Source organism: Rhineura floridana, chromosome 18 (genome assembly GCF_030035675.1).
Source record: "Rhineura floridana isolate rRhiFlo1 chromosome 18, rRhiFlo1.hap2, whole genome shotgun sequence".
NCBI classification, from domain to species: Eukaryota; Metazoa; Chordata; class Lepidosauria; order Squamata; family Rhineuridae; genus Rhineura; species Rhineura floridana.
The window spans coordinates 21,394,301-21,622,000 of NC_084497.1; the positions used below are offsets into that span (position 1 = coordinate 21,394,301).

The window sequence follows — 227,700 nt, forward strand, 5'->3', positions numbered from 1 at the left end:
AGCGCACTGGCAGGAGCGCCAGATTGGCTCCCAAGGTTGAGGAGGCGCCGGGCCACATGCCTTGTGGCGAGAGCCCTCCTCTTCCGGTGTGTCCCGATGGGCTTATATGGAGCCCAGCAGCAGTGCCATCATTACCAAGATGTATTTTCCCCGCCCCTTTAATCCAGATCCGTACAGTAGTGTACTGGCAAATGCAGAAGTGCAGGGTCCCTTCATGATAGTCATGCCACGCCCCCTCACAGCCACGCCCCCAGGATTCACCGTCTCTTCTGCAATTACAGAATTGTAGAACCAGAATGAAACTGCCATGTGCGTAGGCTTCCCCCTGCTCAGTCTCTCTCTATAAGGTGTGGGGAGGGTAAACACTGCCAAAAGCGTTTTGATTTTAAGAATTCTGAAATGAAAGCAAGCGTGGGACTAGGATTGGGGAGATCAAGGTACTTTGCCATGATGCTGTCTTTCCTGAGGAGCCCGCCAGCGTAAAAGGGGAGGTGTGTGTGTTTAGCTACTGAGAAGAGACTTCTCAGTGGCTGACTCACCTCCTTTCACTCTGGTTGGCTCCAATCAGCTTGAAAGGACAAGGAAACATGCTAGCCAAGTGAGAAGACTCTTCTCAGTGGCTAACATGCTCCCCTTTCATGCTGATTGGCTCGTACATTGGAACCCTGCTCCTAAAAAAGTAAGGGGTCTATGACCCCTCCCCACAACCCCAGACAACTACACTCCTGATCAAGATTTACCCTTCGGAGGAAAAATCCATTAAGTTGGGGGGTAATCCTGTTGCTGGTTTGACAGCATTAAGCCCTCCCCATCTGGAAGCAGACCTGGTTTGAGCTATCCATCCTTTAATTACTTCCAGGCTACACTCTCTGCGTGGGGTTGCTGCCGCCTTTAGAAACAGCTTGGAAGAAACATCAGTGGATTCCAAATCAGGCAGCCAGACTTTATATCAGGTGCCAAAGAAGCTGAGCATATAATCACTCTGGTCTTGTTCCAGCTGCTCTGGTTCCCCTTTTGCTTCCTGAGCTCTGTTTAAAGTGCTGGACTTGCTCTTTAAAACACCTGAACCAGGAGTGGGAATCTCAGGGCCAGGAGGGAGGCAAATGTGGCCCTCTGGACCTCTCTGTCCAGCCCCCGGGACTTGCCCTAGGCCACACCCCCTTTGCCCAGGACACCCCTCAACCTCCTCAAGTGTTTTTGCTAGGCTGAAATGTGTCGTTGAACTGCAAATGAGAACTATATGGACTCGGATCTTAGTTTTCTTCCAGTGAACATTATTATTAAGTTGCATCCAACTAAGAGTAGACACGTTGGCTTGAATCACATATAGCACGAAGTAACTTGCTCCGTTAGCACAAGGATTTGCACAACGGACCTGCCCCCTCCTCCTCCCCTGTGCCCTCCTAACTATGTTCTGAGCTTTCCCCTTACCCCCCCCCCGGAGCAGATTTAGGGAGGACGCAGAGTGCACATGGGGGGGGAGGAGAGGGGCAGAGATCCATTGTGGGTCTATCCAACCGGAGCGAGGGCGTTGTATGCTGCCCATTGACATTAATGGCTACCAGTTAGTCACGGCCGTTACATACGTACATAAGAAGAGCCGGTGGCCCATCTAGGCCAACATTCTGCTAGATGTCTCTTCTGGAAAGCCTTCAAAGAGAACCTGAGCAATAAGGGCTCTCTCTTCCCTCCTGCAGTTCCCAGCAACTGGCATTCAGAAGCATCCTGCCTCTGACAGTGAAGGTAGAATGTAGTCATCAGGGTTAGTAGCCATTGATAGCCTTACCCTCCGTGAATTTGTCTGACCCTCTTTTGAAGCCATCCAAGTTGGCGGCCTCCTGGGGGAGCAAAATTCCATCCTTGAACTCTGCGCCGTGGGAAGGAAGACTTACTTTCCTTGGTTTGCCCTGAATCTCCCGCCATTCAGCTTTGCTGGAGGTTAACTTAATTAGTGGGTTTACTTGGAGCAAGGACCAGTGCTGGATGCAACCCAGGGCATCGTGACCATCATCAGGTCCGCCCAGAGAAAACGTACATCTGAGTTTTTCTGTTGCTCTGGTTTGCAAGGGGGTGAGGGTGGGGGGCTTTGCAGCAGAATGAAAAACAAGGTTAAGTCATGGACAGCTCATCGCATCGTGGCTTCCCTTCCCTAACCACAACCACCCTCCTTCCTCGCTCTGCCGTGGCCTGAATAACCTCGGAGTGAATAACCGGTGAGCGTGCACTCTTGGATGCTGATGAAGGCTGAAGGGTTCCGGTGACTAACAGACGGTGGGGAAGAATGTTTTAAAAGTCTTTTGTTACACAGACCTCTCACAGAACCCTAGAACAGTCGAGTCGGAAGGGACCCATGAGGCCATCAAGACCACCACCCTGCTCGATGCAGGAATCCAAATTAAAACACACAATGGGTAGCTGCCTCTTGAATGCCAACGAAGTGACGCCGCCGTAAACTCAGCATCCCTCGGCAGATGGCAAATTCCACAACTGTCTCTTTCCGCCTGCCACTGTCAACGTTGCCGCAGCAGCGCGCAAAGGGGCAGCGTTTCAAAGTGCTCCTGATGACTTGATGAAAAGGTGCCTTCTCCCTGCAATGAATGGGAAAGGGCCTTGTTGTGTCTCTCCCACTCACCCCATCTCCTTTGGAGGCCGAAAGTCTCAGGTTCAGTCTCCAGGTAGGCTCGGGGAGATCCCTGCCTGAAATCCTGGACAGCCGCTGCCAATCACTGTAGCTAGATGGACTGGTGGGCTAACTCATAGGTTCGTAGTCTGGGGGTGCTCCTGGATCCATCTTTGTCACTAGAGGCCCAAGGTGACCTCAGTGGCTGGGAGTCCCTTTTACCAGCTTTGGGTGGTAAGACAGCTGCGGCTGTTTCTGGACCGGGATAGCCTGACCACTGTTGTCCACACACTGGTAACCTCCAGGCTGGATTCCTGTAATGTGCTCTATGTGGGGCTACCCTTGAGGTTGGTCTGGAAGCTGCAGCTGGTGCAAAATGCGGTGGTGAGACTGCTCACTGGAACAGGGTATCGCCAACATGTCACTCCGCTGCTGAAAGAATTGCACTGGCTGCCTATTAGCTACCAGGCTACGTTCAAGGTTCTAGTTTTGGTGTACAACGCCCTATACAGCTTGGGACCAGGATACCTGAAAGACCGTGTTACCCCTTATATACCCAGTCGATCACTGCGCTCTGCAGGTGAGGGCCTCCTGCAGATACCATCTTATCAGGAGGTTCGTTCTGCACAATATAGGAAATGGACCTTTAGTGTGGCGGCACCTACCCTGTGGAGTTCCCTCCCCTTGAATATTAGTCAGGTGCCATCTCTCTTATCTTTTTGGCGCCTATTTGGCGACTTTCCTCTTTCAGTGAGCCTTTTAGGTTGAGACCTATCCTGGTCTGCGTCTGTGTTGGAATTGCTTTTTAATATGTCCTTAAACCATCTTTTAAAAATGTTTTTAACCTTAGATTTTTTGAAAGTTTTAAGTAACGTTTTTGAAGATGTTTTGTTTTAATGTGTTTTAAAGTTTGTTTTTATGATGTTTTAAAGTTTTTGGTGCTTTTGTTTGTTTGTCTTAAATGCCCTCCGTGCTGCCACAAGCAAGCATTTGATAGCCAACAATACCTGTTTAGGAGAAGGGCTGTAGCTCAGTGGTAGAGCGCCCCACGTTCAATCTCCAGGTAGGACTGGCAGTGTCTGAAACCTTGGAGAGCTGCTGCCAGTCAGTGTGTGCGATATGCAGCTAGGTAGACCAATGGTTTGATTCAGTATAAGGCCGCATACTATGTTCCTATGCGCCTAACGCAGCCAGGATGTTGTCTGCAGAAACCGCCCGTGATCTTTTCCTTGGCCTGCAGGACTCTGTCGACTAATTGCTTAGATAAATGCCATTTTAAAACATTTGAATTGATGAAAAAGGTTTGATTTTGATTGAGCGCTTTAACAAAAGAAATATTAATAGAGATCCTTACAAAAGAAAAGCAAGAGTCTGAAACTTTCTTGGGAGAGGTATCCCCTGCCTTTCTGCACCCTTTCTGAAACGATCCCTGCCATGTGACAGGCATACGCCTCTGATAAAATAAGGGCCCTGATCCAACTAAAATTAGTCATCACCCAGCCCCATTGAAACAATAAGTAATTCAAGTTGCCTGAGTAGGGCCACCTATTATGAGCTAGATTGGAGCCTTAAAATACAAAGTTCAGAATTGAGGTTTTGATTCATACAGGGTGGTATTCAACACGGCTCCTACTCAGAGTAGACCCAGTGAAGTGAATAAACATGAGTAACTTAGGTTTATTAATTAAAATGGATCAACTCTGAGTAGGACTTAGCTGAATACCACCCGCAGAGTTTTATGCAGTTTACTCAATTTACAGAGCAGATATATGCATGCATCTACTGATGAGTTCAATAGAACGTACTCCCAAGTGGTTCGGGGGGGGGAGGAGGGTTAAATTCAGTTTGTGTTGAAAGGCAAATCTACCTAATTCACCCTTTCCAAACTGAAACTGAGCCATCCTTCGAAAGGCTCACTTCACTGAATTTTGCAAATGCAGTTCTCCAACCAATTAATGTGCACAATACAGAAACACACACACACACACACACATACACACACGGGTAAAGTGTGCATAATAATACATAAGTTAGTAAAAATAGCATACAGAAATGCATTATCAGGACATTAGGAAAAACGTCCTAACTGTTAGAGCCATACGACAATGGAACCAATTACCTAGAGAGGTGGTGGGCTCTCCAACACTGGAGGCCTTCAAGAGGCAGCTGGACAGCCATCTGTGGAGAATGCTTTGATTTGGATTCCTGCATTGAGCAGGGGGTTGGACTTGATGGCCTTACAGGCCCCTTCCAACTCTATTCTATGATTCTAAGGGAAATTGCTTTACAAAAATGAGAGGCAAAAATTGCATACAGAATATGCATACTAGGAGAAATCCACACCAGCTTTCACACCGTTTTCATGAGAACTTTAAAAATGGCCAGCTGATGAGAAATGTGAAGAACTGAACCTGAGAGTAACCAAAATTGGCAGATTTGTCCCTCCCTACACCCAAATAAGTGTGTATAGGACAGCAGCTGCAGTTAACCAATTAAAACACATACGATGAATCAACTACTGCTTGTTTAGTGGGGTGCCAGGTCTTGTGTCGTTCCCCCCAACTGCAATTTAACATTTTCCCCAAGGAATCTACAGTCAGGAAGCCTTTTTTCAGCACTTGTGTGTGGATGTGAATTCTTGTTACTGCAAAAGATATCCTGTTGAACCCCTTTCCTTAACATCTAGCCTAACCTCTTTGGTTAGCTTCTGGGCCTCTCACTGTTGACCATGCCCTCTTCAGGGACTCCGGATAAATCCCCTCTTTTAATTTCACCTCTTTATCTCTGTGTTATTTATAGATTCTCTGATAATCTCTGTTTCTCTCTCCCATAGTCTTTTGCATTGCCAGAACGTAGCTCCAGGTCTCTGGCTACGTTTCCCAGGTCTTATGACTGCAGTTACCTGGACAGTGTGTGTGTTTTTTAAAAAAATCTGTTTAGCTTGTTCTTTTGCTCATTTTGCAGTTGATTTATGTAGGCCATGTGTAGAAGCTCAGGCCCGTGGGCTGAATGTGGCCCTCCAGCCCTCCCCATATGGCCCTTTGACCTCTCACCAGCCCACATCCCTTACCAGCTGTGCTTTGCACGTTGTTTGAAAGTTTTTGCCTGGGTGGAATGTGTCCCTTGAAGTCTGATCATGCCTCTCACTCGTGAACATGTGTAAAAACTTGCCTACTGTACAAAGGTAAGATTCCCATTACTTGCTCTGCCCACTTTTTCCTCTCTGGCCGCACCGACTGCTGGTCTGTAGCCCTTGGGATGTTGTCCGGAAGGGAAAGAAGCAGCCCTCAATCTGAAAAAGGTTCCCTGCCTGTAAGGATGGAAAGATCTGGATTCCTGCATTGAGCAGGGGGTTGGACTTGATGGCCTTATAGGCCCCTTGCAACTCTACTATTCTATGATTCTAAGATTCTAATCTTAAATTCAGTTCTCCACATTTTGCAATTTTGCAATTATAAAAATCCTTAGGAAAATTCTCCAATGTTTTAGTGTGAAGTTCTCCTAAGAAACACATTTTTGTAGGGAGATTTATTTATTTATTATTTGATTTATATCCTGCCCTTCCTCCCAGTAGGAGCCCAGGGCAGCAAACAAAAGCACTAAAAACACTTTAAAACATCATAAAAAGAGACTTTAAAATACATTAAAATATAACATATTTAAAAACATTTTTAAAAGCTTTAAAAACATATTAAAACATAAAACAAAAACATATTAAAAAGCAGTTCCAACACAGACGCAGACTGGGATAAGGTCTCTACTTAAAAGGCTTGTTGAAAGAGGAAGGTCTTCAGTAGGCGCCGAAAAGATAACAGAGATGGTGCTTATCTAGTATTTAAGGGTAGGGAGTTCCACAGGGTAGGTGCCGCCACACTAAAGGTCCGTTTCCTATGTTGTGCGGAAAGGACCTCCCAATAAGATGGTATCTGCAGGAGGCCCTCACCTGCAGAGCGCAGGGATCGACTGGGTATATAAGGGGTAATTTCAGGTATCCTGGTCCCAAACTGTATAGGGCTTTGTACACCAAAACTAGAATCTTGAACTTAGCCCGGTAAGTTAGTTTTGACTGATGTACACATTTTTGCAAGCCATTTCTTATTATAGAAGGCATTTTTGCATGTTATTGTCATTCATATATTTATTTTTATGCACACTTTCCCCTACCTTATGCATTTTTGTAAACATTGATTGGCAAACCGCACTGCAAAATTCGAATGAGTACAAATTTTGAAGAATGGCTGTCTTTTGGTTTTCATATTCTTTCAGAAAGTGAGTGCAGGTTTAATAGATTTGGCTTGAAATGCGAACTGAATCAAAATTCTCGCTCATTATTATTATTACTATTATTATTATTATTATTATCTTTATTTATACCCCGCCATTTTTCCAAAACTGGAACTCATGGTGGCTTCCAGATAAAAAACACATATAATTAAAAACATACAAAGTCTACATTAAAATAAGATTAAACCATTTCCAATATTAAAACCATACACACATACAGCTAAAAGAATTCAGACTAGTTTAAAAATGATATAATAGACATTAGCAATGCAGCACCCTTCACGCCCTATCCTTAGCCTTCAATTCCAAAGGCTTGTTGGAATAGGAAGGTCTTTGCTTGTCGGCGGAAGGACTGCAAGGAGGGGGGTCATTCTTACCTCCCTAGGAAGGGAATTCCAAAGCCTCCCGTCCCACCTGTGATGTAGTCATGTAGAGTGCAATCCTTAGCAAGCCTATTCAGAAGTAAGCCCTGTTGACCTCAGTGGTATTTACTCCCCATTAACTGCATATAGGATCACGCCCTTGATTACATATTTCACGAGGATTCCTGGACCACCCCTATCATTGGGCAGAATGAGACAACTGCCTCAAATGGCAGTTGCTGGCTAGCAGCAGTGACAGCCTCTCTGGGCCGTTGCTCCTAAGCCCTCTGGCTGTACCCTTCTGTTGGAGATAGGGATGGAAGGATCTGTCGGTTTTGGTTCCTTCAGTTTCTCATTTTTCCAATATTAAATTTGGTTCACCCCATCTCTGCAGCAATTTGTAATTTTCTTTAAAAAAAACTATGAAAATTCTTCAGCATCTTATAGAATCATAGAATAGTAGAGTTGGAAGGGGCCTATAAGGCCATCAAGTCCAACCCCCTGCCCAATGAGTGAGACCACTCCTGAAAAAACCTTCCTTGGACCCAGAGGATTTCAGCAGCTACAGACCAGTAGCCAATGTTCTGTTCCTGGGCAAGATCCTGGAACGTGTGGTTGCTGACCAGCTCCAGGCGCTATTGGATGAAACCGATTATCTAGATCCATTTCAATCGGGGTTCAGGCCTGGTTTTGGCACTGAGACTGCCTTGGTCGCCCTGTTTGATGACCTATGTCGGGAGAGAGACAGAGGGAGTGTAACTCTGTTGATTCTTCTTGACCTCTCAGCGGCTTTTGATACCATCGACTATGGTATCCTTCTGGAGAGGCTTGCGGAGTTGGGAGTTGGAGGCACTGCTTGGCAGTGGTTCCGCTCCTACTTAGCGGGTCATCTCCAGAAGATAGTGCTTGGGGAACATTGCTCGACACCGTGGGTTCTCCAATGTGGGGTCCCGCAGGGTTCGGTTCTGTCTCCCATGCTTTTTAACATTTATATGAAGCCGCTGGGGGCGGTCATCAGGAGTTTTGGAGTGCGTTGTCATCAGTATGCTGATGACACGCAGCTCTACTTCTCCTTTACATCTTCTTCAGGTGAGGCAGTCGACGTGCTGAACCGTTGCCTGGCTGCGACAATGGACTGGATGAGAACTAACAAACTGAGACTCAATCCTGACAAGACTGAGATGCTGTTGGTGGATGCTTTCTCTGATCGGATGGTGGATATATACCCTGTCCTGGATGGGGTTACACTCCCCCTAAAGGAACAGGTGCGTAGTCTGGGAGTCATCTTAGACTCTTCCCTCACACTTGAGGCTCATGTAGCCTCGGTGGCCCGGAATGCGTTCTACCAACTTCGGTTGGTAGCCCAGCTACGTCCCTATCTGAGTAAGGAGGACCTCACATCAGTGGTACATGTTATGGTAACCTCGCGTCTGGACTACTGCAATGCGCTTTACGTAGGGCTACCTTTGAAGACGATTCGGAAGCTACAGCTAGTGCAAAATGCGGCGGCCAGACTGCTAACAAGAACTAAGCAGTCTGAGCATATAACACCTGTGCTAGCCCGTTTGCACTGGCTTCCAATATGCTTCCGGGCCAGATTCAAAGTGTTGGTACTTACCTATAAAGCCTTATATGGCACGGGACCACGATATCTGTCGGAACGCCTCTCCCGATATGAACCGGCCCGTACACTACGGTCTACTACGAAGGCCCTCCTCCGGGTTCCGACTCATAGGGAAGCCCGGAGAGTGGTGACAAGATCTAGGGCCTTCTCAGTGGTGGCCCCGAACTATGGAATGGTCTCCCCGAGGAGGTGCGCCTGGCGCCGACACTATCATCTTTTTGGCGCCAGGTTAAAACCTTTCTCTTCTCTGAGGCATTTTAATTCCTGTTAATTCTAAATTATTATATTTTGATTTTAGACTGTAGTTTTTTGTACAGTTTTGTATTGTGATATACTGTATTGTGTTATTTTTATTGTATTTTTAATGTTCACCGCCCAGAGAGCTGTTGCTAGTCGGGCGGTATATAAGCTTAATAAAATAAAATAAAATAAATAAATAAATAAATGCAGGAATCCAAATCAAAGCATTCCCAACAGATGGCTGTCCAGCTGCCTCTTGAATGCCTCCAGTGTTGGAGAGCCCACTACCTTGCTAGGTAATTGGTCCCATTGTCGTGTGGCTCTAACAGTTAGACAGTTTTTCCTGATGTCCAGTCAAAATCTGGCTTCCTGCAACTTGAGCCCATTATTCCGTGTCCTGCACTCTTGGTGGGAATTTCTCCTAATATGCACATTTTTATATATAGTTTTGAGAGCCAGTGTGGCGTAGTGGTTAGTGTGTTGGACTATGACCTGGGAGACCAGGGTTTGAATCCCCACATAGCCATGAAGCTCCTTGGGTGACCTTGGGCCAGTCACTGCCTCTGATCTTCAGAGGAAGGCAATGGTAAACCACCTCTGAACGCCACTTACCATGAAAACCCTGTTCATAGGGTCGCCATAAGTCGGAATTGACTTGAAGGCAGTCCATTTCCATTTTCCATATATATTGTTTTGACTAATGTACAAATTTTGGAAGCAACATCTCCTAATGCATTTTTGCGAGCTATTTTCACTAATGTACTCATTTTTTATGCACACTTTTCCCTTAATATATGCATTTTTGTAAACATTGCTGGGCTGGAGAGCCGCATTGCAAAATGTGGATAAGTGCACATTTTAAAGGATACATGTGTTTTGGTTCTCATATTGTTTTGGAAAGTGCAAATATGATAAATTTGGCTTTAAATGTGACCTGAATTGAATTTCTCCCCCATCCCTAGTTAGAGGGCAGAGTCCCGTGTGCTATGGGGCCTATCCTGCACCCAAATAACTAGCCCAAATGCTGGGCTGATTTTGTCTTTAAGTCATTAGCCTTTTCCCAACAGTTTGCAAAAGAAAATCGGTTGCCAAGGTAAAATATTAGTATTGGTATTAGTTTAATTTAGTTTAATTCCCATGAAGCATCTTCAAGCAATATCACAGTGCAATAAAGAAATATATAAAACTACTGCATATATAAAAACAGTGAAAACAATTGCACATATAAAAGAGTTAAAACAATTACCTGTATAAAACCAGTTTCACATCCAAGACACATACCCTGGGATAAAAAAATCTCCGCTTAGAAGACTTGCTGAAAGAAGCAAGGGGGATATCTATCTCCATGGAAAGTTATGCATACGTAGATCTACTGTTGACATTTTTGTTCAGCTAGCAGTAGGTATGGGGGTCAGGAAATAAATTTGATTCACTTTTCATTTAAACACAGCCATCCTTTGAAATGTGCACTTATCAAATTTTGCGATGCACTTCTCCAAGTGAAGACTCTTTACAAAATGCATCTGTTAGGGGGAAGTGTACATAAAAATGAATATATTAGTGAAAATAACATGCAAAGTTGGGGGAAATTGCAAACAAAAATGTGTACATATAGTCAAGTCTCTCTCTCACACACACAAACACAAACACACAAATGCCTCTTTTAGCACCTTAGAAGAGCCATTCACCCTGCTGTCTCTTAGATACAGTCAGGTATGCCTCTTTGAAGCTTATGCCTGTTGTGAGGTGGGCACCCACTTGGAAACAAATAAATAATGCTTATGCACTCTTCAGAATTTCTTTCATTCATCTGCTGAGATATGTAGATGTATTCAGTTATTTACCCGAATTAAAACCCATTCCATTCATCCACAGAGACTTATTTAATTGCCCTTGTTCTAACATTGCATTGGTTTGGGGAGCACCATGTTTGAATAAATTTAAAATGCAATTGTTACATGTAAATCATGATCTGTGTCTTTGGCATGCAGATCACATAAATGTTGATTTAAATGCTTCAATGTGGTTTTGTTTTTGTTTTTTAAAAAACACACTCATCTTGTGTGAGTGTAGACAGACTTTGGTTCTGGCGGAAGCTTTATACCTGGCTTGCTTTTACTTCAAGCCTCTTAGTGTTTATTCAGAGCTCTTTCCTTCTCCACCCTTAATTCTGCCCATGTCCTCTTTCTGAAGATCTACCACTCCAGGAGTAATAGTCCTGTGTGGTTCTGTACCCAGTTTGACTGGTTCCAGAGACATTGGGCCAGGCCCCATAGCTGTTTCTTTAACTCATGCTTTTCCTTACCTAATGCAGCTCAACTAATATTACTATACTGGGAATAAAAGACATCTTTCTATTTTTGCAATGTCGTTCGGAGACAGACCAGACTTTCAAACCAGACTGGCATATCACTACTCCCCATTGTCTGTCTTGAACCAATTCACCCGTGTCTCCTGTTATAAAAAGAAATATTTGAATTGCCCAGACTCAAACAATCCGTTTGCAACATTCATAGACTACAAACTGTGCTCAACCTGAAGGTTGTTTTTAACGCTGATAAGTTTACTATGCTCAGATGTGAATTATAATAGAATTCGGGTTATGATAATAAAATAGCAATTGTTTTTATTTGATGCAGTTCTATTAGATGCAGCTGAAATTATTTCACTTTGATGATAGTAGACTATGTTTAATCAAAATTATTGCAGAAGTTGCAATGTATCTTACCTTGGCACATGAGTTAGCGAAGTCTTTCATGCAGCTGGATATTTTATGGAATGTAGTTTTGTTTTTCTTTGATAATGGAGAAAGTTAGCAACTAAGTTTAGGGATGCATCATAAACTTATCTTCTTCAAAGGAAAACACTTAATATAAACATCCTTTTCCGTGAGCGTTTGGGGCTCTTCTTTCTGAGAGGCCTTCATCACCTTTGCTTGCGTCCTAGATAGCCTTGCTGATTCAGGTAATTATGATTTAATCGGGTTTCTCAGCTCTGCATCAATATTTTAGAATTATAATAACAGCAATTGTGTTTTATAATGTTTCTTTGTTATGGATTAATTTTATTCATTTTCTCTTCTGTAATGTTTAATTAAGCTCTGTTAAGTAAAGGAAATATATTTACTAAACTTGTATGCCGAAGACTCATCCCCAAATCCGAAATTTTCTGTGTGCTAAAATGGAGGGGGGTTTAGAGGGAGCTAAGGCAGTGGAGGCTGGCCCATCAGGGCATGTGGGGGCACTGCCCTGCCAACCTCAGTCTGCTCTCACCAAGCCCCCACTGGTCTGTCTTCTTTCTTACAACCAGTGCAGGGGCAGGGTGACCCTGGCTATCAGCTTCCTCCTCTTTAATCTAAGCCCTTGTAGAACTCAGCAGGGAGGAGGACGAGCAGGCTTGGCCAATCACTGGCTCTGGCTCAGCCAATCACTGGCTCTGTTTCCACCTACTGTTTGGGCTGCCTCCATTCCGCCCTACCAGTCTTGAAAGGCACCAGCCACCGCTACCTTAACTGCCAGACCTAGCGTCTGCTCTATAGAAACCAGACATAGAGTTTCACTCTGAATTAGGGAAGGGATCTTTTGGCTGGCCCCGGTTCGAAAGCATTCTGTTGATAAATGCATTATTTCCAACAGACTGGTATGTATTTACACACAGTTAAAGCATGCAACTTTGCACCTCCGACTGTTTCAAAAGGAATTCGTTAGATACATTCAAATGCGTGTGTGTTACTAAATATCCCCAATACCCATAACGTTGCTGTCCTGTCTGTTCCCTCCTCACAACAACCCTCGGAGTTGGACCATGTTGCAAGAGAGCAACTGGCCCAAGGTCACCGACTGCACTTCATGGCCCAGTGAGGATTTGAACCTGGGTCTCCCCCATCCTAGTCTGACACTCTAACCACTACACCACACTGGCTTTCATTCAGGCTGCCTTTTTTGTATTTATGAATGCCCTAGGAGCTTTCGAGGCATGAAGTATCAAAATTGTTGTTGTTGTTGTTGTTAATGTGCTAGGATAAGGCACAAATAGAATCAGTATTGTTGGCCAGTCTTTTTTTTAATGATCATTCTACAAAACCCATGAGAGCCAGTGTGGTGTAGTGGTTAGAGTGTTGGACTATGACCTGGGAGACCAGGGTTCGAATCCCCACACAGCCATGAAGCTCACTGGGCGACGTTGGGCCAGTCACTGCCTCTCAGCCTCAGAGGAAGGCAATGGTAAACCCCCTCTGAATACCACTTACCATGAAAACCCTATTCATTTTTACAAAACTCATGGCCTTATGGGTGCCATTTTTCCCTGGTGGTCGCTCTCTTCAGATGGAAGCTCTTTAAAAATCCCCAGGAAGCAACATCACTAGCAAGGCCAGTCTGCAGGTAAGGTAACCAGGTATTCTGGGTTTGGCTTGGGGCTCCAATCCCACCTCTGAAAGGGACTCCATTGTGGCAAGTTTTTTTTAAAACTGTGGTGAGGTTTCTCATTCTCTGAAGGGAAAAGAAATCTGTAAAAATGGGGCTAACACTGGCCTACTTTGCAGGGCCATTGTGCAGACAAATGGGACTGGGGAAAAATCTCCCTGAAGCCACTGGAGGAGTGTTTTTTGATGATGACAAAGTTGCATGTAGTGGTTTTAAAGTGTTCAGTGGCTTGATAATACTAAAAGGTGTGCGGTCAGCCGGGAATGTTTCCTGCACATGGGCCTCATCGGACCAGGGGATTGCTCAGGAGCACTGCAGTACTGTCACCTATGCACGGCCTCCTATGTTCCAACAAGGCCATGCGCAGGTGAAGCGCATACATTGAGCTCGCTATTCAAACCGTGGTCCCAGTGAGCATCTCCAACACACACACGCACACAAACACCAAAATATCTCTCCATCAGTAGGACAAGAGACAGACAGTGCGAGATGAAGGGGAAAGGGTCCAGATGACCTTGCCGATGCTCTCATGCGCCCTTGAGTCTGCGACCGCCAATAGCGCTCCTTTTAATTAATTAATTTCTTTCTCTCTCCCCCCCTCTCCTCCCCTTGCCTCCTTCTCCCGTGTTTGCCTTTAGGGCTTCTCTGAGAGGGTTGCATTCCCCTTTAAGAGTCCCCTAGCACATGCTAATATGCAGAACTCCTGCAGCTCTGTGTTGCGGCACTGTGGGGGAAGTCTGCTGAGCTGAGCAGTTTGCTCTGCCAGAGATCCTGAACAATGTCATTGTGTGGAGACTGAGAAGAAGAAGACACTGCAGTCAACTTTCAAGCAAGCCAGCCGGCTGGCTTCCTCCATCCAGGGCTCTCCTTTGAACCCTGACAGCAGGTAAGTAATCTCTCTCTCTCTTTTTCTTTTTATTCCACCGTTTGCCAGGTGTAAAAAAAAATGGGCAAAGGTTATCCACCTCCATTTCCCTCTCTTTCTCTCCAAAAAAAGGAAAGACATCTCCTTGCCACGGCTTTAATGTGGCTTTTGTGGACTCTCCAACAGCTGGACATCCCCCCATCTCTGCCTCTGCACAGGGCTCTTTTGGACCCCACTGAAAACTGAAATCCTTTGGGATTCTAAAGCCGATTCGTGCGACTCAGCGCCTGGATTTCAGTGAGTGCAATGACTTAACTGGCTTGTAGATGGAACTAATTTTATTTCATATTTATTTTCCTGCACCCCATTACTGTTCTGAAATTAAATCTTCATCACACACAGAGACCAATGAATATATATTGACAGATTCAGAATGTGTGTGTAAATATGTGTGTGTGTATACACCACACACACACACACATATATATATTTCTAGAGTGTGACTATTTCTAGAGTCAAAATAATTCTATCCTAGGGATGAATGGGGATCATCTGAAGGCTGTGAAACCCTGTTACTCCGAGGTGTTATTACCTGGGAGTAAGTTGCCTCAAACTAAGTGGGTAGTAAAATTCACTGTCAAAAAGAGAGCTGATAGTTGCTATCACCTCTGCTGCCGGAAAGCTGAAACCGATTGCTGTGTATATAAATAGAATTTCCATTTTCTGAATGATTTGAGTTATGGTTCGGAAGGGGATTTTATATTGCTTCAGTGTTTATTGCTACCTGCATTCTGCATTTAAATGTCGAGGATTTCACTCTGTCCTTTGGAAAGTGATGGCTCGTCTTGTGAGTTCCCTGGTCCAGGCTCAGGAGAGTGGAGTTTGATTACTGCAGGAAAAAATTAGTGTCAGGATAAGTTACAATGACACTCAGGACTCCATTAGCGTTTAAAATTTATGGCTTACCAAAAGCTCAACTGGGTGAGACTGCTTTTTGTTTTGTTTTCAAGACTTCCAGGAAAAAAATGTTCCAGTCGTCTCTACAGAGCCAGATGGTAGGCTCATTCATTTGTACATGTCTCCGAATCTCTCGAGTGGGACCACTCATTTTTGCACACACACACACGCATTTTGGACTCAAACTCTCAGTCCCCACTCACAGCCAAGAGGGCAACAGTGTATTTGTGTGTGTGTGTGTGCAGGCCTTTGCCTGCAATGGAGATCTTTTTAGGACACATTCCACTGCTGCTTTACTGACGAGGTTCCTTCATCCAAGTGGTCTAGGAGCTTGAATAGACTTTCATTTAAAAAAAAGAAAGAAAGGAAGCCTTGTGGGGTTTCAGAGACTGCTGGAAAAATCACAAGAGCAGGCACTCAGATTATGAGAATTGGCGAGGACTCAAATCATGAGAGTTCGGACCATGATCAGAGTCAGTCTGCTTCCGTCTACCAGTTGCTGGAAAATGCAGGAGGGGAGAGTGCTCTTGCGCTCAGGACCTGTTAGTGCATCTGCTCGGCCACTGTGAGAACAGGCTATTGGACTAGATGGGCTACTGGTTCTTCTTGGAAAAGAGCCATAGTTCAGTAGTAGAGTTAATGGCTTGCAGGCAGAAGGTCCCAGGTTTGGTCCTCAGCACTACCAGGTAGCGCCAGAAGAGAACCCTTCCTGAAATCCTGGAGAGCCACTGCCAGTCAGTGTAGACAGTACTGAGCTAGATGGAGCAATGGCCTGATTCAGTATTCGGCAGTTTTCGATGTTCTTATGCTCGTGGCCACCAGAGAGGTCTGCTCAAGGCTGCTCTTTGAAGCACCGCTGCAAGGACGTCGGACCCATCAAACTCAATGGCCCTTTATTCTGGGTAAAGAAGCCCACGCTTCCATGTGGAATGCCCATCTTGTTGATTTCCATGGGATCTTCGGCCCGTTTACCTGCATGTTAAATGGCCCTTTTGCTTGCAGTTCTTAAAAGTATTAACATGAGCAGTGGGGGATCCCAATGACTTTAGCAGATCATGGCCAGTGCCTTTAAAAAACAAAACAAAACTGGAACGATGGGCTTTTTATTAACAATATTTTTGAATCCAAACATCACTAGAGACTGAAACTGGAGAGAGGAGCCAGACAGGCATATCTTGAATCTTTTATTCATGTGCATTGCAGTGATCTCTCTCTTCCCCCTCCCTTTTTGGTCGAGTAAGAGCAAGGGGCACGTGCCGGATAGCATCGTTTTTGTCTTTCCAGTTGGAGCAAGATTTAGGAGAAGCAGGAACTGGGAGGAAGGTTGGGTCAGGGAGATAATATGTGTGTGTGTGTGTGTGTGTGTGTGTGTGTCAGAAAGGCAACAGTTATGGATGCAGATGAACGAAACAGCTTGTGTGGGGTTGAATGTGGTCGTCTGGGCTTGTGGTTTGTGATGTCATCGCTGCAGCATGCCCATCTTGCTTGTCACTTGGGTTTTTCCCAATTACTTGAGTCTCTACCACGAAGGACTGCTGAAAATGGCAGCTTGCATTTTGTTCCTGCGAGGTAAGCCGCCCCTCTCACCCAAATTATCTTTAAGCCGTGCATAGCGTGTAAACAGGATATACGACAAGGCTGGCTGGATCAGGCCAAGGTTTTTGTTGACACCCTCATCCTCTTTCCGGTGCCTCTGAGAAACAGGCCACGAAGATGATGGCTGCTTATCACTAGTGTTTGTTCTTTAGGGGTATACTGCTGTTGAACATGGAGGTTTCATCTAGCAATTGTGGAGCAATTCTCTACAAATGTGCCCAGCTCTTTTTCTGAAGTCATTTAAGCTAGCAACTTTCAGTGTACCTTGCAGCAGAGCATTCCGCCCATTGGTTACGCATCGCCTGAACAGGGGAGAAATTCAATTCCGTTTGCATTTAAAGCCGAATCGATCAAATTTGCACTTTCCCAAACAATATGAGAACTGAGATGCAGCCATCCTTCAATAGTTGCATTTATCCGAATTTTGCAATGTAGTTCTCCAGTCAAGCAGTGCTTACAAAAATATATTAGGGGAAAGTGTGCCTACAAAAGAATATATTCACGGCAATAACATACAAACACGCGTTCTGTCAAGAGAAAACTGCTTGCAAACAAGTGTACATTAGGCAAAACTGCCTACAAAAATGTGTTTAAGAGGAGAAATATGCACTAAAATGCTGAAGAATTTTCATGGGGATTTTTTTTAAAAATTGCAAATTGGTGCAGAAATGAGGAGAACTGAATTTAAGATTGGAAAAATTAGAAGCTGAGACAACCAAAACTGATTGATGCTTCCCACCCTAGAACAGAGTTTTTCATGTGCGCTGAACCTACTGCCAGTCAGCTGAATTGGAATGAAACATTTCTGTCTACACATAGTCTCCTCTCCTCCTTTTGGCACAGTCTCAGTGCCCTTCTCTACTATGTGCTTCAGCCACAGTCTGGAATGCCCAAGAGAAATTTAGATACCCCATTGCCTGTGGCCTTGCACCTTTATGCTTGCAGGAACCCACAGATGAGCATAGCATTACTCAAGGGCCTGTGTAACTCTAAAGCTTGCACATTTAGGGGCCCCTACAGACTAGTCTTTAATTGCAGGTGTATTCTGCAACATGTTCTTCATACAATAATAGCACATTAGTGGTGAATTTATTCTGCTTTAGTTTGTTTTGTGATGCTGGTAATAATAATAATAATAATAACAACAGCAACAACTAGAACAACAACAATAATAAACACATGCCACTTTATAGTTCAAGAAATCTCAAAGAATTTACAGTAAAATTTGATATGCATTTTATAAAAATACAAATTCCACATTCAATACATTTTATAATAATAATACACATTTTAAGTAACATGATTAAGCAATAAATCTCTGAACCATGTACATAAGTAAAATGAAAAGCAAAGCAAATCATTACAGAACAAAAGTACAGCAATAGAATATCGAATGATTCCAATATATATTTAAACATACATATGAATATTACACAAAAGCAGTCTCTATTTTTGCTCTGCTGGATAATGCATTATTGCTGTCCGGAGGAGCTATAGCGTAACAAAAGTGGGACAAAAGTATAAACCAAAACATTTGTGGTATAAAAAGTTATAGCATTTCAGCAGGAAGTTACTGGATATGGACCAACTGGAAATGAAGCAGTGGTACCGACTCCAAACGTTTGCAGGTGTAAGCAGTATTGAAAACAGGGTCATTTGTGAAACCACTCCAACAGCATCGTGGATTTGGCTCAATGAATATTCATCCTCTGGAAGCCGCACAGCATGAAAATATTTTTAGTAGCTCCAGACAGGGCTGTTTCAAGGATGATCAATTTCTTCTAATGAAAGTGCTTCTGCTTTGGGAATTGATCATGCTTGGAACATACACCCTATTGGAAGTTGTCGATATTAGCTTGTGTTAGGATTTCTATGTACTACAACTCTTACTACAACTCATTATCATTATTATTATTTATGGCAGGCATGGGGAACCTTTGGCCCTTCCAGTGCTGCTGAACTGCAACTCCCATCAACCCCCAGCATGCATAGCCAATGGCCAGGAAAATGGGAGCTGTACTTTAGCAACATCTCAAGGCCCAAAGGTTGTATCCAATTAAGTACTACTCAGAGGAAACCCACTGAAATGAATGAACCAAGATTAGTCATATGCATTAACTTCAGTGGGTCTATTCTGAGTAGGGCTAGCATGGGATACAGCCAATGATGACGACAGAGGCAATCTTCCATGCATGTAGCCAATACAGACATTGATGCACATCACAGTATTCAGCTGGGCCTTCTTTAACTGGCTGAAGAGTTTTCTGATGTGCATGGTGCATCCTCCACCCAAAGGCACCAGTAGTCATGCATTACTAATTTGCCCAGGACTAGATCCGCATCAGGCTGTTGTTTCAGCAATTCTTATAACGACTAGGGATGGGTGAGAATTTCAATTCAGCTATTATTTCAAGCAGAATGTGTCAAATTCGCACTTTCCGAAACAGCATGAGAAGCGAAACATAGCCATCCTTCGAAATTTGCATTTATTAGAATTTTGGGATGCAGTTTGCCAACTCAACAATATTTACAAAAATGCATATATTAGGGGAAAGTGTGCATAAAAATGAATACATGAGTGAAAATAACATGCAGAAAGGCATGATATGATGAGAAATGGCTTGCAAAAATGTGTATCTTTGTCAAAACTGCCTACGAAAATGTGCTTATTTGGAGAAATTTGCACTAAAATGGTGGAGAATTTTCATGATGATTTTTTTTTTAATCGCAGATTGCTGCAGGAATGTAGAGGACTGAATTGAACATTAGAAAATCGAGAAACGGAGAGAACCGAAATTGATAGATCTTTCCATCCCTAATAACAACACTGCAAGTTAGAACAGTATGATTATTTTCCCCAATTGTCAATTTGTGTGTGTGTGGTATTTTTTTTAAGAGAATAAGAGTGGGTCACTCTCATAAAGCCGCTATGTGAGTTTATGAGCACGGTGGGATTTGAGTTGTTCTCTCGAATTAAAATGATACAAAGTTGAAGCATCCGCGTTCCTTTCCTCCTGATGAAGAATGCTGTGCAGACAGAAAACTTGCGTGCTCCTGCACCAGTAGAAAGATCAGCTTGGAGAATGATAGGCTGCTTGTGATCCTTTCAGACAGCTTTCTCAGTCAGACTGCTGAATGCTGGCAGGAGGGAAGCCTCAGAAAATGATTTTGTCTGGGCTTGCCCAGACTTGTTCGTTTGACACACTTCAAGAGATGGGGGAAGACCAAGGCCGTTTTGGATCGCAGCTTCACAAGCCCCATTCTGGTGCACCAAGATTTTGAAGAGGAATCTCAGTGTTTTCCTTTCACTTCAGGTACACACACTTCATATGTATGTGTGGAGGTAGAATGTATATATTCTTCAAAATTATTAATCTGCAATGCACAGGGTGTGTGTGTGTGTGAATTTAGTTCATGAATACCATGGAATAAGTACAATACATTCACCAATTATTGTTTGTTATGTACCATGTTCTGGGGGGTGGTGGAGGGGGGTCAGAGAGAAGGTTTGTAAACTCTCTGCAACCTATTATAAATTATCTTGGGCTGCATAGCTGGTGCTAGGGCCGGCCAGGCTGGGCAAATGTCAGGGACCAGAGGCCCCTAAGAGGCCCACCAAACTAACTACCCGGCCATTTTAACTTTTTGATGGGTCTCCCCAAAAGATCAAAACAGCGAACTGGTCAGGTGTATATGTGAGGGTCTTTCATAGCACTGGAGGCACATACACACCATCCATTTAAAACGCATGGCTTCCCCCAAAGAATCCTGTGAACTGGAGTTTACCCTTCACCAAACTAAAATTCCCTGCACCCATAATTCTTGTGGGGATGCCATATGCTTTGCATGTAGGATGTGTGCTAGGGATGCAAGGATCTGTCAATTTAGATTCTCTGGGTTTCTCATTTTTTCCAATCTTAAATTCAGTTCTCCATAGCATTTCTGCACCAATCTGCAATTTTTTAAAAAATCCTTGTGGAAATTCTTCAGCATTTTTGTGGCAATTTCTCCTGATGAAGACATTTTGGTCTGCAGTTTTGACTAACATGGACATTTTTGCAAGCAGTCTCTCCCAATATAATGCATTTCTGTACGTTAGTTTCACTAATATATTCATATCTATGCAGTTCCCCTAACAGATGCGTTTTTGTAAACACTGGGTGGTTGGAGGACTGCATTGCAAAATTCAGATAAGTGCACATTTCAAAGGATGGCTGTGTTTTGGAAAGTGCGAATTTGATAGATTCAGCTTTAAATGCAAAATGAATCAAATTTCTCCTCCATGCCTGTGAGCAAGTGGTTCTGGAACTGAGTGAATGGGAGCAAAAGGGGAAGGATGGTTGAACTAAAGTGTGGGGTTGGGGTTGCGGGATTTGTTAGACCACCCTTCCAGCACCACTTAAAGGAGTTTCCTACAAATTTTCCCTAAGGGCATCCAAAATCTTGAAATGGGCCCAGTAGGTGGGTAGGACTTGTCCCTATGAATAGGTTATTGGATGAGCAGGTTTTTGTATTGTTCATGGTTTAATTTTTTTTTCCTGGTTGCAGATTGCTTGTATTCATTACATTTTATCTTGCTAAGTCGCTTTGAGACTTTTTCTTCTGTAGAAAGCAACTGACAAATGTGATAGAATACTACTACTAAGAATGATGGGGGTGCAGTCAGTGCTAGTTTACTCAGAGTAGACCCATCGAAGTTAATGTGCGGGACTAACTTGGGTCCATTAATTGCAACGTGTCTTCTCTGAGCAGGATTTGGTTTGATACAACCTAATAATCATCGTTTGGGCTAAATTTCCAGTGTGATTCTTGCTGCTGAATGAATATATAGCCCCCTAGGCTGGTTTGCAGGCAGCCTTCAGCTTTGAACTGTGGACCAAAATCTAGACAGAGTATTCATGTGTGTTTGAACCTCAGTTAGAAAGATGTGGGTGGGAGCTCTCAGATTTTAACAGCGGAGAGCAAGGGGGGGGAGGAGGAGGAACTCAGGACCTTCCTGTCGGCTGCAGTTTACGTACTGAGCAACTCCTCACCTAACGTGCCTTTTCCCCAGATGAGCTCATTTCCTGTTTTTAGGAGGAAAGCGTCTCAGGGGAGGGACCGGTTGCAGCAGGAGAGGGTTATGCAGTCCTCTCCACGTGCGACACTTGCAGCTAGAATAGGACCCTCAGTCTCTTTCTTTCTTAGTGATTACAGAAGATCTGGGCTGGAACATCTGGATCTGCCACCATGGCATCTAGGAATGTAGGAAGTTGCCTTATACAGAGCTAGACTATTTGTTCATTTAGTCCAGTACTGTCAACTCTAGGCTAGCAGTGGTTTTCCAGAGTTCAAGCAGAGTGAGGCCTTTCCCATCATCTACCGCTTGAGATCTTTTTAACTGGAGATGTCAGGGGTTGAACCTGGGGCTTGCGCACAGATGGTATGTGCTCTGCCACTGAGCTATGACCCTTCCCAACTTACCTCGGTCCTGAGCATTCTGTGAAATGCATTATTTAAAAAAAAATAGAATTAGCCAAAGTTATGGTTTTCACACAGTGTCTTTAAAGGGAAAAACCCTTTGCTAGTGTATCGTTTTATAGCAATGGTTGGAATAAGTTTTTGAAATAATATTTGGCGAATAGGTAATTATGTGTCATTTATGGATGGATTTTGTACAAATAGGGATGGACAGAACTGTCAGTTTCACTTTCTCTTTTTTCCAAATTTCAGTTCAGTTCACAGCATTTCTGATTGGTTTTTTTTAAATCTGTGTTGTTTTTTTAAAAGTCCTCACAAAAATTTGTCAGCATTTTAATTTTTCCTAAGTGCAATCTTACCTAATAAATACATTTCCCCCAGTTTTCCATAATATAATGAATTTTTGTATGTTATTTTGCTAATATATTCATTTTTATACACACTTTCCCGTAACAGACACATTTTGGGGTCAGAGAAGTGCATTGCAAAATTCGGAGACATGCGAATTCTAAAGGACAGCCGCATTTTGATTCACATGTTGTTTTGGGAAGTCCAAATTAGGAAGGTTTGCATTAAAATGCAATCTGAACTAAATTTCTCCAATATCCCTAATATATAGCTGGGAGATAAATAAAACCTGATTGTTTTTGTTATTTTTAAAGCCACAGTAAAAAGAGATCAATATTTATCCTGAATTCAAAGGAAGTAAATACATTAATGCAACATCTCACAAAACCACCCCCTAGGGCTGCAATGTTGACTGAAAACGTTTTGATTGCCTCAAAAAGGGGGCCCTGATTAATTGGGCAGCAGATTTTTAAAAAAATTTTTTTAATACAAGTACTTACAGAAACTGCTGATGACAAGCTTTGTTTCTGAAGACGCATTCCCTCCTGCAGAGTAGAGAATGGGCAGGGATGAGAATGCTTCTTCTAATGCAATACTTGCTGTGACACATCACTGCATCATAACCTTGAGAGTGATCTGAGTATGCCTTATAGAGAGAGACAACAAAATGAACTGCACCCTGGGGCACTGGAAGCAGACCCAGGACAGTAAATCAGGCAGGGATGCAACAGGGAGCCTCTTTTGGTAGGCAGGCATTTTGGCCTCATGCAGAAGCCTCAAACAACAACAACAATAATATCACCTTCTGCATATATGCCTCAAGGCGTACACAATTAAATAAAAACAGATTAAAAACAGTTAAAAACAGCACAGAAAATGACAGTGAAAAAATGACTTGAAAAAATGATAAAAGGAGACTCCCATGACAGAGACCCATTCATCCAGCTGGGAAAGCCTGCTGGACCAAAAATGCCTTCAATTTTTTCTGGGAAGTGCGCATAGCAGGCCCTGTCATAGCTCAACACAGATGCTCTTACACAGACCGGGGGTAGCTCTGCTCTGAGTTGCTGATATTTTGGGGATTTCACTCTCCTTCAGACTGCAGTGACCTACTGGGTAAATCAAGGGTCAAGCAACCTCTCAAGTAACCTGGTCCTGAGCTGTTACAGGGCCCTATAGGTTAGTACCATCACTATGAACTTGGCCTAATAGCCGTTTGGGAGCCAGTGTCAATTCTGCAAGGAACATGTTCTATGCTGGCAGTAGTTTGCTTTCCACAAGCAACTCAGCTGCCACATTCTGCAGCAGCTGCAGCCTCCAGACCCACCTTAAGGGTAGCCCCCGCAGAGAGCTCATTGCAGTAATCCAGCCTTGAGGTTACCAATGCATGGACAACTGTCAGTGAGTCCATTCTCATGGGACATTTCTCGTGCTAACCTGCCTCAGCAAAGGGTTTGAGAATGCCTAAGCTGGTCAGTGGCTTTTAGGAAAGTTGCATAACTCTTGTGGCGCTTTTGGAGGTCACTGTCAACCTGGGTTGTTCAATCTGCTGTGTCTCAGGCCTGAAGCTGTGTGTGTTTTCAGGGCGTGTGAGTTGCCCTTTGCGCAGTCCCATCTCTTAGCATCCGTTTCCCATCCACCCCACCCACCTGCGCTGGAGAAGCAACTCCTCTGAAAATTGACACCTCTGCGAGCCGGCCCACCTGGTTGAGCCGGTGCAGGGATTAAACCTCCTCCTCGAAAAGTCGGGCAAGCTCTGAGTGATGGATGGGTGAGTATTATAGCCAACCTGCCCTCCTTCTCTTTTCATAAGGGGCATGGATTTGCCCACTGGCTTACCCTAGTTATTTTTAAATCCCCGCCTTGTTTGAACAAAAGGTTCACAAGGCGATTTACAAGATAAATCTAAACGCACACTCACACTGAGTAAAAATAATCTTAAAACCAGTAACTAAATGACATAAAAACAGCACTGGGGAGAGAGCCATAGGGACTAGCACCTTGTTTGTTTAAATGAGATTTTTCAGGGAGTGGAGTTTGGCCTGTGTGAGCGCAGAATAGCCAGGTTTGAGAAAGAGAGGGAGGGAAATTTTAAGAATGGGGTAGAAGGGCGTGCATGGAGGGCAAAGGGTGTGTGTGTGAAGTGTCCACATTCCATTTTGCTTCGAAACTTTCTCTGTCCGTTTTTATGGGCCGAGATGACTCATTCTAATCTCCCCCCCCCCTCTTTCTCTCCCCTTTCTCTTCCTTCCTGTTTTCACGTTTTAGAAAGGCAAAGGAATGCTTTCACAGCCGAGACTTCTCCCCACCCACCCTCCCTTCCCTCATGCAGAGGCGTCCATCCAGGTGTGGCCGGCGCTGCGTGGAATCTCCTGAATTCCCTCTGCTCAGGCGGGCCAGCCTGCCTTTTGGGCACAAGGGGTGTGTGAGTTGCGTGTGTCAACACTGGGTTAAAGTGCTAACTGTGGGGGCTCCACCCAGATGGAGGAGGAGAGAATGCCTCCTGCTCTAGGCGGGTTGAGAGCCTAGGCAGCTTTGTCCTGCTGACTGCCAAAGAGGAAGGAAGGTGCTAGTCCTGCAGAGGTTTACGGAACGGGTAAATAGACTGCTTTTCCTTCTCTGTTTCTTTCCATTTTGCAAGCTCGTACGGGTTGTGTGTATTCAGTCCTAATCCAACCCAGAGTAAACGACCTCTGGATGTGACTAACTTAGGTTCATTACTTTTGGTGGGTCTACTCTGAGTAGAACTTCATTTGAGTCAACCTTATGCCTCCTAAAGGCACATTTGGGTAGCTTTCAGCCAGTGTGGTGTAGTGGTTAAGGTGCTGGACTACGACCTGGAAGATTAGGGTTCAAATCCCCACACAGCCACGAAACTCACTGGGTGACCTTGGGCCAGTCACTGCCTCTCAGCTTCAGAGGGAGGCAATGGTGAACCCCCTCTGAATAACACTTACCATGAAAACCCTCTTTGTAGGGTCGCCATAAGTCGAGATCGACTTAAAGGCAGTCCATCATCATCAATCATAGGACGGGACATAGAAAAAGACTGTTTCCCCCCCAGTCTATTCCAACATGTTTGGGTTTGGAGAACTGCCTCCTAGTTCAATATTACTTACACTGACTGGCAGGGGTTCTCCAGAGTTTCAGGCAGGGAGTTTTTCCAAGTCCTGTTTGGAGATGCCGGGAGTTGAACGTGGGACCTTCCGCACGCCAAACAGATGCTCCACCAGTGAGCTACGGCCCTTCCCCATGATGGGGCTGGGTTTTGGGTGCCTTGGGATGGGAGGACGGCACAGTGGCTTTCTTCCGCTCTCGTGCCAAAGACGCCTTGCTCAGCAGCCCGCCCCGAAATCTCCTGCTGCCTCGTACATGCTGTCTGTGCCTTTTTTCTTCTTGAAGCCCTGAAGTGGCATTATCCTTTCACGTGTAGGGAGGCGTCTTATACCGAGCCAGACGACTGGTCCATCTAGCTCAGTGTCACCTGCACTGACTGGCAGAACCTCTCCAAGATTTTCAGACATTCCCAGCCCCTCCCTGGAGATGCCATTGGGTCCTTCTGCAGGCCAAGCAGGTGCTCTGCCCCTGAGTTGTGGCCCTTTCCTAAGACACAAGAATATAGAAGGCTGACTTGTACGGAGTCTAGGGATGGGTGAGAATTTCGGTTCAGTTCGCATTTCAAGCAGAATGTATCAAATTCGCACTTTCTGAAGCAATATGAGAACCAAAACACAGCCATCCTTCGAAATGCGCATTGATTAGGATTTGGGGATGCAGTTCGCCAACTACACAATGTCAAAGATGCACACAATATTTACAAAAACTGCATGTATTAGGGGAAAGTGTGCATAAAAATGAATATATGAGTGAAAATAACATGCAAAAAGGCACGATATGATGAGATATTGCTTGCGAAAATGTGTATCTTTATCAAAACTGCCTACAAAAATGTGTTTATTTGGAGAAATTTGCACTAAAATGGTGGAGAATTTTCATGAGGGTTTTTAAAAAAAATTGCAGATTGCCGCAGAAATGTAGAGGACTGAATTTAACATGAGAAAAATGAGAAACTGAGAGAACCGAAATTGAGAGATCTTCCCATCCCCAATGGAGTCAGACCATTGGTCCATCTAGCTCAGTATTGTCGACACTGACCAGCAGCAACTTTTCAGAGTTCTTTCCTAGTCCTACCTGAAGACGCCAGGGATTGAACCTGGGACCTTCTAGAGGCCAAACAGGTGCTCTGCCACTGAGTTAAGGATGCTGTTAATGAACCCCGGGACCTGCCTTATGCCCAGTCAGCTCACTGGTCCATCTAGCTCAGTTTTGTCTACGCTGACTGGCAGTGGCTTTCCAGACTTTCAGCCAGGGACATTTCCAGCCCTACTTGGTGACAGAGGGGATTGAACCCGTGGCTTTCTGCATGCCAAGCAGGTGCTCTGCCACTGCACCACGGCCCTTCGATGCCTGTGGAGTTCCCCTTTTTCCTGCCAGCGCAGCTGCGTGCCTGAACCAAGGCGAATTCTGTGAGTCTCGAATGAATCACTGGGCACCCTTGTCCCACCTCCTGTCATCCCACGGTGCAGCCTGTTTGGGGAGAAAAAAGGGTGGAGCTGGAAAATATCGCCCCATCGCCGTGCAATGATTGATGCCAGGAAGATGAATACGGCTGGTGGAGTGGGGGGAGTGTCAACCGATCATACTTTCTCCACCAACCCCAGTCTTCCCTCAGACAGCCCCCACCTGCTCCAGGTCCTTCGATCTGGCCTTTGGAGGCCACACCCCTCACTGGCCCTTGCTTCGTACCCTGAGTGGTTTTTGCCTGGCTAGGACACATCTTCGAATTCTGATCCAGCCCCTTGCAATTTGGATGGAGAAGGGTGTGCGAGTGTGTGCAGAATCCACCCCTACTGCGCCAAGGTAAAACTTGTTTGTTGCTCCGCCTACATTTGCCTCTGGCCCTGCCCACTGCTGCCATGTGGCCCTCAGGAGGTTGCCCAGAAGGGAACACGGCCCTTGCGCTGGAAAGCTTTCCCCACTCTTGACCCCCAGCATCCAGAATGTGACAAGAGTGACAGTTGGCATTGTTTGGGGATAGGACAGAGCCCTCCACCGTGCCTGATGGCAGTGGGCTAGCTTTGGCCATGCCAGGCAGATGGCACACACACAGGTCCTTCCTCCGTCACCTCACTGCAGCTCCCCAGCCCCTGCTGCTTCTCTCTGCCAAATGCAAGGCAGGGGAAGCTGTGGCCTTCCAGATGTTGCTGGACTCCAGCCTCCATTGTCCCTCGCAAAAGGGCCATGTTGGCTGCGGAGGTTGATGGGCGTTGGAGTCCAACAATGTCTGAAGGGCCACAGCTTCCCCACCCTTTATTAATTAATTAATTAATTGATTGCATTTATATACCACCCCATAGCCGAAGCTCTCTGGGTGGTTTACAACAATTAAGAGCATTAAAAACAAATATACAAATTTAAACCATACCAAATTAAAACCCATAAAAACCAATAGGCAAATTAAAAAACACATGGTATTCAAATGCTGTTAAAATGCCTGGGAGAAGAGGAAAGTCCTGGTGCTGAAAAGATAACAGAGTTGGGCGCCAGGTGTACCTCGTCAGAAAGATCATTCCATAATTTGGGAGCCACCACTGAGAAGGCTCTCTCCCTTGTTGCTATCCTCCGAGCTTCCCTCGGAGTAGGCACCTGGAGGAGGGCCTTGGATGTTGAGCATAGCGTACGGGTGGGTTTGTGTCGGTAGAGCTGGCCCTGCTGAAGAGAGAGGGAGGATAGTAAGAACCTAAAAAACACCTGCCCATCTACTCCAGTGTCCTGTTTTCACAGCAGATGCCCCACATGGGAAGCCCACCTGAGCGCAACACCTCCTCTTACCATTTGCGATTCCAAGTTACTGGCATGAGAACTACCCGCCTCTGGCTAAAACCACATTATCGTTATTCTGTCAAGCCATATTCAATCTGCAATGCAGATGCATCCCAAGGGTGCCCTGGGCCAAGGCCCTGCAAAACAAAACAAAACCAACCACAACCCCCCTGCCTCGGGTGTCGATTCTTGCCGTGGAATCAACCTTCTAGTCCTCTTTGAGCAAAACTTCTCATACTGTGCCTGCCTGTATTTTCTTATTGTTCCCAGGGCTTTTATCATCAAGAAAGGAGGGCGCGACGGACAGAGCAAGGTTCTCTCCTCTAGCCCAGCGCCGCCGAGCCGTTTTCTGTGAGTGTTTCTCTGGCAGTGTCTTAGCTGGTTGTTGTGCGGCGCAATCGAGGAAGCAATCAGCGAGAATACTGCTGCAGAAATGCTGCATGCTGAGCATCGCCTTCTCCGGAGCCAAAGCAAAAGGAATCCGGCTCTTCCCGGGAATGAGATGGGCCTCTGCTATCGTCCTGCACTGGTTCTGGACACTTCTAGGAAACCAGGAGGACTTTGCAAGCTGCTGAAAGCCCCTGACTTCAAGGAGAGGAGGGTGATGTTGAGACTGCTTGCTTGCTTTTGTGCGGTTCCCCTTTGTTTCCACGCCAGGAAAAGCTTCGGCGGCAAAATCTCTGCAGATTAGGCAGCAACAGCAGAGGAGTGTCCACAGGGCGTAACAACAGGAGGGATGGTGAGTTGTGGACAGGTAGGTAGGGTTAGCATAGTGCATGGGGAGCTCTCTTATGCTGAGTCAGACCGTTGGTCCACCCAGCTCAGTATTGTCAACACTGACTGGCAGCAAGTCTTCCAGCCCTACTTGCAGATACCATTAGGTAGATGCTCTACCAATGAGCCGGGGCCCTTTGCTTAAGACATAGGAACATAGAAAGCTGCTTTGTACTGAGACAGGCCCTTGATCCAACTAGCTCATTATTCTTTACCGTCAGCCTTGTTGGAGGGGAGAGACTTGCGCATTCTTTATTCCCAACGCATCTGCCCATGTCAGTCGGGTGAGGCTGAATCAATCACTCATGGCCTGTTACACTGTACATATTATGAGGACATTCGTTCCTTTTATATTGCTCCAGTTTTAAAACATTTGTCAGGTAGATCTTACACATTTTAGACCTCCTTCTCTCAGATTTGAGAAATGAAATAATGTTTCAAGGGGCAAAATTTTGTGTCTTAGCATGTACCGTAAGGAAACAGATGGTTAATGCATCTTAACTTTAGTATACTAGATTTTATTTTATTGAAGTTTGTTTATATACAAGCTGTATAATTCACTCTATTTGTTCATATGCAATTCTTCTACCTTTCTGCATTTAAATACTTGTATTTGTATGGCTGGTCATTGACCAGGAGTTTTTCCTGGCCTACCTAGAGATGTCAGGGATTGAACTAGAGACCTTCTGCATCCAAAACTGACGCTCTATCGTTGAGTGATGGCCCCTCTCCAATTGGATCGCCACCTTTTTTTTTTGTCCCAGCTCCTGTGCGTTGTAACAGGAGCCTGAACCAAAGGCACTGAGCTGGAGGAAGCTTTACCGCTCCCTTGTCTGTCTGCCAGTAGAAAAAAAAGCTTCTGCAGGTCAGATTTGACACTAAAGGCATAGGAGCAAGGCCAAGGGAGGAAAGTTGGCAACCTTAGCCCTGCTTCTAGGTGAGAGGGAACAGCCCCAGAATCTATGTTTATGACAGACTCACCACTTGCAGTGTTGGGGTGTGCATGCTATATATTTACACTTTGGGCTGTAACGTGATAGAAAGTTCCAACAGCCACTTAAGTGATTGACTTAATGAACTAATTAAAAGCCTCATAGTTACAGTAGGTCAATACCAGTGATACCTTGAGCATATTTAATGAAGATAAGAGGGAGCCTCTCTCAACCAAACCACACAAACGAGCCAAAACAACTTTGCAGTGGTGTTCCCAGAGTTACAAGGTGGGCACTCAAAATGGGCATATCCAAGTTCAACTCAGTTCCACAAAGACCCAGATTTCAATTTCTGAAACAAAAGGCGGCTGGGAAAAAGCCTGCCCAGAGGTTATTCTGTAGCCCCTTTTCTAGTTCCCATTTGTGATGACCCAGTGATATATATATATAAAACTTTTCATATGCTCAGGGGTGCTGGGAATTGTAGGTCTGTGAGGGGTAAACTATAGTTCTTAGAATTCGTGGGGGGGGAGGATGTGCTTTTAATGGGCTTTAAACGACTGGTGAGTATGTAGCCCCAAAACCTTCAATAATAAGCTGAGTCTGGGCACTAAAAGCTCTCTCTAGAACCAACTCCTGTGAAATATGGTGCAGCTTGACGCCCTGCAACGGGCAGCTCTGGTGAGTACTTAACCGGGGGCCAGTTTTCCAGGCTGCCTCGGGTATCTGCATGAATTTGTAATGTGTGGATGCAAGAAAACGTGTGTCTTGTCCAAGAATGTTTTCAGGAAGTGAAGGATTGGGTGTGTCTAATGGGCGAGGAGACATAACAAAATCCCTGAGAGTTCAGCAGCCACAGATTCTCAACAAGTGTATCTTGCCAATCATAAGGTCTAGAAACTTGTTTTTGTTTCTGACTGGCCACACCCACCACTAGCACGTGGGCCCTGGAACGTGGCATTACAAGGGAATGTGGCCCTCTGACAGAAAAGCAGGCCCGGCACTAGTGGGCAGCCAAGTTGGGCACTGGCTGGGGGCCCCTGTGGTTAGCTCCTGCTCTGCGATCCACGCTAGTGTCAGGTTACAGAGCATGTGTCCCACTCCTAATGCTGGTGTGGACTGCAGAGTGAGAGCCACTCTCCCAGGCAACACCCCCACTCACACCGCCAGCTAGCCGCACCACTTCCTGCGTCACCACATCATTGCGCTGCATGCACATACTTGCCATCACCCAAGATGGCAGCAGGGGCATCAATACACTCCCACTGCCTTCTTGGGTGATGGCAGGGGTGTGTGCATAGCATGCTACTTCACTGACGTGGCCGCGCCTATCTAAGCCTTGCCCCAGTGGCGTCGGCAGTGCTGCGGCGTTGCCACCGCCTTCAAGGGCCCACTGCAGTCTGGTGCCAGCCCTGCTGAAAAGGATTTCCCACCTCTGAGCTAAAGGTTGGGCGTTACTTTAGACATTCATATTTTTAATCTAGGACAAATGAATGAATGATCTGAGTTCTACATTCTTATTTTTTTTGTCGTCTTTCCAAAGTGAAGTCCGCTCTGTGTTTAATAAAAATTAATTTTTAAAAAAATTATAGACTCTGTTCTTGATGTCGCCACCTTGGGTGCTCAAGTTGAAAGACAGGGGAGGAATGGGGGAGAAATCCGATTTGCTTCACATTTCAAGGCAATCTGACCTCATTTGCACTTTCCAACACAAACCGTGGGCCGAACGCAGCCACCCTTTGAAACTGGCAGTTCTCCAGCCAAGTCATGCATACAAAAATGCATGCACTGGCATAAAGCGTGCATGTAAATGCACATATTGGTGAAAATAACAAACAAAAATGTGCCATGTTAGGCTTTGCAAAGGTGTGTATTAGGAAAAATCCACATTAAAATGCTGACGAATTTTCATAAGGACTTGCAAAAAATCACAGTGATGTGGGAATGTGGAGAATTGAACTTAAGACTGGAAGAATGAGAAGGTGAAAGAGGCAGATTCTTCCATTCCTAGACACAAGTGACTCTCATATTTTGCCATTGTGCATGTGTTCTCTCCAATCTGCATCCTTTCATGCCTGCCTCTCCCAACACTTCAGCTGTAAGCCTGAGACACCTTGACTAGCCAAGGTTAAAGCAAGAATATTTCACATATCTCCTTGACAAGAGGTGCCCGTCCACATTCCACTGAAAGCAAATCCATTACACTGAAAGAAACACTGGTGTTGGGCTACAAAGGACAACTCTCTGGTTTATTTTCTATTTTTTTTAAGGCCGTGGTCTAAGGGTATAAAACCATCCCCACCCTACAGTCTCAGTATTGTGTTTCTAACAGAGGACAATCGGGTGCTTATGTGGAATTTGTCATGAGTTAAGTGCATGAAGAAGGTGCTAGCTTTCACCTGCTGCTTTTTTGTCCCCAGCATCTGGTTTTCAGTGTATACTGCCTATGCCTAAGGAAGTTCATTTTTTATTTAGTTTATTTAGAGTACTTCTATTCCACTAGATCACCCTGAGAGCTTCCCAAAGTGGCTTACCCAAAGATGCACTCACAATAAAAATCACAAACAAATCTTCACACTAGGGATAGCATTATGATGATGATGAGTAGTAGGAGTAGGAATAGCACATTAATAATAATAATAATTTATACCTTGCTTTTCACCACATCTGGGTCTCAAAATGGCTTACAAAAATGAAAACATACAACATGCAAAATTTTAAACATAAAACATTGAACGATAAAGCATTAGAACAACATTTATGGTGCACAGGACTCCTGGCATAAAACTGTTTTAACCTGATGTCTGAAATTTAGCAGGGATGCTGCCTATCTGACTTCTTGTAGGAGGGAGTTCCACAGAGTTGGGCCCACTACGCTGAAGGCATGACTTTTCATTTACATGAGTCTTGCCTCTGGTCTATGGGGGAACACTAAAAGTGCTCCCCCAGAGGCTCTTAAGTGATCAAACCCTCACCTGCCCTGCCTACAACCAGTCTATTAAATATTCATACTGATATTTAATTATATGTTATTGCTTCTTTTATTTAGTGTATCGCAATTTGTATTTAGTGTTTAGTGTATCACAGTTTGAATTCTATGGAATGCAAGTTGTAATAGGATAAAATACAGCATTAGAAATACAGGCAGCAAGAGAAACACAATTAAAAAATCGGACAGCATCTAGCACAGCACATTACAATGGCTGCAACAGGAAGAGAAATCATGAACTGGGCCACTGAGGCAGCCAGCAGTTTTCAAGTGATCCGTGGGAAAATAAGTTGGGGAACCACTATGTTAAATGACCTCTTTCAATCTTAACTGTGGCTTGAAGGCTACAATTTGGGGGGGGAGGGGGACGCAGCTGGGGAAGGAAGGGTTAACCCTCCCTCCTGCAATCTCGAGAAATACTATTAGAACTGTGCTGCAAGTAATTCTTCTGGTTTGGATTTCAGATCTGCCAGGAGCTCACTAATCGGCCTTAAACAAACCACATTCTCTGCCCGCCCGCCCGCGTGCACCTGCAATAAGGAGAGCAGTAATACTGGCCTACCTTACAAGTTTGTGGTAAGGATCAGCATAATAATTGCTATAGGTATGTGTTTCAGTCCTTCATGCTTGATCTGGAACAATGCTGACATCTAGAGGCCAGAAAGGAGATTGTATGCTCTAAAATGTACTCTGATACAAAGTAAGCCTTCAGAAGCTGGACATTGAACGCATTTGTTGTCGTTTGCTCTTTTTGAAAAGCAATAAACACTTCTATCTCTTTTTTACAAAAAATGTAGTCTGACAGTGCAATGCTCAGAAGTAAGTCCCATTGATGTTCAGCGAGGCTAACTCCTTGGTAGGTTGGTATAGGATTGCAGCCTAAATCCCTTTTTTCCAGTTCTAGTCTAAGAACAGATTAGAGCCTCTCTTTTTCTGAAATAAGACTGGTGGTACACTTTTTCACCCGAACATGATTTATATTTATATGTAAAGTGCTTAGAAGTAAAAATTTCTCACTTTCAGAGGACTCTGCTTCATTTATTTATTATTTATTTATTAAATTTATATACCGCCCGACTAGCAATAGCTCTCTGGGCGGTGAACATAAAACAGCATAAAAATACAATAAATAACAAAACAATACTAAAATACAAGCAACAATCCAACACAATAAACATTTTTAAAATTAAATCAGTGTAACTTAAAATGCTTCAGAGAATAGGAAGGTTTTGACCTGGCGCCGGAAGGAGAGCAGAGTCGGCGCCAGGCGTACTTCCTCAGGGAGACTGTTCCATAGTTCGGGGGCCACCACTGAGAAGGCCCTAGATCTTGTCATCACCCTCCGGGCCTCCCTGTGAGCTGGAACCCGGAGGAGGGCCTTCGTAGCAGAACGTAGTGCACGGGCCGGTTCATATCGGAAGAGGCGTTCCGCAAGGTATCGTGGTCCCGCACCGTATAAGGCTTTATAGGTTAATACCAACACTTTGAATCTAGCCCGGAAACATATTGGCAACCAGTGCAAGCTGGCCAGAACAGGTGTTATATGCTCGGACCGCTTGGTCCTTGTCAGCAATCTGGCCGCCGCATTTTGCACTAGTTGTAGCTTCCGAACTGTCTTCAAAGGTAGCCCTACGTAAAGCGCATTACAGTAATCCAAACGTGAGGTTACCAGAGCATGTACCACTGATGTAAGGTCCTCTTTACTCTTTACTTTTATTTGTGCCTGTGTCAGACGTATCTCCTGTATGGAATGAGGCCAGCTCAGAACAAATGACTCGTGCAGAGACACAGTGGACAACCTCCTCTGAGGAGGTAAGTAATAATTTTGCTGTCTGCTATTATAATTTTTTATTCTGATGTGTGTATATATTATCTGTGCTGCAGTTTTTTTATTTTGCTTCTATCTGTAAACCACATTTCTGATGTTTTTATATAATATTTGCTGGTCTTGAACCAAAATAAAAATTGCTACTCCTATGGGCACCTTCAACCAACTGACCACAATTCCAAAGGGAATAATAATAATAATAATAATAATAATAATAATAATAATAATAATAATAATAATCCACCCTTCTTCACAAAGGACCCCTGGGCAGCAAGCACATCAACAAAACCATTTAACAATAACAACAACAGCAGCAGCATTCTAAAAATGATTAAAACATTCTAAAAACAGTTACAGTTAAAACATTCTAAAAAGCAGTTGCAGATAAAAACATTATCTCATCCAGTGATCTCCGGGCTGCCAGGAACAGTCCCCTTCAGCCATCTAATGCCTGGGCAAACAGGAATGTTTTCAAATTCCTCCTGAAAGTCAATAGTGAATGGAGGCAGGCACCACCACACTAGGGATGGAGTTCCACAAATGGGAAGCCACCACTGAAAAGGCCCTGCCATGGGTCACTGCCAGCCAGGCGTCGCTGCCACCAAAGCCTTACTATGTAGCTTAACAGTCACACTCAAAGGACCTTCTAAACTACCTTCCGCATGGACCCGAGGGGAGTGCCTGTATGCTCTCCCCCTTCCTCCCATGCAAATTTTGCCCCAGACATTTTGCTGCTAAGTAGCCATGATGGCCTTGCACAGAGGATCTGACTGAGCTCTGCTGGATTGGGCCAGTGCCTCATCTAACCCAGCTTCTTGTTTTCACAGAGGCCAGCCGGATGCCTCTGGGGAGCCCACAAAGTAGGACCTGAATGCAAGAGCAACTCTTCCCCCACTTGTGACTCCGGTGGTGGAGGCAGTACATAGCTAGTAGCCAACAACAGCCTTACTGGCCTGTACTGTGCACACTTACTCAAGAGGAAGCTGCGACAAGCTCAGTGTGGTGTAGTGGTTAGTGTGTCGGACTGGGACCTGGGAGACCAGGGTTCAAATCCCACTCAGACATGAAGTGCACTGAATGACGATGGGCCAGTTGGCCTAACCTACCTCACAGGGTTGTTTGTGAGGCTAAAATGGAAAGGAAGGAGGAAAGAGCATGTATGCCACCTTGCACTCTTGGGAGGAAAGGTGAGACGGGCTTGCTGCTTAGAGGAGACACATATGACACCCATACCATATAGTTAAAGCACATTGAAAGCACATTGCTTCCTCCAAACTCCTGGGAACTGTAGTTTACCCACAATTCATTGAAAGTACGTGGCTTCCCCCCAAAGACTTCCGGGAACTGTAGTTTCACACACACACATTGAAAACCCATGGCTCCCCCAAAGACTTCCAGGAGCTGTCGTTTCCCCACCACACACTGAGAGCACATTCCCCACCTCAAAAGAATCCTGGGAGCTGTAGTTCACCCCTCACAGAGCTACAGTTCCCAGCACCCTTAACAGTTCCCGGGATTATTTGGGGGAGGAAGCCATGCGCTTGGGATGTATGGAGCGGCTGAGACCTAAGAGTATGGAGAGAGAAGGGCGCTCTGTGCATGCTCAGAAACCAAAACAGCGCGTACTTAGCCCGCGGAGGAGGAGGAGAGGAGGAGGGCGGCGCCAGGAGAGCCCCCTGGACCCAGCCCCAGGGCAAGGCAGGCAGGGAGGAGCCGGAGCCGGCCCCGGGGAGGGCGTGCCCGAGCTGGGACTCCTCGCCTCTGCCATGCCGGGTCGGGGCCGACAGCAGGCGCCCTCCACCGCCGGCTCTTCTGGTTCGCCCGCTGCGGAAGCCCCAGCCGGCGTCCCCGCCGCCTCGCTTGGTTTCCCTTCCGTCGAGCCCGGATTTGCGTCTTGCGTGCCTCCTCTCGCTTGCCGAGCGCTTGCCCGGCCCCGCGGGACTGCCGTCTTCCCGGCGCTTTCCCCCGCGCTGTCGCTCTCTGCTCCCTCCCAGGACACCCCTCCCTTCTCCCTCTCCCCCTCCAACTTTCTCTTAAAATCCTACCCTTCATTCCACCTCCTTGTTCTCCCCTTCCCAGCCCACCCTTCCCGGCTCTTCCCCGACCCTCGTTTCTCTTGCCGCTCACCCTAACCTTACCTTCATTCCCCCGTCCTTCCTTTCCCCCTCTTCCCTTTCCTCCCTAAAGTTCACTTCAATCCTTCCCTTCATTCCTCGCATCACCCCGTCTTTCATCTCTGCCTCTTGCCTTCATTTCTCTTTCCACTCTCCCTAACTTTCCTTAACACCCTTCCCCTTCTCCCTTTCCACTCTTCCTAACGTTCTCTTCATTCCTTGCACCCCCAGCCTTCCTTTTCCTCGCTTCCCCAGCCCATCCTTCCCCCCTCTCTTCCCCTTTCCGCTCATCCTCTCTCCCCTGAATTGTTCTGCTCAGATTTGCCCCCCAACCCCACCCTTGCCTTGGATTCCTCTTTGTGCCCCCCCAACATCAAGCCATCCCTTCCGCCATGCTTCTGAGCACTGCTCCCCAGACGGAGGTATACCCCTTTGAGCGGGTCGTTGTCTTGGTCTCCTGCGCTCTCTCCTTTGTGGGGTCTAGCCTCTTGGTGGGTACCCACGCCCTCTGGCCGGAGTTGCGGACCCGACCCCGCCAGCTCCTGCTCTACCTCTCCTTGGCTGATCTCCTCTCAGCTGCCTCTTACTTCTACGGGGCGCTGAAGGACTTTGGGTCATCCTCGTGGGACTGTGTGGCTCAGGGAGCCGTGTCCACCTTCTCCAACACCAGCTCCTTCTTCTGGACGATGGCCATCGCGCTCTACCTCTATAGCAGCATTGTCCAAGGTTCGCCATCGAGTGCTCGGGTCCTCTGCTTCTTCCACGTGGTGAGGTTCGTGGTGTGTCCCCCCTCCTTCTGTCCACACTCCCCTTAGAGACCCCCAGGGCCTCAACAGCGAATGCTCATAAAAGGGCAACCCTCCTTGTCCGGACTTTTCTGGGAAATTTTGAAATGGAAAAATTGAGATTATTTTTTTTTTGTCTGGAACGTTACGACGCACATTAATGGGGAAATGCATCAAGTGTTCTAGAGCAGGGAAAGGGAACCACTGGCCCTGAGGGAGGGGGCAAATGACTTCAGCACATGCTCTAGTTTGGAATCTTTATTTTCCTTTCCTTTGGTAAAGAAAGTTTTATATGTATATATATGGAAATGGCCTGGGGAGACTATTAATTGTATTTGCAACTGGCATCCATTCATTGATACCAACAAACCTTAGGACACTTTCATGGTAAAATAAAGCACAGGGGAAAATCCCACCCCACATCACAGGCCACTCCTGCTGTCAAAAATCTAGATACAGTATGTATGCTCTAGACAGCGGAGGCTGGCCCAATAGGGCGTATGTGATGCCGCCCCACCAGCCTCACTCCGCCCTCAGCCAGCTTCCAGCTCCCTACCTTCTTTCTTACAACCAGTGCAGGGGCTGGTGGCATGGCCTATTTTCTTCCTCCTGCTGAGTCTCAGCGTTGCCCGTTGTCGAACTCCACAGGGAGGTGGAGGATGGGGGCAAAGCTGGAATGAGTAGGCTCTGCCTATCATTTGGCTCATGGCTCCACCTACTGTTTGGGCTGCCTGCATTCCGCCCCACCGGATGGCAACAGCCGCCACTGCCTCCGGGCCGAGACCCGTCTCCTTCTGTAGATCAGGGGATGCCCCTCCACAACTCCCTTCCGTGGCTCCCCATTCCGTTGTCGAGCTTCTCCGAATTTTGCAGCAGAGTTCTCCAGCTGAGTAATAATGTGTGCAAAAATGCACAGGCTAGGGGGAAGTGTGCATATATGTGCATAACATTAGTTAAAATAACATACGAAAAGGCTTTGTGTTAGGGAACATTGGTTTGCAAAAATGTGCGTGTTAGGCAAAGGTGCATATACATAAGAACATAGGAAGAGCGTACTGGATCAGACCAGTGGCCCATCTAGTCCAGCGTCCTGTTTTCTTAGTAGCCAACAATTTAAGCCCAGAAACAGGACCTGAGCGCAAGAGTACTCTCCCCTCTTGAGAGGGGGGATGGTTTTCAGAAGCATGCTGCCTCTGAGCATAGCCATTATGGCTAGTAGCCGCTGATAGCCTTCTCCCCCATGAATTTATCTCATCCTCTTCGAAAGCCATCCAAGCTGATGGCCATCACTGCCTCTTGTGGGAGCGAATTCCGGAATTTAAGTACGCGCTGTGTGAAGAAGGAACTTTCTTTTGTCGGTCCTGAGGATAGTAGGAGAGGTTTGCACACAAACGTGGACAAATTTTCACGAGGACTTTTTCTTTTAAAAAGTTGCAAACAGATGCAGAAATAGGGAGACCTGAGGTTAAGACTGGGAAAATGGAAAGCTGAAATTGACGGGTTCGCCCACCTGTATTTGCAGTCAATCCCAGAGGGGTTCTGGCTCCCAAATGTTATTTATTTATTTAATTATTCAATTTATATCCTGCCCTTCCAGCAGGAGCCCAGGGCTGCAAACAAAAGCACTAAGGACACTTTAAACCATCATAAAAACAGACTTTCAAATATATTAAAACAAAAACATCCTTAAAAACATGTTTTTAAACTTTTTTTAAAGACATTTTTAAAGCTTTTTAAAAATATTTTTAAAGCTGTTTTGTTTTAATATATTAAAAAGCAATTTTCACAATAACAATAGCAGCAATAACAGCAACAAAAGTTTTCCCCTTCCCAACTTCTAAATCAGGCTTCTGAGATGAAGGATGTTTGAAGGGGCAGGAAATCAGGCGTGGATTTTTTGTGTGTGATAGGACTGTGAGCTCACTTCTGGTCCTGAAAACAAATTATAGGGCTGCGTCACAGTTTTGTGCCTGCCTCCAACTGGTGCACCTCAAGGTTCTTAAAGTAATTTTAAAAATCAGTCCCCACAGCCCTGCAGTCTGCTTCCTCTCTGCTGTCCTTGCCGCCTTCTCTCTCCAATCATATACCGAGCTAGACCAATGGTCCACTCAGCTCAGTATTGTCTACACAGACTGGCAGCAGCTATCTGCAGTTTCAAACAGAGAATCTCTCCCAGGCCCGCCTGGAGATGCCATTGGGGATTGAATCTGGGACCTTCTGCATGCAAGGCAGAAGCTCAGCCATGGCACTCAGCTACAGCCCTTTCCCAGAGGCATAAGAACAGCAGGGAATTGCTTTATCCACATTCAGGTCACAGATATAGATCAGTGCATTTAGTGTCTACACTGACTGGCAGCTGCTCTCCAGAGTTTCAGGCCAGGATTCACTGGAGATGCAAGACGGACGCTCTACCTCTGAGCCATGGCCATTCACTGAGACATAGTAACACAGAAAAGTGGCTTAAAACCAAATCAGGCCACAGGCCCATCCAGCTCAGTATTGTTGTCAGTGACTGGCAGCGATTCGCCAGGGCTTCAGAGACAAGAGCCTTTCCCATCTGCACCTGGACACCGGTGATTGAACCTAGGACTCTCTACCTGCAAGGCAAATGCTCTACTGCTGCACTACGGCCCTTCCTCTGTTTGCTTTCAGCATTCCTCCCATCCTTTCCCCTTGCTCCATTATCTTGCCTGCTGATGAACTTTAGACCTGTGCGTTCCTTGGAACAGGGTGGGACGGATGCGATTCATAGGTCACCTAATGAGAATGCTTGGGAAACATCAGCAAAGGAAAAGCAGTTTTAACCCACTTGCTGGGTTTTCTTCCTTTTTTTTTTTTTTTGGTCCCAGTATTTTAGAAGACTGGCTTTAAACAGCTGCCTGGTCGCCACAGGCGACAAGGAATTCCATGAAGGTGAGCAAGCAGGCTGCCAGAAGAAGAACCCAGCATAGAACATCAGCAAAAGTTTAAAGCCATTTGCTGGGTTTTCTTCCTTTTTCTCTCTCTCCATGAGCCAATTTGCCAGCTCAAGTTGAAGAAAAGCCTTTATTTATGCTGCACCAGATGGTTCGTGTCACATGCCAGTCTCCAAGCTGAGGGTAGCTCACCAGAGTGATCCTTTGGCACTCTGGCCTTCCAGCTTTTCAGCATGAATTACGTAGGAAACTGTCTAGTTCATTCTTTGAAGGTAAGGTGGATCAGATTCGCTCCACCTTAGACTCTATCAAAATAGTAGAATATAATGATACTCCATCAGACATAGTTATAGTCAAATTGGCAGAATTTAATGACACTCCAACAGAGACTGCCCCTTCATCTCAACTTGCGAACTTTCAACCCATCCAACCAGCTGACGTCCTCCAACTCCTCACTAGTATGAGACCGACGAATTGTCCATTAGATCCATGCCCTTCATGGCTTATAAAAACATCACAAGCTGAACTTGCGAATTGGCTCAGTGTGATAATCAATGCCTCACTCCAACAAGGCCATGTTCCTGAAACTTTGAAAGAAGCAATTGTAATTCCTCTATTGAAGAAGCCCTCTCTTGATCCTACACTTCTTAGTAACTTTCGTCCAGTATCCAATTTATCCTTTATCAGTAAAGTCATTGAACGAGCTGTAGCCGTACAACTTCAAACATTTATGGATTCAAATGACTGTTATGATTCTTTCCAATCAGGTTTTAGACCAAAACACGGGACTGAAACAGTGCTAACAGCACTGGGGGATGATCTGCGACTTGAATTAGATAGAGGAAATCTAACCTATTTAGTTCTGCTAGACCTTTCAGCCGCATTTGACACCATCGATCATGCTATTCTTCTGGACCGCCTTTCTAGTATGGGATTCCGAGGCATGGTACTACAATGGCTCCGCTCCTTTTTGGAGGGCAGACTCCAAAGAGTTGTCCTTGAGAACTTTTCATCTAAGGTTTGGCCATTACAATACGGTGTCCCCGAAGGCTCCATATTATCGCCAATGTTATTTAATATTTATATGGAGCCCTTAGGAAGGATCATCCGTGATTTCGGAATACATTACCATCAATATGCAGATGATACCCAACTTTACTATTCTTTTCCTCCAGACGCCTTGGAGGCGGTTCATCCCTTAAACCAATGCCTGGTTGCTATTCAAAACTGGACCAACAGGAACAAATTAAAACTCAACCCAGAAAAGACGGAGGTTCTACTAATTGGACAGAAACCTTCTCATGAAGTTAAAAACCTACTTACCTTAGATGGGGTTCCACTCCTTCTGAAATCCCAAGTTCGGAGTTTAGGCATTCTTCTTGATTCTGCTCTGACTCTTGAACCCCATATTACAACAGTATCCAGAAGTGCTTTCACTCAATTAAAACTAGTCCGCCAACTCCGTCCGTTTCTAGGATTGTCGGACTTGAGGCAAGTGACACAGGCCCTTGTGACCTCTAGATTGGATTATTGTAATTCCCTTTATATTGGACTATCTGTAAGATCACTCCGTCCGCTTAAGCTGGTACAGAGAGCGGCAGCCAGAATGCTGACTGGAGCTGGCCCACAAATGCATACCACACCTCTTCTTTACCAACTTCATTGGCTACCAATTTCATTTCGTCACCAGTTTAAAATCTTGGTATTAACTTTCAAGGCCCTACATGGATTAGCTCCAACATATCTATCAAACCGTATTCTGGAGTATAAATCTCAGCGACCGACAAGAGTATGCTTCGAACACTCTCTTATTATTCCTTCTACCTTTTTAATTCGCCGTTCAAATACGAGGAACAAAGCCTTCTCAACCATAGCTCCCATCTTATGGAATAACCTGCCACCAGAGATCCGACGTTCCCCCTCACTCACGGATTTTCGTCGTCTGTTAAAAACATTTTTGTTTCGTCAAGCTTTTAAAGTTAGTATTTGAATTGTTTTATTTTTATTAATTTTATATTGGATTGTATTGGACTTGTCTTATTTGTTCGCCGCCCTGAATTCTATGAACTAGGGCGGGGTATAAATTACTTAAATAAATAAATAAATAAAGGCCACTGTGGAGATTTTCTGTCTCTGATTTCTTTCTATCTTCAGGGGGGAAAAGAACAAAAGCCTTTATGTCTTAACTTCCTGAGTAGACTTTGGAATGTTATATCTTGTTTAGACGACAGCTCTTCCCCTTTTTCGACTGAGGAACTGAGGCTGCCCCCAGCGGACAGTCTTGGTATTTTGAAAGTTCCCAGATCCATTGAAGGAAATACGCATGACTAACTTAGGGCCACCAATTTCAGTGGGTCTGCCTCTGCTCTGAGTGAAACTTAGGCTGCAATCCAATACATATCTACTCAGATGTAAGCTCCATTGGGCTCAATGGGACTTACTCCCAGGTAAAGTTGGACAGTGAAAAAAGCGGGTCAGAGAAAAATCAGCTCATTTGAAATGTGGTGTTGGAGGAGAGCTTTGTGCATACCATGGACCGTGAAAAAGACAGATAATTGGGTGTTAGAACCAATTAAACCAGAACTATCAATAGAAGCTAAAACGATGAAACTGAGGTTATCATACTTTGGACACACAATGAGAAGACATGATTCACTAGAAAAGACAATAATGCTGGGAAAAACAGAAGGGAGTAGAAAAAGAGGAAGGCCAAACAAGAGATGGATCGACTCCGTAAAGGAAGCCACAGACCTGAACTTACAAGATCTGAACAGGGTGGCTCATGACAGATGCTCTTGGAGGTCACTGATTCATAGGGTCACCATAAATCGTAATCAACTTGAAGGCACATAACAACAAGAGGTATGTATTAGATTGCAGCCTGAGTTGTGCAACCCACAAGGACCTAAGGATGGGGAAAGCTGTAAGGTTATAAAAAGCCAATTGCCTGAATACCTCTTGCTGTTTATTCATTTACTTGGCTATTTATTTATTTACTTTTTACCCTTGCGCCTTTTCAGTATATTTAGGTCAGCGTTTGCCAACCAGGTGCCCTCCAGATGTTTCAGACTATGATGGCCGTGCTGGCTGGAGCTGTTGGAAGTTGTAATGAAAACCATCTGGAGGGCAGCAGGTTGGCAAAGCTGGTTGCAGTACTTTACAAAGCTGGCTTTAAACTGCTGCCTGGTCACCATAGACAACAAGGAATTCCATGAAGGCGAGGGAGCAGGCTGCCAGAAGACAAAAGCCCCTTCTTCTCCACCCAGCATAGAAATACAGCAGAGCACTACTGGTATAGCACAGTGGGGAGGAGAGCCTGGCTGGGAGTCCAGAGTCTGTGAGTTCAAATCCCCACTCCTGTCTCCTGGGTGTCACAGGCCAGCTAAAGATCACCCCACAGCGAGTGGCTCAGGGGTTACATGCCCTGCCACCTGTGCAGCTGTGGGCAAGCTGCACAGTCCCAAGGAGCCCAGTTGCCCCCCAGCTGGCAGCTGCGGACAAGGAAGGGGCTGGCTTGTGCGGCTGTGGCAAGCTGAGCAGGCCCTCGCCAGCTGGGGAGGGCTACGTGCCCTGCCACCGGTGCAGCCGTGGGCAAGCTGCAGAGTCCCAAGGAGCCCAGTTGCCCCCCAGCTGGCAGTTGTGGACAAGGAAGGGGCTGGCTTGTGCAGCTGTGGCAAGCTGAGCAGGCCCAAGCCAGCTGGGGAGGACTAGCCTTAGAGGGAGACAATGGGAAACCCCCTCTGAATACCGCTTCCCATGAAATCCCTATTCGTAGGGTAGCCATAAGTCAGTTTCGACTTGAAGGCAGTCCATTTTCATTTCACTACTGCGGAAATGATGGAACTCTCCATCCCCCTTTCCCAGCCCCGGTATGCTACCAAAACATTTTTGCCGGCTGGTAATTTTTGTGGGCTTATTTACCAGACCGTCCTGTATGCCTCCACCTTCTCGTTTATTTAGAAAACAAAATCCTCAGGGTAACTTACCATGCAAAATCTCAGAATGAAACAATAAAAGCATCCTAAACAATGAACAGTTAATGAAATAAATGGTGCCATGCTAAAAAATGAAGGTACCGCTGCAGCAGAGGGTAGTCTTGTAGGAGAGACAAACCAGTGTTGCCCATTAGAATCATAGAATAGCAGAGTTGGAAGGGGCCTATAAGGCCATCAAGTCCAACCCCCTGCGCAATGCAGGATTGAAAAAGAAAACACTTGTGGAAACAGGGTGGCCTTAGTCTAGTGCTGAGGGATGCTGTCCTCCGCCTGTTGACCTGGGGAGGGGCTGTAGCACAGGGGTAGAACCTCTGATTTCAGCCCCTGACATTTCCAGAATATCCTCTCTCTGAAACCTCGGAGAGCCGCTGCCAGTCAGTGAAGACAGTACTGAGCTAGATAGGTCAATGGTCTGACTTGGTGTAGTTTCCTCTGTTTTAAAGGTAAGGCTGTAGCTCCGCGGTAGAGCGTCTGTATTGCATGCATACAGCCCCAGATGCTGCAACCTTTCCTCGTAGGCTCCCGGACCTCAAGAGGAAAACCTGTTCTCTGCGCTTGTCCTGACAAGGATTTGATCTTTGCCCGTCCTTGCACTGACATGTCCTTCCCATTTTTGCCCCCTTGGCTCTCTCTGCCTTCCTCTCTCAGTTGCCTTAAGAACTTGTCTGTCTTGAGAACCAAGCCTGGGAGTGGCATGAGGTTAGGGAACTTGACTAATGTCTGTTTCCCAGGTTGGTTTCTGTTCTGCTAGGTAGGCGAGGCCCCAATGGTGGCTGGTGCCTATTGAAACCGGTGGGGCGGATTATAGGCAGCCCGATCAGTAGGTGGAGTCAGAGGCAATGATTGGCTGAGTTGGAGCCAATAACAGGCCGAGCCAACTCATTCTAGTTTTGTCCTCACCCTCCTCCTGGCTGAGTACTTACTACAAGGGTCAAATGGAGACTAAGAAGGAGAAAACTGATAGCCAGGACCGCCACCCCCTCCCTGCAGTGGTTGTCAGAAAGAAGGCAGGCAGGTGGAGGCAAGGTGAGGGCAGATTGAAGTTGGTGGGGCAGCGCCTGACTTGTCCTAATGGGCCAGCCTCCTCCGCAAGGCCCATCGTTTGGAGTAGAGAAATGTCTCTTTTTTCACCCAGGCTTGTGCATTCACATTGTTGCCCTGTCCTGCTCAAATTACACATTTTCACCTTCTAAATGTCCAGAGGTGTTGTATTGCCTCTCAACAGTGGGGGTAGAACATAGCCGTCGTGGCTAGTAGCCATTGATAGCCTTTTCCGCAAGGAAAAATGAAGCTGTAGGTTTGCAAAAGGAGAAAGATTTGATGGCATCCTGGGCCGTTCAGATTTTGTCTTGGCAACTGCAGGGTACACAAAGGCAAGCTGCATCCTAAATGTTGCCTTTTGAATGTGCATTTGCACCAAATGTGCTTTAAATGTATGGTGCGTATGCCGTCATAGTCTGCCTGGCACAAAGGGAGTGTAACAGTATGTTAGCTTTTCATACATTCCTGTGGATGCATCTCAACTATACGGCAAATGCACAGGCAAAAGGCACCATATTTATCACATGACTCCACCCCGAAGAATCCTGGGAACTGTAGTTTACCCATCACCGTGCTACAATTCCCAGCACCCTTAACCAACGAATGTTCCCAGGATTCTTGGGGTGAAGTCATGTGCTTTAAATGTACAGTGTGTACTCAGCTTGTTTGCCTATCTGGTTCCTGATTGTCTGCTCTGACTGGCAGTGGCAGTCCAGGGTCTCGCACGACTACCTGATCCTTTTTTTATTTTTTACTGGAGGTGTCAGAGATTCAGACCTGGGATCTTCCTCATGCAAGGCCCCCCTCCCTTTCAGTACAAAGTGCAGTTGTATCATTATGATTGGATGCTCTGGCTTTGCTGGGTCTTGTTTTGCTTGCTCTTCTGTGATCTGGGAGAACTAACAATCTGAGCAGGCGGCGCTATGTTGCAAACGGCACTTTTGGAACTGCGCCTCTTGTCCTAGAAGTGTTGGGAGTCATGCTGAGTGGCTGTTTAAACATCGAGGCGTTTGTACTTGGGTGCTGATGGTGTGTCTAGTCAGACGCATCGCTCCTGTTGTGCCCACTGCGTGTTTGGCCCTAGAACAGGGATGGAGAATCTCAGGCCTGGGGGCCAACAGCAGCCCTCCTACCCGTAGTGCGGTAACAAATTCAGAAGGGCAGGGTCCCTTAATGTTAGTCGCAGCCATGCCACAGCAGTTTTTTGGCCGTTGGGTTGAGAATGAGATCCTTGTTAATACCTTCTCCCACGACAACAGACGTCCCTAGGAGCCGATCAGCGTGAAAGGGGAGGGTGTTGGCCACTGAGAAGAGTCTTCTCAGTGGCTGACCGGCTTTCTTTCACTCTGATTGGCTCCAATCAGCAGGGAAGGGCAAGGAACCATGTTAGAAGACTTGTCTCAGGGGCTAACTGCTTGCATTCCATAGAATTCAAACTGATACAGTAAAATCAATATTTTGGATTATGGGGAAGGGCGGGATATAAATCTAATAAAACAAACAAACCAATAAATAAATATGAATAGTTAATGCAGACATGCCACAGACCACCTGAATGAAGCTTGCGGATCACTAGTGGTCCACAGCCACACTTTGGGAACCCCTTGTCTACACTGGCTGGCAGCAGCTCTCCAAGGTTTCAGGCCATGAAGTCTTTCCCAGCCCTACCTGGAGATGCCATTGGGGATTGAGCCTGGGACCCTCTGCATGCAATGCAGACGCTCTACCACTGAGCTACGGCCTTTCCCTATCAGCTGTGAACTCCTGAAACCTGTTGACCATCGTGGATTTTGCACAATACCAGGCAGTAGGAATTCCATGGCCCAACGGAGAGTCAGATCAGAGACAACTGCACTGGTCCTTACGAAATACCAAATCCATTAATCTTGAAAGCAGTATATTCTTGCCTCTGTCTCCTTGATGCCTTTCCTGGCTGCAGCTATTGGGGATCAGCAGCTGCAAAGTGGGACTGGCATGGGGGCAAGCAACTGATGAAAGAAAACAAATGTTCTCTTTTCTCTCCCCCCGCCCCCCCGCAAATAGTGATTGACACCAGCTCCGTTTGATGCTTTGACCTGTGCTACGACAGTGTTTGCCGATGTGGGCCGTGTGCAAGAGGCAACGGCAGACTGAGAAAATTGGTGTCTGTCCTTATTGCTGCTCTCTAATTGACAAAATGATGTGCTGGGGGTGGCTGCTGCGTCTCTGCATGATTTCCTGAGCTGCCCTTGCCTCCTTCAAATTGGCCTCTGCTGGCAGGTGATGTCTGCCATTTTTCTTGCGTTGGGCATGGCTGAGTGACCCAGTCACTCCTGACCGAGCAGAACCAGCTTCCTTCAGAGCAAGCATGGCCAGAACAGTGACTTGTGCATAAATGCAACAGCTGGACTCCTTGGAGATGAGCTTTTTTCTTTTCTTAATATGCTCTCAAAAGGAAAATTTGGGGAGGTGCATATGGGTGAAGATGGGGCTCTCAGTGTGAAGTACTTGAGGGTCCTTGATGACCTATTAGAGGGCCACACTTATGGTAGAGTGGCTGCCAGTCACACTGTTGACACAGCCTCTTCTCATTTGTGCTCTCCTGAGATCAGGGCCACCTCAGCATTCCCACATTCGTAGCTCAGTGGTCTGCTTTGCCTGCGGAAGATGCTAGCTGCAGTCCCCAGCCCCTCTGGGTAGGGCAAGGGTGTCCTGTGCCTGAAACCCTGCAGAGCCACTGCCAATCAGAGTAAACAGTACTCAGCTCAATGGACCAGTGGCCTGACTCAGGATAAGGCAGCTTCCTACTTTCCTAAAAAGAGCACAGCTTTGTTGGGGGCAACCCGAGATGTTTCTGCCGCTCCAGGCGCCTGCACCATCCTGTATTTTCATTGGAAGTTGTAATTGCTGTTTTTTAAAATAGTGTTATTTGTTGTTTAATTTTTGTAAATTGTACTGTTTTACTGATGTATTTTTATATTTCTGTTTTTCTTGTAAGCTGCCTTGAGGGCCTTTTGGCCATAAGGCGGGGTATAAATAAACTATAATAATAATAATAATAATAAAAGAGGCCAAAGGATCATCTAATCTAGTCCACCATTCTATTCTAACAAAGGCCAGTGTGATGTCTATGGGAAACCCACAAGCAGCACCTGGATGCAACGGGGCTCTCTCCTTTTGCAGTTCTCAACAACTGATATTCAGAGGCATATTGTCTCTGAATATAGCCCTCGTGGCTAGTAGTTGATAGCCTTATCTCCCCTGAGCTGATGCCAGTCAGAGTAGACAATACCAAGCTAGTCCGACAAATGGTCTGATCCGGTGTGTCAGCTGTCTTCCACTAACCCTCACCTTTTTCTGGGGAATGTGGTAGGAAACAGAATGGGCTTTAATTTAATTAATTTATTTATTCTTTGATTTATATCCCGGTCTTCCTCCCAACAGGAGCCTAGGGCGGCAAACAAAAGCGCTAAAAACACTTTAAAACATCATAAAAACAGACCTTAAAATACATGAAAACAAAACAACGTTAAAAACATTTTTTAAAAAACAAATCTTTAAAGACATCTTTAAAAAAGGGTTAAAACATATATAAATGGGATTGCTGCTGCCTTGCTGTTGTGTTGGGGGGGTCGCTTTTGTCAAACCCTCAAAGCGCTTGAGCACTGGTGTGCAGGGAGATCTGTGCGTTGATGGCATTTCTCAGGAGCGCAGAGACATTTAGTGCAGGAACACTTTGGGGCTGGCAGTGAGACTGGGCACGAAAGACTATACGGGCTGGTCCCCTGCGAAGCGGCATTAGCAATCGGTCAGCCTCTGCTTGTGACCAAGGCATATTTATAGCTCAGTGGGGGTGCATTTCACAAAGCCAGCTGATTATAGGCAGCCGAGCACTACATATAAGGAGGAGCATTTGAAAAGGTCCTCAAATGCAAAGATGCATCACTGAACACTAAAGTCAGGATCATTCAGACCATAGTATTCCCGATCTCTATGTATGGATGTGAGAGTTGGACAGTGCAAAAAGCGGATATGAGAAAAATAAACTCATTTGAAAGGTGGTGTTGGAGGAGAGCTTTGCAGATACCATGGACTGCAAAAAGGTTAGAACAAATTAAGGCAGAACTCTCACTAGAAGCTAAAATGATGAAACTGAGGTTATCATACTTTGGACACATAATGAGAAGCCATGATTCACTAGAAAAGACAATAATGCTGGGAAAAACAGAAAGGAGTAGAAAAAGAGGAAGGCCAAACAAGAGATGAATTGATTCCATAAAGGAAGCCACAGACCTGAATTTATAAGATCTGAACAGGGTGGTTTACAACAGATGCTGTTGGTGGTCGCTGATTCATAGGGTGCCATAAGTTGAAATCTGTTTGAAGGTATATAACAACAACAAGGGATGCAAAGATCAATCCATTACGGTTCTTAAATTCAGTTCTTCACATTTCTGCAGCGGTTTGCGTGTTTGTTTTTTGAATCCTCATGAAAATTCTCCGGCATTTTAGCACAAATTTCTCCTTATAAATACATTTGTTTATGCAAGTTTTTGTCCACTCTTTTATGCAAGATATTGTTTTTGTAAGCAATCTCTCCTAACATAATGCATTTTTGTATGTTGTTTTCACAAATATATTCACTTTTATGCATGCTTTCCCCTAATATATGCATGTTTGTAAACACTGGCTGGTTGGAGAACTGCATTGCAGAATTTGGATAAGCAAGCATATTAAAGGGTGGCTGTGTTTCAGTTCGCATATTGTTTCAGAATGTATGAATTTGATAGATTTGGCTTTAGATTTGAACTGAATCAAATTCTCCCCAGTCCTTACCCAGAAGGCCGAGTGCTAAACGGTAGTTTTGCCACCTGGTCTCAGAGTTTGGGAGTTGGCTACCATGCCGTTCTGCAATCTGTTTACCTGTTTTGGCTCCAGACCCAGGGCGTGGGGGGAATTGCCGCTTAATGAGAAGCGAGGAACATAGGAATCCACCTTGTGCTGAGTCAGGCTACTGGTCCAACTAGCCCAGCTGGGCTACACTGATCAAAGCAAATGCATTTGCTTTTGTCTTATAAACAGCCTCATCTTCCATTAATTTGTCTAATCCTTCCCTCCCCCACCCCACCCCTCACCAACTCTCCTCTTTTCAGTTTAATTATCTTAAACCACTGGCTATTACCATATGTTGTAGCTAAGCAATCCACATTTTCAACACCCATCACAATTTACCTTCTTCAGCAACTTAGAAAGCTGCCTTATGCCAGATCAAATCACTGGTCCATCTAGCTCAGTGTTGTTTTCACTGATTGGCAGCAGCTCTCCAGGGTTTCAGGCAGGCCGTGCCTTGAGCTGCTGCCAGTCAGGGTACACAGTGCTGAGCTAGATAGATCGGCGGTCTGACTTATTATAAGGCAGATTCATGTGCTCTGATGTGTTGCATAAAGCCAGCCGATTTGGAGTAGACACACACACATGCTTCTTTTCTAGCATTTGGGATCAAATAGCTTCCTGTCAAAAGGGGAGGTCAAATCTCTGGCCAACTGGCTGATGTCCAACTTAGTGAAATCACTGTTTGTGTCTCGCTGGGGTTGTGGCAATACTCTTTTTTTGCGCAACTGTGCAAACATCCTTGCCGTCTCCTAAACTCTGGCCTAGTTCTGGGCATGGGGGAGCGAAATATTGGGATGAGAAGGAAACAGGAAAGAGGAGGCAGGAAATTAGGGATGGTGTCCTCAACCCTTTAGGGTGATTTCTTGAGTTGCAGAAGCCGTTCATTGAGACAGCATGTTTGTGTATGTGTTTATTCATTTAACAAAATGCATATGCTGTTTGATTTTTAAAAAAACCCTTTAAGAGGTTTTGCAAAAGACATTAAAATTATCCTTAAAACAGTTAAAAATGAGTAATTAAAGACAATGAAAAGGCAGAAAACCAAAAAAGATTAAAACGCATCAACATCTATGTGTCTGGGTAGGCTTGCTTAGACAGAAATAGTTGAAGCAGGCGCTGAACAAAATACAGCGAAGGTAACAGTCTTATGTCTCCATCTGTAATGAATATCTCCAACCCACAAACTGGCTCCTTTTTATCTTCTACAGGCAACTCAAATTGTAGCTTGTCCTCTAAAGGATGAAGGCCATGGTGGCTGGCGCCCCTTGGAACTAGTAGAGTGGAAGACAGGGAGCCCGGAGAGTAGGTGGAGCCGGAGCCACGGGCAGGCGAGGCAGGGCCAATGAATTTTAGATAAGACTCCCTGCCTGAAACCCTGCCACTGCCAGTCAGTGCAGACAATACTAAGCTAGACAGATCAGTGTTCTGACTTGATATAAGGCAGCTTCCTATGTCTTAAGGGAAAGTCTGTAGCTCAGGGGTTGGACACCTGCATTGCATGCAGAAGGGCCCAAGTTAGGGCTGGGAGTCTGAAATCTTGGCGAGCTGTTGCCAGTCCGTGTAGACGATACTGGGCTAGACAGACCAACGGTCTGGCTCAGGATAAGGCAGCTTCCTTTGTTCCTGTGTCTCGTGCTGGGTACAGGGTTGAAAGGGTGAGCCAGATGCTTCTGGGTAGTTTCAGTCTCTGTGAGAGCCCATTTGCCCCGTCTAACTCTTCCCCCACTCTGTCTGCAGCTGGGGGGTACCACTTGGTATCACGGTGGCAGCCGTTATGCTGAATAAGATTGGGTACGATGCCTCTGACGTCTCTGTTGGCTGGTGCTGGATCAACATCGACGCAGAGGATCGGGTCCTGTGGATGCTCCTTGCGGGGAAGATTTGGGAAATCTTGGCCTATGTGACTCTGCCCGTCTTCTATATCCTCATAAAGAAGCACATCAACCGAGCGGTTGGTATTCTCCTTATCCTTATCCATTATTGTTGTTGTTGTTGCTGCTGCTGCTGTTATATAATAATAATAACAATAACAATAATAATAGTAACAATAATATAATTTTTCTATCCCACCCTTCTTCCTGAAGGAGCCCAGGGCAGCAAACATATAAAGAAAACAGTTTAACAACAAAAACTGCCGGAGATGTCTGGCTATAAATGAGGTGTGACTTGTGTGTGAGAACAGGTGTTGGCATGACCAGCCAGTAACCGGATCCACCTCAGCTTGCCGCGTCCCATGCTGGATGTTCCAAGCGGCGTCTTTCCTTTTGCTTTTTTGTATTTGGAGAGGAATGATTCCCCTGTCGATGTCTCTCTGAGCTGGCTTCCAAACTCTTGTTCAAATTCAGTTTGAGAAACTGGGTTGTCTCTAGCGCAGGCCTATTCAGAGTAGACCCATTGATGTGAATGAACCTCCATTCCCTTGGTTTAGAGCCCACTTTGTCAGCTTGACAGGAATGGACCTAAGCCTATTCATTTCGATGGCCTAGGCCTTCTCTGGAGACAATCCACTGAGCCCAAAATGTAACGGAGTCTCTAGCAGGACTTCTGTGTGAAGGGCATCCCTGGTTCAAATGTTTACATCTACCACAAACTAAGTCAACAGTCATTAAGCAGCAGACCACACTCTGTCAGCCATACCCACAGTGCCCCTCTGCAATGGGGCCATAATGATGCAGACCTACCTCACATGGCTGTTGTAACGATTAGTGAGATAATGGTCAAAGCAATTCACATATGTCAGAAGTGGGGGACTTTTTTCAGTCTGAGGGCCGCATTGCCTTGGGGGCAGCCTTCTGAGGGCTGTGTGCAGGTGTGTAGTCGTCCAGGGTCTTGGGGAGTTGTAGACCCATTACTTTTTTGGGAGCAGGGTTGCAGCCAGGTCCCTATGTATGAGCCAATCAGTATGATAAGGGAGCATATTAGCCACTGAGAAGAGTCCTTAACCTTTCTTGCTGATTGGAGCCAATCAGATTGAAAGGAGGTGAGTCTCACTGAGAAGACTCTTCTCAGTAGCTAACACACAGCCTCCCTTTCCATGCTGATTGGCTCCTATGGGCATCTGTTGTGGTGGTGTGTGGACTCCTAAGATGACTGAGAGAGCAAAGGAGACGAAGGAAAGTGGCAAAAGGGGCATGGCTGTGAGGGGGTGTGGCGTGACTGTCACGAAGGGAACCTGCACTTCTGAATTTGCCAGTACACCAGTGGCCATGTGCCATGAGTGACTGTGGCCAGAGGCCAAAAGTGGGAGGAGCAACGAACGTAAATTTTACTTCCGTACAGCAGGCGAGTTTGTTATACACACTCACACACCCCTCTCTGTGCTCCATTCAGACAAACAAGAGGCATGATGAGAGTTCAAGGACATATTTCCAGCCAGGGAGAAAAAAACAGAGGAGGGTGTGAATTGGGACTGATGAGGTGTGCGACTTGGCAGGGTGTGTGGCCTGGGGACAGTCCCGAGGGCCAGGGGAGAGGCTTGGAGGGCTGCATTCATTCCCCAGCCTTGATACGGATGCTAAATGAATCCTGCACCACTGCCACTTTCCCATAGCTTCTCGCCATCTTCTCTCCTGTTCCAAAGCATGCCGCGCTGTCAGAGTACCGGCCTATCCTGTCGAGGACCCCGGCTTTCCAACCGAGGACTTCCATAGCAGATAAGAAGCTGATCCTGATCCCGGTTATATTTATCTTCCTCCGAATCTGGAGCACCGTCCGGTTCGTGCTGACACTCTGCAGTTCCCTTGCGGTCCAAAACCCGATGCTGGTGGTCCTTCATGTGAGTGCCCTAGTCAAAAGGCAACAGAAAGGTCCTGAAATGTCGTCGCTTCATCCAAGAGGCCTTCCCAAGGTCTCTGATTGGATGGCAGAAGTTTTATTTCGTTTACTGGTTTATTATTAGAAGAAGGGGTAGAAGGGCAGGATAGAAATATTTTAAATAAATAAATAATTACATTAATATCGTGCCTTTCCTCCAAGGAAATCAGAGTGGTGTACATGCTTCTTCTCCCCCCCTCCTCCTCATTTTATCCTCACAACAACCCTGTGAGGTAGGTCAGGCTGATTGTGAGTGGCCCAAGGTCAGCCACTGAGCTTCACAGCTGAGTGAGGATTTGAACTCTGGTCTCTCATAGTTCATGATTCTGAAAAAACACTGAATACAGAGCCAGCATAGTGTAGTAGTCAGAGTGTTGGGAGACCAGGGTTCAAATCCCCACTTAGCCATGAAGCTCGGTGGCTGACCTTGGGCCGGTGACTGTCTCTCAGTCCTAACCTACCTCACAGGATTGTTGTGGGGATTAAATGGAGAGGGGAAGAACCATGTATGCCACCTTGGGGTCCTTGGAGAACAGGTGAGATATAAATGCAATTAATAAAATAGATGAATAAACTAAATTGATAAATAAGTTGGCTGTTATTTATCCCAGTCTGTGTCCATATTGGATTTGAGAGTGTTTTTAAATATAAAATGGTTTTAGTTGCTTTTTATCTATGTTAATCATTTTACATATGGAATTTCTGTGATTGTCTTGATTGTTGAATTGCTTCAAGATCTTATATGGGAAGTGATCCTTAAATGGAAGTAAGTAAGGAAATAAATTTACATACTGCTTCATGCCAAAATAGGCTTCTAATTTTACAAGTACAAAAACTGCTTACACAAACATTCAAATGTAAGCATCCATAATTAAAACACAACAAAATTTGTTATTGATTGAAATATTGATAGACCACACTTTCGTAAATATACAGCAAGGTGGTACGCAGATCACACCATTATAATAACGTAAGTAAAAACATCAGTAAAAACATCAATAAATATGGGCGGGTAAAAAGATATTTACATGGCACAGTCCTGTCTGCATGACATTGTTTTCATCAGGTGTCTGAAAGCAGGCGGGGATGATTCCTGCTGGTCCTCTATTGGCAAGGTGTTCCACAGGCCAGTGCCTGCCACACTAAAGGCTCAGCCCCTAGTAAAGGCCGAGCAAATCTCAGGGGTGCGGGGAAGTGCCCCATTGGAGGAACTCAGTGATGGAGCCAGAACATAAGGAATCAGGTGGTCCCTAAGTTACTTTAGGCCCAAGTTCTTTAGGGCTTTATGAATTACACAAGAACGTTGGACCTGGCCTGGTAGCCAATTGGCAACCAGTGCAGGTTATGCTCTCAGCAGAGGAGTAATGTGTTGGCAGTAGCCTGAGAGCAGTCTGGCCTTGGAATTCTGCATTTAGGTGCAGCTTCCAGACCAAAACTATCCCATAAAAGCATGAAAATGTAAATATCCATCAGTAACAATTTAAAGCGCAAAGACAAATAAATGGCAAGAGGCCTGGAAGCCTTTGTCTTCCTCTCCCAAATTGTCCTGCTCCAGGCTGCAGCTTGTGCGATGGCAAAGATGAGCTTTTCCGGGAACTGTCTGACTCTTTTTCTCTCCCTTCCTCACCTCCAGGGCATCGGCAACACGTTCCAAGGCGGAGCCAACTGCATCATGTTTGTCCTTTGTACACGGGTCGTCCGGAACAAGCTGTTTTCCTCCCTGTGCTGCTGGTGCTATGACAGCCTGGATCATTCTCTGCCGAGTCCGGAGAGCTGCTCCCAGGGCCAGGATTCGGCCAGCAAGGACTGGGGGGAAGTGCATGAGAGTGACCGAGTGAGAGTGGAATTTTCAAGCACCTGAGCATTGGAGCATCCAAGCTTTAACCAGAGGTGTGGCCTTCCCTGGTCAGGGTTTTTTCTGTGAGTGTTTTCAGATTGAAAATCTAGATGGCTTCAGGCAGAGATTCGGCCAGGTATTTCACAGCCGATTTGGGAAATCGAGACTGCTTCCGCACTGGAAATTTACTGTGGACTAGCCACGTGTTGTGCACTGCCTTTTTATGGGGTATTTGCATAAAATTCACCATAGCGAACAAAACATGTCCCGTTTTCCTTGTTCAGCTTCCTTCTGCCCCTGCCCCTGACAGATCTCAGAAAATCTGACCTTTTAAAACTCAATGGAATACTTACGGAGTTTCCCCTGGTGTCAGACTGATTGCACTGCTATTCTGGCCGATTAGATTGCTCTAGACGTTTTCTAGATGGTGCTGTAGCCATTTCATAGAATCATAGAATAGTTGTAGAGTTGGAAGGGGCCTATAAGGCCATCGAGTCCAACCCTCTGCTCGATGCAGGAATCCAAATTAAAGCATCCCCAACAGGTGGCTGTCCAGCTGCATCTTGAAGGCCTCCAGTGTTGGAAAGCCCACCGCTCTCCCTAGGTCATTGGTTCCATTGTCATACCACTATACTAACAGTTAGGAAGCTTTTCCTGATGTTCAGTTGAAATCTGACTTCCTGCAACTTGAGTCCATTGCTCTGTGTCTTGCACTCTGGGATGATTGAGAAGAGATCCTGACCCTCCTCTGTGTGCCAACCTTCCAAGTACTTGAAGAGTGCTTGATTTCCTCCTCTTTGGTCTGCCACTCCTCTCTAGGAATCAAATCCTCGAATCTCCACCTTCTCTGAACTCCTGGAGAGCTGCTGCCAGTGAATGTAGACTATACTAAACTTGATGGACTAGTCCGTAACTCCTGTGTTCTGAAGGAAAGATGGAAATGAAAGTTCAGTTCTTTGCAGCTTAGCCAAAGAAGCAGAAATAGTGTCCTGCCGATTGCAAAGCTGTTCCCCCTCCCCCCCCCCGGCTTTAGTTCCTTTTTCTTTGAAGCTCTAAACCTCTTGAGCAGGGGAAAGGATTTGCTTCCTGTTGTTTCCAAAAGTGATGGAGCTTTGCAAAACGCTCATCAATGGCTGCTCACCTCTTGTTGGATAAGATTTGTGGTGAGTCGACCAGACATTTCCCCCCCCCTCTCTCACACACACACAAATCAGAGCTCTGACCGCCTGTGTGGAGCAGCAAAGAGCAGTGCAGGCTGGTCCATTAGAGTGAATGGGGCATTGTCCCACCAACCTCACTCTGCCATTGGCCAGAAACCCCACCCATCTGCCTGCCTTCTTATTTACAATCAGCCCAGCGGACTGGCGCCACTGATGGTCAGCTTGCTCCTCCTTTTTAATCTTTTTGTTCCTTTGTGGAACTCAGCAGGGAGGAGGATGGGGACAAAACTAGAAATTAGTTGGCTGGTTGTTTCTGTGAACTGCTTAGAGGTTTCCTGCAATCAAGCGGCAAATAAATAAAGATGTGCCCAAAGAATAGTGTTGTGCAGCCTGAAAGCTTGCGCTTGCCATGTTTTGAGCTTGAAAAACTATCGTCGTACTGACTCTTTTTTCTTTTCTTTTGCCTTCTGCAGGTAACAGAAATGCTACAAGCTGCTTGCCATGGGGGAAAAAAAAGCAGCAAAAGTTTCGGAACGGACCCTCCATGCGGTAACAGGGGCCTTGTGACGGACATGAGCTTGTCTGGAAATCCAGTTTTGCAGTTGGCTTTTCACTGTGTGTCTTTTGTGGGGGGTTTTTGGAGGGGTGTTACGAGGGTACTTTCCAGTTTCCATTTTTAATTATTCCCTTCTAAGGTGTTTTTTTTAAGAGTCTTGGGGGATTCTTAAATCTTTAGGAAGGGCAGGGGCTGCTAGGAGTTGTAGTCCAAAACATCTGGAGAATGCCACATTGGTGTCAGCTGATTTAGAGCAATGTTCTTCCACAGATGTTACTGGATCACAACTCCCATCATTCCTGACCGTTGGCTTAAGCTAGCTGGGGATGATGGGAGTTATAGCCCAATGCCGTCGGACGACCCAAGTTTAAAGGATGCCGATTTGGAGGATCCTGCATTGAAACTATCCTGTGTACTTTAACAAAATAGTGAGTGAACAGGTGACCAAGGTCTGACTGATCTTAGAGATGGGTAATTGACGCAGTGTAGCCTCTGCCTAGCAATTGCTCCAGGTCAGGTCTTCAGCACGGGGTGGTGGCCTTTAGATTCAAAGTGCACTCAAATCAAGCAATTTATTGGAGTGCAAGGGAGTGGCCCACTGGTTCGCTCCTGAGGTTTCCTGTATACATAAATATAATATACCAAACCTCCTGGATGCTGGAATCAACTTTTTTTTAAAATCATGTTTCCATTTTGATTTATCATATTGTGCGCTGGAGTTTCCACAGCATTGTGGAATGAACTTTGTTAAAATACCATGTTTCCAGCTTGATTTTTCATGTTATGCACTGGAGTTTTACGTGTGTGGTTTTCAAAATTTTGATCTGTGAAATGAGTAGACAAAGGCTGACTTTGAGCTACCATCTTAAGGTCTCCTGTTGTTGCTTTTTAAAAAAAGGAATAATTAAAAAGCTACTTGTTTTGGTGAGCAAACTTCACAAAGTGTGTGTCCTTTTATTTCTGTTTTCCATCCTTTTATAAACAAAGGGATTTGACAAATGAGATGAGCCAACAGCCTATGGAGGAAGGAATGGATTCTAGAGAAACACAAAGGTCACATCTGCAGTGTACATTTAAAGCATATTTAGAACACACGGCTTCCCCCATGGAATCTTGGCAACTGTAGTTCACCCCTCACAGAGCTATAATTCTCAGCACCCTTAACAAATGACAGTTCACAGGATTCTTGGAGGAAATCCATGTGCTTTAAATATATGGAGTGGATGTGACCAAAGGGTTGTATCCAACTGTACTATTCATTTAAAACACTCTTAAACTACTTCAAAGTCATTGCTTTCCCCCAAGGAACTCTGGGAACTGTAATTCGTTAAGGGTGATGAGAGTTGTTAGGAGACCTATTCCCTTCACTGAGGTACAATTCCCAGCGTGGTTTAACAATCAGTCCATCTTCTTAGGCAGCTCTGAGTCATATTCCATGTAAGTAAGTTTGATGTTGCAACCACAGGTCATAACACAACAAATCAAAACATAACACAAGAACATTAATGCATCATACTTCCAGTGGAATGTAAAAGCATTAAAACATCATACATCCAAAAATTAATAAAAAAAATAAAACTGAGTTCAAAATGTCCAATAGTAATTACAAAACTAATCATCTAGTAGGATTTGCAAATGCAGATCTCTTTCTGATTTTAAAAGATAAAAGAGTAAAAATGGCCCCCTGGACAGCTAACATAAGGAAAGGCATTCACCAGCAAGTAGGTGATGAATTCCACTTCTGAGCCGGAAAAGTTGGCAATAAGCTGGCTCATTGTCCTGCTTCTTAATTGCATCATAAAAAGGGTGGTGTAGGATATAATATTTAATGTTAGCATAGACCCATTGAAATTGATGGACTGAATTCCAATACTAAATCCAACGTGCCTGCTCTGAGTAGGACTAACATTCGATATAATTGATTGAAGGAAGCCAGCCATTTTTACTTGCTTGTATCTACGGCTATATTTAATTTGTTTTGGTTTCAGCCTCTGGGGGCACAAGGTTGGGGAAGACTAATTTAGTTGAATAAGCTTGGCTGTTTTCAGTAAGGGTGTGGTGGTGGTTATCCTGATCCTGTATCTTAGGGAGAAGGCATCTGTGACCCTCCTGATGATGTTGGACCTCAGCTCCCACCACTGGTCATGCTGGCTGGGGCTGAAAGAAGTTGCATTCCAACGACAACCTATGTGCCCACTCATCTGCTTAAATCTGCAGAACTGGCTCCTTCACATCATGTTCATTCCGCACTTGCAAGAAATCCTACGCATGTGGCAGCACCTACACTTTGGAACTCCCTGCCTGTTGATATTAGACAGACGCCTTCACTGCATTGTTTTCGGTGCCTTCTAAAAAACTTTGTTGTTGTTCCAGCAAGGCTCCCCAGGTGTCTAATTTTAGCATGTAATTTTGTCACAGGATTTTAGCAAGTGTTTTAAAATGATCAATTTTAGTTTTTGTGTGTGCGTTTAAATTATGTAGCTTGTTTTTCACGTTGATATTTTTAACAACTATTTTAGACTATTGTACACTGCTGAGAGAGTTTAAGAACATAAGAAGAGCCTGGCTGCTGGATCAGGCCAATGGCTAGTCTAGTCCACCCCTCCATCAGATGCCTAGTTCGAGGAAGAGGATGTGTAGACAGCTACTAGAGGACCACTGACGTGCGAGGCTCCTCACACTGCTCAGGGTTAGGCTGAACTGACCCATACTTGGGTCCACCTGTTGTTGTTGTTGTTATGTGCCTTCAAGTCGATTACGACTTATGGCGACCCTATGAATCAGTGACCTCCAAGAGCATCTGTCATGAACCTCCCTGCTCAGATCTTGTAAGTTCAGCTTACCAATCCATCTCTTGTTTGGCCTTCTTCTTGTTCTACTGTTTTCCCCAGCATTATTGTCTTTTCTAGTGAATCAGGTCTTCACATGATGTGTCCAAAGTATGATAACCTCAGTTTCATCATTTTAGCTTCTATTGATAGTTCCGGTTTAATTTGTTCTAACACCCAATTATTTGTCTTTTTTGCAGTCCATGGTATGCGCAAAGCTCTCCTCCAACACCACATTTCAAATGAGTTGATTTTTCTCTTATCCACTTTTTTCACTGTCCAATGTTCACATCCATACATAGAGATCAGGAATACCATGGTCTGAACGATCCTGACTTTGGTGTTCAGTGATACTTCTTTGCATTTGAGGACATTTTCTAGTTCTCTCATAGCTGCCCTCCCCAGTCCTAGCCACCTTCTGATTCCTTGACTATTGTCTCCATTTTGGTTAATGACTGTGCCGAGGTCCACCTAGCGGCCATATATGTAAAAAACTGCAAGCTGGAGCCACCTTCAGGCTTTCTTAATTAGTAGTTTTCAGCCTGTACATGCCTTGAGTGGGATCCTGCTTGGGAGTAGCGTATTCACACTTGGAAATTAAGACACGAGACACAACATTACCATTTTAGTCCTCTGTATTACATTACTGTACACTTCAAGCCAGGCAGGTGAATGTATGAAACCGATCAAAACGAAGCCCTGTGACTGACATTATAAAATATGAACTCTGGTGTTTATATCTGTGATGGGTCTGTTCCCATGCACAAGTCATTGCTTGACTTTACTGTCATCTATTACCAAACAGACCTGGGCAGACCAGCCTCTAGATCCCCAGATACGAAAGTGTGAGCTGTGATTGCTCAGTGACGAGGGAAACATACCCTTTGTATGCTCAGACTCGGGCGCTCTTGTTTTAGTATTGCATTGTGTAATTTATATTATTGTTATTTGTTCGTTTTCTTACTGGTCCTTTACCATAAGGCCCCAGCGGGGCATATAGCAATTAAAAAATATAGTATTAAAAACAGTTTAAAACACAATGTGCCACTTTTGCGATAGATATTTACAGGGTCACTTAGGTCGAATACAAATATTGTTAAATTTAGGTGTTTTTCTGTGTCAATTTATATTGACATGTAACTCAGGCACAGATTTTTTTAACGATATTGTTTATGTAACCAAATATGTTGTTTACAATGTAGTATTCAGTAAAAGGTTAAATTTTAAAAAATGTTCATCCATAATGCAAAACAGAAAGAAATACAAACACTGTATAATTGTGGAGCATCTCTTTGTGACATTTCGTATTCGAAGTCCAAATTAAAATCTGGATTGCCCTCTTTTCACTACCAAGGGTTCCTCCAGATGCCTTGTTTATTGACCATTCGTCCTGATTTGCTTGCAGAAAACATATGGATATGGAGAGGTTAGCTGTATATGGTCTTTACCGAGCATTCATTCTGATTTGTTTGCAGGTGGTTGTATGACCATGAGCATTCATCCTCATTTGCTTGCTTGGTGTTTAAAAATATCCCCCATTAATCATTCTTTGGTCCCACACTTTTCAGTGCATTTTCGTTTTTTAAAAAGTGGATTTCTTTTAAGTAGAGACCTTATCCCAGTCTGCATCTATTCTGGAATTGCTTTTTAAGATGTTTTTAAAGATTTGTTTTAATATGTTTTAAAGTCTTTTGTTTTTAAGATGTTTTAAGATGCTTTTAGTGTCTTTGCTTGCCACCCTGGGCTCCTTCTGGGAGGAAGGGCGGGATATACATTTAATAAATAAATAAATCAGGGCATCAGAGTGCTTTAACCCACTTTAAAACCTAAATTTCTGGGAAGTACTTGAATCCCACCTGCAAAATACTAACACTCTGGAGGCGTGTTAGCTCTAATAGGATGGTAAAGCACATGGCTTACTCCAAAGAATCCTGGGAACTGTAGTTTGTTACGGGTGCTGGGAGCTGTAGCTCTGCAAGGGGTAAACTACAGTTGCCAGGATTCCTTGGGGGTGGGAGGCGGGAATGTGCTTTAAGTGTGATTTTAATGTATGGTGTGCATGCAGCCATATTGAATAGTTCTGATAGGCTCCTATGCCAGCCTCCTTTATTGGACCTTCCAACTGTCAACAGCTTGTCCTGGAATCTTCAATCTTTCATCCTCTGATTGGCTCCTGCAATACTGTTGGCCTTCTGACATGTTATTTCAAGAAAAAATAGGGCTTGCTTGAGTTCCTGTCCCCTTCCTTGCCTGAAACTGACAGTAAGAGGGTGTGCCTTATGCCTTTTCATTCCCAAACATTGATTCCAAGTATTGCTGCGATCATCTCTGGGTAAGATTAGGGCAGACTCCCTGTCTTAAACTCTGGAGACCTGCTGCCAATCAGTGTAGGTAATACTGAGCCAGTTGGACCAATGGCCTAACTTGGTATATAAGGCAGCTTCCGGTGTATGCTGCACAGGAATGGGACAGCTGGTTGCAGACTGCTGTTCATTTCTAGGGAGGTTGATACAATCAGTTATCCTGGGGCAGAGAACTGACGGTCCTCCTGAGGTTGGACGCAAACTCCCATCATAATCTGTGACCTTCGGCCACATTCAGAGGGTCACAGATGTCCCCCCTCCATCCTGCCCTGGGGATGATAGCTCCTGTACCCCCCTCCAGCTTCAGATTTTGGCCTAAACCTTATCCCAGTCTGCATCTGTGGCTGGAAATGTTTTTAAGATGTTTTAAAATAATTTTAAAGATTTTTTTGTTTTTGAGATATTTTGTTTTTCAGATTCCCCCCCCCAGTTTTCTTTTTAATACATTTTATATATGTTTTTAGTGTTTTGTCATTTCTTTGCCACCCTGGGCTCTTTCTGGGAGGAAGGGCAGGATATAGGTTTAATAAATGAATAAATAAAGCCTTTGTTGACATCTTCATGGGATAAATATTCAAGATTTAAAGCAGTGGTTCCCAATCCCCCCCCCTCCGACTACTTGAAAATTGCCGAGGGCCTTGGCGGACCACATAATTTATTTATTTATTGCCTGTTGTAGCAATTGTAATGTATAGTTAGATGCTGTGTGATTTCTAATTCTACTTGTATTGCTTCTTTTATTTCGTGCTTTCCATAGACTTCAAATTGTCATCCAATAAAATACAAAGGGGGGGGGAACCAGCCATAAACATACAATTACAAATCAAGATGAATCTTTCACATGGACATGCCATGGACCCGCCTGTATGAAGCTCATGGACCACTGATGGTATACAGACCACAGTTTGGGACCCCTGGTTTAAAGTGATTCTCTCCCATGAATATTCAGTACCGCACAATGAGACCTCTGTGTTCAGAGGTTGTCTGTGTCCAAAAGGTAGGTACTGATGGGGGAGAAACAAATCACCACCTTCGTGCCCTCCAAGTGGGATGTTGGACTGAATCAGCGATGGGGAATATGTGGCCTTCCAGATGTTGTTGGACTCCTAACTCCCATCAGCGGCAGCCAGGATAGCCAGCAGCCAGGATAGCCAACAGCCAGGGATTATGGGAGGTGGAGACCATCTACACCTAAAGGCCTACAGGTTCCCCATCTTTGGACTGGATCAGGCGTGGCAAATCTTTAGCTCTCCAGATGTTGCTGAATGGCAACTCCCATCGACCCCAGCAAGTATGGCCAATGGCCAGGGACGGTTCCTCACACCTGGACTAGATGGACCTTTGATCTGATCTTATAAGGCTATTCTTAGCTTTTGAAGAAAGTCTCTTTTTTCCCCCCACAGCTGAGCCTGAGTTTTTACTCTTACCTGAGGAATGATGGACATGAAACAGACAGAAAATCCCACGCCCAAGAAAAAGGTGAGTTTAGAGCAGGTGTGGGGAACCTTTGGCCGCCCTTCAGATGTTGCTGAACTGTAATTGCCATCCTCCTTGGCCATTAGCTTTGCTAGGGTTGATGGTAGTCATAGTACAGCAACATTTGGAGGACCAAGGGTTCCCCCCTTCTGATTTAGAGGGTCATCCTACTGGGCTCGCTGATTCATAGGGTAGCCGTAAGTCATAATTGACTTGAAGGCACATAACAACATTCTACTGGGCATCTAAAGAGCTCACAATCTCATAAAACTTGATCTGTGATTATGAGTATCCACTGGAATGTTTTCCAGAGGTGGGCAAAGAATTACACTGGCTGTCCATTAACTACTGGGCCAAGTTCTAAGTTCTGGTTTTGGTGTACAAAGACCTACGCAGTGGGACCAGGATACCTAAAAGATTGTCTTACCCCTTCTATACCCAGTCGACCACTGTGCTCTGCAGGTGAGAGCCTCCTACAGGCACCATCTTTACCAGGTCCATCCTGCACAACATAGGAAGTGGACCTTTAGTGTTGCAGCACCTCCCTTTTGGAATTACCTCCCCTTATATATTAGACAGGCACCACCTCTGTTATCTTTTCGGCGCCTACTGAAGACCTTCCTCTTTCAACAAGCCTTTTAAGTAGAGACCTTATCCCAGTCTGCATCTGTGCTGAAGTTGCTTTGTAAGATATTTTAAAGCTTTTTTAAAAAGATGTTTTTAAAGATGTTTTGTTTTAATATGTTTTAAAGTCTTTTGTTTTTAAGAAGTTTTAAAATGTTTTTATTGTTTTTGATTTCAACCTTGGGCTCCTTCTGGGAGGAAGGGCGGGATATAAATTTAATAAAATAAATAAATAATAAATAAATGCTCCATATAAGTCAGGGATGGGGAACATTTGGTGCTTTAGATGTTGTTGAACCCCAAGTCTCATCATGCCTAGCACCATGGTCAATGGCCAGAGAGGATGGCAGCTGCAGTCCATGAACATCTGGAGGACCAAAGGTTCCCCATCCTTGGTCATATTAGAACTGCTTTTCCTAAATGTCAGTAATTGCTGAGACCTCATCCATTGGCTAAATATGCTCAGGAGTGTAGTGGCAAATTCAGAAGTGCAGGGTCTCTTCATGATAGGGACAACCGCACACCTCTGTTTTTGCTCCTGGGTTGAGAACGAGATCCTTGTTCATGCCTTCTCCCACAACCACAGACATCCCTAGGAGCCAATAAGCATGAAAGGAGGGAGCATTAGCTAATTAAAAGAGTCTTCTCAGTGCCTGACTCACCTTCTTTCACTCTGACTGGCTCCAATCAGCAGGAAAAAACAATGAAGCATGTTAGAAGATTCTTCTCAGTGGCTAACACACTCCCCTTTCATGCTGATAGGCTTGCAGGATGCTGGAGATGTAGGGATTCTGCAAGGAGCCTGCTCCCATAAAAGTAAGGGGTCTACAATCCCCCTGAAATCCAGGACAACTACTCCCCTGAATACCCTGAAAGGTGGAAGCAGGCCAGTTTCTCCCTAAAAACATAAAAAGAGCCCAGCTACTGGCTCAGGCCAGTGGCCCATCTAGTCCAGCATCCTGTTCTCATAGTGGCCAACCAGATGCCCCAATAGGAAGCCTGCAAACAGGACCTGAGTGCAACAGTGCTCTCTGCTCCTGTGCCTTCCAGCAACTGGTATTCAGAAGCAGGCTGCCCCGGACAGTAGAGGCAGAACACAGCCATCAGGGTTAGTAGCCGTTGAACGAATGAGGAGGATAGCACTTTCAAGATTTGCTTGGTACGGAGTGGGTGTGGCCTGGAGAGAGAGCTGAGGGCTGGGAAGAGAGGCCTGGAGGGCTGTGTTCGGCTCCTGGGCCTGAAGTTCTCCACCCCAATGAAGTAACAAGTGAGTGCCTGACCTCTATTTTATGTGTTAGGGCAGTTTCCCACTTTAATAACGAGAGAGAGACTGTACACACTGCCAACCCACTCTGTTTGCTGCACTTTCCCATAGAAATTGACAAAGATGCTGGCTCTGGCCACGGTGATTTCCTGCACTGGATCTTTGCAGCTGGGATATATGCACTGGACAGTCCTCAACCCAGATTTGGTAAGCTGGCCCTGTCGTATGGGTGACTACTTAGAGCAGCGTAGTGCATAAGCTTTGAATGGCCATAGTCCAGTGGCAGAACATCCTCAAGTAGAGCTGGGAGATAGCCCTATTTGAAACCCAGGAAAACTGCTGCCTGTGAGTGTAGACAATACTGAGCTAGATGGACCAATGGTCTGACTCGGGATAAAGCTGCTTCCTATATTCCTACATCTTCAGGGAAGGGCCGGAGTTCAGAGATAGAGCATCTATGCGCTTTGCTCCTACATCATCCCGCTCTCCTAGATCCTATCTGCTTCTCTCCTAGCTCTATCTAGCATTTTCCAACATAACACATGAAAGAATTGACATCAAGAGTGAAGAGTCTCTGAAGCTCCTGTTGACCTTCAGCATTATGATCTACCCAGCAGGAGGCCTCATTGGATCGCTGCTGCTTGGCCCCATGGTGGATAACTGTGGCAGGTATAGTGATAATAGGGTGATGGGCCTAAATAGGCACAACAAGAGATGGCATGGGCAAGTAAGGGGTTCTAGATCTTGGGAGCAGCCACCAAGACGTTCCCGTCTCAAGTTCCTGCCAAGCGCAGTTCAGATCTTGGCCGGACAGAAAGAAGACCCTCTCCCAAAGGTCTTAAAACCCAGGCTCATACGATCAGGACCTTGTTGCAACTCCACAACTCGCTGCACTCTTAAGCTTTGGCGGGGTGGAAGGTTGGAGTGATAGTACCTCGCTGCATAAATTGCTTGCCCCATAACTAGCAAAACCAGGGCAAACTATCCATTCGAAAGGTCAGGGCCCCACTGCAACTCCACGGCTCCTCAGCCTCCCATGCTCCTTTGCTGTTAACTGTACTCTCACACGTGTCCTCTTGCACCTTTTCGCTGTCTTTTCAGGAAAGGCACCTTGCTCCTAAACAATGGTTTGGCTGTAGTCGCTGCTGGACTTCTTAGCTTGTCCAACATAGCAGATCTCCATGACTTTAGCGTTTTTGTTCGTTTCATTGTTGGAATATGCTCAGGTGAAAAAAAAAGCATATTGAGTTTAATATTTTAATTTCTTTTTTAAAACATGCACGCAGAGTGTTCTGCCTTAAATTCATGCCCTTAGAATGGGAGTTTTGCCTCATAATTCCAGATTCCTGGGGCTGCTCAGCAGTAAAGGGTTAGGGAGTTGTATCCAATGCTAGTCCAACTCAGAGGAGACCCACTAAAATTAAAAGACATGGCTAGTGTAGGCCCATCAACATTATGCTTTGAAGATCTCCAATACAGGCTCTGGACATTGACCAACTAATTACATCAGTACAAAGATTTTCACTTGTGCAATGAAACTCCCTCCCCCCATCTGTTCTGAAGGGAGAAATTGGTTTTTGTTGGCGTTTTAATGCAAACCTATGTAATTCACATTTCCTGAACCTCTATGTGAACAGAACTGCAACCATCCTTAGAAATTCGCACTTCTCTGAAATTTGCGATGCAATTCTCCAACCAACCAATGTGTGCAAAAATGCATGGATTTAGGTAAAAGTGGTCATAACAATGCTTATATTAGGGGAAATGTGCCTGTTCCTCAGAACTGCACACAAAAATATGTTTATTAGGAGAAATTTTCACTCCAATGCTGACAAACTTTCACAAGGACTTTAAAAACAAACATAACTACAAATTGCTACAGCAATGTGGGGAGCTGAATTTAAGACCGGGAAGATGAGAAACCAAAATGGACAGATTCGTCTATCCCTCGCTCTGGGATGGGGAACCTGTGGCTCTGTGGATGCTGCTGGGTTCCAGGTCTCGCAGCCTTTCTTGTTTACTTTAAGTGAGAGAGAGGAAACAGAATGGTACTCTGTGGGCTCATCTACATGGGAGCATTGCTTCATAGGAAATACACTGCATTTACCTTTGTAATAGATTTGCACTGTTTGCACTTCCTGCTCAAAGGTAGCTGCCAATCGTTTTTCCCCATTCACACAAGTAGGCATTCCTCTGGGGAGGATTAGTCCTGCTGTTTTCTTGTGGCTCTGCCCTCTAATTATACACTCCCTCTGGTTGCTAAGGTGAAGGAGCATGCTCAGTCTCTTCTGCCAGCTGAAGTAGGTTCCTTTGAAAAAAAACCCAGAAGTGCAAATATTTGTGTATTTTCCGTGCCTATGGTTGGTAGGATACAGCTGAAATACAAATATGTTTGAGCAGTGTTATGCTTTTGCACACAAGTTAGGGGAAAAAGAAAATAAAGGCACTGTTTGCAGCAACATTAAAAAGGTCAACAGAACAGAGGAGAGCAGCCAGAAGTTGCTTGTCAGTCCACAGGAAACGAAATGAAAGAAGGGAGGAGGAGGGAGGAGGTGTGGAGAGGGCAATGATTAACACACACTCCTAAAAGCATTGGAGCAAAGTGTCTGTAAGCACTAGAGAAATGGGGTGAAGACTTTTTTTCTTTCATTTTTGTATTATCAGTGGATTGGGTTAGTACAGATTTACAGGGGGGAAACTGTGTGATAGCTTCTGTTTGCCAGTAAAATCATGTGAATCATGTGAATTTAAAGGAGACAGCACCAAACACACAGTAAACCTCAGTGTAGACAAGCCCCTAGTCCCTTACGATATTGATGAAGCAGTTCCCCCTGCACTCTGCAAGATGCCCTTACATTCCTGCCCATGCATTGCGCTGCTATAAATGTAACCCTTGGGTTATCATTTAACTAGGTATGTTTTCCTTGATGGTCCCATTGTACGTCGTAGAGATCGCCCCAGCCAACCTGAGGGGAGGCCTCACAACAACATCCATTCTGTTTCTCCTCTTTGGAGTCATTATAGCTCAGGTCTTTAGTGGCCGCAACATCTTCGGAACAAAAGAACGTATGTTGGAGAAGGAGGTTGAGTGTGGGGGTGGGGGGAGAGATCCTTTGGCATGTAACTAGCATGTCTTTTCCCCTGTAGGACTGCCGTTAATGACGGGCTTCACTGGAATCATTGCATTGTTGACCATCCCCTTCCTGATTTTCTCTCCCGAAAGTCCGAGATTTCTGCTCATTCAGAAGAGTAATGAAGAAAAAGCAAGGCGAGGTATGGTGACCTCAGTCTTTCCAGTAACCTCCAGGCAATGACTGCTGGTGGCCATTGGGACTGGTGGGGCGGAAGGCAGGGAGCCTTAACAGTAGGTAGAGCCAGAGCCAATGACAGGCGGAGCCAGCTATTTCTACCTTTGACCCCATCCTCCTCCCTGCTGAGTTCTACAAGATCAACACTGAGAGTAAGGAGGAGGAAGGTGACAGGCAGGGCCACCACCCACTGTGCCGGTTGCAAGAAAGAAGGCCAAAAGGTGGGGGCTGGGTAATGGCAGAGGGAGGTTGGTGGGGCAGTGCCCCACGTGCCCTAATGGAACAACCTCTGCTGGGAACTGGCCCTCTGGGCCAAAACATTTCCCCAGAATGGAGGCCTTCAAGAGGATGCTTTAAGTTGGATTCCTGCACTGAGCAGGGGGTTGGACTCGATGGCCCTTCCAACTGTACTGTTCTATGGTTCTATGATGCCTGTTATGGTGCGTCTGATCTTTATGGTCTGTCGACCAAATAAATGAAACTGGACTGGACTGTGTGTGGTGCCTGAAAGTTCTTGAAACCTGCTCTCTGTCTCTGTGTCTCTGTCTGTCGCTCTCGTGCTCTGTCTCTGTCGCTCTCTCTTTCTGCCCCTTCCTCTCTCTCCATCCAGTCTTGAAGAAGCTGAGGGGGCAGGACAATGTGGAGGATGAGATTGAAGAGCTCCGTCAAGAAAACCACTTGGAGATGGCAGAAAAGGAAATGACTGTGTTTTCGCTTCTGAGTTCCCGCAATCTCCGGTGGCACCTCATCTCCGTCATAGTCTTGATGGGGGGACACCAATTTTCTGGTGTAAGCGGGGTAAGGAAGACTACGCCCCACGTGGTTAGGAGAATCAGGCCAGGGACACTGTGGACTCTGGAGCTTGTTTTATGCTGTTTCCAGCCCAAGGGCCACATTCCCTTCTGGCCAGCCTTCTGAGGGCCACAGGCCAGGGGTGGGTGGAGCCAGATGCAAAAATGGGTGCGCAATTAATTTTACTTTTATTTTATTTTTGCTTTATTTTACTTTTGTACAGTAAGATATTCTCTACACGCACGCACACCTCTCTGTGTTTCATCTGTTGGGTTCTCCAATGGTTGGTAGACCAATTAGCGATTAGAGAGTTTAGCCTAGCTCAGCGCTCTGTGCTGCGTGGGGTGTGATTTTACCTGAGAGAAAGCAAACTCGTACCTTGCTTTGAATCACTCAGACATAGACTTGGTTTCAGAATAAGAAAAGACTAAATAGAAATACGTCCTGGATAGGAAAAGTGCGACTTCCCTCTAGCTAAGTTGGAGACTGCAATGACCATGCCTGGACGTTGCCACTCATGCTAGAGGAGAGGAAAGAAAGAGAGCATGACTCCTCCTTCTCTGGTGGTCTGCAGAGAAGAGAGAAACAGGAAGGTGAGTCAGAGGTGTGAATAGCTCCCTGTGGCATATCAGTTTACGTGGAAGGAAGACAGACAGAAAAGATGAGCGCAGGTCAGTGGCAGCCTAGCCAGCTATGAGGACTATCTCTCTTTCTCTCTCGACCCCCCCCCCCCATGCAAAGAGGACCAAATGGGAGTTGCTGTTGTTGCACTTCTAACACCATCCACTGAAGCAAGTGGCGTGATTGGAGTTGAAGGACACATTTCCAGCCAAGCTGAAACACTCAGAGCCAGTGAAAAGGTGGGGTGAGGGGGCGTGGCCTGGAGAGAGCTCTAAGGGCCGGATATAAAGGCCTGGAGGACCATGTTTGTGTCTCAGCCCTGAGGTTCGCCAGCCCTGTATTACACATGTATCCTCCCCAAATCTCTGGCAAGGTTTGCCTGCCTTTGTGCAGAATAAAACTCTCTTTCTGTAAGCTTATGACTTCCTTCTGTTTGCCGTGATCGGATTTCAGGCATACTTTTACTCCGAAAAAATCTACAGGTCCATATTGACGAAAGCAAGCAATATACGGTATATGAATCTTGGTGTGACGTGTACCCTCATTGTGGTGACTGTCATAACGGTAAGCCTCTCTTCTTCCTCCCTCCCTCCCTCCAAGTCTCCAAGCTCAGTCCAAGAGAGGTTCAGAAGGCTGAAATTTGGCCTGAGGTTTCCTCACCTGAGCCAGTGATGCAGATGTGGGGAACCTTTGGTCCTTCAGATGTTTCTGACCTGCAGCTCCCATCACCCCTGGCCATTGGCTACGCATGCAGGGGGTTGATGGGAGTTGTAGTTCAGCAGGAGGAACTGGAAGGCTAAAGGTTCCCCATGCCTGTCATAAATAATAATAATGATAATGGGTTGTAGAAATAGTTGTACTTTATAAAAATCCTAGCCCATGCTAATATAATATTAACAATTTTATCTTCCAATAGGGTGTACGTTTCAAGCATGATCAATTCCCAGAGCAGAAGCACTTTCCTTGGAAGGAATTGTTCATCCTTGAAACAGCCCTGTCTGAAGCTACTAAAATATTTTCATGCTGTGCAGCTTCTAGAGAATGAATATGCATTAAGCCAAATACTTTTTATTGCATATTTGTGGTGATTTGTGCTCATGATGCTATTTTGGGGTGGTCTCACACAGGACCCCGCAAACCTGCAATCATGAGAAGAGGCAGGGTCCTGGCAACCACAGTTTTAACTTGGCTGCCAAAATCAGCCCAGAACTGTGGATAGCCCCAGGGTTAACCAAGGAGATTTCTGGCCGAGTAGGGATTTGAGTCCAGGTCTGACACATTCTCTCCTCAACACTGTGCTGGCTTGCGATGACCTCGCACAAGAAGTAGTGATAGCCACCAACCTGGATGGCTTTAAAAAGAGGATTGGATACATTCATGGGGGAGAAGGCTACTAGCCATGAGGGCTATGTTCTCCCTCCAATGTCAGAGGTAATCTGCCTTTGAATGCCAGTTGCTGGGAATCACAAGTGGGAAGAGCGGCTCTTGCACCTAGGCCCTGCTTGTGGGCTTCCCATTGGGGCATCTAGTTGGCCACTGAGAACAAGATGCTGGACTAGATTGTCCTGATCCAGCAGCCAGTCTGTTCTTAAGTTCTTACCTATCTCTCTCTACGAGCGCTTCCAGATGACCTGCTTATTGAGGTTTCATCCTGATTTGTTTGCAAGGAGATTAAGGACTCATGTACATGGGAGCATTTCTTTGTAGGAAATACACTTTTGTTACCTTCACTTTTCTATTGCATTGTCCGCAATTCCTGCTCAAAAGTTAGCTGCCAATTGTTTTTTTCCCATTCACACAAGCAGGCATTCCTCTGGGGAGGATTAGTCTTGCTTTTTCCTTGTGGCCCCTCCCTCTAATTATACATTGCCACTCCCTCTGGTTGCTAAGGCGACTGAGCATGCTCAGTCTATTCTACAGTTGCAGTAGGTTCCTTTTTAAAAAAAGCAGAAGTGCAAGTATCTGTTTTTCCTGGTACAATACAGCTGAAATACAAATGTGTTTGAGCAGTGTTATGCTTTTGCACACAAGTTAGGGGAAAAAGAAAATAAAGGCACTATTTGCAGCAACATTAAAAAGGTCACCAGAACAGAGGACAGCAGCTGGAAGTTGTCAGCCCACAGGAAACGAAATGAAAGAAGGGAGGAGGAGGGAGGAGGTACACCTACCTAAAAGCATTGGAGCAAAATGTTTGCAAGCACTAGAGAAACAGGGTGAAGTGGATTGGGTTAGTACGGATTTACAGGGAGAAAACTGTGTGATAGCTTCTGTTTGCCGGTAACATCATGTGAACCATGCAAATTAAAAGGAGATGTGAGTAGCACCAAAAACATTGTAAACCACCGTGTAGATGAGCCCTAGATGATGATGGCTATTTAACAAGCATTCATTCTCATTTGTTATCTCCACGCTTTTCAGTGCATTTCCACATCACTTTCCTGTCCACAGGAAATCTGATCTTTTGGGAAAGTGGTTTGATGTGCAACACCTCCCCATTGACTATAATTGCATCACCTGAATTTGCCAGTATATGATTGAATCCTACCCCAAATCCTAGCAATACAGTAGTTTGGAAGGGCCCTAAGTCTCTCTCTCTCTCTCTCTCTGTCTGCATTTCCCTGCATTTATATTCTCTAGATATCTGCCGTTGATTCTGTAGGGCGGCGGTTTCTACTTCTTCTCGGCTTCATGATTTGCAGCATTTGCTGCATTCTGTTAACTTTGATCCTCGAGCTTCAGGTTTGTAATGCAAAACTTCAAGCATGGGTGCAATTAGAGATGGGAAGAGCTGGAAAACAACCTGGAAAATTTTGGGGGGGGGACCCACATTTTTGTTTTGCTTTGTTTTTTCAATGGGGGGGGAACAGGGAGGGAAATGTGTTTTTTCTTTCTTTTTTTTCCTCCCAAGCTTTCACATCTCCAGGTGCAATTTAGATCGGAACATCGCTCATTAGGCTGTCTCCTGCTGTGTAATAAAGAGAAATTTGCACTAAAATGCTGGTGAATTTTCACGAGGACTTGTGTGGGTTTTTTTTTTAAATGCAAACTGATGTGGAAATGTGGAGCAGCTGCTTTGCATGCAGAAGGTCCCAGGTTCAACTCCCCGCGTCTCCAAGTAGGGCTGGGAATGTCCCCATTCTGAAATCCTGGAGAGTCACTGCTGGTCAGTGTGGACATTACTGAGTTAGATGGACCACAAGTGCCTGACTCAACATCAGGCAGCTTCCTATGTTCCTTATGTCTTTCAGGGTTTTTTTGAACAACATTTCTTATTCTTTTTGCGCCCTGGGCAGCTCCAGCCAGCCCACTCTCTCCTTTTCCTTTCCCCAGAATGCTTCTGGGCCACTCTGCCTTGTACTTGGTTTTTTTTTAGCAAGTTACTTGTCCTTTTTTTGTGGTGGGGCCCATCGTAGTTTCTCCAATTTCCATATGTGCCCACAGGTCTAAAAAGGTTGAGGGACCCCTGCTTTAAAGGCAGGCCCGGAGGTACAACACACTGCAGTGATCCAATTGGCTGGTGGTGGTTGGTGGGGCGGAAGGCAGGGTGCTCAACAGCAGTTGGAGCCAGAGCCAATGACAGGCAGCGCTAACTAACTCTAGTTTTGCCTCCATCCTCCTGCTTCCTGCTGAGTTGTACAAGGGGCACCCGTGAGACTGAAGAGGAGGGTGCTGGCAGCCAATGCCACCCCCTGGATTGGTTGTAAGGAGGAAGGAAGGCTGGTGGGGACTGGCTACAGGCGGATTGAAGTTAGTGGGGCAGTGCTCCATGTGCCCGAATGGACCGGCCTTCACTGCAAACAGGTGGTCACCAGAGCAGTGTCTAAGAAGGCCTGCAGCTGGTGCACTAGCCTCGGTGGATGAAAAGTGGTCTGTGCCACCACAGCCACTGGGGGCTTCTTTTGCCAATAAGGATGGGTCTACCAGTGCCCCCACCCCACCCCGATTGCAAACTTGTTGCTTAGGTGGTCTGCAGCCTGTCTTGTTCTGCCAGGGCTTGCTACTTGCAGGGGAAGTGGTAGCAATTTACAGAACATCCTCCATCCAGGTTAGGTCAAATCCCATCTAATTAGGTCAAGTCAGGGCTGAGGAACCTTTGCCCCCCCCCCAGTTGTTGCTTGACTACAGACCCCATCAGCCCCAGGCCAATGGTCAGGGATGGTTGAAGTTGTAGATGAACAATGTCTGGAGGGCCCACAGGTTCTCTCCTCCCTGGGCTAAAGGCTCCTGGGAGCCCCATCCCAAAAGGAGGCTCCCCGCTGTGTCTCTGCATGAGTGGCTGCTCTGGCTTTTATTAAGACTGAATAAAATGGGGAATGGGGAAACTGTGTCCCTCTGAGTGTTGCTGGACTCCATCTCCCAGCGGCCAGCATGGCCAATGGGCACAGCTGATGGGCACTGGAGTCCAGTGACATCTGGAAGGCCTGAGGTATTCCCCGACCCCTTTCTTTAAAACAAGAGGCACTTTGCAACCTCATTTGTGGATGACTGCCTTTCTCCAACAGGGAAACAACCCTTGGTTGGGTTACTTCAGCACATTTTTTGCCATCACATTCTTCATTGGACACATGATCGGCCCAGGTAAGTGCTCAGGTGACGTACAGTCCTTTGGTTTCGTTTTGTTTTGCCGGGAGCACAAGATACTCGGGGCATAGATCAGCCTGGGGCTGATGGGAGCTGCAGTCCAAGGCATCTGGAGGGCACCAGGTTCAGGAAGGCTGGCACAAATGAGCTGTCCCGCTGTAGATGACCTCCAGTGTCTGATCCTTTGTCTCCCCAACAGCTCCAATAACCTACCTGGTCACTTTAGAACTGTTCCTCCAGTCTTCTCGGGCCTCAGCCTTTGTCGTTGGAGGATTTGTGAACTGGTTAACCAGGTTTCTTTCACTGGTGATATTCCTTCTGCTAGAGGTGAGTGATTTTGCAGATCGGTTTGGTGGGGAACAGAATGTGCAAACCTAACCTACCCTCATCCCAACCTAGAGGGGTTGTGAAGGCCCGGGAAAGAGAAAAAAATGACAAATTTCAGGAGCAAAGGGGGCGATGGCCCTGAATTTTTCTGGGATTTTTTCCCAGACATTCACATCTCTAGCCCAGCCACCACCACCACCTCAAAAAAAGATATATGAAGCCATTATCTACAGGATGATCCATTTATCAAATGTAGAGAGTGGTGAACATTTGGTCCTCCAGATGTTGCCAAACAACTCCCATCATCCCTGGCCATTGGCCAGGCTTGCTGGACCTGAGGGAAGCTATAGTTCAGCCACGTTCAGATCCCACCCTTCTCCCTGCTGACTTCTACAAGGGAAACGCTGAGGACAGGGACACATCATGGGCTTAAAACACAGCCAAGCTGGTTTCTCTCAATTCAATCTGATTTGGCAAATCCGGGTGCCTGGCTGGTCTGTACCTGGTTTCCCCACACCTCCGCCTCTACTTAAGGCTTGCCTCTTTTTGCTCCTCCCCTCCTTCCCCCCCCCCATCTGCAGCCGTTCACCGGCCCTTACAGCCTCCTCATCTTCTGGTTTCTCTGCACTACCACCTTTATTTGCATTTTCATGATGATCCCAGAAACCAGAGACAAGACCTTTCTGGAAACCCACCAGTTCATATTACTCAAGGCCGCCAAGAAGAAGGAGAAAAAAGAGGACCAGGAAGCCGTGTAAAAAACTCAGGAGGTGTCTACGCAGCGCTTTAGGATTACTAGTTTAAAAGATACGGTGGCCCGAATTGAACCGTTCCTGTTGCTCGTCGGCAATCTTGGCTCTCTTGACGCATTGTCAATGGTGGTTTCCCTTCTGGCCCGGAGGAAGAGCCTGGCTGGCTTCCCCCCGCCCAGCATTCCCATGCAGACTTTTCTATTGTTCCACCCCGAATGCTGTTTCTTTATTAAATTATGAAGGACAGAGGTCATCATCCAGAGTTCAATGTGTGAAATTACTCCCTAGCCCAGGAGTGGTGGGGGGGGGGAGAGGACCTTTGGCCCTCCGGATGTTGCCAAATGACAACTCCCGTCAGCCCCAGCAAGCCTGGCCAAGGGCCAGGGATGGTGGGAGTCCTAGTTCAATGACATCCGGAGGGCCAAAGGTTCCCCATAGCTGCTATAGCTCGCAGCTTCTACTACCAGCAGTGGTCTGTGTGTTTGGGGTGGAGTCACCCTCCCACCCGCAGTGTTGTGGCAGCTTACCAAGGGGCTTGCGGGGTGCCAGGGTGAGGCAGCAGGAAGGGTGGGGCTGTGCAGGTACAGCAATGCAAGCACTGGATTGGTTCCCCAGTGGACCTGCGCAGGCCCAGCCTCGCCAATGGCTCGCCTCTTCCTGGCCAGCTCCATGGTTTGCCACAGCCTCCGGCCTCCCTTGCTGCATGCCTCTCTGTGCACTCTCGGGGGCTGTCTGGAAGGTTAGGAACATAGGACGCTGCCTTTCTACGGAGTTGGACCTTTGCTTTGCTTTGGATTTCTGCACTGAGCAGGGGGTTGGACTTGATGGCCTTATAGGCCCCTTCCAACTCTACTATTCTGTGATTCTATGATCTATGATTCTATGCTCTGTCTAGCTCAATGTTGTCTACACTGGCTGGCAGCAGCTCTCCAGGGATTCTCTGCCCTACCCGGAGATGCCGAGGACTGAACCTGTGCCTTCCTGCAGGCCAGGGGAATGCTCCACCGCTGAGCACGGCCCTTCCACGGTCGGCTTTTAGCATTCCTCCCAGCCCTCTGGGGTTTCAGTCAGCTAGTGAATAGCTATGACGGACTTTGTCGTTGTATGCCTTCAAGTCGATCCCAACTCATGGCTACCCTATGAATAGGGATTTCATGGTAAGTGGTATTCAGAGGGGGTTTCCCATTGCCTCCCTCTGAGGTTAGTTCTCCCCAGCTGGCTTGGGCCTGCTCAGCTTACCACCGCTGCACAAGCCAGCCCCTTCCTTGTCCGCAACTGCCAGCTGGGGGGCAACTGGGCTCCTTGGGACTCTGCAGCTTGCCCACGGCTGCACAGGTAGCAGGGCACATAACCCAGCTTCATTCATTTCCGTGGATCTGCTCTTAGTAGGCACTTAGTTGAATAAAACCCACTGAGTCGGATGCATGGTCCATCTAGCTCAGTATTGTCTACACTGACTGGCAGCAGCTCTCCAGGTTTTCAGATGGGGAGTCTCTCCTACCCCAACCTGGTGATGCCAGAGACTGAAGGTGGGACCTTCTGCACGCAAAGTAGATGCTCTGGCACTGAGCTATGGCCCCTTCCCTTAAGACATAGGAAGCTGCCTCATACATTAAGTCAGGCCATTGGTGTGTCTATAACTTAATATTCTCTACATGGATTGGCAGCAGCTCTCCAGGGTTTTATACAGGGGACAATTCCCAGCCCCACCTGGAGACCTGGGACCTTCTGCACGCAGGGCAGGTGCACCATCGTTGACCTACAACTCTCTTTCCTCCTCCTGTTCTCAAAGTGGTATGGGATGCCACCCCACTGGTTTTCAGCAGACCAGAAAGTGTTTCTTTTCAACAGATGTCAGATCAAATGCAAAACGAAGCCAACCAACAACTTCCTTTTTTTCCTCCCGCATTGAGCATTGGCCTCCCACTCCCAGCTAGAGATGGAGAAGAAAGCTGGTGATTTAAAGGTGAACCTACCTAAGCTGCGTTTTCTGAAACACTATGTGAACCGAAATACTACCATCCTTTGGAGATTCTGCTTCTCTAAATTTTGCAGTGCTATTCTCCAACCAAACGTGGTTTACAAAAATGCACATATTCAGGTAAACTGTGCATAATAATTAGTGAAAACATCAGAGAATAATGCATTTGGTTAGGGAACATTGGTCTGCAAAATGTGTATATTAGGAGAAATTCGCACTAAAATACTGATGAATTTTCATAAGGATTTTTTTTTTAAATTGCAAACTGGAGTGGCAATGTGGAATATTATAATTCTGGAAAAATAATTCTTTTCCAGATTGGAAAAACTAAAAGAACCACAGATCTGGCCATCCCTATCTCCAACCAAGCTGACCGTCCCAGTTCCCATTACAGGCAGCTGCCTTTGGCTTTTCAGCAATCCATAATCGATCCTTTCCCTCTGCATGCCAGTTAGAATGTCTGTAGACATTCCATTGCTTCCCAGCAGCTTGGAAACAGAAGAGTCTCCATTTTGACTTCTTCCTTTTGGAGAAAACGGGGATTCTGACAGTAGCGAGAAATTGGAATTGGTGGTAATAACTGCAAGTTTGCCAAAGAAACAGAAATGGCTGTACAATCCACAGGAAGCTATTTATCACCACATCCACCCCATACTTTTAAAGCACTCTTCTACCACTTTAACAGTTGTGGAGAATCCTGGGAACTTTAGATTGTTCAAGGTGCTGCAAATTGTAGCACAGTGAGGTCAGCACCCTGAACAAACTACAGTTTCAGGATTGTTTAAGGGAAGCCGTCACTGTTAAAATGGTATAAAAGTCCTTTTACACATGTGGTGTGGATGTGACTTCTCTTGCATTTGCATATAAAACAAGGAACAGGAAGCAATTATGTAGAAGTGAAAGAGACAAAACGTACAAAGAAGAATGTTGAAGTTCTAAGCCCCTTGTGCAGAAGAGACTGGATTGTATTCAGTGTTAGTCCAACTCAGAGTAGACCCATTGAAGTTAACAAATGACTCACTTAGGTCTATTTATATCATTGGGGTCTACTCTGACTCATCTCTGATAATTAAGGTTCAAATCCAGACTACTAGACCTGATCCAAACTAGATAGGAATCTCTCTCTCTCTCTCTCTCTCTCTCTCTCTCACTCACTCACTCACTCACTCACACACACACACACAATTTTAAATTAGCCTTTCTGGGCAGGTGGCTAGTGAAAAGGTTTGTGGACAACCTTCACCTTTCAGTCAACTGATTTGCAAGGCCAATATTGCACCATGGGGGGCAAGCATCACTGAAATCTGGTCTGTAAGAGATCTGGGTTTGAATCTAGGGCTCCGAAAGCCTGGATAGTACAGGAAAACAAAGAGGCGTGCTTGAAGCTGGGTTCAAATCCCAGTTGAAGTTCTAGACTTGCTGAGCGTAGCCACGAGCTCTTCAGCCTGCGCTTCAGATGTCTGAGAGGGATTCAAATCCTTTGACCACTAGCAAGGGCTGGAATTGATTCTGCACAGAGCTGTCCAGGGTGCTACTGAAGCCTCATTTGGCCTTTGTGCCACTGAGGCTGTTGCTCAAAACAGCACAGTTCTAGACCCGCCCCCTTTCCCCCCGATTGGTTCTTGCCTCACCTCCCAACAGTCAACAGCTTCCTCCTGATTGGCTCTTGTGATACTGTTAGATTTCTCGTGCCCATTGCCAAGAGGAAATTGGGCCTGGCTGACATCACCCCATCTCACCTGTACAGAAAAGCTGGGGTCAGTTTGCATTCTCTTCACCTCTTTATCCCTGCCTGTCTGGGTGAGATGATTCTGCATGAGCCACACAGGAGCATAGAAAGCTGCCTTGTGCTGAGTCAGACCAATGGTCCATCTAGCCTAGTATTGTCAACACTGACCGACATCAGCTCTCCAGGGTTTCAGGCATGGGGACATTCCCAACTCTACCTGGAGATGCTGGGGATTAAATCTGGGACCTTCTGCCTGCAAAGTAGTTGCTCTGCCACTGAGCTACGGCCCTTCCCCTTTACAGACATAGGACCAATGGTCCATCTAGCTCAGTACTGTCAACACTGACTGGCAGCAGATTCTCAGGGTTTCAGGCAGGGGTCTCTCCCAGCCCTACTTGGAGATGCTGGGGACTCCAGCACTGAGTTGATGGTCCATGGGGGACGGTCTGGCTACCTGTAGACAGTTTCTGGAGCTTCCTGTGCAGTCAATTATCCCGGGGTTCGCAACGTCTGTTTTCTCCCCAGCTTCTGTGTTTGCTTAAATATTCTAAGTGTACATTTGAGGTTTATCCCAAGATATGGGCGATGGCCTGCTGGCCTCTGAGATGTTTTTGGACAAAGGAGAGGTTCTGTTGGTCATCTTCATGCCTTCCTTCTAAGGTTCCTGGAGTAATCCGACCACTGGACTAGAAAGGCCTTTGTTCTCCCTCCTCCAGCAGGACTGTCCTGACGTCAACAGCCTCCCAATGAGATCCCTTTCCTTCCTCCACAGGCCGAGCCCTGCTTTGTGATCCCTAACTGAATGAGGATGGAACCGGACGAAGGGACAGAGCCACCCAGTGAAGGGGTGAGTCTGGAGGGTCCTCCATCCTGCTGGGTTTAGAAATCATTGACTATCTAAAACAGGGGCAGTGAACATCTGCAGCCCTCCAGGTGTTGTGGGACTACACCTCCCATCAGCCCCAGCCGGCGTGGCCAGTGGTCAGAGATGATGGGAGTTGGAGTCCAGCAATATCTGGAAGGCCTCATGTGACCCATCCCAGATCTAAGCTGGTGTGTAACTGTCTTTCCAGGATGAGGATATGTATGTCCCCAGTAATATATGTCAGCTATGGAAAACCTCAGGCCCTGGGCTCAAATGTGGCCCTCTAGGCATCTGGCCCTTAGGTTTCTCCCCAGCCCACTCCCCACCCTCCAAGCCTCACCGGCCCTAATTCACATATTCCTTGTGTTTTTGCTTGGCTGGGAACTTGAATCATTTATTTAGTTATTGGATATATGTATAGGATTTCTTCCCTGCCCTGTACTGTAAGGGTCTCAGGTCAGGTTACACCAAAACAATTTTATATATATAATATATATATAATGTTAATTTAATAAAATTTAGTCATTCCCATAGTTTTCTTGCAAGATCTGGTTTTAATTTTCATTGTAATCAGCCCAGCTTATTTTCCAAGTAAACATGTTGATTGTCAGAATCTAATAAATATTTCGGTTAATCTCGGCAGTTGATCCAATAAAACAGGGATCAGAGCCTGAAAATACAAATAAACAAAACAGGAAACAATCCAGTTAATTTAAAAGCTCCCCTTAACATTTGGCTCTAGTATGATTTAAAAAGGGCATGCTTATCGTTATTGCAACTAAACCGAGGAAAGCTAACCTGTAACTGTTGGGTTTATCTACATCAGCCAGCAACATCAAATCTTAAACTCATCTGATTTACCTTCTGGGAGAAGAAACCTAGCCCTTGGTGAATTTTATAAAGGGCAATGTAAAATATACTGCACCACATCTTCAATTTGGCCTAATCCACAGTGCAGACACAAAAGTATTTATGAACCTTGGACCTTGTACACTCAAATGTTAGTGTCTACTGATCCTTTCCACAGAAGCTGACAAGGCCACTTGTGCTGGTTGCCCTGACTGCTGGCTTTGGGTCATCTTTCCAATATGGTTACCACCTCTTTGTGATCAACTACCCAGCTGAGGTACGATAGTCCTGCAGTGCAGGCAACTCCCAAAAATCAAGGCAGGAATTCTAACTGTCCCTATATAGCATGGACAGCCTTGGTTGTACCCAGTCCACTGAAATTAATGGACTTAAATTAGTAATGTTCGTTAACTTCAGTGGGTCTGCTCTGCGTAGGATTAGCGCTGGATACAACCCTCTGGGCTGTGGGTATTTTGTCCCTTATGCTGCCTTTGTGGGAAATGGTGGGGATCCCTTTTTGAAAACATTGTTAGTACTCCACGCATGGGTCTATCGGGGCATTTCAGGTTTCTAGTCCTACTTTCCCCTAGTTTCTAGAAGTTCCATAGGAAAATAGGAAGTTGCCTTATACTGAGTCAGACCAGTGGTCCGTCTGGCTCAGTATTGTCTACACTGACTGGCAGGGCCTCTCCGGGGTTTCAAGGCAAGGTTCTCTCCCAGCCATACCTGAGGATGCTGGGATTGGACTTGGGATGCGATACCACTGAGCTATGGCCCTTGATCTCTTGACCTGCAGGGTGGTGGCTGAGAGGATGTACACATTGACTCTAGTGCAGAGATGGGAGACTGCAGGACAAATGTGGCCCTCCAGGCCTCTCTGTCTGGACCCAAGGACTCTCCCCAAGCCCTATCCTCTCTCCCAAGACCAAAACCCTCCCTAGCCCTGCTTTGCACCCCCCTTCAGTGTTTTTCCATGGCTGTGCACTTGACTTCTGATAATGTCTCTTGCTTGCCTAGACGGAGAGGGGTGTGTTCAAATTGATATTCATTGCTCCTCCCACTTTTGCCTCTGGCCCTGCCCATTCCTGACATGTGGCCCCCAGAAGATTGCCCAGAAGGGAATGTGGCCCTCGGGCTGATCCAGCAGGGCTCCTCTTATATTCTTATGTCAGTTGGGGCAACGAAATCTGATGCTGAGCTATAGGAAGGGGGAGGAACTAGGACCTTATCCCACCCTCCATACACCCCTTTTCCCAACTGGTTAATAAAAAGCAAAGACACAGAGAGCTGAGATGAATGATGCTGTCCACCAACAGGCTAATGCACACCCTAAGGTTTCCGCCCCATGTCTGCACCCTTTAAAAATGGGTTGTGTAGATAAGACAAGTGTGTCTTTGCAAGCAAGAATATCAAATGCGAATCATACACTGCCTTGCAGCTCCTTGTCAAATCTTCACTAAGCCTGGAGTAAGGGCCGAGTCAGTTCGCATTTGAAGCCGACTCTGTCAAATTTGCACATCCCAAAACAATGTGAGAACAAAGACACAGCCGTCCTTCCAAATTTTGCGCTTATCCCAGTGTCGTTGTGACGCAGCTCTCCAACCAAAGAATGTTTACAACAATGCATTATATTAGGAGAAATTGCTTGCAAAAATATTTATATCAGTCAAATTTGGACCTGGGCTTAAACATACTGAATGCATCGGGCAAGATATTTCACCTCTACATTTGTGAACGTTCAATTCTTTCTCCACTATTTTGTTGGTTTATTGTTTATGTATTTTGGGGGAAACTTTAATTAATAAATATATTACCAAGGGGGAAAAAAACTGCGTACAAAAACGTGTTGGAGAAATTTGCACAAAAATGCTGAACAATTTCCTGCAAATAGCTGCAGAAAAGTGAAGAACTGAATTTAAGATTGGAACAATGAGGAACAGAGAACTGAAAGGGATAAATCCTTGCATCCCTAAAAGCATACAAACATAATGTTCTTCCTTCCATCCCCAGTCTGGAGCCCAGGTTTGTTGTTGCATAATGTACAGAAAGGCCTTAACACTGATCATTATGCGCTCCTCTCTCCTAGTTCATGAAAAACTTTTACAACGAGACCTATCGATGGAGGAACACAATCAGCATAGACCATAGCTTGCTCATGTTCCTGTGGGGCCTCACGGTTTCATTCTTCCCGCTTGGAGGCATATTTGGGTCTCTCCTGGTCGGCCCGCTGGCGGATAGTTGCGGCAGGTACAGAGATCAATATTCTGATGGGTGGGGAACCTCCTTATCCCAGGGCCTATGGGGAGAGGGTGGGAGGGGAAGGAATGTGCATTTTCTCCTTATCTGAATCTCCCTTATAATATTTATTAAATTTATTAGTCGCCCATCTGGCTGGTTATCCAGCCACTCTGGGCGACGTACAAAATAAAACGTACAAATACATTAAACATTAAAAATTTAACAAAAGAATCTTACATCAGAACATAGGATGCTCCTTAGGCTAAATCAGGTCATTGGTCCAGCTAGCTGACCAGCAGAGGTTCTCTAGGGTTTCAGACAGGGGGCATTCCCAGCCCTACCTAGAGATTCCTGGGACTAAACCTGGAACATTCTGCATGCCAACCAGATGCTTTACCACTAGGGAGGGGTGAGAAATTAGAGTCAGTTTGCATTTCAAGCCACATCTGTCAAATCTGCACTTCCCTAAACAATACAAGAACCGAAATGTAGCCGTCCTTCGAAACTCGCACATGTCCGAATTTTGCAATGCAGTTCTCCAACCAAACCATGCTTACAAAAAGGCACCTGTTCGGGGAAAGGGTGCATAGACATGCATATATTGGTGAAAATGACATCCAAAAATGCATTACATTCCGAGAAATTGCTTGCGGAAATGTGTACATGAGTCAAAACTGCATAAACGTATGCATTGAGTAGGAGAAATTCGCACTGAAATGCTGAAGAATTTTTAATGAGGATTTTTTTAAAAAAATTGCACATGGCTGTAGGAATGGGGAGAATTGAACTTAAGAGTGGGAAAATGAGAATCAGAGAGAGCGAAAATGGGCAGACCTATCTGCTATTGAGTTAAGGTCCGTCCCTTAACAGGAACGCAGGAAGCTGCCTTATACTGAGTCAGACCATTGGCACATCTAGCTTAGGACTGTCCACACAGACTGGCAGCAGCTCTCCAGGATCTCAGACAGAGGTCTTTTCCATCCCTACCTGGAGAAGCCAAGAAATGAACTGGGGACTTTCTGCATGCAAAGCAGGTGCTCACCACTAAGCTAAGACCTCTCCCTTAAGACAAAGGAACGCAGGAAGGCGCTGTATCAAACCATTGGTCCACCTAGCTCTCTACGGCCTACAGCAGCGTTCTTCAACCTTCGCTCCCCAGATGTTGTTGGACCACAACTCTCATCATCCCAAGACAGATGAGCCAACGGTCAGGGATGACGGGAGTTGTAGTCCAGCAACATCCCAAGGCTGAAAAACGTCAGTCTGCACTGACAGATATCAGCTCAGCAGGGGATTTAGATAGGAGCCATTCCCAATCCCATCTGGAGATGCTGGGGATTGAACTTCCTTGGAGCTTCCTTGGTCTTTACCTTCCTGTCCTCGATGTCTTTCCAGGAAAGGTACTTTGCTGATAAATAACATTTTGGCCATCGTCTCTGCGATCCTTGTGAGCTGTTCCAAAGCAGTCCGTACCTACGAATTCATCATCTTTTCACGTTTGATCATTGGTGTGTGTGCAGGTGAGTCACGGACTGGGCTGGTTGTTTAAATGTGCCGGGGATGCATGCCTTTTTAGCTGAGAGCTTTGCCTCCTAGAGCTCCTCCCAATGTCCCTTTTATGGTACATTCGTGATGATTTGTGCTCATGATGATATCAAGGCAGTTCTGCGCAAATCCCCACTTTCAACACTGGTTTGTTAATGCAAAAGTTTCAGGACGGGCACACTGCTTCATTTCCAACTGGTGTATATATATAGCTCAAGGATGCCCTTCCAGATGGCAATAATGCAATAACATTGTGGAAGTATCGTAAAGGAGCCAATAAATTGGAATGATGTGTGGACGGCCTAGTAGAAATCCACTGCTAATTATTGCTTCAATGACGTGTTGCATAATACACTTGAGGGGAAAAATCAGTCTGGAGGGGACCCTAATCAGAGATGCCTTGGGGCTATTATAAAAAAAAAGGCAGAAACCCTTTGCACATACTCAGAGGCCCTCTCTCCTTGCTCACGTTAAATGTGAATTGAATTTCTGTTCCATCCTTACCACAAATATGTCACATATCTGTGCAATTTCACCTAGCAGCATCTTATGCACACTGATTTATGTGAAGTGTTAGCCTGACTCCTCTCTAAACATGTGTTTCACATTCTAAGGGTCTTGTGAATTAGGATCTTTAAACATTGGTATTAGTGCGCCTTGGCAGAGTTACCCAGTAACTTACACTCACACAGGTCTTAAACATGGGGATGTTTATTGAGCATAGACACACACAATCATAATATACACATTTAACACTTCAATAGGTAACAGTACATATCTATTGACATCAATGGGGATAGCTCAGTAAAAATATGCATGAGGGAATCAGCTAAGTAAACCTAATCATAACCAAATTCACACTCACACACACACACATGAAGGAGCAAGAAGGCATAAGAGGAGATTTTGGGGGGATTGAGTTCAGCACAACTGAGGAAGGCACGCTAGCCTGCCCTTTCTCTCTCTCTCTGGGCTCACTTTGCAGACTAGGCCTCAGTCATGCGCAGCTGGGCAGGGAGGATCAGAATATGGCTTCTGAAACACAGTCACACGCACACACAGTCAACGACAGGCAGAAGGAGCAGATGTGGAGGCTACAGTTCATAGGGAAAGGACCCCAGAAGACAGGATATAGAGCGAGATAGGCCTTTCCCAGCCCTGATGGGCCATCTGGAAATAGAACTGGAGCGCGTTGAGAGTCCTGGATCACGCAGGAAAACAGGAAATGAAGCAGGCCGGCCGGCCCCGAAATGGCTTCTTGGATCTCTGCTTTGCAAAGGTCCAGAGCAAAGGAGGAAAAGTAGTGGAGCCCTGAAAAGAGCTTTTGAAGCAGCTTCAGCAAGCAGGGATCTCTATTTCAGCAGGCAGGCGTCCAAAAGTAGTGAAAGAAACGCAGGGGAGAGTCAGACCCCTGGGTTCTGGCTGGCTTAGTGATTCAGGAGGCAATTTCAGGTAGAGTGATAGTCAGCAGAGTGGGTGACCAAGACTCAGAACAGCGATTCAGCAAGTGATTTCATAGTGGAACTGGGCAACCAGAACCCAGAACCATGGCTCTAGGAGTCTGGTTTTTACACCTTTCTGGACAAAAGCCTCAAAGGAGAAAGCAGAATTGATTGGATCAGGCAGGTATCCTTCCTTAATTTCCATACCTATTATGAGTCATATGGTCAGGGTAATGGGCTTTTCTTTTATGAAGACAGGTGGTGGCATTCACCTTTTAGCTAGCTTGATAAGATTTGAACAATGGGCTCCTCTCCTGAGGAAGAGAAAAGAAAGGCGAAAACCCCAAGATGCTAGACAAAAATATATTTAATTTTTAACAAAAGCCCAATGCATTTTGGCTGGTATATGTTTAGGCCTTCATCAGGGGTGTAAATGAAATAGGAAGGACACAGCAGCATTAAAAGGCATTGGCATGTTATATGTCATATTCCTGGATGTCATGAACAACCTATGATTTTCTTTAAGGGGGATATTTTGATTAGAAGTGAATTTAGGTGTTACACTCAATTTCGAGGTTCGTACCGCTGGATGAGATCCCAATACTCAAACAACGTGAGACTCAAGGTTCCAAACCAAAGTTTTATTACGTTTGCAAACGGAGACCCACGGGCAGCTCTTGCCAGTCCAGTGAGGTCTGAAGTTACAGTTCTCACAAGCATAGATATATTCTTCTATCACTAGGCAGATTGCACAAAGCACGCAGGTGGGAGTCTTGGGAATCTTGGGAGTCTTAGCCTGGCATAGTTACGCACAGCACACAAGATGATACAGTTGTATGTGAATCTCACTTGTTGTTCCAGTGTCGACCTTCATCCCTTAACCCTTGCATGTCAGACAACTTAACATTGGCTTTTACTAAAGATCTATTTCACATGGAACAAATTAATTCAAAATTTCCCATTCTAACATAGGGACAACACTCATCCCATTCCAAACACCGTACGAGACACAAATACACCTATGGGTCATCATCGCTGTGGACATTGTGCCTATTGTAGATTCGCGTTCAAGATAACAGAGTTTGTTAATCTCATCAATCATAAAAAATATACTCTGAATCATTTTTCCACATGTAACACTGCCAATGTCGTTTATGCAATTCAGTGCAGTTGTAAGTAATTTTACACAGGTCAAACATCCAGGATTGTCAAAAGACGTATAGGGGACCACCTCAGCAACTTCAAAAATAAGAGATCTGGGGGCCCCTTAGTGGAGCGTTTTAGTAGATGTCATCACTCTGTTGCCGACTTTAAATTTTGGGTTCTAGAAAAAGTAAGTGGGAAGAGAAGTCATGTTCTATTAAGGAGAGAAATAGCTTGGATTCTGGATCTAAAAACTCTGACCCCTGGTGGACTCAATGAGGATTTAGAATTTCTTCCTCATTTGTGAATTTTAAAAAATATCCAGGATCCCTTCCACATTCTTTTTCCTCAGTTGTTTGTAATCATCCAAACTTCTAGTAAGTACTGTAAGTACACTGGTATCATGACCCCTGGGAAGATATATATGAGCACACCTAGTGAATTCTTCTTTGTAGTGGTTGTACTAATGCAAGCAAGTCTGCTCACAGAAGGATATTTCACACCAGCTGTGTAAGTGAAAAGATTTTTTAAATACAAATTTATTATGTTACGTATGATTTTATTTTGTATACATACTAATGTAGTGTGTCCTTGCTATTTCTTTTACAGCCTCTGATGAAGGCCTAAATACCGGCTGAAACGCGTTGGGCTTTTGCTAAAAATTAAATATATTTTTTCTAGCATCTTGGGGGTTCCCCCTTTCTTTTCTGTTTCTTGGTTTTTGGATGCTAGCCACCTTTTGCTGTTGCTCCTCTCCTGAGGGCCAAACGTTTACAATTACCTGTGGCATTGCATTGATTGGATTGCTAAAGGCCGTGTCCTGTGCATATGACTGGGGACAGACTTAACTCTTTCAGCTACTTTTTTCCATTGGGTCTCAAACAGTCTCTTAGCAAAATGAACCAGACTGAGGCCATTTTAAAAATCATATAGGCCATATTGGGGTGGAGTGTCTCTCAGGTTTATAGGCTCGTAGCCAGCCTGCCAACAGAAGGAAGATGGGGAGAATGTCTCCCTGCAGAACTTCATAGGGAACCTCTTAAGGTGAAGAGTTCATCTTCACCCGCTGAGACATCTATATATTCCATTTATGGACTGATTTTTGGTTCAGTTATGAATTCCTATGAAGCATCCTGAAGCGATTTTGCAGTGCTGTCAAAACCTACTGTATATAAAATAATTGCGTATATAAAAACAGTTGAAACCACTGCATATGTAAAAAAAAATTACATTTAAATAATTGCATGTGTTATTGCACCATGCTCTCTGTGGGGCTGCCCTTAGGCAGCGGTGGTTGGCACTCCCTGGGACTGGCAGGGCGGAAGTCAGGGAGCCCAACAGTAGGTGGCGCCAGAGCCAATGACAGGCGGAGCCAACTCACTCTGGTTTTCTCCCTGTCCTCCTCTCTGCAGGGGCAACACTGAGACTGAGGAGGAGGGCATATTAAAATCTGATACAGATGCCAACTGGGATTTTTTTAAAAAACAAAACCCTCCACTTTTGCTGAAAGAGGAACTTCTTTAACAGGAGCTGAAAAGACAACCACAGGAGGGAAAAGCTCTCTTGCGCTCAGGTCCTGCTTCCAGGCTCCCTGGCGGCATCTGGTCGGGCGCTATGAGAACAGGATGCTGGCCTAGATGGGCCTTTTGGCCCGATCCAGCAGCCAGGCTCTTCATCTTATGTTCTTAAGCCCAATTCTGACATTCTGTGGAATGGACCCTCAAAATACAACCTTTGAAATGAACGAACCAATGTTCGTCATGTCTATTAACTTCAGTGGGACTACTCCGAGCAGGAACAGCATTGCATGCAGCCCGCTGAGAAGAACCATCCTCAGTTAGTCATGTCTGCGTACGTCAGTGGGCATGCTCTGAGTAGGGTGCAACCCCAGGAAGATGTCCGTAGGCTTCTGCCCATGGCGCATGCATAGTATGAATGGTCATTTCATTTCACTTCACCCCAGGGATCTCCTTTAGCGTTGTCCCCATGTACCTCACAGAGATAGCCCCCGACAACCTGCGAGGAGCCATCGGCATGATGGGCCATCTCTTCATCACCTTCGGCAGCCTGGTGGCTCGCATATGTGGCCTTCGTGAAGTCCTAGGGACCCAAGACGGTAAATCTGAGCAGTGCCTTTTTTGGCCTCTAACGCAGGGGTGGCTAATGTTTTTTGAAACAATGGCTGCTTTGACCCATGGTCAACCCTCTGGCCATGCCCACTTCTGCACTTTGGCCATAGAGTGGTTTCGGCCAGATAGGTGACTCAAAAATTAAATTTATTATTATTATTATTATTATTATTATTATTATTATTATTATTATTATGCCCACTTTCTTTTACACCTCAGTCCACAAAGTAAAAAAATTAGCTAGCGTGGTGTAGTGGTTAGAGTGTTGGACTATGACCTGAGGCACCAGGGTTCAAATCCCTCTTCAGCCATGAATCTCACTGGGTGACCTTTGGCCAGTCAGCGCCTCTCAGCCTAGCCTACCTCACAGGGTTGTTGTGAGGATAAAATCAGGAGGGGAAGAACCGTGTTTGTGTGCCACCTTGAGGTCCTTGGAGGGAAGGCAGGATATCAAAGTAAGAAATAAATGAATGATTTGTTTTAAAGGGGAAGGGTCTTTGGAGGGTTATGAAAAACAATTATGAAATTGGAAGGGGGATACAAAAATCTTTTGGCATCCCAGTATCACAGTGTACGTATGGGAACAGTGATATTTTTTAAAAAAATTAGAAAATATTATTTTTTAAAAAATAATTTAATTAAAAAAATAATAAAATGGAGAAAAATGGGAGCCCCCCCAAAAAAGCGCAACTGGGTCTCATGGCATCACAGCCAGAGACCCATAGGAACAGTCAATCATTATAAAAACATAGGGTTGCATCCAATGTTAGTCCTGCTCAGAGCAGATCCATTGAAATTAATAGACCTAAGTTAGGCATGTTAATTTCAATGTGTTTACTCTGAGTTGGGCTAGCATTGGATGCAACCCAATAAGTATACTCTGTGTAGAACTTAGTTGGATGCAACCCCTAAAATTACAAATTGGGCGGGAGGAATAAAACACTTTGGGGGGGCAAATATGGCCCACGGTCTGTGGTCCAGCCCTTCCCCCCCGTGGGCTGCCTCCCACTTGTGCCATCAGAATTCATGCCTCTTACAATCTTTGCACAGGTTGGCCAATCTTGCTGAGCCTCACTGGGCTCCCGGCGTTACTTCAGGCCATCCTACTCCCCTACTTCCCTGAAAGTCCTCGGTATCTCCTGATTCAGAGGAAGGACAAAGAAGCAGCAAGGCAAGGTACACCGTGCAGAGACATTTAGGTGCAGTCAGTGGCGGCCGGTGGCTTCACGTCAGTGGGGCAGTGGAATCCTCTCCGGGTTTTCGTCCAAATGTTCAAGGAGATGTCCAAGGTGCTTTGGTCCAGGATGCCTCTTAAGGACTGCCTGAGCCCTCATATCCCAGCCCAATCCCTGAGATCATCTGGAGGAGCACTGTTAGTTGTACCCCATGTTACAAAGGCTCAACCAGAAGCCGGGCATATAGAGTCGCCAGTCCCATGCTGTGCAACACTCTTGTGGCAGAGATTCGACAGGCATCCTCGCTTTTGACTTTCAGGTGTCCCTTCAAGACTTTTTAAAAATTGCAACGGGACTCTGTCGCTGCTTAATTTTTAGTTGTAGGTTTTACTAGCCAGTCACTTTAACGATGATCTGTATTGTTCTTAATGATGTTTTATGTTTTAATGTCTTGCCCTGATACTTTGTATCATAAAATAACAAATACTTTTATCAGTAAATAAACAATGAAATGCTGGTCTGACAGTGGTGGTACTGTGGTACCAGTAGGGACGGGTGAGAATTTTGATTTAGTTCGCATTTAAAGAAGAATTTATCAAATTCACAATTTCCAAAACAATATGAGAACCAAAACACAGGCATCCTTCGAAATTCGCATTTGTCAGAATTTTGGGATGCAGCTCGCCAACTAAACAATATTTACAAAAATGGTTAGTGTGTTGGACTACGACCTGGGAGACCAGGGTTCGAATTCCCACACAGCCATGAAGCTCACTGGGTGTCCTTGGGCCAGTCACTGCCTCTCGGCCTCAGAGGAAGACGATGGTAAACCACCTCTGCATACCGCTTACCATGAAAATCCTATTTGTAGGGTCGCCATAAGTCGGGATCGGTTTGAAGGCAGTCCATTTCCATTTTTTCAGAATTTTGGGATCAGGTTTGCCAACTAAACAATATTTACAAAAATATATGAGTGAAAATAACAGGCCAAAAGACATGAAGTGATGAGAAATGGCTTACAAAAATGTGTTTATTTGGAGAAATTCACACTAAAATGGTGGAGAATTTTCATGAGGATTTTTTTTTAAAAAAAACCGCAGATTGCTGCAGAAATGTAGAGAACTGAATTTAACATTAGAAAAGTAAGAAACTGAGAGAACTGAAATTGACAGATCTTTCCATCCCTACGTACCAGTAACCTTCCCTGCCCCTTCAGATCTTTACTATTTCGCCTTTCATCTAGCCTTAAAGACCCTCAGAGACTGTGATGATGTGGAAGGTGAAATAGAAGATCTCCACCAGGAGGCCCTCTCTGAGAGTACAGAAAAGGAAATTGACCTCTTTACCATTCATCGCTTTGAGGATGTCCGGCGCCACCTCGTCTCCGCCATTGTCTTGATGGGTGGGCAGCAGCTGTCTGGCGTCAACGCGGTATGGCGATATCCCAAGCAGTGAGGAGGCTGAGCCATGGGAGATGCCAAAAGCAGGGCTTGTTTGATGCCAGGGTTAGGGAACCTTTTTGCAGCCTGAATCAGAACACGACCATCTTTTGAAACCTGAACTTCTCCGGATTTTGCAGCGCAGTGCCCCAGCCAAGTAATATGTGCAAAAATGCAACTAAAGTGTGCATGGAAATGCATATATTCATGAATAAAAATGCATCAGATTTGGGGGGAACTGTGCTGCAAAAAACATATATATTAAGCAAAATTGCATACAAAAAAAAAATCATATCCAGAGAAATTTGTACCAAAATACTGATGGATTTTCAGAAGGGCTTTTTCCTTTAAAAAAACAACCACCCATAAACTTACGTGGAAACCTGGAGGATTGAACTTCTGACCAGAAAAATAAGAAACAGAAGAACTGAAATTGAGAGATTTGTGTATCCCTACCTCTGAGGCATTAGTAATACCTTCTGCTCAGCTAAGACTTTTTTTTTTGCTGTGTTCCCGTTTCAGGCACACCATTATGCAGAGAGACTCTACCAGTCTACAGGATTAGAAGATCATATCGTTGGGTATATTGGCATGATGATATCCATTCTCCTTATGTTTATAACTCTGCTAGCGGTAAGACTCTCCCCACTTCTGTGTAAAAGTGAGGGGAGCCAATGTGGTGCCCTGCAGATGTTTTGGGCTAGAACTCCCATCAACCCCAGCCTGCATGGCCAATGGTGAGGGATCATGGGAGTTGTAGCCAAACAACATCCAGGAGGGCACCAGGTTGGCTACCCCTGAAATAAATGTTTGGCTCCTCCTGGTAAGGTATCTGGTCTCAGTCTGCTCTGAAAGGCATCACTTTCATAGTGCTCTTTTGTTGTTCCTTTTAAGCTGGTTCAGTTGTTATAGCTTCCACCACACAAACCAGGAGCTTGTGTTTGCATGCCATGCTAAGCCAAACCATCGCTTAGGCCACAGCAGCAGGACTGGAGGAGGAGCCAAATGGAGGTTTGGCTTAGCGTTACATGCAGATGAAGGCTCTGTCTCTGGGCAGTTCTGGACTGTTGCTATTTTTGATTGGGATTCAGTGGCATACTGGCAAATTCAGATTGTGCAATCATAGCTGATTGGGAGGTTTTGCGTATCAAACCTGCTCCCCCCAAAGACTGGACTTTTTGCTTTGACGTCCTGCCATCTAGCCTCAGAAGCAATGCTCATTAAACAGCCAACATTGTCTAATCTCCTTGCAAATAAATCGGGATGAATGCTCAATGAACAGATTCTCTAGAAGTGCCCTCTCTCTCTCTCTCTCTCTCACTCACACACTTCCCTGCTTTCATATTGTTTAGATTTGTGTTGCTGATTCTTCTGGGCGGAAGACTCTCCTCCTTACCGGCTTGGGGTTCTGCAGCACCTCTTGCATCCTGTTAGCCATGTCCATCGAACTTCAGGTTTGTAATTCACATCTGCAAGCACTGTTGTTGCAATCTGACGCCAAGCACCAAGCAACGAAGCACCCCTTGGCACACCACACCCAATTCCATGCCGAACAAAACCAGCTACACTGACCTTTCCTCCCCTTCCCCCCTTTTTAAAAAGATATTTATTTATTTATTTATTTATTGCATTTGTATACCGCCCCATAGCCGAAGCTTTCTGGGTGGTTTACAGCAATTAAAAACATTAAAAACAAATATACAAATTTTAAAACACATTTTTAAAAAGCAATTTAAAAGATATGCCTTGGAATAGTGTTGCTTGAAATGCAGGATATCCTTCCTGGTTGTGGTTCATCCACTGAAAGATATATATCAGAGAAAAGGTTCCTTTGGAATTTAAAATTTCACATGCGTGAGGGATTTAAGGGGATAAGTGAGGAGGAAGGTAGGTTCCCGTGTACAGATCTTTCCTGCAAAACTTAGTCGTTGCATTCCAGTGCTACATTTTTCATGTGGACTAGGTTCTTGATTTTATTTGTTACATTTATATCCTGCCCTTCCTCCTAGAAGGAGCCCGGCATGGTCATTGCTGCCAGTTGCAAAGAAGGGATGTCCCTTTGGGGAAACCTACAAGCATTACTAGTACTCAATATGGCTATTGAGTGAACGCGCAAGGAAAAAAAACCTGTCACTTTGGGGAGAGAATGCATGCTTTTTGCAATGACAAAGACCAGAACAATAAAGTTTTCAAATGGTTTGTTAGAAATTTAAAAAAAGAAATCAAAAGGTTGACAGGGTAATATGTTTTTTTAGGAGCAACCAAGAAGTTACAAAAAGATTGCTACTGCCCTCCCCCAACGCAACGCCCAGCAACTGGTATTCAGAAGCATACTGTCTTGGACAGTGGAATGTACCCACCCTGGCTAGCAGCCATTGCTAGCCTTATCCTCCATAGAGAGTCCTGGAGGGGCTGCATTTGACTCCTGAGGCTGAGTTTGTCCAAAACTGACCTTTGTAGTTAGAAGTAAGCACCACTGAGTTCAGTGGAAACTATGCATCGGATTAAAATCACGTTGGTCCAAATATATTGGCTATTCTGCTGTGCGTGTGTAGTAATGAACGGTTAGGATTTACCACTACACCACTGTTCCTGACTGAGGGTTGTAGTCAGCGAAGTCCTTCTCAGACTAGACCCATTGGAATGAATGAACCCGAGTTAGTCATGCCTGTTAACTTCAATGGGTCAGTTCTGGGTAGGGTTTGCATTGGCTGTCACCCTGAACAAAGCGCCTCTTTCTCCAACAGAAGACCATTTCTTGGATGTCTTACTTCAGTTCCTCTTTCGTCATCATCTTCCTGATCGGACAGTCTGTTGGGCCAGGTGAGTGCTCTGATGATGAGGATTTATCAGGTTTGTTAATCGCTGGTTCCACAGAGGTTTCTAAAGCAATTTACCACATCTTTAAAGTATAAATTCCATGGATTGTATCCAGTCTTTGTCCTGCTTGGAGTAAGCCCATTGAAGTTAATGGGCATGATTACAATCATAGAGTCGGAAGAGGCCTATAAAGCCATCGAGTCCAACCCCCTGGTCAATGCAGGAATCCAAATTAAAGCATACCCGACCAGCTGCCTCTTAAATGCCTCCAGTGTTGGAGAGCCCACCACCTCCCTAGGCAGGCCTGGCGCCAGAGGGTGACCAGATTGGGCACTGGCCGAGGGCCCCTGTGGCTGATAGGGGCCCCTGCTGCTGGGGAGGGGTAGATGTAGCTCCTACTTTGCAATCTGTGCTAGCATCAGGTCATTGACCATGTACCCTGCAACACAATGCTGCCATGGATCGTGGAATGAGAGCCACCCTCCCTCCTGCTGGCATGAGATTAAAATAGGCCCAGCTGCACCACTTGCCATATGACCACATTAGTGTGTCAGTGTGCTGTGCTGCCGCTGCCGAGGACCCACTGCAGTCTAGTGCCCAAGGGCCTTCTACAGTCTGGTGCCAGCCCTGTCCCACGGTAATTGGTTCCATTGTCATACAGTTAGGAAGTTTTTCCTGATGTTCAGCCAAAATCTGGTTTCCTGTCACTTGAGCCCATTATTCCATGACCTACACTCTGGGATGATCGAGAAGAGATCCTGGCCCTCCTCTGTGTGACTACTTTTCAAGTCCTCCTCTGAACCTGTTCCAGTTTCTCTGCATCCTTCTTACAGTGAGGTGTCCAGAACTGGACGCAGTACTCAAGATTAGGCCTAACCAATGCCAAATAGAGGGGAACTAATACGTCACACAATTTGGAAACTATACTTCTGTTAATGCAGCCTAAAATAGCATTTACTTTTTTTGCAGCCACATCACACTGTTGGCTCATATTCAACTTGTGACCAACAACAATCCTAAGATCCTTCTTGCGTATAGTACTGCTGAGCCAAGTATCCCCTATATTATTTATTTATTTATTAAACTTGTATACCGCCCAATAGCCGAAGCTCTCTGGGCAGTTTACAATAACTAAAAACAAATACAATTTAAAAATACATCTTTTAAAAAACAAATTAAAACACAATTTAAAAATTTAAAACAATATAGAACACATGCTAAAATGCCTTGGAGAAGAGGAAAGTCTTGACCTGGCGCCGAAAAGATAACAGTGTTGGCGCCAGGCACACCTCGTCAGAAAGATCATTCCATAATTTGGGGGCCACCACTGAGAAGGCCCTCTCCCTTGTTGCCATTCTCCGAGCTGGCCTTTGATCTTGAACGTAGTGTAACTGTGCATTTGGGTTTTTTCCTAGGTGTAGACCTTTGCACTTACCCCTGTTAAATGTCATTCTGTTGTTTTCAGCCCAATGCTCCAGCCTATCAAGATCCCTTTGAATTTTGTTTCTGTCTTCCAAGATATTAGCTATCCCTCCCAATTTTGTATCATCTGCAAATTTGATAAGCATTTCCCTGCACCTCATTACGTTCATTAATTTCAATGGGCCTACACTGAGTCAGGATGGCAATATCTTTCAACTGCAGTTCTCTCAGGTTCTCATTTTTCCAGTCTTAAATTCAATTCTATACTTTTCTGCAGCAACTTGCATTTTGTTTGTTTTTTAGTCCTCATGAAAATTCTCCAGCATTTTTGTGCGAACTTCTAACAAACACATTTTACTATGCAGTTTTGACTACTGTACACATTTTTGCAAGCGACTTATCCTAATATAATGTATTTTTGTATGTTATTTTTCACTCAGAATTCGAAAGGACGGCTGTGTTTCTGTTCTCATATAGTTTCGGAAAGTGCAAAGTTTGATCGATTCGGGTTTAAAAATGAGAACTGAATCAAATTTCTCCCCAGTCCCTAACTCTGATCAGGACTTGGTTGGATACAACCCATTATAATAGTGACACATTCATACAAACACACATGCAATTCATTACAACAAAAGGTACAAAACAACCCGCCTACCCCAATAACAGCCACCTGAGACTTTGACAGCAGACTAACAGCAAAAACACCACCCTTGTAGTCTGTCAAAAGTCTGGGGGTAAAAGGTATTTTTTAACCTGGTACTGCAAAGATAATCTTCAGGGCTCCTTGAGGAAGGACGAGTGATTAATGGCACAGATAAATGAATGAGAATAAAATGAGGAACACTTTCCCTCTCTCTCTGCCCAGATCCAGTGTTGTCAGTGTTAATAGCAGAGCTGTTCCTTCAGTCATCCCGGTCCACCGCCTTCGTGATTGGGGGATGTGTGCATTGGCTCTGCAAATTTCTGATCGGGGTAGCCTTCCTTCATCTAGAGGTGAGTGATTTTGGTTGATCCATTCATTCTTGTTTGCTGCTCCTCGACATCCATCGGTTCACCTAGCTTAGCACTGTCTACCGCACACAGATTGGCAGTGACTCTCCGGGTTTTCAGATAAGGAGTCTTGTCCCGGCCCTACCTGGAGATGCTGAGAATTGGACCTGGGACCTTCTGCATTCAAAGCAGATGCTCTCCCACTGAGCCATGGCCCCTACACTCAACCTGACTATGTTGCAGAATGTATACACCATGCCTCCCCTCTAGGCTAGCCCTGACACTTTCCTTCCAGGGTGCTAGTGAAAGTTTCCCCAAAATGTGGTAACCTTGCCTTGAGCTTCTTGGAGAAAAAAGCCCAAGAGGGTACATACACATTTTTTTTAAAAAAAATAAAGCTTCCATATTGTACTCAAGCCTATCTTTCTTTTTCCTCTTTGTTCTTGTCTCCAGATTCACATCGAGCCTTACAGCTTTCTCCTCTCTTGGCCTCTCTGCGTAGCCACCTTAATTTATTCCTCCAAGGTGATCCCGGAAACCACAGGCCAGAGCTTCCTGGAGATCAGGAGATCCGTGGCACTCCATGTGACCCGGAGTCTCCTGCTCAGGCAACTGGCAGAGAACTAGAAACTTGGGAGGCACACCATGCAGCGATTGATCTGTACATATTTTTTACCAGCACAGATCCCAAGAGATATCTCACTGTCGTCTTACAGTTGTCTTGACCCAGATCTTTTGGCATGTTTGTGACAGCAGCTTCTCGTCTGGTCTGCATGCTTTTTGCCTTTTTTTGTACACATCCTAACTTTCCTATTTTCCTGTTATTTTTTTTAATTTGATTATAAACTTCACACATCAAGCTGAAAGTATGAGATGTCCTCTTGGCTCATTAATGCACAATCCCACATTCCTCCCAGAGGTGGCAAAGCATCTCGCCCCAAGAGGGAAGCTGAGGGATGTTCAGCCGCCACGTCGCAGAGGCGAGTGAAGCTCTTTATCTACATAGTGGGTCAACTGGCCAGGCCCCAGCCCTGGCTTCGCTTTCCTCCCAGGAAGGCTTGAGGGAAGAGTGCAGCTGCGGTGCCGAAAAGCAATGGGTCTTGGCTTCTAAGGCCCACTAAAAACTATGGAATCCTGTTCATGCGTCTCTTAAGACAAGGGATGGGGAAGCCGTGGCCCTCCAGGTGTTGCTGGACTCCACCTCCCATTAGCCCTCACTCTTGGCTCTGCTGGAAGCTGGAGTCCAACAACACTTGGAGGGGCACAGCTTCTCCATCCCTGTTTTAAGCAGTCCTAACAAAAACCAGAACAGCCACTCGTACAGAGACACAGCAGGGAGCCTCCTTTGGGTGGGGTCCCAGGAACCTTTAATCCAGGGATGGGGAACTGGTGGCCCTGCAGATTTTGCTGGACTCCAATCCCCATAATTCCCCTTGACCATTGGCCATGCTTGCTGTTGGGAGTCCAGCAACATCTGGAGAGCCAACAGCAGTGTCCCCTCCCTGGTCTAGAGTTGTATCCAGCGATAGTCCTACTTTGAGTAGACACACTGAAACTAATGGGCAGGACTAAGTTGGATCCAGTAATTTCTATTATTATTTTTTCCAGTGAGTCTACTCTCAGTAAAACGTAGTTGGCTACAGCCCCTACCCTTTCTCTCTTGCTCCGTCTACCTTCTAGGCTTTATTATGACTACATTTTTATTGGTGATAAACTTTCACAACACGTACTATGTAAACACCTAAGCATAAAATTTTAACAATCCAAATACAGTATATACTCCTGTTTTCAGGACCAAATACTCAGGGTTGTGTTCAACTAAACCCTGTTGAAAGTGGACCCGCTGACACCCATGGACCTCAGTAAATCATGTCCATTAACTTCAGTGGGTCTACTCTTGAGTGGGACTAGTGTGGCAAACCACCCTCATCTTCCTTATTGCTCTTTGCTACAAGTAGCCGTATTCTGCATTTGCCTCTAAGGCCCAGGGTGAAGGAACTCTAGGAACTGGGGAGGAGAAGGGTCATTGTCCAACCTCTGGGTAACCCTTGTTCAGGCAAATCAGGACAATTACTCAATAAAACCGGTTGACTGGTGGAGCCCCAAAACAGCTAGAGGGCACCAAGTTGGCGAAGGCTGTGAGACGGCGCACGCTTGCACACATGAAGATGTACACCTGAAACAAGCTGGAGATTAAGTTCTCATATCCACACCATACATTAAAAGCCCTCTTATGCCACTGTCACAGTCGGGGCTGCACCACCCCAGAGAATCCTGGGAACTGTCATTCACTGGTTCCCAAACCTTTCCCCCCCAACAGACCACTTGAAATTCCTCAGGGTCTTGGCAGACCACTTCATGATTTTTCTGCCTGCTGCAGCAATTCTAATGTGCCATGCCAGATGCATGATTTTTTAATTATATGTTTACAAATGCTGTATGGCACACCGGAATGAAGATCACAGATTACTGGTGGTCCACAAATCACATTTTGGGAAACCCCTCTGTAGTTTGCTAAGCATGCTGGGAATGGTCAAGCTAAAGTTCCCAGGATCCTTTGGGGGTGGCCATGATGAGTGAGGTAGAAGAGTGCTTTAAATGTGGGGTGGTGATGAGTGTGACCCACCTGTGAGTTGCCTTTGTAAGTCTGCGCATAGTGGTACTCCTGGTTTATTCATTCCTTTTTTATTATTATTAAACTGCCACCATTTTGGTGAGCAACCCAGAGGCAGGGGTGTAGTCATTCAGGGTCTCACAGGATCTTACTTTTTTGGGAGCTAGGTCCCAGCAGGTCCCTATGTCTCTCTCCCCTTTCATGCTGATTGGCTCCTAAGGACATCTGTTTTTGTGGGAGAAGACATTAACAAGGATCTCGTTCTCAACCTAGCAACAAAAAGGGGGGGGCATGGCTATGACTATCATGAAGGGACCCTGCACTTCTGCCACTACATGACTGCACAGCACCATATGTTGTGCTACTCATCCGTTTAAGGACAAGAGGACTGACAGGACGTAGAAAGTCGGAATGGAACGTTCTGACCATTTCTTTCCTTTTCGGTTCTCTCCATTTCTCCTGATATACTGAGATATGAACTTTTCTGCCTATGGCCTTTTCATGAGCCACGTCTTTTGTCTATTGCTGAGCAGAGAGAGGCTGAGGCAGCCTCTGCAAGTGTCAGATGTGGTTGCCCAGCGAGGATGGGAACTCACAGAGACACTCTTCCTTTGATATCACTTCTCAAAGCTCACATTAAATCCTGGAGGATAATACAATAATCGTAACTGTTCGCATCAGTATGGTGCTGTCAAGCTTTGAAAGTGCTTTCAAAATCTTAGGCTGGATCAAACTAAATTCTCCTTGAAATGAATAGCTCTAGGTTAGTCATGCCCATTGATTTCAGTGGGTCTACTCTGAGTAGGACTAACATTAGAGGCAACCCATTATATCGCAATAACCCCATCCACTGTCAGGTAGACCAATGTTGCTTTGCAGTTTGGTCCGTGTGTGTGTTAAACTTCACATATGCACTATACACTTAAAACATTGTCGTGCCCCTTTGCTGAACTGGGATGGCTTCCCCCCCAAAGAATCCTGGGAAGTGTGAAGCATGCTGAGAGTTGTTAGGAGACCCCCAATTCCTCCTCACAGAGGGATTGATTGTGAAACCACTGGGGGGGATCTCGTAACAGCTCTCAGCACCCTCAACAAACTATACTTCCCAGGACTCTTTGGGAGGCAGCCATGACTGATTAAAGTGGTCTGACACTGCTTTAAATGTGTAGTGCAGATGGGGCCTGAGATTGGATAGCTTGCCAAAGGTCATCAAGAGCATTCATGTCAAAGGGGATTTGAACCAGGTATTTCTCGGCGGGATTGCTCGGTCTCCTGACCGCCCTGCCGTGCCTTGGCTACGCCACCAATCATTAATTCGACCGTATAAAGTTATTGTGAGGATCTCTCCCTCCATCTGTCTCCTTTCTTGCCGAGAGGAGAGGTGATCCCTTTTCTCAACTGCCAACAGCTTCCCATGGAATCTTCTAGCTTCCTGATTGGTTCTTGCAATTCCAACGGACTTCAAGAGAAAATAGAGCCCGGCTGACTGTTCTGCTACTCGCTAGTCCAGCAAATTACGGTTAGTTTTGTGTCTCCTTTGCCTATTCATCTCCAGACCTCTTTGAGGGAAATACCCTGCATAGGGGAGGGTGCCTGTGCCAGTAGGCCGGGATGGGGGAACCGGATTCTGCTGGATGCCAGTTCTTATCAGCTCCAGCTGGTATGGCCAATGATCAAGGATGATGGGAGATGTAAGACAATGTGTCTCTTGATACAAGCGATATAGGGAGGACAGAGAAGGATGGTACTGTAAGTGGTGTCCCATAAGAACACCTGAAGAGCCTGGCTAAATCAGGCCAGAGACTCATCTCATCCAATATCTGGTTCTCTCAATGGTGATCCAGATGCCTCAATGGGAAGCAGGACCTGAGTGCAACAGCAGCTCTTCCCAGTTGTGCTTCCCAGCAGCTTGGTCTTCAGAGGCAAACCGCCTCCGACTACGGAGGCAGAGCACAGCCATCATGGCTGGTAGCCATAGTTAAACTCTGGGATTTGCTACCACAAGATGTAGTCATGGCCACCAACTTGGATGCTTTAGATTTGGGGGGCACATTTATGGAGGAGAAGGCTATCCCTGGTTACGATGGCTCCGGTGCTGAGGGCAAGTATGCCTTAGTGAAAATAAAACACAAAAATGCATCATATTAGGCCAAGTTGCTTTGCAAAAATGTATCTATTGGGCAAAATTACATTAAAATTTGCATTTTAAGAGGAGTTTGCACTAAAATGCTGATGAATTTCCATGAGGGCTTTAAAAAAGAATTGCAGACTAATGTGGAGAACTAATCTTCTGATTGGAAAAATAAGAAACTGAAACTGACAAGATTCCCCCAACCTTCTTTGCAAAGCTGTTAAGTTTTTAAGTAAGTTGAAAGGATTGAGAACTTCTTCCTCTTCCCCTCAGGAGCCAAATTTGCAATCCCTATCCAAGAACCATGGAAAGCACTTCAGAAGAGGGAACAAAGGCTCCAGAACCCCGCAAATGGGTAAGTGCAGAGTTTTTCCATCCTGCAAGATTTATGAAACAAACTGATGTTCATTCGTTTTCCAGGATGCAAACAGGGTCCAGAGGAGATCCAGTAATGTACTTATTTAGGAAACGGTATAGCTTGCTTAATCGAAAAACTCTAAGCTGTACAAGTGTTCATCTTTTACTGGGGTTGTAGATTTGTCCTTTTATAATATCACAAGATGAGCACTTTTGGTAAAGAATGCTGTCTGATCTTTCTGATGTTTTACAGTTTGCATTCTGTATGTTTTAATATTTGTAAGTTGCTTTGAGGCATTTTATGCGGTAAGCAATGAATTCTTTGAGGAGAGCCACACGCTCTAAATGGATGTTGTGGAGGCACAAAAGTTGTCAGAATAAGTTGCTCACTTTGGCTGCATACATGTCTACTCAGAAGGAAACTCCATTGAGTTCAATGGGGCTTACTCCCAGCTAAGTGTGTATTGGATTGCTGCCCTGGAGCTCTCTTCTAGACCAGGCCAAGACAATGGGTGGTATACAATGCTAGTCCAAGCAGCATAGAACTAGTGAAGTTAATAGATATGAATAATATCCATTTCCGTGGATATTATAATATAATATATTAATAATATAATATATTAAAATATAGTGGTAGTAGTAGTAGTAGTATTAAGGCACTTTTTTCCAAACTGGAAACTCAAAGCAACTTACAACATTAAAAACAAATATAAAACCGAGAATAAAAACATCCTAAAAGACTTAAACCACATAAAAACCAAATCCAACTTCTCCCCACCTGACTAAGAACAAAGAGAAAGTTACACTCCAAGGCCTGGGTGAATAAACCTGTTTTCTCCCCCACTGGCACCTAAAGACAGACAGTGAGGGTGCCAAGTGTGTCTCCCTGGGGAGAGCATTCCACAAATGGGGAGCCATCGCTGAGGTCTGCTCTCGTGTTGCCGCCTCCGCACCTCCCTCAGAGGGGGCACACAAAGAAGGGCCTCTGATGCGGAATGCAGGGTCTGGGTTGGTTCATGTGGGGAGGGGCGGTCCTTGGGGTCTGGGGTCCTGAGCCGCATAAGGCTTTATAGGTCAAAACCAGCACTTTGAATTTGGCCCAGAAACTAGTTGGTAGTCAGTGCAGCCATGCCAGCATTGGTGTTATGTGCTCAAACCATCTTGTCCCGATGAGCAGTCTGGCTGCTGAACTCTGCACTAGATGCAGTTTCCAAGCCATCTTCAAAGGCAGCCCCACGTATAACACATCGCCGTAACATAACCTAGAGATTATCAGAGCATAGGCAACAGACGTTAAGCAAAATAGTAGTTTATTCAAATGTATGAGTAAAGTAAACAAAAGGAACTGAAGCACATAATAAAGACAGGTCTGATATTGGGTTGCATTCAGCTAAGTCCTACTCAGAGCAGGCCCACAGAAATGGATATTATTCATATCTATTAACTTCACTACTTCTATGCTGCTTGGACTAGCATTGTATACCACCCATTGTCTTGGCCTGGTCTAGAAGAGAGCTCCAGGGCAGCAATCCAATACACACTTAGCTGGGAGTAAGCCCCATTGAACTCAATGGAGTTTCCTTCTGAGTAGACATGTATGCAGCCAAAGTGAGCAACTTATATTAATAATAATAATAATAATTTATTATATACGATATTATTATTATTGTTATTGTTATTATTATTAAAGTATGCATTCCTGTTTTGCCCTGTGCATTTAAGAGCCTCTGTGCCTCCCCTTTCTATAGGCAGTGACAAGGCAGCTTGTGCTGGTGACACTGGTTACTTCCTTCGGATCGTCTCTCCAGTATGGTTACAACCTCTGGGTGGCTAACCACCCTGCTACGGTAAGATTATCCCACCAGGACAGGGCAGGTTGACTTCTTCCAAGCGCCATAGTTCCCCCGTCATAACTGCCTATCCTGATGGTGGAAGTTGCTTGGCAAGGCTGCTTCCAGACTGTATATATTTTGTGATAGGGATTCAAGTCCCTCTGCCATAGCTCTAGAACTGCTGAACCTCCAGTGAAGATTCAGGACAGACAAATGAAAGTCCTTCTTTACGCAGCGAGTTAAACTGTGGAATTTGCTCCCACAAGAGGCAGTGATGGCCACCAACTTGGTTGGCTTTTAAAGAGGATTAGACAATTCATGGAAGAGAAGGCTGTCAATGGCTACTAGCCAGGAGGGCTGTGCTTTGCTTGGAGGTGGGAGGCATCATGCTTCTGAATCCCAGTTGCTGGAGACTGCAGGAGGGGAGAGTGCTCTTGCTTTCAGGTCCTGCTTGTGGGCTTCTCATAGAGGCTTCTGGTCGGCCACTGAGAAAACAAGGTGCTGGACTAGATGGGCCAGTGATCTGATCCAGCAGCTCAGCTCTTCTTACGCTTTTATGTTTAAGTGCATTCTGGACATTTGAACTTGCCCAATTCAAGAGCTCTGTCACCCTGTCCATCACAAATCCTCTTGTTTCTTAGAAGTCTTCAACTGTTTTTAGAAGCATTTTTTAAAAGCTGTTTTTTAGACACTTGTGTTGTTATTGATGCGCTTGCCACGTCCCTGCCATGATTCCGTCTGTATACTCTGATTCAGATCAAGAACGGCAGGCGCTGCTAGCGGAAGGGGGGATGAATGAGAGGGAGAGGAGCAAGGAGACCACAGAGAGGAACCCATTTGAGGGAGCCACACACCTGCCAATGCCCCTGGCTTTGCTGTTCATTCATTCATTCATTCATTGTCTTATTTGTATACTGCTTTTTGCCCAAGGCCCTGAAAGGGGTGCACAGAATAATACGTAATATATCATTACAAAGTTGCAGTCAATACAAACTCAAAAGTGCAACACAATAGATCACAATGAAAGTATAAATTAACAAAAATATCATTCACACTGTATACATTCACAGTGTGCTCTCACCACAAACCCAACTGCCATCCACAAACCAAAGCTCACACAACAAGCTGCTCTCTGGAAGCAGCTGCCATGTCAGGTCCTCATCAGAGGAAGATCAGGAGGCTGTGGCCTTAGACCCCCCCATCTGGGGGTTAGGAGCCAGTGATTCGGCCTCTGACATCGAGGCTGAATGGGACCCAAGCCCGAGGCAGAGGCATCTCCTCAAGCACCACATGGAGACCCGGCCCATCTAGAGAAGTGCCTGACTGCAGGCAGGTTCTCCTCAGGAGTAAAGGTATGACTGAAGCTGGCTGATTGGAGTCAGCTGAGGTTGGGGGTGTGGTTCTATCAGCTTAAGGTCAAAAACCTCAGTTCTAGGCTGGAAGAGCTGCTGGAACAATGTCTATGCACCCATCGAGTTTGCTATCTCCTGTTGATGCCAGACCTGATCACGGATGATCCTGCCTCTCATCTTCCCTGTTTTGCCCACGGATTTATTTATTTATTTATTTATTTTATTGCACTTGTATACCGCCCCATAGCCGAAGCTGGCTGGGCAGTTTACAGCAATCAAAAACATTAAAACAAATATACAATTTAAAACACATATTTTAAAAACAATTTAAAACACATGCTAAAATGCCTGGGAGAAGAGGAAAGTCTTGACCTGGCGCCGAAAAGATAACAGTGTTGGCGCCAGGCGCACCTCGTCAGAAACATCATTCCGTAATTTGAGGGCCACCACTGAGAAGGCCCTCTCCCTTGTTGTCACCCTCCAAGCTTCCCTTGGAGTAGGCACTTGGAGGAGGGACTTTGATCTTGAACGTAGTGTACAGGTGGGTTCGTATTGGGAGAGGCGTTCCATCAGGTATTGTGGTCCCAAGCCGTGTAAGGCTTTATAGGTCAAAACCAGCACCTTGAATTGAACTCGGAAACATACAGGCAGCCAATGCAAGTGGGCCAGAATCGGTTTTATATGTTCGGACCGTCTGGTCCCTGTTACCAATCTGGCCTCTGCATTTTGCACAAGCTGCAGTTTCCGAACCGTCTTCAAAGGCAGCCCCACGTAGAGTGCATTGCAGTAATCTAATCTGGAGGTTACAAGAGCATGGACAACTGAAGCCAGGTTATCCCTGTCCAGATAGGGACGTAGTTGGGCCACCAACCGAAGTTGGTAGAAGGCACTCCGTGCCACCGAGGCTACCTGAGCCTCAAGTGACAAAGATGGTTTTAGGAGAACCCCCAAGCTATGAACCTGCTCCTTCAGGGGGAGTGCAACCCCATCCAGAACAGGTTGGACATCCACCATCCGGTCAGAAGAACCACCCACTAGCAGCATCTCAGTCTTGTCTGGACTGAGCCTCAGTTTATTAGCCCTCATCCAGTCCATTGTCGCAGCCAGGCACCGGTTCAGCACATTGACAGCCTCACGTGAAGAAGATGAAAAGGAGAAATAGAGCTGCGTGTCACCAGCATACTGATGGCAACGCACTCCAAAGCTCCGGATGACCGCACCCAACTGTTTCATGTAGATGTTGAACAGCATGCGGAACAGAACCGACCCCTGCGGAACCCTATACTGGAGAGTCCAGGGTGCCGAGTAATGTTCCCCAAGCACCACCTTCTGGAGGCGACCTGCCAAGTAGGAGTGGAACCACCGCAATGCAGTACCTCCCACTCCCAACTCAGCTAGTCTCCCCAGAAGGATACTATGGTCGATGGTATCGAAAGCCAGGGATTGCTTGGACCCTGACCTTTGGACTGCTGTGACCTAACCTCTTGCCTGTAGGCTCTGCTTGTTTGGACTCTGGCTTTGGATTGCCCTGGAGGCTGCCTTGGTGTTGTCTAATGTTGGTGCTATTGCCGGGAAGTCTTTTGCTTCCTCAGGAGTCTAGCGAGAACAGGGCATCCTGCTGTGGCGAAGCTCGTGCAGTTGCTTTCCAGGGCGGGGCTGACTGCCTCAATCTTGTGGCTCCTTGTCAGGACCCCTCCCGTGGTCACCACCTGTCATGATTGCACCTCAGGGTCCTGGTCTCTTAACTGTTCTCTCACCAGTCCTAGCACAGATCTCTCAAGATCCCACTGCTAGGCAGCACCACCAGACACTCCCTGTAAACAATATTGCCTTGAGACTGTGCCTTAGTCTCCTGCTGGCTTATTGCTACGTTGTGTCTGGGTGCACTTACAGGCCACAACCCCCCTGTATCTTTGTGCCTATAAAGTTTACAGCCCTGGGTTGTTTCGGATACCTGATGATCACCGCTGCCACCATTGATACTGTTTCCTAACCTTGGTATATGCCCTGCCCACCCTCCTGGTCTGTGAAAACCCAGCCAAGGATCAGGCATTTTGGTAAACCAAGAGCTATTTATTTATTTACATAGGGAATAACAAGATTACTTAAAGGTTCAGTCAACAAGCATGCGGTTTCATAATATGTGTTACTCTTTATATTTCTTAGTCACAGATAACCTGCCTCACTACCCGCCTAAATCCAATCCACCCAACAACCCTCTCCAAAAAACCCTCTCTCAGCAGAACTCCAACCAACCAAGCCCTCACAACTGTCATCTTCTCATTTGTACCTTCAGACACTCAGCCGCACAGCCAATTATCATACAACATTCTTCAACATTCCAACCTATGTACTCCCCCCCTCACTCAGTCTACTTACCACATATATTCTAATAAACCCTCACATACCATATTTACAGTATTATATGTACAGGGGCATCACACTCCACAACAGGCTGCAGTTCTCCACGGGCAGGGACAATCAAGCAAGTCCCAGGATCCTGTGGAGGAGAGGGGCTGACAGAGTCTGCAGAAGCCCCTTCCCCGCCCGGACAGGGAGTCTCACAAGGAGCTGGCCATCCTCCACCCCAGCTCCTGGTGAACCAACCAGGCCATAATGTGAGAATAGAAAGGTGCTCACTAGGGGAAGGTCAGGAAGGATTGTCGCTGGAGTGCCTTGCCAAGCTTACACTCGGTTGCAAACCTCATTCTGCCACCATGTAATGCAGAATGCTTCTCACGCCGATTATCTGTTTCCCGCCCCAGCTCATCCAAGACTTTTACAACAGCACCTTTCAAAAGAAGAAGATCTCCATTGAAGCGAGCTTTCTCAGCCTCCTCTACAGTATAACCAATGCAACCTTCTCGCTCGGAGGCCTAATGGGGTCTCTGTTGGTCCGTCCCATGGCGGATAGATTCGGCAGGTATGTCCGTGGGGGAGCTACCCATCCTGGGACAAAATAGGTGCTACGGCAGCGGGTGAGGAACCCTTTTGGCTCCAGCGTGGCCCTGCGGTTGCGGGCCAAACTTGTTTGATGCTACTCTGGTCATTAGTGGATAATAGCCGTGATGATTATGCTCTGCAGCCACGGTCAGAGGCAGTATGCAGCTCCTGAAAACTGTTTGCTGGGAGCCACAGGCGGGGGAGAGTGCTTGTTGTGCTCGGGCCTTTCTTGGGGGTTTACCATAGGGGCATCTTGTTGGCCACTGTGAGAACAGGATGCTGAGTGAGATTGGCCACTGGCCTGATCCAGCAGGCTCTCCTGTGTATTGCAACGCATATCTATGCTACTTACCTTTCACCCTCTTTTCAGGAAAGGTGCCTTGGTACTGAATAACATTTTTTCCATCTTCTCATCTCTCATCCTGGGTTGTTCTGCCGTGGTCCGTGCCTATGAATACACCATATTTTCACGCTTGCTCATCGGAGTAACCTCAGGTGAGAGAGGGTCCCGGGTGTCTGGGTTTAATTCTTTAAGCGGGAATTTGCCAGGGCTAAGATCAGCCTTTGCCTCATAATTCCAAATGCTTATGGCTGCTCAGCGGTGCTCTGAATATGCTCAGGGACATTGTTTCCTTGCTCACATGTTCTATAATTAAGCAAGGAAACAAAGAACACTTGCTGTGATCCAAATAAGCTATGTGCATGTGTGCATGCAGACAAAATCCATGGCTTTGTTTTGAAATTTTACCACTGTAAGTCCACCCTGCTGAAGAGACAAGCCATTTTTTAAAACTGGAGCTCTTCAGCGGTAGAAACGGCTGTGGCAAAAGCATTCAGGAGAGCTTGGCGAAGAGGATGGTTCCTTCATACATACGCATCTCACAATGTGGCTTCTTGGCCAGTGCCTGGAGCCTTAGCTTTACTCAAGCCTCATTTGTGTCCCAGGAGGCTTAACACATGAGGCTGGCTTTGTAATTCTGTAGAATAGGGGTGGGGAACCTTTTTTTCAGTCTGAGGGCCACATTCCCTTCCGGGGGCCATTTAGGGCTAGGGATTGAAAGATCTGTCTGTTTTGGTTCTCTCCGTTTCTCATTTTCCCTGTGTTTAATTCAGTTCTGTACATTTCTACTGCAATCTGTGAATTCTTTTTTTTAACTCCTCATGAAAATTCTCCGCCATTTTAGTGCAAATTTCTCCAAATAAACACATTTTTGTAGGCGGTTTTGACAAAGGTACAAATTTTTGCAAGCCATTTCTCATCATGCCTATTATGCATGTAATTTTCAGTCATGTATTTATTTTTATGCACACTTTCCCCTCATATATGCCTTTTTGTAAATGTTTAGTTGGCGAACTGCATCCCAAATTCTAATACATGCGAATTTCAAAGGATGGCTGTGTTTCGGTTCTCATATTGTTTTGGAAATTGCAAATTTTATAAATTCTCCTTGAAATACGAGCTGAATTGAAATTCTCACCCATCCCTAACCCCACCCTGCCCCACTGTGACCCCAAATGACTACATCCTTGCTGTAGTTAATGATATGAAAAGCCATCAAAAGGATGAAGCAGCAGGAGCAGAGATGCATTTCTCCACTGCTGCTCTTGATACAGGTCATCCATCTGGGCAACCAAGGCTGATTTGGGTACAGAACCATGCCTGAATCCAGACTGGAACGGATCCAGGTCGTCCGGATCTTCCAGGAGTTTCTCCAACTGCTCCGCAGTGGCGTCACTAGGGGTGTGTGGGGGTGTGTGGACCGCACCGGGTGGAACCATCAGAGGGGGTGACACCCAGAGCCGCCCCTAGCCACTGGGAAGTGGGGCAGTTGCCCCGGGCCTAGCGTTTTGGAGGGCCCCGCGCTTGGCAATATAGAGAAGCTGGGCTGCGGTAGGGTTTTTTCTCTATCCTGCAGCGGCCATCTCGCCAGCCACTTCTCTCTTGGGGAATCTCCCGCTCTTTGGTTGCAGAGTGGTTTGAATCCCCTGCCTGCTCTTGGGCTGTGTGCCTGAGTGGCTTCCCAGGCAGGATGGGGGGAAAACCGCTCTGCAGCCAAAGAGTGGGAGATTCAAAACTCCAGCCCAGGCAAGCGCTGCCAGTGGCATACCAAGGGGGGGTCGGGGTGCAGTCAATCAGGGGGTGCAAGATGGAGTAGGGTTACCAGGTGTCTGATTTTTGGCTGGAGTTTCCGGTTTTGGGGGGGTCCCCTCCGGGTCTCCAGCTAACTTACCTTAATCTCTGGACTCTCAGCTTCAGTTTTTTAAAAAAACTAAGTTTCTAGGTCGTCTGGTTCCCGAGATAGACACCAAAATGTCAGCCCCCCCGTGACTGTTTAATCTGTTTTTTAACCGATCTGTATAGCAGCGCCCTTTCAGGATTGTAGCCAATAAGGGGAGCCAGGCTTGTGATTTGTTGACCCAGGCAGTGCTTAGGCTTCATTGCAACATCAAAATGGTGGTTTTGAGGTCTTCAGTTTGAGTAAGTAAAAATATGGGTTAAAGTTTTTTCTCTCTTGTGTTTAGCGCACACAGTCAGACCCTGGGCTGTTGGAGAGAGCAGAGTTTTGAAAACCTTTCCAATATGAAAGCTTTAATCCAATACTTGCTTTTCTGGGAGTAAAGGAATGCTGATTCCATGTACCTGGAGTGAACCCCATTGAATTCATTAGGACTTATTTTTGAGTAGACATGGTTAGGATTGTGCTGTAAATTAATGGGACTTCTGATTTACAAGTAACATTAGTACAAAAAACATTACTAAGGATTCTGTATGGTCTGGTACGGGAGGAGGTCAATGGGGGTGACACCATGAGTTACCGCACTGGGTGACACCAACCCTAGTGACACCACTGCTGCTCCGGAGGGTCTACTAGGGTGTGCTTTTTCAGGAGTGGATACACTACTGCTTGTTTCAAAGGCAGCAGGCACCCATCCGTCGCAGAGAGACGCGCTCACCACATCCTCGACCCACTCAGCCAGCCCCACCCCAGTCTGGACTGGCTTTCACCAGCCAGGATGGACAGTGAAAATAACATATAAAAATGCATCATATCAGGAGAAATGAACCGAAATGGAAAGAAATTGTCAGAACTTTCCATCCCGACTCCTACGTCCTGTCAGTCCTCTTGTCCTTAAACAGATGGGAAGCACAACATTATATGGTACTGTGCAGTCGTGTAGTGGCAGAAGTGCAGGGTCCCTTCATGATGGTCATAGCCATGTGTCCCCCTCCCTTTTTGTCACTAGGTTGAGAATTGTTTCGGAAATTGCAAATTTGATAAATTCTGCTTAAAATGCGAAATGAATTGAAATTCTCATCCATCCCTATTTAGGGCTGTGAAGCTCAAAAACAGCAGTTGGAAAATGCATGAAAGGAATACACTGGGTTTTATCCAATACTGGTCCTACTCAGTGTAGACCCATTGCAATTAAGGCATGGCTAGCTTAGGCCCATTACGTTCAGTGGGTCTGGTCTGCATAACACTTAGTTGGAATCTAACTACTGAAAAAGAGACTCTTGTGTGTAGGAGTGAGATGAGGAGTGAGTGCTATGTATTTTGCCCTATTTTACATGTATTGTGTCATTTGTAAGCTGCCAGAGACCGATATGATTGGGCAGCCTTAGATAAACATGGTAAGTAAATAAATAAGTAAATAAAAATCCAGCGACTCGTTTTCACGACAAGCGCTGTTCCTTGAAGACGTACAAGCCTTGGATTGGGCAAGTCTCCAGGGGATGGAAATCCCCAGATTAAGGAGAAGCAGCCACTGAGGACAGTACTCCTGTGGGACCTGTGATTTGTGTGGTGGTAGAACTGGGCATCAGACCATGCCAGTGGTATCGAATGCCTTGTCTCTGTACAGTTTAACCCAACGGGACCCTCCTGCAGCCTCCCTAGCAATAAGGGGTGCTCTGTCCTGACCACTAGGGGGAGCCCACAGGGCACGATGGTTGCCTGATGGTTGCCTGAGGTTGGACAATTTGTCCCGATAAGGCCTGGAGCCAAGCCGAGGCCATCTATAACGGGGAGCCAGCTTAGTGCCCACCAGACGTTGTTGGACTACAACTCCCATCATCCACTGGCCATGCTTGCTAGGCTATAGTCAGTGGAGGCTAATCCGTTAGTGCAAGTGGGGCACTGCCCCACCAAGATCAGCCTGCCCTCAATCTGTCTGCCTTCTTACTTATATCCCGTCTGGAGGGGCGGGGGGGGGGACAGCACCTGTCGGCTTCCTCTTCCTGAGTCTCAGTGTTGCCCTTGTGGAACTCAGCAGGGAGGAGGATGGGGAGAAAACTGGAATTAGCTGGCTCTGCCTGTCATTGGCTCTGGCTCCACCTACTCTTTGGGCAGCCTGCCTTCCGCCCTACCGGTTCCAATAGGCACCACTAGCTGCAGGGCGACATTGGCTGGCGCCCTTTGAGACTGGTGGGGCAGAAGGCAGGCAGCCCAAATAGTAGGTGGAGCCAGAGCCAGTGATTGGCAGAGCCGTCCCCTGGAAGGGATGTAAGGAAGAAGGCAGGCAGTTGGGGGAGGTGACTGAGTATAACTGTAGGCTGGTGGGGCAGCTCCCCATTTATCCTAATGGACCAGCCTTCGCTGTCGGAAGGCGCCACATTGGCTGTCCCTGCCTTATATCCCTCTTGGGCGAGCCCACCCTTTCCAGGCTCTGCCCCCTTCCTGGGAGCCTTAAAGGGGTAGGGGGTAGCCCTCTGGAATTACACACGCCATCCCCTCTTGCTCGGCTCCTGCCTGCGCTGGTGAGTAGGCACTGGGTAGTGTAGGAGTGATGGCTCCTAGGGCAGAGGGGAGGGAAACCAACAATTGGTGGTGTCGGAGCCAAGGGCAGGCAGAGCAGCCTCCTGATTGGTTGTGCAATTACAAAAGAAGGCAAGCAGATGGGGGCTGCCTGCGGTTGGTAGGGCAGCGTCTCGCTTGCCCTAGGGGGCCAGCCTCCACTGGCAGGATGAGGCTTCTGATGTTAAAGGCGGCCAGTATCGCCGGGGTGCTGCCTTTGGAATAATCCCAGATGGGGGGTTGGGGGTGGTAGTTCTGGTTCAAGAGGCTTTTGGCTGACAGACCTCCCTGGCTTGCACAGCCCGTCTTCCTGAACCAGCTGGCTTTTCCTTCTCTGTGTCAAAGGAGGGCTCTTCAGGTTTGGGGCTATGCCAACCAAGAGACAGAACAGTGTCCTGCACAACACAACAGGGAACACCCTTTTGGTGAAGATCAGTTCCCCATCTCCACCCACATGAGCCTCCTGTATTCAGTGAAGGAGTGTGTGTGTGTATATATATATATTTCTACACACTGCTTGCACTGGCTGCAAACTGCCCATAAGTTTCCAGGCCAGGTTCAAGGCTCTTGCATTAATTTACAAGGCCCTTAACAACTTGGGTCTAGGATGACTGAAGGACCACCCGGTCCCTTATATCCTGGCCCGATCACTGAGTTCTTTGGGGGAGTCTCTGTTGGTGGCCCCCATGGCTCAGATGCCTGGCTCGTAATGACTAGAAGCTGCGCATTTGGTGCAGTCACTGAGACTAGACAAGTCCCCTCCTTGGTGACCTTTAGATGCATGACTGAAACTTCCTTGTTCCAGCAGGCATTTTAAGGTAATGTTTGATTTTATGGTGATCTTATTGTTCTGTTGTGTTATGTATGGCTTTTTTTATGTACAGCGCTTAGAAACGCAGATAATTCAGCAGTATGTAAAGGTGTTAAATAAACGAATGCTGTCAATTAACCCTTCATCTACTATCTAACCAGGCATATTCTGTTCTGCTGTCCCGTTGTACCTCGGAGAGGTGGCCCCCCAAAATCTGAGGGGATCCGTTATTATGGTGTCTCTTGTCTTTATCACCATTGGTATCATGATCGCACAGATCCTTAGTCTCCAAAAATTCTTGGGGACTGCAAAAGGTAAGCCTGTCTGTAGAGTTGCTCCTTTGGCCTGTAAGCAGACCGAGTTGTGTTCAGTGGGGCCTGATGGCTTTGATGTCAGTGGAGCAGTGAATCTGCTCCGGGTTTTAGTCCAAACTTTCAAGGAGGTAGATTGAAAGTTCGGACTAAAACTTGGGGCGGATTCACTGCCCCGCTGACATGGGAGCCACCAGTCTCCACGAGTTGTGTTATCATAATCACAGATCATGACTGCATCTTCTTGTGCAGACTGGCCCATACTACTGAGCCTCAATGGATTCCTGGCGGTGTTTCAAGCTATCATATTGCCCACCTTCCCCGAAAGTCCAAGGTATCTACTGATTCAGAAGAAGGACGAGGAGAAAACCAGGCAAGGTACAACAGCCCCAAGCGGCACAGAGGTGTTAACAGTGTGGGAAACCTATATGCCTGTTAATCACTCTCGGACTGGAGAGAGTGAGGTTTCATGCTAGGAACAAAAAGGTCTGCAATTTCAGTTCTCTTGATTTCTCCCTTTCAGTCCCCATCAGTTTCTGCCACCACGGCTAAAGCTTAGGGATGATGGGAGTTGGAGGCCAGCAACATTTACAGAGCCACAACGTTCTCCATGCCGGGGATGGACAAATCTGTCAGTTTTGGCTTCTCATTTTTCCAATCTCAAATTCAGTTCTCTGATTTCTGCAGCAATTTGCTTTTTTTTTTTTTAAAAAAAAGGAAAACTCATCAGCATTTTAATGCAAATTTCTCCTAATAAACGCATTTGTGTAGCAAAGCAATTACCCTGAATATTGTTTCAGAAAGTATGAATTTGACAGATTTAGCTTTAAATGTGAACTAAATCAAGATTTTCCCCCTTCTCTACTTCATGCACGCACATACCTCTGGTGTGAAAAGTAATTCCATTGTCAGCCTTTCTCACATGATCTGACATGACCAGATTAACTGATATTCTCCCAGTGCTCTAACCACTGCACCACACTGGCTCTCAGCATCTGAGTCTCTTCTCTCTCTTCTTGCATTGGATACCTTCCCAACTCTTTCTTCAGGGCCCCTCTGGACCCTCCTTCTTTTTCTGTATTTGTGCTCATGGTGTATGGGAACATTCGTACGCAACCCCGCTTTCAAGATTGTTTGCACCAGCAATTGTTTTGAGGCAGATATACTGTTTACCTTCCAGTCACCGCATTTCCTGCGGTAAGGGGTGTAGCTCGGTGGCAGAGCATCTGCCTTGCATGCAGAAGGTCCCAGGTTCAATCCCCAGCAGCACCTCCAGATGAGGCTCAGAATTTAGACAATACTGAGTTAGGTGGGCTAGTGGCCTGACTCCATACAAGGCAGCTTCCCGTGTCCTGCAGTGTCCTGCTGAAATCCAGTCGCTGTTTATACCACAAATAGCTTGGTTTATTTTATTACTCTTTTTGCCCCAGTTTTGTTGTGCCTCCAGATGCCAATAGTGCAGGAATGTTGGGTAGCCATTGCAGAAGAACAAATGAGGCCGAGTGATGTGCGGAAGGTCCCGTATAAATCCAGCCCTGACCCACTATGATTGCTTCAACGACTCATTGCAGAAGACACCGTCAAAAAGGGGGGAGGGAGCCTACCTTGTCTGCAGGGTGCTTCTTCCGCTATTCCTGCCCTAGCAACCCAGCATAAATCCTTTTTCCCTGCCCTCACCTCCCTTCCAGTCTTGAAGAAGCTGAGATGCCAGGACGATGTAGAGAGTGAGGTGGAAGAACTCTGTCAGGAGGACATCTCGGAAAGCGTGGAAAAGGATATGACCGGGCTCAAGCTCCTGTGCTACCGAGGTCTGCGTTGGCAAGTCATCTCCGTTGCCATCTTGATGGGTGGCCAGCAGCTGACGGGCATCAACGCGGTATGGAGAGCAGTTTTCCCTGGTTAGGTTAGAAGGCTAATTGAGGGCAACCTGTGGGCGCTGCAGTTTGTTTGGTGTGGAGGAAGTGGGCAAGGAGTTATTCTCCCTCTTTCACAGGGGTGGGGAACCTTTTCCAGCCTGAGGGCTGCATTCCTTTCTGGGAAACCTTTGGAGGAGCCACGTGCTAGTGGTGGGCGGGACCAGAGGCAAAAGTGGGCGGAGCAATGGATGTAAACTTTAACCTTCATAAGGTATGATAGTTCCTACGGACACTCGCAGGTCCCTCTCTACCTTCTGTTCAGGCAAGCCAGAGGCATGTTCCGAGTCTGAGGACACATTGGAGCCAGGCAAATACACTCAAGGAGTGTGTGAAGCAGGTCCGGTGAGGGGGTGTAGCCTGGGGGGAGAGGGGGTAGGTGAGGAGTGTTAGAGTTTTCAGTAGTTATATATTGCAGCGGAGTGCAGAAATAACTGATCTGTAAATACCAGTAGGTGAAAGAACAAAGAATCTGAAGAATCTTTATTACTATAAAGAGGTAGAGTCATACATGCTGAAGAAGCCATGCATCTTCCCCTCAGGGAACCATAACTAACCGAGAACAAAGACAGGAAGAGGAGGGAGGAACAAAGCCTGCAAAATCAACAAACATTTTAGAGGCGGAATCAGCAGGAGGGAAGAACAGATTGCCTTTTTGTCTGTTGCCTCCCTCCACTCGTTCAGATTACTTGGAACGTGTTGGTGATTTACTCCCAAGCAGCAGGTATGGTCTAGCAAGAGTCCCGAGAGCCAGACAGAGAGGGTTGAAGGGCTTTATTTGGCCCCCAAGCCTGAGGTTGCCCACTCCTGCTCTCTCATATTGTTAGAACCCAATGGGGTCTCCCAATTGCACACTGATGTGGGGAACTGGACTTAATATCAGGGAAATGAGGATTTGGAATGGACAGAGCTGTCCGTCCTTACCTGGCATACGCACGTGCATCAATGACAAGTTGCAGGATGCACCCACCACCACAGCAGTTGGCTGGGACATCTTTAGTCCTGGGATGCATTCGAATCCCTCCTACAAAATACTGACAGTCTGGGGTAGGGGTAGAGTAGAGCAATGTTTACGAAAGTGCATTTATTGGGGGGGGAGAGTATGCCTTAAAATGGATATATTTATGAAAATAGCATACAAAAATGCATTATGAATAAAAGAAATTGCTTGCAAAAAAGGTGTACGTGAATGAAAGCTGCAGACAAAAATGTGTTAGGAAGAAATGCGGAGAACTGAATTGGAAGATTTGGGAAATGAGAAACCCAAATGGATGGATTTGTCTATCCCCTTGTGAAGAGATGGGAACCTGCGTGGCCCTTGAGGTGTTCCTGGACTCCAACTCCCATCATCCCTAAGCATTGGCCAAGCTGGCAGGGGCTGATGGGAACTGAAAATGAGAAACCCAGAGAACCGAAATGGCCAGATCCTTCCGTCTTCAGCCTGCGCTTTCTTCCATGAACTAATGGTGCTGGTTGCTTCTGTCTACTTTCAGGTGAAGTATTATGCAGATAAAATCTACATCACGATGCCTCAAAAGAAGCAGGGACCTCGTTATTTCAATATCTTCTCAGTGGCTTTTTAAATTTTCACGTTGATGATTGTGGTAAGCTGCTCCCATCCTTCTCTCTCCCTAAAATTTAAGTTTAGTTTCTGTTTTTAAAGTCACGTGTGGCCAGAGTTAATCGCCACACTTTCTGACCTGGGAGCTTCACACCTCCACCTCTCTCCAGGCCTGGTAAAGGGCCTTTTGGCCAAAAGGTGGCATAATAATAATAATAATAATAATAATAATAATAATAATAATAATAAAAGTGGTAGATGTGGCTCTCTGGTGCATCTAGGTAAGGCACTCTGCGCATGTTAAGACATAATACAAGGGAATAATACAAGGGAAGCATCCCATTCTACCAAGAGCAATTATTGCACTCTTTGCATGCTCAGATGTGTGAGATTACTCCAGGAGGAGTGCAAATGTACGACCAGAGAGAAGTATTTATTCGGCAATAAATATCAACAATGGCTCCTTTTCCCAAATACCTGAGGGTGTGTTGCATAGAATATGACTTGGGCTGCACACAGGCCATACTTTGAAAGCACGTGTCTTCCCCCAAAGAACTATAGTAAACTTGGTAAAATACCTTTTTTTTTTTTTTACTATATGCAGTAATTTTTGCCACTTTCCCAAGAGAATTGCCCAGTCTCTGTCTTCTGTCTTGATATCTGAAGAAATCAGCCAACTTGGTCACGGCTGCAAAATCCCGTATTTTATTTCTCCATTCTCTGATTTTTGGTATTGCGTCTAATCTCCACTATTTAGCATAAACGATTCTAGCTGTGGCCAAAAAATAAGGCCCTTCTATTCAGGTCCGACGGTTGGTTTCCCGTAATTGCATGAATACAAGCCTCTTCAGATACTTTGGTTCTAGTCTGCCTCTGTATTGGAATTGTTTTTAAGGTGTTTGTAAATACGTTTTTAGTTACTTATCACTTGTTGTCTGCTGCCCTGGTCGTCTTCTGGGAGGAAGGGCAGGATATAAATGTAATAATTAAATTTAGTAAGAGAAATACAGGTCAAGGTTCATGACCACCTCATTCTCTCTTCCCTCAATCAAACTCTTTTTTTTTTTTACAACTTGTAGGCATATACAGTAGATTCTGTGGGGCGAAGGATTCTCATTCTCACTGGATTTGGCATCTGCAGTATCGCTTGTATTTTGTTAGCCATGACCATTGAACTTCAGGTTTGTAATCGAAAACGTGATTAAACAAGCATCCCTCACTGGGCTGCTCTGATGCCGCCTCCTCTTCTGCCACCAATCTGTTCTGAATAGTGCCTCGAACCAACTGGGAAATTGGCCACAAGCTTGAAAGATCTTTTTTAAAAGAATAAGAATAAAAATAATGTTTAGGTTTATGTTATGTGCCTTCAAGTCGATTACGACTTACGGCGACCCTATGAATCAGCGACCTCCAGGAGCATCTGTCATGAACCACCCCGTTCAGATCTTGTAAATTCAGGTCTGTGGCTTCCTTTATGGAAACAATCCATCTCTTGTTTGGCCTTCTTCTTTTTCTACTCCCTCCTGTTATTCCAAGCATTATTGTCTTTTCTAATGAATCATGTCTTCTCATGATGTGTCCAAAGTATGATAACCTCAGTTTCATCATTTTAGCTTCTAGTGATAGTTCTGGTTTAATGTGTTCTAACACACAATTATTTGTCTTTTTCGCAGTCCATGATATGCTCAAAGCTCTCCAACACCACATTTCAAATGAGCTGATTTTTCTCTTACCCGCTTTTTTCACTGTCCAACTTTCACATCCATACATAGAGATCGGGAATACCATGGTCTGAATGATCCTGACTTTGGTGTTCAGTGATACATCTTTGCATTTAAGGACCTTTTCTAGTTCTGTCATAGCTGCACTCCCCAGTCCTAGCCTTCTTCTGATTTCTTGACTATGGTCTCCATTTTGGTTAATGACTGTGCCGAGGTATTGATAAACACAGGCATATTTTAAATATTTGTTTATTTTAAAAATATAAAAAACAAAGGCATGGTTTGGGAAAGTGGCGTTTTAAAATACAAGACATCTTTTCTGATGTTTTAAAATGCAAGATGTCTTAGGAGACCCCTATTCCCATCACACACAGCTCCAGTCCCCAGAGTTCCCTGGGAAGAGGGACTGACTATGAAACCACTCTGAGAATTGTAGCTCTGTGATGGGAACAGGAGAGCTCTCAGCACCTTTAACAAACTACAGTTCTCAGGATTCTTTAGAGGAAGCCATGACAGTTTAAAAGTGGTATCATAGTGTTTTAAATGTATGGTGCAGATGTGGCCAACAATACAGAAGGAAACATTTTAAAATTAGCTTGGATTTTGTGTGAAGGATCTAAGTGGAAGAGCAGGAAGGAATGTAGTTAATGGATCTCTCCTGCAACATTTATTTTGGCTGTTGCATTCCAGTGCCACATAATTCAGTGAGGACTCAGGTCTCTGCAGCACATAGTTAAATGATGGAATTTGCTCCCACAGGAGGCAGGGATGGCCACCACTTTGGATGGCTTTGAAAGAGGATTAGACAAATTCATGGAGGACAGATGCTTTTGACATCTACTAGCTGAGGTGGCTGTGCTTTATCTCCACAGTTGGAGGCGGTACGGCTCTGAATATCAGTTGCTGGAAACCGCAGGAGGGGAGAGTACTCTTGTGTTCAGGTCCTACTTGGGGGCTTCCGAAAAGAGGCATCTGGTTGACCATTGTGGGAACAGGATGCTGGACTAGATGGGCCTTTGACCTGACCCAGCAGGCTCTTCTTATGTTATGTTCTCTTGATGCTTTGTGACGTGTTACATTTTCTGGGCTGGCACGAAGAGACAGAAAGAAAGGATGTCTCTTAATATTAATGGGGCACCTGGAAACCTCACTCATGCATTCCTGAACCAGGGTCAACTTCCTCCAACAGCCCGGCATGCCATGGATGTCGTACGTCACCACAGCTTTCTTCTTCCTCTTCCTCTTTGGACACACCCTTGGGCCAGGTAAGTATTCAGGAGACCGACAGAGTTCCTTGAAAGAAGTGCAAGATACAAATGAAATTGATATTTCCTTTTATTTTAAAATGTTTATATGCTGATTTTTGGTATAAAGGTCATCCAAATCGGTTTACAACAACAATCATAAAGACATACAGTAATACCTCAGTTAACAAATCCTCTGGGAACTACACTCCTGTATCTTTGCTATCAATAAACTGGTAAGCCTGTGCCTTTGCTAGAGTGAAACTGACAAGCATGTGTGCTTGCTTGGCATTGAAGAGATCTCTTGCTTTTTCCCAGGGCCAGGGAGGGAAGGAGCCAATACGATAAGGAGAAGGAGAGGAGGGGGAAATGAGGGGGAGTGGGTGGGCTCTGGGTAGGCACTTTAAAGCCCCTATTGAAGCTGCCTCCACCATCTATGAGGCGTAGGAAACTATCCCTATTCTTTCCATGTTGTCCCTACCTCTGGTACCAAAGTTTCTGTTAAAGAAGTAATGTCCATGAATGCATCTACTTTGTTAACTGAGATATTACTATATGTATATATTTTAAATCGGTATTGCACACAATCAAAATGTCAGATCCAGAACTTCCATAATGTAATATTCCAACCTCTGTCCAAGGAGTGGGTTAAAAACTTATTCAGGTGGGGTCAATCAAAAGAAAAATCCTAGAGCTTAGCCCTCCCTCCCAAAGCTCTACTGCGAGGGAGTTAGCTTTTAATGCTTAATCACAGTGTCCAGGTCATGCCCACACCATGGGTGGTATTCAATGCGAGTCCTACTCAGAGTAGACCCACTGAAGTTAATGGACATGACTAACTTAGGTTCATTAATGTCAGTGGGTCTGCACTGAGTAGGACTTGGTTGAATATATGTTGTTATGTGCTTTCAAGTCGATTATGACTTATGGCGACCCTATGAATCAGCAACCTTCAAGAGCATCTGTTGTAAACCACCCTGTTCAGATCTTGAAAGTTCAGGTCTGTGGCTTCCTTTATGGAATCAATCCATCTCTTCTTTGGCCTTCCTCTTTTTCTACTCCCTTCTGTTTTTCCCAGCATTACTGTCTTTTCAAGGGAATCATGTCTTCTCATTATGTGTTAAAAGTACGATAACCTCATTTTCATCATTTTAGCTTCTAGTGACAGTTCTAGTTTAATTTGTTCTAACACTCAATTATTTGTCTTTTTCGCAGTCCATGCCATATGCAAAGCTCTCCTCCAACACCACATTTGAAACTTAAATTTAAAGCACATTTATATCACTTGAACAGCCATGGCTCCGTCCCCCACAAAGAATCCTGGGAACTGTAGTTTGTGAAGGGTGCTGAGAATTGTTAGGAGGCTCCGATTCCCCTCACAGAGCTACAATTCTCAGGGTTCCCTGGGAAGGGAGATTAACTGTTAAACCACTCTGAGAATTGTAGCTGTGTGAGGAGAATAGTAGTTAGGGAATCCCCTCAGAGAGCTACAGTTCCCAGTACCCTTAACATCCTACAGTTCCAGGATTCCTTGGGGGTAAGCCATGACTGTTAATTTAGTATAAAAGTGCTTTAAATGTTCGGTGCGGATGTGACCTACATTGTGTCATTGTGTGTGTGGGGGGAATGCTGAGTCTCCTGTCTTGGGCTGCATATGCGCTTGCTACTCTTTCACTCCCTAGTGAGGAAAGGTTTGAGCTATGGGCTCCTAAGCTCCTGCTCTTAACTGCGCAACACCAGAGTCCTTGCCATCACTATCGATTCACGAGCAAGTCAATGGAAAGCCAGTATTCAGAGCCTTGAATGCTTCCTCTCCCCTTAGCGTCGATTCCCTATGTGTTGATGCTGGAACTATTCCTTCAGTCATCCCGGTCCACTGCCTTCGCCATCGGGGGATTTATGCACTGGCTTCTGCAGTTCCTTGTAAGGCTCTTTTTCCTTCAGATAGAGGTGAGTGATTTTTGCTGGGGCGTGGACAGTCTGAGTTGGTAAACCAAGCCTAGCCCCACTCTACCCACCTCAAATATATATACATATTGTTGTGTCCTTCAGGTAATTGATTCAGTGTAATTTCTTGCCCCTGGAAGTTCAACTCAGCATTGTATTAAATTGAATTTTGAGGGACTTTAAACTGTTGAAGTTGTTATTAAATTTATAGCCCACCTTTCCTCCAAGAAGCTCAAGGTAGTGTAAATGGTTCTCCTCCCTCTCCGTTTTATCCTCACAACAACCCTGTGAGGTAGGTTAGGCTGAGAGACGGTGACTGGCCCAAGAGGGTCACCCAGCGAACTTCATGGCAACCTCAGTTGCCCCAAAATCCCGTGTGACCTTGATTTTAGGCCACATCCACACCACATATTTATTCCACTTTAAATAGTCCTGGCTTTCCCCAAAGAATCCTGGGAGCTGTCGTTTGTGAAGGGTGATGAGTGTTATTAGAAGACTCCTATTCCCCTGACAAAGCTCCAGTGAGCAAGAGTGATTGAAGTCAGTTCCTCTTCCCAGAGAATTCTGGTAGTTGGAGCTGTCTGAGGGGAATAGGGGTCTCCTAACAACTCTCAGCACCCTTCACAAACTACTCTTCTCAGGATTCTTTGGAGAAAGTCATGACTGCTTAATGTAGAATAAATGTCTGGTGTGGATGTGGCCTTAGTGGGAAATGGATGATCTGGCTATGGGTGGTATTCAGGGTTATTGTTGTTTGGAGCAGACCCATTGATGTTGATAGATATGACTAGCTTAGGTTTGTTGATTTCAATGGGTCTTCTCTGAGTAGGACTAAGTTGACTTCAACCTCAAATGTTTGGGATTGGCAATCTTTCTGGGTACGTCTAGAATTTTGAGAAAAGTGCTGTGGGCAACAGACAGAAAATGGCTGCCATGGGCATATGGCACCACACAAAATAGCTCCTGTGGGGGTGTGGCATGATGGCTGCCTCATCTAAAAGAGCAGAAAAAGAGACAGGACCACAACATAGTGTGGGCAGCCCCCTCCATCCGCTACTCATCAATGGGGGGGGGGAAGGGACCTATATCAGCCACCATCTCATTCACTCACAGAGCAAATCTCGTTCTAAAACAGGAAGACCAAACCATCTCTGTTGTGCATTGTGGATTCTTGAGGGGATATTTACTGAGACCTTTTGGGGTGACATCGATGTGCCTGGCAGGCACCCATGGGCACCACCTTGCATACGGAAGGCCCCAGGCTCAATCCCCAGCATCTCCAGGCAGGGCTGGGAGAGACCACTGCCTGAAACCTTGGGGAGCTGCTGCCAGAACAGATTTATGGGTGAGCCCAAGAGAACTTATGGGACCATGACATAGGTCAAGGCTGGATCATGTCCATCTCTCTCTATCTCCCACTTTCTCCTTTTTCCCCCCCTCTCTAGATCCGGATTGGCTCTTACGCCTTTTTCCTGTTCTGTCCTATCTGCATAGCTGTATTTATTTATATCTTCAAGATTGTCCCAGAAACCAAGAACAAGACCTTTGTGGACATCAAGAGGTTAATGTCTGCCAATATGGCCAAGAAGATCCAGGTGCAAGGGGCAAATCCCGAACACAGTAAGACTAGGAGACGGGCAACACATCACAGTGTTAAATCAACGCGCAGGGCTACAATGCCCTCTTAATATTGGCGTATAGCTTTTGTTGGCACGTGAATTGCAGCAGTTTCTCTTCTTGTCAAAGACATCGCCTGTACCTGTCTCCACCCTCTCTCTCTCTTTTTCTGTTCTTACCATTAATTCTTTTTTCAATTATTAGTACTAAATTATAACATGCACATGCAATTGTAGAGTTGTTTGTTTATTTTTCATTTATTTTTTAAACATTACAAAAGAAAACAAAGAAAAGATAATAATTTGCAGATCAAATACGTTCATTCAGTACTTACCGTATATTCCATATCTATTTTCCTTCTGTTACAAGGATTACGAATGACTAACTTAAAGAACTACATAGAGGTATATTATACAAGAAATCGTAGGATACACCACATCAAAAACTTGGGGGTTATTTTTAGATAGGAAGGTGCTGGATATTTTTACTTAAGCTTTACTGGTGGGCTTTGTGCTCATTTACATTTTGATGTATAGTATACTAAATTAACGCTTTTTTTAATGTTGTAGGAATATTGCACTTTTTATTATGTACCATTACTCTGCTGCTGCATTTAGATTGTCTGCTCTTCATGTGAACCACTTTGAGCACAGATTTATTTGTGGAAAATGTGGTATACAAATAAATTGATTATGGGCATGATCCATAAATCTTTTACTTCCAAACGCTAATAAACAGAGCCTACCTTTCTACAAATTTATCTTGTTGAGTATTACTTATGGCTCTTTTTTTATAAGCCAGCTCCCCACCATCACCTGCCACCAAACTATTGTAGTGGGACAATTTGTTTACCCAATATTGGGTAAGAGTAATGCATAATTTTGAGCACTAATAGTAATATCTATCAATCGATCAATCAATCGATAGATAGATTATTATTATTTCCATTTATAGACCGCTTACTATCTAAAAGACCTCAAAGCGGTTTACAATAGAATACACAAGGTACAATAAAAACCACGTAAAATTAATTTACAAAGCACAATACGTAAACAATATCCATATACATAAACATGAATGAAACCTTAATCTTTAAACAACTAGTTTAAATAGTCTCATACCTTCAAGGAAAATATGGCTGTGTTACCAATACAAAGGCAGGACTAAAGGGAGTCACAAAAAGCGTTTTACATATTTGAAATTTTCTGCTAGAGAGTTAACAGTTACTGAATATATCTTTAAAGGTTTTCGGTTAATCATATTTAAAATGTACTGTATCCCCATAATGATTTCAAAGTTTGCCGTTTTCAAATGAAATACCAAAACATCAGAATTACAACTCAAGGCATTAAAATTACCACTATTTTAAAAGTGTTTTTCAGGATCATCAACAGCTTTCCTATGAACAGGGATGTCAACAGAGATGCATAGTTTTACCATATTGGCCTGCGCTCTCTTGCAATTCCTGGAAGCCTGTAGGATTGGATTTATGAAATGCCCTCTTGCTACTCTCCATTTCAATGTGTCTGCCTGTTTAAGTGGTGTGTGAGGTTAGAGAGGCATAGATGTTTCTGGAAGGTTCTCCCCCACCACCACCAACGCCCTCCTAATTCTGATTTACTGCTTTGTATGGGAGAAATTCCTAGGTTCAGCTCCCAACACCTCCAGTTAAAAGGATAATGTAGCAGTGGATAAGAAAGGTCTCTGCCTGAACCTTGGAGGTGAAGGAACTCTAGGAACTGGGGAGGAGAAGGGTCATTGTCCAACCTCTGGGTAACCCTCGTTCAGGCAAATCAGGACGATTGCTCAATAAAACTGGTTGACTGGTGGAGCCCCAAAACAGCTAGAGGGCACCAAGCTGGCGAAGGCTGTGGGACGGTGCGCACTTGCACACATGAAGATGTACACCTGAAACAAGTTGGAGATTAAGGTCTCATATCCACACCATACATTAAAAGCCCTCTTATGCCACTGTCACAGTCGGGGCTCCACCACCCCAGAGAATCCTGGGAACTGTCATTCACTGGTTCCCAAACCTTTTCCCCCCCACAGACCACTTGAAATTCCTTAGGGTCTTGGCAGACCACTTCACAATTTTTCTGCCTGCTGCAGCAATTGCAATATGCCATGCCAGATTCATGATTTTTTAATTATATGTTTACAAACGCTCTATGGCCCACCGGAATGAAGATCACAGATTACTGGTGATCCACAAACCACATTTTGGGAAACCCCTCTGTAGTTTGCTAAGCGTGCTGGGAATGGTCAAGCTAAAGTTCCCAGGATCCTTTGGGGGTGGCCATGATGAGTGAGGTAGAAGAGTGCTTTAAATGTGGGGTGGTGATGAGTGTGACCCACCTGTGAGTTGCCTTTGTAAGTCTGCGCATAGTGGTACTCCTGGTTTATTCATTCCTTTTTTTATTATTATTAAACTGCCACCATTTTGGTGAGCAACCCAGAGGCAGGGGTGTAGTCATTCAGGGTCTCACAGGATCTTACTTTCTTGGGAGCTAGGTCCCAGCAGGTCCCTATGTCTCCAGCATCCTATGAGCCAATCAGCATGAAAGGGGAGTGTGTTCGCTGCTGAGAAGAGTCTTCCAACGTGCTTCCTTTTTGTTCCCTGGTGATTGGAGCCAGTCAGAGTAAAAGGAGGTGTGTCAGCCACCGAGAAGACTCTTTTCAGTAGTGCAGACTCTCCCCTTTCATGCTGATTGGCTCCTAAGGACATCTGTTTTTGTGGGAGAAGACATTAACAAGGATCTCATTCTCAACCTAGCAACAAAAAGGGCTATGACTATCATGAAGGGACCCTGCACTTCTGCCACTACATGACTGCACAGCACCATATGTTGTGCTACTCATCCGTTTAAGGACAAGAGGACTGACAGGATGTAGGAGTCGGAATGGAACGTTCTGTCCATTTCTTTTCGGTTCTCTCCATTTCTCCTGATATAATGAGATATGAACTTTTCTGCCTATGGCCTTTTCATGAGCCATGTCTTTTGTCTATTGCTGAGCAGAGAGAGGCTGAGGCAGCCTCTGCAAGTGTCAGATGTGGTTGCCCAGCGAGGATGGGAACTCACAGAGACACTCTTCCTTTGATATCACTTCTCAAAGCTCACATTAAATCCTGGAGGATAATACAATAATCGTAACTGTTCGCATCAGTATGGTGCTGTCAAGCTTTGAAAGTGCTTTCAAAATCTTAGGCTGGATCAAACTAAATTCTCCTTGAAATGAATAGCTCTAGGTTAGTCATGCCCATTGATTTCAGTGGGTCTACTCTGAGTAGGACTAACATTAGAGGCAACCCATTATATCACAATAACCCCATCCACTGTCAGGTAGACCAATGTTGCTTTGCAGTTTGGTCCGTGTGTGTGTTAAACTTCACATATGCACTATACACTTAAAACATTGTCGTGCCCCTTTGCTGAACTGGCATGGCTTTCCCCCCAAAGAATCCTGGGAAGTGTGAAGTGTGCTGAGAGTTGTTAGGAGACCTCCAATTCCTTCTCATAGAGGGACAACTATCTGGGAAGAGGGATTGATTGTGAAACCACTGGGGGGGATCTCGTAACAACTCTCAGCACCCTCAACAAAGTATACTTCCCAGGACTCTTTGGGAGGCAGCCATGACTGATTAAAGTGGTGTGACACTGCTTTAAATGTGTAGTGGAGATGGGGCCTGAGATTGGATGGCTTGCCAAAGGTCATCAAGAGCGTTCATGTCAAAAGCGATTTGAACCAGGTATTTCTCGGCGGGATAGCTCGGTCTCCTGACCGCCCTGCCGTGCCTTAGCTACGCCACCAATCATTAATTCGACCGTATTAAGTTATTGTGAGGATCTCTCCATCTCCTTCTTGCCGAGAGGACAGGTGATCCCTCTTCTCAACTGCCAACAGCTTCCCCTGGAATCTTCTAGCCTCCTGATTGGCTCTTGCAATTCCAACGGACTTCAAGAGAACATAGAGCCCGGCTGACTGTTCTGCTACTCGCTAGTCCAGCAAATTACGGTTAGTTTTTTGTCTCCTTTGCCTATTAATCTCCAGACCTCTTTGAGGGAAATACCCTGCATAGGGGAGGGTGCCTGTGCCAGTAGGCCGGGATGGGGGAACCGGATTCTGCTGGATGCCAGTTCTTATCAGCTCCAGCTGGTATGGCCAATGATCAAGGATGATGGGAGATGTAAGACAATGTGTCTCTTGATACAAGCGATATAGGGAGGACAGAGAAGGATGGTACTGTAAGTGGTGTCCCATAAGAACACCTGAAGAGCCCGGCTAAATCAGGCCAGAGGCTCATCTCATCCAATATCTGGTTCTCTCAATGGTGATCCAGATGCCTCAATGGGAAGCAGGACCTGAGTGCAACAGCAGCTCTTCCCAGTTGTGCTTCCCAGCAGCTTGGTCTTCAGAGGCAAACCCCCTCCGACTACAGAGGCAGAGCACAGCCATCATGGCTAGTAGCCATAGTTAAACTCTGGGATTTGCTACCACAAGGTGTAGTCATGGCCACCAACTTGGATGCTTTAGATTTGGGGGGCACATTTATGGAGGAGAAGGCTATCACTGGTTACGATGGCTCCGGTGCTGAGGGCAAGTATGCCTTAGTGAAAATAAAACACAAAAATGCATCATATTAGGCCAAGTTGCTTTGCAAAAATGTATCTATTGGGCAAAATTACATTAAAATTTGCATTTTCAGAGGAGTTTGCACTAAAATGCTGATGAATTTCCATGAGGGCTTTAAGAAAGAATTGCAAACTAATGTGGAGAACTAATCTTCTGATTGTAAGAATGAGAAACTGAAACTGACAAGATTCGCCCAACCTTCTTTGCAAGGCTGTTAAGTTTTTAAGTAAGTTGAAAGGATTGAGAACTTCTTCCTCTTCCCCTCAGGAGCCAAATTTCCAATCCCTATCCAAGAACCATGGAAAGCACTTCAGAAGAGGGAACAAAGGCTCCAGAACCCCGCAAATGGGTAAGTGCAGAGTTTTTCCATCCTGCAAGATTTATGAAACAAACTGATGTTCATTCGTTTTCCAGGATGCAAACAGGGTCCAGAGGAGATCCAGTAATGTACTTATTTAGGAAACGGTATAGCTTGCTTAATCGAAAAACTCTAAGCTGTACAAGTGTTCATCTTTTACTGGGGGTGTAGATTTGTCCTTTTATAATATCACAAGATGAGCACTTTTGGTAAAGAATGCTGTCTGATCTTTCTGATGTTTTACAGTTTGCATTCTGTATGTTTTAATATTTGTAAGTTGCTTTGAGGTATTTTATGTGGTAAGCAATGAATTCTTTGAGGAGAGCCACACGCTCTAAATGGATGTTGTGGAGGCACAAAAGTTGTCAGAATAAGTTGCTCACTTAGGCTGCATACATGTCTACTCAGAAGGAAGCTCCATTGAGTTCAATGGGGCTTACTCCCAGCTAAGTGTGTATTGGATTGCTGCCCTGGAGCTCTCTTCTAGACCAGGCCAAGACAATGGGTGGTATACAATGCTAGTCCAAGCAGCATAGAACTAGTGAAGTTAATAGATATGAATAATATCCATTTCTGTGGGCCTGCTCTGAGTAGGACTTAGCTGAATGCAACCCAATATCAGACCTGTCTTTATTATGTGCTTCAGTTTCTTTACTTTACTTTACTCATACATTTGAATAAACTACTATTTTGCTTAACGTCTGTTGCCTATGCTCTGATAATCTCTAGGTTATGTTACGGCGATGTGTTATACGTGGGGCTGCCTTTGAAGATGGCTTGGAAACTGCATCTAGTGCAGAGTTCAGCAGCCAGACTGCTCATCGGGACAAGATGGTTTGAGCACATAACACCAATGCTGGCATGGCTGCACTGACTACCAACTAGTTTCTGGGCCAAATTCAAAGTGCTGGTTTTGACCTATAAAGCCTTATGCGGCTCAGGACCCCAGACCCCAAGGACCGCCCCTCCCCACATGAACCAACCCAGACCCTGCATTCCGCATCAGAGGCCCTTCTTTGTGTGCCCCCTCTGAGGGAGGTGCGGAGGCGGCAACACGAGAGCAGACCTCAGCGATGGCTCCCCATTTGTGGAATGCTCTCCCCAGGGAGACACACTTGGCACCCTCACTGTCTGTCTTTAGGTGCCAGTGGGGGAGAAAACAGGTTTATTCACCCAGGCCTTGGAGTGTAACTTTCTCTTTGTTTTTAGTCAGGTGGGGAGAAGTTGGATTTGGTTTTTATGTGGTTTAAGTCTTTTAGGATGTTTTTATTCTCGGTTTTATATTTGTTTTTAATGTTGTAAGTTGCTTTGAGTTTCCAGTTTGGAAAAAAGTGCCTTAATACTACTACTACTACTACCACTATATTTTAATATATTATATTATTAATATATTATATTATAATATCCACGGAAATGGATATTATTCATATCTATTAACTTCACTAGTTCTATGCTGCTTGGACTAGCATTGTATACCACCCATTGTCTTGGCCTGGTCTAGAAGAGAGCTCCAGGGCAGCAATCCAATACCCACTGTTAACTGGGAGTAAGCCCCATTGAACTCACTGTATTAGATTGCAGCCTAAGTGATCAACTTATAATAATAATAATAATTTATTATATACGATATTATTATTATTGTTATTGTTATTATTATTAAAGTATGCATTCCTGTTTTGCCCTGTGCATTTAAGAGCCTGTGTGCCTCCCCTTTCCATAGGCAGTGACAAGGCAGCTTGTGCTGGTGACACTGGTTACTTCCTTCGGATCGTCTCTCCAGTATGGTTACAACCTCTGGGTGGTTAACCACCCCGCTACGGTAAGATTATCCCACCAGGACAGGGCAGGTTGACTTCTTCCAAGTGCCATAGTTCCCCCATCATAACTGCCTATCCCGACGGTGAAAGTTGCTTGGCAAGGCTGCTTCCAGACTGTATATATTTTGTGATAGGGATTCAAGTCCCTCTGCCATAGCTCTAGAACTGCTGAACCTCCAGTGAAGATTCAGGACAGACAAATGAAAGTCCTTCTTTACGCAGCGAGTTAAACTGTGGAATTTGCTCCCACAAGAGGCAGTGATGGCCACCAACTTGGTTGGCTTTTAAAGAGGATTAGACAATTCATGGAGGAGAAGGCTGTCAATGGCTACTAGCCAGGAGGGCTGTGCTTTGCGTGGAGGTGGGAGGCATCATGCTTCTGAATCCCAGTTGCTGGAGACTGCAGGAGGGGAGAGTGCTCTTGCTTTCAGGTCCTGCTTGTGGGCTTCTCATAGAGGCTTCTGGTTGGCCACTGAGAAAACAAGGTGCTGGACTAGATGGGCCAGTGATCTGATCCAGCAGCTCAGCTCTTCTTACGCTTTTATGTTTAAGTGCATTCTGGACATTTGAACTTGCCCAATTCAAGAGCTCTGTCACCCTGTCCATCACAAATCCTCTTGTTTCTTAGAAGTCTTCAACTGTTTTTAGAAGCATTTCTAAAAAGCTGTTTTTTAGACGCTTGTGTTGTTATTGATGCGCTTGCCACGTCCCTGCCATGATTCCGTCTGTATACTCTGATTCAGATCAAGAACGGCAGGCGCTGCTAGCGGAAGAGGGGATGAATGAGAGGGAGAGGAGCAAGGAGACCACAGAGAGGAGCCCATTTGAGGGAGCCACACCCCTGCCAATGCCCCTAGCTTTGCTGTTCATTCATTCATTCATTCATTGGCTTATTTGTATACTGCTTTTTGCCCAAGGCCCTGAAAGGGGTGCACAGAATAATACGTAATATATCATTACAAAGTTGCAGTCAATACAAACTCAAAAGTGCAACACAATAGATCACAATGAAAGTATAAATTAACAAAAATATCATTCACACTGTATACATTCACAGTGTGCTCTCACCACAAACCCAACTGCCATCCACAAACCAAAGCTCACACAATAAGCTGCTCTCTGGAAGCAGCTGCCATGTCAGGTCTCATCCAGGGGATTCCTCATCAGAGTCTGCGGAAGCCCCTTCCCTGCCCGGAGTTGGGGAGGGCTCCAGGGCGCCATCCGGTGTGACGGAGCAAGAGGATTCAGAAACGGAGGCAAATATGGCGTCTTCTCCTAAGGAGAAAATAGGAGACTCATCTCCCCAGGCGGAGCATCCACCTTCAGGCCATGAATTCCCGCAAGGACAGGGAGTCTCACAAGGAGCTGGCCATCCTCCACCCCAGCTCCTGGTGAACCAGGCCATAATGTGAGAATAGAGAGGTGCTCACTAGGGGAAGGTCAGGAAGAACTGTTGCTGGAGCACCTTGACAAGCTTATGCTTGGTTGCAAACCTCATTCTGCCACCGTGTAATGCGGAATGCTTCTCACGCCAATTATCTGTTTTCCCCCCCCCCAGCTCATCCAAGACTTTTACAACAGCACCCTTCGAAAGAAGAAGATCTCAACTGAAGCGAGCTTTCTCAGCCTCCTCTACAGCCTAACCAGTGCAACCTTCTCGCTCGGAGGCCTAATGGGGTCTCTGTTGGTCTGTCCCATGGTGGACAGATGCGGCAGGTATGTCCGTGGGGGAGCTACCCATCCTGGGACAAAATAGGTGCTATGGCAGCAGGTGAGGAACCGTTTTGGCTCCAGCGTGGCCCTGCGGTTGCGGGCCAAACTTGTTTGATGCTACTCTGGTCATTAGTGGATAATAGCAGTGATGATTATGATCTGCAGCCACGGTCGAAGGCAGTATGCAGGGCCTGAAAACTTTGCTGGGAACCGCAGGCAGGGGAGAGTGCTTGTTGTGCTCAGGCCTTTCTTGGGGGGCTTCCCATAGGGGCATCTGCAGATCTTGGAAAAGTTACTTTTTTTGAACTACAACTCCCATCAGCCCAATTCAGTGGTCATGCTGGCTGGGGCTGATGGGAGTTGTAGTTCAAAAAAAGTAACTTTTCCAAGCTCTGGGCATCTGGTTGGCCAGTGTGAGAACAGGATGCTGCATGAAATGGACCACTGTCCTAATCCAGCAGGCTCTTCCGGTGTATTGCAACCCCACACCTGCAATACTTCTTTTTCACTGTCTTTTCAGGAAAGGGGCCTTGATACTGAATAACATTTTTTCCATCTTCTCCTCTGTCATCCTGGGTTGTTCTGCCATGGTCCATGCCTATGAATACACCATATTTTCACGCTTGCTCATCGGAATAAGCTCAGGTGAGAGAGGATCCTGGGTATTGGGGTTTAATTCTTTAAGTGGGAATTTGCCAGGGCTGAGATCAGCCTTGAATTTATGCCCGTTGGCCTCGAGGCTTTGCCTCATAATTCCAAATGCTTATGGCTGCTCAGCAGTGCTCTGAACATGCTCAGGGGCATTGTTTCCATGCTTGCATGTCCTATAATTAAGCAAGGAAACAAAGAACAGTTGCTGTGATCCAAATAAGCTATGTGCATGTGCACATGCAGACAAGACCCACGGCTTTGTTTTGAAATCTTTACCAGTGTAAGTCCATCCTGCTGAAGAGACAAGCCATTTTCTTAAACTGAAGCTCTTCAGCGGTAGAAACGGTTGTGGCAAAAGCATTCAGGAGAGCATTGGCGAAGAGGATGGTTCCTTCATACATACGCATCCCACAATGTGGCTTCTCGGCCAGTGTCTAGAGCCAAGCTGAGGCCATCTATAACGGGGAGCCAGCTTAGTGCCCACCAGACGTTGTTGGACTACAACTCCCATCATCCACTGGCCATGCTTGCTAGGCTATAGTCAGTGGAGGCTAATCCGTTAGTGCAAGTGGGGCACTGCCCCACCAAGATCAGCCTGCCCTCAACCTGTCTGCCTTACTTATATCCCGTCTGGAGGGGCGGGGGGTGACAGCACCTGTCGGCTTCCTCTTCCTGAGTCTCAGTGTTGCCCTTGTGGAACTCAGCAGGGAGGAGGATGAGGAATTAGTTGGTTCTGCCTGTCATTGGCTCTGGCTCCACCTACTCTTTGGGCAGCCTGCCTTCCGCCCTACCGGTCCCAATAGGTACCACTAGCTGCAGTCCAGCAACTTCTGCAGGGCGACACTGGCTGTGTCCGCTGTCGGAAGGCGCCACATTGGCTGTCCCTGACTTATATCCCACTTGGGCGAGACCGCCCCTTGCAGGCTTCGCCCCTTTCCTGAGAGCCTTAAAGGGGTAGGGGGTAGCCCTCTGGAATTACACATGCCATCCCCTCTCGCTCGACTCCTGCCTCCTGTGCTGCCTGTGCTGGTGAGCAGGCACTGGGTAGTGTAGGAGTGATGGCTCCTAGAGCAGAGGGGAGGAAAACCAACAATTGGTGAAGCCGGAGCCAAGGGCAGGCAGAGCAGCCTCCTGATTGGTTGTGCAATTACAAAAGAAGGCAGGCAGATGGGGGCTGCCTGCGGTTGGTAGGGCAGCGTCTCGCTTGCCCTAGGGGGCCAGTCTCCACTGGCAGGATGAGGCTTCTGATGTTAAAGGCGGCCAGTATCGCTGGGGTGCTGCCTTTGGAATCATCCCAGATGGGGGGTTGGGGGTGGTAGTTCTGGTTCAAGAGGCTTTTGGCTGACAGACCTCCCTGGCTTGCACAGCCCGTCTTCCTGAACCAGCTGGCTTTTCCTTGTCTATGTCAAAGGAGGGCTCTTCAGGTTTGGGGCTATGCCAACCAAGAGACAGAACAGTGTCCTGCACAACACAACAGGGAACACCCTTTTGGTGAAGATCAGTTCCCCATTTCCACCCACATGAACCTCCTGCATTCAGTGAAGGAGTGTGTGTGTGTGTATATATATATATTTCTACACACTGCTTGCACTGGCTGCAAACTGCCCATAAGTTTCCGGACCAGGTTCAAGGCTCTTGCATTAATTTACAAGGCCTTTAACAACTTGGGTCCAGGATGACTGAAGGACCACTCGGTCCCTTATATCCTGGCCCGATCACTGAGTCCTTTGGGGGAGTCTCTGTTGGTGGCCCCCATGGCTCAGATGCTTGGCTCGTAATGACTAGAAGCTGCGCATTCGGTGCAGTCACTGAGACTAGACAAGCCCCCTCCTTGGTGACCTTTAGATGCATGACTGAAACTTTCTTGTTCCAGCAGGCATTTTAAGGTTATGTTTGATTTTATGGTGATCTTAATTTTCCATTGTGTTATGTATGGCTTTTTTTATGTACAGCGCTTAGAAACGCAGATGATTCAGCAGTATGTAAAGGTGTTAATTAAACGAATGCTGTCAATTAACCCTTCATCTACCATCTAACCAGGCATATTCTCCTGTGCTGTCCCGTTGTACCTCGGAGAGGTGGCCCCCCGAAATCTGAGGGGATCCGTCATTACGGTGTCTCTTGTCTTTATCACCACTGGTATCTTGATCTCACAAATCCTTAGTCTCCAAAAATTCTTGGGGACTGCAAAAGGTAAGCCTGTCTATAGAGTTGCTCCTTTGGCCTGTAAGCAGACCGAGTTGTGTTCAGTGGGGACTGATGGCTTTGATGTCAGTGGAGCAGTGAATCTGCTCCGGGTTTTAGTCCAAACTTTCAAGGAGGTAGCTTGAAAGTTCGGACTAAAATCCGGGGTGGATTCACTGCCCCGCTGACATGGGAGCCACCAGTCTCCACGAGTTGTGTTATCATAATCACAGATCATGACTGCATCTTCTTGTGCAGACTGGCCCATACTGCTGAGCCTCCCTGGATTCCTGGCATTCTGTCAAGTCATTGTATTGCCCACCTTCCCCGAAAGTCCAAGGTATCTACTGATTCAGAAGAAGGACGAGGAGAAAGCCAGGCAAGGTACAACAGCCCCGAGCGGCACAGAGGTGTTAACAGTGTGGGAAACCTCTATGCCTGTCAATCACTCTCGGACTGGAGAGAGTGAGGTTTCATGCTAGGAACAAAAAGGTCTGCAATTTCAGTTCTCTTGATTTCTCCCTTTCAGTCCCCATCAGTTTCTGCCACCACGGCTAAAGCTTAGGGATGATGGGAGTTGGAGGCCAGCAACATTTACAGAGCCACAGCGTTCCCCATTTCTGTGCTGGGGATGGACAAATCTGTCAGTTTTGGCTTCTCATTTTTCCAATCTCAAATTCAGTTCTCTGATTTCTGCAGCAATTTGCTTTTTTTTTTTTAAAAAAAGGAAAACTCATCAGCATTTTAATGCAAATTTCTCCTAATAAACGCATTTGTGTAGCAAAGCAATTACCTTGAATACAATGCATTTTTGTATGTCATTTTCCCTAATATATTCCGTGTTACGCACTCTTTCCCCCTAATAAATGCATTGCTGTAAACATTGGTTGGTTGGAGAAGTGTACTGCAAAATTCAAATAAGTGAAAATTTTGAAGGGTGGCCATGTTCTGGTTCTCCTATTGTTTCAGAAAGATTGAATTTGACAGATCTAGCTTTAAATGTGAACTAAATCAAGATTCTCCCCCTTCTCTACTTCATGCACGCACATACCTCTGGTGTGAAAAGTAATTCTGTTTTCAGCCTTTCTCACATGATCTGACATGACCAGATTAATTTATATTCTCCCAGTGCTCTAACCACTGCACCACACTGGCTCTCAGCATCTGAGTCTCTTCTCTCTCTTCTTGCATTGGATACCTTCCCAACTCTTTCTTCGGGGCCCCTCTGGACCCTCCTTTTTCTGTATTTGTGCTCATGATGTATGGGAACATTCATACGCAACCCCGCTTTCAAGATTGTTTGCACCGGCAATTGTTTTGGAGCGGAGATGCTGTTTACCTTCCAGTCACCGCATGTCCTGCGGTAAGGGGTGTAGCTCGGTGGCAGAGCATCTGCCATGCATGCAGAAGGTCCCAGGTTCAATCCCCAGCAGCACCTCCAGATGAGGCTCAGAATTTAGACAATACTGAGTTAGGTGGGCTAGTGGCCTGACTCCATACAAGGCAGCTTCCCGTGTCCTGCAGTGTCCTGCTGAAATCCAGTCGCTGTTTATACCACAAATAGCTTGGTTTATTTTATTACTCTTTTTGCCCCAGTTTTGTTGTGCCTCCAGATGCCAATAGTGCAGGAATGTTGGGTAGCCATTGCAGAAGAACAAATGAGGCCGAGTGATGTGCGGAACGTCCCGTATAAATCCAGCCCTGACCCACTATGATTGCATCAACGACGCATTGCAGAAGACACCGTCAAAAAGGGGGGAGGGAGCCTACCTTGTCTGCAGGGTGCTTCTTCCGCTATTCCTGCCCTAGCAACCCAGCATAAATCCTTTTCTTCCGCCCTCTCCTCCCTTCCAGCCTTGAAGAAGCTGAGATGCCAGGACGATGTAGAGAGTGAGGTGGAAGAACTCTGTCAGGAGGACATCTCGGAAAGCGTGGAAAAGGATATGACCGGGCTCAAGCTGCTGTGCTACCGAGGTCTGCGTTGGCAAGTCATCTCCGTTGCCATCTTGATGGGTGGCCAGCAGCTGACAGGCATCAACGCGGTATGGAGAGCAGTTTTCCCTGGTTAGGTTAGAAGGCTAATTGAGGGCAACCTGTGGGCGCTGCAGTTTGTTTGGTGTGGAGGAAGTGGGCAAGGAGTTATTCTCCCTCTTTCACAGGGGTGGGGAACCTTTTCCAGCCTGAGGGCTGCATTCCTTTCTGGGAAACCTTTGGAGGAGCCACGTGCTAGTGGTGGGCAGGACCAGAGGCAAAAGTGGGCGGAGCAATGGATGTAAACTTTAACCTTCATAAGGTATGATAGTTCCTACGGACACTCGCAGGTCCCTCTCTACCTTCTGTTCAAGCAAGCCAGAGGCATGTTCCGAGTCTGAGGACACATTGGAGCCAGGCAAATACACTCAAGGAGGGTGTGAAGCAGGTCCGGTGAGGGGGTGTAGCCTGGGGGGAGAGGGGGTAGGTGAGGAGTGTTAGAGTTTTCAGTAGTTATATATTGCAGCGGAGTGCAGAAATAACTGATCTGTAAATACCAGTAGGTGAAAGAACAAAGAATCTGAAGAATCTTTATTACTATAAAGAGGTAGAGTCATACATGCCGAAGAAGCCTTGCATCTTCCCCTCAGGGAACCATAACTAACCGAGAACAAAGACAGGAGAGGAGGGAGGAACAAAGCCTGCAAAAACAACAAACATTTTAGAGGCAGAATCAGCAGGAGGGAAGAACAGATTGCCTTTTTGTCTGTTGCCTCCCTCCACTCGTTCAGATCACTTGGAACATGTTGGTGATTTACTCCCAAGCAGGAGGTATGGTTTAGGAAGAGTCCCGAGAGCCAGACAGAGAGGGTTGAAGGGCTTTATTTGGCCCCCAAGCCTGAGGTTGCCCACTCCTGCTCTCTCATATTGTTAGAACCCAATGGGGTCACCCAATTGCACACTGATGTGGGGAACTGGACTTAATATCAGGGAAATGAGGATTTGGAATGGACAGAGCTGTCCGTCCTTACCTGGCGTACGCACGTGCATCAATGACAAGTTGCAGAATGCACCCACCACAACAGCAGTCGGCTGGGATATCTTTAGTCCCGGGATGCATTCGAATCCCTCCTACATAATACTGACAGTCTGGAGTAGGGGTAGAGGAGCAATTCAGTTCAGTTCTCTCTTAAAGCCGAGCTTTGCATGTAGAATTGTAGAGTTAGAAGGGGCCTATAAGGCCATCGAGTCCAACCTCCTGCTCAGGGCAGGGATCCAGCTTTCCAAAACAATGTGAGAACCGAAACGCAGCCGTCTGTTGAAATTCATACTTCTCTGAATTTTGGGATGCGGTTCTCCAACTGAGCAATGTTTACAAAAGTGCATGGGGGGGGAAGTATGCCTTAAAAATGAATATATTTGTGAAAAAAGGTACAAAAATGCATTATGACTAAGAGAAATTGCTTGCAAAAATGTATACATGAGTGAAAGTGGCAGACAAAAATGTGTGTTAGGAAGAAATGCGGAGAACTGAATTGGAAGATTTGGGAAATGAGAAACCCAAATGGATGGATTTGTCTGTCCCCTTGTGAAGAGATGGGAACCTGCGTGGCCCTTGAGGTGTTCCTGGACTCCAACTCCCATCATCCCTAAGCATTGGCCAGGGGCTGATGGGAACTGAAAATGAGAAACCCAGAGAACCGAAATGGCCAGATCCTTCCGTCTTCAGCCTGCCACCCTCCTCCTGGCACTTTCTTCCATGAACTAACGGTGCTGGTTGCTTCTGTCTGCTTTCAGGTGATGTATTATGCAGATAAAATCTACATCACGATGCATCTAAAGAAGCAGGAAGCTCGTTATTTCAATGTCTTCTCAACCGTTTTTTTCATTGTCACACTGATGGTCATGGTAAGCTGCTCCCATCCCTCTCTCTCCCTAACAGTTAAGTTTAGTTTTTCCCTAGGGTTTCTGTTTTAAAGTGAAGAGTTGCCAGAGTCTGATTTTAATTGCCACACTTTCTGACCTGGAGCTTTCTGACCTAGGAGCTCCACAACTCCACCTCTCTCAAGGACTGGTAAAGGGCCTTGTGGCCAAAAGGCGGCAGCGGCGGCGGTGGCATAGTAATAATAATAACAACAACAACAATAATAATAATAGTTGTTGTTATTATAAAGTGGTAGATGTGGGTCTCTGGTACATCTAGGTAAGGCACTCTGAGCATGTTCAGACATAATACAAGGGAAGCATCCCATTCTACCAAGAGCAATTATTGCACTCTTTGCATGCTCAGATGTGTGAGATTCCTCCAAGAGGAGTGCAAATGCACGACTAGAGAGAAGTATTAATTTGGCAATAAATATCAACGTCGGCTTCTTTTCCCAAATATCTGAAGGTGTGTTGCACAGAATATGACAAAGACTTGGGCTGCTCACAGGCCATACTTTGAAAGCACTGTCTTCCCCCAAAGAACTATAGTTTGCCCATTCACAGAACTACAGTTTCCAGCACCCTTAAGCAATGACAGTTCCCGTGATTGTTTTGAGGGGAGCCGTTGTGTGGATGTGTTATACTCAACAAGAATCTTGTGAGGTACGTTAAGCTGAGAGGTAGTGGTGAACTGGTAGATTTGGGGCAAAGAGGTCTAAGTTGAAGCCTCTGTCTTAAGAGTAAGGAAGCTGTGGCCCTTCAGACGTCGCTGGACTCCCAGCTTCCAAGAACCCCAACAGCCAACATGGCCAATGGTCAGGGATGATGGGAACTATAGTCCAGTAGCATCTGGGGGGGCACCTATTCTCCACCCGTTCTATCTGCTACAGTTCATGATTTGTTTGTTGTTATTGCCAAGATATACATAATGAAAACGCCAAATATTTTTTGAAAACCAAAATGGCTAACTATAACAGGAGAAAGCTATTACACCATAGACAATTACCAGAGCTTGGAAAAGTTACTTTTTTGAACTACAACTCCCATCAGCCCAATCCAGTGGCCATTCTGGCTGGGTCTGATGGGAGATGTAGTTCAAAAAAGTAACTTTTCCAACCTCTGACAATTACTGACTCAACCACCAGAAAGCAATAAAAAGAATACCCCAAAATGCCGACCAAACCATTAATACATTGCAAACCCAAGACTCATACTTTGTAAAATAAATATCAACAATGGCTCCTTTTCCCAAATACCTGAGGGTGTGTTGCATAGAATATGACTTGGGCTGCACACAGGCCATACTTTGAAAGCATGTGTCTTCCCCCAAAGAACTATAGTAAACTTGGTAAAATACCTTCTTTTTTTTTACTATATGCAATAATTTTTGCCACTTTCCCAAGAGAATTGCCCAGTCTTTGTCTTCTGTCTTGATATCTGAAGAAATCAGCCAACTTGGTCACGGCTGCAAAATCCCGTATTTTATTTCTCCATTCTCTGATTTTTGGTATTGCGTCTAATCTCCACTATTTAGCATACACGATTCTAGCTGTGGCCAAAAAATAAGGCTCTTCTATTCAGGTCCGACGGTTGGTTTCCCATAATTGCATGAATATACGCCTCTTCAGATACTTTGGTTCTAGTCTGCCTCTGTATTGGAATTGTTTTTAAGGTGTTTGTAAATACATTTTTAGTTACTTATCACTTGTTGTCTGCTGCCCTGGTCGTCTTCTGGGAGGAAGGGCAGGATATAAATGTAATAATTAAATTTAGTAAGAGAAATACAGGTCAAGGTTCATGACCACCTCATTCTCTCTTCCCTCAATCAAACTCTTTTTTTTTTTTACAACTTGTAGGCATATACAGTAGATTCTGTGGGGCGAAGGATTCTCATTCTCACCGGATTTGGCATCTGCAGTATCGCTTGTATTTTGTTAGCCATGACCATTGAACTTCAGGTTTGTAATCGAAAACGTGATTAAACAAGCATCCCTCACTGGGCTGCTCTGATGCTGCCTCCTCTTCTGCCACCAATCTGTTCTGAATAGTGCCTCGAACCAACTGGGAAATTGGCCACAAGCTTGAAAGATTTTTTTTAAAAGAATAAGAATAAAAATAATGTTTAGGTTTATGTTATGTGCCTTCAAGTCGATTACGACTTACGGCGACCCTATGAATCAGCGACCTCCAGGAGCATCTGTCATGAACCACCCTGTTCAGATCTTGTAAATTCAGGTCTGTGGTTTCCTTTATGGAAACAATCCATCTCTTGTTTGGCCTTCCTCTTTTTCTACTCCCTTCTCTTTTTCACAGCATTTTTGTATTTTCTAGTGAATCATGTCTTCTCTCATGGATGACAAGAGGTCTCCATGTGGGTATTGTAGCTTCCCCTACAGCTCAGAGACAGGAAATGCTTCAGCAAATACTTTTGCTCCTCCCCTCTTGTTGAGGCTCAGTTTCGTTTCCTGTCTCGGCTTGGAGCACATCCTATTGAGTTGTCTTTCCTCTCTGAAGGATAATAGTTTCTTCTCCCTTTTCATGTTTTATCTCTTTGTTTCTTACACTTGTTTCCCGTTTGTTATTCTTACTTAAAAAAAAAAAATTCTGTCACATTCTTCGTCTCCTTCCCTCTCTGTTTTCCTTGCCTTCAGTCAGCTGTCTTTCTCATCCCTCTCCCTGCGAGACATGGAAAAAATGAAAGAAATATTCTAAAAGCCTGAGCAGCACTCAGCAGTGGCTGCAGTCAGTTCCCGCCCACTCTGACTTCCCGCCAATTTTCAGCAAGGGCTGCTTATTAGCGGTGATGACCCGCTTGAAGGGATGTCTTCAGGGCTTAGCTTTGCAGCCCCTATAAGCCTATGCACAGTTACCAAGGCCTCAGCACCCAGCTGCGGGCAGCCTTCAAAGAAAAGGCATTTTAAGAGCTTTGGGCAGCACTCTGTGGTAGACGCAGTCAGTTCCCAGCTGCTACTGATTCACGCCATTATGCGGCAGGCACCAAATCTGGATGCTGATGATCCCGCTGAGGGGACTTCATCAAGGGGCTCTGCGCTATCCCCAGTAGACACGGAGGTGTCAGTAAGATCTCGGGGGTTCAGGGAAGCACCAGTGCCTGCCATTGCGGAAAGGTGTGGAGCGGTGGCACCGTCTGTTTGGAGCAGCCTGCCATTTCTGAGGCGGTGCTCGCCATTTCTGAACACAACAGAGGTGCCCGCCATTTGAGCACAGTGGAGCTGCTACACCTGACGAATTGCATTTTCCAGACATTTCTCCCCATATTTAATGCCAAGTGTGTATTGGGAGAAGAACCCCATTCTCTGTTGAGGAGGTGGTAGTAATGGGGTATGGCCGATCAAGCCACACTTCAGTTGTAAAACAGCAGCCTGTTCACAGAACAGCAAAGTTGCTACAGGTTAACCCCCCCATCCAGCAACAGCCCAACAGGTCTTGCTGCCCAACCTTTTTTCGCCTGAGGTGTGGTGAATTTGCTCCTGGCGGCTTTAGAGCTCAAACTGTTCTTCTCTACTGTGTGTGGTGATTTTGGCCTTGCTATTTTTGCCCTTGGCTGCATTTAGAGGTCTAACCGTTCCCCTCTGCTGTGTGCGGTTATTTGGCTTCGCTAATCCACCTCACCCTTCAACCTGTGTGTGTGTTGATTAATCAGGAATTTATCCATATAATATCTGATACCGCTTCCTTTCACTGTATGCGTGTAACCATGTGGCTGTGCCATCCTGGGCTGTTTTTATGGATATTATTGAGGAACAGCGCAGTGATACTCAGCTGCAGCCATCTCGATGGCCAGCAGTTTTCATACATTTCAACAGGAATTCCAACGGGAGGAATGTTGACCTGCAATTTGGGCTTTGCCTTGTGTGTCCAGTACGTGGTCACCTCAGGCCTCAGGTAAGCAAGGCAGCCAATACCTTCCAGGTATTTCTTCTCAGAAATTGCACCAGAGCAGCAACGTTTGGTGTGGACACGGCTTGTGGTGAGAGAAATGGGCAGCTCTTTATCACTCTCTGCTGCGTTTTGGGTCCTAGCCTGCCCAGTGACTGTGGAAAGGGCTTAGCTTTTCCACCCAGAACCCCGGGGAAAGGGCCTAGCTTTGCTATGCAGAATCCTTGGGCAGAGATAAGGTGTAGGCCTCTGCTGAGGAGGTTTCCCGCCGTTTTTATGGTTCCAGTCTGTGCAACGACTGGAAAGGGCCTAACTTTACCGTTCGGAGCTCTTGGAGAGAGATACGGCACAGGAGTTTTCCCGCCACTTTTATGGTACCTGAGGAGGTTTCCCACCATTTTTATGGTCCTAGTCTGTCCAGTGATGGTGGAAAGGGCCTGGCTTTCCATTCAGAGCCCTTGGGCCGGGATATGGCATAGTCCTTTGCTAGGGAGTTTCCCCCCGCCTTTTTCATGGTACCTCTGTTCCCACTTGATCCTGGTGTGTCTAGTGACTGTGGAAAGGGCCTAGCTTCTGTTCAGAACTGCAGGGCGGAGATATGTCATAGTCCTCGGCTGGAAAGCCTTTCCGTCTTTCTTTATGAGACACACTAGAACAGCAGGTTCAATATTTCTCTGTGTCCTGATTCCTTTTCCCCCTAGGCCTGAACACCAGCAAGCCGTTTCCAGGGCAACAGTAGAATAATGTGGGGGCATCAGTGTAGTGAAGGCATATGGATTGCCTCATGAGCCTCTGCTCAAGCTCCAGTCCTCCCAAGGCCTGAACAGTAGCAGGCCATCTTCAGAGGCAATAGTAGAATAATCCGTGCCCTCAGTGTAGTGAAGGTGTATGAATTGCCTCATGGGCTGCGGTTGGAAGACCCAGTCTGTTCCTATGGACAGTGGCAGCCCTTCATAACCCTGTATGATTTTGCAGCCCTTCATAACTGTCTGTGTGGACTTTTTGGATTTATCCAGTTACTTCCTCATGGAGGAGGATCTTACTGTCATTCTGGTTGGAATATGTAAATAAGCAAGATAAGTAAATTAAGCTGAATATAGCTCGTCTATTACATTAGGTTTTCTACCCTATCTATTCTAGGGCGTCAATGCAAAGCTCCAGTTTGCTTCTCTGAATAGTTGCAGCCCTTCATAACTGTCTGAGTAAATATTTGGATTTATCCAGTGACTTCCTCAGGGTTCCCTTGTTATCATCCTAGGTGAATATAAATTCAGCTGACTGCTTGGTTAAGTCTTCCCTTCACTAGCGGGTGCCTGGTCGACTTAAGACAGTTTAAAAATCCATTTAGCATTTGGTAAGGCTTACTTCACTATAATAACTAGGTTCAAGGTTACTCACATTGGCATGTATGTGCTGAGGTGCAGTTTCTCCTAAAAGGTAGTGATGATTCAGTCAATTTCTGACTTTCATCTGCAGGTCCCTGGGCGACTTATAATAGTTTAAAATTCCATATTAAATTTATCAAATCAATTTAGCCTTTGGTAAAACTTACTTCACTGTTCAGTTTGTGTAACTTGACTCAAAGTTACACACATTGGCATATTTGTATGGATATTTGGCTTCACTACCTGCAATTAAGCATTTCAGTGGTTAAATAAAAGAAATAAATCTTTTTGATTTTACTGATTTTGTTTTGACAGGTAGTTCTCTGGTCTGGTTATTGCACAGAATATGTCCCTGGGCATTTACTTCCTGTGGCTGATTCTCCAGTATTTACTTCCTGTGGCTGACTCTCCAGCACCCCATATGTCCAGGGGAGGCTCGTATTTCCTTGTTGGACCCAGACAAGCTGCTGGCTTCCTCCCTGCATAAACTACAGGGTAGCTGTAAGACTAATAGTAAGGCTAGCCAAGCTGTGAACTATCCCTCTGTGTAACCACGGGGTGGCCTTAAGACAATGGTAAATTTATTAAACAAAACAAAAATCTCCTTAAGGAATTCTGATTGGTTTATGGGAACAATTGTCTCTGAGATATTTCTTTCATTTTGAAATTAATCAGGTTGTTTAATATTGCATCTGGTTTCCTTTTCAAATATGAATTTCAATTCTACTAGGTGACTGTATGAGTGACCTGTCGGCCATCTTTGCAGAAACGATAAGTTGGAGTTTAATCCATCATGGCATCTCTAGTGATTCCAGCCATGATGTTTGTAGTCCTTTTGCCCCAATTCATTCATTCCAATCCAGCTCATCCTGTGGAGAAGGCTGGGCATTTATTGGTCGTGCGAGGAGCTCTCTGGGTTTACCTCGGCCACACATAAGACATTTGCTTGCCTGAGTCTCCATATGTCTCTCTGGCATAAGAGTTACCAGGGCCTCATTACCTTATGTTTATTTCCACAACACAGGAAAGCAGGAGACGCAGGTTAGATCGGGCCCTCAAATGTTGTTATGATGCTCATGTTAACCTCCTGGAAATTTTGGGGTCAGTCCCTGTAAGAATACTTTCCTTCAAGAGTTTTTCTTGTGGTTATTATGACAGCACGTAGGGTGTCTGAGCTTCACTATCTGTTGAAAAGCACTTATGTATTTTCCAAGAAAGACAGGGTGGTGCTATGCACTAACTTTGTCACCAAAGTAAACACGGCCTTTCACAGGCAAGAGAAAATAATTCTTCCTTCTTCTGTCCTAACCCTTCCCACACCAAAGAGAAGGCGTGGCATTCATTGCAGATTAGATGTCACTGAAGGTGTATATCAATAGAACCAAACCGTTTAGGCGATCCGAGTCCCTGTTCGTGTCCTTCCATCCTGCCCACTATGGGGAAAAACTTACCATGGCCGGCCCTGACTCGTTGGATCCGACCTTGCATTTCTTTAGCATATGAGTCCCTACACTTGCAATCACCACAGCACATTACAGCACACTCCACTAGGTCTGCCGCTACATCAGCAGTTCTTCCACAAATGCTCCGATACTAGAAGTCTGTAAGGCAGCGACGTGGCCACTCCCAGTATCTTCACCAGGCACTACAAAATTGATCTATACGCCTCAGTGGAGGCGTCATTTGGCCAGAGTTCTGCAACAGGTTGTATCCTCCTTGGGCCTACCATTGTCCCACCCTAGGTCTGCAGCTTTAGTACGTCCCACTTGGAGACCTCTGTCATCCATGAAAGAAGGAACAGTTTGTTCTTACCATAAACGGTGTTTCTTCATGGATGACAAGAGGTCTCCAAGGCCCATCCTTACAGTATTTGATTGATTGATTTTCCGGTGGCTGGGACTGAAGCAGAGTGCCATGGCTCCTTTCTACTCTATTTGTCGATGATCAGTTGACCTTATTCCTAGCACGTTTTGTTCCTAACACGCTTGTTGTATGGTTGAGTGTTCTTTTGTTTTCATGTACTATGTCTGATTCATGAGTTTTCTGTTGATGCTGATCTCTAAAGCTTTTCCAAGAAATGAAACTGAGCCTCAACAAGAGGGGAGGAGCAAAAGTATTTGCTGAAGCGTTTCCTGTCTCTGAGCTGTAGGGGAAGCTACAATACCCACATGGAGACCTCTTGTCATCCATGAAGAAACACAGTTTACGGTAAGAACAAACTGTTCCTACCCAAAGAGCCTCCATCTTCCCAGGATTCAAGCACAGTTTATTGGCCTCATCCAGTCTACTATAGCATTCAGACACCAATCCAGCCTCTCCTGATTCAGTTGCTATGGAGAAAAAGATACTGCATACTGCTGACCCCTTGCTCCAAAACTCCTAATGACGGCTCCCAACGGCTTCATAGAGATGTTGAATAGCACCGTAAAAACAAACTGTTCCTACTCATTATGTGTCCAAAGTATGATAACCTCAGTTTCATCATTTTAGCTTCTGGTGACAGTTCTGGTTTAATGTGTTCTAACACACAATTATTTGTCTTTTTCGCAGTCCATGATATGCTCAAAGCTCTCCAACACCACATTTCAAATGAGCTGATTTTTCTCTTACCCGCTTTTTTCACTGTCCAACTTTCACATCCATACATAGAGATCGGGAATACCATGGTCTGAATGATCCTGACTTTGGTGTTCAGTGATACATCTTTGCATTTAAGGACCTTTTCTAGTTCTGTCATAGCTGCACTCCCCAGTCCTAGCCTTCTTCTGATTTCTTGACTATGGTCTCCATTTTGGTTAATGACTGTGCTGAGGTATTGATAAACACAGGCATATTTTAAATATTTGTTTATTTAAAAAATATAAAAAAAAGGCATGGTTTGGGAAAGTGGCGTTTTAAAATACAAGACATCTTTTCTGATGTTTTAAAATGCAAGATGTCTTAGGAGACCCCTATTCCCATCACACACAGCTCCAGTCCCCAGAGTTCCCTGGGAAGAGGGACTGACTATGAAACCACTCTGAGAATTGTAGCTCTGTGATGGGAACAGGAGAGCTCTCAGCACCTTTAACAAACTACAGTTCTCAGGATTCTTTAGAGGAAGCCATGACAGTTTAAAAGTGGTATCATAGTGTTTTAAATGTATGGTGCAGATGTGGCCAACAATACAGAAGGAAACATTTTAAAATTAGCTTGGATTTTGTGTGAAGGATCTAAGTGGAAGAGCAGGAAGGAATGTAGTTAATGGATCTCTCCTGCAACATTTATTTTGGCTGTTGCATTCCAGTGCCACATAATTCAGTGAGGACTCAGGTCTCTGCAGCACATAGTTAAATGATGGAATTTGCTCCCACAGGAGGCAGGGATGGCCACCACTTTGGATGGCTTTGAAAGAGGATTAGACAAATTCATGGAGGACAGATGCTTTTGACATCTACTAGCTGAGGTGGCTGTGCTTTATCTCCACAGTTGGAGGCAGTACGGCTCTGAATATCAGTTGCTGGAAACCGCAGGAGGGGAGAGTACTCTTGTGTTCAGGTCCTACTTGGGGGCTTCCGAAAAGAGGCATCTGGTTGACCATTGTGGGAACAGGATGCTGGACTAGATGGGCCTTTGACCTGACCCAGCAGGCTCTTCTTATGTTATGTTCTCTTGATGCTTTGTGACGTGTTACATTTTCTGGGCTGGCACGAAGAGACAGAAAGAAAGGATGTCTCTTAATATTAATGGGGCACCTGGAAACCTCACTCATGCATTCCTGAACCAGGGTCAACTTCCTCCAACAGCCCGGCATGCCATGGATGTCGTACGTCACCACAGCTTTCTTCTTCCTCTTCCTCTTTGGACACACCCTTGGGCCAGGTAAGTATTCAGGAGACCGACAGAGTTCCTTGAAAGAAGTGCAAGATACAAATGAAATTGATATTTCCTTTTATTTTAAAATGTTTATATGCTGATTTTTGGTATAAAGGCCATCCAAATTTGCTTGCAACAATCATAAAGACATACAGTAATACCTCAGTTAACAAATCCTCTGGGAACTAAGCTCCTTTTAACTAAGTCGTCTTAAGGTGAAACTGGCCAGCTTTCTTTGCTATGGATTATGGTGAATCTGACTAGCATGTATCTTTGCTTTGCTGTCAATAAACTGACAAGCCTAAGCTTTTGCTTTGAGATGAAACTGACTAGCCTGTGCCCTTGCTTTGCTATGGATAAACTTTCAGACCTGTGCCTGGGCTTTAGTGTGAAACTGACTAACCTGTATCTTTGCTATCAATAAACTGGTAAGCCTGTGCCTTTGCTAGAGTGAAACTGACAAGCATGTGTGCTTGCTTGGCATTGAAGAGATCTCTTGCTTTTTCCCAGGGCCAGGGAGGGAAGGAGCCAATACGATAAGGAGAAGGAGAGGAGGGGGAAATGAGGGGGAGTGGGTGGGCTCTGGGTAGGCACTTTAAAGCCCCTATTGAAGCTGCCTCCACCATCTATGAGGCGTAGGAAACTATCCCTATTCTTTCCATGTTGTCCCTACCTCTGGTACCAAAGTTTCTGTTAAAGAAGTAATGTCCATGAATGCATCTACTTTGTTAACTGAGATATTACTATATGTATATATTTTAAATCGGTATTGCACACAATCAAAATGTCAGATCCAGAACTTCCATAATGTAATATTCCAACCTCTGTCCAAGGAGTGGGTTAAAAACTTATTCAGGTGGGGTCAATCAAAAGAAAAATCCTAGAGCTTAGCCCTCCCTCCCAAAGCTCTACTGCGAGGGAGTTAGCTTTTAATGCTTAATCACAGTGTCCAGGTCATGCCCACACCATGGGTGGTATTCAATGCGAGTCCTACTCAGAGTAGACCCACTGAAGTTAATGGACATGACTAACTTAGGTTCATTAATGTCAGTGGGTCTGCACTGAGTAGGACTTGGTTGAATATATGTTGTTATGTGCTTTCAAGTCGATTATGACTTATGGCGACCCTATGAATCAGCAACCTCCAAGAGCATCTGTTGTAAACCACCCTGTTCAGATCTTGAAAGTTCAGGTCTGTGGCTTCCTTTATGGAATCAATCCATCTCTTCTTTGGCCTTCCTCTTTTTCTACTCCCTTCTGTTTTTCCCAGCATTACTGTCTTTTCAAGGGAATCATGTCTTCTCATTATGTGTTAAAAGTACGATAACCTCATTTTCATCATTTTAGCTTCTAGTGACAGTTCTAGTTTAATTTGTTCTAACACTCAATTATTTGTCTTTTTCGCAGTCCATGCCATGTGCAAAGCTCTCCTCCAACACCACATTTGAAACTTAAATTTAAAGCACATTTATATCACTTGAACAGCCATGGCTCCGTCCCCCACAAAGAATCCTGGGAACTGTAGTTTGTGAAGGGTGCTGAGAATTGTTAGGAGGCTCCGATTCCCCTCACAGAGCTACAATTCTCAGGGTTCCCTGGGAAGGGAGATTAACTGTTAAACCACTCTGAGAATTGTAGCTGTGTGAGGAGAATAGTAGTTAGGGAATCCCCTCAGAGAGCTACAGTTCCCAGCACCCTTAACATCCTACAGTTCCAGGATTCCTTGGGGTAAGTCATGACTGTTAATTTAGTATAAAAGTGCTTTAAATGTTCGGTGCAGATGTGACCTACATTGTGTCATTGTGTGTGTGGGGGGAATGCTGAGTCTCCTGTCTTGGGCTGCATATGCGCTTGCTACTCTTTCACACCCTAGTGAGGAAAGGTTTGAGCTATGGGCTCCTAAGCTCCTGCTCTTAATTGCGCAACACCAGAGTCCTTGCCATCACTATCGATTCACGAGCAAGTCAATGGAAAGCCAGTATTCAGAGCCTTGAATGCTTCCTCTCCCCTTAGCGTCGATTCCCTATGTGTTGATGCTGGAACTATTCCTTCAGTCATCCCGGTCCACTGCCTTCGCCATCGGGGGATTTGTGCAGTGGCTTCTGCAGTTCCTTGTAAGGCTCTTTTTCCTTCAGATAGAGGTGAGTGATTTTTGGTGGGGCGTGGACAGTCTGAGTTGGTAAACCAAGCCTAGCCCCACTCTACCCACCTCAAATATATATACGTATTGTTGTGTCCTTCAGGTAATTGATTCAGTGTAATTTCTTGCCCCTGGAAGTTCAACTCAGCATTGTATTAAATTGAATGTTGAGGGACTTTAAACTGTTGAAGTTGTTATTAAATTTATAGCCCACCTTTCCTCCAAGAAGCTCAAGGTAGTGTAAATGGTTCTCCTCCCTCTCCGTTTTATCCTCACAACAACCCTGTGAGGTAGGTTAGGCTGAGAGACGGTGACTGGCCCAAGAGGGTCACCCAGCGAACTTCATGGCAACCTCAGTTGCCCCAAAATCCCGTGTGACCTTGATTTTAGGCCACATCCACTCCACATATTTATTCCACTTTAAATAGTCCTGGCTTTCCCCAAAGAATCCTGGGAGCTGTCGTTTGTGAAGGGTGATGAGTGTTATTAGAAGACTCCTATTCCCCTGACAAAGCTCCAGTGAGCAAGAGTGATTGAAGTCAGTTCCTCTTCCCAGAGAATTCTGGTAGTTGGAGCTGTCTGAGGGGAATAGGGGTCTCCTAACAACTCTCAGCACCCTTCACAAACTACTCTTCTCAGGATTCTTTGGAGAAAGTCATGACTGCTTAATGTAGAATAAATGTCTGGTGTGGATGTGGCCTTAGTGGGAAATGGATGATCTGGCTATGGGTGGTATTCAGGGTTATTGTTGTTTGGAGCAGACCCATTGATGTTGATAGATATGACTAGCTTAGGTTTGTTGATTTCAATGGGTCTTCTCTGAGTAGGACTAAGTTGACTTCAACCTCAAATGTTTGGGATTGGCAATCTTTCTGGGTACGTCTAGAATTTTGAGAAAAGTGCTGTGGGCAACAGACAGAAAATGGCTGCCATGGGCATATGGCACCACACAAAATAGCTCCTGTGGGGGTGTGGCATGATGGCTGCCTCATCTAAAAGAGCAGAAAAAGAGACAGGACCACAACATAGTGTGGGCAGCCCCCTCCATCTGCTACTCATCAATGGGGGGGGAAGGGACCTATATCAGCCACCATCTCATTCACTCACAGAGCAAATCTCTTTCTACTTCTCTGTTCGGTGGAGGTCCAATCTTGGCATCCAGTGAAATGTGGGCATGTGTGAGGGGGCATATTCAGTGTAAGAAAAGTCAAGTCAGTGCAAATAGGAATTGAACAGGAAGACCAAACAATCTCTGTTGTGCATTGTGGATTCTTGAGGGGATATTTACTGAGACCTTTTGGGGTGACATCGATGTGCCTGGCAGGCACCCATGGGCACCACCTTGCATACGGAAGGCCCCAGGCTCAATCCCCAGCATCTCCAGGCAGGGCTGGGAGAGACCACTGCCTGAAACCTTGGGGAGCTGCTGCCAGAACAGATTTATGGGTGAGCAGTGGGAGAAGGTGGGGGGAAGTCCTATTGCCCAAGAGAACTGATGGGACCATGACGTAGGTCAAGGCTGGATCATGTCCATCTCTCTCTATCTCCCACTTTCTCCTTTTTCCCCCCCTCTCTAGATCCGGATTGGCTCTTACGCCTTTCTCCTGTTCTGGCCTATCTGCATAGCTGTATTTATTTATATCTTCAAGATTGTCCCAGAAACCAAGAACAAGACCTTTGTGGACATCAAGAGGTTAATGGATGCCAATACGGCCAAGAAGATCCAGGTGCAAGGGGCAAATCCCAAACACAGTAAGACTAGGAGACTGTCGACACATCACAGTATTAAAACAAAGCGCAGGTCTACAATGCCCTCTTAATATTGGCCTACAGCTTTTGTTGGCACGCGAAATGCAGCAGTTTCTCTTCTTGTCAAAGACATCGCCTGTTCCTGTCTCCACCCTCTCTCTCTCTTTTTCTGTTCTTACCATGAATTCTTTTTTCAATTATTAGTACTAAATTATAACATGCACATGCAATTGTAGAGTTGTTTGTTTATTTTTCATTTATTTTTTAAACATTACAAAAGAAAACAAAGAAAAGATAATAATTTGCAGATCAAATACGTTCGTTCAGTACTTACCGTATATTCCATATCTATTTTCCTTTTGTTACAAGGATTACGAATGACTAACTTAAAGAACTACATAGAGGTATATTATACAAGAAATCGTAGGATACACCACATCAAAAACTTGGGGGTTATTTTTAGATAGGAAGGTGCTGGATATTTTTACTTAAGCTTTACTGGTGGGCTTTGTGCTCATTTACATTTTGATGTATAGTATACTAAATTAACGCTTTTTTTAATGTTGTAGGAATATTGCACTTTTTATTATGTACCATTACTCTGCTGCTGCATTTAGATTGTCTGCTCTTCATGTGAACCACTTTGAGCACAGATTTATTTGTGGAAAATGTGGTATACAAATAAATTGATTATGGGCATGATCCATAAATCTTTTACTTCCAAACGCTAATAAACAGAGCCTACCTTTCTACAAATTTATCTTGTTGAGTATTACTTATGGCTCTTTTTTTATAAGCCAGCTTTGTCATGTATGTAATTTCCCAAGTCCCCACCATCACCTGCCACCAAACTATTGTAGTGGGACAATTTGTTTACTCAATATTGGGTAAGAGTAATGCACAATTTTGAGCACCTTCCAAGGGCTGCACACAAGTCACGGGCAGGGCCAGGTGCATGGGTGGGGAAGAGCAACAGATGTGACTTTTACCATTATACAGTAGGGCCCTGTTTGCACATTACATTTAAGGGAGTGTCATCCCACTTTGCACAGTCATGGCTTCCCCCGGAGAATCCTGGGAACTGTGGTCTGTTGGGGGTGGTGAGAGTTTTGGGGAGACCTCTGTTTCCCTCACAGAGCTACAATCCCCACATTTCCACAGGAAGATTGATTGCTAAAGCACTCTTGGAATTGTAGCTATGTGAGGGGAATGGGGGTCTCCTAACAGCTTTCAGCACCGTTGGCAGACTGTAGTTCCCGGGGTTCTTTGGGAGAAGCCATGACTGTTTGAAGAGGTAGGATACTATTTTAAATGTGTAGTGCAGATAGGGCCTAGTAGGTTACATCCCAGCCAGGGAAAGGTCGGAGGTTTCTACATCCAGCCTCCTTCCAGACAGGCAAGAGGTATTATCACAGTTCAAAGATGCATTCCAGCCAGGCAAAAGCACTTGAGAGGTGGCCTGTGGGAGGAGGTGGGGGCCAGGAGAGTCCCAACGGCAAATCACAGAGGCCTGGAAGGCTGCATTTGGTCCCTGAAAGAGAGAAAGGATCTCTTTTTAAGGTAGTGGGGTTGGGAAAGAGCTCAACCAGTCAGAGTAGACAGGCTTTTTTATAATGTTGAGATTTTAATGTATTTGTATGTTTTTATACTGTACGTCGCCCAGAGCGGCTGGATAACCAGCTAGATGGGCGACTAATAAATCTAATAAAATAAATAAATAAATAAATAAATTATTATTTCCATTTATAGACCACTTACTATCTAAAAGACCTCAAAGCGGTTTACAATAGAATACACAAGGTACAATAAAAACCACGTAAAATTAATTTACGAAGCAAAATACGTAAACAATATCCATATACATAAACATGAATGAAACCTTAATCTTTAAACAACTAGTTTAAATAGTCTCATACCTTCAAGGAAAATACGCCTGTGTTACCAATACAAAGGCAGGACTAAAGGGAGTCACAAAAAGCGTTTTACATATTTGAAATTTTCTGCTAGAGAATTAAGAGTTACTGAATATATCTTTAAAGGTTTTCGGTTAATCATATTTAAAATGTACTGTATCCCCATAATGATTTCAAAGTTTGCCGTTTTCAAATGAAATACCAAAACATCAGAATTACAACTCAAGGCATTAAAAAACCACTATTTTAAAAGTGTTTTTCAGGATCATCAACAGCTTTCCTATGAACAGGGATGTCAACAGAGATGCATAGTTTTACCATATCGGCCTGCACTCTCTTGCCATTCCTGGAAGCCCTTTCATAGATATATTCTCCAGCTTGATTAGATCCCACAAAGCTGATGCCTTTGAAATCAGGATGGTCACAAATAAAATTCACAGCTGCATGTTGTCCATGGATGATGTTCAGTGTTCCATCGGGCTCCAGCACCCAACAGCAGCTTGACAAGGAACATGAGGACTCCTGGCACACGCTCTTAAGGCTTCATCAAGAAAGTGTTCCCACACGCCATGGCCATGGGGAACATCCAAATAGGAATTATGGCTGAGAAATTGAAAGGTGCGATGCCGGCACACACTCCCAAAGGCAAACGATAGGTGTAAGTGTCCATATCTTTAGTGATGGTCAGAAGGGTCTCACCCAACATAAGGGATGTCACACTACAAGCATGTTCAACAACCTGGAGGCCTCAGCACACATGTCCTCCTCATCAGCCAGGGTCTTCCCTTGTGCTTTCTCTCTCTCTCGTAAGATATTATATATCTTACATCTGTTTCAATACACAAAGAATAATAGTCCTGGGAATGTTTGATATGGTGTGTCCTGTGATTACTTGTACAATATTCAAGGTTGTGTTCCAATTTTCTTTATTTTTGTAAAACAAAGGTCCAGCATATGTGTACAGAATCTGCTTTAATTCTCTTACATCTCTGCAGAGCATGTTTACTTGATAGTTTTATCGTCATTTTTAAAGTGTGAGTTGCTACTGAAATATGGATATGGGGGGGGAAGTCGTTTAGATTGCTGATGCCAATGTCAGTATTGTTTGTAACTGCCAAGACCACATGGTTGATTGTACAGAGAGGTTACATAGTTGGTCAAATCTGATTCCCCATTTTCTTTTAAAGGCCAGTTGATATAGCTTAATTTTGAATAGTATTAGATAAATTTTGCCAAATAACCTTTTTGAGTTGGAGATAGGGATGGAAAGATCTGCTAATTTTGGTTTTCTCAGTGACTAATTTTTGCAGCCTTAAATTCATTTCTCCACATTACTCCAATTTGAGAACTTTTTGTTTAAAACATCCTCATGAAAATTCTCCATCATTTTAGCGTGAGTTTCTCCTACTAAACCCATTTTTGTAGGCAGTTTTACTTAATGTACGCTTTTTGCAAGGAATTTGTTGTCACAGAAAGCATTTTTGTATGTTATTTTCACTCATACTGTATATACATTCTTATGCACACTTTCACCTAACAGAGACATTTTTGTAAAGATTGTGTGATTGGTGAACTGCATTGCAACATTCAAACAAGTGCAAATTTGGATGGCTGTGTTTCCGTTCCCAGGTTTTGGGACGTGCAAATTTGACAGACGCAGAACTGAATTTAATTTTTTCCCATTTTTAGTTGCAGCTAAGCAAAAGCATTTCAAAGAAAGTATATGCATGAGCGTATATTTCTAGTTAGTTGTTCCACAAAAAGTCTGTAGGATTGGATTTATGAAATGCCCTCTTGCTACTCTCCATTTCTCTGTCTCTGCCTGTTTAAGTGGTGTGTGAGGTTAGAGAAGAATAGAAGTTTCTGGAAGGTTCTCCCCACCACCACCAACGCCCTCCTAATTCTCATTTACTGCTTTGTATGGGAGAAATTCCTAGGTTCAGCTCCCAACACCTCCAGTTAAAAGGATAATGTAGCAGTGGATAAGAAAGGTCTCTGCCTGAACCCTGGAGGTGAAGGAACTCTAGGAACTTTGGAGGAGAAGGGTCATTGTCCAACCTCTGGGTAACCCTTGTTCAGGCAAATCAGGACGATTGCTCAATAAAACCGGTTGACTGGTGGAGCCCCAAAACAGCTAGAGGGCACCAAGTTGGCGAAGGCTGTGGACGGCACGCGCTTGCATGCATGAAGATGTACACCTGAAACAAGTTGGAGATTAAGGTCTCATATCCACACCATACATTAAAAGCCCTCATATGCCACTGTCACAGTCGGGGCTCCACCACCCCAGAGAATCCTGGGAACTGTCATTCACTGGTTCCCAAACCTTTCCCCCCCACAGACCACTTGAAAATTCCTCAGGGTCTTGGCAGACCACTTCACAATTTTTCTGCCTGCTGCAGCAATTGCAATATGCCATGCCAGATTCATGATTTTTTAATCATATGTTTACAAACGCTCTATGGCCCACCGGAATGAAGATCACAGATTACTGGTGGTCCACAAACCACATTTTGGGAAACCCCTCTGTAGTTTGCTAAGCGTGCTGGGAATGGTCAAGCTAAAGTTCCCAGGATCCTTTGGGGGTGGCCATGATGAGTGAGGTAGAAGAGTGCTTTAAATGTGGGGTGGTGATGAGTGTGACCCACCTGTGAGTTGCCTTTGTAAGTCTGCGCATAGTGGTACTCCTGGTTTATTCATTCCTTTTTTTATTATTAAACTGCCACCATTTTGGTGAGCAACCCAGAGGCAGGGGTGTAGTCATTCAGGGTCTCACAGGATCTTACTTTCTTGGGAGCTAGGTCCCAGCAGGTCCCTATGTCTCCAGCATCCTATGAGCCAATCAGCATGAAAGGGGAGTGTGTTCGCTGCTGAGAAGAGTCTTCCAACGTGCTTCCTTTTTGTTCCCTGGTGATTGGAGCCAGTCAGAGTAAAAGGAGGTGTGTCAGCCACCGAGAAGACTCTTTTCAGTAGTGCAGACTCTCCCCTTTCATGCTGATTGGCTCCTAAGGACATCTGTTTTTGTGGGAGAAGACATTAACAAGGATCTCGTTCTCAACCTAGCAACAAAAAAGGGGGGGGGCATGGCTATGACTATCATGAAGGGACCCTGCACTTCTGCCACTACATGACTGCACAGCACCATATGTTGTGCTACTCATCCGTTTAAGGACAAGACGACTGACAGGATGTAGGAGTCGGAATGGAACGTTCTGTCCATTTCTTTTCGGTTCTCTCCATTTCTCCTGATATAATGAGATACGAACTTTTCTGCCTATGGCCTTTTCATGAGCCACGTCTTTTGTCTATTGCTGAGCAGAGAGAGGCTGAGGCAGCCTCTGCAAGTGTCAGATGTGGTTGCCCAGCGAGGATGGGAACTCACAGAGACACTCTTCCTTTGATATCACTTCTCAAAGCTCACATTAAATCCTGGAGGATAATACAATAATCGTAACTGTTCGCACCAGTATGGTGCTGTCAAGCTTTGAAAGTGCTTTCAAAATCTTAGGCTGGATCAAACTAAATTCTCCATGAAATGAATAGCTCTAGGTTAGTCATGCCCATTGATTTCAGTGGGTCTACTCTGAGTAGGACTAACATTAGAGGCAACCCATTATATCGCAATAACCCCATCCACTGTCAGGTAGACCAATGTTGCTTTGCAGTTTGGTCCGTGTGTGTGTTAAACTTCACATATGCACTATACACTTAAAACATTGTCGTGCCCCTTTGCTGAACTGGGATGGCTTCCCCCCCAAAGAATCCTGGGAAGTGTGAAGCGTGCTGAGAGTTGTTAGGAGACCCCCAATTCCTCCTCACAGAGGGATTGATTGTGAAACCACTGGGGGGGATCTCGTAACAGCTCTCAGCACCCTCAACAAAGTATACTTCCCAGGACTCTTTGGGAGGCAGCCATGACTGATTAAAGTGGTCTGACACTGCTTTAAATGTGTAGTGGAGATGGGGCCTGAGATTGGATGGCTTGCCAAAGGTCATCAAGAGCATTCATGTCAAAGGGGATTTGAACCAGGTATTTCTCGGCGGGATAGCTCGGTCTCCTGACCGCCCTGCCGTGCCTTGGCTACGCCACCAATCATTAATTCGACCGTATTAAGTTATTGTGAGGATCTCTCCCTCCATCTGTCTCCTTTCTTGCCGAGAGGAAAGGTGATCCCTCTTCTCAACTGCCAACAGCTTCCCATGGAATCTTCTAGCTTCCTGATTGGCTCTTGCAATTCCAACGGACTTCAAGAGAAAATAGAGCCCGGCTGACTGTTCTGCTACTCGCTAGTCCAGCAAATTACGGTTAGTTTTGTGTCTCCTTTGCCTATTCATCTCCAGACCTCTTTGAGGGAAATACCCTGCATAGGGGAGGGTTCCTGTGCCAGTAGGCCGGGTTGGGGGAACCGGATTCTGCTGGATGCCAGTTCTTATCAGCTCCAGCTGGTATGGCCAATGATCAAGGATGATGGGAGATGTAAGACAATGTGTCTCTTGATACAAGCGATATAGGGAGGACAGAGAAGGATGGTACTGTAAGTGGTGTCCCATAAGAACACCTGAAGAGCCCGGCTAAATCAGGCCAGAGGCTCATCTCATCCAATATCTGGTTCTCTCAATGGTGATCCAGATGCCTCAATGGGAAGCAGGACCTGAGTGCAACAGCAGCTCTTCCCAGTTGTGCTTCCCAGCAGCTTGGTCTTCAGAGGCAAACCGCCTCCGACTACGGAGGCAGAGCACAGCCATCATGGCTGGTAGCCATAGTTAAACTCTGGGATTTGCTACCACAAGGTGTAGTCATGGCCACCAACTTGGATGCTTTAGATTTGGGGGGCACATTTATGGAGGAGAAGGCTATCCCTGGTTACGATGGCTCCGGTGCTGAGGGCAAGTATGCCTTAGTGAAAATAAAACACAAAAATGCATCATATTAGGCCAAGTTGTTTTGCAAAAATGTATCTATTGGGCAAAATTACATTAAAATTTGCATTTTCAGAGGAGTTTGCACTAAAATGCTGATGAATTTCCATGAGGGCTTTAAGAAAGAATTGCAAACTAATGCGGAGAACTAATCTTCTGATTGGAAAAATAAGAAACTGAAACTGACAAGATTCCCCCAACCTTCTTTGCAAAGCTGTTAAGTTTTTAAGTAAGTTGAAAGGATTGAGAACTTCTTCCTCTTCCCCTCAGGAGCCAAATTTCCAATCCCTATCCAAGAACCATGGAAAGCACTTCAGAAGAGGGAACAAAGGCTCCAGAACCCCGCAAATGGGTAAGTGCAGAGTTTTTCCATCCTGCAAGATTTATGAAACAAACTGATGTTCATTCGTTTTCCAGGATGCAAACAGGGTCCAGAGGAGATCCAGTAATGTACTTATTTAGGAAATGGTATAGCTTGCTTAATCGAAAAACTCTAAGCTGTACAAGTGTTCATCTTTTACTGGGGGTGTAGATTTGTCCTTTTATAATATCACAAGATGAGCACTTTTGGTAAAGAATGCTGTCTGATCTTTCTGATGTTTTACAGTTTGCATTCTGTATGTTTTAATATTTGTAAGTTGCTTTGAGGCATTTTATGCGGTAAGCAATGAATTCTTTGAGGAGAGCCACACGCTCTAAATGGATGTTGTGGAGGCACAAAAGTTGTCAGAATAAGTTGCTCACTTTGGCTGCATACAAGTCTACTCAGAAGGAAACTCCATTGAGTTCAATGGGGCTTACTCCCAGCTAAGTGTGTATTGGATTGCTGCCCTGGAGCTCTCTTCTAGACCAGGCCAAGACAATGGGTGGTATACAATGCTAGTCCAAGCAGCACAGAAGTAGTGAAGTTAATAGATATGAATAATATCCATTTCTGTGGGCCTGCTCTGAGTAGGACTTAGCTGAATGCAACCCAATATCAGACCTGTCTTTATTATGTGCTTCAGTTTCTTTTCTTTACTTTACTCATACATTTGAATAAACTACTATTTTGCTTAACGTCTGTTGCCTATGCTCTGATAATCTCTAGGTTATGTTACGGCGATGTGTTATACGTGGGGCTGCCTTTGAAGATGGCTTGGAAACTGCATCTAGTGCAGAGTTCAGCAGCCAGACTGCTCATCGGGACAAGATGGTTTGAGCACATAACACCAATGCTGGCATGGCTGCACTGACTACCAACTAGTTTCTGGGCCAAATTCAAAGTGCTGGTTTTGACCTATAAAGCCTTATGCGGCTCAGGACCCCAGACCCCAAGGACCGCCCCTCCCCACATGAACCAACCCAGACCCTGCATTCCGCATCAGAGGCCCTTCTTTGTGTGCCCCCTCTGAGGGAGGTGCGGAGGCGGCAACACGAGAGCAGACCTCAGCGATGGCTCCCCATTTGTGGAATGCTCTCCCCAGGGAGACACACTTGGCACCCTCACTGTCTGTCTTTAGGTGCCAGTGGGGGAGAAAACAGGTTTATTCACCCAGGCCTTGGAGTGTAACTTTCTCTTTGTTTTTAGTCAGGTGGGGAGAAGTTGGATTTGGTTTTTATGTGGTTTAAGTCTTTTAGGATGTTTTTATTCTCGGTTTTATATTTGTTTTTAATGTTGTAAGTTGCTTTGAGTTTCCAGTTTGGAAAAAAGTGCCTTAATACTACTACTACTACTACCACTATATTTTAATATATTATATTATTAATATATTATATTATAATATCCACAGAAATTGATATTATTCATATCTATTAACTTCACTAGTTCTATGCTGCTTGGACTAGCATTGTATACCACCCATTGTCTTGGCCTGGTCTAGAAGAGAGCTCCAGGGCAGCAATCCAATACCCACTGTTAACTGGGAGTAAGCCCCATTGAACTCACTGTATTAGATTGCAGCCTAAGTGATCAACTTATAATAATAATAATAATTTATTATATACGATATTATTGTTATTGTTATTGTTATTATTATTAAAGTATGCATTCCTGTTTTGCCCTGTGCATTTAAGAGCCTGTGTGCCTCCCCTTTCCATAGGCAGTGACAAGGCAGCTTGTGCTGGTGACACTGGTTACTTCCTTCGGATCGTCTCTCCAGTATGGTTACAACCTCTGGGTGGCTAACCACCCTGCTACGGTAAGATTATCCCACCAGGACAGGGCAGGTTGACTTCTTCCAAGCGCCATAGTTCCCCCATCATAACTGCCTATCCTGATGGTGGAAGTTGCTTGGCAAGGCTGCTTCCAGACTGTATATATTTTGTGATAGGGATTCAAGTCCCTCTGCCATAGCTCTAGAACTGCTGAACCTCCAGTGAAGATTCAGGACAGACAAATGAAAGTCCTTCTTTACGCAGCGAGTTAAACTGTGGAATTTGCTCCCACAAGAGGCAATGATGGCCACCAATTTGGTTGGCTTTTAAAGAGGATTAGACAATTCATGGAGGAGAAGGCTGTCAATGGCTACTAGCCAGGAGGGCTGTGCTTTGCTTGGAGGTGGGAGGCATCATGCTTCTGAATCCCAGTTGCTGGAGACTGCAGGAGGGGAGAGTGCTCTTGCTTTCAGGTCCTGCTTGTGGGCTTCTCATAGAGGCTTCTGGTCGGCCACTGAGAAAACAAGGTGCTGGACTAGATGGGCCAGTGATCTGATCCAGCAGCTCAGCTCTTCTTACGCTTTTATGTTTAAGTGCATTCTGGACATTTGAACTTGCCCAATTCAAGAGCTCTGTCACCCTGTCCATCACAAATCCTCTTGTTTCTTAGAAGTCTTCAACTGTTTTTAGAAGCATTTTTTAAAAGCTGTTTTTTAGACACTTGTGTTGTTATTGATGCGCTTGCCACGTCCCTGCCATGATTCCGTCTGTATACTCTGATTCAGATCAAGAACGGCAGGCGCTGCTAGCGGAAGGGGGGATGAATGAGAGGGAGAGGAGCAAGGAGACCACAGAGAGGAACCCATTTGAGGGAGCCACACCCCTGCCAATGCCCCTGGCTTTGCTGTTCATTCATTCATTCATTCATTGTCTTATTTGTATACTGCTTTTTGCCCAAGGCCCTGAAAGGGGTGCACAGAATAATACGTAATATATCATTACAAAGTTGCAGTCAATACAAACTCAAAAGTGCAACACAATAGATCACAATGAAAGTATAAATTAACAAAAATATCATTCACACTGTATACATTCACAGTGTGCTCTCACCACAAACCCAACTGCCATCCACAAACCAAAGCTCACACAACAAGCTGCTCTCTGGAAGCAGCTGCCGTGTCAGGTCCTCATCAGAGGAAGATCAGGAGGCTCTGGCCTTTGACCCCCAACACTGGGTCAGGGTCCATCTAGGGGTTAGGAGCCAGTGAGTTCAGCCTCTGACATCGAGGCTGAATGGGACCCAAGCCCAAGGAAGAGGCATAAGAACATAAGAACATAAGAAGAGCCTGCTGGATCAGGCCAGTGGCCCATCTAGTCCAGCATCCTGTTCTCACAGTGGCCAACCAGGTGCCTGGGGGAAGCCCACAAGCAGGACCCGAGTGCAAGAACACTCTCCCCACCTGAGGCTTCCGGCAACTGGTTTTCAGAAGCATCCTGCCTCTGACTAGGGTGGCAGAGCACAGCCATCATGGCTAGTAGCTATTGATAGCCCTGTCCTCCATAAATTTGTCTAATCTTCTTTTAAAGCCATCCAAGCTGGTGGCCATTACTGCATCTTGTGGGAGCAAATTCCATAGTTTAACTATGCGCTGAGTAAAGAAGTACTTCCTTTTGTCTGTCCTGAATCTTCCAACATTCAGCTTCTTTGAATGTCCACGAGTTCTAGTATTATGAGAGAGGGAGCAAACCTTTTCTCTATCCACTTTCTCAATGCCATGCATAATTTTATACACTTCTGTCATGTCTCCTCTGACCCGCCTTTTCTCTAAACTAAAAAGCCCCAAATCCTGCAACCTTTCCTCGTAAGGGAGTCGCTCCATCCCCTTGATCATTCTGGTTGCCCTCTTCTGAACCTTTTCCAACTCTATAATATCCTTTTTGAGATGAGTCGACCAGAACTGTACACAGTATTCCAAATGCGGCCGCACCATAGATTTATACAATGGCATTATGATATTGGCTGTTTTATTTTCAATACCTTTCCTAATTATCCCGAGCATGGAATTTGCCTTTTTCACAGCTGCCGCACACTGGGTCGACATTTTCATCGTGCTGTCCACTACAACCCCGAGGTCTCTCTCCTGGTCGGTCACCGCCAGTTCAGACCCCATGAGCGTATATGTGAAATTAGGATTTTTTGCTCCAATATGCATGATTTTACACTTGTTTATACTGAATTGCATTTGCCATTTTTCTGCCCATTCACTCAGTTTGGAGAGGTCTTTTTGGAGCTCTTCGCAATCCCTTTTTGTTTTAACAACTCTGAACAATTTAGTGTCGTCAGCAAACTTGGCCACTTGACTGCTCACTCCTAATTCTAGGTCATTAATGAACAAGTTGAAAAGTACAGGTCCCAATACCGATCCTTGAGGGACTCCACTTTCTACAGCCCTCCATTGGGAGAACTGTCCATTTATTCCTACTCTCTGCTTTCTGCTTCTTAACCAATGCATGCATGGGTGATGCATGTCTTGGTTACATCCCGTTTAGACTATTGTAACGCACTCTACGTGGGGCTGCCTTTGAAGACTGTTCAGAAACTTAAATTGGTACAAAGAGCTGCAGCCAGAGTACTAACTGGAGCTGGTTACAGGGACCATACAACTCCCCTGTTACAACAGCTCCACTGGCTGCCAATTTGTTTCCGATCACAATTCAAAGTGCTGGTTTTGACCTACAAAGCCCTATATGGCTCAGGTCCAGACTATTTGACAGATCGTATCTCCCTACATGAACCAGCCCGGGACTTGAGATCTTTAGGTGAGGCCCTTCTTGTGCTCCCTACACCTTCGCAAGCATATTTGACACGGACACGAGATAGGGCCTTTTCAGTGGTCGCCCCTAGGTTATGGAACTTCCTCCCGAGTGAGGTACGATCAGCTCCCTCCTTGCCGTCTTTTCGTCGACAAGTAAAGACTGTTTTATTTCAGCGGGCATTTGGGACAGAGAACGACCAGGATTAATGTCTTATAGGCTTGGTGATCATATTATATGGTTTTATTATTTTAAATTGTTCGCTGTTTTAACCTATATTTTGTAGTTTTTAACTTTCCCTGATAGTTTAATTCTTTTTTAATAATATATTCTGTATGTTTTAACGATGTTGTTTTTAGTTGTAAGCCGCTCTGAATCCTATTGGAAAAGGGCGGGGTAAAAATAAAGTTTTATTATTTTTTATTATTATTATTATCCACAAGAGGACCTCTCCTCTTATTCCATGACTGCTAAGCTTCCTCAGAAGTCTTTGGTGAGGTACCTTGTCAAACGCTTTTTGAAAGTCTAAGTACACTATATCCACTGGATCACCTCTATCTATATGCTTGTTGACACTCTCAAAGAATTCTAATAGGTTACTGAGACAGGACTTTCCCTTGCAGAAGCCATGCTGGCTCTGCTTCAGCAAGGCTTGTTCTTCTATGTGCTTAGTTAATCTAGCTTTAATAATACTTTCTACCAGTTTGCCAGGGACAGAAGTTAAGCTAACTGGCCTGTAATTCCGGGATCCCCGCTGGATCCCTTTTTGAATATTGGCATGACATTTGCCAATTTCCAGTCCTCAGGCACGGAGGAGGACCCGAGGGACAAGTTACATATTTTAGTTAGCAGATCAGCAATTTCACATTTGAGTTCTTTGAAAACTCTCGGATGGATGTCATCCGGGCCCGGTGATTTGTCAGTTTTTATATTGTCCATTAAGCCTAGAACTTCCTCTCTCGTTACCACTATTTGTCTGAGTTCCTCAGAATCCCTTCCTGCAAATATTAGTTCAGGTTCAGGGATCTGCCCTATATCTTCCACTGTGAAGACAGATGCAAAGAATTCATTTCGCTTCTCTGCAATCTCCTTATCGTTCTTTAGTACACCTTTGACTCCCTTATCATCCAAGGGTCCAATCGCCTCCCTAGATGGTCTTCTGCTTTGAATGTATTTATAGAATTTTTTGTTGTTGGTTTTTATGTTCTTAGCAATGTGCTCCTCAAATTCTTTTTTAGCATCCCTTATTGTCTTCTTGCATTTCTTTTGCCAGAGTTTGTGTTCTTTTTTATTTTCTTCATTCGGACAAGACTTCCATTTTCTGAAGGAAGACTTTTTTGTTGGCTCATGTTTAAGCTGAGTCATTCCCCATGTTGGGAATGGGTTAAAAGCTATGCAATTAGTCAAGGACACACAGCTGCAACTGATCTAATCTACTGGCTATAAATTAGAAGCCTAGAGAGCCAGGCTGTGTGGGGGGATAGTAGGAGCATGTAATGTTGGTGAATGTATTTGTAATTGTTAACTGCACGTTGATAAAGATTTCTGTTACTGGCACGAAGCTGGACTGTGTCGGAGTTCTTCATTCCTGTTTGCCGCCTTACTGGAACTGTTTTGGCTGTAAACCTCTGTGTCCTGTGCAGCAAGCTAATTCTGCCTTGCCTGTGCAGACTAGAGCTCAACAAAGGGTTATGGGCCCAGTCATTGCAGCTGACACAACGATCCTGTGAGGTTGTGCAACAGGCAGAGAATTAGAAAGTGCAAAAGAACTGAATAGCCAAGAAGGGTGAAAAGGATGGCAGCGTTTGGAAGCGCGTCTTATCCCTTGGAGAGGCTGGGGAGCACCAACTACTCCTACTGGAAGGTAAAGACTGAAATGCTGCTGGTGAAGGAGGGCGTCTGGCACACTGTTGCAGAAGACCCCCCAGCAGCCCCACCGGCAGAGTGGATAAGAGCAGCAGAGAAAGCTAAAGCTCTGCTTATCCTAGCTCTGGAGAATGAACAGTTAATACATGTCAGTGGCTTAAACACAGCAAAGGAAGTTTGGAATGTTTTACGTGCTGTACATGTGAGAAAAACTGCAGGCTCTAAAGTTTTACTTGCTAAAAGACTGTACCAGACCCGTTACAAAGAGGGAGAGTCCATGCAGAGGCATTTACAGAACTTACAACGTTTGTTTGCCAACCTGCAAGAAATGGACATGCAGCATACACAGGAACAGATGGCATATATTACGCTGTCTACTCTAAATGATTCCTGGGAAGGAATGATAAGTGCATTAGAAAGTGTTCCGGACGCGGACCTCAGCATGACGTACATCACAAACAAACTACTTCAAGAAGCAGAACGCTGACAAGAGAAAAGTAAACAGAGCAACAAAGAAAACCCAGAGCGGAATGCGCAAGGACCGAAGGCCTATGGAGTGAAACGTTGCTACAGATGCGGCTCCACAACTCATCTACGCAGACAATGCCAGGCAGAGACGAAAAGAAGATTGCAACAAAGCGAGAAAGACCCGTTTAAAGTGCATGTCGTTGGCACTAAAGACAAGGACAATGAACTGCAAAGCACATCCTGGGCTGTAGACTCGGGAGCAAGTCATTTTCTAGTAAATAATGAAAAACAGTTTAAAATCCTGACCCCAACAAAGAACCAGAATGTTTATTTGGCGGATGGAAGCTGTCGCGAAGTAAAAGGGGTAGGAGTAATATATTTAAAATGTTTAAAAACGCTAGTTACAAATGTGCTTTATGTTCCCAGTATGGACAGAAATATTATGTCAGTAGCCAAGTTAAATGCTATGAATTATGTTGTTCACTTTGACAAAGGGAAATGCACAATAGCTAAAGGGAATAAGATTTGTGTGATAGGAAAGTTCAAAGAAGCCTTGTTCATAGTAAATGATGAAGCCCCACAATGTGTAAACACAGTAAGAAACAAACAAAAGCATGAAAAATGTATACATTTGTATCATAGAAGATTGGGACATGTAAGTTATGCTACTCTACTAAAAACAATGAATCATAGTGCAGACTTACAGTTTGAACCTTGTAAGCAGTATGAGGACTGTGATGTTTGCAGTGAATGGAAATCAACTGCAGCTCCCATACACAAAGAAAGGCTAATTAGCACGCAAAGGCCATTTCAGTTAATCCACATGGATCTGGCCGGTCCCTTTAAACAGTCAAAAGGAAATGCAAAATTTTATTTTGTGTTGGTCGAAGACTATTCAAGATACGCTTTTGTTTACCTATTGAATAACAAAGCACAAGCCGCTGGGAAGTTACAGCATTTTGTGGAATGGGTAGAGGCGAGATTCAAAACCAGGATAGCTACACTCAGGTCGGATAGAGGAGGGGAATTTCTCTCCTCAACTCTGCAAAAATATCTGTACAGAAAAGGAATAAAACACGAATTAACAGCTCCTTTTGCGCCACATCAGGACGGTGTTGCAGAGAGATATCATAGATTTTTACAGGACACTGAGAGCAATGTTAGCAGACTCCAAACTTACCAGGGATTTCTGGGGTGAATGTGCAATTTATGCTAATTTTCTGTTGGGTATATAAAAGTACTGTGGATTGTACACCTTATGAAAAGATGTTTAACAGAAAGCCTTATCTCAATCATGTAAAGAAATTTGGAGCAATATGTTGGGCACATATTCCCAAGCCTCAACGTAAAGGCAAACAAGGTCCAAGAGCGTTAAAGGGTTACTATCTCGGCTTTGAGGGAGCATATCACAGAGTCTGGTTAATGAAAGAAAAATGTTTACATGTGTGTAGAAGTGTTAAAACACAGGAGCAAGACTGGAAAGACAGTACACAACATGTAGAAATAAACATAGATAGCACACAAGATGAGCAACAGGAAATAAACGTTAAACCTGATCCCCAGGAAGAGAGGGGAGGGGGAATTGTAGAAATTGCAGAAACTGAAATTAAACAAGAGGCAGAGGAAAGAACAGATGAATGTCAGAATGTTGAAGAGATAGAACAAAACATAGCACAAACAGAAAGCCCAGAAGTACCAATAGTTGAACCTACACCCATACCAAGGAGATCAAAAAGAGCTAATCTGGGGCATCCTCCAGAGAGATTTAAAGTGACGACTGTAAAAGTAAAACAGGAACACAAAACACCAGCAAAGTGTCAGAATGGGGAAGATGACTGGACCGAGCAGGATTTTCAAGAATGGTTTGCAATGCTGGATGGGGGTAGAGATTGGCGAGATAAGTTACATAACATAAATGCTGACCAAGACATGTAATAAACTGACGTTAATGTTTAATGAATGAATAATTAAATGAATATCAAATATGAAAATGTAACTCAATTGGAACTGAGACTGTATGTATACAACTGTATTACATATGTGTTCTAAAACTAAATGTAAATGTAAAATGAAATGTAAAACAAAATTATGTAAAAATGTAAAACAAGAATTGCGGAGCAACAGCAACACCCAACATGTGGAATGAGGTGGGGGCTGTTGGCTCATGTTTAAGCTGAGTCATTCCCCATGTTGGGAATGGGTTAAAAGCTATGCAATTAGTCAAGGACACACAGCTGCAACTGATCTAATCTACTGGCTATAAATTAGAAGCCTAGAGAGCCAGGCTGTGTGGGGGGATAGTAGGAGCATGTAATGTTGGTGAATGTATTTGTAATTGTTAACTGCACGTTGATAAAGATTTCTGTTACTGGCACGAAGCTGGACTGTGTCGGAGTTCTTCATTCCTGTTTGCCGCCTTACTGGAACTGTTTTGGCTGTAAACCTCTGTGTCCTGTGCAGCAAGCTAATTCTGCCTTGCCTGGGCAGGACTAGAGCTCAACATTTTTGCCTCTAAGAGCTTCCTTGACTTTGCTCATTAACCATGCTGGCATCTTCTTGGCCCTGGCGGTACCTTTTCTGATCTGCGGTATGCACTCCAGTTGTCGGGACACAGGGTTGGGGTCCCGGGGATTTAGATCAATGGGATTCACAAGAACTGGAGAGAAGGGAGGGGGCCACTTCGCCCGAGTGGAGCGAAGACGAAGCAGAGGAAATTCCAGAGATAGAGTTACCTAGCAACGGGGACCTTGAAGGCTTTACAGTTGCAGAGTCTCCCCTGGAAGTTCCCACGCCTCCTCTGCTCCGAAGCTCAGAACAGACGGGGGAAGAGGGAGGGCTGCCCAAGACAGAAAAGCCGCAAGAAAGTTCAAAGCCTGCCCCCCCTTTCCCCCATACCGGAGTCGGAGACTTCAGAAGAGGAGGGGCCCATGCTTCCCCCGTCGCCGCGTACTCAAAGACAGTTGAAAAGACAAGAAAGGAGGGGGGGACGGAGGGTGGTGACTGAGGGTCCGGTAAGGAGGAGCGAAAGGCTCCGCGCCCGTTTGCCCCCTTCTTAAGAGACAGACGGGAAAGCAGTTCCTTGCTCTGTCAACTCTCTTTTACGTCGCAGAACCTGTAACTCTGTGTTGCTTCATGAGAAGGCGCAGTCTCTGTTTGGATATTACCTTAATAAAAACTGAATTGCTTTCAACCACTGGTCTGGTTCCTGAGTCTCATCCTGGGCCTGACAGCTTGACAGAGCCACCTAAATCACCCTCAACGCTCTCTCCACTTGACCGGGACAAGATGTCAAAGGGAGCGGCGGGGGGAACGAATCCCACTTCTGAGATGGAAGAAGTGAGACTTTTGAGGACTAATGTGGCTGAGTTGCAGACGGACGTTCAAACCTTGCTGGCAGCAGTCAAGGCGCTGAAAACGGATAATCAGGCCTTGAACACCACGATTGATTGGATGCGGGCAGCCCCTCCAGCCGCTGCGGTAAAGGTTCCCATTGGACTGCCCCCAAAGTATGCGGGACAGAGTGATCAGTTGGCAACCTTCGTGGCTCAATGTGAGTTATACTTGGATGTCAGGAATGCAGAATTTCCGGGTGATGGGGCTAAAGTGGCTTTCGTGATCAGCCTCCTGGAGGGAGAAGCTGCAAAATGGGTGACTCCGTATCTGGTGAGAAAGGATGCCCTCCTAGGAAGATACAGAGGATTTATACAAGAAATGACCGAGATGTTTCAAGACCCGCAAAGAGCTGAAACAGTAGCGCGGCAGCTAGGCGCTCTGAAACAAGCAAAAGGGACTGTTTCCGAATACACTAATGCTTTTAAACTTTTGTCCCAGGAAACTGGTTATAATAATGCAGCCTGGATGTTTATGTACCGGAGTGGACTAAATGCTGAAATCCTGGATGAGCTGGCCAGGACCACCACCCCCACTGACCTGCCAGGGCTAATCTGGCTGTGCCTGCAAATTGATCACCGGCTGGAAGGAAGGCGCCTGGAAAAGAAGCAGGAGGTCCCGAGATATTCAGCCTCGGCATCCCGCAGCAAGGCCCTTTCCACTTCAGGAACGACAGGTAATGCAACCGAGGGACAGGGAGGGGCTAGGCCAAGACTGTCAGAAGAAGAAAAAGAGAGACGACGTCGAGAACGCCTATGCTTCTATTGTTCTAAACCGGGTCATGTGGCCAGAGACTGTGGACTGAAAGGGGGGAAAGCAGAGCCGTCGGGAAACTAAAACACCCAGTTCACGTGCAGGCCGGTGGACTGGGGGCAGCGTTGTATAAAGGCCCTCCAATGATCCAACTTCCCTCTAAAGGAGTGTTGGTCCTACCTATTCGGATTACAACTTCCCAAGGAGTGGTGTTTAATTCTACTGCACTAATTGACAGTGGGGCCTCCACAAATTTTATTGATGCAAAGTTAGCCAAGGGTTACGGAATTTCTAGGTGGAAACTGGACGCTCCCCTATCTGTGGAGACCATCGATGGGAGACCCCTGAAGTCAGGAGGAGTGACACAAGCCACGGAAGAATTGAAACTTCAAATTCCTGGGCATGAAGAGTTCATTTCTTGTTTGTTCACCGCCCTGAGAGCTATTCTGCTAAGGGCGGTATATAAATTGAAATAATAAAAATAAAATAAATAATTTCGTTGTACGTGTCAGATCTCTCGAACTTTGAGGTGATTCTGGGAATGCCCTGGCTAGCCAAGCACGAACTCAAAATAAGTTGTAAAGAGGCGGTGGTGTGGTTCACCTCTCAGTATTGTCAGGAAAACTGTCAACCAGAAGGAATCAAGAACACCTTAGCGGGGGCGGTGCAAGAGATCGAGCAAGTGTTCCTCCCCTTGAAGTATAAGGAATTCAAAGATGTATTTGATGAAAAAGAGGCAGAGACTTTACCCCCCCCACCGCCCTTACGACTGTGCGATTGATCTCGTGCCAGGAGCCAGCATTCCATCGGGAAGAATTTACTCTCTCACAGAGACTGAGAGGGAGGCCCTGAAGGAATTTCTGGAAAAGAACCTGAAGCGAGGATTCATACGTCCCTCACAGTTCCCCGCTGGAGCGCCCCTGTTGTTTGTGAAGAAGAAGGGAGGGGAGCTCAGGCCTTGTAACGACTATCGTGCATTGAATCAGATCACCATCCCTAACAGTTACCCACTACCCCTGATTTCAGAGCTGCTAGACCAACTGCGCTCAGCAAAAATCTTCACGAAGCTAGACTTAAGAGGAGCATACAATCTGATCAGGATGAAGGAGGGACATGAATGGAAAACAGGATTTCTGACTTCTTACGGACAGTTTGAATATTTGGTCATGCCGTTTGGACTTTCGGGGAGCCCAGGCGTGTTCCAAAAGTTCATGAACGACGTGTTTAGAGACCTGTTGGACACGTATGTAATTTGTTACTTAGACGATATCCTGGTGTTCTCAACAAATCAAGAAGATCATGATCAGCATGTGAAAACTGTGTTGAGGAGACTGAGAGAGAATCATCTGTATGCTAAGCTAGAGAAATGTGGATTTGACCTCAAGTCTTTGGACTTCCTTGGGTACCGAATCTCAGCGGGGGGAGTGGAGATGGACCCAGGGAAAGTGAGTTGTATATTGGATTGGGGCCAACCTGTTACCAAAAAGGATGTACAACGTTTTCTTGGGTTTGCCAATTATTACAGAAAGTTTATCCTAGGGTTTTCCAAATTAACAGCTCCTCTGACTGACTGTTTAAGGGGAAAGAAGAAATTTCAATGGACAGAGAACGCTACAAATGCCTTTGAGGAGCTGAAAAGAAGATTCGCTACTGAGCCCATTCTGCGCTTTGCCGATCCAACCCGCCCTTTCGTCGTGGAAGCAGATGCTTCGGATTTTGCCATCGGGGGGGGGTCCTTCTTCAATTAGATCAAGAAGGGAAGGAGCTGCACCCCTGCGCGTACTTCTCTAGAAAGTTAAAGCCGGCAGAGAAAAACTATACAGTATGGGAGAAAGAGCTACTAGCCATCAAGGATTCTTTTGAGAACTGGAGACAATATTTGGAGGGGGCCTCGCATCAGATCGAAGTGCGCTCCGACCACAAGAACCTAGAAAGCCTACAAACAGCCAGAAAGCTGAACCAGAGACAGATAAGATGGTCCCAGTTCTTCACTAGGTTCAACTTCAAGATTACTTATCATGCCCAAGCCAAAAACCAGAGAGCAGATGCCTTATCCAGACAGCCACAATTCAAAGGAAGCGAGTCCGAGGACCAGCCTCAGTACGTGATCCCACCAGAGAAATTAACGTTGGGATCATGTCAGCCTTCATGGGAAGAAGAACTCAAAAGGGCCCAGCAGGAAGATGCAGGCATGCAACAATATATTCAGGAGGCGGGACAGGATCAAGACCCTGAAGTAAGTTTCCACTGGCGAGATGGTTATGGTTTAAAGCAGCCAGGTATGTGCCAGAAGGGGAATTAAGACTCAGAGTCCTATGTCAATGCCATGACTCCATCACTGCGGGGCACTTTGGTATTTACAAAACCATTCAGAACGTGGCCAAGGACTTTTGGTGGCCTAAAATGCATCGGGATATTGAAGACTACGTAAAATCCTGTTCTGTATGCGAGCAAAAACACAAACAGGAAAACCAGCAGGGCTGTTACAACTGCTACCTGTCCCAAACGAGCCCTGGAAGGACCTTTCCATGGATTTTATAACTGATCTACCAAAGTCACAAGGAATGACGGCCATCCTAGTAGTGGTAGATTTACTCACCAAAATGGCGCATTTTCTTCCTTGTTCAGGGGCCTTAGAGGCAAAAGAGACAGCCAAGTTATTCATCAAAGAAATCTACCGGTTGCATGGACTGCCAAACAGTATAGTCTCAGATCGAGGAACTCAGTTCACAGCTAAGTTTTGGAGAGCCATGCGGAAACAGCTGCAGACGGAGCTAAAACTCTCTTCAGCTCATCATCCCCAGACAGACGGTCAGACGGAATGCCTGAACGTTGTTTTGGAAAGATATTTACGTTGTTACGTGTCCTACCAACAGACTGACTGGGTGTCATATTTGCATTTTGCAGAGTTTGCCTATAACAACTCCTTACACTCCAGCACTAAGCAAACCCCATTTTTCGCTAATTATGGATTTCATCCTAAAGCCTTCCCAAGCAGCTCAGAAGGGGTGTTGGTGCCCACTGCAGGAGACTTTTTGAAGGAATTACAGGCTGCGCAACAGACGTTGAAACAGCAGCTAAACGAAGCCAAGAGGGAGTACAAGAGAGTTGCTGATCTGCACAGGAGGGCCCCCCCCCTCCAACCAGGAGACCAGGTATGGCTGTCCACCCGTTTCCTTCAGATGCCAGGCAAATGTAGGAAATTGCAAGACAAGAGGGTGGGGCCTTTTGAAATAGAGGCTCAAATTAATCCCGTGGCGTACCGACTGAAGTTACCAGACACGTTTAAATGCACCCTGTGTTTCATCGATCTCTGCTAACGAAAGCAGCCTCTCCCAGTGATTTACGGCCAGAGGAGCTTCCAGGGGCTCCACTCCTTGTAAATGAGCAGACTGAGTTTGAAGTTGAGGAAATCCTGGACTCCAGAATAAGGTGCAACAAATTGCAGTATTTGATTCACTGGAAGGGTTATGGACCAGCAGATAGATCTTGGGAAGCTGAAACTGATGTGCATGCTCCAGATTTGGTAAAACTTTTTCACCAACGTTTTCCCCATCGCCCCAAGCCAGTCGGGGGGGGGAGCACAGCCTGGGAGAGGGGATGATGTCGGGACGCAGGGTTGGGGTCCCGGGGATTTAGATCAATGGGATTCACAAGAACTGGAGAGAAGGGAGGGGGCCACTTCGCCTGAGTGGAGCGAAGACGAAGCAGAGGAAATTCCAGAGATAGAGTTACCTAGCAACGGGGACCTTGAAGACTTTACAGTTGCAGAGTCTCCCCTGGAAGTTCCCACGCCTCCTCTGCTCCGAAGCTCAGAACAGACGGGGGAAGAGGGAGGGCTGCCCAAGACAGAAAAGCCGCAAGAAAGTTCAAAGCCTGCCCCCCCTTTCCCCCATACCGGAGTCGGAGACTTCAGAAGAGGAGGGGCCCTTGCTTCCCCCGTCGCCGCGTACTCAAAGACAGTTGAAAAGACAAGAAAGGAGGGGGGGACGGAGGGTGGTGACTGAGGGTCCGGTAAGGAGGAGCGAAAGGCTCCGCGCCCGTTTGCCCCCTTCTTAAGAGACAGACGGGAAAGCAGTTCCTTGCTCTGTCAACTCTCTTTTACGTCGCAGGACCTGTAACTCTGTGTTGCTTCATGAGAAGGCGCAGTCTCTGTTTGGATATTACCTTAATAAAAACTGAATTGCTTTCAACCACTGGTCTGGTTCCTGAGTCTCATCCTGGGCCTGAGCTTCTAATATAATGAATGAATACTGTTTATTACGGTCAAAGACCAATACAAGAGGAAAACGTACAAAAGTAAAAGACACTAGACTGGAAAATAGACTAATTCAAACATATGGCATAATTCATACAGTAAAATTCATTTAAAAGATTTAAAACAAGTAAAGCTAAAACATTAAAAAATTGCAAGTTAATTATATCTCTAGTTTATCATTTGTTTTCTACAGACAATGGCCGCCACACAATATTTTGCTACTTTCTTAGTAACATCAGGTTGTTTATCAGCTTCTAATATAGTGTTTTTAAACAACTTCCAAGCATTTTTTAGTGATGTGACCCTCTGGACTTTGTTTTTCAGCTTTCTTTTTACCAATCCCCTCATTTTTGTGAAGTTTCCTCTTTTGAAGTCAAATGTGACCGTGTTGGATTTTCTTGGCAATTGGCCATTTACATGTATGTTTAATTTAATAGCACTATGGTCACTGCTCCCAGTTGGTTCAACGACACGTACATCTTGCACCAGGTCCCGGTCCCCACTGAGGATTAAGTCCAGGGTTGCCATCCCTCTGGTCGGTTCCATGACCAATATCTAGAAATTTTGCTTTTTTGTCATGACTGGAACACATATGCGGCCAGTCTATGTCCAGGTAGTTGAAGTCACCCATTACTACCACATTTCCTAGTTTGGATGCTTCCTCAATTTCATATCTCATCTCAAGGTCTCCCTGAGCATTTTGATCAGGGGGACGATAGATCGTTCCCAGTATTAAATCCCTCCTGGGGCATGGTATCACCACCCACAACGATTCTGTGGAGGAGTCCACCTCTTTGGGGGTTTCGAGCTTGCTGGATTCAATGCCTTCTTTCACGTATAGAGCGACTCCGCCACCAATACGTCCTTCCCTGTCCTTCCGATATAGTGTATATCCAGGGATAACCGTATCCCACTGGTTTTCTCGATTCTACCAGGTCTCCGTTATGCTCACTATATCAATGCTCTTCTCTAAGACCAAGCACTCCAGTTCTCCCATCTTGGTTCGGAGGCTCCTAGCATTAGCGTACAGGCACTTGTAAGCAGTGTCTCTCTTCAAGTGTCTTTGGCACTTGTGGTTTGGCCTGTGGTAATTTTGCCCTTCTGAATTTATATCCTGTGCCCCTGCTCTCACAATGCCTACTTCTAGGCCTACCCCTTTTAAAATGTAATCATTTCTTTGGTCTTTATCCCAGGGGGGAGGTTTATTCCGAACCGGACCTTCCTCAGCTTCTGTTGGGTTTCCCCCCTCAGTCAGTTTAAAAGCTGCTCTGCCACCTTTTTAATTTTAAGTGCCAGCAGTCTGGTTCCATTCTGGTTCAAGTGGAGCCCGTCCCTTTTGTACAGGCCTGGCTTGTCCCAAAATGTTCCCCAGTGCCTAACAAATCCAAACCCTTCCATCTGACACCATCATCTCATCCACGCATTGAGACTGCAAAGCTGTGCCTGTCTGGCTGGTCCTGCGCGTGGAACCGGTAGCATTTCAGAGAAAGCCACCTTGGAGGTCCTGGCTTTCAGCATCCTACCTAGCAACCTAAATTTTGCTTCCAGGACCTCACGGCTGCATTTCCCCATGTCATTGGTGCCAACATGCACCACGACTACTGACTCCTTCCCAGCACTGGCTACCAAACTATCTTAACAACGGGCAATATCCGCAACCTTCGCAACAGGCAGGCAAATCACCTTGCAGTCTGCACGCCCATCACACACCCCACTGTCTATGTACCTAATGATCGAATCGCCCACTACAAGGATCCCTCCACCCCCCGGAGATATATCCTTGGCACGAGAGGATAGCTGCTCATCCCCCAAGGAATGGGTCCCTTCTAAGGGATCATTTCCCTCTTCCTCAGCTGAATGCTCTCCTTCCCCGAAACCATTGTTCTCCATGATAGAAGAGCTATCATCCTTGGAGTGGGACACAGCTATAACGTCCCTGAAGGCCTCCTCCACACACCTCTCTGCCTCTCTCAGCTTTTCCAAGCCAGCCACCTTGGCCTCAAGGAAATGAAGTCATTCCCGGAGAGCCAGGAGCTCATTGCACCGAGAGCACACCCATGACTTCTGTCTAACAGGCAGATAGTCGTACATGCTGCAGGCAGTGCAAAACACTGGAAAGCCCCCACACCCCTGCTGGCTTCTTACCTGCGTAGTTTTGTTTAAGGTTTATTATGTTAATGGGTTGGAAACTGCAGTTTAGTTGAGGTCAGGGAACAGACGGGCAGAGTGGGGGGCCCTGGCCTCCTCGCCCTGCTGCCGAACTAGCTCTGCTGCTTAACTCGCCTTGACGTTTTGTCAGTTGGGGCCTTGACGATTCGTCAGCTGGGGCTCCCTCTAGCTCGTGGAGCAGCATCTCCTCATACACCACATGGAGACCTGGCCCCTTTAGAGAAGTGCCCGATTGCAGGCAGGTTCTCCTCGGGAGTAAAGGTCTGGCTGAAGCCAATGGGAGTCAGCTGAGGTTGGGGGTGTGGTTCTAGCAGCTCAAGGTCAAAAACCTCAGTGCTAGGCTGGCAGAGCTGCTGGAACAATGTCTATGCACCCATCGAGTTTGCTATCTCCTGTTGACGCCAGACCTGATCATGGATGGTCCTGCCTCTCAGCTTCTCTGCTTGCCCACGGATTGCTTGGACCCTGATCTTTGGACTGCTGTGACCTAATCTCTTGCCTGTAGGCTCTGCTTATTTGGACTCTGGCTTTGGACTGGCCCTGGAGGCTGCCTTGGTGTTGTTTAATGTTGGTGCTATTGCTGAGAAGTCTTTCACTTCCTCAGGAGTCTAGCGAGAACAGGGCATCCTGCTGTGGCGAAGCTCGTGCAGTTGCTTTCCAGGGCGGGGCTGACTGTCTCAACCTTGTGGCTCCTTGTCAGGACCCCTCCCATGGTCACCACCTGTCACGATCACACCTCAGCATCCTGGTCTCTTAACGGTTCTCTCACCGGCCCTAGCACAGATCTCTCAAGATCCCACTGCTAGGCAGCACCACCAGACACTCCCTGTAAACAATATTGCCTTGAGACTGTGCCTTAGTCTCCTGCTGGCTTATTGCTACATTGTGTCTGGGTGCACTTACAGGCCACAACCCCCCTGTATCTTTGTGCCTATAAAGAATACAGCCCTGGGTTGTTTTGGATACCTGATGATGTTACAGTATCTCTTCACCGCTGCCACCATTGATACTGTTTCCCAACCTTGGTATATGCCCTGCCCACCCTCCTGTGAAACCCCGGGGAAGGATCAGGTGTTTTGGTAAATCAAGAACTATTTATTTATTTACACACGGAATAACAAGATTACTTAAAGGTTCAGTCAACAAGCATGCGGTTTCATAATATGTGTTACTCTTTATATTTCTTAGTCATAAATAACCTGCCTCACTACCTGCCTAAATCCAATCCACCCAACAACCCTCTCCAAAAAACCCTCTCAGCAGAACTCCAACCAACCAAGCCCTCACAACTGTCATCTTCTCATTTGTACCTTCAGACACTCAGACGCTCAGTCAATCATCATACAACATTCTTCAACATTCCAACCCATGTACTCCCCCTCTCACTCAGTCTACTTACCACATATACTCTAATAAACCCGCACTTACCATATTTACAGTATTATATGTACAGGGGCATCACACTCCACAACAGGCTGCAGTTCTCCAGGGACAGGAATCAAGTGAGTCCCAGGAGCCTATGGAGGAGAGGGGCTGACAGAGTCTGCAGAAGCCCCTTCCCCGCCCGGACAGGGAGTCTCACAAGGAGCTGGCCATCCTGCTCCCCAGCTCCTGGTGAACCAACCAGGCCATAATGTGAGAATACAGAGGTGCTCGCTAGGGGAAGGCCAGGAAGGATTGTCGCTGGAGCACCTTGCCAAGCTTACACTCGGTTGCAAACTTCATTCTGCCGCCATCTAATGCGGAATGCTTCTCATGCCGATTATTTGTTCCCCCCCAGCTCGTCCAAGTCTTTCACAACAGCACCCTTCAAAAGAAGAAGATCACCATTGAAGCGAGCTTACTCACCCTCCTCTACAGTCTAACCAATTCAACCTTCTCGCTCGGAGGCCTAATTGGATCTCTGTTGGTCAGTCCCATGGTGGATAGATGCGGCAGGTATGTCCGTGGGGGAGCTACCCATCCTGGGACAGAATAGGTGCTACGGCAGCAGGTGAGGAACCGTTTTGGCTCCAGCGTGGCCCTACGGTTGCAGGACAGACTTGTTTGATGCTACTCTGGTCATTAGTGGATCATAGCCGTGATGATTATGCTCTGCAGCCACGGTCAGAGGCAGTATGCAGGGCCTGAAAACTGTTTGCTGGGAACCGTAGGCGGGAAAGAGTGCTTGTGCTCAGTCCTTCCTTGGGGGGCTTACCATAGGGGCATCTGGTTGGCCACTGTGAGAACAGGATGCTGGATGAGATTGGCCACTGGCCTGATCCAGCAGGCTTTTCCTGTGTATTGCAATGCCATATCTATGCTACTTCTTTTTCACTCTCTTTTCAGGAAAGGTGCCTTGGTACTGAATAACATTTATTCCATCTTCGCATCTCTCATCCTGGGTTGTTCTGCTGTGGTCCGTGCCTATGAATACGCCATATTTTCACGCTTGGTCATCGGAGTAAGCTCAGGTTAGAGAGGGTCCTGGGTGTCACGGTTTAATTCTTTAAGTGGGAATTTGCCAGGGCTGAGATCAGCCTTGAATTTATGCCCGTTGGCCTCGAGGCTTTGCCTCATAATTCCTAATGTTTATGGCTGTTTAATTGGCGAACCGCACCCCAAAATTGTAATAAATGCGAATTTCAAAGGATGGCTGTGTTTCGGTTCTGATATTGTTTCGGAAATTGCAAATTTGATAAATTCTGCTTGAAATGTGAGTTGAATTGAAATTCTCACCCATCCCTAACCCCACCCTGCCCCGCTGTGACCCCAGATGACTACATCTTTCTTGTTGTCAATGATATGAAAAGCCACTGAAAGGATGAAGCAGTAGGAGCAGAGATGAATTCCTCTACTGCTGCTCCTGATACAGGTCATCCATCAGGGCAACCAAGGCTGATTTGGGTACAGACAGAGCTTGGAAAAGTTACTTTTTTGAACTACAACTCCCATCAGCCCAATCCAGTGGCCATGCTGGCTGGGGCTGATGGGAATTGTAGTTCAAAAAAGTAACTTTTCCAAGCTCTGGTACAGAACCATGCCTGAATCCAGAGTGGAATGAGTCCAGGTTGTCCGGACCTTCCAGGCGCTCCTGCAACTGCTCCGGAGGGTCTACTAGGGTGTGCTTTTTCAGGAGTGGATGCACTACTGCTTGTTTTAAAGGCAGCAGGCACCCATCCGTCGCAGAGAGACGCGCTCACCACATCCTGGACCCACTCAGCCAGCCCCACCCCAGTCTGGACTGGCTTTCACCAGCCAGGATGGACAGTGAAAATAACATATAAAAATGCATCATATCAGGAGAAATGAACCGAAATGGAAAGAAATTGTCAGAACTTTCCATCCCGACTCCTATGTCCTGTCAGTCCTCTTGTCCTTAAACAGATGGGAAGCACAACATTATATGGTACTGTGCAGTCGTGTAGTGGCAGGGTCCCTTCATGATGGTCATAGCCATGTGTCCCCCCCCCTTTTTGTCACTAGGTTGAGAATTTTTTCGGAAATTGCAAATTTGATAAATTCTGCTTGAAATGCGAAATGAATTGAAATTCTCATCCATCCCTATTTAGGGCTGTGAAGCTCAAAAACAGCAGTTGGAAAATGCATGAAAGGAATACACTGGGTTTTATCCAATACTGGTCCTACTCAGTGTAGACCCATTGCAATTAAGACATGGCTAGCTTAGGCCCATTACGTTCAGTGGGTCTGGTCTGCATAACACTTAGTTGGAATCTAACTACTGAAAAAGAGACTCTTGTGTGTAGGAGTGAGATTAATACTATATTACCTTTTCTTGTAGCATTTTCCCAGTTCCAAGAGTGCTATGTATTTTGCCCTATTTTACATGTATTGTGTCATTTGTAAGCTGCCAGAGACCGATATGATTGGGCAGCCTTAGATAAACATGGTAAGTAAATAAATAAGTAAATAAAAATCCAGCGACTCGTTTTCACGACAAGCGCTGTTCCTTGAAGACGTACAAGCCTTGGATTGGGCAAGTCTCCAGGGGATGGAAATCCCCAGATTAAGGAGAAGCAGCCACTGAGGACAGTACTCCTGTGGGACCTGTGATTTGTGTGGTGGTAGAACTGGGCATCAGACCATGCCAGTGGTATCGAATGCCTTGTCTCTGTACAGTTTAACCCAACGGGACCCTCCTGCAGCCTCCCTAGCAATAAGGGGTGCTCTGTCCTGACCACTAGGGGGAGCCCACAGGGCACGATGGTTGCCTGAGGTTGGCCAGGGGGGTGACTGCAGAGTCCTGCAGCATGACTGAGGATAGTTCCAAGCAGACAATTTGTCCCAATAAGGCCTGGAGTCAAGCCGAGGCCATCTATAACGGGGAGCCAGCTTAGTGCCCACCAGACGTTGTTGGACTACAAGTCCCATCATCCACTGGCCATGCTTGCTAGGCTATAGTCAGTGGAGGCTAATCCATTAGTGCAAGTGGGGCACTGCCCCACCAAGATCAGCCTACCCTCAACCTGCCTGCCTTACTTATATCCCGTCTGGAGGGGCGGGGGGTGACAGCACCTGTCGGCTTCCTCTTCCTGAGTCTCAGTGTTGCCCTTGTGGAACTCAGCAGGGAGGAGGATGGGGAGAAAACTGGAATTAGCTGGCTCTGCCTGTCATTGGCTCTGGCTCCACCTACTCTGTGGGCAGCCTGCCTTCCGCCCTACCGGTCCCAATAGGCACCACTAGCTGCAGTCCAGCAACTTCTGCAGGGCGACACTGGCTGTGTCCGCTGTCGGAAGGCGCTGTTGGCTTGTGTGCGTTGTTGTGTGAAACAGCATACATTACGTTGGAGTTAAGTTGAGCAAGAAACATCCTCAGAGCATGTTAAGAGTCTTTATTAAGACATTAGGGCCAACAGGCTTAAGAGTAAATACATGTAGAGATTCTTCTCACCCCCCTTCTGGTACATCTCTCTCCATAGATAAACACAAAACACAGCCTCTCAGCTCAGAGGCATAATTCAGAAGAGCAACAACTCACATAGACTCTGTTACAACTTTCCCAGCTGTTATCAGATGGCTACCATAGCAACGGCCTTCACTGTCCGTTCCCAGACTGGCAAAGCCATAACTCACCCCTTAACCACAGTTACGTCTTCAAACTTGCAGACTTCATGGAAAACTACTAGAGACAGTAATGCCCACTGGTCACCAGCCCAACAGGCGCCACATTGGCTGTCCCTGACTTATATCCCACTTGGGCGAGACCACCCCTTCCAGGCTTCGCCCCCTTCCTGAGAGCCTTAAAGGGGTAGGGGGTAGCCCTCTGGAATTACACATGCCATCCCCTCTCGCTCGACTCCTGCCTCCTGTGCTGCCTGTGCTGGTGAGCAGGCACTGGGTAGTGTAGGAGTGTTGGCTCCTAGGGCAGAGGGGAGGAAAACCAACAATTGGTGGAGTCAGAGCCAAGGGCAGGCAGAGCAGCCTCCTGATTGGTTGTGCAAGTACAAAAGAAGGCAAGCAGATGGGGGCTGCCTGCGGTTGGTAGGGCAGCATCCCGCTTGTCCTAGGGGGCCAGCCTCCACTGGCAGGATGAGGCTTCTGATGTTAAAGGCGGCCAGTATCGCAGGGGTGCTGCCTTTGGAATGTTGATGCGTGTGCGTTGTTGCGTGAAACAGCATACATTACGTTGGAGTTAAGTTGAGCAAGAAACTTCTTCAGAGCATTAGAGCATGTTTATTAAGACATTATGGCCAAAGGCTTAAGAGTAAATACATGTAGAGTTTCTTCAGTCACCCCCCTTCTGGTACATCTCTCTCCAAAGGTAAATACAGAAGAGAACCTCTCAGTTCAGAGGCAATACACAGAAGACCAGCCTCACAGTTCAGAGGCAATATTCAGAAGACACAACTTACAGACTCTGTTAGAACTTTCCCAGTTGCTATCTCACGTTACCATGACAACCACTGGCCTTGGATGTCTGCTCACTCTCAGGCCAAGAGATAACAGTTACTTCTCCAAACTTGCAGGCTTTATGGAAAACAACTAGAGACAGTAATGCCCATGGGTCACAGCCCAACATACCCCCCTTTTTTTCCCATTAAGACTGCAAATACTTTCCATTGCATCTATAACTTTTCCATTTCAGCAATAAATTTCTACAATACAAAGGTATACATTTCAATACATTGCATCATACAGATCCATATTACATCTCAGTACATTACAGTACATTCCAGAACATCTCTGTACATTTAGCTAGAACTTTATTCAATCAGACTTTGGCTCATTCCAAGCCTTGTCACCAGTTTGCCAAATTTCTCCTCACACAAAGGTTTGGTCGTTATGTCAGCCACCATGTTTTGTTTCTTGCTGCTCCAGTCAATGCATGACCCGTGCCACATCACAACTATGCCAGAGGTTGACTTACGACTGCTCAGTTCCCCTGCATGATCTGCATCCACAAAACATTCAAGACCTCCTGTCTTTGCTCCTGACAAAACCAGACTCTTTGTCTTTGTGCCTTTCAGATTTATGTCAAGATCTGGCTTAAATGTTTGCGCTTGTGTTTCTGGACACCAAGCTCTGAAATATGCATTCTCTTGTGCTCTAGGTGCACGTTTGCCACGTCTCTTACCCTGTGGCTTGTAAACTCGGCTGCGATGCACTCTTTCAGGCATCAGCCTGACTGCATTACATGAATACTGTGGCTGTGTGCTTTTTACAGCTGTCTTCTTACAGCTCTGACCGTCATTCTCTTTCCGCCCCATTAAACTCAAGGCATCAGCACACTTCACACCCATGGTCATTCTAAACTGCCCTTGTGTCATAAAACCCTGACAGACAAGTTTGCCTTTTCTTTGCATAAAACATTTTTCTCTATCAAATGTTACACAATACCCAGAAGCCACCAGTTTTTGAACTGATAAAATATTATGAGCCAATTCTGGAACAAACAAACATTCTGACATTATCCCAAGTTTATTAAATCTCACCAGTCCTCGGGCTTCCACATTCTTGTGTGATCCATCCGCAAGTAAAACAAAGTCCTGCTCATCTGTAGACGTGTAAAACAAACTCCTGTCTTTGATTAATATATGGCTTGCACCGGTGTCAACAAGCCAGTCAATAGGTGCTAAAGTTTGTGGCTTCTGTTTACAAACAAAGTTCACACTTCCCTGCTTCAAGCCTCCATCCCTGGAGTTGCGCTTGACTACACAGTCTTTTCGGAGATGCCCACGAGCCCCACAGGCAAAACAAGACTTCAGCCGTTGCTGCTTGTAATCCTGTTTGCTTTCGACAGCCTCCTTCGGCACGGCACTTTTCGCCTCCTTGCTTCTGACAGCTTCCATCAGCTCGGCTCTCTGCGCCTTCTGCCTCCGCTGCCATTCCTGGGACAAATCCTGCAACGCGTCCCACATCTGTTTAGCCGACGGCACATCTCTCACACACATCAGTTGAGAATCCGATAGAGCCAAGATTATAAACGCCTGCGCCCTCTGGTCTCGACGCTTCCAGGCCGCGGTCAATACCGCCGGGGGTGGTTCATCTATAATGTCCCATAAATCCTCTGTTATCAGCAAAGCCCGCATCCTCGGCTTCCAGCTGCCATAATTCTTTTCCGTCAATCTTTCCATTGGCAAGCCTCCCCCAGACAGGTTTACAGCCATGTTGCTCACCTCTGCCTGGTACAATCAATCAAGCTGCCCTCTGGAACTCCATCTGCCGTTCAGACCAGCAACTTACTCCTGTGTAATGCGCTGTGGATCTGGGCCCATAACCCCCTGTTGATGCGTGTGCGTTGTTGCATGAAACAGCATACATTACGTTGGAGTTAAGTTGAGCAAGAAACTTCTTCAGAGCATTAGAGCATGTTAAGAGTCTTTATTAAGACTTTATGGCCAAAGGCTTAAGAGTAAATACATGTAGAGTTTCTTCAGTCACCCCCCTTCTGGTACATCTCTCTCCAAAGGTAAATACAGAAGAGAACCTCTCAGTTCAGAGGCAATACACAGAAGACCAGCCTCACAGTTCAGAGGCAATATTCAGAAGACACAACTTACAGACTCTGTTAGAACTTTCCCAGTTGCTATCTCACGTTACCATGACAACCGCTGGCCTTGGATGTCTGCTCACTCTCAGGCCAAGAGATAACAGTTACTTCTCCAAACTTGCAGGCTTTATGGAAAACAACTAGAGACAGTAATGCCCATGGGTCACAGCCCAACATGGAATCATCCCAGATGGGGGGTTGGGGGTGGTAGTTCTGGTTCAAGAGGCTTTTGGCTGACAGACCTCCCTGGCTTGCACAGCCCGTCTTCCTGAACCAGCTGGCTTTTCCTTCTCTGTGTCAAAGGAGGGCTCTTCAGGTTTGGGGCTATGCCAACCAAGAGACAGAACAGTGTCCTGCACAACACAACAGGGAACACCCTTTTGGTGAAGATCAGTTCCCCATTTCCACCCACATGAGCCTCTTGCATTCAGTGAAGGAGTGTGTGTGTGTATATATATATATTTCTACACACTGCTTGCACTGGCTGCAAGCTGCCCATAAGTTTCCGGACCAGGTTCAAGGCTCTTGCATTAATTTACAAGGCCTTTAACAACTTGGGTCCAGGATGACTGAAGGGCCGCCCAGTCCCTTATATCCTGGCCCGATCACTGAGTCCTTTGGGGGAGTCTCTGTTGGTGGCCCCCATGGCTCAGATGCTTGGCTCGTAATGACTAGAAGCTGCGCATTCGGTGCAGTCACTGAGACTAGACAAGCCCCCTCCTTGGTGACCTTTAGATGCATGACTGAAACTTTCTTGTTCCAGCAGGCATTTTAAGGTAATGTTTGATTTTATGGTGATCTTATTGTTCTGTTGTGTTATGTATGTATGGCTTGTTTTTTTATGTACAGCGCTTAGAAACGCAGATAAATGAATGCTGTCAATTAACCCTTCATCTACCATCTAACCAGGCATATTCTCTTCTGCTGTCCCATTGTACCTCGGAGAGGTGGCCCCCCGAAATCTGAGGGGATCTGTCATTATAGTGTCCCTTATCTTTCTCACCGCTGGTATCTTGATCTCACAGATCCTTAGTCTCCAAAAATTCTTGGGGGCCCAAAAAGGTAAGCCTGTCTGTAGAGGTGCTCCTTTGGCCTGTAAGCAGACCGAGTTGTGTTCAGTGGGGACTGATGGCTTTGATGTCAGTGAATCCGCTCTGGGTTTTAGTCCGAAATTTCAAGGAGGTAGCTTGAAAGTTCGGACTAAAATCCGGAGTGGATTCACTGCCCCGCTGACATGAGAGCCACCAGTCTCCACGGGTTGTGTTATCAGAATCACAGATCATGACTGCATCGTCTTCTGCAGACTGGCCCATACTGCTGAGCCTCAATGGATTCTTGGCGGTGTTTCAAGTCATCGTATTGCCCACCTTCCCCGAAAGTCCAAGGTATCTACTGATTCAGAAGAAGGACGAGGAGAAAGCCAGGCAAGGTACAACAGCCCCGAGCAGCACAGAAGCATTAACAGTGTGTCAGGATGCAGGATTGGGACCCTAGCACTTCAGAGGATGAGCAGGAGATCACTTTCTCAGAGCTGGGTGAAGAGGGGGAGGGAGAACTCTCAGAGATAATGTTGCCCAGCGACCGCAGAGGCCTTGAAACTCCAGCAGACAAAGTTACAGACACTACTCAGGAATTTCCCACACTTACCCCCCTCACTGAGCCAGAGCCGTTAGACCAAGAAGGAGGGGGGATTCCACTCCCTCCTCAGCCAGGGAAAAGTCAGCCTGATGGGCATGACGCTCACCCCCCCCCTTTCTCCAATCCCAGAAACAGAATCTTCAGAAGAGGAGGGGGAGGCAGAACTTCCACTCTCACCACGAACCCGGAGAAGGGAAAAATGAGTCAGGGAGAGAGAGAGAAGGGGCGGGGAAGAAATTGTCCTAAGGCGGAGTGAGAGAATTCGCGCCAGAAAGCCCCCTTAAAAAGGATAAGGGGGGCGGGAATTCCTTGTTCTGTCAACTCTCTTGCATGTTGCAGGACACGTGTATTGTGTTGCTTCATGAGGAGATGTAGTCTCTGTCTGGATATTACATTAATAAAAACTGAATTGCTTTCATCTACTGGTGTGATTCCTGAGTCCAGCCCTGGACACGACACAGTGTGGGAAACCTATATGCCTGTTAATCACTCTCAGACTGGAGAGAGTGAGGTTTCATGCTAGGAACAAAAAGGTCTGCAATTTCAGTTCTCTTGATTTCTCCCTTTCAGTCCCCATCGGTTTCTGCCACCACGGCTAAAGCTTAGGGATGATGGGAGTTGGAGTCCAGCAACATTTACAGAGCCACAGCATTCCCCATGCTGGGGATGGACAAATCTGTCAGTTTTGGCTTCTCATTTTTCCAATCTCAAATTCAGTTCTCTGATTTCTGCAGCAATTTGCTTTTAAAAAAAAAAAAAAAAAGGAAAACATCAGCATTTTAATGCAAATTTCTCCTAATAAACGCATTTGTGTAGCAAAGCAATTACCTTGAATACAATGCATTTTTGTATGTCATTTTCCCTAATATATTCCGTGTTACGCACTCTTTCCCCCTAATAAATGCATTGCTGTAAACATTGGTTGCTAGGAGAAGTGTACTGCAAAATTCAAATAAGTGAAAATTTTGAAGGGTGGCCATGTTCTGGTTCTCCTATTGTTTCAGAAAGTATGAATATGACAGATCTAGCTTTAAATGTGAACTAAATCAAGATTCTCCCCCTTCTCTACTTCATGCACGCACATACCTCTGGTGTGAAAAGTAATTCTGTTGTCAGCCTTTCTCACATGATCTGACATGACCAGATTAATTTATATTCTCCCAGTGCTCTAACCACTGCACCACACTGGCTCTCAGCATCTGAGTCTCTTCTCTCTCTTCTTGCATTGGGTACCTTCCCAACTCTTTCTTCGGGGCCCCTCTGGACCCTCCTTCTTTTTCTGTATTTGTGCTCATGATGTATGGGAACATTCGTACGCAACCCCGCTTTCAAGATTGTTTGCACCGGCAATTGTTTTGAGGCAGATATACTGTTTACCTTCCAGTCACCGCATGTCCTGCGGTAAGGGGTGTAGCTCGGTGGCAGAGCATCTGCCTTGCATGCAGAAGGTCCCAGGTTCAATCCCCAGCAGCACCTCCAGATGAGGCTCAGAATTTAGACAATACTGAGTTAGGTGGGCTAGTGGCCTGACTCCATACAAGGCAGCTTCCCGTGTCCTGCAGTGTCCTGCTGAAATCCAGTCGCTGTTTATACCACAAATAGCTGGGTTTATTTTATTACTCTTTTTGCCCCAGTTTTGTTGCGCCTCCAGATGCCAATAGTGCAGGAATGTTGGGGAGCCATTGCAGAAGAACAAATGAGGCCGAGTGATGTGCGGAAGGTCCCGTATAAATCCAGCCCTGACCCACTATGATTGCTTCGACGACGCATTGCAGAAGACACTGTCAAAAAGGGGGGAGGGAGCCTACCTTGTCTGCAGGGTGTTTCCATTGTTCCTGCCCTAGCACCCCAGCATAAATCCTTTCCCCCCGCCCTCTCCTCCCTCCCAGCCTTGAAGAAGCTGAGATGCCAGGACGATGTAGAGAGTGAGGTGGAAGAACTCTATGAGGAGGACATCTCGGAAAAGATGGAAAAGGATATGAACGGACTCAAGCTGCTGTGCTACCGAGGTCTGCGTTGGCAAGTCATCTCCGTTGCCATCTTGATGGGTGGCCAGCAGCTGACAGGCTTCACCGCGGTAAAGAGAGCAGTTTTCCCTGGTTAGGTTAGAAGGCTAATTGAGGGCAACCTGTGGGCGCTGCAGTTTGTTTGGTGTGGAGGAAGTGGGCAAGGAGTTATTCTCCCTCTTTCACAGGGGTGGGGAACCTTTTCCAGCCTGAGGGCTGCATTCCTTTCTGGGAAACCTTTGGAGGAGCCACGTGCTAGTGGTGGGCGGGACCAGAGGCAAAAGTGGGCGGAGCAATGGATGTAAACTTTAACCTTCATAAGGTATGATAGTTCCTACGGACACTCGCAGGTCCCTCTCTTTTGTTCAGGCAAGCCAGAGGCATGTTCTGAGCTTGAGGACACATTGGAGCCAGGCAAATACACTCAAGGAGGGTGTGAAGCAGGTCCGGTGAGGGGGTGTAGCCTGGGGGGAGAGGGGGTAGGTGAGGAGTGTTAGAGTTTTCAGTAGTTATATATTGCAGCGGAGTGCAGAAATAACTGATCTGTAAATACCAGTAGGTGAAAGAACAAAGAATCTGAAGAATCTTTATTACTATAAAGAGGTAGAGTCATACATGCTGAAGAAGCCATGCATCTTCCCCTCAGGGAACCATAACTAACCGAGAACAAAGACAGGAAGAGGAGGGAGGAACAAAGCCTGCAAAAACAACAAACATTTTAGAGGCAGAATCAGCAGGAGGGAAGAACAGATTGCCTTTTTGTCTGTTGCCTCCCTCCACTCGTTCAGATTACTTGGAACATGTTGGTGATTTACTCCCAAGCAGGAGGTATGGTCTAGGAAGAGTCCCGAGAGCCAGACAGAGAGGGTTGAAGGGCTTTATTTGGCCCCCAAGCCTGAGGTTGCCCACTCCTGCTCTCTCATATTGTTAGAACCCAATGGGGTCACCCAATTGCACACTGATGTGGGGAACTGGACTTAATATCAGGGAAATGAGGATTTGGAATGGACAGAGCTGTCCGTCCTTACCTGGCGCACGCACGTGCATCAATGACATGTTGCAAGATGCACCCACCACAACAGCAGTTGGCTGGGACATCTTTAGTTCCAGGATGCATTCGAATCCCTCCTACATAATACTGACAGTCTGGAGTAGGGGTAGAGGAGCAATTCAGTTCAGTTCTCTCTTAAAGCCGAGCTTTGCATGTAGAATTGTAGAGTTAGAAGGGGCCTATAAGGCCATCGAGTCCAACCCCCTGCTCAGGGCAGGGATCCAGCTTTCCAAAACAATGTGAGAACCGAAACGCAGCCGTCTGTTGAAATTCATACTTCTCTGAATTTTGGGATGCGGTTCTCCAACTGAGCAATGTTTACGAAAGTGCATGGGGGGAAGGGAAGTATGCCTTAAAAATGAATATATTTGTGAAAAAAGGTACAAAAATGCATTATGACTAAGAGAAATTGCTTGCAAAAAAGGTATACATGAGTGAAAGCGGCAGACAAAAATGTGTGTTAGGAAGAAATGCGGAGAACTGAATTGGAAGATTTGGGAAATGAGAAACCCAAATGGATGGATTTGTCTGTCCCCTTGTGAAGAGATGGGAACCTGCGTGGCCCTTGAGGTGTTCCTGGACTCCAACTCCCATCATCCCTAAGCATTGGCCAGGGGCTGATGGGAACTGAAAATGAGAAACCCAGAGAACCGAAATGGCCAGATCCTTCCGTCTTCAGCCTGCCACCCTCCTCCTGGCACTTTCTTCCATGAACTAATGGTGCTGGTTGCTTCTGTCTACTTTCAGGTGATATATTATGCAAATAAAATCTACATCACGACGCATCTAAAGAAGCAGGAAGCTCATTATTACAATGTCTTGTCAGTGGCTTTTTTAATTTTCACGTTGATGGTCATGGTAAGCCGCTCCCATCCTTCTCTCTCACTAAAATTTAAGTTTAGTTTCTGTTTTTAAAGTGACATGTTGCCAGAGTTTGATTTTAATTGCCACACTTTCTGACCTGGGAGCTTCACACCTCCACCTCTCTCCAGGCCTGGTAAAGGGCCTTTTGGCCAAAAGGTGGCATAATAATTATAATAATAATAATAATAAAAAGTGGTAGATGTGGCTTTCTGGTGCATCTAGGTAAGGCACTCTGCGCATGTTCAGACATAATACAAGGGAATAATACAAGGGAAGCATCCCATTCTACCAAGAGCAATTATTGCACTCTTTGCATGCTCAGATGTGTGAGATCCCTCCAAGAGGAGTGCAAATGTACGACCAGAGAGAAGTATTTATTCGGCAATAAATATCAACAATGGCTCCTTTTCCCAAATACCTGAGGGTGTGTTGCATAGAATATGACTTGGGCTGCACACAGGCCATACTTTGAAAGCACGTGTGTTCCCCCAAAGAACTATAGTAAACTTGGTAAAATACCTTTTTTTTTTTTTTACTATATGCAGTAATTTTTGCCACTTTCCCAAGAGAATTGCCCAGTCTCTGTCTTCTGTCTTGATATCTGAAGAAATCAGCCAACTTGGTCACGGCTGCAAAATCCCGTATTTTATTTCTCCATTCTCTGATTTTTGGTATTGCGTCTAATCTCCACTATTTAGCATACAGGATTCTAGCTGTGGCCAAAAAATAAGGCCCTTCTATTCAGGTCCGACGGTTGGTTTCCCGTAATTGCATGAATACAAGCCTCTTCAGATACTTTGGTTCTAGTCTGCCTCTGTATTGGAATTGTTTTTAAGGTGTTTGTAAATACGTTTTTAGTTGCTTATCACTTGTTGTCTGCTGCCCTGGTCGTCTTCTGGGAGGAAGGGCAGGATATAAATGTAATAATTAAATTTAGTAAGAGAAATACAGGTCAAGGTTCATGACCACCTCATTCTCTCTTCCCTCAATCAAACTCTTTTTTTTTTTACAACTTGTAGGCATATACAGTAGATTCTGTGGGGCGAAGGATTCTCATTCTCACTGGATTTGGCATCTGCAGTATCGCTTGTATTTTGTTAGCCATGACCATTGAACTTCAGGTTTGTAATCGAAAACGTGATTAAACAAGCATCCCTCACTGGGCTGCTCTGATGCCGCCTCCTCTTCTGCCACCAATCTGTTCTGAATAGTGCCTCGAACCAACTGGGAAATTGGCCACAAGCTTGAAAGATCTTTTTTAAAAGAATAAGAATAAAAATAATGTTTAGGTTTATGTTATGTGCCTTCAAGTCGATTACGACTTACGGCGACCCTATGAATCAGCGACCTCCAGGAGCATCTGTCGTGAACCACCCCGTTCAGATCTTGTAAATTCAGGTCTGTGGCTTCCTTTATGGAATCAATCCATCTCTTGTTTGGCCTTCTTCTTTTTCTACTCCCTCCCGTTATTCCAAGCATTATTATCTTTTCTAATGAATCATGTCTTCTCATGATGTATCCAAAGTATGATAACCTCATTTTCATCATTTTAGCTTCTAGTGATAGTTCTAGTGTAATTTGTTCTAACACCCAATTATTTGTCTTTTTCGCAGTCCGTGGTATGTGCATTTCATTTACCCTATGAATCAGCGACCTCCAGTAGTATCTGTTGTAAACCACTCTGTTCAGATCTTGGAAGGTCAGGTCTGTGGCTTCCTTTATGGAATCAATCCATCTCAACAGGGGGAGTGTGACTCTGTTGATTCTCCTTAATCTCTCAATGGCTTTTGATACCATTGACCATGGTATCCTTCTGGGGAGACTGGCTGAGTTGGGAGTGGGAGGTACTGCATTGCAGTGGTTCCACTCCTACTTAGCAGGTCGCCTCCAGAAGGTGGTGCTTGGGGAACATTGCTCGGCACCCTGGACTCTCCTGTATGGAGTTCAGCAGGGGTCAGTTCTGTCCCCCATGCTGTTCAACATCTACATGAAACCGTTGAGTACAGTCATCCGGAGCTTTGGAGTGCGTTGCCATCAGTATGCTGGTGACACGCAGCTCTATTTCTCCTTTTCATCTTCTTCAGGTGAGGCTGTCAATGTGCTGAACCGGTGCCTGGCTGCGACAATGGACTGGATGAGGGCTAATAAACTGAGGCTCAATCCAGACAAGACTGAGATGCTGCTAGTGGGTGGTTCTTCTGACCAGATGGTGGATGTCCAACCTGTCCTGGATGGGGTTGCATTCTCCCTGAAGGAGCAGATTCGTAGCTTGGGGGTTCTCCTAGAACCATCTCTGTCACTTGAGGCTCAGGTAGCCTTGGTGGCACGGAGTGCCTTCTACTAACTTCGGTTGGTGGCCCAACTATGTCCCTATCTGGACAGGGATAACCTGGCTTCAGTTGTCCATGCTCTTGTAACCTCCAAATTAGATTACTGCAATGCACTCTACGTGGGCTGCCTTTGAAGACGGTTCAGAAACTGCAGCTTGTGCAAAATGCAGAGGCCAGATTGGTAACAGGGACCAGACGGTCCGAACATATAAAACCGATTCTGGCCCGCTTGCACTGGCTGCCTGTATGTTTCCGAGCTTGATTCAAGGTGCTGGTTTTGACCTATAAAGCCTTACATGGCTTGGGACCACAATACCTGATGGAACGCCTCTCCTGATACTAACCCACCCGTACACTACGTTCAAGATCAAAGTCCCTCCTCCGAGTGCCTACTCCAAGGGAAGCTTGGAGGATGGCAACAAGGGAGAGGGCCATCTCAGTGGTGGCCCCCAAATTATGGAATGATCTGCATTATGAGGTGCGCCTGGCGCCAACACTGTTATCTTTCTGGTGCCAGGTCAAGACTTTCCTCTTTTCCCAGGCATTTTAGTATGTGTTTTATATTGTTTTAAATTTTAAATTGTATTTTAAATTGTTTTTAAAATATGTGTTTGAATTGTATCTGTTTTAATGTTTTTAGTTACTGTAAACCGCCCAGAGAGCTTCGGCTATGGGACGGTATACAAGTATAATAAATAAATAAACATTTTAAAATTAACTTGGATTTTGTGTGAAGGATCTAAGTGGAAGAGCAGGAAGGAATGTAGTTAATGGAGCTTTCCTGCAAAATTTATTGTAGCTGTTGCATTCCAGTGCCGCATAATTCAGTGACGGTTGTGTCTCTGCAGCAGATAGTTAAATGATGGAATTTGCTCCCACAGGAGGCAGGGATGGCCACCACTTTGGATGGCTTTGAAAGAGGATTAGACAAATTCATGGAGGACAGATGCTTTTGACATCTACTAGCTGAGGTGGCTGTGCTTTATCTCCACAGTTGGAGGCAGTACGGCTCTGAATATCAGTTGCTGGAAACCGCAGGAGGGGAGAGTACTCTTGTGTTCAGGTCCTACTTGGAGGCTTCCGAAAAGAGGCATCTGGTTAACTATTGTGGGAACAGGATGCTGGACTAGATGGGCCTTTGACCTGACCCAGCAGGCTCTTCTTATGTTATGTTCTCTTGATGCTTTGTGACGTGTTATATTTTCTGGGCTGGCACGAAGAGACAGAAAGAAAGGATGTCTCTTAATATTAACGGGGCACCTGGAAACCTCACTCATGCATGCCTGAACCAGGGTCAACTTCCTCCAACAGCCCGGCATGCCATGGATGTCGTACGTCACCAGAGTTCTCTTCTTCCTCTTCTTCTTTGGACACACCCTCGGGCCAGGTAAGTATTCAGGAGACCGACAGAGTTCCTTGAAAGAAGTGCAAGATACAAATGAAATTGATATTTCCTTTTATTTTAAAATGTTTATATGCTGATTTTTGGTATAAAGGCCATCAAATTGGCTTACAACAACAATCATAAAGACATACAGTAATACCTCAGTTAACAAATCCTCTGGGAACTACACTCCTTGTAACTAAGTCGTCTTAAGGTGAAACTGGCCAGCTTTGCTTTGCTATGGATTATGGTGAATCTGACTAGCATGTATCTTTGCTTTGCTGTCAATAAACTGACAAGCCTAAGCTTTTGCTTTGAGATGAAACTGACTAGCCTGTGCCCTTGCTTTGCTATGGATAAACTTTCAGACCTGTGCCTGGGCTTTAGTGTGAAACTGACTAACCTGTATCTTTGCTATCAATAAACTGGTAAGCCTGTGCCTTTGCTAGAGTGAAACTGACAAGCATGTGTGCTTGCTTGGCATTGAAGAGATCTCTTGCTTTTTCCCAGGGCCAGGGAGGGAAGGAGCCAATACGATAAGGAGAAGGAGAGGAGGGGGAAATGAGGGGGAGTGGGTGGGCTCTGGGTAGGCACTTTAAAGCCCCTATTGAAGCTGCCTCCACCATCTATGAGGCGTAGGAAACTATCCCTATTCTTTCCATGTTGTCCCTACCTCTGGTACCAAAGTTTCTGTTAAAGAAGTAATGTCCATGAATGCATCTACTTTGTTAACTGAGATATTACTATATGTATATATTTTAAATCGGTATTGCACACAATCAAAATGTCAGATCCAGAACTTCCATAATGTAATATTCCAACCTCTGTCCAAGGAGTGGGTTAAAAACTTATTCAGGTGGGGTCAATCAAAAGAAAAATCCTAGAGCTTAGCCCTCCCTCCCAAAGCTCTACTGCGAGGGAGTTAGCTTTTAATGCTTAATCACAATGTCCAGGTCATGCCCACACCATGGGTGGTATTCAATGCGAGTCCTACTCAGAGTAGACCCACTGAAGTTAATGGACATGACTAACTTAGGTTCATTAATGTCAGTGGGTCTGCACTGAGTAGGACTTGGTTGAATATATGTTGTTATGTGCTTTCAAGTCGATTATGACTTATGGCGACCCTATGAATCAGCAACCTCCAAGAGCATCTGTTGTAAACCACCCTGTTCAGATCTTGAAAGTTCAGGTCTGTGGCTTCCTTTATGGAATCAATCCATCTCTTCTTTGGCCTTCCTCTTTTTCTACTCCCTTCTGTTTTTCCCAGCATTACTGTCTTTTCAAGGGAATCATGTCTTCTCATTATGTGTTAAAAGTACGATAACCTCATTTTCATCATTTTAGCTTCTAGTGACAGTTCTAGTTTAATTTGTTCTAACACTCAATTATTTGTCTTTTTCGCAGTCCATGCCATGTGCAAAGCTCTCCTCCAACACCACATTTGAAACTTAAATTTAAAGCACATTTATATCACTTGAACAGCCATGGCTCCGTCCCCCACAAAGAATCCTGGGAACTGTAGTTTGTGAAGGGTGCTGAGAATTGTTAGGAGGCTCCGATTCCCCTCACAGAGCTACAATTCTCAGGGTTCCCTGGGAAGGGAGATTAACTGTTAAACCACTCTGAGAATTGTAGCTGTGTGAGGAGAATAGTAGTTAGGGAATCCCCTCAGAGAGCTACAGTTCCCAGCACCCTTAACATCCTACAGTTCCAGGATTCCTTGGGGGTAAGTCATGACTGTTAATTTAGTATAAAAGTGCTTTAAATGTTCGGTGCGGATGTGACCTACATTGTGTCATTCTGTGTGTGGGGGGAATGCTGAGTCTCCTGTCTTGGGCTGCATATGCGCTTGCTACTCTTTCACACCCTAGTGAGGAAAGGTTTGAGCTATGGGCTCCTAAGCTCCTGCTCTTAATTGCGCAACACCAGAGTCCTTGCCATCACTATCAATTCACGAGCAAGTCAATGGAAAGCCAGTATTCAGAGCCTTGAATGCTTCCTCTCCCCTTAGCGTCGATTCCCTATGTGTTGATGCTGGAACTATTCCTTCAGTCATCCCGGTCCACTGCCTTCGCCATCGGGGGATTTGTGCAGTGGCTTCTGCAGTTCCTTGTAAAGCTCTTTTTCCTTCAGATAGAGGTGAGTGATTTTTGGTGGGGCGTGGACAGTCTGAGTTGGTAAACCAAGCCTAGCCCCACTCTACCCACCTCAAATATATATACGTATTGTTGTGTCCTTCAGGTAATTGATTCAGTGTAATTTCTTGCCCCTGGAAGTTCAACTCAGCATTGTATTAAATTGAATGTTGAGGGACTTTAAACTGTTGAAGTTGTTATTAAATTTATAGCCCACCTTTCCTCCAAGAAGCTCAAGGTAGTGTAAATGGTTCTCCTCCCTCTCCGTTTTATCCTCACAACAACCCTGTGAGGTAGGTTAGGCTGAGAGACAGTGACTGGCCCAAGAGGGTCACCCAGCGAACTTCATGGCAACCTCAGTTGCCCCAAAATCCCGTGTGACCTTGATTTTAGGCCACATCCACTCCACATATTTATTCCACTTTAAATAGTCCTGCTTTTCCCAAAGAATCCTGGGACCTACTGTTTGTGAAGGATGATGAGTGTTATTAGAAGACTCCTATTCCCCCGACAGAGCTCCAGTGAGCAAGAGTGATTGAAGTCAGTTCCTCTTCCCAGAGAATTCTGGTAGTTGGAGCTGTCTGAGGGGAATAGGGGTCTCCTAACAACTCTCAGCACTCTTCACAAACTTCAGGATTCATTGGAGGAAGCCATGACTGCTTAATGTAGAATAAATGTCTGGTGTAGATGTGGCCTTAATGGGAAATGGATGATCTGGCTATGGGTGGTATTCAGGGTTATTGTTGTTTGGAGCAGACCCATTGATGTTGATAGATATGACTAACTTAGGTTTGTTGATTTCAATGGGTCTTCTCTGAGTAGGACTAAGTTGACTTCAACTTCAAATGTTTGGGATTGGCAATCTTTCTGGGTACGTCTAGAATTTTGAGAAAAGTGCTGTGGGCAACAGACAGAAAATGGCTGCCGTGGGCATATGGCACCACACAAAATAGCTCCTGTGGGGGTGTGGCATGATGGCTGCCTCATCTAAAAGAGCAGAAAAAGAGACAGGACCACAACATAGTGTGAGCAGCCCCCTCCATCTGCTACTCATCAATGGGGGGGGAAGGGACCTATATCAGCCACCATCTCATTCACTCACAGAGCAAATCTCTTTCTACTTCTCTGTTCGGTGGAGATCTTGGCATCCAGTGAAATGTGGGCATGTGTGAGGGGGCATATTCAGTGTAAGAAAAGTCAAGTCAGTGCAAATAGGAATTGAACAGGAAGACCAAACGATCTCTGTTGTGCATTGTGGATTCTTGAGGGGATATTTACTGAGACCTTTTGGGGTGACATCGATGTGCCTGGCAGGCACCCATGGGCACCACCTTGCATACAGAAGGCCCCAGGCTCAATCCCCAGCATCTCCAGGCAGGGCTGGGAGAGACCACTGCCTGAAACCTTGGGGAGCTGCTGCCAGAACAGATTTAAGGGGTGAGCAGTGGGAGAAGGGGGGGAAGTCCTATTGCCCAAGAGAATTGATGGGACCATGACGTAGGACAACGCTGGATCATGTCCATCTCTCTCTCCCACTTTCTCCTTCCCCCCCCCCTCTAGATCCGGATTGGCTCTTACACCTTTCTCCTGTTCTGGCCTATCTGCATAGCTGTATTTATTTATATCTTCAAGATTGTCCCAGAAACCAAGAACAAGACCTTTGTGGACATCAAGAGGTTAATGTCTGCCAATATGGCCAAGAAGATCCAGGTGCAAGGGGCAAATCCCGAACACAGTAAAACTAGGAAACGGGCAACACATCACAGTGTTAAAGCAATGCGCAGGGCTACAATGCCCTCTTAATATTGGCCTACAGCTTTTGTTGGCACGCGAAATGCAGCAGTTTCTCTTCTTGTCAAAGACATCGCCTGTTCCTGTCTCCACCTTCTCTCTCTCTTTTTCTGTTCAGTGTTTTCTACTGTCTTACCATGAATTCTTTTTTTAATTATTAGTACTAAATTATAACATGCACATGCAATTGTAGAGTTGTTTATTTTTCATTTATTTTTTAAACATTACAAAAGAAAACAAAGAAAAGATAATAATTTGCAGATCAAATACATTCATTCAGTACTTACCGTATATTCCATATCTATTTTCCTTCTGTTACAAGGATTACAAATGACTAACTTAAAGAACTACATAGAGGTATATTATACAAGAAATCGTAGGATACACCACATCAAAAACTTGGGGGTTATTTTTAGATAGGAAGGTGCTGGATATTTTTACTTAAGCTTTACTGGTGGGCTTTGTGCTCATTTACATTTTGATGTATAGTATACTAAATTAACACTTTTTTTAATGTTGTAGGAATATTGCACTTTTTATTATGTACCATTACTCTGCTGGTGCATTTAGATTGTCTGCTCTTCATGTGAACCACTTTGAACACAGATTTATTTGTGGAAAATGTGGTATACAAATAAATTGATTATGGGCATGATCCATAAATCTTTTACTTCCAAACGCTAATAAACAGAGCCTACCTTTCTACAAATTTATCTTGTTGAGTATTACTTATGGCTCTTTTTTTATAAGCCAGTTCCCCACCATCACCTGCCACCAAACTATTGTAGTGGGACAATTTGTTTACCCAATATTGGGTAAGAGTAATGCATAATTTTGAGCACTAATAGTAATATCTATCAATCGATCAATCAATCGATAGACAGATTATTATTATTTCCATTTATAGACCGCTTACTATCTAAAAGACCTCAAAGCGGTTTACAATAGAATACACAAGGTACAATAAAAACCACGTAAAATTAATTTACAAAGCAAAATACGTAAACAATATCCATATACATAAACATGAATGAAACCTTAATCTTTAAACAACTAGTTTAAATAGTCTCATACCTTCAAGGAAAATACGCCTGTGTTACCAATACAAAGGCAGGACTAAAGGGAGTCACAAAAAGCGTTTTACATATTTGAAATTTTCTGCTAGAGAGTTAACAGTTACTGAATATATCTTTAAAGGTTTTCGGTTAATCATATTTAAAATGTACTGTATCCCCATAATGATTTCAAAGTTTGCCGTTTTCAAATGAAATACCAAAACATCAGAATTACAACTCAAGGCATTAAAATTACCACTATTTTAAAAGTGTTTTTCAGGATCATCAACAGCTTTCCTATGAACAGGGATGTCAACAGAGATGCATAGTTTTACCATATTGGCCTGCGCTTTCTTGCCATTCCTGGAAGCTTGTAGGATTGGATTTATGAAATGCCCTCTTGCTACTCTCCATTTCTCTGTCTCTGCCTGTTTAAGTGGTGTGTGAGGTTAGAGAGGCATAGAAGTTTCTGGAAGGTTCTCCCCCCCCCACCAACGCCCTCCTAATTCTCATTTACTGCTTTGTATGGGAGAAATTCCTAGGTTCAGCTCCCAACACCTCCAGTTAAAAGGATAATGTAGCAGTGGATAAGAAAGGTCTCTGCCTGAACCCTGGAGCACTGTTGCTTGGATAACCTCCTGATTTGACTGCTACAATGTCCTCTGGGGAGGCTTCCCTTGAAGGCTGGTGCAGAGTGCCACTGCCAGTTTGTTATGTGGGGCAGCGAGATCGGATCATGTGTTACTGATCCTTAAAGCACTTCACTGGCTGCCTGTATGCTTCTGGCCCCAATTCACGGTTTTGGTGCTAGTGGAGAAATCCCTGAACTGCTTGGGACCCAAGTACTGAAAGGATCATCACGCCCAATGCCTCTCTGTTCTCTGAGATTGGCAAGAGAGGCTCATCTTGTGATCCCCTACCCACATGTCGTTTGTGGGGTGGTGGAACAAAACAGGGCCTTCTCTGCAGTGTTGCATCAGTTGTAGAATTTCTTCCTGTGAAGATCCTGCTACCCCCACACCGTAGTCATTTCAGCGACAAAACAAGCCTGTATCATTGGCTACAGCACTGCAATGGCGTCCTCCTGGGCCGACTCAGTGGAATGGGTATTGGAGGCACTGTATAATGGTGGTTCTGCTCTTACCTTCAGGATCGCATCCAGAGAGTAACACTGGGTGAGTGTTCCTTGGCTCCCTGGTGCTATGGGTTCCGCAGGGTACTATTCTCTCCCCGGTGCTATTCAACATCTCTATGAAGCCGTTGGGAGCCGTCATTAGGAGTTTTGGAGCAAGGGGTCAGCAGTATGCAGTATCTTTTTCTCCATAGCAACTGAATCAGGAGAGGCTGGATTGGTGTCTGAATGCTATAGTAGACTGGATGAGGCCAATAAACTGTGCTTGAATCCTGGGAAGATGGAGGCTCTTTGGGTAGGAACAGTTTGTTCTTACCGTAAACTGTGTTTCTTCATGGATGACAAGAGGTCTCCATGTGGGTATTGTAGCTTCCCCTACAGCTCAGAGACAGGAAACGCTTCAGCAAATACTTTTGCTCCTCCCCTCTTGTTGAGGCTCAGTTTCATTTCTTGGAAAAGCTTTAGAGATCAGCATCAACAGAAAACTCATGAATCAGACATAGTACATGAAAACAAAAGAACACTCAACCATACAACAAGCGTGTTAGGAACAAAACGTGCTAGGAATAAGGTCAACTGATCATCGACAAATAGAGTAGAAAGGAGCCATGGCACTCTGCTTCAGTCCCAGCCACCGGAAAATCAATCAATCAAATACTGTAAGGATGGGCCTTGGAGACCTCTTGTCATCCATGAAGAAACACCGTTTATGGTAAGAACAAACTGTTCCTTCTTTCATGGATGACAGAGGTCTCCAAGTGGGACGTACTAAAGCTGCAGACCTAGGGTGGGACAATGGTAGGCCCAAGGAGGATACAACCTGTTGCAGAACTCTGGCCAAATGACGCCTCCACTGAGGCGTATAGATCAATTTTGTAGTGCCTGGTGAAGATACTGGGAGTGGCCACGTCGCTGCCTTACAGACTTCTAGTATCGGAGCATTTGTGGAAGAACTGCTGATGTAGCGGCAGACCTAGTGGAGTGTGCTGTAATGTGCTGTGGTGATTGCAAGTGTAGGGACTCATATGCTAAAGAAATGCAAGGTCGGATCCAACGAGTCAGGGCCGGCCATGGTAAGTTTTTCCCCATAGTGGGCAGGATGGAAGGACACGAACAGGGACTCGGATCGCCTAAACGGTTTGGTTCTATTGATATACACCTTCAGTGACATCTAATCTGCAATGAATGCCACGCCTTCTCTTTGGTGTGGGAAGGGTTAGGACAGAAGAAGGAAGAATTATTTTCTCTTGCCTGTGAAAGGCCGTGTTTACTTTGGTGACAAAGTTAGTGCATAGCACCACCCTGTCTTTCTTGGAAAATACATAAGTGCTTTTCAACAGATAGTGAAGCTCAGACACCCTACGTGCTGTCATAATAACCACAAGAAAAACTCTTGAAGGAAAGTATTCTTACAGGGACTGACCCCAAAATTTCCAGGAGGTTAACATGAGCATCATAACAACATTTGAGGGCCCGATCTAACCTGCGTCTCCTGCTTTCCTGTGTTGTGGAAATAAACATAAGGTAATGAGGCCCTGGTAACTCTTATGCCAGAGAGACATATGGAGACTCAGGCAAGCAAATGTCTTATGTGTGGCCGAGGTAAACCCAGAGAGCTCCTCGCACGACCAATAAATGCCCAGCCTTCTCCACAGGATGAGCTGGATTGGAATGAATGAATTGGGGCAAAAGGACTACAAACATCATGGCTGGAATCACTAGAGATGCCATGATGGATTAAACTCCAACTTATCGTTTCTGCAAAGATGGCCGACAGGTCACTCATACAGTCACCTAGTAGAATTGAAATTCATATTTGAAAAGGAAACCAGATGCAATATTAAACAACCTGATTAATTTCAAAATGAAAGAAATATCTCAGAGACAATTGTTCCCATAAACCAATCAGAATTCCTTAAGGAGATTTTTGTTTTGTTTAATAAATTTACCATTGTCTTAAGGCCACCCCGTGGTTACACAGAGGGATAGTTCACAGCTTGGCTAGCCTTACTATTAGTCTTACAGCTACCCTGTAGTTTATGCAGGGAGGAAGCCAGCAGCTTGTCTGGGTCCAACAAGGAAATACGAGCCTCCCCTGGACATATGGGGTGCTGGAGAGTCAGCCACAGGAAGTAAATACTGGAGAATCAGCCACAGGAAGTAAATGCCCAGGGACATATTCTGTGCAATAACCAGACCAGAGAACTACCTGTCAAAACAAAATCAGTAAAATCAAAAAGATTTATTTCTTTTATTTAACCACTGAAATGCTTAATTGCAGGTAGTGAAGCCAAATATCCATACAAATATGCCAATGTGTGTAACTTTGAGTCAAGTTACACAAACTGAACAGTGAAGTAAGTTTTACCAAAGGCTAAATTGATTTGATAAATTTAATATGGATTTTTAAACTATTATAAGTCGCCCAGGGACCTGCAGATGAAAGTCAGAAATTGACTGAATCATCACTACCTTTTAGGAGAAACTGCACCTCAGCACATACATGCCAATGTGAGTAACCTTGAACCTAGTTATTATAGTGAAGTAAGCCTTACCAAATGCTAAATGGATTTTTAAACTGTCTTAAGTCGACCAGGCACCCGCTAGTGAAGGGAAGACTTAACCAAGCAGTCAGCTGAATTTATATTCACCTAGGATGATAACAAGGGAACCCTGAGGAAGTCACTGGATAAATCCAAATATTTACTCAGACAGTTATGAAGGGCTGCAACTATTCAGAGAAGCAAACTGGAGCTTTGCATTGACGCCCTAGAATAGATAGGGTAGAAAACCTAATGTAATAGACGAGCTATATTCAGCTTAATTTACTTATCTTGCTTATTTACATATTCCAACCAGAATGACAGTAAGATCCTCCTCCATGAGGAAGTAACTGGATAAATCCAAAAAGTCCACACAGACAGTTATGAAGGGCTGCAAAATCATACAGGGTTATGAAGGGCTGCCACTGTCCATAGGAACAGACTGGGTCTTCCAACCGCAGCCCATGAGGCAATTCATACACCTTCACTACACTGAGGGCACGGATTATTCTACTATTGCCTCTGAAGATGGCCTGCTACTGTTCAGGCCTTGGGAGGACTGGAGCTTGAGCAGAGGCTCATGAGGCAATCCATATGCCTTCACTACACTGATGCCCCCACATTATTCTACTGTTGCCCTGGAAACGGCTTGCTGGTGTTCAGGCCTAGGGGGAAAAGGAATCAGGACACAGAGAAATATTGAACCTGCTGTTCTAGTGTGTCTCATAAAGAAAGACGGAAAGGCTTTCCAGCCGAGGACTATGACATATCTCCGCCCTGCAGTTCTGAACAGAAGCTAGGCCCTTTCCACAGTCACTAGACACACCAGGATCAAGTGGGAACAGAGGTACCATGAAAAAGGCGGGGGGAAACTCCCTAGCAAAGGACTATGCCATATCCCGGCCCAAGGGCTCTGAATGGAAAGCCAGGCCCTTTCCACCATCACTGGACAGACTAGGACCATAAAAATGGTGGGAAACCTCCTCAGGTACCATAAAAGTGGCAGGAAAACTCCTGTGCCGTATCTCTCTCCAAGAGCTCCGAACGGTAAAGTTAGGCCCTTTCCAGTCGTTGCACAGACTGGAACCATAAAAACGGTGGGAAACCTCCTCAGCAGAGGCCTACACCTTATCTCTGCCCAAGGATTCTGCATAGCAAAGCTAGGCCCTTTCCCCGGGGTTCTGGGTGGAAAAGCTAAGCCCTTTCCACAGTCACTGGGCAGGCTAGGACCCAAAACGCAGCAGAGAGTGATAAAGAGCTTCAGTGGGCGCTGTCTGTTTTACCTTTTAAGCGCCTTATGAAAACGTTTCTGTTCCATCAGGCTTATGCAGGCGATTAAGAACATGCTTTTTTTTTTGCAACCATTTTTATTATTTTTAAAGTTTTTTATTCCATGGTGGTGATGGTTGTTCTAAACATGTGGTAAACTTCTTGGATGTTTTTAACTAAATAGTGGTACACAATTATTTTTTATAAATAAATAAATGAGCTAAGGCCAAGAGAAAGTAACTTCTCTAAGGCCAGGGCTTTTTTTGGTCACTGTACTCATCAGTACAGAGTACTAGCATCTCTCTCTCTTTTTTAAGCTGTCCATGGTGGCCATTTTGTACTGCTACCCACGGCACTTTTATCAAGATATGAGTACTGGCACCTCATTTTTTTTACCAAAAAAGAGCACTGTCTAAGGCCACCTTGTTACGACACGTGCTCTTGGGAACCTGAGTGTGTGAACTTGCCACCCTCATGTCCCATGAAACACACCTCGGAGAGGAGGTGATCTTTTGCTAGGGATAAAACAAGCGCTTTGCCCTGAAATGTGCCTAAATGGTGTAACTACATTTTCCCCCAAAAATGCAGGTCCAAACCCAAATAAAGGAAAGCTTTATTTTATTGAGAGAAAGAGTAGAAAAGCATTACAGAATTACTTGGGTGCGTGGCAGCATTAATCATTGATATCCTAACCCATTCATAACTTGAAACTAAAGAGATTAAAAGATCCTATTAGTATAAAGAGTGACAGGTAGGAGAGATTACCTATCCTATGCCCGGAGTGGGCGGCTGAATACAGCTGAAGCTATGTGTAAGAGCTCTGATCCAAAACCAGGAAGGAATCTCTTGGTCTCAAGGTTTTGCACCAAGACCCAGAGTCTCTCCCCGGTTCTGTCCCTGCAGTCCTTGATGCGTTCCTTGACAGCGTGGTACACGTGTGGGAGCTCTGATCTTCCTTGGCCCCCCTTCTCCTCGGCCCCTCTAGATTCAAGCCTCGGTTTTTAAAATACTTTTTCCTCTCTCCCACTCCTGCCAAGGAGGGGTCAAAGTCTGGTGATTTTGTGTATGTGTGTATCTGCATATGTATTTCTGACCCTGAAAACTGAGGCTCCTAACGAACAATGGAATTCACTGTGAGTGAGGCAAGTCTGCCAAAGGAAGAGATAACATTTATGCAGAACATTTATGCAGTTAGTTACTTTTTGTGTCTCAACAGCTGTCCTTGTTACCCTTCGCACAAAACCTCTGGAACGCATCACCAGCCATACCATCGGGTGGGGGTGTTTGAGAGTGGGGGTGGGAGTTATCGTTCCTGGCCTTGCACCTCCTGGGTTCTACTTGAACCAAAATGGGGTTAGCCAAGCGATCGTAACAACCTATAGCATGGTCATAGCAGAGTGCAAATTGAAACAGGAGCTCCTTGGTTCACAGCTCAGCTGTTCAACAACCACCTTGCTATCCTGGCTCTGTTATGCCAATACCAAATCCCCATGAAATGATTCCAATTTCACCGTCTTCTCTTATGCAGAGTGTGCATTATCCAGCCTTCCAACTGTCAACAGCTTCCCCTGGAACCTTCCATCGCCCTTCTTTTGATTGGCTCTCGCAATACTGTTATCCTTCCGATGCCTTATTTAAAGGGATTGGTAAGTCTGTGTGTTCATGGCCTCTTCATCCCCAAGCACCTATGTGTAAACTAGCCTGCACAGGAGGTCAGGTGGCCTGCTTCTGGGGCTGTTGATGCAGTCAATTACCTTGGGGGATAACAGCTGCAGTTCCATCCCCCCCAGCTGCTGACTTTAAATCAAGGAGGGGGCAATTTGTCACATTTCAGATGTTGCTAGATTACAGCTCCCATCACCCCTTGGCCATGGTGGCTGGGGCTGATGGGAGTTGGAAGCCTCTGAATGGCCACCGGTTCCTTGTCCTTTTTTAATCAGACTTCGTAAAAGCCAGAGCAGCCACTCATGCAGAGATACAGCAGGGGGGCTCCTTGCTGGATGGTGCTTCCAGTTCCCAGGAGTCCAGGGGTGGGGAACCTGTGGCCCTCCAGTTGTTGTTGTGCAAGAACTCCATTCATCCTTGACTGTTGACCATGTTGGCTGATGGGAACCAGGACTCCAATAATTTTGGGAGGGCCACAAACTACAGCTCCCAGGATTCGTTTGGGGAAACCATGCATGTGCTTTTAATGTATGGCATGTTTAGGCAGCCAGGGTCAACAGCCTCCTGATAAAATTGCCCTCTTCTTCCCCCAACAGCTGAGTTTGAGTTATGACCACTATCCAGAAAAGCACAGATACCAGCGCATCGGTGGTAGAAAAGCCTGCAGCCAAGAAATTGGTAAGTTTAGACGCCTGACCTCTTTGATGCTATTATTATTCTGTCTATTTAGAGGGTTTGTAAATAAAGCGAATCCTAGGGAGGAGACTGCTGAAGAAACCAACTCTGGGAAACGAGGACGGAGATTGGGAGGCAGAAGGAGATTGATGCTTCCATCAATGGCTATTATGGCCTTCCATTAATGGCTACTAGCCACAATGGCTACGGTCTACCTCCACCGTCGGAGGCTGTATGCCTTTGAATACCAGCTGTTGGGAATTGCAAGTGGGGAAAGGGCCATTGTGCCCAGGTTCTGCTTGCAGGCTTCCCATTTGTCATGGAGAGAACAGGATGCAGGACTTGATGGGCCACTGGCCTGATCCTCGCGGGGCCCTTTTTATGCTCTTAAGGAGTCTTTTGGAGAAGGCCCTTGAACTGAAAGAAGTTCCCACTAACGGGAGACTTTATTTGTCCCAGTTTCACTTTCCAGCTCTCTCCCCTTGCCACCTTCCACAACCTCAAGAGAAGATTTGCAGGTGGAAGGGAGGGCCAGCAACAATGCCCTCCGGCTTCCCTTAGAGCACAGATGGGGAACCTGTGGCTCTCCAGATGATGCGGAACTGCTTCTCCAACCATCCCTGACCATTAGCCATGCTGGCTGCTGAGGGGGCTGGGAGTTGGAGCCCAGTGACATCTGGAGGGCCACCGGTTTCCCATCCCTGAATTAGACCATCACTTGCCTTTACTGCCCCCTCCTCCCACTACCTCCACCATAACTCTGCCTTCATTTAATGCAAGGATGGGGAACTGGTGGCCCTCCAGATACTGTTGAACTGCAACTCCCACCATCCCTGGCCATTGAGCATTCTGGCTGGGGCTGCTGGGAGTTGGAGTCTAGCAACATCTGGAAGGCAAAAGATTCCCCAACGCTGCATTATAATGGGCCATGAGTGCGCCGTGCATAGAGCTCTGCTTACAAGCTCTTAGGAGCAAACCGAATATGTTTAATTAACTTTATTTTTTGTATTAAAGAAAATGTGTTGGTGAATGCTTTACCCTCCAGCCTCAGCTTCTGCCATTTATTTATTTATTTATTTGCCTCATGGAAGCTGACAGACACGCTATTCCGGACAGTGGTGGTCTCTGCCATGGGATCGATGCAACATGGTTACAATCTTTGGGTGGTCTACTCCCCGACACTGGTAAGATAGCTGTGGAGAACAGATGGCTTCTTGCATCAGGGGTTAATGCAGGGGTTCCAAAACTGTGGTCTGTGGACAGAGGTGTAGTTGTCCAGGGTCTTGGGGTGTGTGTCTTAGACCCCTTACTTTTTTTGGAGCAGGGTCCCAGCAGTGTCCCTATGTCTCCAGCATCCTATGAGCCAATCAGCATGAAAGGGGAGTGTATTAGCCAGTGAGAAGAGTCTTCTAACATGTTTCCTTGTCCTTTTCTGCTGACTGGAGTGAAAGGAGGTGAATCAGCCACTAAGAAGACTCTTCTCAGTAGCTAACAGTTCCCCCTTTTATGCTGATTGACTCCTAGGGACTTCTCCAAGGATCTAATTCTCAACTCAGCAGCAAAAAAAGGGGGAAGGGGGTGTGGTTGTGACTATAATGAAGGTACCCTGCACTTCTGAATTTGCGACTATGCTACTGTCTGTGGGCCACCAGCGGTCTGTGAGAGTCATTCAGGGGGTCTGTGATATGTCTGTATTAAATATTAACATTGATTTTCAGTTGTAGCTTTGTTGCTTCTTTTATTTCATATATTGTATTTAGCAGTGTTGTGGCAAATTTAGGAGTGCAGGGTCCCTTCATGAGAGTCACATCACGCCCCCTCACAACCATGTCCCATTTTCCACATTGCTTCAACTCCCTTGCTCTCCATGTTATCTCCAAGTCCACACTCCACTGCAGCAACAGTTGTAGGAGCCAATCAGTACGAAAGGGTAGGCTGCATGTTACCTACTGAAAAGCCACTCATCTCAGTGGCTAACATACTCCCCTTTCATGATGATTGGCTCGTACATAGGGGCCTGGCCGGGACCCTGCTCTCAAACAAGAAAGGGGTCTAAGACCGCCTGCGACCCTGGATGACTACACCGCTGATTGTATTACACTTTGTATTACAATTGCTACAGAAGGCAGAAAAGCCATTAAGCGGTCCATCAAAACCATAATTCCTGGGATGCGTTGAGGACACTCTGATCCTGATTGTGACATGCTTCTCTCCTAGCTAATGAAAGACTTTACTCATGAAGACAACCAGTATATGCTGTTCATGCTGGAGATCACCGTTAGTTTGTTTCCACTCGGAGGCCTCATTGGGGCACTTGCTGTAGGATCCATGGTGGACACATATGGCAGGTATGTAGCTCACCTGGCGACAGAGATGGGAGAGAAATTTCACTCCGTTCACATTCAATGGCAAATCTATTAAATTAGCACTTTCCGAAACTGTATAGGAACGGTATGCCCCCCTGTGATGCGTCCTTCCCTGGCTCTCCCTGTCAGGTTCCTACCTGCTCGTGGTTACTGCCTGTCTCTAGGCACCACGAGGGACTCCACCAGTCCGGACCGCACTCTCTTATGGTTTACCTATCCGCTCTAGCACAGATCTCAACAGATCCCCCTGCTAAGCAACCACCAGTAACGTCCCAATATTAGTATTCCCAGAGACTCTGAATACTGGTATTGTTATTGTCTTCACCGCTGCCACCATTTGTTACAGTTTCCCTTCAGCCTTGGTCATTACCTTACCCTCCCTTCTGGTCTGTGAAACCCCAGCCAAGGATCAGGCCTTTGGTAAACCAAATTAAGTATTTATTACAGATAACAAAGCTAACAAGATTAACAAGATTTCTTCTTAAGGCACATAAGCATATGGTTTTACTCAATACTAATCCGAACTCCACCTCCCTCCTGGCAAACAACTCTCTAAACCCCACCAAGCAACCCACTCAGTTCTCTTCTCCCCCCCCCCGATTCCACTCTCACTCTTCCTTTTATACATTCAGCCATTTTAAACACTCAGCCAATCATCTCGCATTCTACTGCCCATTCACTCCCCCTCCTCTTTCACTCCACTTACCATGTATCTTCTAAAACAACAACACTTACCATATATACATTAATATAGGAACATCACACACCCCCCTTTGAAATTCTCATGTGTCCGAATGTTGTGATGCAGTTCCCCAACCAAGCAATGTTTACAAAAATGTGTCTGAGGGAAAGTGGGCATGTTAAGATCTGTTTTTATGATGTTTTAAAGTGTTTTAGTGCTTTGTTTGCCGCCCTGGGCTCCTGCTGGGGGGAAGGGCGGGATGCAAAATAAATAAATAAATAAATAAATAAAAGTTCATGAAAATAATGTGCAAAAAAATGCAAGAGCTTGCTTGCAAAAAAGGGGCACATTAGTCAAAATTGCATACAGAAATGTGTTAGGTGAAATTTGCAGTAAAACGCTGAAGAGTTTTCAGGAGTTTTTTTTTTTTAAGCAAATTGCCACAGAAATTAGAGAGCAAAATTTAATAAGAAGCTGAGAGAGAGCCGAAAATGACAGCTCCTGCTATTCCTAACCACTGATTAATGAATTGCAGAGCCCAGGTCCTAAATAGGCCCTTCGGAGATGTGGGGTGTGTGTGTACTGCTGCCACTGACCCACTTCTCCACAGTAACCCATAGAGAATGGTCAGTTGAGGCAAAAGGGGGCACTGCCCCACCAGCCTCACTCTACCCTAGCCAGTCCTGCCTGCCTTGCCTTCTTAGATGCCATCTGCACTCCACATGTAAAGCAGCCTCCTACCCCCAAAGAATCCTGGGAAGTGTGGTTTGTGAAGGTTGCTGAGAGTTGTGAGGAGACTTCCTATTCCCTTCAGAGAGCTACAATTCCCAGCATTCCCTGGGAAGAGGGACTGAGCACTCCGAGAACTATAACTCTATGAGGGGAATAGGAGGTCTTCTAACAACTCTCAGCACCCTTCACAAACGACAGTTCTGCCCAGGACTGTTTAAAGTGGCGTAATACTGCTTTAATAGTGCAGATGGGGCTTGAGTTACGTCCAGTCCGGGGGGGGGCACTTCCTGTTGTCTTCCTCCTCAGTTGAGTACAACACAGATGGTGCCATACTGCATAGGGACCACCAAGAGGGCCCCATCTGGTAATATGACAGGCTCAGGTTTAGGAGCCAGAGACTGGCGGGTCGGGTGTTGCGGCCTGACCTTGGAAGACGACATTGCTGTGATAATCTTTCGGCTTCTGAGGAGTGGGAGGCGCCCCTGCGCGGCTGTCGTTTTGCCATGCGGCCTCTGTTTGTTTTGCCTGTTATCAGTCGCGTTTGGTTTTGATTTTGAGGGGCCTGTTGTCCCGCCCCTCTCTTTCTTGGAGTTGCTGGATGTTAAGATCGGGGGAGGATGTTGCTTTACATCTTGCAAATGAACTATTGCCACACTGGTTCGATGCTTACACCAGGAACCTCCATCAGTAGTTACACCTCCGGACTACACAGGAGAGAAGCCCTATTATTGTTGGAACTTGTTGCTTTTACGTTATTGTTAGTTTTTATTGTTAGTCTCTTAATGTTTTGATGTTTACATGTTCTGCTTTGTAAGTCGCTTAGAGTGGCTGACAATTCAGCCAGATATGTGACTAATAAGTCGAATAAATAAATAAATAAATATGTTTCAGGCAGGATCATCCCACTTTAATCAGATTCCCCCAAAGAATCCAGGGAACTGTAGTTTGTCAAAGGGGCTGAGAGTTGTTAGGAGCCCCCCTCTTCCCCTACAGAGCTACTGTTCCGAGAGCTCCGTTGGACGAGGGATTGACCTTCAAACCACTCTGAGAATTGTAGCCCACCCCATAACTGCCTCGCTGTTTTGGTGCTGCCGCCCATTCACTGCCACCCCCAAATCATACCAGTCCTTTCCCCTGTCTTTTCAGGAAAGGTGCCTTGCTGATCAATAGCTTTTGCTCCATGGTGTCTTCAATGTTCATGATTTGTTCCACTGTGATACATGCCTATCTGTTCTCTATGTTTTCACGCTTCCTCGTTGGAATAACCATGGGTGAGTCACTCAGGGTACTTACTGAATTTAGACGTTTAATTTTTAAAAAACCAAAAGGTCCTCAAATGTAAAGATGTATCACTGAACACCAAAGTCAGGATCATTCAGACCATGGTATTCCCAATCTCTACATATGGATGTGAAAGTTGGACAGTGAAAAAAGCGGATAAGAGAAAAATAAACTCATTTGAAATGTGGTGGTGGAGGAGAGCTTTGTGCATACCATGGACTGTGAAAAACACAAATAATTGGGTGTCAGAACAAATTAAACCAGAACTGTCACTAGAAGCTAAAATGATGAAACTGAGGTTATCATACTTTGGACACATAATGGGAAGGCATGATTCCCTAGAAAAGACAATAAAGCTGGGAAAAACAGCACGGAGTAGAAAAAGAGGAAGACCACACAAGAGATGGATTGATTCCATAAAGGGAGCCACAGACCTGAACTTACAAGATCTGAACGGGGTGGTTCATGACAGATGCTCTTGGAGGTCACCGATTCATAGGGTCACCATAAGTCTTAATCGACTTGAAGGCATATGACAAAAAAAAAATATTTTTTAAGTGAGGAAGGCGCCTGATCTGAAATCTGAGCTGGATCAGGACAAAGGCCCATCCAGTCCAGCATCCTGTTCTCACAGTGGCCAACAAGTACCTCAATGGGAAACCCGCCAGCAGGACTTGGGTACAACAACAATTTCCCCCTCTTTCAATTTCAAGATCGGCCTCAAAAGACCTTCTCTCTATCCCACCAGTCAAAACAGCTAGACTGATGAGGACCAGAGAGAGGGCTTTTTCGATTGTGGCCCCCACCCTATGGAACTCCCTTCCAAATGATCTCCGCCAGGCCCCCTCTACAATGAGTTTCCGCTGGGCCGTAAAGACCTGGCTCTTCAGGCAGGCCTTTGGGGTGGGTTAGATTTTATCATTATCGCTTTCAGATTTTAATGTTATTGTATTGGTGTGTCATTTTCTGTTATTTTGTTCATTTTGTACGTCGCCCAGAGTGGCTGGATGGCCAGCCAGGTGGGCAACTAAGAAATCCAATAAATTAAATTAAATTTCAATTTCCATCAACTGGTGTCCAGAAGCATACTGCCTCCGATAGTGGAGGGAGAACATAGCCATCGTGGGTAGTAGCCATTGATAGCCTTATCCTCCACAAATGTGTCTTCTAAAGCCGTCCAAGTTTGTGACCGTCCCTACATCTTCTAGGAGCGAATTCTGTTGTGTAACTATGGGCTAGGTGACTTGTTTTAAGGGATGAGCTGCTGCTCTGTACTTTCATATAAATTGACTCATCAGTTGACTCACCAAGAGTGGGCATTTACAGGAGGGAGCATCTAGTCCAACATCCTCTTCTCACAGTGGCAAAAAAGTAGGTTCAGCACCTTGGACTGCTCCTCGAAAGTTTGGACTAAAATCTGGAGCGGATTCACTGGCCCACTGACGTTGGAGCCGCCAATCTCCACGGCATCCAAGGTAGATGGGCGATTACTCTAGGCCTCCTGTATTCCATGAAGATGTTCATATGTTGCTAGACGTGTCACCTGCCTGCTGTGAATAGCTCACTGCTTTACCCTTACACAAGAACATCAGAAAAGCCTGCTGGACCAGGCCAGTGGCCCATTTAGTCCAGGATCCTGTTCTCATAGTGGCCAACCAGATGCTTCAATGGGAAGTCCACAAGCAGGACTTCCCATTGAAGTCCAACAGCTCTCTCCCTTTCTGCACTTTCTAGCAACTCGTATCCAGAAGCATACTGCCTCCAACGGTGGGGACAGAGCATAGCCGTCATGGCTATCAGCCCTTGATAGCCTGATCCTCCATGAATTTGTCTAACCCTCTTGTTCAGCTCTCCAAGTTGGTGGCCATCACTGCCTCCTGGGGAAGCAAATCCCGTCATCCGGCTTTGCACTGTGTGAAGAAGCACTTTCTTTTGTCTGTCCTCTGACCAGGCATATTCTCCGGTGTGGTTCCATTGTACCTCGCAGAGATCTCCCCTGTGAACTTGAGGGGAGCCATTGGCATGCTGCCCCACCTCTTCCTAACCTTAGGGGTCCTGCTGGCTCAGATCCTTGCTTTTCAGGAATTGCTGGGGAACAAAGAAGGTAAAGCAGAGAGTCGCATCCCTCAGCCTGATGGTTGCCAACATGGTGCCTGTGGGCAGCAGGGGGTGCCCACAGTATTGCCTGTGGTGCCCACAAAAGCAGTCTTAAGCTTGCCCACGTTTTGTTGGATGTCAAGGTTGGACATGCAACCTCCTCTCTTTTCTGAACAGCAGAGAAGAGCAAAGAGCTTACCTCTGTGAGCAAGCGTTGCAATGGATGATGCAAGTGCCTTTCCCCCCATCGATGGGGAGGGGGATATCCCCATGCCATTTTGAGGTCCTGTCTGTTCTTTTTGCTCTTTTAGATGCCACAGCTGTAATGCCACACCCCTATGGCAGCCATTTTGTGTTATTCCATGCCCCCCACGGCCACCATCTTGTGCTATGCCACACCCCCTCACGGCAGCCATTTTGTGAATGACACCCACGGGCCTATCTTGAAATGCCAGATTTGCCCACAGCCCCCCCCAAAGGCCCCCCTGCCTTAGCCTGTAGCAAATTAGATGTGCCATCAGACTATTTCTCCTTGCACAGATTGGCCAATACTGATGAGCTTCTCTGGGATCCTGGCATTATTTCAGACCATCGTCATACCTGCCTTTCCTGAAAGTCCAAGGTATCTACTGATTCAGAAGAATGATGAAGAGAAGGCCAGGGAAGGTAACCCCTTACATGAGAACAAGGATCGGAAAGGAAAAAAATAAAGCTAAAAGTCTTATTAGTGTCTACCTGTAAAGCCTTTATTAATTACAGCTTAGATGGCACTTAATGTGCTGAAACATATCAGGTTGTATCCAGTTTGTGCTATTTGGAACAAACCCAATGAAACAGCTATTTACTGAGCATTAATTTCAGTGGGTCTATTCTGAATACAACTAAGTTGGGTACATTGTTGTAAGTTTGGTGGGGTCAGTCTGGATGGCCTCTCATGCCTTGTTCCAACTCAATCATTATTGATTCTAAGACAGAGAATGAACAGCTGAAATTATCATAGGATGGAACACCGGCAGCCACCTTATCCTGAGTCAGACTACTGATCTATCTCGCTTAGTATTGTCTAAGCTGAGGGATAGTGACTCTAGGGTTTCAGACAAGAATCTCTCCTGGCCCTACCTCGAGATGCCAGAGATTGAATCTGGGACCTTCTGCATGCAAAGCAGATGCTCTCCCACTGAGCTACAGCCCTTCAGGTTTTGGTGCATCCCATCAAGAGGTAAATGAGTAGGATGATGGTTCTTTGTGGCCAGCAGATGTCTGATTAAGAGGCCTCTTCCCCCTTCCACCAAAGATATGTGTTAAAACTTGTTGGTGTAAAAGAACAACAGCAGTGCAGCTGAAGTCAGTCTAAGACAAGATTGCAGACAGCAAGGCAGTAAGTGACATGGAGCTCTGGAAGATTTAATAGTGCCTTTCCAGTTGTCTAATGCTGAGAATCTCCATCTATGTTCAACCTGTATATATGTATATGTAAACCATATATCACAAAATGACAATAAGTCTCCAGTAATATCATTCCAAAGGAAGCTGAACCTGAGTAATGTGCTACACCCTTGGAGTTTTCATCGCCAGAATAATTGGGGTGTGTATCGCTCTTTCTGTGTGTGTGTGTGATTTGAGCTGGAAATATCAACTGCATGGTGCTATACATCAGCGTGCATGGTGCTAGGCAATTCAAGCAAAGTTTAAACCATATCCAGATTTTGGTGAACCACAACTCCCATCAGCCTCTGCAAGCATGGCTAATGGCCAAGGGTGATGGGAGTTGTAGTCCAAAACGATTGGAGAACATTCGCTTGGGGAAGGCAGCCTTAATGCTCTGTATAGCACCATGCACGCTGATGGCTCCATATTAATAAATAACTATATTTAGACAGTTCCAACAGCTACAGAATATGTCTGCTGTAGTTGATATTTCCAGCTCAAATCATACACACACACAGAAAGAGAGAGCGATACACACCCCAATTATTCCGGTGATTAAAATGGTCAATGGGAGTTTTTGTTCAGCAACATCTGGAGGGCCAACATTTCCCCCACACCTGGTTTAAGTGTATGACAAAATAAGCAGAGTGATCATTATTATCAGTCCTTGCTCCACTTGTTTTTATTGCCCGCAGGATTTCTGATTGTAACGGGGTGTATATTTGTGTGATTGTTTATGACTGCACTTCTATCCCATTCTCCCTCACAAAGGAGCTCAAGGTGGTGTACTTGTTTCTCCTCCCTCTCCATGTCATCCTCACAACAACCCTGTGAGGTAGGTTGGGCTGAGAGACAGTAACTGGCCCAAGGTCACGCCCAGTGAGTTTTATGGCCGAGTGGGGATTTGAACCCTGGTCTCCCAGGTCCTTGCTCAACACTCTAGCTATAATTGTTTTGTAAGCCTCCCCTGTCCACAATCTCAATACTTCCTGTGGCTCCTATCATCCAGCCTTGAAGAAGCTGAGGCGCCAGGATGACGTGGAACACGAGATAAAAGAAATATGCCAGGAGAACCTCTCGGAGAAGTCAGACAAGGGCATGAATGCGCTGAAGCTGCTGTGCTACCCAGGCCTGCGGTGGCAAGTCATCTCTATCATTATCCTGATGTCTGGCCAACAGCTCTCTGGAGTCAATGCGGTAAGGAAGGCAATATCCCCAGTGGTTAAGATGTTTGCGCCATGAGCAGTGCGGACAGAGCTTGTTTTACACTGGAGGTCACTTTCTGGGGCAGTGGCTGCATTTCAGAATGTTGAGGAAGTGCCACGGGCACCAGCCACAAAATGGCTCCTGCAGGGTACGTGGCATGACACAAAAGGACTGCATGTTCAGGTCCTGCTTTCAGGCTTCCCACAGGCACCTGGTTGGGCCACTATGTGCACAGGATGCTGAACTAGATGGGCCTCTGGCCTGACCCGACTGTTCTTATGTTTTGGCATAACATAAAATGGCTGCAGTGGTGTGTATGGCTTCGCACAAAATGGCTGCCACATCCAACATCACCACAAAATGAGGCAGGGGTGCCCTTCCATCAGCTGCCCCATCAGTGGAGGGAAAGGCAGCTGAGAACATCAAGATAGAGTCTACTGGATCAGGCCAATGGCCCAGCTAGCTCAGCGTCCTGTTCTCACAGTAGCCAACCAGATGTCTATGGGAAGTCTGCATGCAGGACTTGGGCGCAACAGCACTCTCCTCACTTTCAATTCCCAGCAGCTGGTACTCAGAGAAATGCTGCCTGTGACAGCGGAGGTAGTAGCCGTTGATAACCTTACTTGCATTTGCCACTGCCACACTCACTCACAGACAGAAGCTCTTTGCCCCTCCTCCCTGTTCAGCATGGAAGGGGGAGCGTGTCCGTTTCTGGTTTCCAGGGACTTGTTGGCACGTTTTAAGGGGGCATGTCGAAGAGGCTGAGTCAGTGCACACAGGGACAAAGTTGGCTACATACACACCAAAGGAAAGCACATTGAAAGCACATTCCTGCCACTCCCCAATAATTTTGGGAAATGTAATTTATCCCTCACAGAGCTACAATACCCAACAACTTTAACAAGCTACAGTTCTCAGAATTCTTGGGGGAGGAGGGAAACATGGTTTAAACATGCACTGTGGGTTTTTGAGGGGATATTCGCTGACACCTTTGATGGGCGCCATAAGAGGTACTGGTGGGCACATTGGTACCCATGGGCGCCACTTTGGCGACCCTTGCTTTACACAACCAGCCATTCAGAGGCTCTAACATCAGAGCCGTCATCCTAAGGTGGCAATTTTTGTCTATACAAGCAGTTCTTGTCTATGTGCATAAATGCGGAGAGCTGAGTGTGAGAGAAATGAGTAAGTGAGCGCAAGTGAAATTGACAGATTCGTCTACCCTTAGTTTGGAAATTGAACCTCCAGAGAGAAAGAGGCTAGACTCAACCGCTTCATTTTGCAGAAAGTGCCATCCTTCTAGATCAGGTGTGGGGAACCTTTGGCCCTCCGGATGTTGCTCAACTACATCTCCCATCAGCCCAAGCCAACATGGCCAAGAATCAAGGCTTATGGGAGTTGACTGTTGGCCATGCTGGCTGGGGTTGATGGGAGATGTAGTTGAGCAACATCCGGAGGGCCAAAGGTTCCTAACTTCTGTTACAGATTAGTGGTTCCCAAACTTTTTTTTCTCCCCACAGACCACTCGAAAATTGCCGATGGTTTTGGCAGACCACTTAAAGATTTTTCCCGCCTGTTGTCACAATTGGAATGTGCTGTGTTCGATGCTGCATGATTTTTCATTATATTTTTATTGCATACACTGTATTTTATCGTATGTGTTACAGTGTGCCTCCCATAGAATTCAGATTGTAATACAATACAATAAAATATGAAAAAATAAAAGAAGCAATAAAAACGCAATTAAAAAATCAGCATGGATATTTAATGCTGGCATGCCATGGACCACCTGGATGAAGCTTGTGGACTGCTGGCAGTCCACGGCCCACAGTTTGGGAAGCCATGCTCTACATTAAGGGCAGCTGGCACCCAAGGATGCAGTGGAGGATTCTTCACTTTCCTTCAACTCTGGGTCATTACCAGCAGCGTCTATTCATCGAGGTTCTTCAGTTGCTTTGGTCTCATTTCAGGTATACTTTTATACAGACAGAATCTACCTGTCTACAGTGATAGATAAAGATAATACCCGGTTCATCGCTGTAGGGTCAACAATTGCCATCCTCATCTTCGTCTTGATTGGCGTAAGTCTCTCCTTCTTCTGTCTTTCTTCCCCTCTAAGTCTCAGTAATGCAGTGGCAAATTCAGAAGTGCAGGGTCCCTTTGTGTTAGTCACAGCCATGCCCCGTCCCTCTTTTTTGCTGCGGGTTTGAGAATTAGATCCTTGTTCATGCCTTCTCCTACAACAACAGACGTCCCTAAGAGTCGCTCAGCATGAAAGAGGAGCGTTAGCTACTGAGAAGAGTCTTCTCAATGGCTGACTCGCCTCCTTTCACTCCAATTGGCTCCAATCAGCAGGAAAGGAGAGGGAAGCATGTTAGAAGACTCTTCTCAGTTGCTAAAACAGCTGATTGGCTTGTAGGATGCTGGAGACATATAGACCCTGCCGGGACCCTACTCCCAAAAAAGTAAGGGGTCTAAGACCCCCTGAGACCCTGGACAACTACATCCCTGCTACATCTTAAAGTTCATTCTGCTCCAAAGGGTGTACCTGCACTACAAACTTTATTGTCAGTTTTATGTCCTGGCTTCCCTCAGAATTGTGATTTGTGCAGATGCTAAGAAACCTCCGTAACAAGTTCTGATAGAGATGGACTCTGGTTGTACCTACACCCAATATGTTTAAAGCACTCTTCTTCCTCAAAGAATCCTGGGAACTGTAGTTTGTTAAGGGTGCTGGGAACTGTACCTCTGTAAGGACCCTTAACAAACTACAGTTCCCAATTAGAGTCCAAACATCAGGTTGCCATTGGTTGATGTAACACCTAAAGGCCTAGGTCACTGTCTTTTTAAATTGTTATTTTATTTCATGGAGTTTGTATACCACCTAATTGTAAAAACCCCTCCGCTGCTTACAAAAAATAAAATATACATTAAAATGATAGATAAAATTCAGAACTGAAAACAAGTTAATGTAAAAAAAATCAAAATATAAATTCATGAATAAAAAATATACATTGGATAGTGTTCAGTGCTAGTCCTACTCAGAGTAGACCCATTGAAGTTAACAGACATGACTAACAAGTTCATTCATTTCAGTTGGTCTATTCTGAGTAGGACTTGGTTGAATACAACCCATTATAAACTAAAATTATATATCAAAATGCATGTCAGCTTTACATGTCTGGATAGGCTTGTTGAAACAAAAAAGTTTTTTGCTGGCGCCGAACAGAATACAACAAAGACGCTTGCCTCATGTCAATGGGCAGGGAGTTCCAGAGGGTAGCTGCTGCCACACTGAAAGATCACTTCCTTACAAGTCTGGAACGAACATTATGAAGTTCCACTTCCAGATTTCTCTCCCAGCCCATTTTCTACTTTTCAAGAGCCCTGCGAGGTAGGTTAAGCTGAGAGAGAGTGATATTCTCTTTCTCTCGAGCATGCTCTTTCTGACGTCCGTGCCTTTATATTTTCTAGATGTATCTCGTTGATTCCATGGGGCGGAAGCGTTTGCTTCTCTTTGGATTTGGAATATGCACTTTCTTCTGCATTGTATTAACCATGACCCTCGAACTTCAGGTTTGTATTTCAAAAATTTCAAGAACTGGGTGTCATTGTAGAGCCAAGCATCACCGAGTTGGCTGCTCTTTGACACCCTGCTCCTCTTGGCCTTTGCAATGAATACAAACTTTAAAAAGAAAAAGCTGTGCATAGGGAAAGAGGTGTTCTGAAATGTGGAGACGTCCTTCTACTTGGAACATCCAGAAAAGGGATACCTAAGAGAAAGGGTACTTTGGAATTTAAAACCTATTTGGACTTTGCATGAAGGATTCAAGGCAATAAGTGGAAAGGAATGCAGATTCCTGCTTCACAGATCTTTCCTGGAAAATTTATTTGGATGTGGCATTCAGATGCCACAGACTTCATGTGGACTAGGGTCTTGATATCTGTGGCATCTGTTCCATTCTATGGGTTGTGGCTTTCAGATGCCACAGACTTCATGTGGACTAGGGCCTTGATGTCTGTTGCAATCTGTTCCATTCTATGGGTTAGGAATGCTGTAGAACAAGGGTTTCCAAACTGTGGATGTTCACAGAAGCAGTTGGTGGCATATCTGTGGATTTAGAGCTAAAGACGAGAGATGGTGCATCCATCACATTATATGTTCAGACTGCATTGTAAATTGTGTTTTTATTGCTTCTTTTAATGCTTACATTGCATTTTATTTTATTTTATTACAGTTTGAATTCTATGGAAATTCAGGCTGTAATACAATAAAATACAATGGACTGTATATAAGAAATAAAAGAAGGAATTGAAATACTCTTTGAAATCATTACAGCATCTAGGGCAGCGCGTTACCATTGCTACAACAGGCAGAAAAATCACTCGGCAATTTTCAAGTGGTCCCAGGTCAGGGGGCAGAGTTTCGGAACGACTGCTTCAGAATAAGAGATGCAATTGCAAAGAAGGGCATCTCTGAAGATGTAAGGATCACCTGGGAGCCTCACACATGCATGACTGACAGATAAACAACTTTCCCCAACAGGCCACCATCTCGTGGATGTCATACATCAATGCAGTTTTCATCAACGTGTTCCTTCTTGGACATGCCAGCGGGCCGAGTAAGTGCTCAGGTGCCTGGGAGGAGGTGCAAGAGATATATATGCATTAGGCAGAATGCAAGTGGCATTCAAAGCCTTTATTTATTTGTCCTCTAACCTTCCGCTACAATGCAGTGCTGAGGGCAGCTTACCACACCTAGCATTACAAAAAAACAGAACCAATTAAGCCAGAGCTGGGGAACATTTACAGTCCTCCAGATGTTGCTGAACTAAAGCCCCCATCAGCCCTAAGCAAGCGAAGCTGCCGGATGGCAGGAGCTGCAGTTAGGAATGTAGGAAGCGGCCTTATACTGAGTCAGACCCATCAGTCCATCTAGCTCAATACTGTCGACGCCAACTGGCAGCGGCTCTTCAAGAGTCCAGACAGGACTTAGCGGAGGCTGGTGTCTCTGATGCCATTGGGGCAGTGAATCCGCTCCGGGTTTTTGTCTGAACTCCCAAGGGGCTGTCCAAGGTGCTGATCCTACTTTGGGAATAGGTTTCCTTGGGAGTTCTGACTAAAACCTGGAGCAGATTCACTGCCCCACTGACAGGGGGTCTCTCCCAGCCCTACCTGGATTGAACTTGGGCCGCTTGCAGAGCGGATGCTCCACCACTGAGCCACGGCCCTTCCCAAGCTCAACGACATCTGGAGGGCCAAAGGTTCCCTACACCTGAATTAAGTGGCTACTAAACAACAAAAACAGAGGCAAGAGTAACAGATAAAACACCTTAAAAAGAGATCTTCCTTTAAAAGACAACAAACAGCAACTCAACCCTGCAAGTCAGATGCCTGCCTTGAACCTTTTCTTTCCACCCAGGTTCGCTTCCCAATCTAATCACAGCAGAAATGTTCCTGCAGTCAACGCGGTCTTCGGCCTTCGTGGTTGCGGGCTGTGTGCACTGGTTCCTGAACTTTTTTACGGTGACGACATTTCTTCACTTACAGGTGAGTGATGTTGCCGATCCGCTGGGGTAGGGGCAAGGGGGGAACGGATGTTCTGAAGGGCTACAGCTCAGTGGTAGAGCACTTGCCTTGCATGCAGAAGGTCCCAAGAACATAGGAAGTGGCCTTAAGCTGACTCAGTCTCACGCCATTGGTCCATCTAGCTCCGGAATGGTCTACTCTGCACTGACTGGCAGTGTCTCTCTGGGGTTTCGGGCGGGAACCTTCATCGAGGGACTGCCTGCATGCAGAATAAATGCTCCACCGCTGAGCTGTGGCCTTCTCCTCCCTGGCTAGAGTGAAGAATAGCTCCCTTCCAGAGCATCGGTGAAACTTCTTTAACGAGGTAGCCCTCCCTTGAGCTCCTTGAAGAAAAAGGCACAGGAACGTACACATATGCTTACAAAGAATAAGCGTCTGTGTTGTGCTTTTGTCCATCTATCACAGAATCATAGAATAGTAGAGTTGGAAGGGGCCTATAAGACCATCAAGTCCAGCCCCCTGCTCAATGCAGGAATCAAAATCAAAGCAGTCTATTTCTCTGTCTTTCATTTCCTTCCAAGCAATACATTGGATTCTACAGCTTCCTCATTTGCTGTCCCATCTGTGCCGCCACCTTCGTTTATATCTTCAAGATGATCCCTGAAACCAAGGGCAAGACCTTTGTGGAAATCAGGAAGGTTGTTCCAGTCTATGTGGGCAAGCGGGCCCTGGCCAAGCGGCGGCGGCGAGGCAGATAGAAACCCAGAGAGTGTCCCATTCGGTGTAGAGTTTGCTTTAATATTGATAATAACAAAGCTGCGATCTTAAGAGACCCTTTACTGCTGTCCTTCAACTTGACTTGGCCCAGTCGACACACCAGTATTAAGGTTTTTCCTTTGTGGCTCCGAGGAAGAGTGTTTTTATAGGTGTGGGTTTTTTGACTCTCTTCCCCCCTCACCATGAAAGCAGTGGAATATCCAATGGAGGCTGGTCTGTTAGGGTGCATGGGAGCAGCCCCACCAACCTTGGCCTACATTTAGCCAGCCCCCACCTGCTTGCCTTCTTCCTTACAATCCAGAAGATGGTGGCCCGGGCTGTCAGCTTCCTCCTCTTTCAGTATCGCCCCTTGTAGAACTCATCAGGGAGGAGGATGGGGGCAGAACTAGAATGAGTTGGCTCTGGCAGTCATTGGCTCTGGCTATGCCCACTGTTGGGCTCCTGGCCTTCCGCCCCACCAGTCCCAGTGGGCACAAGCCATCACTGTGGGCCAAACCTACTAAAATCGTTCACATCACCAACACTGTCCCCATGCCAAAAGGGCCAGCGCCAGGCATGACTGGGCCCTTGGGCACCAGCCTGCCCTGGACACACTGTGCTGTAGGCCAACACCCCCCTCCTGATACAGGCAGCACGGGGATAATAAACCTGCTAATGCTCCCCACCTACTTCTCATGTCAATTATGTTTGCACGTAGTGGCATGTCTGCCACCAACCAAGATGGTGGCAGGGGTGTCAGTCCGAGGGAAGTCCCCACCACCATCTTGTCTGATGGCAGGCGTGCTCACACAGCATGCACAGTATTCACACTGACAGGGGGCTATGGCGTGCATGTGTGCGTGCTTGCGTGCATATTGAAGCCTACGCTAACTGGGTGCCTGGAAGCTCCCTCTCCACGATAGCATCAGGTTGCAGGACTTGATGCTGCTGTGGATCATGGAATGGGAGATCCACCCTCCCACCCTAAGGAGGGGCCCTTTAGGGGGGGCCCTGGACCACAGGGGCCCGTCACCAGGGTCCAGTCTAGCCACCCTCTGGCGCCGGCCCTGCATGCCAATAACGGGGAATCTTTTAGCACTAAGAAAGAGGATTTCAACACTCCGCACTTAACAGAGTCTCTAAGCAATAAAGGCAGTTATTGTGTTCAGATGCCTACAGAGGGCGCCAGTGGTCCAGAGAACAGAGCCTCTGCTCCAATGTCTTACCTGCAAGAGGCACATAGCATCTCCATGGAATTAACCCTTCAGCTGTATTCTCAGCAACACAAAATGGTGCCAAAGGTGGTTAATACACACTACATGGTTTAAGCCTTGCATGCTAATTCCTCAAACTTGTGACAGGTTATCCAGTCACACACACACAAAAAAGACCCTTGCACTGTTGTTTTATATCATAACACAAGGTTGTATCCAACTTTATTTATTACATTTATTTATTTATTACACCTTTCCTCCAAGTTGCTCAAATTGGTGTTCATGGTTCTCCCCTCTATTTTATCCTCACAACAACCCTGTGAGGTAGGCTAGGCTGAGAGATTATGACCAGCTCAGGGTCACCCAGTGAACTGCATGGCTGAGCGGGGATTTGAACCCTTGTCTCCCAAGTCCTAGTCCAGCACTCTAACCACTACACCAGTGTTTCTCAACCGGTGTGCCTCCAGATGTTGTTGGACCACAACTCCCATCAGCCTCAACTAGCATTGCCAATGGTCAGGAAAGATGGGAATTGTGGTCCAACAACATCTGGAGGCACACCGGTTGAGAAACACTGCACGACAGCATGCTGGGTCCCATATTCAAAGTAAAGAGTCTGAGTTCAAATCCCCTCTCATGTCTCCTGGGCGTAAAGGCTCAGCTAAAGATCACCCCCACAGCAAGTGGCTCAGGGGTTACGTGCCCTGCCGCTTGTGCAGCCCTGGACAAGCTGTATAGTCCCAAGGAGCCCAGTTGACCCCCAGCTGGCAGTTGCGGACAAGGAAGGAGCTGGCTTATGCAGCTGTGGCAAGCTGAGCAGGCCCTAGCCAGCTGGGGAGTACTAGCCTCAGAAGGAGGCAATGGTAAACCCCCTCTGAATACCGCTTACCATGAAAACCCTGTTCATAGGGTCGCCATAAGTCGGGATCGACTTGAAGGCAGTCCATTCCATTAACTCCAATGGATCTACTCTGAAACTGGGATTCTGTGAGGTTCATAGCTGGGTCCCTACTCTCCATCAGCCCTGTGTGAACATCAACATATCCTTTCAAGTCCTAGACATGGTTACACTATCCAGTTCTCAAGGTACCTGAAGCAAGGAGGTAGAGCTAGGCAGCTGTGTCTGGTGCAATACGCACCTGACTCCCCCTTTTACACACAAAAGGAAAACAGGTACTGCATTAATTACTGCTCTTTTTTGTTATTATTAATAATTGGATTTATTAGTTGCTTCTTACCCGAAGGTCTCCAAGTGACTTGCATTGTTAAAAACAAAAGTAAATATTCTATGCTATAAAACAAACTAATAAAACAACAACCACCCCCCTACAGCCACAGAAAGCTTTGACAGCCCATTATACAGAGATCATAATCTCAGTCTATCAAATGCCTAGGAAAAAATATAAATCTTTACCTGGCACTGAAAAGTTGTCAATGAAGGTGCCAGGTGGACCTCACCGGGGAGCACATACAACTGAAAATGCCTCTCCCTTGTCACCACTGAGAGGGGGGACCTGGAGAAAGGCCTCAGATGAAGGGCCTCAGAAGAAGATCTAAAAGTCAGGCTAGTGGCCAGCTTTTAGCCAGGTTTGGCTCAATGATGCCTGGCTGCCAACCCCTTGACATACAGTAATACCTCAGTTAATGAAGTACATGCATTCCTGGACATTACTTCTTTAACAGAAACTTTAGTACGAGAGGTAGCAATAACATGGAGAGAATAGGGATGGGTTCCTAAACTACAAAAAAGAGCAGTTCCACATATTTATGCAAACTTTTAA

General features: G+C 45.7%; 7 protein-coding genes and 1 long non-coding RNA gene across 10 annotated transcripts; all 8 read left to right on the top strand.

Annotated features, from left to right (window-relative positions):
- Positions 1 to 25,185: 25,185 nt before the first annotated feature.
- On the top strand, positions 25,186 to 31,923 carry LOC133372391 (uncharacterized). Its single transcript, XR_009759486.1, has 3 exons — positions 25,186 to 25,376; positions 26,801 to 27,700; positions 28,934 to 31,923. It is a non-coding gene; the product is annotated as an uncharacterized LOC133372391 (long non-coding RNA).
- A 4,914-nt stretch (positions 31,924 to 36,837) lies between these two features.
- On the top strand, positions 36,838 to 59,202 carry GPR157 (G protein-coupled receptor 157). 2 transcript variants are annotated; one of them, XR_009759522.1, is made up of 5 exons: positions 36,838 to 38,072; positions 52,646 to 52,859; positions 54,489 to 54,683; positions 56,355 to 56,641; positions 58,192 to 59,202. XR_009759522.1 is itself a non-coding variant. In XM_061601558.1 (5 exons), exons 1-4 carry the CDS (start codon positions 37,693 to 37,695, stop codon positions 56,580 to 56,582), a joined length of 1,017 nt encoding a protein of 338 aa, XP_061457542.1. In that variant the 5' UTR covers positions 36,839 to 37,692; the 3' UTR covers positions 56,583 to 56,611; positions 58,192 to 59,202. The 2 variants fall into 2 exon arrangements, 1 of the variants encoding a protein (XP_061457542.1); XM_061601558.1 differs by having other exon boundaries at positions 36,839 to 38,072; positions 56,355 to 56,611.
- A 5,602-nt stretch (positions 59,203 to 64,804) lies between these two features.
- Positions 64,805 to 77,424, top strand: LOC133372508 (solute carrier family 2, facilitated glucose transporter member 5-like). Of its 2 annotated transcripts, XM_061601240.1 has the most exons (12): positions 64,805 to 64,944; positions 66,941 to 67,036; positions 67,344 to 67,498; positions 67,931 to 68,055; positions 69,743 to 69,895; positions 69,977 to 70,102; positions 70,748 to 70,935; positions 72,004 to 72,114; positions 74,188 to 74,289; positions 76,053 to 76,128; positions 76,331 to 76,458; positions 77,040 to 77,424. In XM_061601240.1, the coding sequence occupies exons 1-12, from the start codon at positions 64,900 to 64,902 to the stop codon at positions 77,214 to 77,216; spliced, it is 1,482 nt and encodes a 493-aa protein (XP_061457224.1). In that variant the 5' UTR covers positions 64,805 to 64,899; the 3' UTR covers positions 77,217 to 77,424. The 2 variants fall into 2 exon arrangements, with proteins under 2 accessions (XP_061457224.1, XP_061457225.1); XM_061601241.1 differs by lacking the exon at positions 66,941 to 67,036 and having other exon boundaries at positions 64,926 to 64,944.
- A 7,296-nt stretch (positions 77,425 to 84,720) lies between these two features.
- Positions 84,721 to 99,817, top strand: LOC133372509 (solute carrier family 2, facilitated glucose transporter member 5-like). The gene is made up of 10 exons (XM_061601243.1): positions 84,721 to 84,881; positions 86,268 to 86,392; positions 90,966 to 91,118; positions 92,182 to 92,307; positions 93,550 to 93,737; positions 94,268 to 94,378; positions 95,098 to 95,199; positions 96,493 to 96,568; positions 98,853 to 98,980; positions 99,431 to 99,817. Exons 1-10 carry the CDS (start codon positions 84,724 to 84,726, stop codon positions 99,602 to 99,604), a joined length of 1,341 nt encoding a protein of 446 aa, XP_061457227.1. The 5' UTR covers positions 84,721 to 84,723; the 3' UTR covers positions 99,605 to 99,817.
- Positions 99,818 to 103,050: 3,233 nt separating this feature from the next.
- Positions 103,051 to 126,883, top strand: LOC133372826 (solute carrier family 2, facilitated glucose transporter member 5-like). The gene is made up of 13 exons (XM_061601913.1): positions 103,051 to 103,110; positions 103,996 to 104,077; positions 105,828 to 105,926; positions 110,029 to 110,186; positions 110,577 to 110,701; positions 115,975 to 116,127; positions 116,377 to 116,502; positions 117,813 to 118,000; positions 119,531 to 119,617; positions 120,678 to 120,779; positions 122,509 to 122,584; positions 124,386 to 124,513; positions 125,956 to 126,883. Exons 2-13 carry the CDS (start codon positions 104,027 to 104,029, stop codon positions 126,196 to 126,198), a joined length of 1,536 nt encoding a protein of 511 aa, XP_061457897.1. The 5' UTR covers positions 103,051 to 103,110; positions 103,996 to 104,026; the 3' UTR covers positions 126,199 to 126,883.
- Positions 126,884 to 131,060: 4,177 nt separating this feature from the next.
- On the top strand, positions 131,061 to 155,167 carry LOC133372827 (solute carrier family 2, facilitated glucose transporter member 5-like). The gene is made up of 12 exons (XM_061601914.1): positions 131,061 to 131,111; positions 132,841 to 132,939; positions 134,496 to 134,653; positions 135,171 to 135,295; positions 137,342 to 137,494; positions 137,744 to 137,869; positions 139,340 to 139,527; positions 141,254 to 141,364; positions 143,239 to 143,340; positions 150,453 to 150,528; positions 152,536 to 152,663; positions 154,240 to 155,167. The coding sequence occupies exons 1-12, from the start codon at positions 131,061 to 131,063 to the stop codon at positions 154,480 to 154,482; spliced, it is 1,560 nt and encodes a 519-aa protein (XP_061457898.1). The 3' UTR covers positions 154,483 to 155,167.
- Positions 155,168 to 161,545: 6,378 nt separating this feature from the next.
- Positions 161,546 to 200,376, top strand: LOC133372828 (solute carrier family 2, facilitated glucose transporter member 5-like). The gene is made up of 12 exons (XM_061601915.1): positions 161,546 to 161,596; positions 163,326 to 163,424; positions 180,879 to 181,036; positions 181,427 to 181,551; positions 187,997 to 188,149; positions 188,391 to 188,516; positions 190,615 to 190,802; positions 192,530 to 192,640; positions 193,666 to 193,767; positions 196,288 to 196,363; positions 198,375 to 198,502; positions 200,059 to 200,376. The coding sequence occupies exons 1-12, from the start codon at positions 161,546 to 161,548 to the stop codon at positions 200,299 to 200,301; spliced, it is 1,560 nt and encodes a 519-aa protein (XP_061457899.1). The 3' UTR covers positions 200,302 to 200,376.
- Positions 200,377 to 208,562: 8,186 nt separating this feature from the next.
- Positions 208,563 to 224,707, top strand: LOC133372829 (solute carrier family 2, facilitated glucose transporter member 5-like). The gene is made up of 12 exons (XM_061601916.1): positions 208,563 to 208,631; positions 209,720 to 209,812; positions 210,846 to 210,976; positions 213,555 to 213,679; positions 215,641 to 215,793; positions 216,327 to 216,452; positions 218,224 to 218,411; positions 220,391 to 220,501; positions 221,895 to 221,996; positions 222,967 to 223,042; positions 223,843 to 223,970; positions 224,531 to 224,707. The coding sequence occupies exons 1-12, from the start codon at positions 208,563 to 208,565 to the stop codon at positions 224,705 to 224,707; spliced, it is 1,479 nt and encodes a 492-aa protein (XP_061457900.1).
- Positions 224,708 to 227,700: the final 2,993 nt, after the last annotated feature.

Excerpts from the sequence above, each read along its gene's own strand:
- LOC133372509 (XM_061601243.1), top strand. The coding sequence starts at position 84,724 with ATGAAAAACTTTTACAACGAGACCTATCGATGGAGGAACACAATCAGC. Across the intron at positions 91,119-92,181 it reads AGTCCTAGGGACCCAAGACG|GTTGGCCAATCTTGCTGAGC; the intron begins GTAAATCTGAGC and ends ATCTTTGCACAG. Across the intron at positions 96,569-98,852 it reads CGGACAGTCTGTTGGGCCAG|ATCCAGTGTTGTCAGTGTTA; the intron begins GTGAGTGCTCTG and ends CTCTCTGCCCAG.
- GPR157 (XM_061601558.1), top strand. The coding sequence starts at position 37,693 with ATGCTTCTGAGCACTGCTCCCCAGACGGAGGTATACCCCTTTGAGCGG. Across the intron at positions 52,860-54,488 it reads AGAAGCACATCAACCGAGCG|CATGCCGCGCTGTCAGAGTA; the intron begins GTTGGTATTCTC and ends CCTGTTCCAAAG. Across the intron at positions 54,684-56,354 it reads CGATGCTGGTGGTCCTTCAT|GGCATCGGCAACACGTTCCA; the intron begins GTGAGTGCCCTA and ends CCTCACCTCCAG.
- LOC133372828 (XM_061601915.1), top strand. The coding sequence starts at position 161,546 with ATGGAAAGCACTTCAGAAGAGGGAACAAAGGCTCCAGAACCCCGCAAA. Across the intron at positions 163,425-180,878 it reads TGGCTAACCACCCTGCTACG|CTCGTCCAAGTCTTTCACAA; the intron begins GTAAGATTATCC and ends GTTCCCCCCCAG. Across the intron at positions 198,503-200,058 it reads TCTTTTTCCTTCAGATAGAG|ATCCGGATTGGCTCTTACAC; the intron begins GTGAGTGATTTT and ends CCCCCCCTCTAG.
- LOC133372826 (XM_061601913.1), top strand. The coding sequence starts at position 104,027 with ATGGAAAGCACTTCAGAAGAGGGAACAAAGGCTCCAGAACCCCGCAAA. Across the intron at positions 116,128-116,376 it reads ATTCTTGGGGACTGCAAAAG|ACTGGCCCATACTACTGAGC; the intron begins GTAAGCCTGTCT and ends CTTCTTGTGCAG. Across the intron at positions 120,780-122,508 it reads CCATGACCATTGAACTTCAG|CCCGGCATGCCATGGATGTC; the intron begins GTTTGTAATCGA and ends TTCCTCCAACAG.
- LOC133372827 (XM_061601914.1), top strand. The coding sequence starts at position 131,061 with ATGGAAAGCACTTCAGAAGAGGGAACAAAGGCTCCAGAACCCCGCAAA. Across the intron at positions 137,870-139,339 it reads CGAGGAGAAAGCCAGGCAAG|CCTTGAAGAAGCTGAGATGC; the intron begins GTACAACAGCCC and ends CCTCCCTTCCAG. Across the intron at positions 141,365-143,238 it reads TTGTCACACTGATGGTCATG|GCATATACAGTAGATTCTGT; the intron begins GTAAGCTGCTCC and ends TACAACTTGTAG.
- LOC133372508 (XM_061601240.1), top strand. The coding sequence starts at position 64,900 with ATGATGGACATGAAACAGACAGAAAATCCCACGCCCAAGAAAAAG. Across the intron at positions 64,945-66,940 it reads ATCCCACGCCCAAGAAAAAG|AAATTGACAAAGATGCTGGC; the intron begins GTGAGTTTAGAG and ends ACTTTCCCATAG. Across the intron at positions 70,103-70,747 it reads TGAAGAAAAAGCAAGGCGAG|TCTTGAAGAAGCTGAGGGGG; the intron begins GTATGGTGACCT and ends CTCTCCATCCAG.
- LOC133372829 (XM_061601916.1), top strand. The coding sequence starts at position 208,563 with ATGACCACTATCCAGAAAAGCACAGATACCAGCGCATCGGTGGTAGAA. Across the intron at positions 213,680-215,640 it reads CCTCGTTGGAATAACCATGG|GCATATTCTCCGGTGTGGTT; the intron begins GTGAGTCACTCA and ends TCCTCTGACCAG. Across the intron at positions 218,412-220,390 it reads AGCTCTCTGGAGTCAATGCG|GTATACTTTTATACAGACAG; the intron begins GTAAGGAAGGCA and ends GTCTCATTTCAG.